General features: G+C 38.1%; 2 protein-coding genes, 1 long non-coding RNA gene, 1 other non-coding gene and 3 pseudogenes across 38 annotated transcripts, besides 5 other annotated features; 3 read left to right on the top strand and 4 right to left on the bottom strand.

The window, feature by feature from the left end:
• Positions 1-7259: 7259 nt before the first annotated feature.
• Positions 7260-73802, bottom strand: SLAIN1 (SLAIN motif family member 1). Of its 9 annotated transcripts, none has more exons than NM_001411026.1 (8): positions 72950-73802; positions 51818-51957; positions 28324-28473; positions 27057-27206; positions 24634-24975; positions 18131-18286; positions 10379-10661; positions 7260-8344 (listed from the first exon to the last, which is right to left on the bottom strand). In NM_001411026.1, the coding sequence occupies exons 1-8, from the start codon at positions 73573-73575 to the stop codon at positions 8269-8271; spliced, it is 1923 nt and encodes a 640-aa protein (NP_001397955.1). In that variant the 5' UTR covers positions 73576-73802; the 3' UTR covers positions 7260-8268. The 9 variants fall into 9 exon arrangements, with proteins under 9 accessions (NP_001397955.1, NP_001353594.1, NP_001229797.1 ...); NM_001366665.1 differs by lacking the exon at positions 72950-73802 and adding an exon at positions 72432-72608; NM_001242868.2 differs by lacking the exon at positions 28324-28473.
• Positions 47201-47330: an enhancer, noted in NCBI's record as "active region_7846". NCBI's record gives its function as "activates an Ori minimal core promoter by ATAC-STARR-seq in GM12878 lymphoblastoid cells {active_cell/tissue: GM12878}" and the evidence as "EXISTENCE:reporter gene assay evidence [ECO:0000049][PMID:35858748]".
• Positions 72735-72884: a silencer, noted in NCBI's record as "silent region_5422". NCBI's record gives its function as "represses an Ori minimal core promoter by ATAC-STARR-seq in GM12878 lymphoblastoid cells {active_cell/tissue: GM12878}" and the evidence as "EXISTENCE:reporter gene assay evidence [ECO:0000049][PMID:35858748]".
• Positions 73045-73284: a silencer, noted in NCBI's record as "silent region_5421". NCBI's record gives its function as "represses an Ori minimal core promoter by ATAC-STARR-seq in GM12878 lymphoblastoid cells {active_cell/tissue: GM12878}" and the evidence as "EXISTENCE:reporter gene assay evidence [ECO:0000049][PMID:35858748]".
• On the top strand, positions 73373-73477 carry MIR3665 (microRNA 3665). Its single transcript, NR_037438.1, has one exon. It is a non-coding gene; the product is annotated as a microRNA 3665 (primary transcript).
• Positions 73485-74044: a silencer, noted in NCBI's record as "silent region_5420". NCBI's record gives its function as "represses an Ori minimal core promoter by ATAC-STARR-seq in GM12878 lymphoblastoid cells {active_cell/tissue: GM12878}" and the evidence as "EXISTENCE:reporter gene assay evidence [ECO:0000049][PMID:35858748]".
• Positions 108143-108321: a silencer, noted in NCBI's record as "fragment chr13:78237303-78237481 (GRCh37/hg19 assembly coordinates)". NCBI's record gives its function as "represses an EF-1alpha promoter that drives an FKBP-Casp9 reporter gene in an ReSE screen in HepG2 liver carcinoma cells and K562 erythroleukemia cells {active_cell/tissue: HepG2 | K562}" and the evidence as "EXISTENCE:reporter gene assay evidence [ECO:0000049][PMID:32094911]".
• Positions 108863-110113, top strand: LOC100129307 (putative UPF0607 protein ENSP00000383144; annotated as a pseudogene). Its single transcript, NR_172722.1, has one exon. The product of NR_172722.1 is annotated as a putative UPF0607 protein ENSP00000383144 (transcript).
• On the bottom strand, positions 111817-112118 carry SPTLC1P5 (serine palmitoyltransferase long chain base subunit 1 pseudogene 5; annotated as a pseudogene).
• Positions 126226-235783, bottom strand: SCEL (sciellin). Of its 25 annotated transcripts, none has more exons than NM_144777.3 (33): positions 235665-235783; positions 215571-215632; positions 214776-214893; positions 211626-211685; positions 207590-207658; positions 203741-203809; positions 203156-203194; positions 202038-202118; positions 199300-199365; positions 182265-182345; positions 180029-180094; positions 177916-177975; positions 173900-173944; positions 172101-172160; positions 171741-171800; positions 169365-169424; positions 168776-168835; positions 168354-168413; positions 167074-167133; positions 163374-163433; positions 162372-162431; positions 161383-161442; positions 158548-158598; positions 157534-157596; positions 153831-153890; positions 153627-153686; positions 153429-153485; positions 143480-143542; positions 137039-137110; positions 134295-134369; positions 130705-130813; positions 128681-128783; positions 126226-127231 (listed from the first exon to the last, which is right to left on the bottom strand). In NM_144777.3, the coding sequence occupies exons 2-33, from the start codon at positions 215611-215613 to the stop codon at positions 127215-127217; spliced, it is 2067 nt and encodes a 688-aa protein (NP_659001.2). In that variant the 5' UTR covers positions 215614-215632; positions 235665-235783; the 3' UTR covers positions 126226-127214. The 25 variants fall into 25 exon arrangements, with proteins under 25 accessions (NP_659001.2, XP_011533585.1, XP_011533583.1 ...); XM_011535283.2 differs by having other exon boundaries at positions 157534-157593; XM_011535281.2 differs by having other exon boundaries at positions 168354-168410.
• RNY3P7 (RNY3 pseudogene 7) lies at positions 148017-148117 on the bottom strand (annotated as a pseudogene).
• SCEL-AS1 (SCEL antisense RNA 1) lies at positions 164938-171734 on the top strand. 2 transcript variants are annotated; one of them, NR_126412.1, is made up of 4 exons: positions 164938-165012; positions 167099-167218; positions 169239-169347; positions 171469-171734. It is a non-coding gene; the product is annotated as an SCEL antisense RNA 1 (long non-coding RNA). The 2 variants fall into 2 exon arrangements; NR_126413.1 differs by lacking the exon at positions 167099-167218.
• Positions 235784-288358: the final 52575 nt, after the last annotated feature.

The raw sequence follows: 288358 nt of genomic DNA, 5'->3' as shown, positions 1-288358 counted from the left end.
ATATCATTTACAACAGCATGAAAAATCAAATACTTAGAAATTATTCCGGCAAGATTTCTCCATAGAAAACCTATACAATTTTAATAAGAGATTTAAGAATACTTGAATCAGTAAGAGGTAGATCATATTCACGAATTATAAGACTTGAAATTGTAAAGATTCAATTTCCCTCAAACTGAATGCAATCCCAATCAAAATTCCAATAGGATATTTTTCTTGAACTTGACCCACTTGCTTAAAAATATATATGGAAATGCAAAGAGACAAGAATAGTCAAAACACTCTTAAGAGAAAACAAGGGAGCAGGATTGCTCTGCTATTTAGAAAATCTTATATAAGGCTACAGTGATTAAAACAACATGGCTCTGGTGCAAAAATAGACAATTCCAAAACAGACAAATATAAAGCTATGACAAAAAGCAGTGGGGGTAAGGATGAAGTTTTCAGTGTTACTAGGACAATTAGATATGCACATGGAAAATATAAAATATAATTGTAACCCTACCTTGTACAATATATAAAGATCAAATCCAGGTAGATTATAAATTTATAGGAGAAAAGTAAAATAACAAAACTTCTAGAAGAAAGGAGAATGTATCACGATCCTAGGGTAAGGAAATACTCCTTAAACAAGACACAAAAGAGTAACCTTAAAAAATGGCAAATTGTACTATATTAAAATAATTCTATTTATCAAAACACTCTATTAAGGGAATTAAAAGTCATGCTACATAGGGGGAAGATATTTTTATAACACATATAACTGAAAAAAGGACTATAGCAGAATATATGAAGAACTACTGCAATTAGCAAAAAACCCCAAAAGAAAAATAAGCAAAAGATCTGAACAGGAATCCATCTAATAAATGAATGAAAAGGAAAAGGTATTGGTCTTACTGGCAACCAGGGAAATGCAAATTAAAACCACAAGGAGACATTGCTATACACCCACAGATTAAAAAGTTAAAGACTAACAATATCAAGGATGTATAGCAAGGATATACTGGAATTCTCATACACTGCTGGCAAAAACGTAATATTATACAGTTATTTTGGAAATTGGTTGGGATTATCTGGTAAAGTTAATGGCAATGTTTTACAGGCAGCTTCTATAATTAAGATGGTCCCAATCATCCTCACCTCCAGCATTCACATTTTTGTGTCATTCTCTCCCCATGAATAAGGGCTGGACCTACTGGCTGGCTTCTGATGAACAGAGTAGGGCAAAAGTGATGAGACCTCACTTTCAAGATTACGTTTAAAAGGCCTTAATTTCCATCTTGTTGGATCATTCTGATGAAGCAAGATGCTACTTTTTGACCTGCGCAAGGAGAGGTCCACACAACAAGAGACTATGAGAGCAGCTTCTGTTGACAGCACACAAGGAAATGGGTTTTTCCAACAACCACAAAAGTGAACTTGAAGCAGGTTCTTCCACAAGCATGCTCGAGATGACTGCATCCTTGTAAGAAACACTAAGCCAGAGAACCCAGCTAAGCCATAGCCAGATGCCAGACCCACAGAAACTGAGATAATATTGTTTTAAACCACTAAGTCTTGTGCTAACTTGTTACACAGCACTAGCTAACTAGTACAAATGTAAACCATGCTAGGTTGTCCGTATTAACCCAACACCACAACTCCCTTCCACATTGGAGAAAAAAGCATCCTCTTTCCTGTATGAGTTCCAGGTTGTTATCCGTGGTATCTCCTTTGAGCAACTCACATGAGATAAAGGGCCTAAGTGCCCTAGATCTCAGTCCTGAGTCCTCTCCTATCTACCTGAACTCACTTTGGTGATCTCCGCAAGAACCATGGCTTTTTGAACCTTCTCCCAGCCATAGCCTTTCCCGTATCTGTTGTAGGAGCTCTGTCCTCCTAGTTGATCAGCCCAAAACCCTTGGAGTTTTTCCTCAATTGCTAACACAGCTCATCTAATCCAATAGTTCATCCAAACCAAATAAATCTTACGGTTTTATTTCTAGAATATATCTAAAAATCTGACCACTTTACCATCTTAAATGCTACCACACTGGTTACCACACTGGTTCAATTCTTCATCATCTCATTTGAAAGACCGAAATACTTGAATTCATCCTGGTAGCATCTACACTTGGCCTCCTACAATCCATCCTCACCAAGTGCCAGGTTAATGCTTTTTAAAATAAGTCAAATCCCATACTCTGCTGCCCAAACCCATGCAACAGCTTCCTGTTTCAGAGTTAAGTCAAAGTCCATTTGTAGCCCACCATATCCTACCTGGCCTTGCCCCATCACCTTTCTGAACTCATTTCTATGGCTTTCCTCTTTGTTCCCTGTTTGCAGACACACTGGCCTCCTTGCTCTTCCTCAAACACACAGGCATGCTCCACCTCACAGCCTTCCTCCACACAGGCTATTCCCTCTTTTTTTAGCAGCTTTCCTCAAAGGGTATTCTGCAAATCATCCAGAGGGCTCATTCAATAGATCTGGGATGATGCTTGAGAATATCAGCTTCTAACAAATTCTCAAAAGATGCTGCTGGTGTTAGAATTACACTTTGAAACCACTGCCCTGGGACATCCGCTATCTATAATGTATTAAATTATTTCCTGTGCATTTAAAATAATAATAGTTATAAACCCTCCTGGGAAGAACTGTGAAAATAGTCACTACAACTATTTCATGTTCTGTAGAACTCCAGATGAAAAAGGTTGTGAAACATCTTCAGGACTAACTCTCCATCGTCAAGCCTTTGCTCATACTAGCTCCTTAACGATATTGAAGTGGCATCGTTTGTCTGGGGAAACACCCGAGGTTCGTTGTCTCGCACTAAGAAAAATGAAGACCACAAGGTGTGGGTTTAAGAGCGGAAAGTTTAATAGGTGAAAGAAACAAAAGAAAAGCTGCCCCATGTAGAGGGAGGGGGATTCCGAATGGATCTCCCTGTTAGCAGCGGGATGCGGTTGGTTTTATAGAGGGGCTCGAGGAGGCGGTATCTGATTTACATAAGGCCCAGGGGATTGGTTGGACCAGGTGTGACATTTACATAGCCCTCGAAGACGCTGGCCATCCCACTCTAATCTTTTATTATACAGATGGGGTTTCTACCTGGCCAGCGCCATGACACCTGCACATGTGGTGACAAGGAAAAGGGAAGAGAAAACCTCCATGTTGGATGCTTCTGGCACGGCTGCCGGCATTCACGTATGCAAGCTTCCAGTTGCTTATCTATGTTTGCAGCTTGATTTTTCAGGCTGCTTTTTTTTTGTTAGAAAAGAAATGATTTGGGGGCTGCCTTTTCATTAAAGGAAAACCTTACCAAAGACTCCTGTACCCTCACTAACTGCCTAAATAATTTAACTCCTATATTAATATCTACTGAGGTGACCCTTTTAATAGTATGATTTCTCCCCACCCCTATTTTCTCTTAACTCCTCTTGTCTTGATCTCCTCTTTTCCCCCACAGAACTTATGACCTAACCTGCAGTGATTTTCTTACCTGTTTATGGTTTCTCCCCAACAAGAATGTAAAAGCCAAGATGAAGGGATCTTTGTTATTTTATTGCAAGGGCTAAGCAGACTTTTTTGAATATAAATCAAACATTTGAATGGAGAACGAATCGAATCCTTTTTCTCTGCAGAATAAAAAGTGATTAAAAAAAATACCAGCTACCTGTGTTCATTGGAAGAGAGCATAGTTGTGGGGAAAAATAAGACTTTTGAGCCAGATAAACCTGGATTCAAAGGTAAGCTGCACTATTTAAACATTGCTAAATGTTTACCCAAGACTAATGTCACTAATATGGTTTGGATATTTTGTCCCCTCCAAATCTCATGTTGAAATGTAATCCCCAGTGTCGAAAGTGGGTTAGTGGGAGGTTTGTGGCTCATGGGACAGATTCCCTCTTGAATGGCTTGGTGTCCTCCCCAGGGTAATATGTCCGCATGAGAGCTCTAAAGAGCCTGGCACCTCCGCCCTCTCTCTCTTGTTCCCTCCCACCGTGTGATACACTGACTTCCCCATTTGCCTTCTGCCGTTATTGTAAACTTCCTGACTCCTCTTGGGAAGCTGAGCAAATGTTGGCACCATGCTTCCTGTACACTCTGCAGAACTGTGGGCCAGTTAAACCTCTTTTCTTTATAAATTACCCAGCCTCAGGTATTTCTTTACAGCAATGCAAAAAAATAAACACAGAAAATTAGTACTGAGGAGTAGGGCATTGCTATAAAGATAACTGAAGATGTGGAAGTGGCTTTAGAACAGGGTAACAGAGGTTAGAAGAGTTTGGAGGGCTAACGACAGGAAGATGAGAAAAAGTTTGGGACTTCTTAGAAACTGATTGGAATGGTTATGACTAAAATGCTGACAAGAGATATGGACAGTGAAGGCCAGGCTGAAGAGGCCTCAAATGCAAATGAGGAACTTATTGGGAATTGGAGTAAAGGTCCCCCTTGTCGCTCCTTAGCAAAGAGCTTGCTGCATTGTGCCGATGTCCTAGGAATCTGTGGAAGGTTGAACTTAAGATGACTTAGGGTATCTGGCAGAAGTTTCTAAGCAGCAAAACATTCAAGAAGTGCTGTGGCTGCTTCTAACAGCCTATAATCAGATACAGAAGCAAAGAGATGACTTAAAAGTCAGAATATATATTTAAAAGGGAAGCAGAGAGTAAAATTTGGAAAAGTCAGCCGGGTGCAGTGGCTCACACCTTGTAATCCCAGCACTTTGGGAGGCTGAGGTAGGCAGATCAACCTGAAGTCAGGAGTTTGAGAATAGCCTGGCCAACATGGCAAAACCCTGTCTCTACTAAAAATACAAAATTAGCCAGTGTGGTGGTGAATGTCTGTAGTCCCAGCTACTCTACTCTGGAGGCTAAGGCAGGACAATCACTTGAACCCAGGAGGTGGAGGTTGCAGTGAGCTGAGATCATGCCACTGCACTCTAGCCTGGACAACAGAGCAAGACTCTGTATAAAACAAAACAAAACAAAACAAAAAAATTGGAAAAGTCACAGCCTGGCCCTGTGGTAGAGAAGGAATCCAAGTGGCCTGTGGAGTAACCACTTGAGAGATCAGCATGACTGAAAAAGAGCGAAGAGAATAGGGAAAAGGCCTCAAATGTATTTCAGAAATCTCTGAGGCAGCCCAATGCATCACAGGCTCAGGAGGCCTATGGGGGAAGAATGGTTTAAGGGGCCAGGCCCAGGGCCCCACTGCGCTGTGCAGTCTCAGGGTATCGTTCCCTGCATCCCAGCCACTCTGGGCCCAGCCTCGGCTCAAAGGGCCACAGGCACACCTTGGGCTGCCTCTTTAGAGGGCAAGTCATGAGCCTTGGTGGCTTCCACATGGTGTTAAGTCTGAAAGTACACAGAATGCAAGAGTGAAGGAGGCATGGCAGCTTTCACCTAGATTTCAGTGGATGCATCAGAAAGCCTGGGTGGCCAGGCAGAAACCTGCCACAGAGGCAGAGCCCTCACAGCAGCCTCTACCAGGGCAGTGCTAAGAGCAAATGTGGAGTTGGAGGCCCCCCTGCAGAATTGCCACTGGGGATGGCCTAGTGGAGCTGTGGGAAGGGGGTTGCCGCCCTTCATACCCCAGAATGGTAAAGCCACTGGCAGTTTACATCCTGAGCCTGCAAAAGCTGCAAGCACTCAACTCCAGCCCATGAGGGCAGCCACATGAGCTGCACCCAGTAAAACCACAGAGGCAGAGCTGCCCAAGGCCTTGGGAGCCCACCCCTTGCACCAGTGTGTCCTGAATGGAGGACATGGGGTCAAAGGAAATTATTTTGGAGCTTTAAGATTTAATGACTACCATGCTGGGTTTCAGACCTGTATGTGGCCTGTTGCCCCTTTCTTTTGGCCAATTTCTCCCTTTTGGAATGGAAATGTTTGCCCAATGCCTGTACCACCATTATCTTGGAAGTAAATAACTTGTTTTCATAATACAGGCTCATAGGTGGAAGGAGATGAGTTTCACATCAGACTTAGGACTTTGGACTTGATGTTGGAATGAATTAAAACTTTGGGGGACTGTTGGAAAGAGAAGATTACATTTTGCAATCCAAGGAGGGCATGAGACTTGGGGGCCGGGGTAGAACGATATGGTTTGTATATCTGTCTGCTCCAAATCTCATGTTGAAATGTGATCCCCAGTGTTGGAGGTGGGGCCTGGTGGAAGGTGATTGGATCATGGGGGCAGATCCCTCATGAACGGCTTAGTGCCATCCCCTGGGTGATAAGTGAGCTCTTGTTCTGAGTTCACACAAGATCTTGTTGTTTTTTTAAAAAGTGTAGAAACCCCGCCCCACCCCTTGCTCTCACTCTCACCATGTGATGCACCAGCTCCCCCTTTGCCTTCCGCCATGACTGTGAGCTTTCTGAGGCCTCACCAGAAGCCAAGCAGATGCTGGCACCACGCTTCCTGTACACCCTGCAGAACTATGAGCCAATTAAACCTCTTTTCTTCATAAATTACCCAGTCTCAGGTATTCCTTTATAGTGATGCAAAAACTGACAAATAATCACCTCTGTGGGACTTAGTGTCTTCATCTTTAAAATGGTGATAATAGTAGGTGAAAGTTAGTCCTAGACAAATGTATATAAAATATCTTGCACAGTTCTTTTGACTGAAGGGGTGCTTAATAAATATTACTTCCCTTTTCATATCTTACCTCCTCTAGCTCACATTCCACTTAAAGTGCAAGTTATTTAAACAAACATTCCTTTTAGTTCTAGAGAGAATTACATACAAAGGTACACTTTAAAAAAACTAAAAACCTCTAATGACTATAGGTAGAACTCCATTTCAAAACCTAACCTAAAAATCTTTGCCTAAACTTCCCACAGTACCTTCAAGTAAAGTTTTCCAACATATATCAAATATAATGCAGAATAAGGATAGTACTTGCTATTTTACTGATACTGAGAAAGTATTTCAAATTCAACTCCTATAAAATATTAAAATCTCCACTGACAATGTTCATCTGTAAATGTGTTTCTCAGCAACATGCTGCGTGAGTTTTAGTGGCCTCTTTAAATGGACCTAAACCTCCCTGTAAAACTACCTAACTAAAACTAATGTAAGAAAAATCATACAATTCTTATCAGGAGTACTTGGGAAAAGAAGAATAATTTTACAAATGTGAATATTCTAAGTCTACCTGCTTGAGATATAAATGCCCTGCACAAGAACAGAGTAACAATAAGCATTTTCACAATTGTAGTGAAACACATGTGTAGTTACACTGTTTATGCTGTACATTCATGCATGACCTGATATTGCTGAAATAGAGTCTTTATTTCTGAACATTCCAAAACAGCAGTGTACACAGTAACAAATATTAAGTTATATGCCATAAGAAAGCATTCATTAGTGCAAATGGATTTTGTAAAAGGTCTATCAAAAAGATTTATTTGCTTTAAAATGCATTCATTTCCAGAAGCATTGTTAATAAAACATTACAGTTTCATCCTTCGTAATAAAGTATTGAAAATCAATTGTGGTACAGTAGCAAACATTGCAGGTATTAAGTGCAATGAGCTCATGATGCCGTTATAAATATGAAACCCATGTATGACAATAAATTAAAAATGAAAAAGACAGGACCATTTAATTCTGCTGTCTGGTTATCTCCTTGCAATGCTTCAAATTATGTTGTGCTCATTCAACACAAAATTATGTGTCTCAAATTGCATGATGTGTTTTTGCTGATATATCCCTAGAGCTAAAAAAATAGTACCTTACCACAAAAATATTTTTATGGCACAAAATTTAAGTTGTTCCATAGTGGTTCACATAGGTGTAAAAAGAAATAGGCACAAAAAATAAAATTCCTGTAAACTATAAAAAAGTAAATTTCAAAGCATACATTATAGAACCTAGTTGTCAATATGCAATGTATTAAAATACAGAACATGTAATGGAAAGATGTTTAGAACACGTGAGTAAATTGAACAAGTTACTTTAAAAAACTCATATGGCAAAGCATTATTGATACATCTTAATTCTCTCAAAAAGTATTCAGGTACAGAGCAGTTCTACAAAAACTTCCTAGATCTAAGTGTCACAATACTGCAACCATGGGTTTGAGAATGTTGCAGTATCTCAGGCAAATATTTAAGTGCAATAATTAGTCTCTGGTGACTGGTCCATTGAGAAACAATGCAGTAAATATATTAAAACACAAAAGGGAAAGAATATCCCAACATCCACTGCTACCCAGCCAGCTAGGTAACACAACCCTCATTTTTACTTCTTTCCCATTTTTCAAGGGTACATAAAACTGCATTAGTAGCAACCATCTCTCCAATTTCCATCCCTCAGAGTGCTGAGTGAAGACAGAGGCTTTGGAGGCTGAAGAAAACTAAAAAGAGACAAGAAAAACAGAGAGAGAGATTGTTAATAATCCTATGAGTCACATCACTCACTTTGACCTACTCTCCCATCTATGTTCTTCCACTGCAGTAATGAGAAGCCACTGGCACCATCTCAAGTGTACCTTGTGGTTCACACTTACGGGTCTTCACTGCATGCTTATCTCCCAGAGCCCCAGTTCATGGCAAAGTGTCATGCATGTTGTATTTGCACAAGAAAATTTGCAACATAAATAAAGGGGCCAATACCCTTAATGTATAAAACATATTTTAAAATAAGAAAAATATAGGATCCTGGCTAGAAAAATGACCTAAAAACATAAATGGTTACTCTGTTGAATACAAACAGCAAATGAATATGAAGACATTTTCAAAACCTTATTAGTAATTGAAGATTTGCCTATCATATTCGCAAAACATTTAAAAAGAATCTTTGGCTGAGTGCAGTGGCTCACATCTATAATCCCAACACTTTGGGAGGCCGAGGCAGGAGGAAAACTTGAGGCCAGGAATTCAAGACCAGCTTGGGCAACATAGCAAGACCTTGTCTCTACAATTTTTTTTTCAAATTATCTGGGAGTGGTGATATGCACTGTAGTCCTAGCAAGGCAGGAGGATCACTTGAGCCCAGGAGTTTGAGGTTACAACAAGCTACAACCATAACACTGCACTCCAGCCTGGGCAAAAGAGCAAGACCCTGTCTCTAAAAAGAATAGATAAAATAAAAAATTTAAATTTAAAACAATTAAAAAGAATAATACCTAGCATTTGCTTAAGTTTGGGGAAATAGACCATCTCACATTGTCTAGCAGTGACCTTTCCAAGAGTTTAGTTTGGAGACACATAGTCAAGGATAAATGTATGGTCTACAATAACCATATACATCAAATAATGTGATTCTAGTCAGCCATCAGCATGATGACACAGCTCTGCATTTACAAAGCAGAATAAGCCAAAACTTACTGAATAAATAAACATGTACCAAAATTATTTCTATCTGGCAGTAGGATTATGGGTCAGTCTTTACTTTTCTATTTTTCAATAGTTTCTGTTTTTCGAAATTTGTTGTTGATCTGAGCATCTATTACTTCTAAACAAACAAAACAAAATAAAACTATTTATATATCCATAAATGCATAAAGACAGAAAAAAATTGCTTGTTCCACCTCTTTCAAACTTTTTACTATGGTTTTCTCCTTCTCCTTCATATCCTAATTTCTTGAAAGAGCTGTCTGTATTTATTGTCTTTATTTCCTCATCTACCAATCTCTCCTCAAACCACTTTTATGGATTTTTAATATAAGATACTCCATGATATCCAGTTCAAGAAGGGAACATCATGACCAAGAGCTAGACTAAATGTCCTTTGAAGTACTCTGAAACTTTGAAGGGAAAAAAAAAAAATTACTACCTGGACCATACTGAACTTACCAACATAAGCTGATAAAGCCCCAGGTGAATGTCATTAAGATGCTTTTCAAACCATAAATGTGTGGGAGGAGGGTGTGCGTGTGCACATACGCCTGACACATTTTTCCATATTTTGATTAAAAATGACTGATTCAACAAATATTTGAGATCCTACCTGTATTGGGCATAGTTCTTGGCATCGGGGATACACAGCAATGAACCAAAAAGTCAACCTCCCCCCGCCCTACAATTTTTGGATAGAGCTGCCATCTGAGCAAAGACCTGAGGGAGGCACAGAGCAAGCCATGCAAATAACTTGGGAGCAGAAAGCTACAAAAGCTCTGGAGACAGAGCTTATCTGGTAAAAGCAAAAGCAAAGAGCGTCTTAGGAGTGATAGTGATGAGGGAGTAAGGGAAGAAAATGACATCAGAGAGAAGGGGACCTGACCCACACAGGGATATCCATCACTTTTCAAAGGGAGGAGAGCACAAGTCAGGCCATAAAGGGTAGTGTCTTACTAAGGTTAAAGTGAGCCAAAGGAAAAGTCAGCGTGTGTCTGGAGCAGTTTCTAGTTCCAAACTGCAAATGAAGTTACGCAAATACACATTCTTACCTTCTAACAGGTTGTGCAATTTTGCTTCGAGGCAGGTTACTCCCATTTATTGCCAACGAAGGTCTTGGGAGTGCACTGCGACCCATTATCCCAGAAGCTGCAGCTTTGTTCGGTGTGGGGATTCCTGTGTTGGAATACAGCTGTAAGCCGTTTGATAAAGGCATGTTACTGCTGCCTTGAACGGTTGGACTCACATAGGCTGTGGCTTTAAGAGGCTGTCGGATAGACACTGGGAAATGCCCCACGCTGTGGACCCTGTGTTGAAGCTGTCCCGGTGATGGAACTAGAAGAGAAAATGATATTCATGTGAGCAACCTTCTACCACTATCCGACTTAGGAAATGTGTGTTATTTTCAGAAGAGTCCATTATGCCTGAGAGTACAATATACACAGGAGGAGAAAAACAGAATATAGGTTCCAGACAGCACTGAGAAATGGAAAATTCTAATCCTTGACAAAGATCTCCTGGTCTGTCCATCAGCCACATTTTGGAGTGCCTGGCTATATGCAGAAGCCAGTTCTAAGCACAGCCTCCTTTCCTTTACAAATGTGATGATGTCTGAGTTCTCACAAGAGAAAGTCTTCCCCGTTTGCTTGCTAGACATTAGGATTTCTTGATGCTTGCTTTGGTGGTGGTTCCAAGAAAATAAAATGAGGAGATACTTTAATAGTTGTAATTACAGAAAAGAAGACAAGGTGGTATCTGTAGGTACAAACAGTTTATTACAGATATATTCCTTAAATAATATTCATTATGTCATTTATCTATCTGAGTTGCTGGGCATTATTACATTTATAATAGTAGCAAAACCTATAAAATGAAGGGCACTGGGAACTCTCTGGATAAGAACCCTTAAAAATTTCATCAATATACTGATCCAACTTTGTGTATCATTTCACATTAAAAGTAACAAACTGGTAGGCAGAAGTTTTTAAATTTTTTAATCCCTTTCTCCAAGGAAAACAATCAAATTTAATAGAAACTTATGCACAGAATTCTGCTTACATACTAACTACCCAAGCCTTTGATGCCTAGTACTGGCAACATGGTTAAACATGGACATACCCTGTTTTCTAAAACAGTTGAATTTACTTAATCATGAAATATATAAATACTTTTTTGAAATAAATATAAGGGGGAAAAAGACCCAAAAAAGTATCTATGGTTTTATTTATCATCTCTTGAAAATATTTCCTTAAAAATAGTTTTTCCTTAAATTTTTTTTCCTTAAAAAATGTGTTTAATTATACAAGGCAAAATCTATACACAGAAATACTGATACATGTGCTATCAAAAAGATAACACATCATGATCAAGCAGGTTTCATCCCAGGGATATAGAAATGGTTTAACATAGGCCAATCAGTAAATGTGGTACATCACATAAACAGAATTAAAAACCAAAACTATATGATCATCTCAACAGATACAAAAAAGCATTTGATAAAATCCAGCATCCCTTTATGATAAAAACCCTCAACAAAACAGGCATACAAGGGACTTACTTCAAAGTAATAAAAGCGATATATGACAAACCCATAGTCAACATCATATTGAACGAGGAAAAGTTGAAAGCATTCCCCCTGAGAAATGGAACAAAACGTCCTTCACAACAATGTCCACTTTCACCATTTCTAGTCAACATAACACAGGAAGTCCTAGCCAGAGTACTTATAGAAGAGAAAGAAATAAAGGGCATCCAAATTGGAAAAGAGGATGTCAAACTGTCACTGTTTACCAATAATATGATTAGATACCTAGAAAACCCTGAAGATTCATCCAAAAAGCTCCTAGATCTGATAAATGGATTCAGTAAAGTCTCAGGATACAAAATCAATGTACACAAATCAGTAGCACTGCTGTATACCAACAACAACCAAGCTGAAAATTAAATCAGGAACTCAATCCCTTTTACAACATCTATAAAAAATAAAATAAAATACTTAGAAATATACTTAACCAAGGAGGTGAAAAATCTTACAAGGAAAACTACAAAACACTGTTGAAAGAAATCACAAATGACACAAACAAAACACATCCCATGCTCATGAAATGGAAGAATCAATACTGTGAAAATGACCATACTGCCCAAAGCAATCTACAGATTCAATGCAATTCTATCAAAATACCATCATCATTCTTCACAGAACTAGAAAAAACAATCCAAACAATCCTAAAATTCATATGGAACCAAAAAACGGCCCACATAGCCAAAGCAAGACTAAGCAAAAAGAACAAGTCTAGAGGTACCACATTAACTGACTTCAAATTATACTACAAGGCTATAGTTACCAAAACAGCATGGTACTGCTATAAAAATAGGCATATCGACCAATTGAACAGAATAGAGAACCCAGAAATAAACCCTAATACTTACAGCCAACTGATCTTCAATAAAGCATACAAAAACATAAATTGGGGAAAGGACACCCTATTCAGTAAATGGTGCTGGGAAAACTGGCAAGCCACATGTAGAAGAATGAAACTGAATACCTACCTCTCACCTTATACAAAAATCAACTCAAAATGGATCAAAGACTTAAATATAAGACCTGAAGCCATAAAAATTCTAGAAGATAATATTGGAAAAATTATTCTGGACATTGGCTTAGACAAAGAAATCATGACTAAAATCCCAAAAGCAAAGGCAACTCAAACAAAAATAAATAAATGGGACCTAATTAAACTACAAAGCTTCTGCACACCAAAATAAATAATCAGTGAGTAAACAGATAACTCAGAGTAGAAAAAAATATCTGCAAACTATGCATCTGATAAAGGACTAATAGCTAGAATCTACAAGGAACTCAAATAAATCAACAAGAAAAAAAACAACTAATCCCATCAAAAAGTGGGCAAAGAGCATGAATTGACATTTCTCAAAAAAAGATACACAGCCAACAGACAAATGAAAAAATGTTCAACATCACTAATCATTAGGGAAATGCAAATTAAAACCACAATGAGATACCACCTTACCCTGCAAGAATGGCCATAATTAAAAAGTCAAAAACAATAGATTCGGTGTGGATGTGGCAAAAAGGGAACACTTTTACACTGCTGGTGGGAGTGTAAATTAGTAGACCCACTATGGAAAACAGTATGAAGATTCCTTAAAGAACTAAAAGTAGAATTACCATTTGATCCAGCAATCCCACTACTGGGTATCTACCCAAAGGAAAAGATGTCATTATTTGAAAAAAAGACACATTCATACGCATGTTTATAGCAACAGCATTTGCAATGGCTTAGATATAGAACCAACCTAAGTGCCCATCAACCAACGGGTGGATAAAGAACTGTGGTATATATACACCAAGGAATACTACTCACCCATAAAAAGAAACAAATTAATATTTTGCAGCAACTTTGATGGAACCAGAGGCCATTATTCTAAGTGAAATAACTCAGGAGTGGAAAAGTAAATATCGTATGTTCTCTCATGTAAGTGGGAGCTTAGCTATGAGGATGTAAAGGCATAAGAATGAGATAATGGACTCTGGGGACTTGTGGGGAAGTCTGGGAGGGTGGTGAGGGATAAAAACTACATATTGGGTACAGTGTACACTGCTTCGGTAACAGGTGCACCAAAATCTCAGAAATCACCACTAAATAACTTATCCATGTAACCAAAAACCAGCTATACCCCAAAAACTATTGAAATAAGAAAAAAAAAAAGAAATGTTGATACATGTGTATAGTAGTCAAAAAGCTTTATAAAAATAAAGTCTATGTAAGATCCTCCCTTAGGTGTGTTCCCATTTAGCTTTGTGACACAGCAAAGTCCTCTTGGTTGACGAATCATCTCTAAGATTCTTTCTAATCAATTCTGTAATGCCTTAATTTGCTAGTTTTTAACCATGCAAATATTTAATATACTAGTTCAGCAACTGTAACAAGTCTACTGCACTAACACAAGATGTTAATAATAGGGGAAACTAGGAAGATACAGAGGGTGAGGGATTACATGGGAATTCTTTGTACTTCCTGTTCAATTTTTCTATAAACTGAAAACTGCTCCAAAAAAGTGTTAATTTTTTAAAAACCTTCAACACATGAATTTGGCTCAATTTCTTCTGAAGCATAATATACATAAAATACATACATCTTAAGTCTACAGCTCAGTGAATTTTCAAAGTGCATATGTTCATGTAACCACTAATCATATCAAGATAAAAAGCATCACCAGCACCTTACAATGCTCTCTCATGCCTCTTCCTAGTCAAAACTCCCCCAAAGGTAAGTGTTATTCCCACTTTTATCACAACAGACTGTTTTTCCCTATTTTGAGCTTCCTAGGAATAGACTTATTAGTATGTTAACCTTTTAATCTGGCTTCTTTCACTCGACACTTTGTCTGTGAGATTCACCTGTGTTGCTGTATTACTAAGCAGTATTCCATTGTATAAATGTGATTATTCCCCTGATGACAGAAAGCTAGGTTATTTCTAATTTGGGGTTTTATGAACCTCCTTGAACATGTTTTGGTGATCATATGCACTCATTATGTTGGGTAACTATTAGGAGATATTAATTTAGCAAAGTTGCTGGATTCAATATCAAAACACAAAAATCAATTATATTCAAAATACCAGCAAACTAGTAGAAACTGAAAGAAACCTGAGGAAATACTATTTATAAAAATACTACTTATTAAAAATCACAATACCTAGAAATTAATTTAACTATAGAAACATAAAACCTCTATATAGAAAGCTACAAAACTTCACTGATATTAAAGACCTGAGTCAATGGAGGACTATTACATATTAATGGATGCAAAGACTTAATATTGTTAAGATCTTCCAAAAATTGATCTGCAGAGTCAATGAAATGCCAACCAATTTCATTTGAAATGAAATTACAGAACAGTTTATTCAGGAATAGAGTCCTACTATCTCTCCTACATGTAACATATATAACCACCCTTGATTTAAAAAAAAACACATAAGAGAAACTAGTTAGAATTAATAGGCATAATCCTAATTTTACAACTGAGAAAACAAGACTGAGAAAGAATACTTAACTTTCCAAAGAATTTATGATTAAGAAAAGACCCAAAACCAGGTCTTTGACTACAACTGTGTTCCTCCTTCTATACTTGCAGCCTTTCCAACTCTCTATCCTACCTCTGTTCTTTCCAGAAAGCAAAATGGCCCAGAACCAGAAATTGTCATGATAGGAACTTAGAATGCATAAAGAACAGTGGCTTAGAATGCTCAGAAATGAAAGTAAATGAGAACATAATCTTAAGATTTGAAACAAAAGTTATGAGAGTCCTCCTTCTCCTACACTTTAATATTCTTCTTGGGGGCTTTCTCTCAGTATTATGCTTGACTTAGAAATGATGATTTTTATATTTTCCTCATTGCTTTTACACGCATGAATTGGAATCTACTACAAAGAGGATGTTCCCCTCTATTTATCCAATTAAGTATGAACCCATGCATATTTATTTTATTCCATCAGTTATAATCCATTACTATAATTATTTACTCTGTGGCTCAAACTGCCCCAAATTTGGCCATTAGGAGGTTCCTTCAACTTGGTTCCTGTATCCTTTTGACATTTTCCCGTCATTTTGGGGGCACTTCAATCAAGGCTGAACATTCTTTGCAGTGTACATTCTATTTTGGGCTACATACATTTTTCTGGCACTCAAATCTGCTACTAATACACATTGAGTTGGAGTCAACAAAAATTCCTAATTGTTACTATATTTGCTATTCTCCAAACTGTATTTCTCCCCTCCCACACTTACACTATTGATTTTTTTTTTTCTTTTTTCAAGACAGGGTCTCATTCTATCTATTGCCCAGGCTGGAGTGCAGTGGTGCAATCTTGGCTCACTGCAGACTCAACCTCCCAGGCTCAAGTGATCCTCCTACCTTGGCCTTCCAAGTAGCTAGGACTACTGACATGTGCCACTATGCCTGGCTAATTTTTGTATTTTTTGTAGAGACGGGGTTTCATCATATTGCCTAGGCTGGTATGTTACTGATTTTTGTAATTCAGACATAGAATTGTATATTTCTATCAGCTAAATTTCTTCATGATACATTTGGCCCATTCTCCTAACCTCCTGACATAAAATGAGTTGTTAGTCCTCTCGGTTTCTACTATTGGCAAATTTCATAGGTTGTTTATGTGTCCTTATACAAGTCATTGGTTCTAAATATTTAATAGGTCAAGCCTTAACATAGAATCCTGTGGCATTCATTCAAGCATTCACTGAGAGTTCCTTATGTTCTGGCAATACGTCAGGCACTGGGAACAGAAAATCAAATAAATGATGGCCCAAGCCCAGAGGGAGCTTACAATCTAGTAAGGAAGACAAACATATTAATAGTAAAACATGGTACATTGAATAACAGAGGTAAGCACCGAAAATCTAATCCACTCTAGTATTGTTTGGGGGGTATTTGAGAAAGTGTGTTAGGGTGATTAAGTAAGCAATGAAGACTTCCAAAGGCATGGTATTTGGACTGTGTTATAAAAGTAAATAGGAGTAAACTGAACGAAGAAGGAAAAGGAAGAATGCTAGGCAGAGAAGAACAGCACGTGGAGCTAGAATATGATAGCAGTTAAAAGCTCTGGGAGTAACCAGACCTAGGTCTGCCTCTCTGCTCTTCCAACTGTATGGCCTTAGACAAACTGTTCCTTAACCTATCAGAACTGTTGCCTCTTCCACAAAATAAGAATGGCAGTAGAAACTAATTCATAGAGTTGTTGGTAGAACTAAATAAGATAATGAATATAAACTAGTTAGCACAGTTCCTTGTACAGAGTAAATGATGTCACTTGGTTGTTAGGAACTAAAACATAAAGAAATGAAAGATCGCTGCATGTTAGGGAGATACAACCTGACACCTAAAACTAAGTTTGAGGGAGAAAAGCTACAAACCATTTTGGATGCAGACTTAAAACATCCGGTTGACGACTCTTGGCCAGTACACTCAGAACATGCTCAGCCTCCCAAGTTTGGGCATTTTTATGAATACTGGTAATATAACCTTGTGCCTTCCTCCTGGAAGTCAGTGTAAGACTTAACTGCAACAACCCATATAGACAGCATGAGTAGGAATAGGGGGATGCCGAAGCAGCACATCCCCACATAAAGTGAAGATACACAGCACTAGGCCTAATGCTAACTGTGTCACTCACTGCTGGGTAAAACATAGAAAGTAAGTAACAGAATGTGGGGTAAGCTAAATAGAGTGGACAAAAACTACTTTAGACACTCTAAAATATAACTTCATTTAGGGGGAAAAAGACAAAAGTATGCATAGGTGAAAAACAAGACAAAAGGAACGGCTAAACAGAATTAAGTGTGCTTATTCAGGTAGACAGCTAGAAGGAGGAGGATCTGCAAGGAAAACAATTTTTGTATGATGAGTGGATAAATCAATCACCATGTAGTACTTCTACTATCCTAGGATATAAAGGACTACAAATAATTTACTATTATTATACAAATAACAATTTACTATTATTAATTGATACCACAGGCACTGGTAAGTAATTTATACCACAGGCACTGGTAAGTTGAATAGTAAATATACTATTTGAATAGTAAAAATACTATTCAACTCTAATGGTGAAATAAAAAAATAAGTTACACGGCAAGGAAAAAAGTTTAGTGTTCTTTCAAGTAAATACAAAGAAATAAAACAGACATTTTCCTTACAATTAAAAATTATAAAAAATTATACAATTATACAATATATAATTATATCAAATAATTATACTCACTACAAGATTGTATTCTTGAAATTCCATTTCCAGCTCCATGCAAGCTTGAGTCAAAACTCTGACTATTTCGCACGGTGACCGGAGAACTAATGTTGCTACTAATGGCAGTTGTACTTGGCATCCGGGCTAGGTTAGGCATACTTCTTCGGAGCTTATCTGGAAAAGAATTTTACTAAGTTAAAAATGACAGATGTTATGCAACCAAAGTACTAGCTTTCAAAAGCAAATAACAAAAGTCATATTGTGCTCAATAATAAATACAAATTATTACATGTTGATGATCAAGCTTTCTAACCTATTGTACAGGAAAACACCCTTCCCAACCAGAAGGGTTCCCACCAAATAAGCATGTGTGATGGTTAATATTGAGTGCCAACTTGATTGGATTGAAGGATGTAAAGCATTGCTCCTGGGTGTGTCTGTGAGGGTGTTGCCAAAGGAGATTAACATTTGAGTCAGTGGACTGGGAGGGGTAGACCCACCCTCCATCTGGATAGGCACCATCTAATCAGCTGCCAGCATGGCTAGGATAAAAGCGCAGAAGAATGCAGAAGGAGCAGACTTCACCTTTCTCCTGTGCTGGATGCTTCCTACCCTCGAGCATCAGACTCCAAGTTCTTCAGCTTGTGGACTCTTGGACTTACATCAGTGGTTTGCCAGGATCTCTCAGGCCTTTGGCCACAGACTGAAGGCTGCACTGGCGGCTTCCCTACTTTTGAGGATTTGGGACTCCGACTGTCTTCCTTGCTCCTCAGCTTGCAGACAGCCTATCATGGGACCTCACCTTGTGATCGTGTGAGTCAATACTCCTTAATCAATGCCCCTTCATATATACATTTATCCTGTTAGTTCTGTCCCTCTAGAGAACCCTAACTAATACAATGTGTTAAAGGAGAACGAAACTTCTATAAAAAGACTTAGGGACTAGCTAAGCAGTTAGCTATCTGTTCCTATTCAATAAGTGGCTAAAACTATATTTAAAAAGTTAGAAAATAATCTTATAGCCATTAAATTTACCAAAACAACCCTAGAAATTAAGTTACATGCTTCTTAAAAAAAAAAAAAAAAAAGAACCCTAGAAGAATCAAAACCAACATTTACTGAATCTTTTGCTACCATATCAAAATGGAACAAATTAATAAAATTCAAACTTCAGATGTCTTGAAATATCCACTCATCACATTAACATGACCACATTAATCTCTGGAAAGTTTTAACTTTCATGAGTACGCCACCAAATGTTTGCAGATAAAAAAGACCAAGAGAATGCTTCAATTTTTTTGCCTTGCTAAGTTCATCTTCTGCCACCAAGAGGCAGCAGAGAGTCACATACAGATCTCAATGTTGAGATGTGTGAAATAACACATGTGAAATAAGCCAGCCACAAGACCACAACTCTATGAGACACTTTTTCCTTGATCAATACACATCCCCCAAAAACTAAAGTACCTATGTCAGGTCATTTAAACTGAAAAAAAAAGCATATATACGAGTACTAAGCCATAACTAATTCAAGGACAAAACTAATTCAAGTACTCGATTCCACTCTTCCTAGAGCACAGCATGCGTCACCCACTTGCTGAAATCCCTCCAACTCCTCAATTCCTCCCCTGCTCCCTCTTCTGAAAGGCCAAGCTCCTGAGCACAGCCCAGATGAGGGCTTCAAGGCCCAGGCTCTTTATACTTCTCCAGCCTGGCCTCTCAGCCTGCTCCCCGACCACAGGGGTGAACTCTCTCATACCTGTGAGCAGGCTGGTCCCTCCATGTGGACACCCAACCTCACTTTGGAGAAGGAACAAATGAACAAGGGAACAAACATCTATTGTGTTTACACTAAATACCAGACACTCTGTGAGCTGTTGGGGATACCACAGTGTATTAGGCAGATACAGTCCAGAGTCTCATTGAGTTTATAGTCAAGATTTATGGTCTAGGTTTATAGTCTAGACCAGTGCTTCTCAATCCTTCCCCACCCATTGTTGATCCTAAAGAGAAAATCTAAAATAAATTTAATTAAACTTAAAATTAAATTTTTTCCCAAATAAAATAAATATTAAAGATTAACATTTTGATAGGGGTAAACCATGGAAGATCATAAATCATTGTAATATCTAAAATTTTTTTCACCCCTCCAACTTACAAGATATTTTTATCTTTATTGATATATACCGCAAAACACTAAAGTGCACATATCAGAGCATTCAATCTTGTGGTCATTTTCTTTCAAGCAAAACCAGAAAATAATGATATACTTGAATGCTAATCCAAAAGGCATTCAAGTCAAAATCAAACTCAGCTCTTCTTATTCCCCTTTCATACACTACTCCTTTGACATTACTAACACCTATTAAATGTTGCCATGTCCAGCAATTTTTGCTCCCTTGGGGTGGAAAAGGCAGAAGATTAAACAAGCACAATAAGTATACTTAGATAATATGTATAATAAGAGAGCATAAAAAATTGTAGAGAGTGCTATGGTAGAAAGCACAAAAGAATATTTTACTCATGTGGGTCTTACTAATACTTTAAGAATTGGCACAATTATCCCCACCATAGAGAAGCTTTTCTATGGACTTCCCAGCTGGAAGTATCTACCTCTCACACATTACTTTCTGTGTGTAGTTCTAGAGTAAGGATGCTCAAATATTGCCACTGACTGTTAGATTCCTTGGCAATTTTCCTCATTATCTTCTTGATGCCTATTTTTAACAATCATACGTCTCGTATTCCCAAATTCCTATTAAAGTTCCCAGCCTCACAGAGCAGGTACTTTATATATCAGCAAATATTATGTGTATGATTTGGCAGACAGTGTGTAGTAAGAAGGGAGGAATTAGAAGGATTCATCTCTACATAATCTTAGTGGCCATATCTAGATCTTTTGACTATTACAAAAACTGGTGTAAAAAAGACAGCCTCTATCAGTACTAGACTATTTTCACTATACATATTTCCAATACATATATTTTTAAGCAGCAGGGAGGCACAGGAACATAATTATATGCTATTGAGAAAATTAATTGAGCTTCTATATTTCTTTTTAAAATCTCTCTCCAACTATTTACTATAATAGTTTTCATACATATAGAAATGTTAAAAAATAGTATCATAAACACCTGTTTTTCCACCTGGCTATACTGGTTGTTTCCATTTTGCCATATTTAATTCATCTCCACATGTACTTTTGTTTGCTTTGCTAAACAAGATAAAACTTCAGACATCTTGACACTTTAAATGCATATTGATCTCCTGAGAAAATTCTATGGAATCACAATATTGTAATCACATGTAAACAAATTAACAATATCATATGATAATCTGCATACAAAATTTTTCAGACATCCCAAGAATATCTTTCACAAGCTTTTTCCTCTAAACCACGATCCAATCAAGGTCCATACGTTACATTTGGCTATGCCTCTAATCTGTGTTAGTCTTTAAAACCAATCTTTACTCATATTTAAGCAACAAGTCAGTTTCACAAAGCTTTAATCCTGAAATATGCTCTTAAAAATAAGGTCTTCCAAGTGTAAATATTTAGGACACTATTCCCCTTGGAACAAAGCTGTGATCTCCAACTTGTGTCAGACCATCTGGAAATGAGGTACATTTCCTGTCAAACAATGTGGAACGTTTTAATAACCACATATTCTTTAAAGTTCAGGGAACCAAAAGTAATGTTCTAGTTCTATCTTCACAAGAAATCAGCAGTTTAATCTTCAAGGGCTGAGATGCAGCAGGAAACTGGAAGAATAGACCAAGTAAAGAATTCAAATGAGCTTGCTCACATTAAAGAGGCAGCAAGACTCATCACTCTATGAACAAAGACTCAGGAATCTTTAGGACTAAAGGAGACACTCATTGTCCACCAAACAGCTAGATCTAGGCATCCAGGCAACACAGGCTCCAGGGGAGGTCCTCATGATAATAAGGACTACATCATGCCTCCAGTAACCCCTGCCATACCGTAGAATTATAAAAAAGTTGGTAAAGATTCTACAAGTTGAGTCATTTTGATATTTAGCAAGTTATTCCAGTTATGCTTCTTTTAATTCTATGAATCTCAGAAATATCCCAGAAAGTTTTATGAACCATCTCTTTAAATCTAGGCAGTGTAGGAACTACAAAAGCAGTAAATATTAATATACATTTCTAGTTTATTCTCAATTATTTTAAAATGAATCAACAGTTTACAATTATTTTCTATCTATATTATTTTGATAATTTAGAAAAATATTTAATAGATTAGCTTCAAAGTTACCATTCTTATTTCAGTTTTTTGCTCAATATTCTATAGTAACAAATGCAGGCTAGGACATCTGAATCATATGTTAATAAAAGTTTAAAAACAAAAGGGGAGAAGACAACCTTTATTTAGCACATCCACTCCAGGCTACATGCAATGTAACATTCATTATTTCATTTATTCCTTATAATATATTTAGGTGGAGAAAATGTGTACCAGATGGTTTGGTGTGAAATTATACCTAAGTTTCCTAAGAGACAGATATCATCTTGTCCACATTTTAGTTAGGGAAACCGAACCTTAGACAGTTGAGAAACACAGGATCTACTGGACTTCAGAGCCTCTGCTCTCAACCATTAAGCTAATTAGTCAGAAGTCATATCCAGAAGATTGCCTTTGTATTCCATTTTTCTTGTATTGTGAAAACTAGACATTTTAGGCAAAATAAAACTACCATAAAGGGACCTAAACTGTGATATGTCTCCACTTTCCTGTGAAGAGTATCCCAGCACAGGATTCACAGAAACCTAATCCTTTTCAAACGGTGTTTGATGGAAGTGAATACCACTTTTCTGAGGTGCAACAAACAGCTAAGCGGAGAAAAATGATCCCATTGACAATATCAATCAAGATGCAGAGCTAGCATCTGCTTGGCAACTTGACTACGATGTTCTAAAACACTTTAAGTAAAAAAAAAAAAAAAAAAAAAAAAAAGCTTTAGAGAAATAACTCTAGGTGCCCTCTCAATTTTAATAAGATGTTATGACTTCCACTAAGCACATGGAATACATTGTCTTTCTGATCTATGAGCTTTAATATGTTAGTCATGATGACATTTTTTAGCCACCACTCCTTTAAACTTGAAATCTCAAGGTAGTAAGAGAAATTACAAATACAAAATTTTAAATATTTCCAAATGATCTCTTAATTAGCATCAGCATGAATGATACCAGTATAAAGGAAGAAAGGGTAAAAACTAAATACAGGGTTATGGCTGATCACTAATACAAAATTTATATTTGGCCTATAAATATTTTTAAAGACCATTTGATCACATCTGGACCCAGCTTTGAGAAATAGTGCTATATAATAATTAAGAACTGTAATTGTATAATTATAAATTTTTTTATTGGTTTGTTTCTCCATAATATATAGAATTTATGTGTGAGGGTTCAGGTGATCATTAGTACAAAAACACAACAGGCTTAGAATATTACATGATTGCTTCTCCCATAGTTCTTAGAAGTCAGAGTCCAACTTCTGCAAGTGTGGAAGAAAGATAAATGATGAAGAGATAGAATAAACGAATGACACAGACAGCAACCCACCATGTTGACAAGACAGATCAATTTCCCATTACCCTGTCAAATGCTAATGGAAAGCAACCTCCATGTTCCTGCTGCTACACAGATCTTAATTCTAGATGTCAGGAGATCAGAGGGAAAGACACATCCCAAACTTGCCTAGATCTGGCTGTGTAAGAGCAGCATCCTCTGCAAGCATCATCATTCATGCTTACAACCTCACTCTGTGCTAGGAACAGACAGTAAGAGACTGAAGGCTGTGGACAAGGTAAGGAATGACAACTCACAGACTTTGCCTCCATGGGCTTGACCACAAACTTCTCAGCTTGTACAACCCTGCCTCTGCCACAGGCACCAGCAACAATGCAGAGATGCCGCACATTTATAACTCATTCCGAGCCAGCTATGTCATGAAGGTTTTCTTGAGGCTGTGCGTTTATAAATCTGGGACACGTAATCAGAAGCCAGTCAATTAGAGACGCAAATTTAGACCAAACTGAGAAGGTCTGGAGGATGATTTTTAATCTGAGAAACATTGACCAATTATCTATATTTCTCTTAAAACCATTTCTTGGCCGGGTATGGTGGCTGTCATCCCAGCACTTTGGGAGGCTAAGGCGGGCAGATTACCTGAGGTTAGTGGTTCAAGACCAGCCTGGTCAACAGGGTGAAACCCCATCTCTACTAAAAATAAAAAATAAAAAATAAAAAATAAATTAGCCAGGCATAATGACACATGCCTGTACCCCGGCTACTTGGAAGGCTGAGGCAGGAGAATCGTTTGAACCTAGGAGGTGGAGGTTGCAGTGAGCTGAGATCGTGCCACTGCACTCCAACCTAGGAGACAGAGACAGATTCTGTCTCAAAAACAAAAACAAAAACACAAAAACCATTTCTTGACCACATATAAAAAAATTAAAGCATATCAAATACCAAAAAAGCATACAACCTACCTCCATTGGTCCTATTTGGTTGCTGATCTGGAGTTTGGGCTTGAGGTGAATAATACTGTTGCTGCTGGTAATTATTTGAAGGAAAATACTGGGAACTGGGGCTCCTCCTACACTCCCGAATGCTGGAGAAAGTCTGTGAATGGGGAATTCCTCTTTGGAAAGGGGAACATCTTGGAAGACGAGGCTGAGGTGGTGGCAAATGATCAAATTCCTCTTCATCCTCCAGACTGTATTGGTCATATTCTTGATCACTACATGTCCCTTTTTTTCCTGAACTCAATGACACACTGGAACTATGTCTTGATACAGATGCTGAAGTAGAAGCATAATCTTGCCTGAGACCTATAAAATAACAAATAGTACTCTAATGTATTTTGATCTAGCTAACATTTAGTTATAATTAACCAAGTATTAGATGAAAAATTGTGCCAAATAAATTACTCACAGAGACTTATTATCTTGTTCTCAAGTTTACTAAATTGACAAGTTTACCAAGACAATAATCACATTTACCTATGAAACAGATATCTAATATTGGACAATTCTGTTTTGCAAAAAGATTGCCCCAATTCCAGTGAGGATTATATATACCTGCCACAGCTCATTCGTTAATATCTATCAATTTCCCCTTTTCAAATCAAGAGATATTTTAGAAGGGGAACTTAGGAAGAAATATTCATCTCATTATGAATAGTTTGCTATGAGTTAAAACAACTAAAATCTTCAAATCTCTGCCCAAGTAGGAAGTCATTCTGCTCCCCACCCCCAACTTTTAAAGTCAAAGGGAAAGTTTAAAAGCCGAGGTACAAATATTTTCCCACAAGGTCATCTCTCTATTGTTCTTTTATGTTACTAATATTATCTCTTTCAAAGCACACTGACACCTCAATACTTCTAATAGTTTTAGGTCATCCTATAAGGTAATCATCTAAAAATAGTCAAACTACAAAGTTCTCATTATTTAACCCATTGCCAGTACTACAATTTTTAAAAAAAGTGGTCTATCCCTGACTACTTAACTTCTGAAACTGACATACAATCTTTTAGCCATATATATTTTTAGAAAGAGTATTTAAATTTGCTTTTACTAAATAATTATATAAAATAACCACTTTTCCCCTTAAAAATGTATCTATTAAATCCTGCATAAGCATTACCATGTTTCTCATAGAAGCCTTGACTAATTCTGAAAACAGGAAATTATTATGCTTAAATGATACTTGATTATTTCTACTTATGTTGGTGGAAAAGATAACTCCAAAACAAACACTCCAGTTCTGTGCCTTTTGATACCATTAATGCCCTTCAACTAGTTCACTCCCAGATAATTTTTTGTAACTTTATCGCAGAACCAGTGAAAAACTATCCTATTTCTACTTATCTACTCTTTCACAATTATTTACCTGGAGAAGTATGTCAATGCATTTTAACTGAAATTTTAAGATAACTGTAGACTCACATGCAGTGCTTAAAAAAAAACAAAACTGTACACTTTGCCCAGTTTCCCCCAGTGGTAACATTGTGCAAAATTATAATAATATGACAGCCAGGGTATTGGCAGTGATATAATCCACTCATTTTATTCAGATTATCGCAGGTGTGTGGGGGTGTGTGTGTGTCTGTGTCAGAAAGAGATAGAGAGAGTATTAAGCTGTATGCAATTTCATTACCTACAGGTTCAAAGATCCACCAATGAATAGTACCAACACTGCAAAAATCCTGTGTTGCCCTTTTATAACTACATCCAGCTTCGAGACCCTCTTGAGACCCTAAGCCCTATACCTAACTCCACCAACCACTAGTCTGTCCTCTGTTCCTAACATTTTGTCATCTCAAAATGTTATATGTGTGGAATTATACAGTATGCACTCTCTTATGATCAAATTTTTTATTCACCATGATTCCCTGGAGCTTCAAGCAAGATGTTGTGTATATCAGTAGTTTGTTCCTCTTTATTGATGAGTTATACTCCATGGTATAGATGTAACATGATTGGTTTAATCATTTACCCACTGAAGGCCTTCTAAGCTAATTCCAGTTTTGGGCTATAAAGGTGCTCAGAACATTCACGTGCAAGTTTTTGTGTAAACACGAATTTCCACTATTCTGGGATAAATATCCAAGAGTGCAGTTTGCTGGGCCACATGGAAGTTGCACCTTTAGTTTTTTAGGAAACTGTCCATCTGTTTCCACAGTGACAATACCAGCAATGTCCATGTATCAATGTGTTTTCATCAGACTAAGTCCTACCACCTCATGATAGTGTGAGAAGCATATAACTGGCTCCACCTAAAAAGTAGGACAGTATGAGAGAAAGAATCTAATTATTTGCCCATTACCTGGAGAGAAATGCCTGAACCTCCCCCTCTGCCTGTATATTCCAAGTGGAAGCCTCATTTTGCTAGTTTAGAAAGAACACATACTTTCTTCTTGCAGACGAGCCATGATCTGAACATCAGTGAGGTCCTGTAATTTATATCCCATGGAGATAGAATCATCCTCCAATTCTGAAGTACTCAGCTCACTGTCGATAGATGACTGGGGACTGAGTGGGGAGCCCCTGGAAGTGTAACCTGAAACACAAAGGAAAAGTGTGTTCTTCCATCTGCAGGACTGATATCTATACATGCTTCACAATTCATATATAAACAGTCAGCAATTTGTCTCATGTTTTCATGTTACAAAAATCACCAACATGTCACCATTTAATGGTCAACGTGCACATCATGTGTACACAATTCATATATACAAAACCACTTGTTCATTGTTTTCAAATTGAATTTTCACAATTTAAAAAGTCACCATGTACTATATACTTAAATTGTTAAGAGGGTAGATTTCACATTATATTTTTTATCACAATAAAAAATTCACTACTGCTAAAATCTACATCCTATTAGATATGTATATATCTAAAGGCATGATATTATAAGAATATATATTCATGTATACTTTAATAATAAGACACACTTGTCTGACAGTAACTGATAATATATTTTTAAATTAAATTTTAATCTGGTCCATTTCTTAATGAGTACAAACAGCAGTGCTACAAATGGGTAAGAATATCACATCTAAAAGGCACACATACATATGCAGAAATATATACAACACCCACATAATATAGACCAGAGAGTAGTCACGGGAGACTTATAGCCACCCATGAGGATAAAAAAATCAATGGCTTCAGATAAAAGAACCAAAGAACAAATAGAAGAAGGCTATAGGAATGGAATCATACCAATGCTGAGAAAAATAAGAAAATGGTGAGATCCTCATCTCATAAAAAGCCACTATGACTATTTTCTTCTACACAGCCTTAGCTAAATTTAAAAGCTACCAGAAAAAAATTAAAAAAAATACAGACTTACAATCTTGAATAATAAAAACTACCTTAATTGTGTTTGACATTTAATTTTAAAAGCACATAAGCATTTGGAAATACAGAACTGCATGCATATACTTTTGCTAAAGAGGGAAGACTGTCTGCTACATAAAATTGAGAGCAGTAGATCAATGGTGTTAGAGTACAAATTAGTGCTAGGCCTTTTGTACCCAAAGTAAGTGTGCAGCACAAACTCTCCACTCTTAAGATTATTCTCAAGCTTTTCAAATGAAAGATGAATATTTAAGCCGTGTTTAGTAACTGAATTACAAAGCAAGCAGCTAGTCAAGAAGTTAAAATATTACCTGTTTTTTCAGGTGTTAGTATTGCTTTATTTGAGGTTTTAGAGAAGCTGGGAGTATTAATGCCATTGCTATAAGGGCTGAGTCTTGCAACAGGACTATAAGGAAAAGCCAGTGAGGCAGTTGAAGAGAAGAGACTCCGCCATCGGCTAGCTGTCACAGAAGCAGAAAATAGCAGCAGTTAGCTATATGGAAGCATATGTTGACTTGTCAGAAGGAGAAAGGGAAGAGAATAAAAAAAAAAAAAAAGACAAAGCAACTTTTCATAGGACTATCTTAACTGACTTCCACTTATCTAAATAAAAAATATATACAAAATAAACAATTTGTGAATTAGGGTCCTATTTATACATCCATTTTTAAAAAGTAAATCAATCTTACTTTGATTAAAGCCAACATGCCTGTATAATAATGAAAATTTATTTTGAGTTTCTACGTTAGAAATGTTTTCAATTTTCTATTTCCACATAAGGATTTAGTGTTTTGCAATATAAAAAAGGATTAGTGTCAAAAGAAAAACTCAAGTTTATAATCTTCCTAATCTTTAGGAATTAAGGGAAATGTTCTTAATATTAACTATATGTAATTCTATATTTTTTCTACTCAGTTAATATCAGAAAATGTTGATAAAAAACATTTTATGTAAATTCAGTATTGGATTATGGGAGGACTTAGAATGACTATTGTGTTTCCAAATGGCCTTGAGACCAAAACAAGGTTTAAAGGAAAAACAGTGTACAGAGTAACAGAGGGGTGTCTATACCAGAGCTTAACAATGACTATCCGGTACAGAGACTATTGGTGATCACTCGGATTTTTTCTTTAAAAAAAACTTCCAAATTATCTGCATTAAACATACATATTATTTATATAACTAGCTTTTCAAGGTAGGAATATACATGTTATTACTTTAATATTATTTTTTAAATTAATATAATGAACAAAAAGGAATTACACCAGCCATGGGCAGATGATCTCATTCTTACATTACCTCACTTGTCTAATTAATGTACTTCTCCCCTCCAAAATTACCACCCCTTGTATCTCCATGTTCTTGGGGTCACACACACACACACACACAAATCCCAAATCATAAAAGCTTAAGTCACACCAAACATGATTTACTCTCCTCTCATGAGATACAAATCAATGCGCTAAGCAAAATTCACTTTTCTGAAAAGTAATCATTTAGACATGTACTAAGCAGAAGGAATAATATAAAAAATATAAACAAGGCTAAACTTCAAGAAATAACTTGGTTTGTATTCACTGGGAATTTGACAAAACTTGAAAAACCAAGTATTAAAAGGACTGCTTTGAAATGCATGCCCCCAGACCACTTTTAATGAGCAATGCTAATGAGCAATCAGACAGCTGAAAAGTGCTTTAAAATGGGCAGTGGGATGGAGAGAAAAAAAAAAAACTGTGGGATGTGGACAGTCAAGAAAATAATCAGCTCCAAACTGGGATTCTTCAGATCCTTGCAAAACACCAAGTTTACTTAAAAAAAAAAAAAAAAAAATTCCTTTTACTTCAGAATCATTACGTACCAACACATTCTAACAATTACATTAAAAATATCTTTTCCTTAAGTATGTGGAAGAACTAGGCAAGGAAACCACATTCGCAATGACAACACTTTCAGAATCCACACATTTCATGAAACTGTGAAGCCTGGTTGCCAATTGACACCAGTCGTATATGTCACTTATCCAACCCGTAACTTACAGTGGTTAAGCAGCTTTTCCCAATCGGAGCCAGAACACAGACATGCACTTCCAGTTCCTTCTCTTCTATGTAGGTCAACTTGACTCCAGAATACACTACAAACTAGGGGTTAATAATGCAACACACACTAGGTAGCTGTTCTCACATGTTCAATCTCTATTATTCAAAGTTTCTCATTAAAAATTCTATATTTTAAAAGACCAATAGTTCTTTGTGACTGCTATCTTGCCTAACAGATGATGTTATTTTATACCAGTCTGATCACTTGCCAGGCAAATTACAGTAACTGCGTGTTCTCACCCACAGATGCGGGCGGCAGCACATCACAAGTAAGCAGCATTCATCACTCTGCACAATAACCACTGTGACCCAGCCTCCCTGCACAATTGACACAGTTATTGTGGCTATGACAGCAAGATCCCAACTAGGAACACAATTAGCGTCTATTGCAAGAAAGAATGCTCTACATTGTTGTTTAGCATTGAAGCTTTTCAGAAAGGGGAGGAAAATTATTGTAAAGGCAGGCTAACAAAACAATAATGCTCCACTAGTGCCCAAGGTTACAGTGGAGGAGGAGGAGGACAGGAGTGGAAGCTATCACATCCTAGTTGTTCTTCAGTACATAGCTAAAGAATTGTAACAGGAAGCACTTTTATAAAGAATAAAACAAACAAAAAGAACTTGTAAAAAAGAGCAATTTTATCTTTTTCAACCAATTATCTCAGTGGATTTTTGGTATATAAAATGATGTGAAATGATTCAAGAGGCTCAGTGATGACCGAAATAGCTCTAAAGAAAGGAGTGAGGCAATTTTGCCAAAAGAGAAAAAATGGGTGATCCATTTTTGAACAACAGTTAAATTTCCCTATACTCCTACTCCAGAGTTCTATTTATAAAAAAAGGGGGGGGGGGCGGTTCGCAAACTTGGAAGTGGCATAGACTATGCATTTTTTCATTTTATTCCAATCCCTAGAATAGCATCGAACTGGCCCCAAACAGGACTACACACTGAATCAATGTACGATACTTGGCACAGTTTTCTTTCCCAAATGCCTTAAGCTAAACTGCCTCCCAGGACACTTCTTTCTGCATAATCTCTGTAGTTCTACCGCAACTTCCTTAACCACTCACCACCTCTCACCAGATTACTGCAACCTGCTCTTCAACAAACTTCCAGCCACCAACACTGCCCTGAGCAAACCTGTTCTGAATGTCATGTATTTTAACTGTGTTACTCTCATCAATTAAAGTACCGCAGGGGCTTTTCATCAAATGCAAGACCTTAAAGGTACTTCAGCTCATTTCACTACCACCCTTACAGACTGTCATTTATCTCATGCCCACCTCTACAGTGTCTCTGAAGCTACCCTAAGGATGCACCCTTATTGGTTAAACTTTATACTTCACCTCCCTTGTCTGACAATCATCTTCTACTGAATGAATGTGATAAAGTACTAAATTGTAGACTGATACCTCATTTTTTTTCAAAAATATAAGTTGAGGGTGACTAACGGTCTCTTATTTTTTGTACATTTTCAAAGTTGCTTGACTGAAAAGATAAGTTATAACACATCTGTGTAGTTATTTTTGTATACCATTAAGCAAAGTATGACCAAAAAAACTAGATTCGATAAATGCTCCCGTGATAAAATCAAGAAAATCATAAAAAGGCAGACGACAGAATGGGTTTAAGGAACAACCTAAGTTTCTTTAATTTGTCACACTGAAAATTATTCTGTGACCAACAAAAAGTTCCCAGAAACAATGACATTCCTACCATTGCTTGATCATCTTTGCTTAGACTCAAAGTATTCAAATTGTTGTTAAATAGACATGTCTCTACACATAATCAAAATCAAATTTAAGAAAGCAATTACTTAATTCACATAAAAGAAAAAACTGATTTAATATCTTAGAAGACTCAAAAGGTCGGTAGTGCATTAAACTAAAGAGTTCAAAAATAAAGCAACACTATAACATATTCTGGCAACAATCCTTTTCATTCTTCTCACTACAGTCATTTCAGTACCTAATATAAGACTTGGAACACAGTATGCACTCAATAAATGCTAAATGTGGTCAAAATTTTGGCAAGTTGACTAATATTTCCTTATCTCAAACCATTCTACCACTCCTATCCTGACATATAAATTACTTTGCCCAATTTTTTAAACTTAAGTATAATTCTGTTAACTCTGAAGACACATAATAGTCTAATTAGATGTTTCAAACCAGCTAAAATCTCGGTGAAAAATATACCTGGAGAAGCACTTCATTAATACTTTCTAGTAACTACTAAGTTGCTGAATTTTATATCAATCTTCCGGTTTCCAACTAAATGATGTTATATTACTAAGGCCTAGGATCTGTGTGACTGGGGTAACAAACATGGAAAAGTGGTTAAACAGGTGACACTAAGATGAGTTAGTTCCTACAGCACTGCATCGCACAGTTAAAAGGAAGGATTATGCCAAGCACACTAACCGGTGGAAAACCATGCAAGAAGGCAACAAAGCTGCCACCGAATTCTGGAAATGCTGCCATTTCCTGCAATCCAAGAAAGAGTTACAAAACGGCTGCAATTCTGTTTGGGCCGTTTGGTAGCATTTCGATACATTCTACTGTACACGGCATCTGGCTTGGTTTCAGTTAGGTGAGGAAGCCCTGGAGGTCAGGACCCTCACTCTTTCTAGTGAGTTCTAACAGGAGAGCCACATTTCTCATCAGGCAGAAGTTATTCTAGAAAACAAGCCCTCCCTGTGTCCATATCTTCTCACTGTTCAGCTCCCACTTATAAGTGAGAACATGCAGTGTTTGGTTTTCTGTTCTGCGTTAGTTTGCTGAGGATAATGGCTTCTAGCTCCATCCATGGTAGGAGGAGGGACAGCATTAGGAAAAATACTTAATGCATGCTGGGCTTAATAGCTAGGCTTAATACCTAGCAAACCCAATAAAAACTCATTAGCAGCAAACTTTAGGTCTGTTTCACTAAAATTCACAGCCTATTTTCTAAATAAGTCATGGTTTTGTATCCATGCTCATGGCTGTCTTCCCAGCTAGCCAAATTTATATTCTCCCTCATTCCCTAACCCAGGTTCTGCCTTGTGGAACTGGCCAACTTTTTATTTAAATCTTCATAAGTAATGCCGTGTACCTGAGAAAAAAATATATATATATGTATATGTATATATGTGTATATATATGTATATGTATATATGTATGTGTATATGTGTGTGTGTGTGTGGGTGTGTGTGTAGTGCTCCAGAATGATTCAGATGCCCAACGTTTACAACATCTAGAGTCATTCCTTTAATCAACATTTGGCAACAGATACTAAAAAACTTCAAAGGTCAGTCTCCAAGCAGTTACCTAAATATCTTCCACAGATACACACAGCATGTGGCATTTCCCTGCTCCACAGTCATTCCGAGAAGTCTGCCTGGCCCCTATACTCCCACCCACTTTTAAAAATTCATTTCTCTATTCATTTGAATAGGCACTAACTATTGTGGCTATAGCATATCAGATGCCCCAGGTGCTGACATGAATAAGATATGGTGACTGTTCTCCTCTCCTTCCCACTCCAGTTTCTAAAGACCAGCTACTACAGAAGACAGGCAAGTAAGGTGGAATATGATGTCATATTGTAAGTGCAGTAAAAGCACCATAAGGAGTACACTCAGAGCAAAGTAAAAGCAATGATTAACTTTCTGGGGGAATCTAAACACTTCAGGAGACATTAAGTTTAATGTGGCCCTTGAAGGTTGAGGAGCTTATCTCACAGGATATGATACCATTCTAAATAGAAGTAATGCATATGAAACCAAGAACACATGAAAGAGCAGTGTACAATCAGGGAATGGCAAACGTTTGGACTAAAGCATAGGGTATAAGAGAAGAGTTAGGGCTGGAGAGGTTGGTAGGTTTGGGTTTTGCACTGTCTCATATCTATACACATTAATGAACAGTTTATACTTTAATGAACAGTTAGTGTTTTGACTGTGAGAAGGTGAAAGACATAATCAGATTACATTTTATGAAGATGACATAAGTAGCCATAGAAATGATGAACTAAATGGGCATGGAGACTGATGTCTGGGAGACCAGTTAAGAGGCTTGTAAATAGACCTGGTGAGACATCATGAGGTCCTGAACAAAAGCACAAGCAGAAAATTTGGTGAGAATAGGTTCAATGAGCCACATTTGAGCTGAAGTGCAGCTATCTGGCAACCCAATGAATATAGGGAGTGGGAAAAAAAGAGACCGAAGCTAATGCTTTAGTTCTTAAGACACTGATGCCATCGCACATGGAGAGCATGAGATACTCATGTTTAGATTAAAAAAAAAATTAGTTGAACTCAAGATGGTTACTGGAAATGCCTACATGCTTGTGTCCAGTATGGAGTTGGAGTTCAGGGAAGAGGGCTAGAGAGACAAACAGATTCAGGGTACATCAACAAATAGGTGTTAGATGAAGCATGATTGAAATCACCCAAGGAGAAAATACACAAGGAAAAGAGAAGGGACTGGAAGGAACAATTTAGAGTAGACAGATGGAGAATGAGTAAAGGAAACTGAGAAAGATAATTTGGGGAGGAGAATTCCAGAGGCTCAAAGATGCATCCAGTCCCAACCAAAAAAAAAAAAAGACTAATGCAGAAGAGTTTCAACATGGGAGCTAATAGTTAATAGTGGCAACTACTCAGGGAGGGCATGTAGGATAAGGACTAAAAAGAGGCTACTGGCTAGAACAACCAGGCCACTGATGAGAGCAGATTCAGCAGAAGACATAAGGAAAAATCAGTGTTAGCAGGTCAGGCAGATATAAGGTGAGGAAAAAGTCTTTGAAGAGAGATTTGGCTATAAATGTTTTTGTTGTTGTTTTGTTGTTGTTGTTGTTTAAAAAAAGAGGGGGGCTGTAGCTTGAGGAGTATAAGGCTCAAGGGAGGATGGCTTTTAGGATCAAGGAGACTTGGAGATTAGAAATAACAGACAAGAGAAGAGTCTAAGGAAAAAGAAAAGCATGGAAAAAAGTTCCTGGAGATGAGAGGAATGGGACAGAGATTAGCTAGGGGGAACAGCCTTGGAAAGGGAGGGTTCTCACTTCCTCTGAAACAGGGAGGTAAAGACAGAATACAGAGAATGAGGGAGAGGAAGGTGAGTTTAAGGCTTTTTAATCTGTAAGTTACAGGCAATAAATATGCTGAGAATATTTATTCCAGAGGCTGGAATAAAGAACCTCATGTAGTAAAAGGCTAGGATGGCCACTACTGGAAACAAGGAAAATGGTTAACCATGAAAGTGACTGCCTGGGTCAGTCTGAAAAGCATATCTCTGGAACAATTCTAATCTCAACACAAGAGCTGAGATTGAAAATGTTAGCGTGTGCCTGCCTTATCATTCTGTAAAGGGTATTTATGTCTTACAGGTTCAGGTTGAGAGTGGCTGTGTGAGAGTCATATTGTTGTCAAAATAAAAAATTTACCATAATTAAGAGGAATTTACCATAATTAAGAGGAAAAAAAAAACCACCCCAGTGACTGAAGATAATCTTCCACTGGAGATTTTAGAAACCACAGGGAAGGTCCTGAGAAGAAGAGTTAGATGGGGTCTGGAAGGCTGTGTCCAAAATGAGAGCACAGCCACAGACTAACAGTGGTCAAATATTTTCTGTAAAGGGCCAGCTGATATTTTGCTGGCCATAGGGTTTCTGTCACACCAGCTCAATGCTGACATTATGGTATGAAAGCAGCTATTGAAAAAACTGAAATGAAAATGTTTTATAGAAGCATAGATACACTTAATTTATATACACTGAGAATTGAATTTAATATTCATGGGTTATGAAATATTCTTGTTTTTTTCAACCATTAAAAAACATAAAAGGCATTTAACATTTTACATTTTAAATGCTCTTAGGCCATACAGAACAGGCAGAAAAACAGATATGGCCATAGTGTGTCAACCCCGGGCTAACATATATTACCAGTTTTATAATAGTCACTCAGAAAAACGTGCAGGGCTGGAACCATAGCATCAGGTGTTGAGACACAGCAGTGATGGCTGACAGGATACTTCTTCACTACAGTTTTCCATAACATATTGTAATAAAGACCAAGAAAAGACTGAAAGGACACTTCAGTAAGAATTCAGATGCCCGAGTTCCAGTCTTCATCCTGCCACATACTAGCTTTGAAATTTGGAGCAAATCATAACATCTTAAATGTTGCAGTGTTCTCATATGAAAAAAAGTTATGTTTGTAGGAAGAAATAAACAGGCTTTTCATGGGTACAGGATGAAAGCCTGCAGCAAGCATTCACAAATGGTAATACTTTTTTTAATGAAATGTTATAGCAAGTTGTAGCAAAAACATTCTACATTCTTTTTTATTTATTTATTTATTTATTTTTATTTTATTTTGAGACTGAGTCTCACTCTGACACCCAGGCTGGAGTGCAGTGGCACGATCTCAGCTCACTGAAACCTCCACCTCCCAGGTTCAAGCAATTCTCCTGTCTCAGCCTCCTGAGTAGCTGGGACTACAGACATGTGCCACTACACCTGGCTGTTTTATGTATTTTTAGTAGAGAGGGGGTTTCACCATATTGGTCAGGCTGGTCTCAAACTCCTGACCTCAGGTGATCCATCCGCCTCAGCCTCCAAAAGTGCTGGGATTACAAGTGTGAGCCACCGCCCAGCCAACATTCTACATTCTGAAAGAAAATGTTCTAGAAGCTAGGTAGGAGAAAAGATTCTGTAGGAGTTTTCTACTTTTCACTTTTCCTGATTCTAAAGAAGTGTAACCTAGTCTTCTCAAAACAATGGGCCGGCTTCTTACACTGTATCTACCTAGACAACTATGGCGACTTAGTCTTTGCTCAGTTGTTACCAACTCAGAAGCAAAACTGAACTGTCTGACCTTCAAAAGCTTGGTCAGGATAGGTCAACAGTTCTTACTTATTTATCTTGACTCTTAATGATGTTCATTACCAGAGTTCTGGAAAATAAGGAAAAAGTAAGTGAAGCAAATCCTGCTTTTTTCTTTCTTTATACAACAGGCATGCAAGCCTCAGTTCCAAGCCAAACAGAGGAATCCAACTTCTAGTCCTTTATAAATACCAGTTACCGAATGGCCTAAGATCAGTGAAGGTAAAGGAAACATCAGCTCCTTTAAGAATTTTTTATTCTCCCTTAAATTGGCAGGGAGTTTTACCGAGAACACAGCATTCTGACCCAAACCCATAAACCACCAGGGCAGGAAAATCTCCATTTCCATAAACCATCCTCTCAGGTATAAACTTCTTAGGTGATATTATATCTTTACGTATTTAGAGCCTATAGAAATCCTTGGCACACAGATGTGCTCAAATGTTTACACTAAACTTTAACAAAAGAATTCAAAAACCAAGGTGAAGACAGCAATTTACTGGTTCACTCTCATAAACTCTGTCTGCACAGACTGAGATACAAGCTTTCTGGAAAGGCTGTAAGTTCACAGTAGGTAAGTGCTGCTGACTTGGCTCCAACCTGAGCAACCCTTCTGGAGCAGTAACATATGGCTTGCAGCTTATCTGATCCAATATTTTTTATTGGGTAAACTTGAGTAGCATTAGTTTCTCCACAGTGCTTGACGACCTGATAAACAAGCATATGGGGTCTAGGAAGTCCTACTACTTTGAAGCAGATGTTCACAGTACTCCTTCCCAGACATGCATGAAATACAGAGAATTCAACTGTAATGTATTTGTCAGTGTATTTACATAAGAAGGGTTGAAGAACTACTAAATGCACCTAATTGGTAGTCTTAGGGACGATTCAATCAAAGTAAGTTAGTCATTATACCCAAGTCTCACAGTCTTCAAATTTAGCTATGAAAAACTTATCAGAAAGTTAGTTTGTATCTTTTCCTGCAGTTCCCATTCATTCAAACTATGACAATGAATGTAATAACTTAAAAATCATTAACCATCATATATATGTATGAGTACCTATGATACCAGGATACTACAGATACTCAATCTTTAAACTTCCAATTTTACTCAAAATGTAATATTTTTAAAACATGATTTATATACCATCTTTAAGAAATACCCAATGCAAGAGTTCATTAGTTCATATGTAATTAATATGCAGAGTTAATGAAGAAAATCACTTTTGATATTAGGATTAAGCTTTAAAATATATTCAGTTCAAAAGTAACAAAGCAGTTGTATACTCCTGACAATTGGCAGGTAAATGTTTCATAAATATTTGTTGAATGAGAGTTACAAATTCCACCATGTTGCATAAGGAGTACTACTGAATAACATTTATTCCACGGAAATCAGAGTTTTATAATTATTCTTGACACTAAGTTTAAAAGGTCAAGTGTTTCTTAGGTTTTAATAGGAAACATAATCTTAATGGATAAGGCATCTAATCATAATTAAAGGATTAGACCTTATCTACTTCTCAGATCTTAACCCACTGCACGATCACACATCTAATGCTCTTCCCTCATGACTATTATCGGATCCTTCTGCGGGACTTCTTTAACCAGGACAACAGTCTCAAAGTAGAGCTGAAACATAAAGGTCAGAAAGGGGAAGTTATCTTGACTATCAACTTGTTTCCACTTAATCATTGGTCAAAACTGAAGATAAGACAACAGCTTTAAGCACACCAGATCAAATCCAGTATTATCCAGGACCAGAGTGACTGCTACAACTTCACAAGTCATCTTCTGACTTCCCATCTGCAATTAATAGTGGAGATTTAAAAAAAAAAAATGTAGTAGTAATTACACTTCAAAGGCATGTTTAAAAATTCCCTTTTATAGAAGCCATTTTCCCTTTAGGTCTGTGTGTCTGCTATAGTTTAAATCAAACTTAATAATTTAATCTTAAAAGAACAAAGAAGAAGACTGATCTAATAATTTGGCAACGATGAGATGTTGTCAAACAGATTACAGACGGCTGCTTCCAATTTAGACTACAGCCACAATGCAAGCTGACAACCAGCTAGAATAACTTACAGGTTCTACACTGAAATCATGAGGTAAGGTAAGCAATATGTTACAGAATCTAATTACATGAAGAAATAGGCTAAATAATCTCATGCTGAAAACAGAGGGCCCTCCCTCTGAAAGGACAGACTAGATTTTTACTAAGAGTCTTCACGCCTATGACTGGGTAAAGTGTGGTGGCAAATCCAAGCTTTTAGAAAGCACTGTCAGTTATTGAATGGAAGAGTGATGAGAAGAGAATTTGTATAATCCTTCCTCCCCAGTGTCTCTGATACTAAAAGACTCTTCTTTGAGTTATGGCTTATCCCAGTAACAGAAAAGGCCTCTGACCCACTAATCTTAAGAGACGATAGAAAGTAAATATACAAATTCAGAGTTCTGACCAAGGGAAAACTATCTTTGGCCCTAAAACTAACCCATTCATGATTTTATTAAAATACCTGCACACAAAACAACACTAAAATATACATTAAAGGCCTAAAACAGGAGTCTCTTTTCCTTCCCCACCCAGGCCCACTTTCCACTTTGTTTTTCATAATTTCAATACAATTACATAATTAGTATATAACTTTAAATAGACAATAGAAAATCCAATCATCGCCTTGTTGGTATCTGATTTCCCACCATGAAAGGTTATTTAGTATATATGCACCTTCTCCGTATCCATCTCCAGATTTGACAGTTCTATTTTTACACTGTCAAGGTTTACTGGATTTTCATTCTGTTTTATAGCTGTGATTGGGATAGCTATAAGGTGATCACTAGATACGACAGGACCAAGGTAAAGAAAGTAATTTTTCTGCTCTAGAACACAACTACCAGGTGAAGAACATCACAAGCCTGAGAGTCAATCACTGTCTTATTTCATCTTCATCTTTCTCAGCTTCTCCTAGGTCATCTCCGAGGCTACTGTTTTCTAGATCTCATGTGATCTTTTTTCCTTGTACGTTTCCCACTGTTAAAATAGGGTGCACAAAGGGTAAAACTTTCAACCATTTTAAGATAAAATCCAGACTTTGCATAAGCAAAAGTTTCTTTTGCTCCTACACTTATTTGCTTCGGTACAGGATTATAGTTTGAAAATAACTTTCTTCCTTAAAACTTTAAAGACAATATTAATTTTTTATCTAGCATCCAATATTACTTATAAAATGTCTGAAATTTGTTATACTATAGATAAACTCCCAATAATGTTCAAATGAAGGAATAGTTTATCTTTAATTCTGGAAAATCTGAAATTCAATAACCAGGAGATCTAGGTGCATGGCTTTTTTTCATCTATCTTAGTTCATCCTGAGGATCTGTCAAAGAAATTTTCTTCTATTATTTACTGATTATTTCCTTTGTTCAGTACGTTCCTGCTTCTAGAACTCCTGTTAAAACATGAGAGGTTCTGGGTCTGTCTTCTTTTGTCCCCTCACTTCTCTCATATTTTCCATCCCATTTTGGTAGATTCCTTTGGCCAACTTTCAGAGAAGCAGCTTGGTTCTTAGCCCTGTCCATTCTTCCTTCAATATGTCTAAGAAATTAAAAATGACCAAAAAACTTATGATTTAATTGCTTGTTTTCCCAGCAGGTATCCTTTTACTGATCCAACTTCATTTATCTGAAAATGCTATAAAAATGGAAGACCAGACTGAGCATGCATATGCAAATACATATACACAAGTACAGGACACACCCGATGACAGCAAATCTGCATTTCAAAAGCCTAGTAAATTTAAATACACTGTTTCTTGAAATACAACCTTACAACTATGACAGTAGAAAAAAATTAAACTCACAAATTGACAAGAGCTCCAAAACTCAAATATATTAAACTTATTACTATATAGAAGTTTAAAGCTCCCAAATATTATAAATAATTGAGAACATCAACAAATCAAACCCTTATGTTTCCGAAGTAAATTAAGTGTCACGAGAACTTGGCCACATTTTCATCTACCATTTCTCACATTAGTCACATAAGAAATTTGGGATATTAATGAAAAAGAAGAAAACATTCCCAAGTTTATCTAAGACTCTCCCTTAAAAATTGCTAAAGCCTAACCTTACCCATGTTCCAAAGAATTTCTAAAACCACCATTTCACTCTCCACAGTTCACCAGATTTCCAAAAAAGGCTCTGCCTTCTAAGACAATTCAGGTAATATCCTGTAGCTTAGCTGTTCAGTTACATCACTCCTTTACTAAAAATTATTCAAAGGTTTTTCAACCATTTTAAGATAAAATCCAGAATCTTTAACTGCCCTGAAGACGCTGCACACATGTCTAGTTTCTAGTTTCATTTAGAGTCATTTCCCTCCATTACACCCCAACCACAACAGCCTGCCGTTTCCTCACATTATGTCCCACTGCAGGGCCTTTCCACATGCTATTGCTATCCTTCCTCTCCAATGTCTCTGAGACTGAAAGACTCTTCTTTGAGTTATGGCTTATCCTAGTGACAGAAAAGGCCTGGGACACTCTTCCTCACCTCCTCCTCCCGTTGGATGGACGAACAGATGGACACACGGACACACACACACACACACAGAGTTACTGGCTTAACTCCCACTGACTCTCCGGTCCCAGCTGATGCCTCACGTCTTTGGGAAATCATTTTCTGATCATACCCCTGGGTCAGGCTGCCATTCGCATCATTATGCTTCTTTTATGGGACAGGAAGAACAAAGAACTGCTATCTTGTCATCTGTTTTTTGCATCAGAATGCATGTTCCCAAGGCCAGGCACTGAGCTCATCTTGCTTGCCACTGCACCCTGTATTTAGCACTGACTGTACCTAATAAGTACTCAACACATTTCATGTATTGTAATCATCTGATCAAGCCCCAGTGTTTCAGAAAAGAGAGTCTAGAAAGTCTTGCTTTAAACCTGACTATTCTGTAGAGGTCCCAAGAAACAGGTACCAACACCTACCAAAAAAAAAAAAAGAATTTCACTATGATAGAGTCAAATTTAATCAACCGTCACAGTAGTATGAAAGCAGTAGACAACTACTTTGGGAGAATCTCTATTGTTTTATTTTTTCCTTGGTGGAGATAGGTAACAAAATAGCATGTCAATAATAAATTCACCAGAACAACCATTATTGTTTATTTTGAAAAACACTTTTCGAATCATGGTAGAAATGCAAAGTGAAACCAAAGGAAAAAAAAACACATGGAAACACAAGTACAAATTAGCAAAAGAAAAAAGGATTACTTAAGGAAATTTGGCAAACACATATCAGGTTGTAGGGTATAATGGACTGAAACTGCAAATTTCATAGAAGCACAATCCCTTATTATCTGTTACTGTACTAAATCATTGCCAATACTGAAGTAAATGCACTGGGGCTATTCTGAACATAAGAGCAAAGCAACATAAAGATGTGATGAAATCCCACAGCTATGACAATGCATTTTCCATTTTCAGCACACAGGAATGATAGCATGTATCAGGAGACCCTGTCTCTGCACAAAAATTCCAATATGATTCCAGATTGTTTTTCCAGTGAGAAAAGAAATTCTTTACAAAGCTTACCCAAAATGAACCTCACAGACTAAGTTTTAATTTTGTGTTCCAAGTTTGACAGAGCATCTCGAGACTAGAAATATGAGCTAGTGGAGATAACATCTTGGGCCAAGCAAGGAGAGACTGGACAGGTTCCAGAAGACAGACATTTGATAAGCTTAATGTCTCAGTTCAATCTGTGTGGATTTTAACAAAAGAAAGGGTCACTCGCAGAACTGTGGATTAGTCTACAACTTTCTTCTTCATCAGCTAAATTTGGACATTAACACTCCTTTATAACAACTAAAATAAGATTGGGAACTGGTACCATATGAAGATAAAAGAAAAACTCAATGAATGGGGTAATTTCTATTCACATTTCCTTAGTATCTAATCCCAGAGGAAATGACAGATGGTCATAGCGAAACATGAGCCAAGGATATAATTGTGTAGGCCTCCACTATTTGTGAAAAGTACACCTACTCTGCTCAAATGTGACCTGTCCTGATTCAATAGTTATAGACATTCAAGTACCTTAAGCCAAGATAAGCTTTTATTAACTGGCCCCAAATTAACTGAGCCACATTTTGGGCGTTTCAAATTACTTAGATAAGCCTTTGATCATTATTTGGTTATTTAACATCCCAGCCTCATGCGTGAATTTACCAAAGACCCTAGATTAGCCTTATTTCAATTTAGGATATCAAGTGAGCTAATCCTACCCATGAAAGTTCTATGCAGTTTTGTTATTTTTATTCTAAAGGGGTAGAGGGGGGTTAGAAAGATGGGCGAGTTAGAAATGGAATACACACAGATCTAATAAAAAATAAAATAAAAACAACCAACTAAAGAGATTGTTGTAGATTTTCTATGTTGAATAATAAACTACACTTACAAAATTTTTCAGTGTAAGATCCCTAACAAATACCTGTATTTGTAGGTAGAGAAAACAGATACCCACCCTCTGCCAAAAACACACTTAGTTTTCTATGAAGTATAAGTAGCCAGGCAAAGAGGATTCCCTGTATTTTATGTTCAATTTCTAAATGAAAATCTGTACATTAGGAATGTTTCTGTATATGTAGTACTCCACATTTCTGAAGTAATTTCACATCCAATATTTCCAGAAATCTTTCTAAAATAGCCCTGTGAAATCTGCTAAATGTCCCCACTTACTAGGCAAGGCCCTAGAAATAAGGACAACCATCTCAATCACAGTGGAGCAGGGATGAGGCATAACTATTAAGGTGAAAACTTCCACCATATTCACTCCTTCAACAACTAGCATACAACACCTACAGTGCGATGGGAGTTATTCCAGGCACAGAAAGGGTCACAGCAATGAACAAAACAGACTGAAACCCCCACGCTCAGAACTAACACTTTAATGAACACCACTCTGTTTTGGTTTTTTGAGGGTTTTTGTTTTTTTTTTTTGGCTTGGCTAGTAGGATGCCATTTACAACACCAAATGTTCAATGAAAATTGTTTTGTTTTTTTTTTTGCCCAACTTAAAAAATTTAAACATACTCAAATTAGTCAATCACACAAAAAAAATTCAGTACTTAAAACATGCTGAAAAATTTATTAAGCACTGGCAATTCAAAAAACAATTTTAGGTATAGACCTCCATCTTCAGATGCTTAATCTATTTGGAAAAAGTCACATACATTAACAACTAAATAAAAAGAAGTTCACAAAACAGGGTGCCTCGAAATAGAAAGCAAACATCGTTAGGACCATCTTCAAAAGAGGAAAACCAACCAAGATACTGAGCTTTGTTGAAGACTGCATACTCAAATAAGTGGCCAGTGTTCTGGGGGAAAAAAGAGAAAGATTATTCTATTCTAGGCTTTATTAGTTAACTTTATACCAACAGACTGCAGATTTAGAGATGCCAGGAGATTTTAATTTCCAGCAATGTTATTTCACTTTTAACATTACTTTCTGTAAATTATCCAAAAAAGCCATTTACACTATTCACATATAAGGGGGAGACACCTAATATTTGAGCCATTATCTCATCTAATTTACAAATATCTATTTCCTTATAACAACACTACAAAATAAATACAAATGTAAAAGAGGCTGAGAAAACTTAAGTAACTTGACTGTGCTGACTACATGATACACAAGACTTTATAAATTGTAAAATCTGAATATTAAAAGATCAGCTTGGAAAAGAGGATAGTAAGTTTTGCAATTTATAATAAAAAGTTTCTTAGGGCCAAGCACAGTGGCTCATGCCTATAATCCCAGCACAGGGAGGCCAGGTGGGCAGATTGCTTGAGCCCAGGAGTTCAATATCAGCCTGGGCAACATGGCAAAATCCTGACCCTGCAAAAAATTTGCCAGGTATGGTGGCATACATCTGCAGTCCCAGCTACTTGGGAAGCTAAGGTGGGAGGGTCACCTGAGCCCAGGGAGGTCAAGGCTGCAGTGAGCCGTGGTTGCGTCACTGCACTCCAGCCTAGGCAATAGAGTAAGACCCTGTCTTTAAAAAAAAAAGTTTCTTAGATCCAAGTCAATTAATATTCCCTATAAGAATTAGGGGTATTAGATACATATTAGTCATCTGTAGGAATATACTATATGCACTAAAAATAACTATCTTATTATATCTTTTAAAAAATATTTAACCATTTGCAAAATTGTGGTTGTGAAGACAACGTATTTTTTAGCAATATTTTAAAAACAGTGATAATGCAGGTGCTGTCTCCCTACAAAATTAAATCTTATAAAAATCCCTTTCCTTCATTTTCTTCAGAAAAAAAAACTTTCTGCAGAAGGGCAGAATTCTAATAAGCTTGTTCTCACAATCTCAAGACAAAGCTTAACTGTGTCCCATACATTCTCTCATAACTTAGCAAGTTTTGTTATCTAGGTCCAGGGTCAAAAGTTGTCAGATACATCATGAAAGCTTTTTGAGGAATCTATGAAATCACAAATGTAGGCAGCAAGAAGAGAAATAGGCCTGGGCCCTGCAAGAAGTTACAGTACAAATAAGCTCATTAGCAATTGTGCAGTTAGAGACAATCTTGGGAGAAATGCAGCCAGATGGACCTACAGAAACCAACCTTGACAAACCCTTACTCAGATGGCTTCCTGGGGATGCTTACTCCATAAACAAGGAGGGACGGCTAACTTACCACCGTGGCTAACTTGCAGCCAAGAAAACAGACTGGGCTAACGGCCTAGGGTAAAGAGGAAATAAGGTAGAAGAGGGTTTAAGACCAGCTCTGCCCACCAGAAACATTCTGGCTCCTCACAGCTATGCCCCTCTCCACATTTCCTACAAAGGAATTAATCTTTACTTTTTGAAGAATTTTCTTTTCAAAACATCAAGGTCAAAAAAGAGGAACCAAGTTTCGAAAATATTTGCTCAAATATTACATAAGCAGCAGCATCTCATCTGAAGCTCCAGGCTCACATTAAGGAACTTTTACCTATCTGTCAATGAAAGAGTTAAGAGTATGAGAGACAAAAGCATAATGCAGAGAGGAAGAGGGTGAAAAGGAGAGGGTAGCTTTACCCTTTGTTTACCTCTCATCACTCCTACTCATGGCTGTGAATTTCTTAGTGAAGTGTCTTTAATTTCTGTGTATACAGAGGGAGATGTATAACTCCTAAGGACTTCAATTAATCACTTTGCAACAAAGTGTGTAAGATAAGTAGAAAGTGACTGTTTTAGAGTAAACATGCTTGTGAATGGGAAAGCAATACTGCAAGCTGATACTTCAACTGATGCTAGTCTATGCCCTGAATATAAGAGGTGGCTAATAAGGAAAATGTTGCAAGGACCCCGACCCATCTTAAATTATTCAACACCAAAACTGAAACAGTAGTAATAGTTACATTGGGCTCAAAAAAACATTCATTTACTTTAGCAACAGCATCTATTTTGTGTCAGGTACCCTTCTAGGAATTAGAGAACTGGTGCTCAACAAAACAAAGTCCATTCCCTTGGGCAATTTATATTCAAATGAAAAGAAACAACTCTAGTCTCAAAGAAAACACTCAGTAATATCTGTTACTCAAAAATGCGGACTGCCCAAGGGAGAAATTAAGTCTAAGCAAAAAGAAAAATAAAATGACGAGTTACTGGGTGCAGCACACCAACATGGCACATGTATACATATGTAACAAACCTGCCCATCATGCACATGTACCCTAAAACTTAAAGTATAATAAAAAAAAGAAAAATGCTTTATTAGAGAATTATTGAAACCAAAAATATGGAAAGCTCGCATTATTCCAATTAAATCTTTATGTTATGAATAAAGTGTGGGTCAAAACCATAATTTTTGATATCTGTCAATTAACCATCATTGACAAAGGACCCCCTTAATTGGAAGCCAGTAAGTATTCTTCAATATGGGGGATTAACTATGAATTCCTCCCTATTCTCTTATAAAACCACACTACAGTAAGAGTTAAACTCAAACTCTTATAAAGCCATAGGAAGACTGAACGGGACAGGAGACAATTATCACACTCGGGATGGTCACAACATCTTAGAAATGAAAAGCGGAAGAGACTTGGGTTTTGACATCCTCTGTTCTATGGCCTTACAGCAAAAAGAAACTAATAAGGACCTAGCAAGGTTCTGGAATCGTAGGTGCGAAGTACCACAGAGGGTAGGGAGTTTTGTGGTGAAGTGAAAAAAACCAGGTGACTGAAAATCTATAGGAAAGCACCTAAACCCTCCAGCTCCCCACCCCGCCTGCTCAGGCAACTGCTCCTCTCCTACTTTGATCAAAGACAGGCTTCATTACCTGAATAAACTGAAATAGAAAGCCACTAGATTTTACAAACACAAATAAAAATACCTTACAGATCTGGAGGACTAAGTGAAAATCTGAATACCAGAAGGTGAGCTCAATGAGGGCAGAGACTTAATACCTGTGCTGTTCACTGATGCATCTCCATCACCTACAATGGTACCTGGTACATAGAAGTCACTCAATATGCAGCAGTAGAGTTTAGAAGATGTGTTTTTTTTTTTTTTTAATCTCCAAAAAAGTAGAACAACAGCAACAAAATCAAGAATAGAAAGCCAGAGAGAAAAATATAAAATTTGAACATCAATCTAGGCGATTCTGACCCACAGAAGTATCTAGAAAGAATAGAGAAAACAAGGGCGGAGGGCTACGAATACAAAGAAATAATGCAAGAAATTTTGCAGAACTAAAGTTTATAGCACACACAAAATAAATGAAATTTCAGAATACCAAGAATAAAAGACAATATTCTAAAATATTCATGTTATTTTAGGTAGAAAGGTCACAAATAAGAATCAGAAATAAGAACGGTGCTGAACTTCAACAGCAACCCCGAAGCTAAAATATAATGGAATAATGCCTTCTAAACTCTGTGGGAAATGGTTTTTAACCTAGAATTCTATACCTAACCCAAATAACAATCCTGCATAAGAGTGAAAGTAGGAATAAAGATGTTTTGAAACACAGGAGGTTCTCAAAATTTACCTGCCACATATCCTTTTTCCCTCTACTCTCCCAAAAAAGCAAATGCAGAAATATTCGTTTCTTTTAATGGAATAGAAAGGAAAGTACTTGTATCTCAGAAGCAGGTAATATAGCACTGAAGAGGGGCCAGAGAAATTCCCAGGATAAGCAAAAGAAAGTCCCACCATGATGGCTCTTCAGAGGCTAAAGATGACTAGTTCCAAGTAGAGTAAGAGAATAGGGCGCTGCCTGAAGGAACAGTAACAAAACAAAATTCTTGGATTTATGTGTCTCATACTGCGGATGGTTCATCAAGAGAGTTTGGGGATAAATTAATGACAAGGACCCTGTCTTATAAATTATAACAGCAACAACAACAACAAAACTAGGTGTCTTTTTCCAATTAATTCTGAAAAAAAATGTTAGATGGGCTGGGCACAGTGGCTCACGCCTGTAATCTCAGCACTTTGGGAGGCCAAGGTAGGTGGACTACCTGAGATCAGGCATTCAAGACCAGCCTGGCCAACATGGTGAAACCACATCTCTATTAAAAAATACAAAAATTAGCCAGGCGTGGTTGCGTGTACCTGTAATCCCAGCTACTCAGGAGGCTGAGGCCAGAGAATCCCTTGAACCCAGGAGGCAGATGTTGCAGTGTGCTGAGATTACACCACTGCACTCCAGCCTGGGCACAGAGCAAGAATCTGTCTCAAAAACAAAAAAGTTAGATGGAAAAAGAAATGATAAAATATTGCATGGCTTGAATATAACTTTCTATCATAATATATACTGATGTCCCCTAAAGGTAGTAAAAGGTTACATAGAAAGGACATGCAGAGAAAAAATATAGAAGTGAGGTGTAAAAGAATTAAATCTTCACCATCCAAAGTCAAAAGCCAATGGATAATGTTTAAAATGAAAAAATTCAAAGCAATGGCCATATAAACATGGAATTTAAAAAGAGAGGTAAACAGTAAAACCAAAACAAATAGCTTTTCTTAAGTATATCTGGGAAATAAAAAGGGCATGAGAGATTGGGGCAGCAATTTGATATTTGTCTTATAACAGTTGTAAGACTATTTTTTAAACTATATTTTATAAAATATAAGTTGAATTTTTTAAAAAAGAATTTTCTCCAGTAAACAACCTAATTGGTTACTTCTTATCTCAACAGGATTATGGATTATGGATCTCTGGAATAAAAACATTTAGTGTCACAGCAAAAGAAGTTTTGAGTTTATATACAAATTAAGTAAAAGACTAATTTTGGTTTTGAAAAACTCGTTCTCTAAACTTTTACAGGAAGTTTAAATAAATTACATCATGAACAAAACTGCAGTATGCCAGTTCCTATCCTCATGACCTCACGATTCTGCCTGAGCTCCACATCAATGAAAGGAAAATCGGATAATGAAGCACTTAGTCTAATATCTCAATAGCAACCACCAATTAGGATTACTTTTTAGAAAAGAAAAAAAAACCTAACCTTATATGTAAATGTATCTAGTGTGCAAATGACATAATGCTTATATGTATGTAAATCTATCTAGTGTGCAAATGACTTAATGCCGGGGTGGGTAAACTGTGGCCGAGAGTACCCCAAATCCAGCCCACTCCTGCTTTTGTAATAATTCACCAGCTAAGAAATGTTTTCATATTTTTTTAATAATTGGGAAAAATATATACATTTTGTGACACGTGAAAAACCACACAAAATTCAAATGTCAGGGCTTGTAAATAAAGTTATATTGGAATGCATCCTCATTCATTAATTTCTGCATTGATCATTGTTTTCTGGGCATGGCTAAGTTGAACAGTCATGACAGAGATTATGTAGCCCACAAAATCTAAAATATTGACTATCTATCTCCTTTCAAAAAAAAGTTTGTTGACCCCTGAGATAAAGGACTAATTCTGAATTCAATTTGAATTTTACTTCAAATTATTGAGCCAAATTTGTATGTTAAAATGTAGATATAAGTCACTGAGTCAAGGATTAAGTAAGGAGGCTTAGGAATGGTCTATATAACCCTTCAAAGAGTTAATCCAAAGGGATTTAATGGTTTGTGTATTAGTCTGTTCTCACACTGCTACAAAGATACTACCTGAGACTGGGTAATTTATAAAGAAAGGAGGCTTAATTGATTCACAGTTCCCCATGGCTGGGGAGGCCTCAGAAAACTTGCAATCATAGTGGAAGGTAAAGGGGAAGCAAGGCACATCCTTACATGGTGGCAGGAGAGAGAGAAAGTGAAAGAGCGAGGAAGTGCCACACTTAACACCATCAGCTCTCATGAGAACTCCCTATCATGAGAACAGCATGGGGGAAACCGCCCCCATGATCCAGTCACCTCCCACCAGGTGCCTCCCTCTACATGTGAGGATTACAAATGGAGATGAGATTTGGCTGGGAACACAGAGCCAAACCGTATCAGTTTTCTTCGAGTCACTTAGGTAAATGGGAACAGAATGAATACTACAGCCTCCGACTCTGAGATGGCTGCTCTGTTAGATGAGCATCTATCACCAAAGTTTTAACCCTAACATGCCTTTGTCCCTACACTGCTCTTCAACTTTCCATTATTAAGTCACCTGTTTCATTTCAGTTAAAATGTTAATAAAATACATTCTTTCATCCCACCTTCCGAGTATTTAACAGATTTCTGTTGATATTTACTTATGACCATGCCAATACGGCAGTACAGAATACTAATTAAGTATGGAGACTCTGGTTTCAGAGAGACCCTGGCTCTGACTCTGTCCCTGAGTATCATTCTGCCTTGTAACCCTGGGAACTTCTCTAAACTTCGTATTTCTCACCTCTAAAGATGAGTTCAGTTACACTGAATAAGATGAAGGATGTCAAGAATGTAAAGGTAATGAATGTCATAGAATTAAGAGCTCTTGAAGCATTATCTATAATGCTTTGTCTTATGTCCAAACATGTTATTCATTATCCTCAAAGAGCTTCATGGGCAGCGTTCTCAAATATCAGTGTACATGAGAATCACACTGGTGAACTTCTCAATGCAGACTCCCCTGACTCTACCCTCAAACAGTATCATTCTTTAATCTGGAGGCTCCGGAATCTGTACTTTGAAGCTCATGTATGATTTGGATGCAGGTGGTCCATGGAATAGAAACAGTGTTCCCAGAGGATCAAACAGATGCCCAGAGGTTAAGAGACAAGCCAAAAGCCTACATAATTACAGCTTCAAGTAGTTCCCTGCATCAAATAGCAAGGAACTGAGTACCACTCATTCATTTTTGCTGTTTTTCCAACTGCCCTTTTTTTAAATTTAAACTTCTGTTAGGCTCCATAAGTTAATTAATGTTACAGACAATATGAAGATTTCTTAGTTTTTAAAGGTTAGCACTTCCAGTTATACATCCAACTAAATGTTAAAGACACTCAGTAAGGTCAGTACTCAGATCCCCATGAAATCCTGTTTTCTGCCTTAGAAAACAGCCACACAACCTTGTTACTGACCCCAGAGCACTGATAACTGACAATTTTTTTGACTGGTATATTTGCAAACAGAAAAAAAAAAGAAATAAATTTGTGTGTTCCTACATTGCAATATGAACTAAAGCAAACTAAAAATATGGCTAAAATCAAGCACAAAACTAAACACATCTTACATTGAGAAAGCTTGATGTGTAATACATGTGAAGCAAATTGCATGCAACAGCTGCACCTCAGGGTAAGAATTTTCAATTGAAATGTTTATTCCAAAACCAGCAACAAAAGCAGCACTGAGAGTGACAAGAGTTGGAGAATGTAAATGCACACACTCACAATTACCTTGCTCCAGTCTAAAGCACAGGGAACGTCTCGCTGCTTCCATCTCAGGAGTTGGGTTATCTAGGACATGTCTACACCACTGCAAAGGAGTCAGGGATTTCTCTGATGAGGTGAACGTCTTTGAAGAGCCAATGTATAACCTTAAAAAAAGAAATCTACATTATAGGTATGATATAGGTATACAGAGAGTACCTCTCTCTGGGGAAAGCAACATGTATTTAACAATTTCCATAGAAACAGAACTCATATTTGATGACTTCAAAGTATCAGAAATAGTTTTTAACAGGCAAATATCCCCAAATAGAATATGACACTTCCTGTAGCCTGGTGAGAACTTCCAAAAAAAGGTCTAACAATTTTCCCCCTAACTGTGTGTTTCAGCATCAGAGATCAAGGGCTTTTTTTTTTTTTTTAACTAAACTAGCCCTAAAAAGGCACTATCATGATCTTACTATCTCTATTGACATGTCAAGAAATGAACATTTTCATCTTTCTCTTTGGCAACAGAATCTTTTGTAAACTTGGGCTAATGAAGGTAAACATGATGTGACAAACAAGGCAAATCTTATGTGTATTTTTTAAAAATAAGTCTAAACACCCGTAAAAGCCAGTCACTTGATTCTTTGAACCCTTACATAATCACATATTTCTCCTGTCTCAAATCTATACTAACCTTGGTATATGTTTCTTTTTCATTAAAGCCAAACAAAGAGCTTTAAAAGATATGTTTTACGAAGACTTCACTTTCAGCACCTACACAATTACACAGTAATGGATAGTATTCAAAATGACTACCCGGAGGCACTGCAAGTTATAAAAAAGCTTCTCTCATTAATATGCCATGTTAAGGTAGATTTTAGAATATTTTCAGTGATAGGGCTATACAGAAAGGTTTATCTTGAGGAATAAACAGCAGTTAACTAAAAAAGGGGGGAGGGTGAATTACCTCCCCAAAACTGCTGGCTCTAATACGTGACACCTTACTACTATAAGCTTACATTAATTACAAATCTAAAGTAATCTTCTTTCCAACAAAGCTACCACAATTCTAATAAGCACATATTCTTGAAATAACATACTTCATTATTCATACTTTCACTGTTCTAGACAAAACGTTCACCTATTAGAGTAATTTATCAGTTATACAAGATGGTTGGGGAATGTACTATTCTTCAGTAAATTATTCTTACAGATCAGGGATTGCCAAATGTTTTCTGTAAAGGACCGGCAAGTAAATATTTCAGGCTTTGTAAGCCACATGATCTCTGTCACAACTACTCAGCCCTGCCATTCCAGTCCAAAGGCATCCTAGACAATATGTAAGCGAATAAACGTGGCTGTGTTCCTTTAAAATTGATTTATAGACATTGAAAGTTGAATTTCCCATAGTTTTCACATTCTTTGTATTTTTTTTCATCATTTAAAAACATAAAACCGTATCTTACCCACCATACAAAACATGCAACGGCTCTGATTTGCCCTTGAGACAGTTTGTTCACTCCAGTTACAGGTAAGGACTCTAAAATATAGATCTCAATGGATTTAATTGTAAGTCCAATATATTTTTTTTTTTCCTTAGAGTGTGTTGCACAGTTGTGACTCCATCAAGAGTATATATAGTTAAAAATCATATTCTTGGGCCCCAGCTCAGTCCTACTATGGCAAGATTATCACCTACCTATGTAGGTAATAATCCCTTCCACTTCCTTGCAACATAGCCTAAACTGCCCAGTACACGGTACTTCTCCCTACTCACAAGTATAGGTTAGTCCAGGCTAGTTATTCTCAATGTCTCATGCCTCAAAATTACTTAAACATCTTGTTAAGACAAATTGCTAAACCACACCCCTTAAAAGTTTGATGCATAGGGTCAAAGAATCTGGATTTCTAAGCAGCTTCCAGGTGATGCTAATATTACCGGTCTGGAGACCACATCTTGAGAGGCACTCAGCTAAGCCAATCATGGTATTTTCATTGTTCCCCTTTGCCTGACTGGTTTAGGCCCACGCCCCAGACACAATCCTAGCCAACAGAAACTGAGAGAAAATCATCTGATAAGCTTGCGGACAAGTTTTTCCTTAAAGGGAGGTGGAAGTGTCACAAAAGACTCAATTATATGCTTCCTACAGGAAACGCACCTTAAACATGGGCAAACAAATAAGTTAAAAGTAAATAGCCAGAAAAGTAATCAAAAAATAAAAAATAAAAAACTACCCACAAAGAAAAACCTGGGCCCAGAAGACTTTACTGCTAAACTCTACCAAGTATTTAAAGAAAACATCAGTTCTTCACAAACTCTTCCGAAAAACAGAAGAGGAGGGAATACATCCTAATACATCCTATTAGGGCAGTGTTACCTTGACACCAAAATCAGACATTACAAATTAAGAAACTAACGGCCAATATCACACATGAACACAGATGTAAAAAGTCTAAATATTTCAGTAAATTGAGTCTAACTTCACCATTAGCATATTTCACCATTAATAAGTGGGGTTTATATCAGAAATAAAAAGTTGGTACAAATTCAAACATCAATATAACTTATCAGATTAACTAAAATAGAAAAAGTATATAATATCAATAGAAAAAAAAGGCATTTGACATCCACTCCTGATAAAAATTCTCATCAAATCGGAAACAGAAAGAAACATCCTCAACCTGATTGAAGGCATCTACAAAAACAGCATAGTTAATGGTAAAAGGCTGAATGCTTTGCCTGTGATATCAAACAGACACAGACATTGGCTCTCATCGCTTCTATTTAACACTCTGCTGAAGATCCTAGCCAATGCAATCAGGCATTACATTAAAAACATTTACATTGGAAAGAAACAAGTAAATCTGTCTTTATTCACAGATGACATGATCATCTATGTAAAAAAAATCTGAAGAATCTACAAAAATGATAATAGCATAAGTGAGTTTAGTAGCAAGATTGTAAGATACCAGATTGATGTAGGAAAGTCAATTGTATACTTATATATATTAACAACAAACGAATTCATATTTTTAAAATTTCACTTTTCATTTACTATAGCATTTTTTAAAAAACCATCAGATGCTTAAGGATAAATCTGACAAAAGATGTGTAGGACCTGAACACTGAAGACTACAAAACATTCTGAGAATTAAAGAGGACATAACTGGAGAGATATGCCATTTTCGTGAGTAAGAAAACTAAATATTAAGATGTCAATTCTCCTTAAATTGGTCCACATAATTTGCAAAATCCCAATAGAAATTCCAGCAAGCTTTTTTGTAGAAATGTAGATGATCTAAAATTCATATGGAAATGCAAAGATCTTAGAATAGCCAAACAAATGTTAAAAAAAAAAAATGGAGAGCTATACCACTGATTGAAGCTCATGACAGTAATGAAAACAGTTTAGTGTAGCATAAAAATAAACGGATCAGTGGAAAAAAATAGCCCAGAAATAAAACCACACATATATGGAGGATTTTTAGTAAAACACAATTTAAAGGATAGTCTTTTAAATAAATGGTGTTGGAACAAAATGGGTATCTATATGTGAGAAAAAAAAAAACAAAACTTTGATCCACAGTACAAACACTATCCAAAACTAACTCAAAATAGAGCACAGACAAAAATGTAAAACTTGAAACAGTAACACTTTTATAAGAAACCAAAGGTAAAAGTATGTGTGTCCTTGAGTTGGCAAATGCTTCTTAGATACAATTTATAAGACTGAAAATATGATCCATAAAAGAAAAAACATCAATTGGACTTCATCAAAATTAAAAACTTTTCTTTTTGAAAGACATTGCTAAAAGGATGAGTGATAAACCACAGATTGGGAAAGACATATTTGCAAATCATATATCTACCAAAGAACTTTTATGCAGAAAACAAGAAACTACAAATAGCAAACAACTCAATTTTAAAAATAGACAAAAGTTTCGATTACACATTTCACCAAAGAAGACCTATTATGGCAAACAGCTATATGAAAAGATGTTCATCATTAATCATTAGAAAAATAGCTAAAACCACAATGAGATTCTACCACATACCTATTGGAATGGCTAAAATGAAAAATACTACCCATAGCAAGTGTTAAGAAAGATTTGGTGCCACTGAAAACTTCATACACTGGTTATGAAAATGAAAAATGGTGAAACCACTTTGGAAAAGAGTTTGGCAGCTTCTTAAAAAGTTAACCTACACTTACTCTCTGTTCCAGACACTCAAGTCAGAAGTATTTACCCAAGAGAAATGAAAGCATGTTCATATGAAGACTTAAACATAAATGTCTGCAGTTTTATTTGTCATAACCCAAAACTAAAAACAACCCAAGTGCCCATCAAAAGATGAGTGGATAAACAAGCCATGGTTACAATGATGAAATCTAACAGCTCCCACAATAAAAATGAACTACTGATTCATGTAATAACACAAATTTCAAAATAACTATCTAGCTTGAAAGAAGCCAGACCAAAACAAACAAATGGAAGAGTACATAGTCTGTGACTTTATTGATATAAAACTATAAAAAATGCAAACTGCCTGTAATCCCAGCACTTTTAGAGACCAAGGTGGGCAAATCACAAGGTCAGGAGATCGAGACCATCCTGGCCAACATGGTGAAACCCTGTCTCTACTAAAAATACGAAAATTAGCTGCATGTGGTGGCATGCACCTGTAATCCCAGCTACTCAGGAGGCTGAGGCAAGAGAATCATTTGAACCCGAGAGGTGGAGGTTGCAGTGAGCTGAGATAGTGCCACTGAACTCCAGTCTGGGTGACTAATCTAAACTGACAGAAAACAGATCAGGGGTTGCCTGGGTTGGAGGTAGCAAGGATCAGGAGGGAAAGAATAAGGAAAACAAGGGGCCACAGGAAACTTCAAGTGTTGAAATCTGTTCACTACACATTAACTGTGGTCATGATTTCCCGGGTATATATACATGTTAAAGTCTATCAAATTGTACATTACAAGAATGTGCAGTTTACATATTAATTGTATTCCAATAAAGCAGTTTTTAAAAAGTCACAAGATAAGGAATCACTGCTTTGTGGTTTTGTTTGTTCTGTTTTGAGACATGGTCTTGCTCTGTCACCCAGGCTGGAGTGCAGTGGGACAAACACACCTCACTGCAGCTTTGACCTTCTGAGCTCAAGTAATCCTCCCACCTCAGCCTCCTGAGTTGCTAGGATCATAGGCATGCACCACCACACCCAGCTATTTTATAAGTTTTTTTGTAGAGATGTGGTCTTCCTATGTTGTCGAGGCTGGTCTCAAAAGCCTGGGCTCAAGTGATCTTCCTGCCTTAGCCTCTCAAGGTGCTGGGATTACAGGTGTGACCCACCATGACCAGTACTCAGTGTTCTTAAGATGAGAAATTCATAGCTGCCATCTACCACGTATGTAAAAAGCCATGAATACCACAGCCCTGACAGAAATGAGCCACTAGTTAGTCAACTGTGGAGTTTCCTTATCTCAATACTTTTTTCACCAATTTTCCTTATTTTTTTATTACTATACTTTAAGTTCTGGGATATATGTGCAGAAGGTGCAGGATTTTTTACACAGGTATACACGTGCCATAGTGGTTTGCTGCACCCATCAACTGTCATCTACGTTAGGCATTTCTCCTAATGCTATCCCTCCCCTAGCCCCCCACCCCTCGACAGGCCCTGGTGTGTGATGTTCCACTCCCTGTGTCCATGTGTTCTCATTGTTCAACTCCCACCTATGAGTGAGAACATGCAGTGTTTGGTTTTCTGTTCCTGTGTTAGTTTGCTGAGAATGATGGTTTCCAGCTTCATCCATGTCCCTGCAAAGGACATGAACTCATCCTTTTTTTATGGCTGAACAGTATTCCATGGTGTGTATGTGCCACATTTTCTTTATCCAGTCTACTATTGATGGGCATTTGGGTTGGTTCCAAGTCTTTACTATTGTGAACAGTGCCACAATAAACATACGTGTGCATGTGTCTTTATAGTAGAATGATTTATAATCCTTTGGGTATATACCCAGTAATGGGATGGCTGGGTCAAATGATATTTCTGGTTCTAGATCCTTGAGGAATCGCCACACTGTCTTCTACAATGGTTGAACTAATTTACACTCCCACCAACAGTGTAAAAGTGTTCCTATTTCTCCACATCCTCTCCAGCATCTGTTGTTTCCTGACTTTTTAATGATCGCCATTCTAACTGGTGTGAGATGCTATCTCATTGTGGTTTTGATTTACATTTCTCTAATGACCAGTGATGATGAGCTTTTTTTCATGTTTGCTGGCCGCATAAATGTCTTCTGTTGAGAAGTGTCTGTTCATATCCTTCGCCCACTTTTTGATGGGGTTGTTTTTTTCTTGTAAATTTGTTTAAGTTCCTTGTGGATTCTGGATATTAGCGCTTTGTCAGGTGGATAGATTGCAAAAATTTTCTCCCATTCAGTAGGCTGCATAAGCTCTTTAGTTTAATTAGATCCCATTTGTCAATTTTGGCTTTTGTTGCCATTGCTCTTGGTGTTTTACTCATGAAGTCTTTGCCCATGCCCATGTCCTGAATGGTATTGCCCAGGTTTTCTTCTAGGGTTTTTACGGTTTTAGGTCTTACGTTTAAATCTTTAATCTATCTTGAGTTAATTTTTGCATAAGGTGTAAGGAAGGGGTCTGGTTTCAGTTTTCTGCATATGGCTAGCCAGTTTTCCCAGCACCATTTATTAAATAGGGAATCCTTTCCCCATTACTTGTTTTGGTCAGGTTTGTCAAAGATCAGATGGTTGTAAATGTGTGGCATTATTTCTGAGGCCTCTGTTCTGTTCCATTGGTCTATATATCTGTTTTGGTACCAGTACCATGCTGTTTTGGTTACAGTAGCTTTGTAGTAGAGTTTGAAATCAGGTAGCATGATACCTCCAGCTTTGTTCTTTTTGCTTAGGATTGTCTTGGCTATATGGGCTCTTTTTTGGTTCCATATGAAATTTGAAATAGTTTTTTCTAATTATGTGAAGAAAGTCAATGGTAGCTTGATGGGGATGGCACTGAATCTATAAATTACTTTGGGCAGTATGGCCATTTTGACGATATTGATTCTTCCTATCCATGAGCATGGAATGTATTTCCATTTGTTTGTGTCCGCTCTGATTTCCTTGAGCACTGGTTTGTAGTACTTGAAAACGTCCTTCACATTTCTTGTGAGTTGTATTTCTAGATATTTTATTCTCTTTGTAGCAATTGTGAATGGGAGTTCACTCATGATTTGGCTGTTCATTATTAGTGTATAGAAATACTTGTGATTTTTTGCACATTGATTTTGTATCCTGAGACTTTGCTGAAGTTGCTTATCAGCTTAAGGTGATTTTGGGCTGAGATGATGGGGTTTTCTCAATATACAATCATGTCATCTGCAAACAGAGACAATTTGACTTCCTCTCTTCCTATTTGAATACCATTTCTTTCTTTCTCTTGTCTGATTGCCCTGGCCAGAACTTCCAATACTATGTTGAATAGGAGTGGTGAGAGAGGGCATCTTTGTCTTGTGCCAGTTTTCAAAAGGAATGCTTCCAGCTTTTGCCAATTCAGTATGATACTGGCTGTGGGTTTGTCATAAATAGCTCTTATTATTTTGAGATACATTCCATCAATACCTAGTTTATTGAGAGTTTTTAAGCATGAAAGGGTGATAAATTTTATCGATGCCTTTTTCTGCACCTATTAATTATGTGGTTTTGTGATTGGTTCTGTTTATGTGATGATTATGTTTATGATTTGCATATGTTGAACCAGCCCTGCATCCCGGGGATGAAGCCGACTTGACCGTGGTGGATAAGCTTTTTGATGTGCTGTTGGATTCGATTTGCCAGTATTTTACTGAGGATTTTCACATCGATGTTCATCAGGGATATTGGGCTGAAATTTTCTTTTTTATTTGTGTCTCTGCCAGGTTTTGGTATCAGGATGATGCTGGTCTCATAAAATGAGTTAGGGAGGAGCCCCTCTCTTTCTATTGTTTGGAATAGTTTCAGAAGGAATGGTACCAGCTCCTCTTTGCACCTCTGGTAGAATCTGGCTCTGAATCCATCTGATCCTGGGCTTTTTTTGGTTGATAGGTTATTAATTACTGCCTTAATTCCAGAATTTATTACTGGTCTATTCAGGGATTCGACTTCTTCCTGGTTTAGTCTGGGGAGGGTGTTTGTGTCCAGAAATTGATCCATTTCTTCTAGATTTCCTAGTTTATTTTCATAGAGGTATTTATAGTATTCTCAGATGGTAGTTTGTATTTCTGTGGGATCAGTGGTGATATCCCCTTTATCATTTTTTATTGTGTGTATTTGATTCTTCTCTCTTTTCTTCTTTAATAGTCTGGCTAGCGGTCTATCTATTTTGTTGGTCTTTTCAAAAAACCAGCTCCTGGATTCATTAACTTTTTAAAAGGGTTTTTCATGTCTCTATCTCCTTCAGTTCTGCTTAGTTATTTCTTGTTGTCTGCTAGCTTTTGAATTTGTTTGCTCTTGCTTCTCTAGTTCTGTTAATTGTGATATTAGGGTGTTGATCTGAGATCTTTCCTGCTTTCTCTGGTGGGCATTTAGTGCTATAAATTTCCCTCTGAACACTGCTTTAGCTGTGTCCCATAGATTCTGGGACATTGTGTCTTTGTTCTCATTGGTTTTAAAGAACTTATTTCTGCCTTAATTTCTTTATTTACCCAGTAGTCATTCAGGAGCAGGTTGTTCAGTTTCCATGTAATTGTGCGGTTTTCAGTCAGTTTCTTAATCCTGCGTTCTAATTTGATTGCACTGTGGTCTGAGAGACTGTTATGATTTCCATTCTTTTGCCTTTGCTGAGGAGTGTTTTACTTCCAATTATGTGGTCAATTTTAGAATAAGTGTGACATGGTGCTGAAAAGAATGTATATTCTGTTGATTTGGGGTGGAGAGTTCTGTAGATGTCTATTAGGCCCACTTGGTCCACAGCTGAGTTCAAGTCCTGAATATCCTTGCTAATTTTCTGTCTCATTGATCTAATATTGACAGTGGGGTGTTAGAGTCTCCCACTATTATTGTGTGGGAGTCTAAGTCTCCTTGTAGGTCTCTAAGAACTTGTTTTATGAATCTGGGTCCTCCTGTATTGGGTGGATATATATTTAGGATAGTTAGCTCTTCTTGTTGCACTGATCCCTTTACCATTATGTGATGCCCTTCTTTGTCTCTTTTGATCTTTGTTGGTTTAAAGTCTGTTTTATCAGAGACTAGGATTGCAACCCATGTTTTTTTGTTTTGTTTTTTTTTGTTTTCCATTTGCTTGGTAAATATTCCTCCATCCCTTTATTTTGAGCCTATATGTGCCTTTGCATGTGAGATGGGTCTCCTGAATACAGCACACCAATGGGTCTTGACTCTTTATACAATTTGCCAATCTGTGTCTTTTAATTGGGGTATTTATCCCATTTACGTTTAAGGTTAATATTGTTATGTGTGAATTTGATCCTGTCATTATGATGCCAGCTGGTTATTTTGCCCATTAGTTGATGTGGTTTCTTCATAGTATCACTGGTCTTTACAATTTGGTATGTTTTTGCAGTGGCTGGTACTGGTTTTTCCTTTCCATTGTTAGTTCTTCCAAGGCCAGATGCGGTGGCTCACACCTGTAATCCCAGCACTTTGGGAGGCTGAGCCTGGCAGATCATCTGAGGTCAGGAGTTCAAGACCAGCCTGACCAATGTGGCAAAACCCCGCCTCTACTAAAAATACAAAAAATTACCCAGGCCTGGTAGTGGGTGCCTGTAATCCCAACTACTCAGGAGGCAGAGGCAGAGGAATCACTTGAACCTGGGAGGCGGGGGTTGCAGTGAGCCGAGATCGCGCCATTGCACTCCGGCCTGGGTGACAGAGTGAGACTCTGTCTCAAAAACAACAACAACAACAACAATATATTTAGTGCTTCCTTCAGGAGCTCTTGTAAGGCAGGACTGGAGGTGACAAAATCTCTCAGCATTAGCTTGTCTGTAAAGGATTTTATTTTTCCTTCGCTTTTGAAGCTTCATTTGGCTGGATATGAAATTCTGGGTTGAAAATTCTTTTCTTTAAGAATGTTGAATATTGGCCCCCACTCTCTTCTGGCTTGTAGGGTTTCTACAGAGAGATCCGCTGTTAGTCTAATGGGCTTCCCTTTGTGGGTAATTCCTCTTTGGCTGCTCTTAACTTTATTCCCTTCATTTCCACCTTGGTGAATCTGACAATTTTGTGTCTTGGAGTTGTTCTTCTCGAGGAGTATCTTTGTTGTGTTCTGTGTATTTCCTGCATTTGAATGTTGGCCTGTCTTGCTAGGTTGGGAAAGGTCTCCTGGATAATATCCTGAAGAGTGTTTTCCAACTTGGTTCCATTCTCCCAGTCACTTTCAGGTACACCAAATGTAGGTTTGGTCTTTTCACATAGTCCCATATTTCTTGGAGGCTTTGTTAATTCCTTTTCATTTGTTTTTCTCTAATCTTGTCTTCATGCTTTATTTCATTAAGGTGATCTTCAATCTCTGATATACCTTCTTCTGCTTGATTGATTTGGCTATTGATACTTGTGTATGCTTCATGAAGTTCTCGTGCTGTGTTTTTCAGCTCCATCAGGTCATTTATGTTCTTCCCTGAACTGGTTGTTCTAGTTAGCAATTCCTCCAACCTTTTTTCAAAGTTCTTAGCTTCCTTGCATTGTATTAGAACATGCTCCTTTAGCTCGGAGGAGTTTGTTATTACCCACCTTCTGAAGTCTATTTCTGTCAATTCATCAAACTCATTCTCCGTCCAGTTTTGTTCCCTTGCTGGCAAGGAGTTGTGATCCTTTGGAGGAGAAGAGGCATTCTGGTTTTTGGAATTTTCAGCCTTTTTGCACTGTTTTTTCCTCATCTTCGTGGATTTATCTACCTTTGGTCTTTGATGTTGGTGACCTTTGGATGGGGTTTCTGTGTGGACGTCCTTTTTATTGATGCTGATGCTATTCCTTTCTGTTTGTTAGTTTTCCTTCTAACAGTCAGACTCCTCTGCTGCAGGTCTGCTGGGGTTTTCCTGAGGTCCACTCCAGACTCTGTATGTCTGGGTATCACCAGCAGTAGCTGCAGAACAGCAAAGATTGCTGCCTGTTCCTTCCTCTGGAAGCTTTGTTCCAGAGGGGCACCTGCCAGATGCGAGCCAGAGCTCTCCCGTATGAGGTGTCTGTCAACCCCTGCTGGAGAATTCATGTTTCTGTCTGAGCTTGTGCCTGTTGTTTTCAAATCCCTCTCAGCTACCATCTGAAACTGCTATCTAAAGCACGGCTCTGCCTGTTACCTCCAGTATCCAATGGGAGAATTGCTGATCTCTTCTGCTGCTAGGAAGCTTCCTCCAACCAGCTTGACTCTGGATTCCAGATACTCCCATTCACTTTTTTTGATAGAGTCCTTTTTTTGTTTGTAGGGGAACACCACAGTAAGGTGTCTTCAATTACTTAGGGCCTATGTGATACAAATATTTCATTTGTCCACACTGCCTCACAGCATATTCAAAAGCAGTGCTCATTTCTACAGGCACATTCAGTTTCTAAGTGACCCACTATGCCATGTTCACTTATGGAGATTTCTCTTTCATACTCCATAGTCCAATTCCTATTGTCTGGTACTATATCTCATTCCCACTCCGCATTTCATAGAAGGTAGGGATGATCATGGCACTAAAAGCAGTGAATCCAGTTGAAAGTCTACCTAAGGGACAACTGGAATCCCAAATCCCCTCCAATACAGCCAGTCCTACCACCCCTCTTCATCTCAACCTGAGATCAGAGACTTTGCTATGTGAATAAGCTGATCCAGAGAAGCCCTGACTTCAGGCACACCAAACTTAGCTGAAGGATAAATGAGGTACCTTACTTAACCAAACATTAAATGGAAGTCCACATGCTGACTCGTTAGAATTCTGGTCCCATTTCTTTCTTTATATTCCTAGAAATGACTGCCTTGCTTACATCTCCTAGGAGTATAGAAGGTTTATGCATAGAGAAAAAGATGAATCCAAGAGAAGACCTAGAGATGCTTGAATGTGGCCTGGCTACCCATCCAATCACTAGTAAACTGCACCAAGGAGCTCCATCCATTAAGAGCTTTAGATCGGCTTCGGCACCTCCTTTGGGTATGAACAGACAACCAGTGACACCAAATATGTGAAATATTCCTTTTACATGAAACACTGAGACTAAAAGTAGAGGGAGTAAAGAGAACCAAAGAGAAAAACAATGCAGGGAACAGATGAAAATGTCAAGACGAATATAATTTATATCATCTAAAAGAAAATGTTACATTCACACACACACACAAGCACACACATACACATGGATATTGAAAAAAACAGTTTATTCATGCTTGGGAAATGAAACTATCATAGCAAAAACAAAAGAGTCAGTAAATGAGTTTGGAATATCAAGTTGAAGAAGTCTCCTGAAAACAAAATAAAAACAGATTAGCAATGGGATAAGACAGATAAGAAAATCAAGTGATTAAGCCAGATGGAATGACCTACATCTGTCTGTTACAAGTTCTTAAAAAAAAGAAAGAAAGAAAAGAAAGAAACTGGAAAGTTATTTTGAAGAAAAAAAAAAGAGCAAGAAAATTTCCAGAGTGGAAGTCAGGCCATGCAATTCTAGAGTGAAAGTGTGCACGAATGTCCAGTATATTAAATAAAATAACCCATACCAAGGTACAACATGACATTTTAGAATACTAGGAATAAAGGAAGCAAAAGAAAAAGTCAAAAAGGATTAGATATCCAAACACAGTGCACTCAACAGCTAGAACATAACAGAAGCTAGAACAAAATGGAACAGTGCCTTCAAACATGAGGGAAAGGTTAACTTAGACTTTTATAGCCAGTCCAACTATGAATCTTATGTAAGGGCAGAACAATGACATTTTCAAATACGCAGGATCTCAAAGTGTGCCTCTCCTGCAGGTCTCCTTTCTCAGAAAGCTATTGAAGGCTGTGCCCCACCTAAGAGAATAAAAAAAATACAAACGAAAAGGATTTAAGAAGAAGGGAATCCACATTGCCAAGAAACTGAAAGAGTTCCCATGGCAACAGCAGTATGCATCCAGCTTAGGGGGCAAACAGTAAAAACTAGAGCAATGAGATTAAGAGTTTCAGAGGGGATAGCACTACAATATAAATTTTAAAAAAGCAGATTTAACAGACTGCCAAATGTGTATGACCTTAATGAGGGATTTTATGGCTCCTTTAGCGTGTTTGGGGAAATAATTTCTGATAGGTAATTAAAGAAAGTGAAGAGGAGAGAAGAAGTGCCATTACTAACTCTTGGAGGAACAAAGGGGTCAGAGAAAATACATGTTTAACATGCAATTAACAGGACTTAGCTAGTAAATTATAATCATAATGCAGACATTAAATATAAAAGAAAAACCATAAAAACCATTATGAGAAGGGAAAAGAGATATGGTAGTCAAGGGTGAGAGGAAGAGAGCTAAGTTTTCTTCTTTCATAATAAGTCCATAGATGTCTAAGATCATAAAAGTATAAAGACTGTTTAGGAAAAAGAAACAGCTAGTAGAGTATAAAGTGATGCCTATGTGAAGGACTCAGCAGGAGGAGGGAGTAGAGGACTGCTTCCTGTAATAAGCCTAACAAGGGGAGTTTTGAAAACTACTAACATGTTATTATATTATTTTGATAAAACTGTTGAGGTGCTATACAAATGTATGGCATTAAGACAGAAGTGATCATTTTCAGAGTCAGTCTCCTGACAGTGAGCAGGATAGCTTTGAGCCTAGTGTTTCTATGACTTGGCCTAGAGCTGGATTTAAAGAAAGAAAAAGCCCACAATAACCCTGAATGTTTCCAATGAAGTATGACAATTGTCTAGAAAAAAAAAGTCTCAGTTATTCTCAAAATATTTGGTTCTAAAGTCATCTTTTTGCAGATAATACAAAAAACTAGTTATAGAGATCATGTGGCTAAAAACTCCTTGAGTACAACACAGCTCCAAAATTAGATAGGCAAGGTTTTTAAAAAAAAAAAAAAATCTGTATTTCTCCTATATAGCTCTAACCCTCCAAAAAGTCATTTTAAAAATCACTTTATTCAATGTCATTAGAATGCAAGTAACATTTACAATGTCCTATCTGGCCATCATTAGTACATCATACATTCTAGTGACTTATAAACATTTTTTTCAACTTCAGTAGTTTCATTAATGGTATATTGGATTCTGGCAAGAGCATCTGAAAAGTCTTAATCTAAATTTTCAGAATTCTTCAAATTATATTTGAAATATACATTTCAAACTACTATTTGGAATGTCACTCTAATTTTCTTTAACTTTTCTTAAATTGCTTCCAAACCACACACACCAGAAACTACTATCCTTCTCATAGAACCCCTTCTTTTCCATACACATCACATTCTATGCTGGGAGAACAAAAATAATATAAAGCCCATGATAACCCTGAATGTTTCCAATGAAGTATGACAACTGTCTGGAAAACAAAGTCTCAGTTATTCTCAAAATATTTGGTTCTAAAGTCATCTTTTTGCAGATAATACAAAAAACAAATGGTACAGTCACATATGTATACACACAAGTATATATTTTATGTGTGTATATATACATATAAAACCTCTGTATATACAGTTTCTATGTATATATACATATAAAACCTCTGTATATACAGTTTCTATGTATATATACATATAAAACCTCTGTATATACAGTTTCTATGTATATATACATATAAAACCTCTGTATATACAGTTTCTATGTATATATACATATAAAACCTCTGTATATACAGTTTCTATGTATATATACATATAAAACCTCTGTATATACAGTTTCTATGTATATATACATATAAAACCTCTGTATATACAGTTTCTATGTATATATACATATAAAACCTCTGTATATACAGTTTCTATGTATATATACATATAAAACCTCTGTATATACAGTTTCTATGTATATATACATATAAAACCTCTGTATATACAGTTTCTATGTATATATACATATAAAACCTCTGTATATACAGTTTCTATGTATATATACATATAAAACCTCTGTATATACAGTTTCTATGTATATATACATATAAAACCTCTGTATATACAGTTTCTATGTATATATACATATAAAACCTCTGTATATACAGTTTCTATGTATATATACATATAAAACCTCTGTATATACAGTTTCTATGTATATATACATATAAAACCTCTGTATATACAGTTTCTATGTATATATACATATAAAACCTCTGTATATACAGTTTCTATGTATATATACATATAAAACCTCTGTATATACAGTTTCTATGTATATATACATATAAAACCTCTGTATATACAGTTTCTATGTATATATACATATAAAACCTATGTATATATTTTCTATATATATACATATAAAACATATGTACATATATTTTCTATGTATATATACATATAAAACATATGTATATATATTTTCTATGTATATATATACATATAAAACATATGTATATATATTTTCTATGTATATATATACATATAAAACATATGTATATATATTTTCTATGTATATATATACATATAAAACATATGTATATATATTTTCTATGTATATATATACATATAAAACATGTATATATATTTTCTATGTATATATATACATATAAAACATGTATATATATTTTCTATGTATATATATACATATAAAACATATGTATATATATTTTATATGTGTATATATACACATATAAAAATATATATGTGTGTGTGTATATATATATATATAATTTTTTTTTTTTAGACCTGCCACTGAAAAGTAATATGTGGTAATTTTCAGACAAATAATTTTAAGAGCCTTCAATCTCTGCAAGTTTTATTTTAAGGAAAGCTGAAACATCAACACTAATAAGCACGATCAACGAATCTTTAGTTCTCTGTAACAGTGTTTGAGTCACTGGCACCTGCTAGGATCAAACTAGATAGCCACTACAATACTTAGTTCCAACAGGCTCTTAAAAGGATACATGAAGTTCAAGCGTTACTTACTAAGCTGTCCTATAACAAACTTTCCCTCCACCCCCAACCCTGCCTCGCCCAGTTGCAGGTAAACTACTTCAGCACCTCACTTCAACATTTAAAAGTTACTTATTTCAAACACACGTCATACACTTCAGTCAACTCCATTTGCTCCTAGAAAACATTGTACATTTTCAATTAGCACTGTCAAAAAGGGAAGCACCCTCTGGTCTTTTCACTGAAAATCAATTATGCAAAAAACAGTTTAGGTGGTCTAATTTAGTTGTGCCATATGTATAGCACAAGGTGTTCAACAGCTTTGATGAAAAATTGGCAATGATGTTAGCCAGCTGTCTGGGGTCTTGGTATTACATGTGGAAGATGAATATCTCATTCATTAAATTTTTCTTAATTTGTACAAGTCACCATTTTTCCTTGTATAATTAACAACTTTTCCATTGTCTTTCCCAGTTGGGAAAGTTAAAAATCCTTGCCACATCCTGTTTATATAGTCTCAATGTTCTGTTAATTGTCATTCTACTAAAATAAAGCCTCCTTATATGGCTGCATTTTATATTGGCTGACTTATTTTTATCGTGGCATTTTCTCATATAGAACCATCTTCCTGGTTGAGGTGTGCAAGACCTAACTTCCCTTCAGAGTACTATACTATCTTCAGTGCTTTTCCACCTGCTTTCTCCGTTTTGCTTTCAAACAGTATAGAGTTTTGTTAACTTTGATCATAATGCAAAAATACGTTTAATATTTCCACATCTATAAAACTAAAACATATTTAATCAAAGCAAGCATTGTATTATAAGATGTGATAAACTCTGATTTTCTATTCTACTGCACTTCACTTTTTTAAAATGCTGGTCAATCCACTAAATTGACTTTATAAACTTACTAATGAGTTACACAGCTAGCTCTGGGGAAAAAAAAATATCAGTGATGTAAACACTTCTGAATCTGGACAAATAATCTGATTTTTAGTCTGAACTCTATCAGTAACTAGAAGAGCTTACATAAGCCATTTTGCCTCAGAGCTCCCGTCCCTCAACACTGAAATAAGAGGGCTGAAACAGGTCATAGGAAGGTCTAGTATGCAGTTAGCTAATGGCTCCCATTGCCACTTCAGACCAATCTGAATTACTCTGTTTGTACTCTGGTGCTGCAGAGCCTGGTGACATTAGGACAAATATAAATCTTAAAAACATTTCTTCCATAAAGATAGAAAAAGCATCCAATCACACTGTGTCCCATGTATGCATGGATATTTTAGTCCCTTTGAGCTTTTTATTTGCTCCTGATACTCAGACTTTTCCCTTTTCCTTTCTAGCCAATGGCCTTCTGGAGAGCTAAGCCTATCAAATTAGTAAGATAACTGAGGAATCAGTATAGCAGGATGAGAGTTTTACTATAGGGCTATAAGATGACTTAAGAATTCAGGTTCACGATAGCAAAGACTTGGAACCAACCCAAATGTCCAACAATGATAGACTGGATTAAGAAAATGTGGCACATATACACCATGGAATACTATGCAGCCATAAAAAATGATGAGTTCATGTCCTTTGTAGGGACATGGATGAAATTGGAAATCATCATTCTCAGTAAACTATCGCAAGAACAAAAAACCAAACACCGCATATTCTCACTCATAGGTGGGAATTGAACAATGAGATCACATGGACACAGGAAGGGGAATATCACATTCTGGGGACTGTAGTGGGGTGGGGGGAGGGGGGAGGGATAGCATTGGGAGATATACCTAATGCTAGATGATGAGTTAGTGGGTGCAGCGCACCAGCATGGCACATGTATACATATGTAACTAACCTGCACAATGTGCACATGTACCCTAAAACTTAAAGTATAATAATAAAAAATAAATAAATAAGTAAAGAAAGAAAGAAAGAAAGAAAGAATTCAGGTTCTGGAATTGCCATCAACTTTAACTTTCTGAGACACTTAATTCCAGCAATACTGTGCTAAGATAATCAGGTAGTATTAAGGCAACATTCAAGACTTAAAATTCAATTAAGATAAATATTCAAAGAAATAAGAAAATTGTTTCATCAAAGCTTTTTTGTCAAAAGGGAGAGCATAACACTCCATTCTCTTTAAAGCTGTTTTTTTTAAGATACTACTTATAGGTTAAATAATTATTCAGAAAAATGATCTCAAAGACCTGGTTAATCATTAACTAATGAACTATCATAAAGAAAATATTGGTTCTGTTAGTCATGATTTTCCTTACACACATAACTCTTAACCCAAATATTGTCCAAGTTGTTAATAAAAGGAAAATAATGTATTCTAAGGTTTTATTAGAAAAGATATACTTACATAAAAGAATAGCTAAAATATCCAGTGATTAATCTACATTTGTAAACTTTCCTGAACTTATGACATTTTTAGCAGGAAGTGCTATTCTAAATAAATAAGCAAACACATTTTGTTCAACCCATTAGGATGAAATCACAATAAAAAATGCATGAAAAACTGTAGGTGATACAGTTAACAGTAACTTGTTCCTTAATATTGTTACTCTAATAATGATGCCTTTGTTACTGGGAGATGTGATGTCACATGAATACACAAATGTCCAATGTATGTTCAATGAAAGGCAAGTGTTAAAAAAAACTGATGTGTATATGTTTGTATATTGATTGTTGTAATTATATTTTTTTATCTTGAAGGAGCTGCAGAGTATTAACAGGGTGAATTCTGAGTCACGGTAATAAATTGGGGACAAGGAAGATAATTTTTGTGACCTTATACCTACATCTATGTTTTAGTTTTTTTACAATGAGCATGTAAAACTTGTAGTTTTAAATATTTTTAAAATAAGGTACTATATACCCACTCCAGTTGTTTCTTAATAAACACAGGAAATAAAAATAAGTTGCCATCCTGCAAACATATCAGGGAACCAAATGAACAGCACTCTTATTTCTGAGACCACACTACTGGGACACTATAGTCTGCAGTGATAAAGGAACAGAGTGCTTTGCAAGCATTAACAAGTGGGTTAAACTTTAAAAATTAAACCCTGTTGATATTTTCTTCATCAAAAAGATTTGCAATGCAAACAAAATCTTGATGCATAAAATGTAATAATAAAATTATGTAAATCAGGTAACTTTAAAATTTTTAAGACCATCCCACTAAGATTAATGAACCCTCCTTGTTTTTCCACCTGGAATTCTAATCTCAGGCTTGTTTTCAGGAAGATTCTCTGCCATTTGTCTCTAGAAACATTTGTAAAGCATCAAGGCTTTGATTTATTCACCTGTGTACTTGTTGAATGAAATAGAACCTGCTTCAACTTTGATTTGCTTCAAACCATCTGAAGAGCTAATATACTAATACCACTAAGTGGGTGATTTCTGTTAAAGTTGATTATTTCAATGCTATTTGGACAAAATTAAACTATAAAAAGAAAGCCTAGGTACCAAAATGCTAGTAATAGGATGCTAACTAAATATGACAGAAATCCATTCAAAAGAAGGAAAGTTATTAATAGATTACTAATCTCATATTTACAAACAATATCACAATAAATTTTAAAATGCAAATATTTTAAGCATAAAACTGATCCCATATATCTCCCCATCAAAAATGTAAACAAGTTTCCTTCCACTGTTTACATACATACCATCAGAAAAGGCTAAGTAGGGACTAAATCAACCTAAAATAATTTGAAAGTGGCATAAGGGCTGAGAGTTATTAGTGAAATCTAAGGACCATCATGAGAGCATTTTCTAGTACCACATTCAGACTGAAACTGAGATTACTTTACAGAAATAAGGGTGCAGCTTTGAAAAAATGGCTTAAAGTTCCCAAAAGTGATGAGTTGTTTGATTTTTTTACACCTTGAGCTACCTGCACAGCTGCCAAAAAGTATTAAGGTGGATGATGAATACACCTCTGAAAGGCTTACTGTAACTCCATATATTTTGATTCTTGAATGAAACCAATTAACTAATGTACTTTACAGTTAGAGCTCTCACATGACAGAGTGTAAGGGAAAAGGAACACTGCAGTTCCCAATAGGAAACCAGTAAGGATCTCCATTTCCCAATCCCTTCCATGCAATCATGCAACAGAGACACAAAGAAAGTAATGAAAACACAGCTTGGAAAAACAGAAAGGGTCCTACATAAAAAGGACCTAAAGTAAAGAAGGACTACAGCAAGCCTCCCCCTAAAGTTACTCATTCATGGAAAGTAGACAGTGCTAACCAGATGTCAACTGAATAAATGCTGTCAGCCTCAAGTTTTCTGATAACCAAGCTAAAAAGTTTCCAAGAAATAAGAAAATAAGGCTTCTCTAATCTCACTTTTCTTCTACAGTTTAATTTAAAAAATTAAAGACAGTTCGTTGGTTCCTAGGTAAAAAAATAAATAAATAAATAAAAAAGTCCCTCCCACCTGTTCATTCCACTCCAAGAAAAGTCCTCTTTATTGGCACTATTTATGGGAAAGCCAGTGAGGTCACCCCATTTTAAAAAGCAAGTCAGTCTCTGAAAATAAGATTTCAATGAAAATGCAACGCAAAAGGGCACACGACTGCAAAATTCAAACAGCAAGAACGAACCTCTCTATAAAGAGAGATCCATCACTGCGCGGCTTCCGATGCCACCCGAGGAGGAAGAGCACGCAAATCCTGTCCAGCGTTCGTTTAAAACGAAAGAACAGTAACAGTCGCAGACAGAGGCCAACCCCTACCATCCCCCGTCATCCCTCCGAAAACACTGGGGAAAAGAGCAGCACTGAGCAAAAAGACAAGATGACATGGATTTTGCACTTAATGCTAACGAGGAGCTTGGGACCCAACAATCAGCAAATAGCAGAACCCATGGCAGATGGGGGGAAGGGGGGGCCGGTTCATCCGCAGTCGGAGCGATTAGAAAACAGGTTTCTGCCTTCATGAGAAGCCTCATCGTGGGAAGTGTCACCGCCTGGCTCAACACCTGCTGGGTCGGCCCCTCCGGGAGCCGCGGGGAGTCACCCCGGCTGCCGCGAGGGGACCCCCGTCCGCCCCCCGCCCCCGCTCCCCGGTGCCCGAAGCCCCCGAGGCCAGGGTCTCGGGGAAGGAGCGGAGCCAGGCAGTACCAGGTGTAGTCGTCCTCGTCCCGCCAGGCGGCTACGCTCTCCAGATCCAGCAATTCCACCTCGTCCAGCAGCGTGGGGGGCGGCGAGGGCGGCGCTGCAGCTGCCCCTGGCGGCGTCCCCGCGCCCCCCGGCTCCGGCCCGCCACCGCCCGCGCCGAAGAAGCCTGCTGCCGGCTTGAAGTAGACGAAGGGCGCCTCGGGTGGCTGCGCCAGGCTGCAAAGCAGGGAGGGCGCGGGGCTAGGCAGGCAGAAGGTGCCCGGGAACGCGGGGCTGGAGCCACCGCCGCTGCCACTACCGCTGCCGCCACCGCCCCCCGCGCCCAGCGCCAGCCCGAGCCCCAGGCCCCCTGAGGCCGCGGCGGTGGCCGTGGCGGCCGGGGGGCTCCGAGGACCCAAAGGCTGCAGGCCAGCGGGGGGCGGCGCGGCGGGCGGCGGCGGCGGCAGCAGCAGCAGGTGCGGGGCGGCGGCCGCGCTGGCCGCTCGACTCCGCAGCTGCTCGTTCTGCTTCTCCAGCTTGCGCACCAGCTCCTGCAGCTTCTTCACCTCCAGCTCCGCGTTCACCACCGGCCCGGAGCCCGCTCCAGAGCTGACCCCTGCCGAGGCGCATTTCACCTGCTCCGCCATCATCGTGGGCCCCGAGGGCGCCGCGGCCGCCGGGGAGTGCGCGCCGCCGCGCCGGCTCCTCGGGCCACGGGGAGGCTACGGCTCCTTCCCTGTCGCCCCGGCCTGGGGGGCCGACCACGCGCGGGCTGAGGCCGAGCCGGCGGTTCGCATCAGCACCGGGCCCTCGCCTCCGGCCGCGGCAGCCACCACCGAGCTGATCTGCACATGCTCAGTGCGTCCCTCCAGTCCCCTGGGCGTCGCGGCGGCTCCGGGTTTTAGCCGCGGCCCCGGAGCGGGGCGGGGCAAGAGCGCCGAGGGGGCGGGTGGGGGGGGGGGGGCGGAGAACCGTGGGGAAGCCCACCCAGGGGGCGGGGCCGGCAGCCCGGGTTGGGGCCGGGGAGCCGCACCCACCCTCGCTACCTAATCCCAGGGGCCTGATTGGACCTGGCCTGAACTTTCCCGCCACAAGCACCTCCTCCTGCCGCTTGGTGGGACAGTGAACTGCGCGGGTCTCTGAGGCGGTTGCGGGGACCAGGGGGTTCCCAAAGAAGCAGCTGCAGGTGCTGGCCCTCGAGTAGTGCACCACCGGCCCGCTGGTTTGCTCCCTTCCCAGCTCTCTGTTAGGCTCCGTGACAGCACTTAATAGCCACTGGCTAACGAATCCTATAGAAAACTTAAAGGCTGGGGATCGTTATTCTAAAAACCGAAAAGTGGAGATAGGGGGAACAGAAAGGCTTTGGGACCATGCCACTCATGTTCTCATTGGTAATAGAGAAGCAAAATGGTGGGAGACAGGAGACCGAGAAGAAAGAGAAGAAAGCCCTCTCTCTAAGAGGTAGAGTGGCCAGCTGCTAAGGAGACAAGTGTTTACTTATTTATTCTAAAATAGTCAAATTTGAACTGTTACCATCATTGTTTGTCACAATAAAAGAAGAACTGCTTTTTTTTTCATACTATGTATATTCATGCATTCCCCAAACAAAAGATCTTTGAGCACCTACTCTGTGCCAGGAACCATTCTAAGAGCTCGTGATGCGGGCAATGAGTACAATAGGCAAAAATGGTTATGGGGAGAAATATGAGTAAAATTGTTTAGTGCTCCTTCTATTAAATAATGTGTAAGTTATTAAAGTCAGACTTGCTGGTGGGAAAGCAGAAAACAGAAAACCTCAGAATTCTACCCAATACACTTTAATCTCACCTGCAAACCTGCTATTTCTTACCACTTGGAAAACGAGCAAATCTGCTTTTTTTAAAAGAGGCTTTTAAGCAGAAGAATTTAATCGAGTTGTGTTCAATGAATACTGACTGACTTAGCATTTTGAGTGTTTAACACAATCAGAGGAAAACCTGAGATTATATTATGAGAAAAATCTACACCACTGGTTCTCATCCTCAGATGATATACTATCTAGTGAAAGTCCTTGCTAGGGACTTTACATACCAATCTTTGTGACAATGTACCTCATTTCTCTGGAGCTGCTAACACATCGTATCTATTGGTTTCAGATATGGTTTTGTGTCTTCCTGCTCAGAAACACTTGTATCTTCTCAGTTGTTAATCTACATCTCTAGCTTCTGTGTGCAGGGTGGATGTTCTGCATTTAACATGCTTGGTGAGCGCTTCCATAAATTAGCTAAATGCGTGTGATGACTCCCTTAACCTTCCCTGTGTCCCAGCTTGCTAGCCCACCACCTAACCACCTGTATCACCCATCACCTTTCCAAGTTTCGGTATATCTTTAGGATTTTTTTTGGTTATTACCAAAACCTGGAGAAATGGAGTAATACTACTGAAAGTCCTAAGTAAAGAATCTATTGAAGGATTTTTCCCGCATGCTCAGTGGCAGATGCGGGTAGCAGTATCTCCCTGCAACACAAAGAAAGGGAGACGACAGACACAATGAGAACAAAGAGCTGCTGGGTCCCAGACTAGAGAAAGAAATTGGGAATAGGCACATAATAGTGAAGACAACAAGAATTAAGATGTAAAGAAAAGCCGTCATTTTACTGCACAATTTATATACACTCTAAAGAAGGAGAGAAACAGACAGCCCTTTCCTCCTTCATTTACCCAATATGGTCTATATACATCCAACAAGCAGTAGCCAAGCTTTTGAACCCTGTTTTCTAAGTAATAATTATCATAAAAATCTTTGTTCTTTAAAAAGAAAGCATGCATTGAAATTTAGACATAGAAAAGAGATGAAACATTGTTTTACAATTCTAGTCTGCATTATTCTTCTGAAAAGACAAATTTGCCCTTTTCCTACCTATTTTAAAAGTGTGAAATTATTAATGTCTAAAGAAAATTTAAATCATGTTTTTGCTTTCTCTTAATGCCCCTCTTTTTTTCCCTTCTGTGAATTGCACATGTACACACACCAGAGACACTCAAAATGCACACTGATTTCAAGTTGGTGTCCCCAGGATGCCAGTCTCTTTAACGTATAATTAAAGAGGTTGATGGTGTCAAGGTTTTAATTAAGCAGTCTTGATTTTTTTATTTTGATGCAAATTAGTAAGCTTTGTGTTTTGAAAGAAATTGCATGCTGTAGTTGCTCAATTGTAATGTTTTGATTTTAAATAAAATATGTAGGTGATTTCAGAGGTTTACAAAGAGGATATGAAAAATGAAAGTGCATGTCTCATTTAAAAGTTTATGCTTTAAGCATACATTTGATACACCATAAGGTAATGTGAAACATCCACATATCACACATTCAAAACTGGATAAAGAAATGCATGTTTCTCTCTATTCATTACACTTCAGAACTATCATCACTCTAGTGAATTTTAAGAAAGCACATGAACTTATTTTAATTTGTATTTTTCACATATATTTCTAATACTGTGTATGAACATTAAATAGATCCAGCAACAGAATCGCAAAAGCACCCATAGGTTCTTGAGTATATAAAAATAATTCTCAAAGGAAATCTAGAAACAGCCTGTTATTATCCCAGTTTTACAGATGAGCTTACAAGGTTATGTTACTTGCCCAAGTTCACTCATGAAAATGATGGTTCTTAGCAGTTGCTAGTGGGCCAGAGTAAAATTTCTCCTAGAGTAAGATTCATACGTTTAAATTTTGCGATCAGTGCAGCTGACATACCCTAATATGAGCACTACATTAATTCAAGTTTATAGATCCAATTACTGCAAGAAAAGAAAATAACCTAATGTGTTAAACTAAGATCAAAGATCCCCAACTGTGTTTTCAAGTTGATTTGAACCACAATGTTTGAGTGATTCTTATGCCTCTTCATGGAGATTCCTGTTTATACATACAGAATAGACTCGAACACTGCAGGTCCCACTGCCCATATGCAGTGCCTAGCACAGTGTCTAGCACATGGCAAATAAATACTCAAAAAATTTTAAAAGATAAATGAATCAATAAATAAATCCCCAAGTTCTAGCTGGAATTTAGACAAACACATAATTAGCTATTTCCATAAACCTCATTTATCATATGGTAACAACATAGGAAGACTAGAGGCTTTCTGCAGATCCCATAATAATCAATTATTTTACATCTGACCCAGTTAATAGCCAGGAAAATACTTGCTGCACCTAATGTGTTGCATTTTAATGTAAGGAGATTATGGAAAGAGAAAACAGAAATACAAGAAGTCAGAATTTATTCAAAAAAAATCCCTGTGTGAGTTGCTCCATTCTAACCCCACCCAACTCTACTACTCATATTCATGCCCAAAACCCACATAATTATACCCTATAAGGTCACATGTGGTGGTAGTTATAATAACAATAATAGTAATAATAATCATTCTGTTGATTTGTCAAGCTATACCTGTAAGAGCCCTTTAGAATAAACACTCATTACATGTCTATTATTTTCAAGTGCTAGATGAGTTTTGAGAAGTGAGTAAGAAAACAGTGTCTCCACCATCAAGACCTTATCTAGTTGGAGAAAGAAGCATATAAGCAACTAACTATAACACAAAAATTAGTGTTATGTATCATGAAGAAAATATAAATAAACAGCATAGGGAGTGATCAAGAAGGAGCAATTTTGGCTAAAAATTTTGGGAAGGCCTCAAGTAGAAAGCAAACATTATTTCAACCAGGCACGGAGGCATGTGTCTGTAGTCCCAGCTACTCAGGGGGCTGAGAAAGGAGGATTGCTAGAGCCCAGGAATTCAAGGCCAGCTTGGGGAACATAGTGATATTTCATCTCTAAAAGAAAGAGAGAGAGAGGAGGAAAGGCAGGCAGGCGAGGGAGGAAGAGAAGGCAAGAAGAAAGAAAGAGAAGGGAAGAAAAGAAAGGAAGGAAGGAGAAAGAGGGAGGGAGGAAGGAAGGAAGGAAGGAAGGAAGGAAGGAAGGAAGGAAGGAAGGAAGGAATCCATTATCTCATTTGGATCTCCTCATTTAAGAGAATTCATTATCTCATTTGGTTCTCCTCATCAAGCTGTTAGCTAAGGCATCAGGGCAAGTATTGTGATATTCATTTATCAGTCTTCATGGGATGAAAACTAGGAAATAGTACCCAGCTCTAATTCTTAATCTATATCCTTTCCTCTGTGGTCGATTTGTTTTGTTTTTATGAATAGCTCACACATGTATTACTGCCATTAGAAAGAAACTTTCTACAATTTATCTTAGAAGCTATCTAGTGCTTACTAAATGCCAAGAATTGCTGTAAGCCCTTTACATTTATTAAGTTATTAAATTGTCAAACAACTCCTTGAGATAATTATTCTTATTGTATAAACGAGAAAACTGAGGCACAGAGAGGTCAATTTGCCCACAGTTACCCAGCCATAAGTGGCAGAGCCAGGATTTGAAGCTAAGCAGTCTGATTTCAGAGTCCAAGCTCCTAAACTGTATTATCTCTTTTTAGGTCTTAAGCAGCACCAAGCAGAGTACTCTGCTCTGGTCTTTGTGGCTTTTAAGTAAAAACTATTGATTAATGCAAAATCAGTCAATGGAATGCCTTGAACAAAGTCTGATTCATTAACAGGCAAATATTACTGGAACTTTAAAGGTCACCAAGCACAGATTAGAAAACAGTAAGCTTCCAAGATCAACAAAGTTCCCAGTGCTAGTACAACATTTTTGACAGTACAATGGCTATTCATTCAGTGTGCATTTCTGAGCAGATGACTAAAACAGCATAAATTATCACTGTCCTATTTTGCATTTCTAGCCATTTGGATTCTTCAAATGTCAATACCACTCTTAAGAATACTCAAAAGAAACAATGTCACGACCTATATCAAACCCAAACAGATCCAATACTGGTTTTGGAAATGTTTTAAAGTTCAAAAATGTAAAATAAGAAAATAAAAATAAACCATCAGAGACTTTTTTCAAAATCTGAAACATTTTTACCCAAAGCAAATAGACATTTTTGAACAAGATTTGCTCTTCTTAAAAATAAGTGCCCAAGATTACTTAAACTTTGAAAAATAATATCTTATGTAAAAGCACCTTTATTTTTCAAAATTTAACTTTACAGAGATGAATGAATTCGGTATAATTTGAATCTAGCTGGAAAAATGTGGTAATTTATCCTACTATCACGTTGGCTATCTACTTTAAAGCTTTTGAAAATATTGGGATTTAGAATTATTTATTTTCTCATTTTCCTCAAATGTTTCTCTCATCATAAAAGTCAATGTGATCGATTTTTTTCTTTAATTGAAAATGGTTAGTTTTCTTTGATAATTTACAGAGCTTTTATAAAACTCCTCTGAAAAAAAAAATTGCCATCACACCTAAGTGTTACAAACAAAAGCTAGAAATCATTTGAAAGTCTGTGTGACATGGCAGGGCAACAAGCCTTCCTGATAGTGGATCTTGTCGTTCTCATAACAGAATCTGACACAGGTGCAAGGACATGATTCTTGGAATCTAGGTAAACTGCAATGGAAGGCAGCCCACAGAAAATAGTGCACCATTCTCTTTGCCAAATCCTCACATTCTGGAAGTTATAAGTCAGTTTCAGAAAAATTGCTGCAAGTTTATTCAAAACAAACCTTCAATTAGTGCATCTTCATAGTCTTTGCAAATAATTAATTTTCAGAAAAGAGTAACAATGATATTATAGAGGGGTGATCTGTGTTTCAACTACAATATCTCATCCTGAATCCTTCACAGAAACAATGATTATAATCCTGTCAGAAAAGGATTGGGTCATTGTGATTACAGACATTTTTTTTAATCATCAGGAATATTTTCTGTTTATTTTCAGAAAAAAATATATGTGTCAATTGTCATAGAATACTTTATGGAAGCTGTGGTCGTCTTCAAATCAAAATGCAAAACGTTCAAAGATGAAAGGTTCTGGTAACTAAGGGATGGTCAAATTGGTAGGATAAGGGAGAATTAAGACACAGGACAGTTTTCCAGTTTTATAACCAGCTGAAAGCCTCTGTTTTCAGACTCTGGGCTTTTCTTGATGGTATTTATAAGCAATTTGTATTAGTACATGGAAAACTGTGTCTGAAAGCTCTCAGATATTACTGGAAGACTGGAGACAGAAAAAATAAGAAGCAATAAAATAATCAGCAAATAGTTAAATTACTAGCTTAAAAATCAATTAATACTTGCATTTTTTCTTATACCTCTCTTAGCTATGGGTCTGTTTCCTTATAAAAATTATTTTTACATGTTTGTTTGGTGATTAGGCCAACAAATGGCAAATGCATATTGAAAGAAGAAAATCTAAAGTAATTCAGCTTTTAGAAGACAGAAATCCAGAGAATTACTGTGGAAGCCTAACTTGAAAATGAGGTGGTGACATCAGTTCCTTTGATGCTGCTACACTTCACATGTGGACAGGCAGAAGGATGATACAGACTCAGGGTTCATCTTCACTCCAGTGCATAGGCTAAGAGAGGCTCCATCTCCATGCTTCTGACATTGCCAAGGGAAAAAAAATGATCTGGCCAACTGAATTGTAGCTCCTAAAGCTCCTGCCTAAAAGTGGCAAAAGTTCCCTCCATTCACATTTCATTTACCAAAACAAGTGACGTGGTTACAACTAACCTCAGGGGAACAGGGATATGCGATGGTACCATATGGCCAGCAGAACTGGAAATATTTCACGTATAGCACTGCCTACTACAATAGATCTTTTACATAGTATTTCTTGTTACAGAATAAACTGAAGGCTAAGATTTACCAAAAATATTTTGGGTGATTCTCATCAATTTTGTAATTTTTTTATGTGGTTGTTTGGCTGTAAGTTCTTTGTTATTGCGTCTTTGGCTCAGAGTAATATGTGTGTACATATTTAAAAAATCAATCTTGCCCGGGCACGGTGGCTCACGCCTGTAATCCCAGCACTTTGGGAGGCCGAGGCGGGCGGATCACGAGGTCAGGAGGTGGAGACCATCCTGGCTAACACGTGAAACCCCGTCTCTACTAAAAATACAGAAAAAATTAGCCGGGCGTGGTGGCGGGCGCCTGTAGTCCCAGCCAGTCGGGAGGCTGAGGCAGGAGAATGGCAGGAACCCGGGAGGCGGAGCTTGCAGTGAGCCGATATCGCGCACTGCACTCCAGCCTGGGTGACAGAGCGAGACTCTGTCTCCAAAAAAAAAAAAAATCAATCTTTTACTATTGTTTCCTAAATAATTGCATTGTAATTAGAAATTATGGTCTGTATAAATCTGATTCCTTGAAATTGATGGGACTTCCTTTGTGGCTTAGTACATTATGAATATATGGAAATGTTCAATTTGTACTGGAGCAGCAGTATGTCTACATGCTATTTGTTAGGTGCAGGGTACCTACACACATATAATAATTCATATAAATATATTTATCTAAATGTATAATATTTATATAGATACATAACTTATGTATATTTGTTTGAAATCAAATTGCCTACTTATGTTATTCAAATCTTCTGTAGTCCTACTCATTATCAATTACTGAAAGAAAAGTATTTAAATGTGCTATTATGGTAATGTATACGTAAAAATATGTGTTTATTGTTTTACATATTTTATGCATACATGTTCATGATTTAGATATTCTTTGAAGCATCCCAATTGTTATTATGTAATGTTTCTTGTTCAATTACTTTTACCTTAAAATATATTCCATCTAACAATAATATTAATGTTGCTACTTCAGCTTTCTTTTAGGTAGTAATTTTAATCTTCGGATCTTTCTAAGTTGCTTTGTTTTAGAAGTGATTTGCATAAGGTGAATATAATTGGATTTTATCATTCAATCTTATATCTCTGTTATTTATTAGGTATTTACATTTATTGTAATAATTGCTATTTCTGAACTTATTTTTATCAGAATATTTTGTTTTCACTACACTTTGTCCCCCTTTCTACCTTTCCTTGGAGTTTTAAATTTATATATTTCATTTTTTCCCTCTGCTCATCCAAATGCTATGAATTTTATTTCTGTTACTTGCAGTTACCCTTCATTTTTTAAGAATCATGTTCAAGAATAAATTTTTCTAACAAATTTTCAATTTATGTCCTTGTATGAATAGAACAGGGATTTTAGAATTCATTAACACTTTTTCTGTATACTTACTATTGCCTAGATTTTTACTTTCACCTCTTTTGAGGTGACACTCATACACACACAAATAGTTATTTTAACAGTAAATAAACTACTGGTTTAAAAAATCAATTTATACGCATTTTTTCTTTTATCTCTTTCTTACTTCTGGGTGTGTTTCCGTTTCCTTTTTATAAAAATTATTTTTATGTTTCTTTGTTTGTTTTTAGTAAGGGTCTGTGGAAAAATGTATGTATTCTACCTTCATCCTTGAATGTGCTTTAGCTAGAAATAAAATTCTGGGTAGATAGATATTTCCCTAAGAATTTTAAAGACATAATTTTATCTCTTCTGGCATCTACTGGTAATAATAAGTTTAATTGTATGTCTCTATTCTCCCTGGTAGATTTTAAGAACATGTCTGTGTTTTGCTATTTCCTCATAATGTGTCTAATTATGCATTTACTTTTATTTATCTGGTATACATTTTCTTTTTTATGGGTGTACATTTAATGAGCACAAGTGCAGTTTTGTTACATGCGTATATTTGTTTAGTGGTGATGTCTTGGCTTTTAGTGTATCCATCACACCAATAATGTACATTGTACCCATTAAGCAATTTTTCATCATCCTACCCCTTTTGGCCTCCTACTCTTCTGAGTCTCTACTTTCTATCATTCCACACTCTATGTCCATGTGTACACGTTATTTAGCTCCCACTTATAAGTGAGAACATACAGTATCTGACTTTCTGTTTCTGAGTTGCTTCACTTAAGATAATGGCCTCCAGTTCCATCCATGTTGCAACAGAAGATATGATTTCATTCCTTTTTATGACTAAATACTATTTCATTGTATATATATATACCACATTTTAATTCAGTCTGTTGATGATGGACACTCAGGTTGATTCCATATATTTACTAGTGTGAATAGTACTGCAATAAACATGGGAGTGTTGGTATCTTTTTCATATAATGATTTCTTTCCTTTCAGTAGATACCTAGTAGGATTGCTGGACTGAATGGTAGTTCTATTTTTAATTCTCTGAGAAGTCTCCATAATGTTTTCTGTACAGATTTTACTAATTTACTTTCCACCAACTTTGTATAAGCATTCTGTTTTCTCTACATCCTTGCTGACATCTTTTATTTTTGACTTTTTAATGATAACCATTCTGATTGATGTAAGATAGTATCTCATTGTGATTTTAATTGGTATTTTTTTGATGATTAGTGATGTTAAGCATTTTTTTCATATGCTTATTGGTCATTTCTATGTCTTCTTTGGAAAATTGTCTATTCTCATCCTCTGTCCACTTTTTAATGGGGTTATTTTTATTGTTGTTGTTGAGTTTTTTGGGTTCCTTGTAAATTCTGGATAACAGTCCCCTGTTGGATGCATAATTTGCAAATATTTCCTCCCATTCTACAGGTTGTCTGTTCACTTGTTGAATATTTATTTTGCTGTGCAGAAGCTTTTAGTTTAATTAACTCGAGTTTGCCTATTTTTGCTTTAGTTACTTGTACTTCTTAGGTCTTAGTCATAAATTATTTGCCGAGACCAATGTCCAGAAGACTCTTTCCTTGGTTTTCTTCTAGTATTTTTATAATTTCAGGTCTTACATTGGAACCTTTGATCCATCTTGAGTTTGTTTTTGTATATAGTGAGAGATAGGGGTCCAGTTTCATTCTTCTGCATATAGCAATCCAATTTTCCCAGGACTATTTATCAAAAAGGCTATCTTTTCCCAGTGTGTATTCTTGTCAACTTTGTCAAAGATTAGCTGGCTCTAGATATGTGCATTTATTTCTAGGTTCTTGATTCTGTTCCATTGATCTATATGTTTGTTTTTATACCTGTACCATGCCATTTTGATTACTGTAACAATGTAGTATAATTTGAGTCAGGTATGTGATGCCTCCAGCTTTGTTCTTTTTGCTCAGGATTGCTTTGATTTTATTCAAGCTCTTTTTTGGTTCTATATGAATGTTAGGATATCTTTTCCTAATTCTGTGAAAAATGATGATATTTTAACAGGGATTGCATTGAATCTGTAGATTGCTCTCTGCAGTATGGATATTTTAACAATATTAATTCTTCCAATCTATGAGCATGGGATGTTTCTCCATTTGCTTGTGTCATCCACAATTTCTTTCATCAGTAGATTCCCTTGTAGAGATCAATTGCCTCCTTGGTTAAATATATTCCTTTTTTTTTGTAGTTATTCAAAATGGAATTGCTCATTTGGTTTCTCAGCTTGATCATTATTGGTGTGTAGAAATGCTACTCATTATTGGTGTGTAGAAATGTGTATAGAGTTTTGTACATTGACTTTTTATCCTGAAATTTTACTGAATTCATTTATCAAATCTAAGAGTTTTTTGGTAAAGTCTTAAGGTTTCTTAGATATAAGATTATATCATCAGAGAAAAGAGATAACTTCACTTCCTCTTTTCTTATTTGAATGCCTTTTATTTATTTCTCTTGCCTGATTGCTCTGGCTCAGACTTCTAGTACTATGTTAAATAGGAGTGGTAAAAGTGGGCATGCTTGTCTTGTTATAGTTCTTAGGGGTAATGCTTTCAACTTTTCCCTATTGATTATGATGTTAGCTGTGGGTTTGTCATATATGGCCTTTATTATTTTGAGGAGTGTTCCTTCTATGCCTAGTTTGTTGAGGGTTTTTAGTCATGAAATTTGGTGTCAAAATGATACCAAATTTTATCAAATGCTTTTTCTGCACCTATTGAGGTGATCATAAGCTTTTTGTCCTTAATTCTGTTTATGGGATGAATCACATTTATTGATTTGTGTATGTTGAACCATTCTTGCATCCCTAGAATAAGCCCTTTCTGACCATGGTGTATTGTCTTTTGATGTACTGTTGGATTCAGTTAGCTAGTATTTTGCTGAGGATTTTTGCATCTGTGTTCATCAGGGATATTGGTCTATAGTTTTCTTTTTCTGTTATATCCTTCTCTGGCTTTGGCGTCAGGATGATACTGGCTTCATAGAATGAGTTAGGGAGTTTAGTGCTATAAATTTCCCTCTACACACTGCTTTGAATGCGTCCCAGAGATTCTGGTATGTTGTGTCTTTGTTCTTGTTGGTTTCAAAGAACATCTTTATTTCTGCCTTCATTTCATTATGTACCCAGTAGTCATTCAGGAGCAGGTTGTTCAGTTTCCATGTAGTTGAGCGGTTTTGAGTGAGATTCTTAATCCTGAGATCTAGTTTGATTGCACTGTGGTCTGAGAGATAGTTTGTTATAATTTCTGTTCTTTTACATTTGCTGAGGAGAGCTTTACTTCCAAGTATGTGGTCAATTTTGGAATAGGTGTGATGTGGTGCTGAAAAAAATGTATATTCTGTTGATTTGGGGTGGAGAGTTCTGTAGATGTCTATTAGGTCCGCTTGGTGCAGAGCTGAGTTCAATTCCTGGGTATCCTTGTTGACTTTCTATCTCGTTGATCTGTCTAATGTCGACAGTGGGGTGTTAAAGTCTCCCACTATTAATGTGTGGGAGTCTAAGTCTCTTTGTAGGTCACTCAGGACTTGCTTTATGAATCTGGGTGCTCCTGTATTGGGTGCATATATATTTAGGATAGTTAGCTCTTCTTGTTGAATTGATCCCTTTACCATTATGTAATGGCCTTCTTTGTCTCTTTTGATCTTTGTTGGTTTAAAGTCTGTTTTATCAGAGACTAGGATTGCAACCCCTGCCTTTTTTTGTTTTCCATTTGCTTGGTAGATCTTCCTCCATCCTTTTATTTTGAGCCTATGTGTGTCTCTGCACATGAGATGGGTTTCCTGAATACAGCACACTGATGGGTCTTGACTCTTTATCCAATTTGCCAGTCTGTGTCTTTTAATTGGAGCATTTAGTCCATTTACATTTAAAGGTAATATTGTTATGTGTGAATTTGATCCTGTCATTATGATGTTGGCTGGTTATTTTGCTCATTAGTTGATGCAGTTTCTTCCTAGTCTCGATGGTCTTTACATTTTGGCATGATTTTGCAGCAGCTGGTACCGGTTGTTCCTTTCTATGTTTAGCACTTCCTTCAGGAGCTCTTTTAGGTCAGGCCTGGTGGTGACAAAATCTCTCAGCATTTGCTTGTCTGTAAAGTATTTTATTTCTCCTTCACTTATGAAGCTTAGTTTGGCTGGATATGAAATTCTGGGTTGAAAATTCTTTTCTTTAAGAATGTTGAATATTGGCCCCCACTCTCTTCTGGCTTGTAGAGTTTCTGCCAAGAGATCCGCTGTTAGTCTGATGGGATTCCCTTTGAGGGTAACCCGACCTTTCTCTCTGGCTGCCCTTAACATTTTTTCCTTCATTTCAACTTTGGTGAATCTGACAATTATGTGTCTTGGAGTTGCTCTTCTCGAGGAGTATCTTTGTGGCATTCTCTGTATTTCCTGAATCTGAATGTTGGCCTGCCTTGCTAGATTGGGGAAGTTCTCCTGGATAATATCCTGCAGAGTGTTTTCCAACTTGGTTCCATTCTCCCCATCACTTTCAGGTACACCAATCAGACGTAGATTTGGTCTTTTCACATAGTCCCATATTTCTTGGAGGCTTTGCTTGTTTCTTTTTATTCTTTTTTCTCTAAACTTCCCTTCTCACTTCATTTCATTCATTTCATCTTCCATCGCTGATACCCTTTCTTCCAGTTGATTGCATCGGCTCCTGAGGCTTCTGCATTCTTCACGTAGTTCTCGAGCCTTGGTTTTCAGCTCCATCAGCTCCTTTAAGCACTTCTCTGTATTGGTTCTTCTAGTTATACATTCTTCTAAACTTTTTTCAAAGTTTTCTACAAGGCTACAGTAACCAAAACAGCATGGTACTGGTACAAAAACAGAGATATAGATCAATGGAACAGAACAGAGCCCTCAGAAATAACGCCGCATGTCTACAACTATCTGATCTTTGACAAACCTGAGAAAAACAAGCAATGGGGAAAGGATTCCCTATTTAATAAATGATGCTGGGAAAACTGGCTAGCCATATATAGAAAGCTGAAACTGGATCCCTTCCTTACACCTTATACAAAAATTAATTCAAGATGGATTAAAGACTTACATGTTAGACCTAAAACCATAAAAACCCTAGAAGAAAACTTAGGCAATACCATTCAGGACATAGGCATGGGCAAGGACTTCATGTCTAAAACACCAAAAGCAATGGCAACAAAAGCCAAAATTGACAAATGGGATCTAATTAAATTTAAGAGCTTCTACACAGCAAAAGAAACTACCATCAGAGTGAACAGGCAACCTACAAAATGGGAGAAAATTTTCGCAACCTACTCATCTGACAAAGGGCTAATATCCAGAATCTACAATGAACTCAAACCAATTTACAAGAAAAAACAAACAACCCCATCAAAAGGTGGGCGAAGGACATGAACAGACACTTCTCAAAAGAAGACATTTATGCAGCCAAAAAACACATGAAAAAATGCTCATCATCACTGGCCATCAGAGAAATGCAAATCAAAACCACAATGAGATACCATCTCACACCAGTTAGAATGGCAATCATTAAAAAGTCAGGAAACAACAGGTCCTGGAGAGGATGTGGAGAAATAGGAACACTTTTACACTGTTGGTGGGACTGTAAACTAGTTCAACCATTGTGGAAGTCAGTGTTGCGATTCCTCAGGGATCTAGAACTGGAAGTACCATTTGACCCAGCCATCCCATTACTGGGTATATACCCAAAGGACTATAAATCATGCTGCTATAAAGACACATGCACACGTATGTTTATTGCGGCATTATTCACAATAGCAAAGACTTGGAACCAACCCAAATGTCCAACAATGATAGACTGGATTAAGAAAATGTGGCACATATACACCATGGAATACTATGCAGCCATAAAAAATGATGAGTTCATGTCCTTTGTAAGGACTTGGATGAAATTGGAAATCATCATTCTCAGTAAACTATCGCAAGAACAAAAAACCAAACACCGCATATTCTCACTCATAGATGGGAATTGAACAATGAGAACACATGGACACAGGAAGGGGAACATCACACTCTGGGGACTGTTGTGGGGTGGGGGTAGGGGGGAGGGATAGCATTGGGAGATATACCTAATGCTAGATGATGAGTTAGTGGGTGCAGTGCACCAGCATGGCACATGTATACATATGTAACTAACCTGCACATTGTGCACATGTACCCTAAAACTTAAAGTATAATAATAATAATAAAAAAAGAAACATCTTTCCATGGTAACAAATGTACTTCTAAAGCATTAGTTTTAATGGATCTGTGATGAAGAAATACAATTTATTTAATCTTGTGCTTAGGACACACAGGAGACACATACCTTAATCTTCCATAAGGATAAAATCTCTGCAGTTCTACTGAAAACTCATAGTCCTTATATAAGCTTTCTAAAACTCATCTTCCTGATATTGAAAATAGTGATATAATTCTTGTTATAATTTATTGAGTATTGGATACAAATGCTTTCATTCAATGTATTAATAATAAGTATTGCCTTCCCATTTTACCAATGAAAAAATTAAAACTATATATTCGTTAACTAGCAAGTCAAGGTAAGAATTATAAGGAAAGTATGTTGAACACTGTATCCTGTATAATAAACCATCCTGTTATTAGTAAAAAAAAAAAAAAAAAAAAAAAAAAAGAATGAGTTAGGGAAAATTCCCTTCTTATGTAATTTTTGGGGAAAATTTCAGCAGGATTGGTACCATTTCTTCTTTATTTGCTTAATAGAATTTGGTTGTGAATCTATCTGGTTCTGGGCTTCTTTTTTGTTGGAAGATTTTTTTATTACTAATTCAATCTCACTACTCATTATTGATCTGTATAGAATTTGTATTTCTTCCTGGTTCAGTCTTGGGAGGTTGTATGTTTCCAGGAATTTATCCATTTTCTCTAGATTTGCTGGGTTATGAGCATATAGTTGTGCATAGTAGTCACTGATAATATTTTGTATTTCTGGGGTATTCGTTGTAATGTCTCTTTTTTCATTTCTGATTATGTTAATCTGGATCTTCTCTCTTCTTGGTTAGTCTAGCTAGTGGTATATCAATTTTGTTTATCTTTTCAAAGAACCAACTTTTGTATTTTTTTATATTTGTATTTTTTTGTCTCAATGTCATTTAATTCTGCTCTGTTCTTTGTTATTTCTTTTCTTCAGCTAGCTTTAGGTTTGGTTTGTTTTTGGTTTTATAATTCCTTGAAGTTCAACATTAGGTTGTTAATTTGTAATCTTTCTATTTTTATGTAGACATTTGACACTATAAACTTGTATCTTAGTACTGCTCTTGCTGTATCCTAGAGGTATTGATATGTTGTGTGTCATTCATTTCAAAAATTTTTAAATTTCTGTCTTAATTTCATCATGGACCCAAAGTTCCTTCAGGAGTATGTTGTTTAATTTTCATGTATTCGTATAGTTTCCAGAGTTCCTCTTGGTATTGATTTCTAGTTTTATTCTGCTGTCGTTTGGGAAGATACTTGATATGATTTTAATTTTTTTCAATTTATGGAGACTTTTGTGGCTTAATATATGGTCTGTCTTTGAGAATGTTCCATGTGCCAATGAGAAGAATGTATATTCTACAATTGTTGGGGAAAACGTTCTGTATATATCTATTAGGTCAATTTGGTCAAAAGTCTAATTTAAGTAGAGTGTTTCTTTGTTGATTTTCTGTCTCAATGATCTGTCTAGTGCTGTCAGTAAGGTATTGAAGTCCCCCACTATTATTGCACCTTATTCTTTAGGTCTAGTAATATTTGTTTTATGAATCTGGGTGCTATGGTGTTTGAAGCATACATATTTAGGATTATTTTATTCTCTTATTGAATATATCCTTTATAATTTTATAATGCCTTTCTTTTTTGTTTGTTTGTTTTTTACTGTTTTGAATTGAAATCTGTTTTATCTGTATAAGTATAGCTACTCCTGCTCAGTTTTGGTTTCCATATGTGTTGAATATATTTTTCCACCCCTCTACTTTCAATGTATCTATATTTTTAACCAATAAGATGAGTTTCTTGTAAGTGGTATATAGTTAGATCATGTTTTTAAATTCATTCTGCCAATATATATCTTTTAAGTGGAGCACTTAATCCATTTGCATTCAATGTTAATATTGATAGATAAGGTTTTATTCCTGTCATATTGTTCATTGTTATCTAGTTATCTGGTAAATTCTATTTTTTTTTCTCTGTTTGCTCAGTGGTTTGGTGGAGTTCTGTCATAGTGCCATTTGATTCCCCTATCTTCCTCCTGTGATTTGTAATTGTTGTATAAGACCTGAGAGTGTTTACTTTCGTGTATTTTTATAATGGCAAATATCACCTTTTTGTTTCAATATATTGGACTCCTTTAGCATTTCCTGTAGGTCCACTCTAGTGGTTATGAATTCTCTCAGTGTTTGCTTATCTGGGAATGACCTTATTTCCCCTTCATTTATGAAGCTTCTTTTAGCTGGATATAAAATTCATGACTGATAGTTTTGTTTTTGTTTTTTTTTCTTTTTTCTTTTAGCACTTTGAAAACAGCATACCATTCTCTTCTGGTATGGAAGGTTTCTAATGAGAAATCTGCTGTAGTTTGATGGGTTTCCTTTGTAGGTAACTAGACACTCGCAATTTTAGGATTTTTTTCTTCATATTGACTTAGACAGTCTGATTCCTATATGTCCTGGCAAAGTCTATTCTGCGATGTGTTTTGCTTGTGATCTTTGGGCATCCTATACCTGGATGTTTAAATCTCATGCTAGACTAGGGAAGTTTTCATCAATTGTTTCCTTAAGTAGTTTTTCTAAACTTTTTGCTTTTTTTTAATCCCTCAGGAATACCAAAGGATTGTAAGTTTTGTCACTTTATGTAGTCCCATACTTTTTGAAGGTTTTTTTTTTATTCTTTTAAATACTGTTTTATTTATTTTTCTTTGACTGGATTAATTCAAAAGACCTGTCTTCAAGTTCTGTGTCTCTTTCTCCTGCCTGGTCTAGTCTACTGTCGAAGCTTTTAGAAGTATTTTGTAATTACTTCAACGAATTTTTCTTTTCCAGGAGTTTTGTTTGTTTTTTAAGATATCTATCCCTTTGGTAAATTTCTTGTTCATATTTTGAATTGATTTTCTGATTTCTTTGTAATGGTTTTCAGATTTCTCTTGCATCTCACTGAGCTTCTTTAAAATCACTATTTTGAATTCTTTATCTGGCATTTTTTAGGATTTCTTTTTGGTTAGGATTTATTTCTGGAGAATTACTGTGTTGTCATAATACCTTACTTCTTAATATGATTATTTATTTTCATCTAAACAGTTGCTTATTTTTGAAATTACTTTCATTGGGGTGGGACCTTTTTTCCTTGAGGATGTGATTATGATATATGTTGAGTAGAGCCATTTGGCATTGCTTCTGGGTGTATTCAATGGTGAAGATCCTGTATTATTTCCTTGATTATAAATAGCCATATCAGTGTGGTGGTTTATCAAATGTTGGTTGTAGTAGTGGAGTACTGGACAGGTGAGCAGCCTCATCGACTCTTGAGTAGCCAGGGTGGCATGGGCAATGGTGATAGCAGCGGTCACAAGAAGCTTATCTCCTTCTCAAGTGCTGTGCATTTGTGTCAGCACATGCTGTGATGGGCTGTGCAGGTCAACCTCCAAGCCAGTAGGTAGTGGGTATTTGCAGGTAAGAGCAGCTGAAGTGGTAGCGATATGGTTTATGCTTGATTTTTGTTAACCAGAAGTACTTGGGTGTCCCAGGCAATGGGCTGGGCATGGAACACTCAGTGTTCTGGGTCCTGTGCTCAGCCATGGTGGGGAGTTTGATACTGGATGGAGCTGATCTTGGCAAGCCTGCACTCAGGTCCCCCAGTAGTGGTTGCAGGCACTAGCCCTGCTGGGGGGATCCAGAGGCAGTCACTATGCTGCTGGAGAAATGCCTGGGCAAGGAGCAGAGCAACCACTGCTGCACCAAAGTCCCAGGAACAGGAGCAGAGAGTGACGCTGCCACCAAGGTCAGATAAACAGGAATGAGACAGGTCTCTCCCTCACTCTCTAGACCCAATTGGGCTCACTCTCCAGACCCAATCGGGCTCACTCTCCTTTCCCTACCAATGGAGCCAGTTGGAACATTTAGTCACATGCAGTCTGCTTTCAGTCCTCAAGGCCATCCAAAGCTATAATACTCATCATCTGAGCCAAAACCATGCCTCTCAGGCAAATCTCCCTCTGCTCTCGTCCCACGAAAAGGGGGTGCCCAATTCCAGTGCCCATGGCTGGAGCCCACACTCCACTCATCTCTCAGTTCTGGCTGTGGGGCCCCTCCTCTGCTTGAAACCCAGTACTCCAATATCCAGACTGAAACTCTTATGCCAACAGCTGCCACTGCTGCTAAATTCCAGGATTCTGCATGGCTTGCTGTGAGCTAGCATCAAGAATGGCACTGTCCTGTCAGCACCCAGGCCTGAGAAGATGCTTTGGAGGCATTCCAGGGCCGTTTCTTCTCACAGTTTCCAGGCTGCTTCCCATGTTAGCTCTAGAGCTTAGGAGAGTCAAGGTCCTCTCCCATGGCTAGGGTTGCGCAGTTCTCCAGTGGAGAGATGAATCACAAAGAAACACTCACTCACCCTTTCCTGTACTGGGGATTCACTCACAGTTTTTAGCCAGACCCCACCATGCAGGCTGCCTGCCCACTTTCTCTTTCCCAGTATCTGAAATTGTCTTTCGCTTTTCTGTTGAATTCTCATGTTTCTTCTTGAATGAAATTTCACAGTATGACTCTCTACACACTATTTTGCTTCTTCCAAGTGAGTGAGACATGCTACAAAAGCCTCTAATCTACCATCTTGGAAAAACAAAAACAAAAACAAAACACCGGAGTGTATTTTCTGACTGCTGATGTCTTTCATCAACTCTGAAAATTCTCAGTTTTTATCTCATTTCTTGTTGCTTCTGCCTTTTTCTCCATTCTTTTCTGCAGCGGTGGGGAGGGGGGTGGAATTTCATGGTTGTGTCTGTGTTTATTCACTCATTCATTTATTTATATCTATCTCTATATCGATATATCTTTATATCTCTTAATTAATCTTTCAAAATTTTTCCTCTTATTCTCTCTGCTAAATTCTTGGTGAATTCATTGGTATTGCCCCTCAATCTATTTGTATTACTTTGATAATTCCAGTTTAGAGTTTGTCCAGTCTACTGAGTTGTAAAAATTACTTTTGTATGATTTCCCGTTTCCTTGAATCATGCTATCACTTTATGTATCTCTTTGTTGACTTTAAACATACATGTTCTAAAGTATTTTTTAAATGGCACTTTTTAAAAAATTTTATTATTATTATACTTTAAGTTTTAGGGTACATGTGCACAATGTGCAGGTTAGTTACATATGTATACATGTGCCATGTTGGTGTGCTGCACCCATTAACTCGTCATTTAGCATTAGGTATATCTCCTAATGCTATCCCTCCCCCCTCCCCCCACCCCACAACAGTCCCCGGTGTGTGTTGTTCCCCTTCCTGTGTCCATGTGTTCTTATTGTTCAATTCCCACCTATGAGTGAGAACATGCGGTGTTTGGTTTTCTGTCCTTACGATAATTTGCTGAGAATGCTGGTTTCCAGTTTCATCCATGTCCCTACAAAGGACATGAACTCATCATTTTTTATGGCTGCATAGTATTCCATGGTGTATATGTGCCACATTTTCTTAATCCAGTCTATCGTTGTTGGACATTTAGGTTGGTTCCAAGTCTTTGATATTCTGAATAGTGCCGCTATAAACATACCTGTGCATGTGTCTTTATAGCAGCATGATTTATAATCCTTTGGGTATATACCCAGTATATACCCAAAGGATGACCCAGTATATATCCAAAGGATGGGTCAAATGCTATTTCTAGTTCTAGATCCCTGAGGAATCGCCACACTGACTTCCACAAGGGTTGAACTAGTTTACAGTCCCACCAACAGTGTAAAAGTGTTCCTATTTCTCCACATCCTCTCCAACATCTGTTGTTTCCTGACTTTTTAATGATCACCATTCTAACTGGTGTGAGATGGTATCTTATTGTGGTTTTGATTTGCATTTCTCTGATGGCCAGTGATGATGAGCATTTTTTCATGTGTTTTTTGGCTGCATAAATGTCTTCTTTTGAGAAGTGTCTGTTCATATCCTTTGCTCACTTTTTGATGGGGTTGTTTGTTTTTTTCTTGTAAATTGGTTTGAGTTCATTGTAGATTCTGGATATTAGCCCTTTGTCAGATGAGTAGGTTGCAAAAACTTTCTCCCATTCTGTAGGTTGCCTGTTCACTCTGATGGTAGTTTCTTTTGCTGTGTAGAAGCTCTTAAGTTTAATTAGATCCCATTTGTCAATTTTGGCTTTTGTTGCCATTGCTTTTGGTGTTTTAGACATGAAGTCTTTGCCCATGCCTATGTCCTGAATGGTATTGCCTAGGTTTTCTTCTAGGGTTTTTATGGTTTTAGGTCTAACATGTAAGTCTTTAATCCATCTTGAATTAATTTTTGTATAAGGTGTAAGGAAGGGATCCAGTTTCAGCTTTCTACATATGGCTAGCCAGTTTTCCCAGCACCATTTATTAAATAGGGAATCCTTTCCCCATTGCTTGTTTTTGTCAGGTTTTTCAAAGATCAGATGGTTGTAGATATGTGGCATTATTTCTGAGGGCTCTGTTCTGTTCCATTGATCTATATCTCTGTTTTTGTACCAGTACCATGCTGTTTTGGTTACTGTAGCCCTGTAGTATAGTTTGAAGTCAGGTAGCATGAAGCCTCCAGCTTCATTCTTTTGGCTTAGGATTGACTTGGTGATGTGGGCTCTTTTTTGGTTCCATATGAACTTTAAAGTAGTTTTTTCCAATTCTGTGAAGAAAGTCATTGGTAGCTTGATCGGGATGGCATTGAATCTATAAATTACCTTGGGCAGTATGGCCATAAAATGGCACTTTTATTTCTATTTTGTCTAAAATTATTATATTTCCCAAGGTTTGATTTTACTTTATATCTTTCTTGGTGTTAATTTTATTTGTATATTTTAGAATGTTGCTTTTTAGATCCACCTTGACTTGGTGCTATTTTTCTCTTATCTCTCTTCCTCCTCTCTGTTTAGAGTTTTTGTGGTTGCCTCAGCCCAGCCCCTAGGACTCATAGTCCAAAACCAGATCTTTTTCTAATGGCTCAGTGGTCTTATCCACCATGATATTGGGATAGTTTGGAGCTAGATGACATGTTGGCTAGGCTTGGTCTTGAAAGTTGAGTCTGTCCTGCTGTTTTTCCTAGTACTCCGATTCTTATAAGCTATACCTTTGGTCAGCAACTGGCAACACCTTTTTTTTCTGCCTGTTTTCCTGGGGTAGGAGAAAAAGAAAGGAGGGAGGAGAGAGACTTGCCACTCCACCCTACTTCTCCCTGGACCTGGAGACTGATATCCTTACTGCTTCTGCTGCTTCTGATACTGAGAAAGGCAGTCATGGGGCTTCAGTCCAACATTTCTCTTAAGTTCCTCATTCATAAAGAGTATTATCCTTTTTTAGAATTTTATATTATGCTTTGCTCCCATGGTTATACGTTTGGACGTGGAGGTCTGTGAGTGATTCAAAGTATAAACTTTGAATGTCCTTTTGACAAGAAGTCTACACTATTTTATTATCTATTTTTAAACAAGCTAAATATTGCATCCTAACCCCATGCCACAGTAGAGGTCGGACTACGTGTTTTCTCCCATGTTACAGCTTCAGTTCAACATTAGCCTCTAGTGCACACCATACGCTACTTAATCAGCATGCCTCATCCTCACTCAAAGAATAAGAGGAAGCTACAATGACTTTAAACTTCTCCCTCTTATACAAAAACAAAAAGATAAATTACATAAGACATTTTTCATATAAAAGAAAGATTACATTTTTTCACATTCATTCAGATATAGTGGTTTGATGTCCTGAATAAATTTGGAAGAGTGAAGTGGGCAGTGGTTGCAGCTTGCCTCTCTGCTACTGCCTCCTAGAAGTTGTAGCCTCATGACTATTGTTTCCGCATACTGGTCATCAGCTAGGAAAAGCCTATAAAAATAAAGCATTGTCTTACCCTCCTCCTCCCCACAAAAAAAAAAAAAACCCACTGTTTAATAGGAATTATAATGGATTTTGAAATCTAAGATAAATGATACTTCAAAAATAAACAGCTTAGAATCATACTTGTGATGTTGTTCTCCCTTTTTTTTGGCAAAGAATGGAATTGAGAAGATGAAGGAGGTTTACATTTGGACTTGTTTTAAATTTTAAGAAGCTGTTCTTTTAAATTTACCATCTGTTACTTCAATACTTCAAAGTGTCTATGGTAACTGTTCAGGGATACCAGACAGAACCATGGTGTAATTGGGTATGGCATGACCCCTACTGTGCCTTTCTCATGGAGGAAGACCAACTCATTGTGAGTCTCATCACATTACAAGAGAGTTTCCCTGCAAATATGTTAGCCTTCTGGTTAATGCACAGCAGAGATAAGAATTAGCCATAGACATTTTTATAAGCCATTTGAATTACAAGGTACTAATTCTGAGAAGAAAATTCTACCATCCTTCTGAGGTGAACCTCCATGCAAACTACAGTATTTCAACATTTTATGGCAGATCTTAAATAACACCAAGTAAATATGTTTAAGCCAAACAGTTAGTCTTTGATTAAGAAAGAATGATCCAGTTTGCAGATTCCATTGTTTTCTTGAGATACTTTTGAGTTGAAGAAATTACCAGAAATACACTGGGTTTTTTTAAACTTTTATTGTAAGTTCAGAGGTACATGTGCAGGATGTACAGGTTTGTTGCATAGGTAAAAGTGTGTCATGGGAATTTTTGTACAGATTATTTCATCACCCAAGTACTAGGTATCCATTAGTTATTCTTCCTTATCCCTCCTGCCACCTCTCTCCTCCCACACTCCACCCTTAGATAGACCCCAGTGTGTGTTGTTCCTCTCTATGTGTCCATGTGTTCTCATCCTTTCGCTTCCACTTATAAGGGAGAACATGCTGTATTTGGTTTTCTCTTCCTGCATTTGTTTGCTAAGGTTAATGACCCCCAGCTCCATCCATGTCCCTGCAAAGTACATGATCTCATTCTTTTTTATGGCTGCATAGTATTCCATAATGTATATGTACCACATTTTCTTTATCCAGTCTATCATTGGTGGATATTTAGGTTGATTCCATGTCTTCACTATTGTGAATGGGACTGCAGTGAACATACATGTGCATGTGTCTTTTAAAAATTTTCGATTTTTTTTTCTATAGGTTGTTGGGGTACAAGTGGCATTTGGTTACATGAGTGAGTTCTTTAGTGGTGATTTGTGAGATTTTGGTGCATCCAACACCTGAGCAGTATACACTGTACCCTATTTGTAGTCTTTTATTCCTCACTGCCCCCCCCGTCCTTCCCCCAAATCCCCAAAGTCCATCGTACATTCTTATGCCTTTGCATTCTCCTAGCTTAGTTCCCACATGTCAGTGAGAACGTACGATGTTTGGTTTTCCATTCCTGAGTTACTTAACTTAAAATAATAGTCTCCAATCTCATCCAGGTCACTGCAAATGCCGTTAATTCATTTCTTTTTATGGCTGAGTAGTATTCCATCATATATATATATATAATCAGCAGTTTCTTTATCCACTCATTGATTGATGGGCATTTGGGTTGGTTCCACGATTTTGCAATTGCGCATTGAGCTGCTATAAACGTGTGTGCAAGTATCTTTTTCATATAATGACTTCCTTTCCTCTGGTTAGATACCCAGTAGTGGGATTGCTGGATCAAATGGTAGTTCTACTTTTAGTTCTTTAAAGAATCTCCACACTGTTTTCTCTAATGGCTGTACTAGTTTACATTCCCACTAGCAGTGTAGAAGTGTTCCCTCATAACTGCTTCCATGCAGACATCTACTGTTTTTTTATTTTTTGATTATGGCCATTCTTGGAGGAGTAAGATGGTATCACACTGTGGTTTTGATTTGCATTTCCCTGATCATTAGTGATGTTCAGCATTTTTTCATATGTTTGTTGACCATTTTTATATCTTCTTTTGAGAATTGTCTATTCATGTTCTTAGCCCACTTTTTGATGGAATTGTTTGTTTTTTTTCTTATTTGTTTGAGTTCATTGTAGATTTTGGATATTAGTCCTTTGTCAGCTATATAGATTGTGAAGATTTTCTCCCACTCCACTGGCTGAATATTTACTCTGCTGACTGCTCTTTTTGCCATGCAAAAGTTATTTAGTTTAACTAAGTCCCACCGATTTATCTTTGTTTTTATTGCATTTGCTTTTGGGTTCTTGGTCATGAAATCCTTGACTAAGTCAATGTCTAGAAGGGTTCTTCCTATGTTATCTTCTGGAATTTTTATAGATTCAGGTTTTAGGTTTAAGTCCTTAATCCATCTTGAGTTGATTTTTGAATAAGGTGAGAGACGAGGATTCAGTGGTTAGCCAATCATCCCAGCAACATTTGTTGAAAAGGGTGTTCTTTCCCCACTTCATGTTTTTGTTTGCTTTGTCAAAGATCAGTTCGCTGTAAGTATTTGGGTTTCTTTCTGGGTTCTCTATTCGGTTCCATTGGTCTATGTGTCTATTTTTATACCAGTACTAGTAGTGTGAGGTAGTGTGATGCCTCCAGATTTGTTCTTTTTGCTTAATCTTGCTTTGGCTATGCAGGCTCTTTTTTGGTTCTGTATGAATTTTAGAATTTTTTTTTCTAATTATTTGAAGAATAATAGTGGTATTTTGATGGGGATTGTGTTGAACCTGTAGATTGCTTTTGGAAGTATGGTCATTTTCACAATATTAATTCTACCCATCCATGAGCATGGGATGTGTATCCATTCATTTGTGTCATCGATGATTTCTTTCGGCAGTGTTTTGTGGTTTTCTTTTGGAGGTCTTTTGCCTCCTTGGTTAGGTATATTCCTGAGTATTTTATTTTATTTGCAGCTGTTGTAAAGGGGGTTGAGTTCTTGATTTGATTCTCCTCTTGGCCGCTGTTGGTGTATAGAAGAGCTACTAATTTTTGTACGTTAATCTTGTGTCTGGAAACTTTGCTTCTTTTATCAGTTCTAGGGGCTTTCTGGAGGAGTCTTTAGGGTTTTTGAGTTAAACGATCATATCATCAGCAAACAGTGACAGTTTGACTTTCTCTTTACTGATTTGGATGCCCTTTATTTCTTTCTCTTGTCTGATTGCTCTGGCTAGGACCTCCAGGACCTTGCTGAAGAGAAGTGGTGAGAGTGGGGATCATTGCCTTGTTCCAGTTTTCAGAGGAAATGCTTTCAACTTTTCCCCATTCAGTATTATGTTGGCTGTGGGTTTGTCATAGATGGCTTTTATTACATTGAGGTATGTCCCTCGTATGCTGATTTTGCTGAGAATGTTAATCATAAAGGGATGTTTCATTTTGTCAAATGCTTTTTCCACATCAATTGAGATGATCATGTAATTTTTGTTTTTAATTCTGTTTATGTGGTGTATCACATTTATTGACTTGTGTATGCTAAACCATCCCTGCATCCTTGGTATGAAACCCACTTGATCATGGTGGATTATCTTTTTGATATGTTGTTGGATTCAGTTAACTAGCATTTTGTTAAGGATTTCAGCATCTATGTTCATCAGGGATATTGATCTGTAGCTTTCTTTTTTGGTTATATCCTTTCCTGATTTTGGTATTAGGGTGATGCTGGCTTCATAGAATTAATTAGGGAGGGTGCCCTCTTTCTCTATCTTGTGGAATAGTGTCAAAAGGACTGGTACCAATTCTTTGAATGTCTGGTAGAATTCTGCTGTGAATCCATCTGCTCCTGGACTTATTTTGTTGGTAATTTTTAAAATACCATTTCAATCTTGCTGCTTGTTATTGGTCTGTTTGGGGTATCTCATTCTTCCTGATTTAAGCTAGGAGGGTTGTATTTTTCCAGGAATTTATCTATCTCTTCTAGGTTTTCTAGTTTCTAGCCTTGAATGATCTTTTATATTTCAGTGGTGTCAGTTGTAGTATCTCCTGTTTAGTTTCTTAATGAGGTAATTTGGATTTTCTCTCTTCTTTTCTTGGTTAATCTTGCCAATGGTCTATCAATTTTATTTATCTCTTCAAAGAACCAGTTTTTGTTTCATTTTTTTGTTTGTTTCAATTTCATTTAGTTCTGCTCTGATTTTGGTTATTTCCTTTCTTCTGCTGGTTTGGGTTTGATTTGTTCTTGTTTCTCTAGTTGCTTGAGGTGTGACCTTAGAATGTCAGTCTGTGCTCTTTCAGTCTTTTTGACATAGGTGTTTAGGGCTATGAACTTTCTTCTTAGCACCGACTTTGCTGTATCCCAGAGGTTTAGATAGATTGTGCCATTATTATGATTCTGTTCAAAGAATTTTTTAATTTCCATCTTCCTTTCGTTTTTGACCCAATGCTTATTCAGGAGCAGGTTATTTAATTTCCATGTATTTGCATGGTTTTGAAGGTTCCTTTTGGAGTTGATTTCCAGTTTTATTCCACTGTGGTCTGAGAGAGTGCTTAATAAAATTTCAGCTTTCTTAAATTTATTGAGGCTTGTTTTATGGTCTATCATATGGTCTATCTTGGAGAGAGTTCCATGTGCTGTTGAATAGAATGTGTATTCTGTGGTTGTTGGATTAAATGTTCTGTATATATCTGTTAAGTCCTTTTGTTCCAAGGTATAGTTTAAATCTATTGTTTCTTTGTTGACTGTCTTGATGAACTGTCTAGTGCTGTCAGTGGAGTATTGAAGTCCTCCACTATTATGGTGTTGCTGTCTATCTCATTTCTTAGGGCTATTAGTAATTGTTTTATAAACTTGGAGCTCCAGTGTTAGGTGCATATATGTTTAGGATATATTTTCCTGCTGAACAAGGCCTTTTACTATTATACAATGTCCTTTGTCTCTTTTAACTGCTGTTGTTTTAAAGTTTGTTTTTTCTGATATAAGAACAGGTACTCCTGCTTGCTTTTGGTGTCCATTTGCATGAAATGCCTTTTTCCACCCCTTTATTTTAAGTTTATATGAGTCCTTATGTGTTAGGTGAGTCTCCTGAAGGCAGCAGATAGTTCTTTGGTGAGTTTTTATCCATTCTGTGGTTCTGTATCTTTTAAGTGGAGCATTTAGGCCATTTACATTCAATGCTAGTATTGAGATGTGAGGTACCATTGCATTCATCATGCTTTTTGCTGCCTGTGTACTTTGGTTTTTTCATTTTTGCTTTTTAACTTGTATTTGTGTTTTATAGGTCCTGTGTGATTTATGCTTTAAGGAGGTTCCATTTTGATGTGTTTCCAGGATTTACTTCAAGATTTAGAGTTCCTTTTAGCAGTTCTGGTAGTAGTGGCTTAGTAGTGGCGAATTCTCTCAGCATTTGTTTGTCTGAAAAAAACGGTATCTTTCCTTCATATATGATGCTTAGTTTCTCTAGATACAAAATTCTTGGCTGATAATTGTTGTATTTGAGGAGGCTGAAGATAGGGCCTCAATCTCTTCTAGCTTGCAGGGTTTCTGCTGAGAAATCTGCTGTTAAGCTGGTAGGTTTTCCTTTATAGGTTACCTGGTGCTTTTGTCTCACATCTCTTAAGATTCTTTCCTTCTTCTTAACTTTAGATAACCTGATGATAATGTGCCTGGACCACAATCTTTTTGTGATGAATTTTCCAAGTGTTCTTTGTACTTCTTGTATTTGGATATCTAGCTCTCTAGCAAGGCCAGGAAATTTTTCCTCAGTTATTCCTTCAAATATGTTTTCCAAGCTTTTAGGATTCTCTTCCTCCTCGGGAACACTGATTATTCTTAGGTTTGGTCGTTTAACATAATCCCAGACTCCTTGTAGGCTTTGTTCATATTTTCTTCTTCCTTTTCCTTGTCTTTGTTGGATTGGGTTAATTTGAAGACCTTATCTTCAAGCTCTGAATCCTCTTCTACTTGTTCAATTCTATTGCTGAGACGTTCCAGCACATTTCACATTTCTGCAAGTGTGTCCAACGTTTCCTGAGGTTTTGACAGTTTTTTCTTTATGCTATCTTATTTCCTTGAATATTTCTCCCTTCACTTCTTGCATCATTTTTTTGGATTTCCTTTAATTAGGCTTCACCTTTCTTTGGTGCCTCTCTGATTAGCTTAATTACTAACCTTCTGAATTATTTTTCAGGTAAATCAGGGATTTCTTCTTGGTTTGGATCCATTGCTGGTGAGCTAGTGTGATTTTTGGGGGGTGTTAAAGAGCCTTGTTTTGTCATATTACCAGAGTTGGTTTTCTGGTTCCTTCTCATTTGGGTAGGCTCTGTCCGAGGGAAAGTCTAGGGCTGAAGGATGTTGTTCAGATTCTTTTGTCCTGCAGGGTGTTCCCTTGATGTAGTACTCTCCCCCTTTTCCTGTGGATGTGGCTTCCTGTGAGCCAAGCTGCAGTGATTGTTGTCTCTCTTCTGGGTCTAGCCATCCAGCAAGTCCACCTGGCTCTGGGCTGGTACTGGGGGTTGTCTGCACAGAGTCCTGTGATGTGAACCACCTGTGGGTCTCACAGCCATGGATACCAACACCTGTTCCGGTGGAGGTGGTGGGGGTGAAATGGACTCTGTGAGGGTTCTTAGCTTTGGTGGTTTAACGTTCTATTTTTGTGCTGGTTGGTCTCCTGTGGGGAGGTGGCACTTTCCAGAGAACATCAGCTGTGGTAGTATGGAGAGGAGCCGGCCATGGGTGGGGCCCCAGAACCCTCAAGATTGTATGCCCTTTGTCTTCAGCTATCAGGGTGGATAGAGCGGGACCATCAGGTGGGGGCAGAACTAGGCTGTCTGATCTCAGACCTTTGTTGGGTGGGTCTTGCTGCAGCTGCAACAAGCTCCCAGGGCCTTTCCCGCTGCTTCCCCTACCCCTGTATTTCACTCGACTCTCTAACTTGACTCAGCTCCAGGTAAGGTCAAAAGCTTCACCTGCAAACTAGACCATCAGTTTCCCCAGTTGGGGGTGTGTGTTTGGAGCAGAGGATTTCCCTTTCCCACTTCCGCAGTTTGGGCACTCACAGTATTTGAGGTGTCTCCTGGGTCCTGCAGGAGCAATCTGCTTCCTTCAGAGTGTCTGTGGCTCCTTTGGGGTTCCTGGTTTGTTTTTGCGGTCATTCTGGAGCTAAAATTCACAATGCGAGCCTTCACATGCTGCTCTGTCCATCTGAGTCGGAGCTGCAATCTAGTCCTGCTTCCCACTGCCATGATGCCCTACTGAATTTTTGCATGTCTTTATAATAGAACAATTTCTATTTTGGGGGATATATACCCAGTAGTGGGATTGCTGGGTAGAACAGTATTTGTGTCTTTAGGTCTTCGAGGAATCAGCACATTGTCTTCCACAATGGTTGAATTAATTTATACTCCCACCAACAGTGTCTAAGCATTCCTTTTTCTCCACAACCTTACCGGTATCTGTTATTTTTTGACTTTTTAATAATAGCTATTCCAACTGGTATGAATGGTATCTCATTGTGGTTTTGACTTGTACAGAAATATATTGGTGATAGTGGGGTTGGTGTGGTTGCTTTGATGTGCTGATGTGTGCACTGTGGAATAAAGCAAATGAGCATTATGTTTGTGTCATTGACAACTGGTATTAATAGCATGGAAAAAAACAGATATCCACTAAGATCAATGAGTTTGACCTTAGAGTCCTGAAATAAACTGAATTGGAATATCAGTGTAAGGTCATTTATCTTTTTTAATAAAAAAATTATTTTTAGTATTATCCACTGAAACGGCCTAGAGATATTGATCAACCCAATTGTAGTGAGTAACCGTGGTGGTTAGATTGTGGTCCTTTAACTATTCCACTAAAAGAACAGTGTTCTTGAAAAAAAAAAAGACGCTTATTAGAGATCTAAGGTAGAAAATTTACTAGATGAGCCTGAAAATTATTATCAAAAACTAGTAGAACTATGTCAAAAGGACAGAGGAGCCAGCTTGAATAAGCTCCCAACTGTCCAGAGATGGGGCCATTTCAATATCAATAAGAACAATAGCTGTCATGGATAGAAACACAAAATATATTTAAGTCCATAGTTCAAAATGATACTTAAATACATAAATCACCTTTGGAGAATACTAAAGTTTTGACTTACGACTTTGAAAACTGATGAAGGATAAAGCTCTTATTCTACCTTTTCTATAAAAATTTAAGATAACCTAATTATTTTGAAAGAAAGTATATTTTCATAGATGTATTTTGGCTAATAAATGAAAAGGGAAAAATAAAATGAAAACAGCACATTTAGCAATGTCTAATGAATTGCTAATCTCACAAAATGACGGTAGATATTATGCACCTCCAATGAAAGTACCCAATATCACTGATTAAGTAGTCTTCACACACACACCACCACCACCAACACAAAACCTGAATTTGATCACATCTCAAGACATGGAAATACAGGGACTGAGAAACATGTGTAAAACAAAACAAAAAATACCATCAGCAAAAGCTCTGTAAGACAAGTGATCCAACTTCCTTCTGCTCCTCCTCCTTCTCTTCCTCCTTCTCCTCTCCTCCTCTCATCCTCCTTCTTCTGCAACAACAACAGAATTGCAAGAGGAAAAAAAAAGAGACAGAGGAGGAACCTATATACTAAAAGAGAGGACATATCAACAATGTGTAGTGATTAAATCATAATTCAAATAAGCTTAAATAAGGAGAAAACATTTATAGCATGAATGAATTGTGAAATGTGAGCACTACCTGGATATTTGAGGAGATTAAGGAAATAAAGCTAATTTAAGAGATATATTGGTGATATTTGTGCCCTGTTCTAAAAACATACAGATAGTAAGTATACTATGGTAAACATATATATTAACTGCCATTGCATCAGTCTCCTGAGATTGCAGCTAAGTGACAGTAGGATAGGGATAGGAGAGTGGAGGGTGATGGAGGTGGGAAATGAAGGTTTGTTGTTTTCTTTAGCCAGAGAATAAATTATAAAGTGCATTTCAAATTTGGGTTTAATTCACTTGAAGCATCTATATGAACAGCTTAGAAAGTCAATTGGTGACCTGTTAAGGCATAAAGATCATTGAATAAGTTTCTTTCTGTCTCATTTTTCTCTACTAAACAAAATGTGTTAAAAGTTCATAGTGGCCTGGCATGGTGGCCCACACCTGTAATCCCGGCACTTTGGGAGGCTAAGGCAGGCAGATTGCTTGAGCTCAGGAATCCAAGATCAGCCTGATCAACATGGGGAAAACCCCATCTCTTAAAAAAAAAAAATACAAAAATTAACCAAGCATGGTGGTGCACACCTGTAGTCCCAGCTGCTTGGGGGATGAAGCGGGAGGATCCCTTGAGCCCTGGAGGTCAGGACTGCAGTGAGCCAAGATGAAGCTACTGCATTCCAGCCTGGGTGACAGAATGAGAACCTGTCTTAAAAAAAAGAGAAACGTTTATAATGAATTCAAGCATCTCCACATATATTAGAATTGACAGAAGTCTCAATACCTTATGAAAAAGATATATATATATATATATATATATATATCCATATGCCTCCATTTAAGAATTTTATGTTTGTTAAAATTTAGTAGAACCTTTAGATTTTTCCCTTTTTTCTCCTACATTAACCATGCAGTATTGAAGAAAACCATGAGAATAAAAAAATAACAAATAAAGAAAAAAAGAATTTTTAAGGCTAAATATTTTGATCTTTATACATTTTCATTTTTCTTCCTGTGTGGTATATATTTCCTTTACCATGTTAAAATATCATGGAATTAGGCACTTCATCAGTATATTCCTCTAGCATTTCTTGAACAATTCTGCTTTCACTTAATGATTGTTAAAAATTTTCTCAGGTTGTAACGTCTCTAAAAATGTGGGATATTAGAACCAGAAACACACGTATGTAAAGTGCCTGAAACACAGTTGGTGCCCAGTGAGTAGAATTACAATGATGTCAACACATTATTAATATGGGTGTACCTTTGATTTTCCCCCTTTTCCTACCCATCAGAGAAAGTCTGCATTGACGAGCCCAATTCCCCCCCTCCTCTCACCTCTTAAAGGATAAATATAATTTTGTGCTAAATTTAAGCCTAAACCAATCTACTAAATAATGTGAAGAGAAAAAGAAGAGAAGGCCAGGGGCCTGTGGGGGTAGGGTGGTGGGGTTGAAGATAAGAGAAGTAGAAAAGGAAAGGGGATTTTAATAAGATGTCGAGTATGTATTTGAATCCCCTTGAGCATCCTTTGAGAGGTATCTTATAAAAGATGGAATTCTTTTTAATTATGTTTCAGGAGTCAAACTACCCTTCTTGACTATAGCAGTGTTATGGGACTGAACCCTGAGAATGTCTGGATTTACAAGGCTTACATTATTGATATGAAAGTCGTGTAGAAGAATATTAACATTGCTCAAAGAGAGGTTTGGCCTTGGCCTAGAGTCCTGGGAGATAACTTCTAAGGCCTTGGAATGTCCTACTTGCTAAGTGCGTGTTTGTTTACCTGGCAGATTTGGACCATGGCAGATATTTTATGCTAACAATATGATTTACAGTGGGGCCTTTGGATCATACAGTATCAGTACCTCTGGAGAGGCTGGAGACTAAGGTCAGCCATGCAAGTGGTCAACCATGTCCACAAGACAAAATTCTAGTAAAAACTCTGGACACCAAGGTTTGGATGAGTTTCCCTGGTTGCCCCTATGCAGTGCATATTGTCACACATCATTGCTGGGAGAAATAGGTGCTGTCCACACAACCCCACTGAAGAGAACAACTGAAGCTCAACATTAACGTCTCCTGAACACTGCCCTGTGCTCCTCTTCCCTTGGCTTATGTTAACCTGTATCCTTTGCCTATAATAAACTGTGAATATAACAGCTTCTCTGAGTTTTCTTGGGGGACCTCCCAAACTGATAGCTGTGTCAGAACTGAAGGTGGTCTTAGAGACCCCAGAACTCGGAAGTTGACGTTAGAAATGAGGATGGTCTTGGGGACCCACAAACTTTGCAGAAGTGCATTGAGAATATAGTTCTACACACAAATGTAAGATAAAAGTATTTATGGAAAAGCCTAAAAGTGAAAAGGGGAGCCACATTTAGAGGAGAACAAGTCTAGAATTGTAGACCAACAAGCTATACTTCCAGAGAAAATATTAGAATACATAGTCAAAATAGCAAAATATGGAAAATGATATAACTTCTAAAGGAGTAAATGATGATTTAATGTATTATTTACAGTAGTGATATAGTAAATTAAAAGTATGTGTAGAATGGGTATAATGCATATTAACTTTAGTAAAATTGTTATTTAGTCCCAGGGTTTGATGTTTTATTTATTTTTATTTATTTATTTATTTTGAAGTTAACTTCTTGCCTTTTAATAATATCTTTGAATATAGATGGTTTCGATTCTCCAATAACAAGATGTAGAGTGGCCAAATGGTTTTTCATACATGTTTCCCTAGTCCAGACACCCAAGAGTATGTCCCTCTCTTGGGCATAAGAAAACCTAGAGTTATATTTAGGGCATCATGTGTGGTGAATAGTTGACCGAGCTGGCATGCTCACAATGACCAAATTATGTTTGTCATATTTTAATCCAATACATTGATCTACTATGAACTTGTAAATAATGTGTTTGCTTTCTAGACACATTCCAGGAAGACCAGAGAAACTGACTTTTATCCATATGGAATAATCCACTGGCAAATTTCTTTTAGGACAGACCAAAGCTGATCTAGAACATAATCTTTACATACTTGGATCCTTCCCATCAGACGAGAAAGAACATCTGGGGTGAAAGGCTCCATTAGAAGAGCAATGTGGGATGGTGCTGTGCTGACAACTGGTAGTTCCTGCCCTACATCTTTGTAGAGGACTGGAGCCCAGAGCATGCCATGGTCAACTTGTATGTTGAAGTGAAGACCTCCTTCAAGGTGTGCATGTGCTTATTACAGATATGCCACGGTGCTAAGTACCCCCAGGACTACAGGAAAAAATAAGAATAGATGCTGTATCCATGATCATGAGGCACACAGGCCAGAGCGCCAGCTGTGGAATTGCACAGCCCGGGTTCAAAGCCTGGCTGGGCCATGACCACCTGAATGACCTGAGGAATGGTCTCAGGCAAATTTGTAAAAAGTGGAGACCTTGCCTGCCAGGGAGGCATGTGGTAAGAGGCGCACCCAGTCAGGTCAGGGCACCGCGTCCTCTCTTTGGAAACCTGCGGAGCGAGGCTGGTGGCCCTTGAGGCCACGGCAGCCATGGAGAAGGCGGGCCTGGCTCCAGGTGGCACAGAGGCACTGGAGAGGCCCCGGGGGAGCCTGGCGGGATCTGGCTGGTCCTGCGCTCTGCTTCCAGGTTCTGGCCCTGTAACCCGGGGGACAGGGCTGGCCAAGACAGGGCCACTGGGTGCCAGCCAGCACCTGGGCCAGGCGCCAGGCAGAAGGGCTCTGGCAGATCAGCCCCGCACCCCCAACAGCCCCACAGGGGGGCCCATCCAGGGCCACACACCTGCCCCCAGGAGCAGGACGTCCCTGAGGCTAGAGTCCAGCTGGACCGGTGGAAGGGTCTCACCCTTTGCCCTTTGACTCCTCTTGTAGGCACCCTCACTGGGCTCCTAAGCACTCCTCCACACCCTGGCTCTGTCACCAGCCCCATGGTGATGTCATAAACTCCCAGATGCCCAGTGTGCACCCGGCCACAGAGAAGTGGGTGACTTAGGAGTATCCTCTCCACTTCTGACCCTTAGTTTCGTCTGTGCACAACTCGCTCAAAATGGGCAACTCACTAAGTGTATTTTGTTCCTGGTCCCACTGCAGGTTCTGGCCATGCCATCAGCAACCTGCTCGTCTTGTCCGTGAGGCCTTCCCAGCTGGCCGGGCTGCCCCCACGGCTCCTGCACGTGTGCCTGCGCCGGGAATCTGGGGCCGTTTCCCACTCCTCTTCAACCGTCAGCGACATCTTGGGCCTTCTTTTCCAGTCAGGTGGGACAGCGACCCTATGAGGCTGTGTCTTATCCCTCGGAACACGGGCACCCCACAGAGGGTCCTGCCTCCTGTGGTCTGGAGCACCCCCTCAAGGAAGAAACCCGTGCTGTCTGCTCGCAACTCCATGATGTTTGGACACCTCAGCCCCATGAGGATCCCTCATCTCAGAGGCAAGTTTAACCTTCAACTTCCTTCATTAGATGAGCAGGTGATCCCAGCCAGGCTCCCGAAGACGGAGGTGAGGGCAGAAGAGCCCAAAGAAGCAACGGAGGTGAAAGACCAGGTAGAGACCCAGGAGCAGGAGGACAATAAAAGGGGCCCCTGTAGCAATGGGGAAGCAGCCTCCACCTCTAGGCCCCTGGAGACTCAGGGAAACCTCACTTCCTCCTGGTACAATCCCAGGCCCTTGGAGGGAAATGTCCACCTCAAGAGCTTGACAGAAAAGAACCAGACTGACAAGGCCCAGGTGCATGCAGTGAGTTTCTACTCCAAGGGCCATGGAGTCGCCAGTTCACACAGCCCTGCTGGAGGCATCCTTCCCTTTGGGAGGCCTGACTCACTTCCAACAGTGCTCCCTGCCCCAGTTCCGGGCTGCTCCCTGTGGCCAGAGAAGGCGGCCTTGAAGGTGCTGGGTAAAGACTACCTGCCCAGCTCTCCAGGCTTGCTGATGGTGGGGGAGGACATGCAGCCCAAGGATCCTGCAGCTCTTGGATCAAGTAGGTCTTCTCCACCCAAAGCTGCCGGCCACAGGTCCCACAAAAGAAAACTGTCGGGGCCACCACTGCAGCTGCAACCGACCCCTCCCCTGCAACTGAGGTGGGATAGAGACGAGGGGCCCCCACCAGCTAAGCTTCCATGTCTATCTCCTGAGGCACTGTTGGTGGGTCAGGCTTCCCAAAGAGAAGGACACCTCCAGCAGGGCAACATGCATAAGAACATGAGGGTGTTAAGTAGAACATCAAAATTCAGGAGACTAAGACAGCTGCTTAGGAGGAGAAAGAAGAGACGGCAGGGCAGGTGTGGTGGCTCACGCCTGTAATCCAGCACTTTGGGAGGTCCAGGTGGGCGGATCAGGAGGTCAAGAGACTGAGACCTGAGGAGCATCTCTGCCTGCACCATCTGGGAAGTGAGGAGCGCCTCTGCCCAGCTGCCCCACCGTCTGGGAAGTGAGGAGCGCCTCTGCCTGGCCACCACACCGTCTGGGCAGTGAGGAGTGCCTCTGCCGGGCCCCCACCCTATCTGGGAAGTGACGAGCACCTCTGCCCAGCCGCCTCACAGTCTGGGAAGTGAGGGGCGCCTCTGCCTGGGCCCTGCCCCGTCTGGGCAGTGAGGAGTGCCTCTGCCAGGCTGCCGCCCTGTCTGGGAAGTGAGGAGTGCCTCTGCCCGGCTGCCGTCCTGTCTGCGAAGCGAGGAGTGCCTCTGCCTGGCCCCCTTACACCGTGGGAAGTGAGGAGCACTTCTGCCTGGCCACTGCCCTGTCTGGGAAGTGAGGAGCACCTCTGCCCAGCCGCCAACCATCTGGGAATTGAGGAGGAGCACTGCCTCTGCCCGGCCTCCACCCAATCTGGGAAGTGACGAACACCTCTGCCTGGCCACCTCATGGTATGGGAAGTGAAGAGCACCTCTGCCCAGCCGCTGCCCCATCTGGGAAGTAAGGAGCGTCTCTGCCTTGCCGCCGTCCTGTCTGCGAAGTGAGGAGTGCCTCTGCCCAGCCGCAGCCATGTCTACGAAGTGAGAAGTGCCTCTGCCCGGCCCCCTCACTGTCTGGGAAATGAGGAGCGCCTCTGCCTCGCCGCCGTCCTGTCTGCGAAGTGAGGAGGGCCTCTGCCCAGCCGCAGCCATGTCTACGAAGTGAGAAGTGCCTCTGCCCGGCCCCCTCACCGTCTGGGAAATGAGGAGCGCCTCTGCCTCGCCGCCGTCCTGTCTGCGAAGTGAGGAGGGCCTCTGCCCAGCCGCAGCCATGTCTACGAAGTGAGAAGTGCCTCTGCCCGGCCCCCTCACCGTCTGGGAAATGAGAAGCGCCTCTGCCTCGCCTCCATCCTGTCTGCGAAGTGAGGAGTGCCTCTGCCCGGCCCCCTCACCGTCTGGGAAATGAGAAGCGCCTCTGCCTTGCCACCATCCTGTCTGCGAAGTGAGGAGGGCCTCTGCCCAGCCGCCGCCCTATGTACGAAGTGAGGAGTGCCTCTGCCCGGCCCCCTCACGGTTTGTAAGGGAGGAGCGCCTCTGCCCATCCCCCGCACCGCCTGGGAAGTGAGGAGCGCCCCTGCCCAGCCGCCGCCCTGTCTGGAAAGTGAGGAGCACCTCTGCCCGGCCCCCTCACCGTTTGTAAGGGAGGAGCGCCTCTGCCCAGCCCCCCCACCACCTGGGAAGTGAGGAGCGCCTCTGCCTGGCCCCCTCACCATCTGGGAAGTGAGGAGCGTCTCTGCCCGGCTGCTGTGCAACCTTCCAAGTGTGAAATGACAGCCTTGTGTGTGATCTTTCTGCCCTCCCCAAGTTTGCATTTTTGACATTAAAGTTTACTTTTTAATTAAAAAAAAGGAGATCGAGATCATTCTGGCCAACATGGTGAAACTCCATCTCTACTGAAAATACAAAAATTAGGCAGGCATGGTGGCTTGTGCCTGTAGTCCCAGCTACTCGGGAGGCTGAGGCAGGAGAATGGCTTGAACCCGGGAGATGGAGGTTGCAGTGAGCCAAGATCGCACCACTGCACTCCAGCCTGGTGACAGAGCAAGACTCCGTCCTAAAACAATGTTATAGTTGAGAGCAGGATGGTCTTTTGGGACAGGAGGAACAAGAGGTTCTGGTTGCCACTCTTCAATGAGTTCTTCTTTTTCCTTGACTGTAAGATCAGATCGTTCTTGTAATTTGTAAGTCTTAGAGAAAAGAAGTCTGATTATCCAGAGTATCAGAATCCCTTCCAAAATAAGATGGTAATCAGGAGCCTCGTAAAGCGCCTGTACCATCTCCACCAGAACCCACTGCTCCATGGCGGTCACCAGAGTTAGCCACTTCCTTCCAGAAGGCGGGTCACAAGCATGTCCTCGGGTTTGATGTGTTAAAGCATCTCATATTAAACAGGCTCCAAGAGGACTACAAATTTAACTAATTCAAAAGTGACACATGCAGAGTACAAGAAGTAACTCACGAAAGAAGAAATCTATACAAATGCATGCTAGGACAGAACTTACTTTGCAAATGTATGGCATAAAATCGATCCAGACAAGTAAAAACCACAAGTTAAGTAGGAGTTAGCAGCGTGTCACTGTAATTCTAAAAATTAATAAAATACTGCATTATCCAAATAAGAGAATGGCATATAAGGCTAAGTGTGTCACTGTATTCCATTCTAGTGGGATAATTTTTAGATTATCATATTCATTTTAAAACCCCATATATAGTGAAAGAAATTTCAGCATGCTGGGTTCCAATCTTAGCTTTGCCACTAACAAACTGGCTATCTCATGGAAGCAATCAGAGTTTGGCCTTGCCCTAGAGCCCTGGGAGATAACTTCTAAGTCCTTGGAATGTCCTGTCTGCTAAATGTGGCTGTTTACCTGGGAGAGTCACGTCCCCAACTCTCTTCATCTTCAGATCCTGTAAATTGAGGACATCAGGCCAGAATCATACTAAAATCACCACACAGATCTTAAATCCTTTGTTCAACAGGAAAAGATATTATTAAAAATCGTTGGGGAGATCGAATCACAGTACCTTTGTATGCAAAGAGATGTTTCGCAGGAGGCTATGGGCTACCACTGGCTGATGAGCTATCACAGGGGCCAGGTCAGAGGCCCTGGCTCACAGGAATCTATAGCTGAGACTTTTACCAGCTCCCGTAGTCTTTCTTTAGTTATAAGGCCCTCATTTTAGCAGGCATGTAGCTAGAAGCTACATTTCACAACCTCCCTTGGAGTTAGGTGTGAAATGGGATATAAATGGCCAATTGGATATGAGTGAAAGGAATAGAGTAGCTTCTTCATCACATCCATTCTTTTTCTCTTCTCATTGGGGCAATTATAGAGCTGGTGAGCCAGGGTTATTTTGTTTTGTTTTGTTTCCTTTTTTGAGACAGGGTCTCACTCTGTTGCCCAGGCTACAGTGCAGTGGTGCGATCTTGTCTCACCACAACCTCTGACTCTTGAGTTCAAGTGATCCTCCCACCTCAGCCTGCCAAGTAGCTGGGACTACAGGCATGTACCACCATGCCCCACTAATTTTTGTATTTTTTGTAGAGATGAGGTTTTGCTGTGTTGTCCAGGCTGGTCTTCAACTCCTGGCTTCAAGCAGCCTTCCCGCCTTAGCCTCCCAAAGTGCTGGGATTACAGGCGTGTGCCACCGCACTCGGCCTTCGGCTTTGATCATGAGATACTAGCGGACGGCAGTGCAACATATGCTTGGGACACTTTCCTGGGCAGAGCCTACTTTTGTTTTCAAGTGAGAAATATATATTTTTTAAAAATTCTATCTTGTTTGAGCCACTGTATTTTAGAGGTTTTTGCTACGTCACTTAGCTCTGCCCTAATTTATATAGAGATTGGTACTAGGAATCAGGTGCTATCAAACAGGAGCCTAAAACACATGCTATTAGTTAATTGTTTTTGTAATAGGAATGAAGAAATAAATGTTGAAACTAAAAGTTTCTTGACTCTTCTTATGCCATGGCAAAATATTTGACAAAGGTCTCACTTGCCTTAGTTACCTACGAGGCCCATGCTAGAAAAAGAGATTGGGAAAACCTAGAATATTCGTATATTTTAACTGTTTCTTACTGAACGCTATGGCTCAAATGTTTGTATCCTTCCAAAGTTCATATGTTGAAAACCTATTCTCCAGTGTGATGATATTCAGAGGTGGGGCCTTTGGGAGGTAATTAGATCATGAAGGTGGAGCCCTCATGAATGAGATGGTGCCCTCATAAAAGAGGCCGCAGAGGGCTTCTTTGTTTTTCTACCATTTGAAGGCACAGCAAGAAGGTTCCATCTCTGAACCAGAAAGTAGGACGGCAGCAGAAACCAAATCTGCCGGCACCTTGATCTTAGACTTCGCAGCTTTCAAAACTGTGAGAAATAATGTTTTGCTGTTGATAAGCTACCCAGTTTATTGTATTTTGCTATCACAGCTCAAATGGACAAAGACACTGCATTTACCATGAGAGAGATGAAGTAAAGCAGAATTTAGTCAGTTTGCAAGCACAGATGCCTACATGTTGCAGTTCAGCCCTGAGACCTGTAATCAAAATTGACATTTACAGAGCATTTCAGTCAAATGTCATAGAATACACATTCTTTTCATCAGCACATGGAACATTCTCCAGAATAGACTATATCTATATCTAAAACCATATTATTTCAATAGATTCTAAAAAACATTTCATAAAATTCAATATCCCTTTATGATCAACATCCTAAAAAACTGGTTATAGAAGGGAAGATATCTCAATATATCTCTTATCAGCCCACAGCAAACATTATATTGAATGGGAAAAAAATTAAAAGCCTTTTCTCTAAGATCTAGAACAAGAAAAAGATGCCCACTTTTACCACTTTTATTCAGCATAGTACTAGAAGTCCTGGACAGAGCAATTAGGCAAAAAAAAAAAAAAGAAAAAAAGAAAAGAAAAGAAAGAAAGGGCATCCAAATTGAAAAGGAAGAAGTCAAATTAGCCTTGTTCACAGATTACAAGATTTATATTTTAAAAATCCTAATGACTTAGCCAAAAAGTGGGTAGAACCGATAAATGAATTCAGTAAAGTTGCAGGATGCAAAATCAACATACAAAAAATCAGTGACATTTATATACACCAAGAGCAAACAATATGAAAAAGAAATCAGGAAAATAATTCCAATTACAATAATGACAAAGAATGTAAAATACCTAGGAATTAACCAAAGAAGTGAAAGATCTCTACAAGGAAAACTATAAAACTTTGGTAAAAGGAATTGAAGAGGACACAAAATTTGGAAAGCTATTCCATGATCAGGGATTAGAAGAATTAATACTGCTAAATTTGTATATCAATATTACTCAAAACAATTTACAGATTCAATGCAATCCCAATCAAATTACCAAGGACATTATTCACAGAAATAGAAAAAAAATCCTAAAATTTATATGGAACCACAAAATACCCCAAGTAACCCAGGAATAGCCAAAGCAATCCTGAGGAAAAGGAACAAAGCTGTAGGCATCACACTTCCTGACTTCAAAATATATTACAAAGCTATAATAACCAAATCAACATGGTACTGGCATATAAACAGGCATCTAGACCAATGGAACAGAACAGAGAACCCAGCTATAAATCCATACATTTACAGCTAATTCATTTTCAACAAAGGCACCAAGAACAATGGGAAAGAACAGTCTCTTCAATAAATCGTGCTGGGAAAACTGAATATCCATATGAGGAAGAATGAAACCAGAAACCTATCTCTCACCATATACAAAATCAAATAAAAATAGATTAAAGACTTAAATCTAAGACATGAAATTATGAGATTACTAGAAGAAAACATTCGGGAAATTATCTGTAACATCGGTTGGGGCAAACATTTTTTGTATAAGACCTCAAAAGCACAGGTGACATAAGCATACTTAGATAAATGGGAGTACACCAAGCTAAAAAGCTTCTGTACAGCAAAGGAAAGAGAACAAAGTGAAGAGACAACCCACAGAATGGGATAAAGTATTTGCAAACTATCCAGCTGACAAGAGATTAATAACTAGACTATATAAGGAGCTCAAACAGGAAAAATCTAATAATCTGACTTAATAATGGACTAAAGATCTGACCATTTTTCAGAAAAAGACATACAAATGTCCAATAGGTATATGAAAAAATGTACATCACTAATCTTCAGAGAAATGCAAATTAAAACTACAACGTGGTATCATCTCATCCCAGTTAAAGTGGCTTTTATAAAAAAGACAGGGACCAGTTGATTCTGCTGCGGATGTGGAGAAAGGGGAAGGAACCCTCCTACACTGTTGATGGGAATGTAAATTAGTACAGCCGCTCTAGGAAACAGTATGGAGGTCCCTTAAAAATTTAAAAATAGAACTACTATATAATTCAGCAATTCCATTATTGGGTAGATAGCCAAAAGAAAGGAAATCAACATATTGAAGAGATATCTGCACTATCATGTTTACTGCAGCACTATTCAAAGTAGCCAAAATATAGAATAAACCTAAAAGCCTGTCAATGAATGAATGAAGAAAATTATATATATATATGTATATATACATATATATGATATTAGATATAAAAAAGAATCAGATCTTGTCACTTGCAACAACATGAATGGACCTGGAGGTCATTATGTTAAGTGAGATAAGCCAAGCATAGAAAGACAAATATCACATGCTCTCACTCATAATTGGGAGCTAAAAAAAGTGGTTCTCATGAAGATAGAGAGTATTTTGGTGGTTACCAGAGGCCAGGAAGGGTTGGCAGAAGGGGAGGATGAAGAGAGGTTGTTTAATGGGTACAAATATATAGTTAGATAGAAGAAATAAGACCTGGTGTTCAATAGATCAGTAGGGTGACTATAATTAACAATCATAAGTCTTTGTACATTTCAAAAAGCTAGAAGAGAATAATCCAAATGTTTCTCACATATACAAAAGATAAATATTCAAGATGGTCAATACCCCAGTTACCCTGATTTGATCTTTATAGGTTATATGAATGTATCAAATTATCACATGTACCCTGAATATATGTACATCTATTATCTATCAGATAGATAGATAGATAGATAGATAGATAGATAGATAGATAGATAGATAGATAGACTGGGAGTCCAGTGATTGAGGATTTAACCAAGCTAGATGATATGGTTTTGATCTGTGCCCCCACTAAATCTCATGTTGAAATGTAATTCCCAGTGTTGGAGGTGGGGCCTGGTGGGAGGTGATTGGATCATGGGGGCAGTTTCTCATGAATGGTTTAGCACCATCCCCCTTGGTGTTGTCTTCAACATAGTGAGTTCTCATGAGATCTGGTTGTTTAAAAGTGTGTAGTACCTCCCCACTTTCTCTTTCTTGCTCCTGCTCCCACCATGTGAGCTGCCTCACTCCCCCTTTGCCTTCCTCCATAATTGTAAGTCTCCTAAGGCCTTCCCAGAAGCTGAGCAGATGTCAGCATTATGCTTCCTGTACAGCCTATGGAACTGTGAGACAAACCTCTTTTCTTTATAAATTACCCAGTCTCAGGTATTTCTTTATGCCAATGCAAGAATGGATTAATAAACTAGGAAATCCAACTACAACTTTATGACAAAGAGCAAAAGATATCACTGTCCCTCAGAAACTCATGCAGGGCCTTCCATTAAGTGCTTTTCCTCAAACAGTGGGAATCAACTCACCTGCAAAGATCATTCAATTGAGGGAGAGAGGGATGAGCCAAGCATGGAAGCCAGCAAATAAAAGAGAAAAGTCTGCAGATGGAAGAACTATGACCACCTAAGGCCTTTGCTAAGGTTTCCCTCATATGGAACTGACTAGAAGGAAATAGACTAGAAGTCTATTACATTTTTGAGCAGATTGTACTGCTTAAAAATAAAACATAAACCAGACTTACAGAAGCTGTGATAGTTTGCCATTCCCTCCTCTCACCCTGAAGTAACTTTTCTGTCCCCAAACCCACACCTGTAGAAAGCAGGTCATAAAAGCTGTGCAGCCACAAGGAGGCCAAACTCTTCAACGTCCACCTCAGGTGTGACCATGGAGGCAAGCGGACAAAGGCGTCCCTCTCAGACAGCAGAATCAGGTCAAACCCAGGAACTTAATACCAGAGGAAACTTTTCATAATTACTGCCTGGCAAAATTGTTAGCTAACACAGACCACAGACTGCTAATCTCCATCCTTCCCTTTTCTGAATGAGAGTTCTCATTGTGATTATCTTGTTCCTACTCCACAGACATGTATTGGGCACCTGGGAGGATAGATAACTCATATTTCAGTCTATAGGTCTCTGGACTGGAAGAAGTCATATCAGCACCTAACAGAGGGCACTAAGGGTCAACCAGAATTCCTAGCCTGTTAGCTGGATGGGTAATTGAATGGGACTTAGAGATGTCTTCCTTGAGGAGAGTTATGTGTGTAGGAAGAAAGGTGGACTTGGGTACTTGCACAAGCAACTCTAGAAACAGTTTTTTTTTTTTTTTTTAACAGATATTGCTCTTTATTCCCAATATTCATTCTGCTTTCTTCCTTTAGTAATAGAAACTCCTTAAATGTAATGGAAACTCATAGCTAGAGACTACATTTCATTCTCTTGTGCAACTACACCTAGTCAAGTGTCCCAAGGTATGTCAAATGAGATGTGAGTGGAAATCATGTGCAACTTTTGTGTCACATCCTTAGAAAGGAAGATGGCTGCTTTCCACTCCCCCTTGCCTGAATGCTGGAAAGGGGAAGCAGAGCTGGAGAGCCTGCTTTGACCTGGTATTGAAAGCAGCTTGCTAGGGGATGGTGGAGCAATAAGACAGAAGGAACCTGCATCCCTGGATGAACTAGAAACAGAGCTGCTTGCCTTCCCTGGACCACAACCTAATTCTGGACTGTTATGTGGGGAGAAAAATAAATTTCTATGTGTTTGGAGCCACTGTCTTTCTGAATCTCATTGTTACAGAAGCTTAGCCTGTACTCTACCTAATACAATATCTAAATGTTTACATGCCTAGCAATAGTGAAATGGCATAGAGGTTTTCGTACTAATTTTTCAATTTGATTTATTTTAAAAACTATATTTTAGAGTAGTTCTTGACATACAAAAAAACTGTGAAGATAGTATACAGGTCTTGTGTACCCCACACTCAGGTTCCCGTATTATTAACATCCAACATCAGTATCGTACATCTGTCATAATTGATAAACCCATTATAAACTAAAATCTGTATTTTATTCAGATTCGCTTAGTTTTTACCTAATGTCTTTTTTTTCCATTCCAGGATCCCATCCAGGATACCATATTACATTTAGTTGTCATATCTCCTTAGCCTCTTCTTGGTTATGACAGTTTCTCAGACTTTCTTGTTTTTGATAACCTTAACAATTTTGAGGAGTACTGGGCCCTCAGTTAAGGTATTTCTGATGTTTATCTCATGATTTGACTAGAGTTATGGGTTTCAAGGATATTTATCTCATGATTAGACTGGAGTTATGCATTTCAAGGAAGAAGAATGCAGAGGTATAGGGCCACTTCTAACACATCATATTGAGGGTATGTGCCAGTGATATGATTTATTACTGTTGATGTTAATCCTGATCACTTGGCTGAGGAAGTGTTTGTCAGGTTTCTCCACCATAAAGTTACTCTTTTCCCCCTTCTTTCCATACTGTGCTCTTTGGAAGGAAGTCACTATGCACAGCTCATACTTTAGGAGTGGAGAGTTATGTTCCATCTCCTTAACAATGGGATAGCTACATAAATTATTTGGAATTCTTCACATGGGAGATTTCTGTCTTCTTCTCCATTTATTTATTTATTCCATTATTTACTTACACCATCATAGCCTCATGGATATTTATTTTATACTTTGGGTTATAATTCAATACTACATAATTTATTTTGTTGCTCAAATTGTTCCCAGGTTTGGCCATTGGGAGCTCTTTCAGTTGACTTCTCTATGTCCCTTTAACATGTTCACATCATTTTGTGTGCATATGTGTGTGTTTGAGCTCTTCCTTATTTTCTGGCACTATAAGATGCTCCAGGTTTATCTTATGTACATCCTGCTCTAGTCCAAGAACCAGCCATATCGCCAGAGTGCTGGTTCCTTCTATGGGGGATGGTATGAGAAATCAAGACCTGAATGCAAGATATGCTCACTGCCACTGGAGTTTCATGGCTTCTAGGCATTCTCATCTGAGAGAGCAAGGAAATACATATATGTATGGTAACTGATATAGATATTTATATACACATACCTACAAATGTCTATATATAACCATCTGCATCTGTATTAAACCAACATGAGTTCATACTGATAATTCCAACTCTTTTTCATTGCCGCATGGATCATTCTAGCCTCCTTTGCTTGCTTATCCATAACCATCAATTGCAACAGTGAAAAGCCTGGCTCCCACAATCTGCTATCCATTTACTTAACTGTTCAATTCCAGGATACATGTATAGTGGTTTCAGAGTTGTTAACCCTTATGCCCATGGGAAAGAACTTTATCAACTAGAGTACAACGTCAGTATACAGTTGCTTTGCCTTCAGTCTTACAATCTTTACTCATTTTCAAAGTCACTTAGGTCAAGACCTTTTCCCCCTTACCTTTTAGTGATACTGTATCATTAGACTCTTTTGTCACATTCTGCATTTCATGTTGAAATCCCCTGCCCCTGACCTCCTAAATGATATTTTCAATTTGTCTATTATTAGAGTTCATTCTTTGTACTGTAAAGTTCTGTGGGTTTTGATGAAGACACAGTGTCATGTATTCATTATTAGAGTATCACACAGAATACTCTATTAGTTCTATTGCCCTAAGAAACTCCCTGTGCTTCACTTATTCAACTCTCCATCTGCACCACCACCCCCAACACACACACTTTCCCTGAATCCCTAGCAACCATTGATCTGTCTACTGTCTCTATGGTTTTGCCTTTTCTAGAATGTTATATAAATGAAATCACACAGTATGGAGTCTTTTTCAGACTTATATAAATGAAATCATAGAGTATGGAGTCTTCATTCACTTAGCAATAGGCAGTTGAGATATATTCATATTTCTATAGACTAAGTAGTTTATTCCTTTTCATTGCTGAATATTATTCCATTGTATAGATATACCACAGTATGTTGAGCTACTTCTTTATTGAAGGACAACTTGATTTCTTCCAGTTGTTTATTATTATAAATAAAATTGCTATAAATATCTATGTACAGCTTTTTGTATGCATATAAGTTATCAAATCATTTGGGTAAATACCTGGGAGGATAATTTCTGGATCATATTTTAAGACTATGTTTAGCTTTTTAAGAAACTGCCAAACTGTTTTCTGAGGTGGATATCTTAGTCCATTTGTGTTGCCATAAAGAAATATCTGGCTGGGTGCGGTGGCTCACGCCTGTAATCCCAGCACTTTGGGAGGCCGAGGCAGGTGGATCACGAGGTCAGGAGATCAAGACCATCCTGGTTAACACGGTGAAACCGCGTCTCTACTAAAAATACAAAAAATTAGCCGGGCCTGGTGGCACACGCCTGTAGTCCCAGCTACTTGGGAGGCTGAGGCAGGAGAATCACTTGAACCCAGGAGGCAGAGGTTGCAGTGAGCCAAGATCATGCCACTGCACTCCAGCCTGGGCGACAGAGAGAGACTCTGCCTCAAGAAAAAAAAAAAAAAGAAAAAAAGAAAGAAATATCTGAGGCTGGATAGTTAATAAAGAAAAAAGGTTTATTTGGCTTGCAATTCTGCTGGCTGGAAGACCAGACATCCGGTGAAAGCCTCAGGCTGCTTTCACTCATGGTAATAGATGAAGAGTAGCCAGTGTGTGAAAGATCTAATGCAAGAGAGGAAGGAATAAAAAGAGGCAGGAGGCAACAGGCTCTTTTTAACAAGCAGCTCTTGTGGGAACTAATAGAGTGAGACACACTTATTACTGTAAGGATGACACCAAGCCACTCATAAAGGACTTTCCCCAGTTACCCAAACACCTCCCATTAGACCCCATCTCCAACAATGGGGATCAAATTTTAACACAAGATTTGGATGGAACAACCATCCAAACTATGGCAGTGGCTATACCATTTTGCATTCCTGTAACAATGAATATGAGAATCCCTATCGCTCTGAATACTTGCTGACAATTGATATTATCAGTTTTTAGATTTTAGCTATTCTAATAAGCATATAGTAGTATCTCCTTGTTGTTTCAATTTGCATTTTCCTAGTGACAAATGTTGCTGGGCATCTTTCATATGCTTATTTGACATCTGTATATCTTCTCTGGTGAGGTGTCTGTTCAGGTCTTCTGCCCATTTTTTTTAAACTAAGTTTTTTGTTTTCTTATGTTGAGTTTTAAGAATTATTTTTATATACTAGGGACAAGTTTCTAATCAGGTATCTGTTTGCAAATATTTTCTTCCAGTTGGTGGCTTATATTTTATTCTCTTAACAATGTCTTTCACAGAGCAGAAGTTTTTAGTTTTAACAAATTTCAACTTATATACAACCATTTTTTATAGAGCATGCTTTTGGTGATGTATCTAAAAACTCATGTTGCTTTTCTCCTGTGTTATTCTAGAAGTTTTATAATTTTGCATTTTACATTTAAGTCTGTGATCCATTTTGAGTCAATCTTTGTGAAAGGTGTAAGGTCTGTGTGTAGGTTTTGTTTGTTTACGTTGTTTTTGCATTTGAGTATCCAATTTTTCCAGCACCAATGCCATTTTTAAAGACTCTTTCTTTCTCCATTGAATTGCCTTTGTGCCTTTGTCAAAAATCAGTTGACTATATTTGTCTTAATATAATTTTAACCTGTTTGTGAAATCAATCATACTCAATATTTTAATGATACAAATCTAAAAGGCATAAATGAATTCTACCAAATTTCAACATTCACTTAATGATGTATATCTTTAAGGATGCATTATGAATTTATGATGACCAGCCTCTTGCCTGTTTCTTCAGCCTCATCTCTTCATGCTCATTCCAGCCTCCTAATTCCAGCCTCCTGGCAGTCTTTCTATGTCTTTAGTATTTCCTAAGTCACGCTGAAGTTCACTGGACTTAGGGCCTAAACACTTTCTTGTGGGAGACTTTCAATTCGGTTTGCCTTTATGAGCTGAAGGACCCCTAAAGCTCACAATCTTTCCTTTTGTCTTAGGAAAATAGGTAAAATTACTTCATTTCAGCTATTAAGAAAGTTATACCAAGAAAAAAGTTTCTTTCTTCCAGATGCATTATTCATATTTTAACAAAGGAAAATAACACGTTTATAAAATTCCTATGAGAAGTCTCTCCTAAATGTGAAATGATGCTGCCTTACTGTTTAATGTTTCTATTTGGAAAACAGAAAGGGATATGATCCTTAGGGCCTCAGATGAGGAGTGGAAATGTCATACAGGATCCATTACTTCCCCTCAAGATGCAGGTTGGTTCAGACCTTACTCATCCCACCTTTGAAATAGTCACCAGAGCCTTCCTGGGCCCACGTAAGCAACTTCAGCCTGAAGTCCAGGACTCAGCAGCCATTTGGGTAACCCACCATGGCAGAGAATTGAAAGCAGTCTGAGTAATATCTGATTTTTGTCTTACATGGCTCCCCGTGTAACCATATAATAGAGGAAACTTACAAGTCTTACAAATAGAGGAAACTTACAAATCTTTTGACTGGTCTCTGTCTCCTGGCACCTTTGAACTTCCATCTCATTACATTTAAAAGAAGCAAGGTTCAGTTTAGCCCAGACAAATGGCCTGATTTGGGCCAATTCTAAGACATCTTCTCCTGGATGGCTTTTTCCCAGGCTGACTCCTTCCCATCATCCAGATCTGATTTGAAATATTACCTCCTCACCTGACCACTTTATTTCTAAAACTACCCCTTCACCTAGTCACTGTATTTCACTCATTCATAAGTCTTATCAATTTCAGAATTATTGTATTAATTTGTTTTCTGACTTTCAAACTCCTCCTCCACCTCCTGCTGGCTTTAGAATGTAAGTTTCATGAGGTCAGGAACCTTGACTGTTTGGGTTATACCTGGGACCTAGAACGTAGGTCTTTTTTTAAGTTATTGAATAACAGAACAAATGAATAAATGAATGAACGATGATAGATTATAAACCATGCATTTTTTCTAAGGAACCTAGAATAATTGGGCATTTAAATGTATTAATGAGAAGAATGTATCAAAGAGAATAAAAGATCCTTTCCAGAAGGCATTTATAAGGCAATGATGATGTTCACTTTCCTCTCATACAGTGAAAACATTGAAATCACTGCCTACCTCATACATTTGAGTATTTCAGTAATATCTCTCAGAAGGCGTTTTTCTTTTTTAGATGGAGTTTTGCTCTTTTTGCCCAGGCTGGAGTGCAATGGCACGATATCAGCTCACCACAACCTCTGCCTCCCGGGTTCAAGCAATTCTCCTGCCTCGGCCTCCCAAGTAGCTGGGATTACAGGCATATGCCACCATGCCTGGCTAATTTTGTATTTTTTTCGTAGAGATAGGGTTTCTCCATGTTGGTAAGGCTGGTCTCGAACTCCTGACCTCAGGTGATCCGCCCACCTTGGCGTCCCAAAGTGCTAGGATTACAGGTGCGAGCCACCGTGCCCGGCCAGAAGGCATACTTTCTAAGCAGGACAAAGATCCAGTAAATAAGGGTCAAAATGGTGCCTCAACTTGTGTTGTGATAAAGTCAACATGCAATTCTAAAGTACATACAAAATATTCAACAACTCTTATGCATCTAATAAAAGATATCATCTAAGAACCGGATAAGTAGCAGGAATAGATTCATAGTCATGTGATATTTGAGTTGGTGGAAACATTCAAGAGTCGATATTCTAAACCCCATAGTTTAAACAGTAGGGAATGGGGCCAAAAGGGAATATGGCTTGCCCATGTTATACACATATTTATAGGTGGCTCTGGGAACTGTTGAGCACTAGGGAATAGGGGGAACTTTAACAGCAATTTATTTACGTTGTATCAAAATAACCAGCAAATTCAGTAGTACCAAAAAAAAAAAAAAACCAACATCCTTTTTAGTTTGCCATGATGTAGACCCAACAGTTACTTGTTTTGGTAGAGTTCTTTATCAAGCTGAATGTTCCAAACACTCACAATTTTCTATCATAGTAAACAAGTCAGGGAATGCACAGTAGTGATAGCTGGACCATCTCATCACTCATATCTAATAAGTAGAGTGACTGCAATCAAACCATTAAGATATACATATTACTTCTTGAATAAATTCTTATTTCTTGGCCTTATTAAAGGAGAGAATATCATTTTATACTATACTATTTCTGAGATTATTATATGTCTTTGACTTTTATTTAGAAGGATATTGTCATGATGAAGCTATTCATTCTCTTTTAGAGACATCTTTTTATTGGTGATAGAATTCAGGATCTAGTATCCCTAGATTTAGGCAATTGTGTCCAGGAACAGTGTCAGTCATAACATAATTAATAGCCTGCAAAAAATGTGAGATCTTGTAAGTTGTTTTGGGAATCTGTCACTTCTATAGTGAAAATAAACCCAGACATAATGAAGTGATCTTGATGAATCAGAAACACTTCTCTCTCCATTTCATGTCTATTCCATTTTTACAACAGCTTTTGGTTTGATTTAATACATTATTGTAGGAGAGAGGGCCAATTAAACAGCTATAGAAAAATGAGAAATGTGTTCCTTTTAGGTTTTTATACTTTTTAAATGATATTCAGATGATTTTAATTACTACAAAAGCATTCAGATGTTAATATACTTTATATGAAAGAGAGGGATACTATTTCATCCATCCTTTTCTGCAGTGAATTTCAACTCTGAGAAAATTATTTCTTTTGATCACTCTGATAGCGTATAATAAAAGAACAATAAAACATGTGGCTCAATTACCACTGCTTCTCATCAAGCATGAATTAATGAATATAAAATTATTATTAATTGTTTTTCCTGGCTCCCTTTTCATTGGACAACAATTATACATTGCTGTATTTTGATAAGCATTTTATGTTTAACACTTTGTGAACCAGGCTTTAAGAGGAACAGAGGCATGAAATTATTACACAGAAGAATAATTCTTTGAATGTATTAACATTTGGAAAATACATGATAATCTTTTAATCTCCCTAGTTTATAGCAGTTTTCCACAACTGCCTTAAAACTTCTCTAGAATTCTGCCCCCACTTCCATGTTCCATACATCTTTTTTCTAGAAACAGTTGCTATATGCAATTAAATGGTTTAGAAGTTCAATTTCCCAATGTTAATTATACTAGTTCCTCACATGATTATTACATGTTCAATTTCTTCAGAAAAGTTTCTTAAAAATAAAATCTATAGCTTGAGCAGTTAAAAATAAATTAGTGCTGCAGAGAATATAATAGATTGTGATCACTATAATTGACAAAATTGATGTTAGTGAATTATATTTACAAACACTTCACATAAAGATTCTATGTAACTGATAGTTCATTTTATTTTTATAAGCCTTTTGTAAACATACTGCTATGTAATATGAGTATATATAACATACTAAAGAACATATCTTTTTAGTCCATAACCATTACTTCTAATGGATTATAAGTATACCCAGATTTTGAAATGTATACAAAGAAAATTTAACAAATAATAACATGTAAGCTATACATGTCATATTTTACCTGTTACCCATCAATCTGTTTCTGTTTTTAAAACACAGTTTTCAAACACTAAGTCTGTGATTAAACAATGACACTAAAATTAAATTGTTTATATGTCCTACCTAGTTCAATAGGCTTAACAAACATGTATGCATATATGTTTCCAAAGAGCTAATGATTCTAAAAACTGCTTTAGAATCAGAGAATTTGGGAAGCAAAAGGAACCCTAGAAATCATTTTATCCAATGCCCCTTGTGTTACAAATAATAGGACAGAGATCTGGAAAGTTTAGTGATTTTTGAGGTATATAAACTTTTTATGTTAACATCTTTCTGCCAAACTGTATAAGAAAATTGTTGTTAGTATTTCTTTTGCAGATGAAGAAAGCATATCTTGCTTCCTTGACAGTTCTTCGGGATGTCAATGTCTACGAATCCAAATTCTTAGAGAAAAAAAGGTGAAGAAATGAGAAACTTGGTTTAAATGGAAACCACCACTCACAGCCAACATACGGAGCAGGGATGGACCTGGCTGGAGTGTAATGCATCACTCCTTTGACACTGGAATCTGGAACCATTTGAACTTTTTATTGCTAACTCTAGCCAGAGACCAGATGGCTCTTTTTATGTGTGTGACCTTATTGAAGACAATTAGATTACTTATGCAATAACAGAATTGTTAATTTTGTACAAGAGTTGATCTTCAATGTGAAAGCTTTTCTAGATTACATATTATTAAGATAAAACTTGTAACTTTAATTCCTTAATGAGTGCTTTTCATCTTGATTTCCTTGTGCCAGAGTTATGGAATCCACTTTGCTGCAAATTAAAAGAAAAAAGACGTGCAAATTCAGTACAGAAACAAGCTCATCATTAAAATTTACAGACTATTATTCACCCAACGGGTAGTGGTAGATTAAGGATTCCACTTTTCCTTCCACTTCTGAAATAATCGCTGTGGCTTTTGGTCATACTGTGTACATGACGTACCAGATGCCTGGTATGCATATTTATGAGATGTCTGAGAGTCATCTCTTGACAACTTATATGTATTATAAAACATGCAATGCCTAGGGAGTACATATAGGGAGGAAGACATAAAAACTTCTGAGTCTTTTGGTAATCACACCCACTAAGCCACATCATGAACTCTGGGAGAATAAAAATTTTAGAGCTACCACCATGCACATCAAGACCCATTATATAACATTAGATCATCATAAGATTACTAACTCAGGAAGAAAAGTGAATATGAGAACTCTCTGGGGGAAGCAGAATATAGAAGGCAAAGTATGAATATAATTAGGTATGTTCTTGTAATTGATTCTGCAGCCTGATGGAACGTGGGTTTCTGATATTTTTTTCAGAGCATTTTCTGGATGTAGTCTCCCAGTAGCTCATTAATATCACACATTTGTCATTAAATTCCATACTTTGGATCCCAGGTAGGGGTCCCAAGTGTTCCTCTTTCATTCATTATACCAACAAGACAGCAGGAAAAAGTGCCTTTCACATAGTACCGTTGACCGTCTTCTCAATATTATTTTGGTTATTTTATCTACTTACTATTGAATCTAAAAGGAAAATGCGGATAGTAGCTTTTAAAAACCAGTCAAGTTTCACAGGACTTAATCTTGTTAATTTACCATACAATGTGCACATCTCTTAAATTAGCTTTTAAAACTTTCATATGTAGTTTATAAAAAATGTTAGTTAAAAACACAGGTCCTCAATATCCTTTTCTCACATTACATATGCTAATTAAGAGTGCAAATTATGGTAACATTGATGTTAGATGGATAGAAAACTTAAATGCTATATTTTTGTAAAACTACATAGAATTAACTAAATTTTCAATTTAAAAGTAATATTCAAAAGCATTTAATGCAATAACCAAATTTAGTTAAAAATTATACAATATTCAAGTGCAAGCATAAAATGTCATTTACGAATATGGACTTCAATTTAAACAATTATGTGAGTAGACAATAACTTTCTTGTTTGGAAAAAAACGGAAAATTTTCTAAAATAAATGACCCTTTGGTTTAGTTGTATCTATATCTAATCTGATACCAGAAGACAATACAAAAGTTGATTGATTTTACACCATTAAACAAAATACTACCATAGTATAAATATCTGCAGCTGAATTATTAACTAAATATAACTAGTAAAATGTTTTACTTTATTAAAATACATCATTTTAAATGATACCAAATGCTCATTAAGGTTAACCAAAGTGTTAAATGCTTAGAGTGTAACACTTACCCATAATTTTAGAGTAGCAAGGTTCACAGTGTATTGTCTGTCTATAAATCCAAATACTATCACCCGCTTGTAGATTTTCCAAAGGCTGCTTGCATATTTCACACTAAAGAAAAAAATACATATATAAAGTTTCCATTGTAAATGAAATCTAGATTATTAGAGGAACAGACATCATCTCTCTACCATCGAGGCACTTTTAAGGGATGTTTATCACTGAAGTTTTCTACTTCACTCACAGTGGAGTAGATATGAATGTCCAGAAATTGTTTATGCCAAGGACAAGATGACCACTCAATATCTCAAACAAACAAACAAAAAAACACAAAGGTGCATTTATTGTTTGCTAACTTAAGGGAGAGCTAGTTATGCTGTCCAGGCACAACCTCATGGAGAGAAATAAACTGCTTATCTGACTGGGTTTGAGAAAAAGTTTATTTTGAGTTGTGCTGGTTAGAAGTAGGAAAGGGCTGACCGCTGCTTCAGACCTGTCCACTGCTGATTGGCTGACCTTAAAGCATGAGGCTGTCACTGATTGGTTGGCTTTCAGAAGCAAATTTACTGAAGTAAACTGTCATTGATTAATTGGTTGTGTCTAAACCAGTTCATGTGGCTCTGTATTGCTATGGCTATAGAACAATCAGTATTTTTCTAAGAGTGTGAACATGTTTGTTTTTATTCTCGGTAATATTTTATTGAAATTACATTGAAAATAGAAATAAGTGATCTAAAATGTAATAAATGAAAATATTTCTATTTACCAAAAGCAATGATCAGGAGAATATTCTTGTTTAAATTTTTCTGCATAGTAATTTTCAATAAAAAACTATAGACTAAGTTTTGTTTAATTGAATATATTTCATAAATAAAAAACTTTGTTCTCATAACTAATTATACAACCTGGAGATTATATTTTTATATAGCATTCTGTACATTATGCCCTAAAATTGGAATGTTTTGCTCAAAATGAGTTACTATATTTCTGATTGCTATGTGTCACTTTTTGAAAGTAATAGGAATAGAAGCAATCAATTGACAAAGTATTGCATTCTTTGACTGGATTTGATCATTTGTATCAACCGTAGAATGTTGCACTAGAAAGAAACCATATATTTGGCCCATAGTTTCTCCAACTGACTGTACATTAGATTAATCAAGGAGCTTTTTAAAAATACCAATGCCCAATAATCACCTCTAAGATTCATGATTTAACTGGGGCTGGTCCCGATCATTCTATTTTTCCTCATCTCCCCAGATGATTATAATATGCAGCCAGGGTTGAGATCCACTGGTCTAGTCAACACCTCATTTTACAGTTAGGGAAACTGAGGCCAAGGTAATTCAGGTGGTTGTCCAAAGTCACACGGACATAGTTACAGGCAGAGGCAAAACTAGAACTCAGGTCTTTAGATTCCCATTTACTGCTTATGCAGTTACACCAAAAACGATGATGTTGATCCACCCAATGTTATGGTTAGAATGCAAAGAAACGTCCTATGAAAGCACAAACTATGAAGCTTTAGTCTACTAATAAAAGCTTTATTAGTATTTATTGAGCCACAATTAATTACCACTAATTATGCTCTCAAAAGCAGACTGACGTTCACCTATTGTTAAACCCATTGGTCCTAATTTCATGAGGTAAGAAACTGCTAGCTTTCTTCTCAACAATTTATTTTCTTGTTTTGATTTCATCACATATTTTCTGTAATGCATAATTTAGTAAACTGTTGCAAAAACTTTTATAAAAAGAACAAGTGGGTTTTTTTTCCCACAGATTTAAATCTCTAGGGTAAGAGTGAATAAATGTGTCAGTAATCAACTGTAAGCCTAAAGCCAAGATAGTAATTACAAACATTTGAGGTTTAGGCTGCAGAACTCAGAAATATTTAAGTAGTGTACTATTAATGTGGCTGACAGTGCTTCTGAAAGTTTTTGCTTCATCTCATGTATTACATTAAATTATTATTTTATTCCAGTTATTATGCAATTTTTTATTTAATTAAGTGAAATAAACACATCCTTACCTTAAAGCAAGTAGAATGGCAGCAAATTTGTAATTCATCTAAAATCATTTTAGTTTCTACACCCAAGGGTTTTCGGCAGTAAGTGCACATATCTCTTTCAATGACAGACCTATAGAAATGTAAGCAATTAAAAATAAATTTGCCATAATACAGAAGACAGATGTATTCCCTATAAACTCACATGGCAACGGTATATTAATTTTGATGATACTTTACTTTAGAAAATTTCACAAAAAAACAAGGAAAGTTTGGAGTTTATTTATTCTAGTAATATAATTGACTTCTAGTTTTCTCAAAATGATATCAAATAATTAACATGAGAGAAAGTCCCAAATTATTAATTCATCAGAAATCAAGAGTAAATCTGGGTGGGACAAAGATGTTCAGTTTCCTAATTGAATTAGGAAATATCTCAAGTACTCCTCAGAAGTACTAGAGGGCTTTTAATTATGAATTTACATATATCATGTTACAGATTACACGGAAAAATTATGCTGCAGATTAATATACATTTTTAACTCTCAGAATATTCAACAGGCCCAAAATAGAAATCCATTCAAGAGCACATAGATAAACTCACAAAATGATGAGTCTGTAGTGCCTGGGACTGTAGGGGCCAGAGTCACCAAAACACTCCTCTTGGTGCCACTGTAAGACTCAGGATATAAGGATACCTATCGTGACAAAATTTATACCCTCCAGCAAGACATAACCCCACCACAAATTTGATGGGGAAGAAAAGAGAGTTTTGTTATTTATTAAATAACAAATACTAAATATTTGTTAAAATAATGTTCAATGATAAATGATCTGTAGATGTGATCAGCAGAATCCAAAATATCTTGAGTCACACCAGAACCTTAAGAAAGGATCCTTTTCCTTTTTTAAGGTCTTAGGACACTCTTAAATAGCACCCTGCAGAGTATACTAGTTTCAGGATATTAGCATGCAGGCCTGACATTTCCAGAGTAGGATATGTAATGGGGTAGTGAAATTAAGCTATATTTATATAGCCCTTTATATGATATATGAAGTGCACTTTTCTCTGCACTTATATACTCACTTATTCTTCACAACATTCCTGACAAGCCACTATTATTATTTTTATCATCATTTTATTAAAAAAGAAACAGGTACAGAAGGATAAGAAACCTGCTACTATCATGAAACCAGTGAGTGGAAGAGTGAAGATGTGAATGGAGGCAGCGTGGTACCAACACAATGAGTCCAAAGATCTGATGCGCTCATTGTGTTGAAATGAGTTAGTCGTACCCAGGAACCACTAATCTATTATCAAGCCCAGAAGTAGGAGCAGAGAGGAGAGAGAATGGAAAGGAAAAGTAAGTAGGAGAAGAAAGGCATTATAGTAGATAAACTTTATCTAGCTTTATACTTTTAATCATTCTAGTAATGTCTTTCTAAGTCTCATGTATATAAATAAATATTTTCTGCTTTTATTTGTTCTGTACCCACTTGCTTATAGCTACCTAGCAAATATTTTCCTATGGATTATCCATAAACACACACACATATGTATGCATACACTTAAATTTCCCATTTAAGACTGTAAGCACTTCAAGAGTAGAAAATAGGTGCTCTATGTCCTTCATCCATTCCACAGGCACTGATCTAGGAGCTGCAAATACAAAGAGTGGTGAGCCAGTCTCCTCTGACAAGATGCTCTTTCCACTGGGGAAACTAGATGCATGATATAACATGCATGATTGTTTCCAGGGCTTGGGTTGAAATGCAGAGTGGAATACAGGTACGTGGACAGACTGAGGAGAACAGAGCCAAGAGAACCACTAACCCCTGGGGTGAAGTCAGGAAAGCCTTGTCAGAAAAAAGTGCCATCTGCATTGTTTGAAGAGGAAAGAGCTCTCAAGGTGGGCTTGGTGGGGTGGGGATGAGGGGTTGGTGGAGGAATTCCAAGCAGAGTGAACAGAACATACAAACTTGCTACTCTGGGAGGGTGTTTGGAGGGATTCAGCATCAGTGAATATTCTGCTGGAGCAGGTTCTGAAGGGCCATGGAGAATGTGCAAAAGATGTTGGACTTTATCTGGTTACATGGGAAACCACTTTAAACAGGATTGACGTGCTTAAATAAGAACTGTAAGAACATCGCCAATTTCACACACTATCAACAGCAAAAGGTTGTATAACTGACTGGTCTCATGGAGAACTGACTTCTGCGCTGATGACTAGGAAAAATTTCAAAGCCATTTTAGGAATAGGGTTTAAAGTCTTTCTATTAACAGCAATACTTTTATGGAGAATGTTTTCCTCCCTTAATAATAGAAATACAAGCTCAGGAAATGCACTGATGTTGGTACTATCTTTATTAAGATCATACAGTTAGTCAAAGATCTTTTTGAAGCATTGTGAAAACCTAGATCTGTTTTTTTTAATTGGCTATCCAGATGATATCTGTAGTTCTAATGCTGGTGTCAATGACTTTACTACTCAAAGAGGTGTGACTTACAGGCAAGACACTCAGCAAAGCATTGCTAATGGGCAAAATATTGGAAAAGTGACAAGAAAGGGATATAATTTTGATACCTGGTTCACCCATGTTTCCCTTAGAAAATGGAACATAGGTTCATGTTTTTTTAAAAAAAATTTACTGAGTACACATTAGGTACCAAGCACTGTGTTAGAAGCTGAGACTACATATGAAAATAAAATATCTCTACCTTGAGTGAGTCATATCTCCAGCCCCTGCTATAAAGAAACAACATCAGTGGAACATCAGACATTTGCATGATGGCTTGTTTCCAGGGCTTGGGTTGAAATACTAATTATTTATTTTCATTTACTTCACTGGAAATCTGCATGCCATACTCTCATAAGTGTCACCTAGGTGCTCCACTGAACATTGAATGGTAAAAGAGGATCACTAACAGCAAAAACCTGGAACAGGGCCAGCTCACCAGCACTCAATCAATACTCATCATGACTCCACTCCTGGGAACTGAGCTTGGGCCCAGAGTGGGTCACAGCAGCACATCTGCATGGCTGTTTGTAAGCCAAGAAGGCTGCAGAAAAGCACAAGAAGGGGGGATTGATGGCACAGTCTATGGATGCAATGAAGCCTAAACGCTAATAATGTGGCAGTCCTGGGGCCTCCTGGGGATCACCAGCAGCAGAGGGGCTGGCCTGGGAGGCAGCTGTAAGGCACAGAAAGGTCTTTTGATAATATGCATCAAAATCAGACAGCAGCAACAGCCAGGAATCCAAGAAACAAATTCCTGGATGCAGAAGTTGTTACTGAGTTGCACTTTGGTCTGCCCATGCACATACATGACAAGAAACATCAGCAGAACCATCTCCAAGTACAAAGAACAGCAAGAAATATATATATATATATATTTATTTATATATGTATATATATTTATATATGTATATATGTTTATATATGTATATATGTTTATATATGTATATATGTTTATATATGTATATATATTTATATATATGTATATATATTTATATATATGTGTGTGTGCCTGTGTGTGTGTATATATATATATATATGTGTGTGTGTGTCTGTATGTGTGTACTTTTTATGTATGGAAATAAAGACATACTCACCTATCAGAAGTTGAATAAACAGTTTGTATGTATTTTCCAGAGATATTCTCCTGATATCCATCCTTGGGTGATTTACTAGGAACAAAATATATGGACATGTGAGAATCAGGTGATTTTCCTTATGTAGATAAGAAAACACACTCACACCACCTCATGAAGCCTCATAATATTTTATCTTTGTGTATGTTACAAGCCAGGATGATGTACTGACACATTTTTTTAATCTGTAGAAATATTGATACACAAGTCACCCCCAATTTGACATATATACCAAAATAAATAGAGAGTAGGGTAAGGAATACAGGAACAAGTGTGAGCAGGAAAAGAAGTCCTCATCTTTCATGAAATTTATACTTGCACCTCATCTGTTTACTAAAGAAAGCTACACAGAATGTAAAGTAGATAAAGAAAATACACAAAGCACAAACAGGGCAAGCACACAGACACATACACCATTCACAGAGAGAAACTGAGATTCTTGAACTTTTAGAAAAAGCATGCAAAATTTTTATTTTTACTTGAATATATCCAAGAAAGAATAATTTAGAATGAAAGCAAAGAAGTATGATTTTTAAAAGTCTTCTGTTTTCTATTATGTAGATTATCCCAGCTTTTAAACACCACTATTTCCTGGAGACAAATAAAATCTGTAATGTCCTAACCAGCTGGCTCCCATAATTGCTTTCCAAGTACTTATGCTATCTGGGCATATATTAAGAATAGGAGCAATATGTTTCTTTATTTCATACAATGATTGATAACCACATGGCTCTCACTTGGGATTTTTAAATGAGAAACCTATCTTTCTCTCCAAATTTCCTGGAGGCAGACTGCTGTCAGAACTAAAATCTACTTTATGAAACACATAATCCCACAATGCTACAAAAAAATTTGCACATATTTATGGAGGATGCATGTCATGATTCCCATTTTATTGATGAGGAAACTTGAGACTGGAAGAGTAACATCACTAGGGCTACACGGTTAGGAAACGACAAAGAAGGATTCAACCTCAAATATGACTCTTGGGACTCCATACTGTACCACGCTGCCTGTCAATGTAGATTTTAGGAAACTTAAGGATGTCTGAGGTACATCACCATCCTTGCTAGGTTAAGGTACAGGAGGCAACGAATCCTTTCAGAGGCTTCCGGTCAACAGACTATTAGCCTGATATGCCACAATATTAATATTATCTTTTTATAATGATGGTGCTCAAACTCTGATGCACATCAGGAACATCTGAAGAGTTTGTTAAAACACAGGTTGCTGGGCCTGAGCTGCAGAGTTTCTGATCTAGCAGGCAGGAGTGAGGCCAAAGAATTTTTATTTCTAGAAAGTTCCCAGGTCATGCTGATGATGCTGGCCCAGAGACTATGCTTTGAGAATTACTGTTCTATATGTGAACATGATACACATATGTACAGGGTATTCAGTATATACTTTTAAAAAAATAAACCATAGTCATCATAATAAAATAAGTATGCTTTAGTCTTGGTACTTCCATGAATCAAGTTAATATTATTTTATCCATCTATCCTATTAATTAAAAAATCTCGAGTACGATGTTTAGCAGAATATTCCTATTCTTAAATAAATCATTCATTATTCAAAAATCAATATTGTGGTTGTTTGGCATTAGTTCCCATAAGAAATTTCTTTAAAAATCAAAATGTATTGATGTGACATCCCATAAGGATAAAAATGTGAGAGATTATTATGTAAATATAGAAAAAAAGCCTATGTTATTGTTCGCCAATATTTCACGCCTTGCCTTCACTATGATACTATTTGATATTACTCATCTTTTTATCAATTTATTTCAGATTTAGTAACTCCTTAGTGTTTTAAAATTTACTCTGAAGTGTTTTAACTTTTAGTTTAATTGAAAGACAGCAGAAATCACTGACTTGAACACGCCAGAGAGTGAGAATTGGATTAAGGAAAAAATCAATATTGATGTTGCATTTTACAAGGTAAATTATGCATGGGTTTGAGAAACCTTTTTTGGAAGATCGCTTACCTCCTGACATGTATTGAATTTCCTGGATCCCCATCACGACTGCCATCCACACAGAAGCTTCCCTGAATACTCTTCTCTTAGACCTCTTTGAAATGGGCTTAGCTTAACATATGGGTCATGTATACCAGCATTTGTGTGCCCCACCATTATTGTACTTCACAATTGGGACAATTCTTGTTTTATATTCCTTGAAAACCAAATGAATTATTGAGCCCTGACCTTGGTTTACATTTTCCTCAATATCCATCACTCCAAGCAGCAGATTTCAATTGAAACATCAATATCCCATAACTTGGGCCAAGATAGCACTACTCAAATTTATACCCCTTATTTTAGATTGGCAGTAAACAAAAGTAGATAGAATTATTTAATTCAAGTGGAACTCCAAATTAGTATAGGAATAGTTGTGCATTTTATAAAGCTTATTTTAACCATATAGTTATATACATTTATGTGAGAACTTTCAAATGGCAACCCTATTATGTATACATGTGTTATACTAAAATATTACTGAGTTCATCTAATGACTATAATTATTTATAGCCCAAGTACATAATATCAGAAACATTATAGAGAATTATATATATATAGAACTCAATGTACTTATAAACGGTCTTCTATTTGAAAGAAGCACACTCTAAAACAATAGCATCTCTTATTAAACATAGATCCTTTCAAAATTATAAAATGAAGCAATATATTTGAAATAAATTTTGAATACCTATTCTCCACATATGTCCTTGTGTACACAACAGTATCCTGTGGTCCTGCCTGCTTGGCTCCAGTGTTAGAGCTGCAAAACAAATCATTTTACTTCATGATTAAAGTTTATTTGCAAGGATAATAAAAACAAGGCTATTTTCTAATTCAATGCAAAATGTAATGAATATATGTTCCTTCTGAACTATAACTTTGAAACATGAATGTTAGAGTGGTATTAACACAGCACTGCAAAAATTTTTTTGTCTTCCATTTTGTTTTTAACTTCCACTGTCTTGGTTTACTTCCTAAGCATTGTTACAAAACTTGATCACTCAGTAATTCTTTTGTAGAATATGAGGATTATTTTTGAATATTTGTATAATATGTTCTAGTGTCTCTTTCTCTGATGTCTCATTCATATTTCCAAACCATAACTTTCTTCATAAACCTCAAACCAAAAGTAGACCTTAATTAGCTATCATGACAATATCTGATTTAATGAAGCCTTTAGATCTACCTAAAGAATGTCACACTAATGTCACCATCATGCTTTTTTAAATTGTAGACTTTTTAAGGGAAAATCACGTTTGATAATTTCCTATCCAGATGTCACACAATGACACATTCACTAACTCAATACTTTTGTGTAAAGCTGTTTATGCAGGTAACCCCACATAAAATTAGAAATTTCTGCATTTCAAAGAAAGGGTCAAGTTGGATGTGGGGTATTTTTATAAACAAAGGGAGAATAGTCCTGTCATTTATTCTGCAGTTGACTGCGGTACCTGAGATTGTTCCTGGCTTCATAAGAATGGGAAGCAATTCTTGTGGACTGGTTGTGTAGAGCATTGGTGAACCCATTGACTTGGGCATCTAGCCTCAGAAAGCAAACACAAGTATTTTGCACTTCAAATCAAGGTCACTAGAAGTTTTTTGTGTTATTAAAGTTCTTCTCAATTAACATTATTTTACAATGTGACTCTCTTTGTGTTTGCCTGGCTTCTTTTTTTTTTTTTTTTTTTTTTTTGAGGCGGAGTCTCGCTCTGTCGCCCAGGCCGGACTGCGGACTGCAGTGGCGCAATCTCGGCTCACTGCAAGCTCCGCTTCCCGGGTTCACGCCATTCTCCTGCCTCAGCCTCCCGAGTAGCTGGGACTACAGGCGCCCGCCACCGCGCCCGGCTAATTTTTTGTATTTTTAGTAGAGACGGGGTTTCACCTTGTTAGCCAGGATGGTCTCGATCTCCTGACCTCATGATCCACCCGCCTCGGCCTCCCAAAGTGCTGGGATTACAGGCGTGAGCCACCGCGCCCGGCCTGTGTTTGCCTGGCTTCTACACAGATAACACAAATAGAATGCATGTGCTATTTTACTCCCTCTACGGAAACCTCTGCCTTACCTTTAAGAATAATCTATAGGTATGTGCCACATTAGCTAACATTGCCCTTTTTATCAAGGACAGAAATCATCTGAAATTGGTTCCTGTAACATTTTCACACCAGCAATGCCATTATAGAAAGCTTCCCATGTACAATATATCTAAGAATTTATCAATTGAATGAAAATGATCCAGAGGTTGCTTTGAGAAATTCCAGTCTTCATTTTGGTTTTAATGGAAGGCAATATTTTGAAGATGGCAGAAGAACTCTGACCTAGATTTCTGCTAATCTAAAAATATCATGATGCTTAACAAAATGTTGGCATATTTGCTTTCTCCTATGGAAGAGAGGAGATTCTTAATGCAAAAATAGAGAAAATTTAAGCTCCTTTTCCTCCTCCATGTTAGTAAACTCTGACATAGAAGAGACATGAAAACCTAAATGAGGGTTTAGGTCTTAATCAAGCCTTATCATTCTCAAACAGGCTGATAAAGCTCTTAAAGAAGAGGAAAGCATTTGTTCACATATTATCTCTGGCATACAGAAAACCGTCTGGTTTTAAGGCAGATGTTTCACAAAACATACAGGTGAGCTAAAATTTTATTAAGTGATGAGAAGGTGGAATTAATATTATTAGGTTTTCTAACACGATTATTAGAATATGTCATCCCAAGAATAACAAACCTAGCTAAGAATCACTTGAAAATGTTCAGATCATATAATATACAATACAAAACCCAACTTTAAGAAGTAGACAGCGTCAAAGGACAAAGATTATCAGTGAGTTTGAAATGCATTTGCACTGTCCTCAGCAATAGAATATCAAAAATCACCAGTTTGCAAAATCCACAAACAGGAGAGATAAGTGATTTGCCAACAGTACTGTTATGGACTGAGATGTATTCCCCCAAAATTTACATGTTTAAGCCATAACCTTCAATGTGACTATATTAGGAGACAGGGTTAATAAGGAGGTAATAAAGGTCATCTGAGGTTATGGGGGTGGGGCCTTAATGCCACAGAACTGGAATCCTCATAAGAAGAGGAAGAGCTACCAGAGATATCTTACCTTCTGTGTACAGAGGAAAGGCCATGTGAGTACACAGTGAGAAGGTGGCCATCTGCAAGCCAGTAAGAGAGGCCTCACCAAAACCAACCCTGATAGGACCTTGCTCTTGGCCTTCCAGCCTCCAGAGCTGTGAGAAAATAAATGTCCATTGTCTAAGCCACCCAGTCTGTGGTATTTTGTTATGGCAGCCCATGCTGACTAATACTGGTATCTTTTCCCAGTTGTGTTTATAATGTGATTAATGACAATGCCTTCATGGAAGATTTAATTTTTATAACTGTGAACAAAAACCAAATGCTAGGTTTGGAATGTGGGACAACAAATTCTTTGATGGATTTTGCTCCTCATGTAGACTTTGAGGATGATAATTTTAAAAAATAAACCATTATTTTGGAGTAATTTTAAATGTACAGAAAAATTCCAAAGATGACACAGAAAGTCCCTGTACACCTTCACCCAGATTCCCTTAAGGTTAATATGTAATTATAACAGAGCTGTCAAACCTACAGAATTAATATTTGTACCATACTATGAACTAAACTACAGATTCATGTCTCACTGGTTTTTACATTGGTGACTTTTTTCTGCTTCAGAATCCAATCCAGGATATCATATCTACATATCCATCATGTCTCTTTGGTCTCCTAGGGTCTGTGATAGTCTGGAAGTCTTTGTTTTTCATGGGATAGTGATAGATTTTACAACAAAAAATGTATCTTCATTGACAATAAGTTGTAAGACTAATTTTTTGTTATTTAGAACCATAGGAATAGAGTTGGAGAGACAACACTTTGGCAACCAACAAAACAGCCCATAGTGCCTTTTAAAATGCTACTGGGCCCCCTATCCAGATATTCTAATTTAACTGGTTTGGGGTACAGCTTGGTCACTAGGAACCTTTAAAGCTCTCCAGTGAGCTCCTTATACAGTCAAGGTAGAGAATCACTGCCTTAGAGGTTGGGAAGTCCAACCTCTTACTCAAAAGAGCATTGATTCTCAAAGTATAGTCCCTAGAATAGCAGGTGATTCTGATGTACCCAAAAGTTTGGGAAACAGCGCAACAGAAGAACCTCTGCCAAATTATTCCTCTCAAATGCCTTGAATAATCCTTGTAAAGGAGAACTCATGACTCATAGCATATGTCACTTGATGGCTTAATTGTTAGGAAGTTATCCTCCATTGAAACAAATTGCTGAATTGTAATTTCCAATCAATGGTCACAGTTTTGTTTCTTAATTAAGCAATGACTCTACAAATACAAACCCAAACATTGTATTGAATCTTATAGAATTCCAAATGGATTTACACTTGAGAAAATGTTCCCTACAGTGTAAATTCACCTTGAAAATTTACCTAAAACCCTCATACACTGCGTGTGAGAATATAAAATGATATGGCTGCTTTGAAAACAGTCTAGCAGTTCCTCAAATGGTTAAACATAGAATTACTCTACAATCCAGCAATTTCACTCCTGGTATACACCTAAGAGAAATAAAAACACATTTTCACACAAAAACTCATATATGAATGTTCATAGCAACATTAATCAAAATAGTGAATTAAAACCCAATAGTGAAACAATCCAAATGTCATCAGGTGATGAATAGATAAACAAAATTGTCTGGCCACCTTATAATTATATGATTTGAAAAGTATGACAGTTCTTAAAATCTGTGAAATGGCCCTATGAAATTAATTTCACTCATAGTCACAAACCATTTAGTTTAGGGAAAGACTCTATCATTTAGAATTGAAATAAAAATATTTAAACTTATTCCTGTTGAGTCTCAGAAAAAGTACCCCAAAATGAAAGCCTCAGAAGCAGCCTCAGAAGCAAAAGTTTTTCTCTGACCTTCTCCTGCCCTCCTGTCTCAGTCTCATTCTCCCCCAAGGATAGCCAAAGAAACTAGAATCCCTCTTCCCCAAGGCAAGAATCCTTCCTTCCCCAAGGAAACCAAAACCTGTTTTCCCCAAAGCCAGCCATAAAACCTAAAATTATTACTCTACCTATCCCTTCACCTTTCTTTCTATGTAAAAACTGGCCATAAAGAAATTCTCTGACATCCCTTGCTTGACTGTAGGTCATAAGACCCCCAATCCAGAAGAATTCTGCCCCATGCCCAGAAGGAAGGAATGCATGCTCAAGAGGTTAAGAATAATCTAGGGACACAGGCCTTGCTGGCTTTCCCCACTCAGTCTCTTGCCATTAGGTCATATTATTTTTGTCCAATCATATTTCTACATGGCTCTCTGTACTTTATTGAACCTAAGTATTAAATGGACAATTTCCCCTGTATCTTTGGGTCTTCATTCTGAAGTCTCCGATCACAGGTTAAATAAATTTGTATGCCTTTTCTCTAATTACTCTGCCTTTTGGGAGTTGATTTTTCAGCAAAGCTTCAGAGGGCAAAGTGGAACTTTCCCCTTGGCTCCTACCTTCTTAATGAAACGAATTAGAAAACATGTATTTGCTTGGGCATCCAATTACGATGTAAAGTGAATACATTCATAAAATGAATCACCTTTCAGTTTAGCAGATTTTCCCGGGACTCTTATTTAGATTTTTAATTTGATTCATTAAAGTACCTGAAGAGGTAGAGTAAGCTGAAGTTACAAAGAAGCCAAAACTGAGAGGCAAAAAAAAATTTGGTTATCAAACAGAAGAGCAGAGAATAAGGAAGCCAACAGGTACAGGGAAGGGCAGGAAAAAGATGGACAAAAGCCAATACTCAGTGACTAGCTGAGTTCCACTAGTAACAAAGAACTCTAGTTAATGTCCAAGGGTTCCAAACTTCTTCAGGTCAAGAATGGACAATCTCCCAAGTGAAATCTCTCTGAGGCCCGGCAATGCCACCATTCCTGCTCTTGAACTTCCATGAAATTCCATTTCCTCATTAATCCCATTTCATGAACAAGTCCAATGGAACTGGAATGCTTCTCAAATCAAATGGGAAATTCCTTAATTTTACGTAATAATTTACTTGTAATTTTTTTTACCCCAATCACTTCCAAATAATACTTGAATGAGATTAGTTAAATGTAAGCCCAGTCCTATTCCCAAAATAGTACATGTGTTTCCAGGATAAGCAGATTCTACTGAAAATTTATCCTCCCTCATTCTCTCAAAGACTTTCTCAAGGTCACAAACAGAAGGAAGAAGATGTTTTGGGGAACTAAAGGAATGGAAAGAAACTATCTACCTGTCGGATTCAGGAACCTTTTAGAGACAGTATGAAAAAGAAAAATGAGCCAGCTCTTTTCCTAGCTTTTCCATTCTCTGCAGATGAAATCACAATATCATTTCTTTTCATAGAAAAAATAATAGAAAAGGTAACTGCACCTATGAAGGTGAAAATGGTAACCTATTGTGTTTAGTATTCCCTCATATGTAGGGGTAAGAATTGCTAAACATGGAAAAGTTAATTTTTCCTGAAGTATACAGTCTGTGACAAAAATGAAGTATAGCTCCTGTCCTAACCTTTCTTGTAATGGCCAATAAGGTATCACAGTTTTAAAGCTATTATACCCTATGGTGTAAAGAAATTTCAAAATTAGGTCCTGTTTTGTGGCTGTGATAAATTCATGCATTCTTTTAGCACTAGGCATCCAAGGAAGAGATTCCCAGAGTGCTTTCTGCACTGCTGAGAGCTTACCAAGCAACAGTAAGTAAAAATAAATCTTCACAGCCCCAAAGAGCTTTGAATTTCCATGATGCCATTTACACTAAGCAATAGAACAGCAGGCCCTGAGTCAGAAATTCTAACAGAATAAGAATTATATTAATTTTTCCCTATTAGCTATTAAGCACCTTGTAAATTTTTGTATTTGGATGATATATATATATATATATATACACACACATATATATACACACATATACATACACACTATCCAAATTATATATTACATAATATATAATATTATATTTTATATATATAATCTTCTAAGGCTATACAATATATGCAGATGCATATAGAACTCATAAGAAAAAAAGTGAATTATAATAAGCTTTACCTTCCATTCTTGTTTTCAGACACATGAGAATTTACTTCAATTAAATTTTCCAGGTTCTGGTCTCTAAGGAAAAAAATATATATATATGAATAATTACAACATAATGATAGGAAATAAGAAAATGCTAAAACATTTTAAAATCAGTACATAATCTTAGACACAGTCATTTGTGGTCTATCAGGCTATGGGAGATTGAATATCTGACATTGAGCTATTTGATCCATACAACTCATGGATCAAACATGGAAGTATGGATTACATTGTGAAAGAGAAATAAAGAACTAACTTTTTGGAAGGTTTGGGAAATCTGATCTGAAAAGAAATCACTAATTTTTATTAACATTCAGCTCATTTTTCTTTTTTTATTGATGTATAATAGATGTACAAAGTTTCAGGGTATGTGTGATTTAATACATTCATATAATTTGTAAAGATCAAATTAGTGTACTTGGGCTATCTATCACCTTAAATGTTTATCTTTTCTTTATGCTAGACTTATTCAATGTCTTCTCATCTAGTTATTTGGAAATGTACAATCAATAATTGTAAACTATAGTCACCCTACTGATCTAATACTAGGTCTTATTTCTTTTATCAAACTGTATATTTGTACCCATTAATCGACTTCTTTTCAGCTAACATTTAATGAGTACTATCTTTGTGTCATGAAGTACTGTGTTTTCACAAGGATTATCTCATTCAGATCTCACAAAAGTCCTGCAGAACAGCATCTGGAGCTCAGACAGGCAAAGTAAATTTTCCAAGGCCAATTAATTAATTTTTGGAAGAGTCAAGATTTGAGATGATGCCATCTGCCCACCTGAAATCAATTCTTAGATGTTTACCCAGAGACCTTATTTAGGCTTTGGGGATCACAGAAACAAGGGAAATCAACACAAAATTTGAATAAATAATTCATTATGTGGGGGAAGAAATGGAGTAATTTGATTCTTATATCTTGGGCTGCATTAATGATTTGACACCCTTTCATGAGATACAAGATCCTCTGGTATGTTATTTATATATTAGGTATAACATTGATAGTTCTGTTTTTTTTCTTTTGTCATGAGTTAGGAAACGTCTTTGTTAATAGGGTAGGAGCACTGTTTAGAAGTCAAAACAATGAGACCCAGTTTTTTCCTTACTTCTGTGACCAAGTTAGTCAACCATTCTAAACTTTATTTTGCTTATTAGTCTGTTTCCACACTGCTATAGAGAACTGCCTGAGACTAGGTAATTTATGAAGAAAAGAGGCTTAATTGACTTACAGTTCCATATGGCTGGGGAGGCTCCAGGAAACTTACAATCATGGCAGAAGGTGAAGGAGAAACAAGTACGTTCTTCATAAGACTTCATAAGGCTGCCAGGGGGAACCACCAAACACTTTTAAACTATCAGATCTCATGGAAACTCACTGGCTCTCATGAGAACAGCATGGAGGAAACTGTCCCCATGATCCAATCACCTCCCACTAGGTCCCTCCCTTGACATGTGGAGATGTGGAGATTATAATTTGAGATAGTATTTGGGTGGGGACACAGAGCCAAACCATATCATTTTGTAAAGAAGGACACTAATGTCCAAACTCATACAATTGTGGTGAGAATGAGTAAGTTAATGTAAATAAAATTCATGGCACAATGATATGGTTTGTGTCCCCACCCAAATGTCACCTTGAATTGTAATAATCCCTATGTGTCAAGGGTGGAGCCAGGTGTAGATAATTGAATCATGGGAGTGGTTGTCCCCTCACTATTCCTGTGGTAGTGAACAAGTCCTAAGAGATCTGATGGTTTTATAAATGGGAATTCTCCTAAACAAGCTCTCTTGCCTGCCACCACATAAGACATACTTTTGCTCCTCCTTCACCTTCCACCATGATTGTGAGACTCCCCAGCCACGTAAAACTGTGAGTCCATTAAACCTCTTTTTATTTATAAATTACCCAGTCTTGGATATGTCTTTATTGGCAGCATGAGAACAGACTAATACACACAATGACTACAGTTGTGGGTGAATTGAATAAGCATAAAAAAATAGTAGTGCTGTGATCCTGCAGTTGACACTATTGATTCCACATTTTGAGAGGCCACTTTCACATTTTTATTTCTGTCCTAAATTGTCACATCTTTGGAATTAACTGTTTTTTAAAAATCTCCCCTCTCGTGGTCCTAAATAGTGGGTTCAAATAAGGTTATTATACATGGAATCAGTATACAGACTCTCACTCACAAATATTGATAAAGATGCAAAATATGATAAAATGTTCTCATGTTTATGTGGGGTGAGATTTAATACTCTTTTTACATAACATCCAAGCCAACAATAATTGGTAAAATATGCAAATTCGGCAGCATTCCCTAGCCATACTTAAGCCTCACATTTAAAACACTAACTGCATACTTTTGAAACTGTAGAAATTAGGGTAAATTACTTTTTAAATGAGTAACAGTGGAACTATGCCAATTAATGCAGGTAAAAAGTACTAGGTTTCAGAAGTAGCTCGGAAGTATCAAATTATTGGCTCTGCAGTCCAAATGATGTAAAATTCAAAACTGAATTCTTCTACATAACTGCAAGAACTGAGTACGATAATCTCCCAGCATAAATCCTGCAAATTTAGAAATAGTGACTAGAGTCTTGGGATTTGCCTAATCCTTGAAGGTCTCCACTAATTACTAGAGCCATCTTCTTGGCATAAGGGGTCACTAAACTATCTTAACAACCTTGGCCATTAAGAGATCTTCCCCTTAATGTTTTAAGTAATACTTTACTCAATATTTGGGGATAGTGGAATAAAATTAAAGGGAATATCATGGTATTCCATGATCCAATTTCTTAGGAATGTCAAACTGGGATGGTGGGCAGTGGTAAATAGTGGAAGATCATCAGGAGGTGTGACTCTTGGGCAATTAGAACTTTGTTTCTCAAAGTGATTCCCCTTCCAGTGCTAATGCCAGAGGAACTGAGTGCTAGTTTTATAGGGAAACTGGTGGCTTTCATTACAACTTGAGAGTAGGGTCACATTACTATGGCCTAACATGGCCTTGCACATAGTAGCTGCTCCATAAATATTTGTGGAATTAATTTAAATTATCTTTTCTTTTTTGGGGAAACCTCTTACAACCTTATCCAGCTCTGAGAAAAGATATTAAAGGAACCCCAGGGGGAAAGTATTAGCCTAGACCATTAACCTTTAAGATTGTCTGGTCTGTCTATATCTAGGGACATAGTGTCCACCATATCCATGTGGAAAAAAGACCAGTAAAGCCAGTTATGGACATTTCACCTCCATCTCTGTCCATCACCCAGGACCTGCCTTACTTCACCCCTGAATGCATATATTATATTTCTTTCCTTTTTGCACAGCTCTCAGTCCTGGCTTTGTTTAATTACCTTTGGAGCTTGTTCTGGGTTGAACTATGTACTCCCCCAAATTCATATGTTGAAGTCCTAACCCCCAATAGCTCAGAATGTGAACTTATTTAGAGATAAGCGTCCTCAGAGGTAATCAAGTTACAAACAGTGTCTCTGTAGGAGGAAATTTGGACTCAGACACACACAGAGGGAAGACAAAGTGAGGACATAAAGTGAAGACAGTTTTCTGGCTGGGCGCGGTGGTTCACGTCTGTAATCCCAGCACTCTGGGAGGCTGAGGTGGGTGGATCACGAGGCCAGGAGTTCCAGACCAGCCTGACCAACATGGTGAAACCCCGTCTCTACTAAAAATACAAAAATTAGCTGAGCGTGGTGGCAGGTGCCTGTAATCCCAGCTACTCAGGAGGCTGAGGCAGGAGAATTGTGTGAACTGGGGGAGGAGGAGGCTGCAGTCAGTCGAGATCCCACCATTGCACTCCAGCCTGGGCAAGAGGGTGAGACTCCATCTCAAAAAAAAAAAAAAAAAAAAAAGTGAAGACAAGTTTTCCACAAGCCAAGGAGAGAGGCCTGGCACAGATACTTCTCTTTTGGCCTCAGAAGGAACCAACTCCGTGGAAGGAACCAACCCTGCTGACAGCTTGATCTTGGACTTCTGCCCTCCAGAACTGTGAAACAACAAATATTTGTCTTTAAGCCACCCAGTCTGTGGTAGTTTGTTATGCAGCCCTAACAAATAAATACAGGTCTGCTTCTACCCTCACAACGTGATTACATATATTTTCTCAGCCTTATGGTGGACATCTTTAACTCCTCCTGGCTTTCAACTCCTGGCTGCTATAGATACTGCATAATCCTGGCTGCTGTAGACACTGCCCACCTGTCGCTCAACCTCTTTGTACCTTAGTTTTCATGAGGGGGAGAAAGAATGGTTTGGATCTGAGAAAGGAGAAGAAGCCAGAATCTTAAAAATCCAACAACTACAGATAGATAACTCAAAATTGCAACCTATGCGTGCCTTCAAAGAAACACATTTCCAAAGTGGTACAGTTGCAAATCACCAAATAAACTATATTATTATTTGTTTCATAACATTTTTCTTATTTTATTAAACAGTACCACATATCAGGTTTGGTAGAGTAATATTTATTTATTTATTTATTTAAGGCTAGTCAAGTGAAGCAATGGAAGTGGAAAAGGAACAAAGAAATCTATAACTGGTGTGAGTAGTTAGTAGTAAACACCACCGCACTCAGAGCAGCCAAGATTTTAATCTGAATAATCTACACTAATATTTAATGCAAAATAGAAAGTTCTAGAAGAAGAAAAGTACAAAGTGTGTATTTACTTTGGCTATTCACTCTGATTGATGCCATCAGCTACATTTGAAGATCCAGTAAAAGAAGCACAGACTGCTCATAAGCTTTCCAAGTTAAAGGAGATAAAAATAAATTTTTGTTCTTTAATTAAGACCACATCAATTGCATAATGACTTTTACACTGTGGTGTAAGATGAAGAACTGTGAGTCAACTGTGAAAAATAGATTTTTATAGAAATGCAGCCAAATGCTGCAGGGTTAAGCAGAGGCTTGATTCCAAACCCCTTTCATGGCGGTGGTGTAGAAGGCAGGCAGACCTTACAATTTTATACATTTATGGGCAGGTGGAATTAATTCTAAGAAAATCACCAACTTTCTGTAGTTACAGAAAATTATTGAAGAGCAAATTGTTACTGACTATTGCAACTAATAATGTTTTTTGTTTGTTTTTTAGAGACTGGGGTCTAGCTCTGTCTCCCAGGCTCGAGTGTAATGGTGCTGTCATAGCTCACTGCAGTCTCGAACTCCTGGACTCAAGCAATCTTCCCGTCTTAGCTTCCCAAGTAACTGGGACTACCGGTGCATGCCATCGCACCCAGCTAAATTTTTTAATTTTTGTAGAGACAGGGACTCACCATGCTAACCAGGCTGGTCTCAAACTCCTGGCCTCAAGCCATCCTCTCACCTCAGCCTCCCAAAGTACCAGAATTACAGGTACCTGGCCTAATAATGTTTTTAAAATGTAGACTGCAGAATATTTGGGGAGAAATGTGAGTTATCTATGAGCTAAAGCCACAGGACAATTTTTGAGTATAAGAATTTATCCATGTTATAATAATGTCATTTATTTTCTACTACCACATCAAAAACTATAACACTGTCTTACAAAGCAGGTGAAGGAAAAAAATAGAGATTCTGGGGACCCAGGAATTATGTCTCTTACTATATAACTTTTCCTAGGAGAAGCTCTGCATATGAGAAACTTATTAGCTCACTCCTAACTGTTCTTCCTTTCTCATGTGGGTGTGGGAGGTATTTATTAATAGGCAGCAATATGTTTCTCACCATACAGTTCATTTAAATTGTTTTTATAGAGTATCAAACACATTTACAAAATTAAGAGTCTTCATATAAAAAATTTACTATGGTATTCCTTTTACGCCAGGAACTAAATCTTAGGCATTAGGCGTTAGTTCAAAAGGAATATCTGTCTTTCTGAAAGGAATAGAGAATACAGTGAAAGAAGTGGTATAATTCCTCAACTTATTAACATAGCAAAATGGGCCCAACTCTTTAGAGTTTTACATATTTTTATAATTCTTTTCAGTGAGGGAGTCTTAAAGATTTAGTATTAAAGAAATTAACAGGTCCACAGAGCAGTTAGGCAATTTGGGTATTTTAAAAATAAGATGCGACCAAGAATTTCAGTGGCTCCCATTCACTATAGTTTATTGAGATTATGTCATGAGCAAAAGATAGTCATTGGCTCAAGCAAGGAGACCAGTCATAAGAAATCTGATTCTTTTCATCTTGTTTCACTCATAGGGGCTCAGAATGTCACAGCTGGAAGGCTAGACTTTCTCTAAGTGGACTATCATAAGGCATTGATGAGTTTGAGATTTATCCTTAATATGTGCTAAATACCTAACATGTACCAGGCATTGCATTATGCATTACAGGTAAATAAATAAACAAGGCAGACCCCGTAGTTACCCTTAAAGACCTTATAGTCAAAAAGGGATGATTAAATAATAACTCCCTCGAAGAGACCAATGTTATGGGCCAGAAAAGACAGCTCGAGAACATCTAGAAGAAGCATCTGATGCACACATGGTGGGTCAGGGGGGCTTCCCAGAGCCTGAGTGAGAGACACCTAAGCTGATACCTAAAGGATAAGTAGAAGTTAGCCAAGCAATCGCGATGAAGGAGGAGTGAGGAGTATGCAAGTTAGAGGGTGTGTGGGTGGGGTTTGCTTTTGGGTGGAGAACGATAATAGACGGGAGTGGGAAAGCCCATAGATGCCAGATCGTGGTGGGCTTAGAGACCAGGTTAAGGAGGAGCATGGCCATTATGCAATGGCAATGGGGAGCCACAGAAGGAGTTTAATCAGAATGACATGATCAGATTTGTGTCTTGGGAAAATCACTCTACAGGGTGGCGAATGGATTGAAGGGCAGAAGGGGAGATTGGCAGCAGAGGGGCAAGTTAGGAGGCTGAACAATAATCTGGACTACAGTACCAGTGGGTATGATGAACTGTCTTGGACCACTCCCTGAGATTATTAGGTGATGCATCCAAAGTGACTGATTGATTGATTATGGGGAATGAAACACCAGAAAGCGTCAAGGTTGTCCCCAAGTTTATGTTAACAGAAATATGAAAAATATGCAATAGATAGTTAGGAAGGAACTCTTCTCTTTTTGGAATACTAAAAACTTGGGGATGTCTTAACAAATAGGAAATCCTTAAGAAGATGGAAGTATAATGCCACAAACAGTTAAGAGTATTTTTTTTTCTACTTTAGATGAAAGATGCCTTTTCTAACTATAAAGGCCTTGGTGTCACTAGATGCTTTTCAATATTCATTCAGGAGCAGAAATGTAGCATTTTAATAATCAGTCTAACACAGTTTATAGGCTACCAATAACTGAATATCTCTCTTTGACACTGGTTGATGAAAATGTGAAACTGTTACTGCTACAAGTCATGCAAATTCTTACTGAATAAATGAAAATTTTGTGCACATCTGTATTTGTTCCTAGAAGAAGCTCAAGGATGCCTGCTTACATTCTGATCAATGGCTGTAGTTTGTTCAGCCCCTAACTGTGAATTAAATATACAGCTGCTGGAAATGTCAGCAAAGTCAGATGAAAGAACTCTGATTCACTGCTGTTATACTATTAAATAATCAGGGCTTGTGTCACACTGAATTGATATAACAGTGCCTTGTGACTGTTCTTCCTACTGGGAGGCACTTTTAAAATACTCTCCTTTATAGCTGCATTAAAATCAAGAGGGCAGAATGGAGAGATTACAGATACGGGTGGCTGAACCAATTGAATGAAGTCACTTTTTTCAAATAGATGGTTCAGTCTTTCCTGTTTGTCTGCTTTGTGATAATTCTTGAACATCCCAGTGGATTCTCATCAAATCTGGCATACTACTAAAGAATAATTAGACATAGGTTAGGTTAGATTTGTGAATCAAGCCGCCATCTTAAAACCACACGATAGCCAATATTTTTAAATTTTTTTATAGTAATCATATCTGTATACGGAAAATGTCGTCTTTCTACGGATATTTCATTAGGAGTTGCTGAAATACAAACTAACTTTCTACCAAATTGGCCTCTTCTAATAAAACAAAAGGCAAAAAACTCTTCTGAGAAAGTTACCATTGTCAACAAAGCACAATTGTCAGAGGGACTGAGGGAGGAAAGGGGTTGGGAAGGGGATGTGGGAGAGAAAGTGAGAGACTACATTTTTCACTGTCAGTTATTACATAACATGGTTATTGAACCTAACCACTTTCAACATGATTGGAAACTTCCTAAAACTGTTACTGATAAAAAGAAAAATCCACCCAACAAATGCCACTATAAAGAAAGGGCTCTACTTAACAAAGATATTTCCGTACGATTCTCAGCAGGAGGGTCCACTGTTATTTCAGCTTTTAGAAAATCCGCATGCAGCAAGTGTTTTCTTTCCTCACTGTCATTTTAACAATAATCCTCCAGAATAAATACATCTGATCATACTCCTTTAACTGTGTATGAGCAGAAGAGGAGCATAGGGAATATGAAGAATGGAAAGAAGAAGAGAGTCTGAGCTGATTTAACCACAGATCCTTTGTTTTTCCTCTAGGTAATGACATCAGAAGTCCCTGAGTTTAAGTCCAGGGTGTACTTTCTTTCTTGAAAAGGTTATTTAGTACCTTTGAACTATAGTTTCTTCTTCTACAAAATAGGGTGCATGAATAGATTTCTCATGGGATTGTTGTGAAGATTAAATGTACATGAATTGCCAGTCACATCCTGGGTGCTGAAGAAGTAACAAAACAGCAAGAAGAAAATATGATACTCAGATAGAAAACAAGCTAGGAGATGTAAGAGTTAGGCCAATCATGGATTATACTTTCCTCTTTCTCCTAATGGGTTCAAAGTACTTTGTCATATGTTAATTTCTTTTTGTCCTTTCAGAATACTGGACTACTATTTCCAGCAATGTATTTATTATGACACAATTTCAGGTCAGCAGAGCAATTTGGACTTCTGATACAGTGCACTCTTTTGCATTATCTATTACTTATTATCCATTAATAAAGCAGTTTATGTGAAAGATATCAAATAGCAAATTATAAGATATCTTAAGAGTGTAAAATGGAAGCTTATGGTTAAAATTGGTAATATTTTGTGGGCCCACACTAGCTGTGGATCTAGGATTTTGAAGATCATGAATATTCTTTCCAATGTTCTACAGACATGCATTCTAATGTTTTACAGACATCCACATAAACCATTAGTTTGGTTCAACTTCTTCAAAATATCTTTTTTCCTTATTTAATTGTATTCATGTCTTTCATTTCAGTCCTAAAACTCTATTTTCTGTAGACAACAAGCACTAAGTTGTTTTAGTGCAAATAAGAAGCCCAGAACTAATTTCAAAATAGTGCGATTGATTTCAGAAGAGTGCAGTATGTTTCCTTGTTTCCTTGTTGACAGGAGTCACATGGGATGGGTCATAAATGTAGCCTCATTTAACACACCAAAGAAAACTAAAAGCCTTCAAAAGAAAGGCAGGAAGGAAGAAAGGAGAAAAGAAGAAAAGAAAAAAAGGATAGGAAGGAGTGGTTCATGCCTGTAATCCCAGCAATTTAGGAGGCTGAGGCAGGAGGACTGCCTGAGCCCAGAAATTTGAGACCACCCTGGGCAACTAGTAAGACCCCATCTCTAAAAAAAATTTTAAAAAATTTGCTGGGCATGATGGTGCACACCTGTAGTCCCAGTTACTCAGGAGGCTGAGGCAGGAGGACCACCTGAACCCAGGATTTTGAGTCTGCAGTGAGCTATGATTGTGCTACTGTGCCCCAGCCTGGGTGATAGAATGAAATGGAAGGAAGGAAGGAAAGAAAGAAAAAAGGGAGGAAGGGAGGAAAGGAGTAAGGGAGGAAGGGAGGGAGGCAGGGAGGCAAGGAGGGAGGGAGAAGTTCCTACCCTAGAAACTTGTAAACATGTCAAGATAGTCAAGGTCATTTACCGATTAGTGTTTCTAAGAGCTGAAGGTTTCACTTTAATAAGATTGTCCAAGTCTTGGCTGTTTAAAAGAGAGAGAGAAAAAAGTTCAGATTGGTAATAGATTTTGGGGTTGTGCTAGGTCAATAAAGCAACATTATAAATCCACTTCATCCAGGGCAACAGACAAATAAAAACATGAATTGACTGCTTCTATATATACCTCTGATTGTTTCTGATTACTGCAGGATTTACTTTGATGAGGTTAGCAAGATCTTGGTTTCTTTAAATCAAAAAATAAAATGAGAGCAGGTTAATTTTGAAGTTCTTTTGGTAATATCATTAAGGTTATAAATCTGCTTGAAGTAATAATAAAACTTAATATTCTTTCTGACCCAAGTACATTAAAACAACATAGTTTTATTACCTTTGGTTGTTTGTGAAAATTTCAGGATTCACCTTGATGAGTTTATCAAGATCTTGTTTTCTTTAAGTGGAAAAAATATTAAAGCAACTTGGGTTAGAGATAATCACAGGTTTAAGGTAATTGGAAATGGATAGAAAGGATAATAGTATGAGACATATTATTTTAGTATTGACTAACTATGAAATACGTTTTCTAACCAATTTAGGGGATGAAGAATTATGCTTTATCAGAAGAAAACTTACTCTAATTTCATACATTTTCTTGTCAGAGCCTATCTACAAGGGCAGGCTGGTTAAGTCACCATAGCAAACATCTGATAACTGACAATTGTTCATTCTTGAATGTATTAACATTATGAAGATACCAGCTGATTTTAATATCCTTATTTTTAAAATCAGGTTCACCAACTAAGGACATCACTTTTTTAAAAGATAAACTCTAAATTGAGGATTATTCTTCATATAAAGCTTAGCAAAGACAGGTCCAGCAATCCATCAAAATTGTGACTTTTCTTCCCTCTTTGATGGCTGAAAAACTGAATTAAACTCAGCTGTTCATAGTAAAATGAGTTACATACTCTGAAAACTGTCCGCTCCCATTTGAAACTCTTCCTGTTTCTCTTCTCAGCCACAGAACAGTGTTTCCTCTTATATAGTTTGCTATAATTCACTGCCTCAGCATAACCCCTTGTTTTAAGGGTGGGAAAGTAGTGATTTTTCAAAGTGTTCTTCTGAACTGATTTTCATACTTATTCAGAGAAATACATGGCAGTTGCCATGGCAAGAGACTGCAGAACTGACAAAACCTGCTTCCAGTACCATCTGGGAAACAATCTAGATGTACCTCTCACCACAACAATGCTTTTTCCTTATATAAAAATAAAATACATTTTATTCCTCAAAAAAAAAAAAAAAAAGGATGCAAGTTTAGGGACCAAAAGAGCGTCATTTAGAGATGAATCATCAGAAGGTCTGAGAAAAGGTCTGCATTTTCTTCCCCAGCCTTCAACCTTTCAATAGAATGTTCAGGGCTTCATTTAGTTTGATTTATTCTTCATGGTTCTCACCTCTCCATAGTCTATGGAAAGGCTCTAACTGAATTTTCACTGTTTTGAGCTTTCTTCTATGATAATATTTTCAATTGAACATAATAAATTGATATCTATAAATACTATTAAAAGAATGATTGATATATTAAAACTATCCACAACATAATCTCCTTATGTAAATTGATGGCAAAATCTGTCATAAAACTAAACTGTGTCAGAAAGACAACAGTCTTTAAAATGAGGTTAATTTCACATATTATTATAAAATACAAAGAATAAAACTTTGTAGAGTGGACAGTATGCTCAAAAGCCACACTTTTAAAAAAATATAAAATTAATCACAATATTGGTTAGTGTAACCACAGATAATATTTATGTGTCAGCATAATTAAGAGTAAGTAACATAAAAAAAATCCACTAGAACTTCCATTTTCACTGTCCTACTGAGCACAAAAATTTAATTTACCTAATAATCTAGAACAATGATATTCTAACCACTGTTACATAAAGCCCAATAAGAAATACATTTTACATCACAGCCTAATACTGTCTTTTACAGACAGCCACACACACACACACACACACACACACACACACACACACACAGAGAGACATAAATTTTATGAAATAATATTCTTACTACCTAAGAACTCTCATATTTTCTATTCAGTTCATTCTATTAATTTAAGAAAAAATGCTGATTGCCATTCACTAAATTAATGACAAGACCCTTTAATGAGTTGCAACCCACATTTGAGAAACATTAGCTTAGAAAACATAAATATATGCTATATTCTACCACCACTCCTATAAAGGCAACACCATGTGTTAATAAAACAAAAATCTCAGGAACAGTCCTGAATTGCCTTGATTGATAGCATCATGCAATTTTTGAAAACAACAAATATGTAGATTTTTTTCAGGCCCTAGATCCTGCAAAACATGCATGTCTAAATTTTATCCAGGAAAATGTAACATTTTTTCTCTCAAGTTACTGTTTTTATTTATTTAGCTTTAAGAATGTAGTAAAGGATACATTAGGATATTTAGGTTATTATTACTTTCATGCAGTTTAAAAGCTGTAAAGTGTTTTGCAATCATTTGCACATTTGTGCCATTGTAATCTATGAAGTATTCTTTCAAGTAACCCTGTGAGAACAGTAAAAAACACGTCCTGGCCATCCCACAGCAAGAGCAACACTCCTATCTTTACAGCCTTTGCTATTTTCCAAGGCGCTTAATTAATTTTTATATATTTTAAGATCAAAGTCTGTGTGCTGTGATGTAAAGACTAGGAGTTGGGCTGGGAGTTAGAAGATCTCACAGATGACTGTGAGATTTTTGCCCCTGGTCTCAGTATTCTCATCTGTAAATGAGGAGATTGAATTGGATAATCTCCAAGGCTCTGTCCATCTCCAAACATCTCCTCCTAGGACTCCATGAATATGAATTTTACTGCCTCTGTGTTTATTAATTAGCTCTTCAATATGTCTCCTTTTTAAGAATGCAACTCATGGACAATATATTCTATATTCAGCAAGCAGTACATGAGTGCTCCAAAATGTAATATATTAAACTGACAACCTATTATTGTCTTGGTGTAACATCTCTGTGCCCCTGGTACATAATTAGCTTTAATCTATGTTAATTGCCTGCTGTTAATAAGATTGACTATGTCTACTGAATTCTCTTTTTGGCTTCCACAACCTATAATTATACCTAATGTACAAGTAATGATACCTAGTTGTAAGCTGTGAACCCAGTAGGTGCTCAGTAATTATTCACTGCCTAAGAGATCATAGAACTACTATCAGTCTTCCACTAATTTTTTCTGTGGCCCTGGTCAAATCACTTAACCTTTCTGAGTCTTAATTTCCTCTTCTGCAAAATAAATAGATTCATCTGGAACATTGGTTTTCAAAATTATTCAAACTACTGGGCCAAGATATCTTAAGGTTCATTCCCTCCATCTCTAAAATTTTACAATTTGTATACGTACCAACAAAACTTAAAAGGGGAAATCGTAAAACCATTCTTAAGATATATTTATATATAAAACAGTAATGTGTAATGATATTGTCTTCATTTAACCATAGACAAAAAGTGAGTTTCATTATCTCACTGACATTACTTCAAGAATTATTAAACTTTAGGTCCATAACCTTGCTGAGCACAGTAAATCTCTAAAGAATAATGAACCTCATAAAATTTCCACTGACTACCAGAAAACTCTTCTAAAATGAGGTGAATGATACTGCTAATGATTAGTCTAATGGAAGTGTCTAGGTCTTTTTTTAAAAATTAACTACCATTAATAAATTATCATCAATTTCAAAGACAAAAGTATTAATTTCAATACCACACAAAACAAAACAGCAGCAGCTCCTAGACTACCTATGCTCCTTCCTGCCCATTTGTCCAATCGCTCTGCTCAATTCCTTTACTGGAGGCTTAGAGAAGAGAAAGCACCGCCATACATTGTTTCCAGCTGCCTCTCTTTCTTGCAATTAACAAATACTGAGACATCTAGGTTTCCACCTGTGATGATATTTTGAGATTTATATTCAATTTGCCCATAGAATAATTCTAAATCATTTCTATTAATTTTGGGTTTACTTAACGAGAAACACAACAAAAATCACATCCATCTCTTACCCATCAGTGTTTTTGACAGCTTTGGGGCTGACATTAATATGTTCATCAAGACCTTGTTCACTGCTAAAACAAAATTAGAGGAAATCGGCAAATTTCATACTGGCATTTCTTTTTTGTTTTGACAGGTGCAAGTCATTCAATAGAATCCTAGTGTAAGAACTCATAAGTTTACTGAGTTTCCAATTTATATATATTAGTTACCATTTTTTTAATCCTCACAACAACTCAATGACATCAATATTAATACCACCGCCCCCACCCCCACAGCCTTTATAAACAAAGATATTGCATTTCAGAGGGATTAAGGCACTCCCTGGGGCCAGATACCTAAGTGACTGAGGGTGAACCAAAATTCCAACCACAGCAACTGGACCCCAAACTCCACACTCCTTTCCCCAACACCCTCCCTCTGTCTCATGTTCATAACAATCCCTTACATCCACACAATGCTTTTCACCAACATTATCTTCACAATAATTCAATGAGTGATAGCTTGGGGTTTCTCTGCCATGCTTTTATTAACTTTTGTCCAGTGTATAATGGATCTTAATTTCTCAAGAACAGAAGTAAATTCAATGTCATGCAAAAAATATTCTAATCAAGTATAAGAATATTATGTTGTCAGTTTTTTCACAAGTCATTTAAATATTAATCCCTGTGTTTGTGAGAGAACAGAAAGCCAATATTTACTGATTTGTTCAGTTTTATGAACTTGTAATTTATTAACTATGAACTTATGGTTATAATCTAGTTATGCTGTTACTGTGTCAAAGGAATTTCTAAAGTAGTAATTACACAGAATTAGCTTCAATATTATAATTTTCTACAATAATATAATGAAATTAATGAAAGCAATAATAGACAGAAAAATCTATCCAGCATTATTACACATCAACTTGTTCTCATTTTTTTTCATGTCCCCTTTCAAAATGTCTTTAGTTAAATAATTAATCTTATTTTGGGGCATAAATTGGTGACTTGCTAAGAAGTCTTCAATTATCTTAATAAGTTTACCTTTTGTTTGCTGAAGGGATCACTTTGATAAGATTTTCCAAGTCTTGGTTCCTAAAAAAATGTTAAGTTTCAATAGCTAAGTCAACTAAAATCCAATAATTTGTATATTTTTTCAACCTTAATATTAATCAAATGACCTGCTAATTTAAAACTTCATCTATACTTAAACTTTTAGCCTTATGTAAAAACAGGTGGCTACTATCAATTCATTTCCTGCATACATTTGTATATATGATAATTTAATTTAGTTTTATTTTTGTTTCTTTCACGTTAACCTCAAAGCAGAATTATTCCTAAACTCTTTATTTTACATACTTTATCTGTGTGGCAGAATTAAACCATTTATAATATTTTCTGGAGGTTACAATGCACGAGAGAAAATATAAAATTATTCATTATTTCCATATGTTCCTTGCTCCCCTTCTTCCAAAACAAACAAAAACTGAGATAATTTGTAAAAAAAAAAAAAAAAAAAAAAAAAAAAAGAAAAGAAAAAAGCAGTTATTTTCTGATTCTAAGTTATGCAGGTAATATATACAATATAAATATGTAATATTCACACTACCCCAAGATATTAAATCAGTTCAGAATCACACTTCGTGCAAAGCTGAATTAGCACAAGCAAGGCCTCAGTTTATAGAATTTATGTTTTTATTGTAAACACTCACATAGGCATTCATAGCTCTACAGAGATGCTGCTGTTATCACAGTAATGATACCAACCCTAACACCAAAAGACCTGAATAGGAAACCTAATTTGTTACACTTTATTATTGGATGATATGTTATATATCCTGGAGAGAAAATAATTGGAAAGACTTTTAACTAATCTTTAGGACTAATCTATAGGTTCATTTTATCATGTGTGTATCCTTCCATGTAAATTACTATATTCTATTACATTGAACTGTTTAAAATTGCCATTTTGTTGGTCAAAAATAATTGAATGTCAGTAATTTCATAAGATTCAACATCCCAGGAAAATTTATTTGCTATCTTCTTCACATTGAGTAGTGCTATGGGGATTTAACAATGAAGAAAAAATTTTAAGAGTAATAATAATACTAACAGATAATGTCTAATAAGCACTTGAACACTAAGTGTTTCACGAGCATGATCATATTTAATTTTTCTAGAAACTCAGGAAGAAATTAACTCTTACAATCCTGATTTTACATATAAAAAAGCTGAGGCTTAAAGGAGGTTGAGCAATTTGTCCAAGACTACACAGCTAGCAAAAGGTTCTCTGAAGTAAAAAATCTCACTACCAAGTAAAAGAAATAAACACACAACCAAATGCAATACATGGCAGCATGTGGCTACCAAAATACAGCCTCAAACATTATAAAGGAAAGGCCATGAATAATCAGGCCATCTTCACCTTTAGAAACTAAGTCATCTCGGGAGAGGGAAAAGGCAACTGTCTTTCACTGAATCTTAATGTGTAATGTAATTATATGGTCTCTGGATTTAGTGTCTGACCCTCAACAGTAAAAATAAAGTTGTATTAATATATGCCAAATCAGGGGGGTGGTAGGCTGTATTTCAGAATCCACTTCAACTACAGTCAGATTTGATTCTCTTCACACACTCAAATAAAATACTGTGTAGTCTAGGGGTCAGCAAACTATGGCCCTCAAGCTAAATCCAACTTGCAGCCTGCTTTTGTAAATAAAGTTTTATTGAAACGCAGCCATGCCCATTTGTTCACAAGGTACTTATGGCTGCTTTCACACTATTGGCAGAGATGACTAGTTAAAAACAGAGACAATTTTGTCCCTGAAACCAGAACTATTTACTATTAGCCCATTAAGAAAAAGTTGCTGACCTCTGATCTAGTCTAAATAAGCTCTGTTTGATAGCCACATACTGTAAAATAGACTGTATTCCAATATGCAAAATAAGATAGGAAATCTGCTGAGAGAAGATATATATCTTGGTATCTTTTACATCTAACTCATGTTCAAATTCATATAACAATATACATTTACAAGCTGGTGGTTTTGTTATGCCTGTTTATTTACTTAACATGATATGTCTTAGAGAAGATTCTTTCTATATAAAAGACAAATGTCATTCTTTTTTCAATGAACTGAGAATAATTTTTTAAATGACTTCCCAACTTTAAGAGTTGTTTGGGTGGTAGACAATAAGAAGAGAGGTAATACATGATGGAAGAAGAAGGAGGAAGAATTTTTTATCATATGAAGACCTTTCTTTAGGCTACTTAGATCAGGGAAATTGTTTGGGGTGATGTTTTGTCTCATGGGGAATCCCCATTAATTTTTAAGGAAATCCTCAGCATGGAACACAATCTCATACTGGTAAGAGATCATTCCTGTCTTTCAAGGAATTCTCTCTCCTGTGGCCAGAGAGCCTTCGGTAAGTGCTTGAACACTAGATTTCTGACACAGGATCTGTTGATTTGGGTCCCATCATTGGTTGTCTCTATGGCGGGACAATGCAATTTATCTTTTTTTTTTTTTTTTTTTGACGGAGTCTTGCTCTGTTGCCCAGGCTGGAGTGCAGTGGTGCCATCTCGGCTCACTGCAACCTCCACCTCCTGGGTTCATGTCATTCTCCTGCCTCAGCCTCCCGAGTAGCTGAGACTACAGGCACCCACCACCACGCCCAGCTAAATTTTTGTATTTTTAGTAGAGACAGGGTTTCACCATGTTAGCCAGGATGGTCTCCATCTCCTGACCTTGTGATCCTCCCGCCTCGGCCTCCTAAACTGTTGGGATTACAGGCGTAAGCCACCGCACAATTTGTCATGTTTTTAAGCTCATTAGGAAAAAAAAAGGGGGGAGAAATAGAGAGTTCCATAAACCTTACCCTTGGTTAGTTCTGTTTCTTTCAGGAGTCACTTTAATGAGGCTGTCGAGACTTTGGCCCCTTAAAAACATAGAAAATCAGATCAGTGGTAGATTTAAATCGAATGGTTTCAAGTGTTTGTTAAAACAGAGAAATACTTTTATTATAAAATATTTATTAAAATAATAAAATTAGAGATCATCTCAGAGGGCTGGGGGTTTTCAGTGTTGACTGTGAATATACATATAGGGACCTAACTAAAACTGGAGAGAAATAATGAATAAGAACTTCTAGAAAATGTTTGATGTCCCAGGCCAGGCACTCTTCTTAGTGATTTACATGATTTGTCTAATTTAATACTCACATCAATCCTATGACATAGGAAGTATTATTATTCCAGTTTCATAGAGGGAATAACTGAGACACAGAAACCTTAAGTAATTTTCCCACATGGCTAGTGGTAACAGAGGTGGGATTTAAAGCTAGGTAATCTGGCTGCAGAATGCCTGTGCCTTACCATGACACCAAATATCTATTGGAACTTAGTAACTGAATTAGATTTGGGAGTGTTGGGAGAGCTCCTCGTGCAATTTCCTCACTTTGAGGATGAGAAACTGAAGCCCAAACAGAAGTGACTAGTTTGAGCACACACAGGTAAGAGGAGCAGAGACAGGCCTAGACCCACAACTATGGGGTCCGGTCTAGTTCTCTTTCCCCTCTACTGTGTCATCCATCCCTTCTGCTTAAGAAAAATAATAAATCAATGAATAAAAATGTCCAGTCCATCCTGGGAAAACAACTTTATTCCTGATTAGTCAAAGAGTAATTGTCTCATTGTATCAGAAATTGGTTGACCAAAATTTTTAACATTTCAGATGTGAGGTAGCAGGGTTACATGGCTTTTCTTGAAGGATCATTGGGTTCAGCATCAGTCAGCTGAAATGATGCTTTAATTATACTTTTAGGCATTGGTTACTATGAAACAAAAAAGGGAGCTTATTAAATCTTACCCTTCAGTACTTTTTTCTGTTCCTGGATACACTTTGATGAAGTTATTAAGGTCTTTGGAACTTCAAACAAAAAAACAAAAAACATCATAAATAAAAATGGAATTAAATCAATTGACTGTTTTGATTTAAAGGATACATGTACTCAAGATAAATTTTACTACTGAGTTTTGAGATAAATTGATACCAGTCTATGCTCTTAATTTAAAAGACTAAAATTTGTGACCTTCTTACCAATCACTGGTACACTGACGTAGTTTCTCATTTACCCCCAAAATAAAACCATATAATTAGAGCAAGACGCCATTAAAAAAAATCAGTTAATGAGTGACATAATAATCTGCTAAAAATTCTCACCTGGTTCCCCTAAGCATTCCATCTAATGCTATAGCTATAACTAAACTGTTTTGTTAATAATTTCCATTTGTAATATCCTTTTTTAAAAAATGGATTTTATACCCATTATTTCATTCATTCCTAACAACTATCAAGTGACAAAAAACAAATATTATTATTATTTTGGCATGGTGTTTGGCTCTGTCGTCCAGGCTGGAGTGCAGTGGCTGGATCTTGGCTCATTGTAACTTCCACCTCCTGGGTTCAAACGATTCTCCTGTCGCAGCCTCCCAAGTAGCTGGGACTATAGGTGCACTCCACCATGCCTGGCTAATTTTTGTATTTTTTATAGAGACACGGTTTCACTATGTTGGACAGGCTGGACTTGAACTCCTGACCTCAAGTAATCCGCCCACCTTGGCCTCCCAAAGTGCTGGGATTACAGGCGTGAGCCACCGTACCCGGCCAAACAAACATTATGATCCTCAGTTTATAACTAAGGAGGCTGAAGCTCAGCATTCAAGGGACTTGTTCAAAGACACCAAGCTGGTAAGTAATGGGGTTCAGCCTTTCTGATCCCAATCCAAAGGTTTTTCAACACATCTTCTTTCCTGAGTGCCACAAATGGATGGGGAAGGGGAAGGAAGAGAGGTAAGACATAGTCCTCACCCTTGGTTACTTCTCTTTACTTCAGGGGTCACTTTGATGAGATTATCAAGGCTCTGGCCCCTTTAAAACATTGAAGAAATGGTTAAGATTGACAACACGTAACAATGGTAGACTGACAACAAGAAGATAAAGCTATTTCATTAAAACTCAGAAGCAGTGTAAACACTCATTGAGATCATGCCAAGGAGTTGAAGACTGAAGATTGTGAAAGGTGACTATGCAGAAATATGTAGGGATTTGTACATCTCTGAAATTCATTGAGACTCAGGGAGACATTATTTTAGTCTCAGAGCCATTTGGCCGCTAGCAAGTATTGCACTAGGATTCTCTCTACTTTTATGCACTAAATGCTATAATTTTAGCTTTTACCAGGTGCACAAAACATTTTTGTAACTTAGTCTATATACTTGTTTCATGAAGCATTCCAGAAGGCATACTCTTTATCAACCTCCAACATGTAGAACTTTAAAACCAGCTTTGGAGAATCCATATTTTGTAAAATTGGCATTCATTAGCAGATTTTTCTATCACAAAACTGTATTAAGATTAATACACCAATTTGTTAAAAATCTATGATATGCAACCCAGTAATTGCTTCTGGTACTTATAACTGTGTGTTAGAATTATGAATTTTGACTAGTTGTTTTTGGCAACAAACAATAGGAATATTAAAATCTACAGAGTTCTGAAACATTCTGAAATGTAAGATATATCAACTGTAATATCTTACAGTAATATCAAGTGTAATATAAAGCGCAACACTCTGGCTGGGCATGGTGGCTCATTCCTGCAATCCCAGCATTTTGGAAGGCCAAGGTGGGAGGATCGCTTGAGCCCAGGAGATCCAGGCCAGACTGGGCAACATAGCAAGATCCTGTCTCCATAATCTTTTTTTTTTAATTAGCCTGGAATGGTGGTGCACACCTGTGGCTCCAGCTACTCATGTGGCTCATGTGGCTGAGGTGAGAAGATCCCCATGAGCCCAGGCTTTTGAGGCTGCAGTGAGCTGTGATTGCACCACTGCACTCCAGCCTGGGACACAGCAAGACCCTGTCTCAGAAATAAATAAAATAAAATAAAGTTCCACACAGTCATCGAAAACATTTTAGTAGTTTCTTGTTACTCTTTAGTATACCTCGGTTTCTGATCTTAGTGGAATTTTGCTTTTCTCCCTGCATCTACATGTGTTTTCTGCATACCAGTAGCAGCAGTAAATGCTGCTCTGATCTACAGAGGATGCCACATAGGGAAAAGAACATCCACAGGAAGGCCCTTTTGCACTGCGTCTCCATACTCTGTGACCCTATTAAGGCCATGTCCAAAAGCCCCAAGGTTTTGTCTATACAACATCAAAGATACAGATATTTGGAAGCAACTAGATGCTGATTCAAGTCTTTTATTTGTATCCAGATGTCTGAGAATGTGATATACAGACTCAAAGTAGCAATAATTACTTTGAACCTTTGTTATGCAAATAATGAAACAATTAGCCCCACAGAAGCAATCACTCTACTCCAGATTACTCCTTGTTGATTTCTGCCTAAATGAAGTATGTGGGATTTGAAGGCCAGTGACTGAGAAAAATAAAATTCCCAGGATGCTATTTCCAGACTTGTGTATTCAAAAAAATAACAAAACGGTAAGCATTACAACCCTCCCTTTGTGTTGGTTGTGGGGTTTGCTTTAACTATATTTTTAGGACTTGATCTCTTTAAATTTTAAATAAAGCACATAATAAAATAAGGTTATTTAAATCTCATAGTTCATAGAGTCCATAAGGACTACGCATACGCTCACACACACAGGTACATACACATCCATGTACATATGCACCCATATACACAAAAAAGCACATGTGTATATTTACACATATGCTCATGAAAACACAAGCATTGTGCATACATATGCAATCACACATGCACAACGTACACACATGCAATGCACACACTCATGTACATGGGAAATTACATATGCATATAGACACATACATGTAGACATGCACATGAATGCACACATGCACAAAAACATTTGTATGCATGCATACACACATAAGCATAGGCATGCCCACATATACACACACCAACATATGAAGAAAAATAAGTCCTGATTGGAAATATTATTATTTTTTCAGACAGAGTCTCACTCTGTCGCCCAGGCTGGAGTGGTGGTGGCACCATCTCGGCTCACTGCAACCTCTGCCTCCCAGGTTCAAGCAATTCTCCTGCCTCAGCCTCCCGAGTAGTTGGGACGCCCAGCTAACTTTTTGTATTTTTAATAGAGACAGGGTTTCGCTGTGTTAGCCAGGATGGTCTCGATCCCCTGACCTCGTGATCCACCCGCCTCGGCCTCCCAAAGTGCTTGGATTACAGGCTTGAGCCACTGTGCTCGGCCTGGAAATATTATTTTTAATAAAAATTAGAAAAGGAACATGGATTTTTCTTGGCAAGTGGAAATTAAATATTTGAACACTAAATTATGATGAAAATATAATTCACCTGAATCTTTATTGTTGCAACAATTACTTGTATCTACTATGTGCCCGGCATGAGAATCTTATGATCCCTCTTTTGTAAATGAGTAAATTGAGGCACAGGGAGATAGTCAGCAAGTGATAGAGCCAGAATTCGAATATAGGATTTTTGGATTCCCTGCTCGCACTGACTACCTCAGGTTACCTCCCTGAACCACCCAGGTACTGAAGGAAATCAATGTTTTCTTCTCCTTCTATGGGTTGCAAGCTTGTGCAAGCCTTGAATTCATTGGGTCGCGGTGCCTCTGACCATGCCACACCTACACAAACAGGGCAGGCATGATAGTGTGCACACCAGCTTTTCAACTAACTGAGCCTTTGCCCTCCCAACTGGGCCTGCAGGCATCCATGACACATGTTAGAATCAACAAATAATATTATGAACTGAGCTAACTGAATGGAAAGGAATTCAAGGGAAACTACATGCAATTGTTTGTTACTGTTTCCAGCAACATGCCAACAAATTCAGTTTCAAAAATATTCCATCTGCCTTATAAGAAATAAAAAGCAAGAAGACATAAGCTCTCCAGACTTACTTGACAACTCATGGGTAAGAACAAAGCACACTTTGTTAAGCTCTTCATCTTTAAATACACACCACACTACATGCACATACACACACTACACACAAATATCCCACACACACGCATGTAGATCATACATATACACATCCACACATGCATTTATACATACGCACACACACTTATACACACACGCATTTATACACACATGCACTTAAATCCACATACTACTGATACACATGCACATACACTCACATACACTACTTACATCTACATACATATGCACTTACACATACATACATGCACTTATATATAAACACACTACTTATATATTCACACACATACACTAATACATGTACTCACACTAGCATACAAAGAAATAAATCATTTAGTTCAGTAGAGAAGGTCAGCCCAAATTCCCATTTAATTTCTCAAAATTATTTGATAACAAACTTTGCCCAAGAATAAAATGCAGGAGATTTAGGTGTATCACTTGCACAGAATTACTTACTATGAAGTGTTTAGAGAAAAAAGAGCTCAGTTTGTTTTGGCCTGAATTCCAATTTACTGTCCTGAATACCAACACTCAGAATTCTAACGTCCTTCTAAATGCCAAACAAAGGGGAGGGGGGAGCTTTAAATGTCTTACCTCGTAATATTTTTATTTGTTTCAGGATCCACTTTAATAAGCCCATCAAGGTCTTTTTTTCTTTGAAAAAGGAAATTAATTTTAATGAATGATGTTAAAGTATAGCACTAATCAGATGAATAATGGCTGGAAAAATTAAGAAGTGGTAAATATACAAGTTTTCTATATCAATGTAAATTTTTAAAGCTCTAAAAGAAAATGAAAATATTCTCTTACAACTTGAGCTGAAGACCATTTAATGTTGCTTATTTGTTAGTAATAAATCTGATTTTTTGTTTTGTTCTCAGAATACCTAAGTATATATGAAACTTGTTATTTAACAAAATCAACTTTGCCTTCAGATACATCTTGTTAGAACACTCCAAGCAGGCAGCATTGAAATAACAATTAAGTTAGATTGAGTTCTACACTGGACCCAGACAGTATAAATTTCTACTCAATAAACTGGATACAATTGCCTATTCTGTTTTAAGTAGTAAGAATAATGTTGAGAATCATAATTTCATAATAACAAGAATTTAACAATATTAACTAAAAGAATAAGAACGTATGCTTTCATATAAACTCAGCTATCTACCTAGCCCAAACCCTTTTAAATATCATTTCCTTCAGAGTAGATCATGGATCATGGTGAGCAAAAAAGGGCAAGAAAAAACAGCTCACGTAGTAGAAAAATTAATGATTCACTCCCCAGGGGGACACAGGCCACCCCATTAAAATACTTTGATATCATAAAAGGCAGCAGCAGAATCTAAAAGGGACAGGAGGGGAAGACAGAAGCACTGCGATTGGGTGCCACTGCCATGTCAACACAGCTCTGAATAGGAGAAAAAGTGGTGGGAGGTCCTCACTCCCCCTGTGTGTGCCAGCCCAGCCTCGCCTGGGCTGTCTCCTGAGACCACCACCCTTAGAGGAGCTGAATTACCAGAGCTCCAATGATGGCTCACTCTTGGCCACCTCTGTCATTTTGGAAATACACTTTGAAAATTTTGTCAAGACTGTGCATTCTTTAGGCACAAAGAAATTCAATTCAGTCACTTACTCTGAAGACAAATCAAAGCCCAAAATCTGGGCAAAAAGGCAATTTACTATCAAACATTAAGACAATGCTCCAAAAGTTAGTGGTTTTATTGGGGATAAGGAGGGATGGTCGTGTGGCCTATCTTTATTGTCTAATTCCATGCTAATAAAACACGATTATGAAGCTAAAAAGCCAAATTATTTTATCTTCTGATTGACACTTAACAGAAACCATAATTAAAGACATTAATTATTTTTACCCAGTGGTATTTTCATGTCCTTTGGGATTTACTTCAGTAGCATTATCAAGGTCTTCACTTCTTTAAAAAAAAAAGTTTATATCAGTTTCAAAACATTCCCATAATATTAGACACATACATCTTCTGTATTCCCAATGATTAATTCAAGCTTTTGGAGAAAATTATTATACTGACATTAAATTGGCTTTAAGTATAAAAATTGCCAATCAATAACATAGTTTAATTAATCCTTAGGATTTTATTGGGCTATATGTAAATGTAAATTTAGATCGAATATACTGTAGATTCTTTGAAGTGAAGATCAGGGCACCAGGGATTAGACACAGAAGAGAGAAGCCAAACAAAGATGTGGTGCCCTCAATATCACATAATTAATATGAGAGAAAATAACCAATATTTAGAGACATCTGTTCAGTTCTCACCTTCTGCTCGTTTTATTCATCCTGGCATTCACTTTAGCAACAGATTCGAGATTTTGTCTTCTTTGGAAAAAACACCAAAACTTGTCAGTTAGGTTACAGTACAATTTTCTCTGAAATCTGTATAATCAAGAATGTCCCTGAATGTGGTGTCAGGTGTTTTCAGGACCAAATGACCAAAAAGAGCTTTGATGTAATTATCCTTAACTTACCTTTAGTAATTTCCACAATAGCATTTCATTTAAATGTGTCTAAATCAGTTTAGAAAGGCTTCTCAATGTGGCTCTCGCTGTGCAATTTTGTCCTTTATATTTCTTAATTTAAATTAAAATTTGACTCATCTCTTAATTATTTAAGAAAATACGGAATAAGAGATTATGTAGCAGGTTTTCCTGCACCTACTTCAATGTAACTCAAATCAGAGGTCCTATGAAACAGCACTCAACATATTCCTTTTGCCTACTAGGTCTGATGGGTCAAAGCAGTACAAGAGTTCACTGCCACAAAGGAAAGCATAACACTCCCATTCCTAATGAGGTAAAAAAGCTAACCTGAATAAAAAGAGCTCCATCAAGGTAGGAGATTGACTTACCCTTTCTCATTTTTGTCAGTCCTTTGATTAACTTTAATCGGACTTCCAAGGCTTTGGATTCTTTACAACATTGGGGGAAAAGAAAGAGAAAGAGAGAGTGAGGCAAGAGCAACTCAGTGATATATTCAGACTCTCGTAATGACAACAGCAGATTTCCCACAAGAGAATCTCATAAGATACAATCAGTGCCTAAAGGATCAGAAGTCCTTGGAAATACTGAATTCAGGTGGCTCTATCCATCATGCAAAATGCATAAGCAGCAGCCTGAGACTAAGATACCAACCATTACTCAGTTATGATGGAGTCAACTTAAAAGTTTTAACCAAGGCTTTTGCTTTCTTGGAGGTGGGTTGGTGGGAGGCTAATTTTAATACGTATATTGAGATACTGTCTTATTTAAGCATGAAAATCATTTACATCAGGGGTAGAAATCAATTGATCAATATTTTAAGTCTAAATACTTTGAGAATTCAGACAAGTCATTTCTCTTAAAAAGTTAGCAGATGTGTTTAAAGGGTCTGAAGTCACCTTGGTAAAGTCAAAATAACTGTTATGGTCCCAGCACTTTATATAAATGAAATAAAACTTTCACATGCTAATGATTAAAAATTATTAGCGAATATGAAAGCTAATCTCTTTAAATTCCCCCAAGCTTCCAAGTATTATGCTTTGCCATTTTCATCTCTCTGATTTCTCTGTGATAAGACTGTTGACATTTTAAGTTATTTCAATGTGAGAAAGAAGGAAGGGAAGAAGAAAAAAGAACTAGGACTTTTTCCCTACCATGCAGACAAGATCAGTTATTCCTGCACCAAAACTCAGTTGTTATCAAATTATCCCAGATTATAAATCTTTTTCCCAGCCCACAAAATGATCTACTTAAGATGCACATCCTACTTGTCCTTTTGTCTACCACTTTTGCAGAACTCTCCAAACTGTTTTTGAAAAATATCTGGAACCTCATCTATTCCTAGAAAGCTCATATAGCCATGTACAAAAAAAAAAAAAAAGAGACTGTTTTTCAACTTCATCTATTCCACATTTTTAAAAAATTGTCTATAATATGTTGGCATGTTTACATTATAATCATATGTTATTAACAAGCCTGTGTGATGGTTACTGCCAATGCTTTTCATCATGTAGACTTTGTTAAGTGTTCTACATCATAAAGGGTTAAGAATGCATCGCCAAGATTGGTTTGGAAAGCTAGAATGCCATTCTGGGCATAGATTGGCACAGATAAATGGTTTTTAAAAATAACTGTGACAATAGAAATAATTCTCATGTTAGAAAGGCAAATTTCATGACTAACCAAATACAAAGTAAACAGCCAATCTGGAAGGCAAAAATAGTAGAGATCTCATAAATCCTTGCCCTTTGTCATTCTTGACTATTCTGGGATTTTCTCTAGTGAAATGGTCACGGCTTTGGTTTCTTTCAACAAGAAAAATAATATCAGTCATGTAAGTCAATTATCTAGTATATCAGTCAGGCTAGAACTATAAGGCAACCTCTTAAATGCTATCAGTTCAGTTACTAATCATCAATTAACCCATTTTATGATTTAAAATAAATAAAAGCATAGCTTTTCATTTAAAGGTATTTACAAATACGTATGAAGAGATATACATATGAAATGACCCAACTAAGATTCCAACTGAGAAGTGCCTTTATACACTCTAAAGACTTCAGTGGTGGCCGGGCGTGGTGGCTCATGCATGTAATCCTAACACTTTGGAAGGCCTAGGTGGGCAGATCACGTGAGGTCAGGAGTTCAAGACCAGCCTGGCCAACATGGTAAAACACCATCTCTACTAAAAATACAAAAATTAGCTGGGCGTGGTGGCGGGCACTTGAAATCCCAGCTACTCGGAAGGCTGGGGCAAAAGAATCACTTGAACCCGGGAGGCGGTGGCTGCAGTGAGCCAAGGTAGGGCCTCAGAGCAAGACTCTGTCTTAAAGAAAAGAAAAAGAGAGAAAGAGACTTCAGTGGTGAGGGGCTATGCTCCCAGCACCTAAATGCCTTAATATAAATGTATTTAGTTCATAAACCAACCTATTCTCCACTACTTGTAACAGCTAGTTGTGTTTCTTTCCATTTTAGATATGAAGGGGAACTGGGAGATCATCTAGGTCATATCCTTCATTTTATGGAATGAGGAAACAGAGCTCTCCAGAAATTACACAACTTGCCCAGGGTCACCCAGATTGATGTTGGTGGCAAAACCAGCACCAAGATACACACTATCCCTGGACCCCAGTCTAAGGCTTATTCCACCAGCCTGCCTGACCCTTGTACTAAGCAGGAGGTCTCCTCCAGAAAATAGTACACCATCTGGGACTCAATCAAAATGGTCTGTCTTAATAAAATCTTACCCTTTGCCATCTTTATCTGTCCGGGTACTCATATAGATGAGACTTTCAAGGCTTTTGGCTCTGAAAACACAAAGAAATTCACATAAAAGGCTGCATACTGAAATGAAATTGTGTGGTATCTTGAAAGGTCAAATGCAATAAACATTCTCCATGAATTGCTCATTTACTCTTATTGAATGGAAGAGCAGAAATCCTTCTGGGTAATTATGTCTGAACTAAATGTACAATGCTGAGAGCACTACCCCATCTGCCAGTACATTTCCATGCCAGAGGATACAACCCCCTTGCAGCTAATGTCTGAGGGAATAAGACGAGCAATCTGCAAGGTAAGATTTTCATATTTGAGACAGATGCACTTACCTTTTCTCTCTTTCTTCTACCTTTGGATTTGCTCTGAAGAGACTATCAAGACCTTGATTCCTTTAAATGTATTGATTTAAAAAAGCCTCATCAGTGATAATGACCAATGCTTAACTCTATAAGAACATAGACCAGTTTACATCTAAGACAGGAAACAGAAGCTTGTTGGGGAAGATGAGCTACAATTCTTGAAATAGGTATATTCATAGACTCAAATTTTAAATTGCAGTGGGCCTTAGAGAAAACAAAATAAAAGATATAAACTGGGGATCTGTCAACCACAATAGGTCTATAGAGGTGTTACTTGGATTCATGGAGCATTTCTACCCTTTTAGCTTTCAAGCGTGGGCTTTAAAGTGAGCCCATGTTACAATGATGGTCAGGACACACAGAAACCTGAATTTTCAGGCTAGGTGTAGTGGCTTATGCCTGTAATCCCAGTACTTTGGGAGGCCAAGGTGGAAGGATCACCTGATCCCAGGAGCCCGAGACCAACCTGGGCAACATGGTCTGACCCCATCTCTACAAAAAAATTAAAACTTAGCCAGGCATGGTGGTGGTGCCTGTAGTCCCAGCTACTTGGGAGGTTGAGGTGGGAAGATTGCTTGAGTCCAGGAAATGGAGGCTGCAGTGAGCTATGATTGTATCACTGCACTCCAGCCTGGGCGACAGAGCGAGACCCTGTCTCTAAAACGAATGAACAAACAAACAACAAAACTGGATTTTCAGGATCTCCTGAGAATGCCCTGCTGTCCTGCAACACTAGACTCAGTGGAGACCCTCAGCTGGAGCTGAGCTGAGAAGCAGCTGTGTGCTCAGACAGGGCATTTGCTCTCCTTTTGGCCGCAGTTATCACAGTCAGTCTCCTCACCCACTCACACCTGCCTGGTCTCAGCGGGCCGTGGAGTCTGTGACTCCTGATCTAAAACCTCCTCTCCTTGTAAATGAGGAAACTGAAGAGCAGCAGATTAAGTGATCATTATTGCCAGAACAGGATAGGAAAAACACATCTCGGGATCCTCTGATCAATGAATTCATTTGGCATTTCCCTGTTTTCTCCTTCTCTTTGATCACTGTTTAGTGGGTTAGTATGCAAAGTAATAGAGAGCTTGCTTACATTATACTTACCACAAACACAAGCCTTGATTATTCATTTTTCTCTCTTGGCATATTTCAAGTTATACAATTATAAATGATTCAAAACAAGAAGATACAGCCTGGGCAACATAGTGAGACCCCATCTCTACAAAAAATTAAAAATTAGCCACACGTGGTGGCACAGGCCTGTAGTCCCAGCTACTTGGGAGGCTGAGGCAAGAGGATGGCTAGCGGCCAGGAGGTCAAGGCTGCAGTGAGTTATGATTGCACCACTGCACTCCAGCCTGGGTAAGAGAGTAAGACTCTGTCTCAAAAAATAATAATAAACAATATAACATTAACTATGATAATAAAATGTTTTTTGTAATGGTTAAACTAAAATTATTCCATGATCAAACCAAATTCTGTTTACATTTTAGTTAATTAATATTTCAGGAAGAGAAAAGTGGTTATTTATATAACTGCCTTAATAAACAAATGGCGTATGAAAATCAAGAACACTTTCATATTAGTATCTTCAGACTTTAATAACCATTCATCATAACAATGAAATGATGATGATTGCTGCAAGCTTTTATTCAAGATTTGTAGGATATTTTTGACTACCCTGGTATGTGGGTCCTCACGCTCAAAGACTGGAAAGGCATAAAAAGTCACAATATGCAACTCAGTAATAAAAGATAAACATTTAAAAATCTTACCTATTCAAGCTTTTGTTCATTTTGATGAGATTATCCAATTCTTCACTTTGGGAAGAGAAAAAAATGTTTAACATTAGTAAAAAGCTTGCCCAGGGTCAAAGGGTAAATTTGCCTTAAAATGACAGTTCTCTGAAATACAACACATCCCACTTTTATCATCTGCGAAAATCCTGATGATCCTCAAAGCTCGCATCCAACACCACTTTCTCCAGAAAGCCTTTCCTAGTCCTCTAACTGAATAGAGTCCTCTACATTTTTGGAGCCCTTGCAGCATTTGTTTTTTCTGCACCTGCTTTATGACAGTTCTGTGACTATACTTTGAGTTATAGCCATTGCACACTGGTCTCATGTTAATGCTCCTACCTCAGCACAGGCACACATATGCACACCACTTAAAATTTAGAACTGTATTTTACATCAGACACACTTCTGTGTTTTAATACAGTGTTCATACAGTAGATACTTAATACCCACTTTTAATTGAGTCCACACATAGGTACACTGATTAATTACAGCATTGTGCAATGTACTTGCACACGTAGCTTCTAGAAAACATTTGTTCATCAGTAAGTCTGGCTTCCTTCTTGAGCTCTGCTACTTCATTTCCAGGTCAGCTAAATTTGCTAGCCTGTTTCCACATTTGACAACTGCAAAGCCTTTTCTGGCTGCTGCTTCAGGAGCAACCTATTTAAATACTTAGGTTCAGGAATTCTATTTAAACCACATGGGTTCAACTTTCTCCCCTAAGCAGGCAGCCTAGGTGAGGTGGGGTGGGGGTTTCACCACAGTGCTATTGGTTTCTTCCTCTAGTTCCCTGTCACAGCATGTCCTTTCTCCAACTTTTCTATTCATGACCTACCCCCGACCACACACACACACACACACACACACACACACACACCTTGCCCCACCTCTCTTGCCTTCCTCAGCAAGTTTTTCTGTTCACAAATCAGTAGTTACGCATTCAAGTTTCCTTGTTAAGGACACATGGAGTACGATCCAGGACTCATCACTTATTCATTGGTGAATCTGGGTGAGTTACCTAACCTTCTGTGGACTTAATTTTCCCATTTGTAAAATGAGAATACTAATCATACCCACCTCAGAAAAGATTCATAAGCTCATGAATATAAAGTATTTAGCACAATGCCTAACAAGTCATAAATTCCTGATTAATTTGGGCCATTATAATAAATAATGCCCTGTCATTACTAAATTTTTTGTTTAATAAATGCTTGCTATACTTTTTTTTTTTTAAGACAGAGTTTCACTCTTGTTGCCCAAACTGGAGTTCAATGGCATGATCTTGGCTCACTGCAACCTCCGCCTCCCAGGTTCAAGCAATTCTCCTGCCTCAGCCTCCCAAGTAGCTGGGACTAAAGGTGTGCACCACCATGCCCAGCTAATTTTTGTAGTTTTAGTAGAGATGGGGTTTCACCATGTTTGCCAAGCTGGTCTTGAACTCCTTACCTCAGGTGATCTGCCCACCTCAGCCTCCCAAAGTGCTGGGATTACAGGTGTGAGCCACCACGCCCAACCTAGTAAATGCTTGCTATACTTATTTTTTAATTGCACTTAGAAACACCAAGACTTCGACTTAGCCTTTAGAGAGAGATGCAATTGCTAAGTCACTTATGTGCTTGAAGATGCCTGGCACGATGACACTATAGCAAGAATAGCTGCTGAGGGTAGTCCTCTTAGAGACCCTAAATTAACAGCCAGTACATAGGTGAATCCTGTCAAGTAGTTTTAGGTATCAATGGTAGAATTGTTGCCTGAGAATAAATACTGAAATACAAAAGTTGCTGCCTCTAACAACAACAAAAAAATTAATGCTCTATCCTTGTGTGTGACAAACACTACCCAGTCCCTTGACACAGTAACCCATTACTGTTTCTTGCTTGATATTCTACCCACTAACTCTGAGACTAACAATCTGTTCATGTCCCCAAGGGAAAGAGCAAACCCACGAGTCCTATAAATTTTAGCCCCAGGCTTTCCTGACTGGCATGAGTCACAATGATGAGATTATCAGGATTTGGAGTTGCTTTATCCCAAGAAAATTAGCATAAATCATGAGAAGACACTCTGTGGCAAATTAAATAAAATGGATACTGTATTCCAAATAAAAAACTTAAGCTTTCAAAATGACTTTAAATTGATGAAAGCTTTGGATATTAAGTTTCACCATTGCATTTGTAACAAATTAAATGCTCTTAATCAGATAGCAGTAACATTCCATTTCACAAAGAGCAGCTCGGATAACTAAAGCCATTTCTACTCCCTGTGGATGGTCCAAAGAAACAATACTCTATGATGACTACCATGAACATTTTTCCTGATCCCTGTCAAGCAGCAACTTCTCTCTGTGATAAATGTACCTGGCTGTGGAATTTGAGCATTATGGCTAGGGAGCAGGGACAGGAAAGTTAAACTAACTGCCTCTCTGACAGTTTTTATTTGATTTACACCAAACCATAATTTCCCTTCAGAGTCACTCACTTATCTGTTTCTCAGATATCCCGATCACCCACCAAACCACTGTCTAATCCCTACTGGAAACAAAATATTACCTGCAACAGAAATAAATCAATAAAATTAGAGATCTAGACACTTCAATGAGGGAAGACATGGAAATGAAACATTCAGGACAATTTCTATAGACTCTGTCTGGATTCAGAGCTCCTATTTTGTTTATGAATTTGCACAGAAAAGCCAAGTGTCACATTTTCTTCTCTTCAATTCTTTTGACAGAGACTGCAATCTCTAACAACACTCTTAGCATTACTAAAATCTATTAAACAAGGAATATTTTTGAGAGCTTTGGACTTAAACAATGGAATATTATGATTTTACCATAATCTATTAAACACTGTGTACAAAGCATCATGTCACACACTGTAAATGGCAAATAAGACAAAATATCTGCCCTGAGAGACTATAGAGATGATAGAGAAGGTAACACACTTATGCAAATAACAGGAAACAAAACTGAGTATGATTCGCTCTTATAAAATATGAATAGTGCAACTCTAAGTGCTAATAGAGGCAGAAGTCACATCTCACTGGATCACTCAGGGAAGACAACAGAGAAGGTGCCACTTGATCCAGATCTTGAACAATGGGCAGGGCTTGGATGGATTGGCATGGTGGCTTGAGGCTGGAAAAGGCTACCATGTGGTATAAACAAAGCCAGAGTATTTGGAAACTACAGAGAGAAAATGGTTTCCCTTGATATGAACGTAGGATAAATATAGGAGTGAAAACAGAAATAACTGGAATGTGAGGCTGGAGCCAGGTTCGCAAGGGCTTTGAATGAGGTTATATGCCATTGAATGGGCAATGTGGATCTGGTTCAGTGATTGAGCAGAATCTTTGGAAAAATTATGGCATTGATGGGTGATAATAGTTTAGTGGAAGGAAAGCCTGAAGAGTGTAAGTAAAGCTGAATAACTACTCTAATAATCTGTGAAGGAGTCAATGAGGTTTTAAACTAGGGGAAATCCGTGTACACATGAGGGACATTTTAGATGTTTAATTCGTGCATGCATGATACTACTTAAGGGGAAGGGGAAGGAGAAGGAAGAATCAAGAATTATTCCAGAAAGGTGAGTCTGCAGGAATTCAAGAACAGAGAAGTGAGGAACAGCACATTTGGGAAGGAATTTGGATATGACCTTGGACATCCTGAGGGGTGGTGCTAGGAGATGAGTGGAGATCTGGACCAGCAACATAAATACAGGACTGGATATTTGGAATGAGGCTTGACAGCTGAGGTCACTGGGTGAGTAAAATTGCCAGAAAAAGCAGCAGAGTTGGAAGAGTGTCCATAAATGTTGGCACCATCCACTATTCAGGAATACTTATCTGGAGAAACTGATGCTTTCTTATTTTAAATTATATACGATATACAGCACTAGGATTTTGTTCATATTTGGAACTTTTAAAGGTGTGGTTAAGCATTTTTGAAACACCAGGGAAGATAAAACCCAAGCTCAAAAGCTCTGAGATCTCACCCTTTGTCACTTCTCTGAAGTGAAGTGGCCACTTTGACGATGTTATCAAGATCCTGACTCCTTCAAACAATGAAAAATAAATACAGGTCAATGATAGTCGAGCTATTTTTGAAGGAGCTAAAATTTCTCATTTGTTTTCAGTAAATAAAGTAAATAGTCTAGGTGGTGTTCAGGAATTACTGAGTTTAACAGAATGACAAAATGGTTCTATTATGTCAGCTCATGGCACACAGAGACACACACATCCCCCACTGACACACACACACACACACACAGACACACACACACACACACACACACACACACACACACACTCCCCTCTGTTATTCCACCTGGGTGTTGGCTCTGCCATCTAGTGCTCACTGAAATAACTACATTTTCTCCTGAAGACTTGTATTGCCAGCTCCCAGGTTCTATGTTACAAAAAGGACATAGAAAACAAAATCCATTTAACTGACAAGTAAACACAGAAGTGAGTTCAAAAGGTTTTCTACCAGAACCAAGCAGCATTAAGCAACAGATACAATTAATTAATTAATTATTCCTTTTCACCCTAAAGGGGTGAAAATGTTTGTCTTCTCAGACTCTAGAATAGGTGGAAGCACCTGAGCACATAGAGGGCTCATGTATTCCAAATCAGATCAATGCCAATATCCCTGGATCATAAAAGGAACAATTAGGAAAATTCTTATAGTAATTAAGAACTGTGGGCTGGGTGTGGTGGTTCACACCTGTAATCCCAGAACTTTGGGAGGCCAAGGAAGGAGGATCCCTTGAGGCCAGAAGTTTAAGATTAGCCTGGGCATCAAAGGGAGATCCCCATCTCCACATACAAATTTCTTTTTAAATTAGCTGGGTGTGGTGGCCTGTGCGCGTAGTCCCAACTACTCAGGAGGCTAAGGCAGGAGGATCTCCTGAGCCCAGGAGTTTGAGGCTGCAGTGAGCTATAAGTTCTCTGCTGCACTCCAGCCTGGGTGACAGAGCAAGATCCTGTCAAAAAAAAAAAAAAAAGGAAGAAGAAGAAGAAGAAAAGAAAAGAACTCAGTATCTCATAGATGGTTAATAAGGTTCCATGAAGAAAGGATTTTGTAGCCAAGTAAGTTGGGAAATGTAACCGACTTTTGCTGATTTGGAATACACATAAGCACACTAAAGATTCTGAAAAGTTCTGTGGCAGAAAACTCTATTAAACTGTGTTTCCTAAATGTAGTGAAACACTGAACTCTTCTTTTGCAGAACATGCATTGACATCCTGTGGCACATAGAACACAGGTTGGGGAATGCCAAGAGTGGTGCTGTAAGCTCCTCAGAACAAGGGAAACATGACTTTCTCCAAAGAAGAGAATACATGTGATGTGTCTTTTAGAATGGCACTCTTCTGAAAGTCAAACGGGGATAATATAAAAAATGAAAAGTATATAAGTTTTAAACTTCAAAGTAATTTTTTCAGTCATAAAAATCTTTTGACTGAAAAATTATCATATTGATAGACCTATAAAATTGCACTGTTTAAAAACTATTTTCAAAAAGTAATTTTTTTCCTTAGAAAAGGGAGAAAAAGAAGACACATCCAGAACAAATGCTAGACTAAATAGGATGTGCAAGACAACAAGCATAAATTAGAAGTGTAAATCGGGAGACCAGACATTTGGGGAATGCCACCTTACCCTCCCCCCCGACGACATTTGGTGAATGTCCCTTAACAAATGGCATCAATGTGCTTCTTCCTGATGCTGCAGGATTTTGTAACACAAGTTCAACTGAACAACTGTATTTCCACCTCTTTATACATCCACACCAACTATATCATAGACCTCAGAGCAGGTCCTGGGAATAAAGAGGTGAGCAAGCTTTCCTGCCTTTAGTGGGTTTGATCTTATCCTGTTACCTTGTTCACACCATTTTGGTAGTTTTCTTAATGGAAAGTTTGGGATAGAATTAAAAGGAACAAAATTCTGAAAGTGCCTACAAAAACATTTATTAATATTTTGGAGTCAGTTGGAAAACTGATTTTGTCTACCTTATTATTAATTGCCTTGCATTTTTTAATGTGCTGAGAAAGCATACTTTATCATTACTACAGTTACATAGATATAAATAGAAATCAGTGTACCTTATATTTCTTTCAGCAGATCTGTTGGTTTCTGTATATACACCTGGTTTAGGTGGATGTATCTGCCTATATTTTCAAAGTTAGAAGATTATATCAGTCAGAAAAGAAAACACTTTTTGATAAATTGAAATTTATTTTAAAAAATTTATGTACAAAAAGATCAGTGTTTGTTGGAACCATAACACTACCTGAGATAACAAACTTAAATTCTTTGGGTTGGCGGGAACTCCAGTATACTGAGTTTGTAATTTAATCTATCTTTATCGCATATTTGTAAACCACTGGATCTATCTAGACTTATAAGTTCTAAATATGTTTATGTTGTTTTTTGTTCTCCATCAATAAAGCATTTTCATACTTATCTCTATCAGATAATGATATAACATTTTAAAATATTAATTTTTGTTATGGGCATCAAAGGGATTTTTTTCTTAAAGAATTATCCCATTTGAATACTATCAAGAAATATATTTGTTCATAAAAGGTGGGAAGAAGAGTCTATGTTTCAAGTACACCTACTACATTGGGAATGACCATACTAAGCTGACAGAATTAAATTTTATTATGTTAGGTTCTGGCACAATTTAAGACTTTTCTCTACTCTTTTTTAAAGTATCTGGTTGACCTACTTATACATTCCTACTTGTTCTCAAGAAGCTATATTCGACTATTTTTTGTACTCCTGAGGACATGTGTTAATTACATAGGAAACACTTCCATTTCATATTCTTTCATTAAAATCATCTTGCTGTGATTAAAGTAGTCAGGACTTTAAAAAAACATGCAAGTTGTCCCAATTTTATTTTTTAGATCATTGGTAGAATAAAGAAATTTGAGTAGTAAGTTCCTGTGAAATTTAGCTTCCTTTAAATTTAAACAAGCTTGTAGCTCTAGTGATGCTGATTTTAGATTAGAATATCGGTGGTACTAAGGCCAATTAATTTTAGCCCCTTAAAACAATTCTATTCAAATTGGGATTTAATTGCTCAATACTAGAAGAGTTAGAGGAAAAATAATGTAAGATTAAAAAGCTTGAGAAGATATTTTTAAGAGATCATTATAACCATCATACAAACAAAAAGTTATAAATCTGATCTATATTTTTAATTAGTTCAGTGAAGAAATATTCTCTTGACTCAATTTAAAAAATTATGCTCTCATCCTATGGACAAAATTTCAAAGATCCTGTGCAGTTTCACTGAACAGAAATTCAAACCTGGAGTTTTAACACCTATTGCTACATGGTCCTGCTGCCCAGTCAAAACTTTGTAACTGAAGTTACTCTCTTAATGAAGAATATTTCTATAATTGTGTCTACTAAAAAGTAGTTCTATGGTTGTGTCTTATTAAAGAATAGTTTCATAATTGTGTCTTACGTGGTGTCAAAAAAATCACCATCGAAGAGCAAAAATACAAAAGAAGCAACAGTAGGCAATCAAGGAGATGTAATGTAGTCAATCTCCGTTGAGTTACTATTTTTTAATCTCACAATAATAATGGAAATGTGGGGTGTACATCTTGAAAAATTGTTCAAGATATATTAAACAGTTTAAATGTAACACATGGGAAGAGTTCAGATCTCTGAATTTGTTTCCAAGTATTAATTATAGAGTGACAGAGATTCAAAGCTGAGAAGCAAGTCTATTTTTCCTGATTCAGAGACAAGTCAATTAGAACATCTTTCAAAATTTGTGATAGTTTTGAAATAAATTACAAATCCCTTCAGTAAAAAAAGATTAAAGAACTACTCAAAGGTATTTGTAACATAAGCAAGGATTTGAGTGGTAACACAAAGTTTCAAGAACATCGTTCATCAGAATCTGTATCTCTTAGTGGGAAACTTAACTTGGAACAAACATGAACAAAAAATACATTTTTAATATGGTTTATATGTATATTATATGTGATACATGTCAAATACATATATGTATTTATATTTGTATATTAGGAGCAAATATATAAAAAGTCTGTGTACAAACACTTTCTGAACATGAATATTGTTCCATTTTTATCTTGAAGGCATATTTTCTTAAGACAAGTTAGCCATTAGTATTCAAAGACAAACATAAATAAACATATGTGTTGGGAAATAAAATTAGAAAAAGTTCTACAGGCGCTTCTTTAGGGAATGTGCACACAAAACATTCATGCTTTGCCCACAGCGGGTCACAGTCCATTTACTTTCATTTCCCTTGAACTTCATTTTGTCAAGAAATTCTGGAGTACTAGGTCTTACCTATTATCCTGTCTCAGCTGGTTAGGAGAAGAAACAGGAGAACTGGGCTTTGGAGGTATTGGAGGGTGAACACCTGGTTCCCTTTAAAACAGAAAACAGCAGTTCATTTCACCATGGAAACATGGTAAATTTTAGCATCTATTAACTGAATGCATTTATTGCCTACATAAAAATATCCTTTGCATCTTACAACCCCCATGTGTGAGGTACCTGAAAGGTCAGAATCCATGGAGCACTAAACTTTAAAGAAGTCAAATATTGAAAATATGTGTATTTTTAAAGTTTATTTAATCAGGTTCTTGAAAACCCAATCCTCTTTCACTATAGTTTGGACTATACTATGTTCTTTAAATAACTCAATATTTTGCTAGTATATCTAGCTCTAGTCATGGCATTTCAGGTCAGCAGTGCATGAGAACTGTAAATGGTCCTTGGGTATTAATATATAAGCTTCTTTGGGGATTATGTCAACTATCAGGCTGCTATGGAAACAGCAAGAAAAGGCTTTAATTTCAGAGACCTCAAGGTAGCATTGATTTGAAGCTCTTAACTAAATCTGACTTAAATATTGTCAGCACAGGCCACTTTGATGCTGACAAAGCATATATACAATCTACCGTCAGCCTAAACTTTCCAATGAAGCACCACAGCAGTCTCTGAGTTGGCAGGACTTAATGAGGTAGGAACTGGAGATGGGCAATTATGTGCACATTTTGGATGGAGTCAGCACCTTACTAAGAGTATGTCACTCCCCTGTGTTCCCCACCACTACCACCCCAGCAGTTCTCTATTTGTCCTCAACATAAACTCTGTACCTGGTAAAAGAACCCTCTGATCCTGTGTACCCTTCTGGCTTCTGTAGCAATGGTAGATAGGCATGTGGGCTAGAGTCAGGCTGCCTGAATTGCCAGCTGTGTGGTAACAGGTTAACTTGATTCTGTTTCTTCATCTGTAATAATCTTTCTAATAGGATTGTTGGGGTATTGTCAGGACTGAATGAGATTGTGTTTTTACTCAACAAACATTTATTGGTAGCTTTCTATGTGCAAGGAAGGCTCTCTGTGAGCTGGGTAATGTCCTTGTTCTCAAAGGCTTTCAATATACAAATAAATATATGTCAGAAGAAGAAAAGTGCTGTGCAAATAATAATAATAATAAAACAGAATAAGGAGATATAGACTGATGGAATGGGAAGATTATTTTATTTAGAATGGACTGGGAAGGTCTCTCTGTCAGGTGAAATTTGAACCAAGACCTGCAGGAAGTAATAGAGTAAGCCATGAGGCTATCTGGAGAAAAAGCATATAAATACAGCCATCATTAGCTTAGAGATGGTATTTAATGCTTTAAACTGGCAGAGATCACTAAGGGAGTCAGTGTAAGTAGAGACAAAAAGAGGGCCAGGGGTTGGACCTTCAGGCCCTGCAATATTTAGAGGTCAAGAATATGAGATGAAAACAGCAAAAGAATCAGGAGGAGTGGCCAAGAAGGAAACAAGAGTAATAGAAGGGCGTGGCATCCCAGAAGCCAAGCGAGAAAAGTTTCAAGGAAAGAGTACTTGGCCATTTCAGATGCTACTGTTAATCAAATAAAAACAAGGACTGGGAAATTACCATGGTTTGGCCAACAGAGTGGTCTTTGGTCACCCTGATAAGAGCAGTTTTGATGGAACGATGGTGGGAAAAGAAAAAAAAATCATACGAGTGGATTTAGGAAAAAATGGGGAAGCAAGGAGATAGAGGCATTGAGGCAGTTTGGCAGTAAAGTAGGAAGACAGAAATGGGTAGCTACTTCGAGGCTGATGGATCGAGGAAGGTTACTACAGCATGTAGGTATGATGATGGGAATGATCCAGTGAATCATTGATGCAGGAGAGAGAGGGGGAAATCACTAGACAGATGACTTTGAGAATTGATGGGACCTAAGGCACAGGGTGGTGGTTGATCTTAGATGGAAGTACAGAGGGCTCATTCACAGCAGCAAGAGGGAAAGAACTAGATGAGTATAGCTGGGGTACGTTCATTGACTCAGAGTGAGGAAGGTTCTCTTTTGTTTACTTCTATTTTCTCAGTAAAATAACAATCAAGATCATTGATTCAAAGTGAGGAGGTTGAGTAGGGATTAGGACTGTGTGAGAAAGAAAGAGGCGGAGAAAATGTGTGAAATGGTTTTCTAGGCAAGCAGAAGAGTAAGTGGACCCAGGAAACGTAGTAAGATGGTGATGATGATGATGTACTATTATATGGGGTCATTATGTGCCAGAAACTTTTCTAAGCACTTTACATATATTAACTAATGAAATCCTCACTGCAATCCCAGACATAAGTATTATTCTTCTTCCCATTTTACAGATTAAAACACTGAAGCACAGAACATAAAGATAAATATCTCATGATGATGCAGCTCATAAGGGGCAGAGCTGGGAATCTGAAAGGGAAAGTCTGGCTGCATAAACCCTCCAAATGCTGTGCTGTCTCTTGAAGGATCCTTGGGCCATACCAATGGCTCAGTTGAGGTTAGTACTCATGGGCTTAAAATCAGGTTATTTGGCATTGTTTCCTCTTGCCATATTCAACTGGTTGGGGAGGAGGAACAGAATAGACTGAGAGTTGGATTTACCATTAGCCACGTTTACAATTCAGCCAAGTGAGTGCAACAAAGAGAATGATGGCAAGGGAGTGGAAGGGGTCTTCAAGGAAGGGGTTACAATGGGGGCTGTGGAGTTTGAGATGGGCATGGAGGGAAATGAGAATATGAGTAGTGGGGACTGTGAAAAAACTGGTAGAATTAATGGACTGGTGATTGTGATGGGGCTGAGGAATTCCTGGAATCAAAGGACTGAAGGGAGTGAGCTGGACAGAGAGAAAGCGGGAGCCAGAGAGGGAAAGCTTTGAAGTAGAAGTCTTGTAATTTTGTAGGGTATGTGGTTATTTACAGGGCAAGATCTATCAATGGCTGCAGTAGTGGGAAGAACAAGATCATCGGGGAGAAGGTCACAAAGGTGAGTGGTCGGGGAGGGGAAGGATCCTCTGCATGGATTTTGAAATCACCAAGCATTATGACAAGAGGAGGGTTTGGGAAAGACAGTGAGCGTGGTGCTGAAGTCTTCAAAGAATGAGTGTGAGTGTCTCAGAGACCTTCAGATGACTCCAACAAAGATGAGAAGCTCACAAGGGCATGGCTTCAAAGGAGATGGAGAGTTTCAGGGAGGAGGGAGTTAAAATTAACAGCAGGTGGTGATGAGAAGCAAACAAGACCCCTACCTTCATCCGGACCCTGTGATATGTCAGTTTAGAGGGAAAACAGCCCTTATTGAGAGACAGGCTGTGGAAGCAGGGTCCTCTGGAAGAGCACAACAAAAAGGTGGGAGATCATTCAGAGGGGAGGCTGAAGAGTGGAGGATTTTGGCAATGACAAATGACACGCTCAGCAAGGTGGAGTGGAAGGGTTTGAGAGCTCAGTGTGATATTAGGTTGGGTCAGGTTCAGGGAGGTACAGAGCTCTGTGGAGATGGTCCAGGTGATAAGAAATGACCTGACTGGGGTTTCAATGAGGGTCTATGGAAAGGACATAATGGAATGAGTCCTGAGAACTTTCAGCAGAGTGGTGGTGAGGCCGTGGGTGATGGATAGTGGAGCACCAAGCATGGTGGGTCTCTTGGCTCTCATGTTGATGGTGACATTGAAGCCAGAAGAGCGCGCACATGCTTGGCTTCCACACAGGAAATAGTGTCTTTTGCTGTAGTGGTTGTTGTTTTCACCCCACATGACCCCAGGGCTGCAGATGTGACAAACTCTTACCCTTCCTAATGCACCCCACCATATTCTCTCCCCGCTGTGGAGCACCTCCTTCTTCCCTTCACCTGGAAATTCTCTCCTTGCCCTTCAGACTTTGGTTTAGGAGTATCTATCTCCAGTGATACCCAAAGCCATGCTATATACATCCCTACATTCCCCCATAACAACCCTATTCACAGCACATATCACACTATTCTGGATTACACATGATATTCTGTTCCCACACTGAACTGAAAGTTCCTAAAAGGACAGCTATATCCCAAGTACTAGGATTGTGTATGGCATAAGAATGAAGGAGGAAGTGATTGGCTGAATTTCTTTGGCAGGGAGGAAATGGGTACCAAAGACGGATTTGCAACTTTCAAAATCTGTGCAAGTTTAGCTTCCTCATAGGAGAATTCCACTGTCAATCCCATTACAGAACACCTACTAGGTGCCAGGTACTTGGCTGAATCATTCTGTTGTGTGATATTTCTGGAAGAGCAATTTACATGGAAATAGTCTTCCCATCCTGGCTTAGTGGCAGATTCTACAGTATTTTGTTTGTATTGCCACCATCTTCTTTTCTCGGAAAATATCCTTGTGTTGGGTGTATGCATCAAGTGATACAGTCTTTAGTGTATCTGTGTGGATTCATTGGTTACATGCTTTCCTTCCAGAGGCAGAGGAAAGGGGGAAGGAGGTGATCAGTCCTGGGTAATAATGAGGCTGTACAGAACACTAGATGTCTGAGGACAGGCAGGAAAGAGGTAACAAGGTGGAAAGGAGGATTACAAAAAATAGAAATGGGATGGTGCCAAGCTTTACTTATGTTACAGTCATGTTAATGACATACTCAATTTCTTCCATTTTAAAATGTCTAGGGCCTCAAAGAGGTGGGTAAATATGGATTGCGTGGATCAGGGGAGTAGAAGTAGATCTGAAATGGTCTGGAGAATACGCAGGAAAGGGAAAGATGGATGTGCAGTTATGAAGGCCAAGAAAAGCAGAGAAGCATGTTTATTTCCAAGGGTGATGCATTTACACCCCTGCTGGGCCAGGAGCCAGGCGATGCCATGTTGACTTCCATTTACCTCAAAGGAGCTTTCATTTGCATCACTGCAATGACAGCCACAGATGACAGAACTCAAGCCCTGGGGTGGGGCGGGCAATGAGAGGAGTCATTCATGTCGTGCCAGGAGCATGATGTGATGCCAAGCAGGGGGATTAAAATGCAAGAGCGAGGCAGGAAGCTGTGGCCAGAACGTTCTGAAGAGAAGGAAACAAGAGACATTCATTGGAATGATCTTCATTGAATTCTGCTTTGAGATGCGATGTTTAAGCTTGGGTAAGTTGACCCTGGCTCTCCCCTTCACCCATCCCCAGACCCCTCAAGGGTCCTGCAGGATATATGCCACCACACTAGTGGCTATCATGATGAGCTTTCAGGAATAAAAAACGTGGATTTCACGAGAAACATGTGAACACTTGCAGACTGTAGCTCAAAGGCCAAAGCTAAAAGAAATAACACTGTAAAGAAAGCTGTCTATATTACTTCATTTCCATATGCTGCTGCAAATATCACGTCTTTCCTCATGGCTTTTTTGCATAACATGCTTGGCTCTGTGACTTCTGTTTGAGTCTGGCTGTGTGAACATGTCTATTACTGCAGCACAAATCTAGGTTGAACACAGAATCATTGTCTCTAATATTTAACTGTGAATTTTGTTTTCACTTTCTATTGTGCTTAGCCAGGGTTTCAAACTGGTCTTTCTGATGTTAAATCCCTTGTTTTTTCTCTATATCATACTGTAGACAACCAATTCTCTTCCAGGTATTTTCACTGCGAATCTATTAAAAATTGGTTGATCTGAAATATTTCCTTGCTCAAAAAGCACTTACTCCACAACTGCCCCATTCATAATGTTAGGACACACAACAGTATATGAGCCGTAACTGGGCAGTCAAAGACTAGAAAAGATGTAGTCCATGCCTTCGAAGAGCTTGGAGAATGCAAGGCACATGTTCAAAAGAATGGTTACTGTGATGATGCCTCGCTTTCTAGTGGCCAGTCAGTAAACCATAACCTAGTAATGGAGCTTGCACTGGACTAGAATTCTAGAGATCTAGATTCTAGATTCTAGGCTAGCTTTGCCACCAACTTTCTCTTTGACTCTGGAAAAAGCTCTGTTACCCTCCAAAACTCTGCTTATTTGTCTATAAAAGGAGGAGATTGGCTCAGATCTGTGGAAGGTAAACCACTACATGAATAAGGGAGGGTGGCGCTATTGCAGGGAATCCTCCACTCCACAAGTACCTTGACGTTCATGTACTGTGCTTTTTAAAGGTATGTAGATGCTGTTGTGGTTAATAAAATTTAAATTTAAGTTGGCTCTATAAGAACATGAGTCAACTTTTATTGGTCAGTAGATACAAAGATACACAAATTTAAGTATTGCTTAAGTCATAGCAGCTTTTTGTCCTTAGATGTTTTCTCAAAGACATAAAAATATTTCAACTATTATCAAGTGAACTAAAAAAAAGTTAGCATTACTAACGAGTCTACTCAAAATGGATCACACATCTATATGTCAAACATAAAACTACAAACTTTTAGAAGAAAACAGAAGAAATTTTTGTGATCATTAGTTAAGCAAAGAGTTCTTAAACATAATAACAAAAGCATAATTTATTTAACAAAGCTTGATAAATTGGATTTCATTAAATTAAAAAAACACTTTGGCTCTCAAAAGTGCATCGTTAAGAGAATTGAAAAACAAGCCACACACTGGAAAAAATATTTGCTATTCACATATCTGACAAAGGACTTCCAAGCACAATGTATTTTTTGAAACTCTCAAAACTCAGCAATAAGTAAACAAACCAGCAGGAATAAAATGAGCAAATGATTTAAGATACTTGGGCCTACAGGATGGTTCAGACCTGTAATCCCAGCACTTTCGGAGGCCGAGGCAGGAGGATCATCTGAGGTCAGGAGTTCGAGACCAGCCTGACCAACATGGTGAAACCCCGTCTCTACTAAAAATACAAAAATTCAGCCAGGCGTGGTGGCACGCACCTGTAGTCCCAGCTACTCAGGAGGCTGAGGCATGAGAATCACTTGAACCCAGGAGGCAGAGGTTGCAGTGAGCCGAGATCACACCACTGCACTCCAGCCTGGGCAACAGAGTGAGACTCCATTTCAAAAAAATATTTAACAGATACTTCACCAAGGAAGATACACAGATGACAAACAAACACATGCAAACATATGAAAAGGGTGTATATAATGTGTGATTCCATTATATGACATTCTGCACATAGCTAAGAGAGGAGACAGAGAGATGAGAGGACAAAGATGGGCTGCCTAGTATGAAGACAGTCCCAAGCAAAATGTTGGTCCTTTCACCCCCATCCCCCACTCCCATTGTCCTCTCCCAAACCCTACACCACAGCATGTCCCTATCACCTATACTTCACTGTACTCAGGCCTCCCTGCCTCCCAGTCTTCTTCCTCCAAAGCCATCTTCCACTCCCCTCCACACAATGCAAGCCTCCATTCCCTCAGCATGCTCTAATTCTGCCCAGTTTTAGCAGGAAAGAAACCTGGTTTATATAACTGACACTAAGATTTGAATGACCAGAGACAGTCCCTTTAACCTGCCATGCTTCTAATTGAGGTGAAATTTACAATCTCTAGTCGATAGAACTTCCAGCAATACTAGGAGAAATGGTGAAATAATTTTTTAAAAAATCAAATTATTTGGTTTTTATGATTGGAGCAAGGTGACGTTTTTGACAGAGTGCTTGACCCTAGGTATCCTGATTCTCCTAGCTTCTTTCTTTATCCTACTTTTGAACCTAGAGCTTCCCTGCTTCCTCATATTTCCAGGAGCCCCCCTGGCAGGGGCGGAGGCAACAAGAGCTCCAAGAGAGGGAGGAGAGGTGGGAATCTGGGTTGGGCAAAGCAGCGATGCTTTGCATTTGTTGTTCAAATGTATGAGTTACTTCAAACTAGTGTTAGGAAATCAGGGACTGTCTAGGTTGTTCCCATAGGACTGAAGAAAAAATAATTCATTGCTAAAGGTTAAGACCTTCATTTACAGATTGCGAATTAGGTTTCTCCTTGTTCTGTTCAAACAACACATTTTAAAAATAATAAACTTAAACTCAGGCTAATATTTTAATTATTTTGAATGTTTAGAATGAGCAATCTAGGCATTCAGGTAAGATTTTTAAATCACTGTATTTTGATATTTTATTGCGTGTCATAGAATCTTAATTTCTACAAAAGAGATTCCAGTTAATATAAATATTTTTTTGTTGAGATAAAAATAAGATGTATTGCTTTTATTTAGCATGACATCAAACTTTGTAGAGGATTTGGTACCAATAGAGTTAAAAATGTTGCAGCATAATTAGAAAGGTTACATTTTACCATTTATAGTTACAGACAGAAAAATATAACTGTAGTGCAAGGTTGCCATGGCAACTCACTTCTCAATCAGGATATTTTTTTCCTCCTCCAAGTCTACCAATCAGCTAACAGGAAGTGAAATAACCACTGAAGGAGAAGAGGTCAAAACAAATAAGGATGAGAAATTATGTAGAAAATATTTATATGGTAATTTTCCCAGATGCGTTTCTACTACTTTAATTTTATCAAATATTATTTTCTTTTCTATCTTTAAAAATGATTCCAGAAAAAAAGCACATTCATTTCTAGTGGTGGCTTCATTATTGTTCCTAAATGAGAATAATGAATAACATTCATAAATATTCATACTGTCTGTTAAGCAAGTACTTTAGTTTGGCTTCCATGAGGTTCTTAAATGAGCTTTACATGCCATTTAACCACTGAATCTCCAAGTCACCTAAATACACAGTTAGAATCATTTGAATTTACCAAAAACAGAATACAAAAATTTAATGGTAGGTTCTGAAATCAGAAAGAAATTCAACTTTCCAGAACTGTTATTTCTCTAGTTCCTTGTGATGCACCTGAATATTTCTCCAGATGGCTCCTATTATTCCCTCCATTGGCTCACGTCCGGCAAATGCTACCACTCTTTTAAAAGTCTCAAAAACAAGAAAGTGTTTAAGAACTTGAAAAATGAAGACATCCCCAAGTGACTGCTGACACGCTTTGCATCAGGCTTTCGGGCAGATCATAAAACAAAAGAAGTGGGAAGAGGGGAACATGGCTCTGACCTTCTAGTAATTTTCTACATTGATGACACTTGCACTTTCTTTTGTACATATTCCAAATCTACAGCATATGGTCAGAGCTCAAATTACATAACAGCACAACATTAACTCTTAAAATAGAAACATGATATTCTAAAAGGGTTCTTAGGCTTACCACAAATTATGAGTGGATATCTGCACACAGTGTCTTACATTAAAAGACATTTTCCCACATAACATCAGATTTGGAATTACTGGATTTCATGCTACCACTAAACATAATTGATAAAGGACAAATGCAGAGAATGTCCCATGGACAGGAAGCCTATAGTTCTATGCATACAAATACACTCACATACACACGCCCATACACACCGTACTCTCTGGCACTGGAACTTTGCTCCTCCTCTCCTTTCTGCCTGGAATGCCTCCATCCACACCTCCCCTTTGCATCTGGCTTACTCTTGCTTGCTGTTTAAGGCTTACCTCTGGCATTGCCTCCTTTGAGCCTACTCTACTCCAGATACAACGTCTACTGCCTCCCTCTCCACACTCCACATATTTTGTGTCTACCTTGACCTTTGTGTTTATCATACTCCCAAGGACCCTCCCTTGATGAGGGCCAGCCTTCAAGTTTAACAATCCTGGCTCAAAATGACTCCCTGGTAGAAGCTGAGTTTTCTCTCTGTACTCCTTTTTGTACTCCTGGCAGAGCCCAACAATTGTTTTGGAAAAAGAAAGAGACAGAGACAGGGAGAAACACAGAGAGGAAGAGAGAGAGGTGTTACTTAGCACATAGAATACAGCACAACTACAAAAAGACAAATAAGATAACAGGTTGAGGGAAATTCATTGTCTAGTAGATATTAAGAAATATTAAAATCAATCTATCAATCAATATGTACTTATTGACAAACTACAATGGATAAATTAACTTGATGATTCAAAGAGTTATAAGATGATGCCATTTAGTTGATGAGTACACTGCAATAATAAGTGATGTGTCAAAGTAATGCACAATTAATTGCTAAATGAGAATCAAAGATAATAAGCCTTCTGAGTCCAGATGACAAAAGTAACACCTTAGAGTATGAAAGCTTTCGGGAGGAAGTAAAATTCATGCCAGACTTCTTGAAGGATGGGTTGGTTTGAGATGGTAGAATCCATCGACCCACACTGCCTTCACCCTACCTACCTCTCATTACACCTTACCTTTACCATGTAACCTTAGCCCCCCAACACACCTAATGTACAGACATACATCAAAGTTCAACTTTCATTTTCTTCTCATTTAATCTTTTCTCAACAGGTATCTTCACTCTAAAGATACTACATTTTAAATCCTTGGGTTCATTCCCAAACCTAGATCTTTGGAACCTGCCTTTTACCTGAGCACACTCCTTCCTCCCCTGTAGCTGTTTATCTTTACTTGGGAATCACTGCTACAAATATATCCTGCCGGTGTCCCAGACTCTACCTGCTCAAAACAAAGCACAGTGTCAGCTGCTTAAGACCAATTAGGTACTCCCTATTCTGCTCCTATTTCTTCCCACATTGATTAGTGGCATTACCATGCTTAAAATCACCCTGGGCTTAAAAACCTAGCATTGTGTTACTTCTTTCCTTCCCCCAAATCCCACATCCCTTTGGGGACCTGATCTCTGAGTTCCCTGCTAGAAGCTCTTCCTACAACATCAGATCTCCCAGAGAATACTGATGTTCTTCTCATGCCCCCACAGTTGATCTTATGGTATGGTTATTTGTACATTCATATTCTCCAACGTTTGGGGCCAAAAAGGACCCAAAGCTCCTGCCACTTTTCAGAGTTCTCTGCTCTGGGACTCCCATCATGATGCTGAGTGACACCAACTAGACATGAAAGCCCTTTCTCTGATCCCTGCTCCCCCAGGAGTTCCTTCCCCCTCCTCCCTTTCTTGGTGGTGGTCTCTTTGCAGTTGCCTTTGGAGGTTCTCATGTGGTGAGTGACTCCCTCAGAAGCAAAACTTGTGAAAGCACCACCCAAATTAGGCTTGTGGTATGCCTCTGCTACCTCATGGTCATATCTTTTTTCTCCATCAGCACCCTAATCCCTGGAACTCGCTGCAATGATGATTGAATAAACACAGTAAGGAATACAAAGAGGTCCATGACAGCTTTGATGTTTTAAGTGTGGGTGTGACTGAATGACTGAATGACTACACAAGAAAAATTTAATTTTAAAAAGTAGCATAGAATGCCTCTCAAAAAGTGAATATGTTGTGTTTTGTTATGATAATAAGATTCTCTAAGGACAGGCTAGCGCAGGGAAAAAAACAAGGACTAAACTCCCTGGCATAAGTAGTTAACAGGAACTGGGGGGCTGGAGAGTGAAGGTGGAAGAAAGGAGTGAGGGGCTATTGAGCAAAACAGCAGCAGGTTAAGGCCTGCAGAGAAACATCAGCCAACAAGAAACGCCCAATAATAGGGATGGCCAATATTTCATTTTAGGTAGTTTGGTGTGGGCTTCTGCAATATATTGCTACCACTCCCACCATCCCATATCTTTATTAAGACCTTATCCAAGTGGCATTTGGACACATCAAGGAAACTATAGCTGGTTTAGTGTAGAGCTGAGAGAACAGGACAGAAGTAACATAGAAGCGAAATATTGAAGGGAAATCAGATCAAAACCTGGTGATATGGTTTGCCTCTGTGTCCGCACCCAAATCCCACCTCGAATTGTAGTCCCCATGAGCCCCATGTGTCAAGGGCGGGACCAGGTGGAGGTGATTGGATCATGGGGGCAGTTTCCCCCATGCTGTTCTAGTGATAGTGAGTGAGTTCTCAGGAGGTTTGATGGTTTTATAAGTGTCTGGCATCCTCCCCCGCTTGCCTTCACTCCATCCTGCCACCCTGTGAAGAAGGTCCCTGCTTCTCCTTTGCCTTCCTCCATGGTCATAAATTTCCTGAGGCCTCCCCAGCAAGGTGGAACTGTGAGTCAATTAAATCTCTTTCCTTTATGAATTACCCAGTGTCAGGTATTTCTTCATAGCAGTGTGGCAACAGAGTAATACACATGGCCATGCCCTTTCTCACCAGTTCTAGTCAAGAGAGTATTGGAAGTTCTGGCCAGCGTAATCAGGTAAGAGAAAGAAACAAAGCATATTTGAATAGAAAGAGAGGAAGTCAAATTGTTTTTGTTTGCAGATGACATGATCCTATATCTAGAAAACCCCATCGTCTCAGCCCAAAAGCTTCTTAGGCTGATAAGCAACTTCAACAAAGTCTCAGGATACAAAATCAATGTGTGAAAATCGCTAGCATTCCTATACACCAGCAACAGGCAAGCAGAAAGCCAGTCATGAATGAACTCCCATTCACAATTGCTATAAAGAGAATAAAATACCTAGGAATACAGCTAACAAGGGAAGCGAAGGACCTCTTCAAGGAGAACTACAAACCACTGCTCAAAGAAATCAGAGAGGACACAAAAAATTGGAAAAACATTCCATGTTCATGAATAGGAAGACTCGATATTGTGAAAATGGCCATACTGCCCAAAGTAATTTAGAGAGTCAATGCTATTCCCATTAAACTACCATTATAGGAGAATGAGATGGGGGACCAGGTTAGGATGAAGAAGTATGGATTTCATTTTGAACACATTGAGTTTCTGGTGTCTTTGAGACAATGGGCAGTGGGCTACCCAAAGGCAACTCAGAGAAGAGATCTGGAGTGGATATAAATGAAGAAGTGGCGAGCACACAAATGGCCGGTGAAACCCTGGAGCTGGATGCTGCTGTTGAAAGGCAGAGCACAGAACAAGAGGAGAAGAGAAGAGGGACTTGGAGCCTTTAGGAGCATCAATATTTAATGGCTTGATAGAAAATGATGAGGAAGCTGAGGAGACTAAGTAAGAAGGGCTGAGAAATCGAAAAAGAAAGAAAATCCAGCAGAGTGTGTTGGAGTGTGCTGGTTCTCGAAACACAATAAGAGAGATTTCATAAGGGCATAAAGAGTCAGTGGTGCCCTTTGAAGGGTCACAAGATCATACAGACTGATATAAGCAAGGTCATCAGTGACTTAGGGAGAGCTGTTTCCATGAACTAATGGTGATAGGAAGCAGAAAATGGAGATGAAAAGCATCATCAACTCTTCCGAGAATGTTGGCTGAGATGGAAAGAGAGGAAGGGTGTCAGCTGAGTAGGTTTGTAAGATTAGGCTATCAAATTTTTAGGAACTACATTTTTTAAGATGAAAGAGGTTTGAACATGGAAAATGGGGAAACCAGTGAAGCAGGAATTTGATCAGAGGTAGGAGGAGAGACAGAGGAATGTGATGAGGAACAACAGTTATAAAGCTAAAATTCTGATTCAGTCTTGATTAAAATGAAAAGAAAACATGTTCTGACAAGAAGACTTCAAAGGATAATCTGCTTGGCATATCTTGATAATTCAAAACACTGTATTGGTTATTTCCATTCTTAGCAAGAGAAGAAAGAAGACAGAAAACATCAATATCCCAATGGTTGAAATCACAATGACCAAGAAGCAAGCTTAGAAATAAGCTAGAAGGGCCAAAGGTTTTATTTAAATTAAAAACTTTACATGCCATGTCTTGCTGTTATGAATTAGATTCTCTCGTGAACATTTACAAAAATAGGACAAGAGGCTTTCAAAGATATTCGAGTCTTAACTCCAAAATTTTGTTTGATCACCCAGGTCTGAACTCTCTTATTGCATAACTAATGTATATCATACATAAAATGACACTTCTCAGGAAATTTCATTTTTTCTTTAGCTATAAAATATGATAATTTTAAAAAACTCTATTTTCTCATTTCAGCTGTAGTTAACCTCACCAGCCTTGTGTTAATTATAAACATACAATTACATGTAAGTATAGATATAGATGTAGACGTAGGAATAGATATATTAATTATAAAGATAGACTAACATAGTCATAGGCATAGATATACATTTAAACAAAGGTATGATATTATGAGCTCTTCTGTTGATAAAAAAAAAAAGTTTAAGTCCCTTTGGGTGTGGTTTACATTGGGCTTGTAATAGATTTTAATCAAAACACAATACAACACAAGTTTTTAATCTGAACTTGATTTTTTCCATAGTGTATAAATTAAGAAAGGGACAAATGAGAGATGGGATAACCCATGGTGTTAAGGGCTACAGAGAGGTCAAGGGAGGAAATTCCAGGAAAGGACTCATTCCTGGATGACAGGGAAGTTTGATGGTCTTTTCAAGTGTGCTGCACAGAAAAAGATGTATGAGAGAAAATGAAATTTCAGGGAAAGATTAGGTGGTGAAAAAGTAAAAGCTTGCAAAATTAAGAACAGAAAAAGTGAGGGTGTCAGTCTTACGAGAAAATTCTTTTGGAGAAGATAGGAGAGGAGAGAAGGGGGAGAGATGAATACCAGTGTATTAGTGAAAGATAAAGGGAAATGTTTAACATTGAGCTATTAGCTAGTGTTATCAATCATAGTCCCCCATTTTTATCTGTTTTTGACCTATTTCCATTTTCTTTGGGCTCCTCTGGGAACAAAGATATCTTTGTGAAGCCTTTACTCCCTTTCATCATTTAATAATTGCTTCTACTTTCCAGAATTTACTAAAAAGGCTATTTCTCAGCCCTGGGAATGTACTGGCATTAAAGGTGAGAAACAGAAGCTGTACTTTGAGCTCTTCCAAAGAAAATCACTTCAAAAATCAAAGGCATTGCTATATTGTTATTATTCTCTCCTTCCCCTGAAGGCTTGGCATGACATTATTTTCAATGCTCAAAGAGAAGTCTTTTCGTTTAGCCATTATATTAATAATCTGTGACTCTAAAAATGGAATGGATATATAAACTGATCAACCTAGCCTAATAATCTCCTCTTTCCCTTAGTTTCGGAGCTATGGATCTGAGCCAAGAATCAGAAATAGGAACATTGTAACTCATTTCATCTTCCATGTAAATCACATCCAGCAGTGCATAAATTGTGAGGGAGGGCATAGAGCCAAGTCCCATCAGCTCTGTGCAAACCGATCCACAACCTCAACAGGCATTGATAGCATGAGATGTTAATTCATGAATAATCTTTCCATGTTTTACACTGTTATATAACCAGTTGCTTTTTATAATGATATTGGAATAATGAACAATTGGAATGATGAGTTGAGGACAAAAATATGAAGTTATTTTTTAAATAAGTAATAAATATATCTAAGAAAAGTACCAGTTATTCTCTATCAAGACAAAATTGAATGGATCTTAACAATACTCAGAAAAAATAATAACTAGTTAACTCCTAGTCAACATTTTCCCCACTTAGATAGCTCCTTATATCAAAGGTATCACCCATAGCGAAGTATCTAATAACAGCCTGAGGGGAAAGAATGTTTTAAACTCCAAATGTAATTCATACATGGCAGTTCATGTAATTGGAAGTCATCTGTAGATGAGCAGGTTCTAAAATAAAACATTGTAGCAGTAGGTAAATGTGATTCCAAGTTGTGACTGCTCAACATGTTCAGTAATTTGATTTAGTTATAGATAGGTAGACAGACAAGCAGACAGAGATAGATTAGATAGATAGACAGATAGATAGATAGATAGATAGATAGATAGATAGATAGATAGATGTAATGACAGATATAAAAAAAGCAACTTGAGCTCTTTGTGTCTATTGACCAACTACAGTTTATTTACATCCTTATAGAGCCCACTCAAATTATTGCAAAATACATGTATTTCTAAACATATCCATTACTTGGAAATGAAAGAGACATTAGAAGTCTGCACAGTAGAGGAAAATTCTATAAAATAAACCAATCTAATATGAAATAAGCACAGAGTTTAAAAATATTTTCTTTTCCAATAGTCAGAATTAGAAAAACTGATCCCATTGAAACATGAAAATATTCTAGATGTTGAGACATAAAAACATCTTTGGATACCTGAAAAGTAAACTAAATAGGAGACCTGTTTTTGTTTCTGAGTTAGTGATGATATCGATTATACAACATGATTCTTTAAAGACCAGAGTGTAGGCTCCATGTTTTGTTCACTGATATATCCCAAGATCCTAGAATAATATCTGGCACACAGCAGTGTTTATTAAATATTTATTACATTGAATTGTTGCTGGCATTCCTAGCATGGAAATTGTAGAATAAGGTGTCCTCTACCTGATCTATCATTTAGTTATAACTATTACTCTCAACAAAAAATAAAATTAGAAAATATTCATTTGTCGCTTAACGTTTATGAACAACTTGCCACACATATCCTCATCCAGTTCTCCAGGTTCTGCACAGCCTGGAGGCAGCTGGGCATCAAGAGCCCACATTGGAACCCCTGTCTGATGCCTGACTCTGTTCTCTCCCACTGTCACTGTTAAGGGTTGTGTCCCCTCTGCCCCCAAAATTCACATGTTGAAATCCTAATCCACAATTCCTCAGAATGTGACCTTGCTTAGAAATAGGGTCATTGCAGATGTAATTAGTTCAGTTAGGATAAGGTCATACTGTAGTAGGACAGACATGATTAGTTGCTTTATAACAAAGGGAAATTTGGACTCAGACGTGCACACAGGGAGAAGATCATGTGAAGATGAAGGCAGCGATCAGGTCAATGCTTGTACCAACTGGGCAATGTCAATGATTACCAGGAAACCACCAGAAGTTAGGGGAGCCCTAACAGTCCTCAGAAGGAACCAACTCTGCTGAACCCTTGATTTTGGACTTCTGGCCTCTAAAACCATGAGACAATAAATTCCTGTTGTTTAAGCCACCCAGTGGCACTTCGTGGCAGTCTGTGGCACCCAGTTTGTGGCACTCATTTATTTTGGCTCTAAGCAACCCTAGCAATCTAATACAGCCACCTACTCATTCCTAGCAGTTTGTCAGATGTCCTATCAGGGTACTTGGTAGCCCTGACCTTACAACCACTGGACACTCTCCTGTACAGAGCTGAGAGTTCATGAGATTGCCTCCAATTTATCCCAAAACATCCACAATTATATGTTGTCAATGTCTGACATGTTCTTCCATCTAATGGCACAGCAATTACGCCTGACACCTTTCCCTTACCGTCTCCTGGTTCCTGTGCTCGAGGAGGCATTGTAACCTGGAGGGGGCGGTGGAAACCAGGACTGCCTGTTAAGAAATGACACGGTAATAAACATTGTGATTGAAAGGCTGATCCCACCCACATGTCTGAAAATAATTTGACAGTTAAAAAGACAATGAGATTATACCAAACCTTGGAAGTAAAATGAACACTATTTCATAAATGAAGTAGGAAGTAACTGTCCTATATTCTAGGCTATCTGTTCCTCCAAGTAAACCTCTTTTCTCATTTCCTTTAGCACTAAGTAACGTGGACATCTCTTTTAAAAAGAAATCTAAAGCAAATCTAGAAAACAATGACAATTGTTAAGTCTAGATAGTAAATTCATATATGTTTATTATGTTATTCTCCTATTCTCCCTATTTTTCTGCTTGTCTGAACTATTTCACAACAGAAATAACAATCTTATACTCTACTCTATATATATATATATATATGTTTTATTTTTATTTTTATTTTTGAGACGGAGTTTCGCTCTTGTTGCCCAGGCCGGAGTGTAATGGCGCGATCTCCGCTCACCACAACTTCCGTCTCCCGGGTTCAAGCAGTTCTCCTGCCTCAGCCTCCTGAGTAGCTGGGATTACAGGCATGCACCACCACGCCCAGCTAATTTTGTAATTTTTAGTAGAGATGGGGTTTCTCCATGTTGGTCAGGCTGGTCTCGAACTCCCGACCTCAGGTGATCCACCTGCCTCGGCCTCTGAAAGTGCTGGGATTACAGGCATGAGCCACTGCGCCCAGCTTCAAAATATAATTTTTTTTTTTTTTTTTGAGATGTAGTCTCGCTGTCTCCCAGGCTGGAGTGCAGTGGCGCGATCTCGGCTCACTGCAAGCTCCGCCCTCCGCGATTCTGCTGCCTCAGCCTCCGAGTTGCTGGGACGAGGTTTCACCGTGTTAGCCAGGATGGTCTCGATCTCCTGACCTCGTGATCCACCCGCCTCGGCCTCCCAAAGTGCTGGGATTACAGGCTTGAGCCACCGCGCCCGGCCTCAAAATACAATTTTTAAAAAACTGTGAGCGAGCTAGGCGCAGGGCCTCACACCTGTAATCCCAGCACTTTGGGAGGCTGAGGCGGGTGGATCACGAGGTCAGGAGCTCAAGACCAGCCTGGCAAAAATGGTGAAACCCCATCTCTACTAAAAATACAAAAATTAGCTGGTCGTGGTGGCATGTGCCTGTACTCCCAACTACTCGGGAGGCTGAGGCAAATAATTGGTTAAACCTGGGAGGCAGAGGTTGCAGTGAGCCGAAATTGCACCACTGCACACTCCAAAAAAAAAGAAAAAGAAAAAAGAAAAAGAAAAGAAACTGATAGAAAACTCTGACAAGTAAAAATATTGAAAGCGTAAGTGAATATTATAGCAGCACTACCTTCAGTTCTAACCTCAATTAGAAAGATGTCCTCACATCACTAGGTCATAATTTTAGTTGGTAGCAATTGCTAAGCAGAAAGATCAAGATATGGATGAAAACTGAAGATATTCAGATGAGAATGATATGCACTACAGAAGAAAAGGCAGACAGGAAAGCTGGATTTAAATTGTTTAAGTAGGTCTATTCTCTGAGCCGCTGCAGAACTCAACTAAGACAAGGAACGAGTCAATCAAGGCAGATTCCAGCTCAATGTAAGGAATAGATGCTACCCAGGAGAGCAAGTCAAAGATGTGTCCCAAAATAGTGAGAATCTTATTGATGGCTTCAGTGGTCCCGAATTATGCCCAAAATGTCGGAGGAAAGATTCTTGCACTAGATAGGAGATGGAACTGACTGACCTAAAATTTCTCTTTCAAACTTAGGAATCTGTTTTTACTAGGCAAAGGGTCAAGGGACATGAAATTTGGGTTCAATGGAAAGATGAATCACATTTTCTAAGACTTTGCAGCTACAGCCAGAATTTTGTTGAAGGAAAAAACAGAATCAGTCATTTTTCTCCAGCAGCACCATGGCAAAGTCAGCCAGTCCATCAACAAACATTGAGCACCTACCCTGTACAGAGCATGGACCCAGGTACAGACAGGGAAATTGAGAAAATTTAAAAGCACTGATGTTTGTAAATGCTTGTTTTCCATTTGCATCACAATTCATAGCCCTGGGGTTTTTTCAACATGCAAACATCTCTTTCACCATCATGTTCTGTCTCATGAAGAATATTTGGTCACCATTGGTCCAACTACTCCTCTGTACCTGCTAATTACATAGGACTCAGCACCAGCAGAATGTGGGAGACCATGCAGAGGAGGTCGGTGGAGGAGGCAAGAACCAAACAAATACAGATGGATGTCTCCAGAAAGGGTCTTTGACTCTGCATTTGGAAGCAAGGCCAGCCCAATCCACAGAGCAGAGGCGGCATCTCCAGATACAGGCCGGTTTCAGGAGCATGGCAGCATGTGGCCCTACATTCATCATTATTTCAGGTTAAGGCATTCCCAGCAGCAGGACTCCATGAAACATGCTACCTCAAGTAGTCTGTCATTTAACATGCGAGCTCTATCATCTAAAACATTTCCTAGAAATTCAAGGCCCTACAGGAATTGAAAACAAGACTCTATATTTGAGAAAGAGATTGCTGGGGGAAAGAGCTGAAGTTTGGGAACAGCAGAATGTAGATGCTGGATCCCCACAAAAAAGAGGAGGAAGCTTTCTAATGCAGTCTTTCATAGTGTATCAGCAAGAGGTAGACACAGTGAGTTCATCCTACCTCTTCTTCTTTACAGGAGTAGTAGCAGAAGTGGATGCTATGGTGTTGGAGGTGTTGGCATTCAATGAACCGCCAGGTTGCCTGTTTAATGACAAGAACAACAATTAATCCCACTCTCAAACTTTTTCATTTCAGCCTACCTTTGAAAAGTCTTAAATTCTACTCATATTCCTGCCTGCTCTCTGTTCATAAAATGTTTCACTTGGGGATAGAAAAACAGCCAAAAATCTTCTTCCTTAGTTGACATATTTTAGAAGTTGTCAGGTTCTCATAGAACTAGCTAAAACTAAAGGAATAGAATAAAGAAGTGATTCATAAAATGACATTAACTGTCGGAAATTCAGACAAATCAATTCTGGCGTGCTACAGATTCACATTTCTTTTATTCCTGTGATTATATTGTGACTAACTAATTATGTTGCGGTTTTTTGCATTAGAAGCATTATTGCTTAATAAAAAATTTTAAATCATACCATCTTAAGTCTCTATCTGGCATTTATTCATATATGCAGAGCCTCAAAAATGGAAGTGACCCAGGCCCATTTCAAGCACTGAGAGGTGTGATCCAGTGTATAAATTACTTTATACATAAATAGGAATTCAAAAATAAAGTAAGTTTATAAATCTGTCTGATTTGGGCTGCTTATAACCATCAGTAGTACATTCCAGGGAAAATGTGTTCCATTTAAATAGATTTTTAGCTCACCCCATGTTTTCCCAATTCAATTTTCTCTGAAGGAGGAGGCATAGATGTGAAGGGTGGGTGGGGAAGGAAGTGAGGTGTGGAGGAAGGGTTAATTATTGTGAGAGTAGAGGGAAGAAAAGTCCTGTAGGGGAAAAAATAAGGAGTCTAGATTTTAATAAAGAAGAAGAAAGAAAGGATGATCTAAGCTTTGGTGTTTGGATAGAGTAATGATTGGCAATCTTTTTTTTCTGCAAAAGTCCAGATAGTCACATTTGAACCTTTACAGACCATTTTGGTATTGTCTTCTACTACTCAACTCTGCCAGAGCAATAGGGGCATGGCTGTATTCCAATAAAATTGGCCTGAGGTGGTTTTCCCTGGTTTTTCTTGAATACATAAAAAGAAATATACTACAATTAGAAAGAATACATACAACTTTGTTACTTCCAGTGATCTAAACATGGACATGCTCCTGGTAAGAGAGAAAGAAAGCAAAGTTTGAACAATGAAGAATGAACATTTGCATCTATTTGGAATTATTCCTGAATTTAGAGTTTTAAAAGTTAGACACTGGTGAGAGAAAGAAATAGAAAGCATCATATTTTAATAAATTTCATAAGATGATTTCATGATTTTGTCTCTTGTACTAGATTCCAAAGAATTTTTTTTCTTCTGAAAATTTAGTATCTTTTAAGCCCAATATTTTTATTTGTTGGGTTCAGTAATTTTCCTTAACAATAATAATGTAAAATTTGCATTTGCACCTATTTCATAATTTTGCCACCAGGACAACTTAAACAGAAACATAAATGTGGTAAGAATGGTGATTTGGAGCTACAAGTGCTCTTGATTCTTAAGCTAAACAACAAGGTTTTATTCTAGCCATGAACAGGAGTAATGATAGAGACTAAGAATTTACAGAAAGATATCAAGTAGGATTGAAGAATTGCAAGTACATAGGTAACACTTAGAAAAATATTATACTTGAGCCTTTCCCATAGTTAGTAGATACTGGTACCTATTGGTTAGTTGGTTATCCAAGGTATTGGCCTTATATGTTTTAGCAGCATCATTTCTGTCTGAGATCCTTTATAAAGAAACAAGACAAAAGTCTGGATAAATATTTAAATTATCAAACTCCTTTCAGACCATTTTCATGCTAGAATAGCTTAACAACATAGCCTTTCTCTAGTAAAGAGAACTATTTTTCAAGTGTTACATTTTAGAAAATTTTTAAATAAAAAGAAACCACTTATGACAAAATCTACTTATGAGGTTGTTTTAATATAGTTTGAAATTTTATTTTATTTTTTGAGATGGAGTCTTGCTCTGTTGCCCAGGCGGGAGTGCAGTAGTGTGATCTCAGCTCACTGCAACCTCTGCCCGCAGGGTTCAAGCTATTCTACTGCCTCAGCCTCCTGAGCAGCTGGAACTACAGGCACGCACCCCTACGCCCAGTTAATTGTTGTATTTTTAGTAGAGAAGAGGTTTCACCATGTTGGCCACACTGGTCTCGAACTCCTAACCTCAGGTAACCCATCCGCCTCCACCTCCTAAAGTGCTGAGATTACACGTGTGAGCCAAGGCACCCAGCCTGAAATTTTAAGTGTTATGCCTTTTGCCTGTTTGTCTTTCTGACTCATTGAGCATTTAACTCTATTTTCATTTTCATTATTTTCTAATGATATATCTTGTCAATGACAGTACTTCCTATGTCAGTAAAAGGCATCAATGAACTACTTGGCTTTTTTTTTAAGGTTTGTGGCATAAACAATATTATGTGTTTGCAAAACACATTTTCTTTTCTTTCTGAGCAATCAGGGAGACCACATTTTCCAACCTTCATTGCAATTAAGTTGGGGCCATGTGATTGAGCTCTAGACTAAAGAGTGTGGGCAGATACGTTATCTGCCACTTCCAGACCCATTGTAAAACCTCCTGGTGGTCTTCCTTGTTATTTATTCCCCCTTCTACTATGGCTTTGGTATGCATGGCAGCATAAATATGGCGGCATTAAAATATAGAAAGAACTTAGGTCCCTGAGTCACTTCATGGACTCCAGCAAATCACATTGGACTCTGATGTGTCAAGTAGTACCTTATAGTGTGTTAAACCATTAGATTTGGAAGAGAGGAAGCAGATTTGTTAAAAAGTTACTCTACCTTGACAAATTAGTTTACTTTGACTAATACATGTAATGAGTCCAAATGATCATTAGAGATTTTAATCATTCTAATCTCATAGATCTAGAAAAGGTGTGTTCATCTGCTTCTTGAGTCAGAAAGCACAAATAAGGAAGGTTATCATTATATGCCAACGGTGGGATCTCATAACTTCGGCCCCTGTTCCTTCTTTCCTTGTCTCATACCTAGTACTTCTTGCTGGTCATTTGATATGTTTTTTCTACTCTCTAGAACATCCCTACAAGGTAGGTATAATGATTTTCATTTTATAGATAAATAAATGGAGTCTCAGAGTTATTGCATGGCTTTCTCTTGGTAACACAAGTAGAAAGTAGTCTATCTCCCAAATCGTTCACTGGGATCCAATGTCATATATTCGATTCTGTAGTATGATTGTTCCCAAAACTCATATATTAGGTTAACAGACCTTCCTTTACTCTTTAGTCACCTCTCATAGTCTCTATCATGCTACCCGGGGAATAAGTCTATCAATGGTAATGGAGAGAACTCTAAACCACCATTCCAATATGTATGTTGATTTCTTATTGCTGTGGGAGATTAATTTTGTATTTATCCTGGAAATTAAATTTCTGTCAACTTGTGATATAAAATAGGTTGTTTTAATAAAAATCTGTCTTGGAGACTTGAAATACCAAACAATGTAATTAGCAGCATGATCAGAAAAGCCGAAGGAGAAGTTATACTTTCACAATGGAGCACTAGAGGGCCTCCTAACCTAGGTTTTCCAAATTAGTTATAACCCACTGTCTCTGGATGCTACATACACATTTATTTATGTCTCTTTTGCACACCTCACATTTTACACACATAAGTATATTTTAAAGGGAACTTTTCAAACGTAAACTCAGTACTTTTCTCATATTCATTAAAACAAGTGCATCATTATTAAAATGCAAATGCACACATACCAGATATATTTGATCATCTTCCTCCTAAAATTATTTCATGTCTTACATTTTGGAGTGGTCTGTATTACAGAAGTTCAGCTCCTGCTAACAGGACTTGCCTTTCTTTACTAACCCCTGTGTTCTCTTCCTCAAATCTATTTCCACATTTAGTGCCTTGGGAATGAGCTGCCAGGATACTTTGCCCAAACATACCACTAAAGTGTGTAAATAGATCATGTAATCTCTGGGCCTGCTTTTGAGGGTATAAAATGAAGGGCTTGAGCTATATTGGTGGTTCTGAATCTCAGCTGCACATAAGAATTACTCTATAAGCTTGAAAAAAAATGCTTGAGTTCCACCTCAGGCTAATTAAATCAGAATTTGGGGAGTGAGGGGTAGTAGGACCAAGGCATCAATAAAGTTTAAGAGCCCACTCAGTGGTACTAATTTATAGCTAAGGCTGAGAATGACCTAACTACATTGCCTGTGAGGTCTAGTCTATTTCCCACATTCCTAGGCTGTATCTCGGCTGGCCTGACATAAACGTTCAGATGCACAGCCTACAAAAGCTTAGGTTTTCCACCTTACTTGAGTCTCAATTATCTCACTTTAAAATTCATTCCTAGAAATAGGGTTTCCTTCTTCAATTAACCATCTGCAAGACCAGGATGAATGGACAGAGGTATTTTATATACCTCTTCTCTATGCACCGCTGTGGAGATGAGATCTTGTACATATACTACAAACTCATTTTTGACAAGGATGATAATTTTTAAAAGAGAAAGACCAACTCTTTAGGATACCAGCATTGATTGTCCTCTATTAGGGTGACTGACTTGAAAGCCTAGGAATAATGCAGAAGGTATATACATTTGCTACATTAATCAACACTGGCATAGTCTGAGTTTAGAATCTATTGGATGCTGTAAGTTACCATGTATTTGCTTAAAACCCAGTAGGTGCCATTTTTGCCTGCAATTGCAGCACATCTTTAGCTGCAGGGAGTAAACTCAACTAGCACTGGCTTTGGGTACTTATGGTGCCTATTTAATAGGAGTCCAAAAGACTCCTATTAAAGATGCTAACTTTGTCCTTTACTTATGCTTACTAAGCGCCTCTACCAAATCTAAACTAAAAATTTGATTTGTGGCATTTATACTTCAACCTGAATAGAAGTTGCCCTATTTTCCCTGTAGAGATGAGCCCTTTCCCTCCATGTAAGAAGGAACTAACAGGAGGCACACACGTTGGACTCATTCTATCAGCCCTATGGAGACTCCAGTGTCAAAAGAGTATTTTCACCTTCTAAAGAGAAAGTAAAGAGCTAACGTCTCTGTCCTGGAGTGGATTGAAACTATTGTATTATTAAAATTTACAGTCTCTCCATAAAGCAGTTGCATGGACTAACGTTTTTCCACCATCAGTGTGGAAGAACCAAATGTTGGAACAAGGATTATACATATTCGCAAAAAAAAAAAAAAAAACCTATATTGAACTAACAGATTCTGCACAGTACCCACCCTAGCTGTACTCAAATCAGTGTCTCTAAGAATATTTCATATCAATCTACTATTAAAAAGATTTTGGAAATGCATCTAGCCAAGATTTAGTGAGATCTGAAGAAGATAATTCAATTCTTAGAGCCCTCCATCCCTGGGAATAAAATATCAGTGATTCAAACCTTATTTTGGTAAACTTTTAAATACTTCATAACTTTATTAGAAAATGTATTTAATATGTTATGCATTCCATTTATATGGTTCAAAAGCCCCTTACCTGTCCAAAGTGTCATCAGAACTGTACCGACTAATTGTAGCTTTTGGCACATCTCTCTCATTTACTTTCCTGTAGCAAACATAATTACCAAAAAAAAAAAAATCAAATCAATTACAAAAAAAAAGTTTATAAAACCTATCATACATATGGCAATATTTTGACCTATTTCAGTAGGAAATATACATGTTACCAAGGAAAGATAGATTTCTAATACCCAAATCTTCCAACTTGGATAGAATAAATTATGGAAAATCCAATATCCTATGCTAATAAAAGATTCTTCTCTGGCTTCTATTATTTCTGACAACAATGTAACATATTCAAATTAGGGGTAAGGATACGTAAATCATACAACACAACAAACAACACAACACTCAAAATGTTTAATAACTAATATGTACTCTTGTCAATGTTGTTTATTTCTACATAATAGGAACTCAATCTTTTATACTCAACTATATTTTGTTTGCAGAGTTTTAGCAGTGCCATAAACCAGCACCATGGACTAAATCCATAAATGCTTTGTTTAATATTCAGCACCGTGGACAGGGTTGAAAGAAGGGAACTTACAGGCAGAAGGAGGGGAAAGACAGGAAAGAAAGGAAAGGAAAGGAAGGAAACAGGAAAAGCTGGGGAAAATGAAAAGGAGAAAGTGGGAAGTGAGAGAAAGGAAGGATAGAAGGAAAAGAGGAAGAGAGAAGAGTGATAGGAAGAAGAAGAGGAGAGACAAGGGCAAAGAGAGGAGAGCAAGACAGATGAGCAAAAATGGGGGGGGAATTTAGAAAATAACAGAAAAGAGGATAGAAGACTCAGTAGAAGGAATCGTGATCATGGAAGCAAAGGAAAGATCCTGATCAGATTGATCAAACATTTAAAAAAGCCTGTTTAATGCCTCATATAACCCTATGATATAAAGCAAGCAAGCTCTTTGGAGAATTCCCCATTATTTATTGTGTTTGTATTTCTAAGTATCATTTAAAGCCATCATATCCAAAGTATTGCATTAGAATAAGTACTAAGACTAGATACTAAAGATTTAATTTTAAAGTTGATGTGGCATATTTTCATTAAGCAACTATTTGGATGTACTCAATATAAAAAGGGCTAGGAATAGTGCAAAAAGCATATTTGCTATATTAGTAGTGGAGAAAGTAACATTTGCTATATTAATCAACACTGTTGTACTGAGAAATATAAGGAAGTCTAGAATAAAATAACTATAGCTGCTATCTACACAGAGCAAGACGGATAAATCAGGTATGTACATCCAAAGACAGAAAGTAGTGAGTGCCATAAAAGAGGTTTGGGTAAGGTGTAAGGAAGTTCTAAGCTGAGAAAGCTGATTTCTAGGTATACAAACCAGAGGAGGCTTTATGGAATGAAGTGCAGTTTGAGCTGGGCCTTGGAGGGGAAATAGATGTGAACATTTTCGAATAGAGGTAGAGGGAACAGCATCAGTTAAGGCAAGAAAAAGAGTGAAGAAAAATGCCAAATACAACTCCCCCAATTTTTAATACAACCCCAGAGTGAAATCATGGTGTGGTTCACCATCGTGTGTAAATGTGTAAATGCAAGCAGGTGCCGGAGGGCCATCTGTCCCCTTGCAGAAAACAGCCCCTCCCCAGACACCATCACTATGTCTCTAGGTGGCCGTTGTCTTCCTACTGCTTATCACAATAAGACATGTTTCAACATGTTATTTTCATTCTCTCCCCTCCCTCACTTTCAACTAGGATGCAAGTTCTGTGGAAGCAGGGACTTTGTTTTGTTTGCAGCTCTTAACACAGCTACTGATGCACAGGAGGCCTCCTACAGGTGCTATTTGGCTGTCATCCTTATTTGACATGTTTAAATGATCTACCAGAACATGTACATGGTCAAACTTTCCAATTGTGGATAATATGAAGGTATTATCTAAGGTGATGACAGTGTATTATTTATTTTCCTTTATTTTCAGACCCCACTCATGCCAGCTCTCTGCACACATTGTCATCTCTGCTGGAAGTGCTTCTTTCCTTGCTCCATGCCCACCAGCCAGCCTTGCCCATTTGGGAAATTTTTCCTCATAATCCTTCAAGCATCATCGCCAACACCAAAGACCACCTCCTTGGTGAGATCTCTGATTATTTAGGCAGAGTTAGTCTCCCCTCTTTTCTATTCCCATAGTGCACTCACACACCTCTACTATAGCACTTTCCGTGATAAACTTTAGTATTTTCATTTGTGGATATTTTCAGGTCAAAGATTATGTTCTATGCATCTTTGTATTCCTGGCACCTTGCACAATGCTGGCACATAGCAGGTGCTCCAAAGTGGCTGTTCAGTGGGCATCAAGGTAAAGACATCCTCTGCAGAGCAGAAAAATGACAAGTGATACCCTCTGAGCAAGTACCAGGAGAAAAATAATCTGCCCTACTCTTTTAGGGAGATTGATTCTGTGATGTTAGTTATAGGTCAAGAGGGAAATGTCTAGGGCTTACAGATTTTTGTTCCTTAAAAGACTGATATTATACTTTAGCCACAATGTTGGCCACCATGAGGAAGGGTTCAGGAAACGAATACAATTTAAAATATGAAATAAGCATGAAAGGCATTAAGCTCTTGTTAACCTAAAACACATTGTATGTACATTAAGAATATGAAGCGTATTTCACACTTAAAAAACACAAGCATTTCTGTTCTTAAATGTTCCAGAGAAAGGTGAGTAACATAGAGGTGGCTGGACTCAAATGGTGAGCCTCTCCTTTGTTGGTGGAATCAGAGCCAGCTGAGAACCAGGCTGTGATCTTCAAAACCATAAAGACTAAGGACAGGGCCTCGGCAGAGAGTCTGCCAGATCACAGAACAGTAAATCAGATGAACTAAAGCTGGCATCAGGAAAATGAAATGGCAACTCTGTGTAGAAGGTTATAAGCTCAGCACCCTTAAAACAGGTCACAATTATGAAAAAGTTTAAAAGGGTTGACAGAAATTCATAAACAAAAGTTTCCAAAATAGACGTGTCCCAAGTGTCTGCTTAACTTTTTAAGATCCACACCATAGAAGACATTCACACTCCCTTTCTAATTACATTTAAATGACAAACAGACACAAGCTACTAGACCAGATAAAATTTGTGTCTGATAAATAATTAGGTTCTTCTGATGGGTGTGGTTGTTTGTATGGATGTGAGTACAACTGTGTTGTGGTAAGAATATTCTCTATTTTTATCAATCTGAGATTATTTGTATCATTGTGATTACTGTTTTGTCTTAATTTTTCTACTAATTTGCTTTGATCAGTCTATTTGCCACTGAGGATCAGTTCATGTTTTCCCACTAGCCCAGGAGTTTCCAAAAAGAAAGGTACTGTCCCATAAAGCAAGTGAACTCTGTAGTTGTTATTTCTGTATTTTAGACTTCCTTTCCCTAAGGTTCAGAGATATGTAATCTGGTCATGTTGCTGTTGTTGTTTGTTTGTTTGAGAAACAGGGTCTTCTTCCGTCACCCAGGCTGGAGTACAATGGAGCATCACTGCCCACTCCAGCCTCAATGTCCCAAGGTCAGGCAATTCTTCCACCTCAGCCCCTGGAGTAGCTGGGACGACAGGTGCGCACCATCACACCTAGCTAATTAATTTTTTTTTTTTTTTTTTTAGAGGCAGGGTCTGGCCATGTTGCCCAGGCTGGTCTCTAACTCCTAGGCTCAAGAGATCCTCCCAACTTGGCCTCCCAAAGTGTTGGGATTACAGGTATGAGCCATGGCACCCGGCCTGATATGATCGTGTTTCTATGAGAGTCCTTTCCCTGCCTGTCAGGAGGATCACCTCAGTGGGATGCACAGAGGGTTGGTTATGTTCTGCCTCCAAGTCATGGTTCTGGAGAGGCAGAGTTTCCTTGTGGAAACCTCTGATGATATCACAGATTCTCCTTCACATGCCCAGAACATCGGGGAAAGCCCAAGGCATGCTGCAAATATTCAGCTGTCTTGAACAAGTCTTCTCTGAAAACTACCATCTTTGTGTTTCTGCTCATGATGTAACATGTCTAAACACCCACCTGTCCAATGCATCATGGGAATTATGTCGGTTGAGCACCACCCTACCGTAATTTTCATCTCTGCAAAGAAAGAACAAAAGTATGTCACATAGAAAGTTACCACAATGTTGACCAAGCACTAAATGAGAGAGACATGCGGGCGAGCTCCCAATTTTTGGCAAGGTTAATTCATTTTACTTCAGTTGTGAGAACACAAAATTATGTATCTATTTTAACCAGTCACCACTTGAAAGAGCATGAGAAAAGAAACAAGTTTGTCAGTACAAATGATCATTTATCCCATGAGGTTTCCACATGATTCAACAATGAATGAGTGTTGTGTTGTGTTGTGTTGTGTTGTGTTGTGTTGTGTTTTATCAGACTGTGGGAATATGAGCCCATTTACTTTATATGTATTAGAAGAGTCCTTTTTGGCATGAAGTCAAATACAAAAGCTTTCCACAAATTGTGTTTAAGTTTAAGTAAGCCCATTACGTCTGGGTATGTTGGTGGACTTGACAGTTCTCCTTCATAAAATGTGGGAAACTCAGTACCAATATTTGTGGTTAAGGAGATTTATAATTCACAGGAGACCTAGCCTACTTTTGAACCATGAGAATACAGTTTGCTCTAGTTAGTTGTTAAAATAATCCTATGAATTAGGCAGCGAAGACACTGTCATATCCAGTTCACAGATGAGAAAACTGATAGGGGATTTTGTGGCTTTCCTAAGACCACAAGGTTAGCAAGTAACAGAGGTGGGTCTAGGACCCAGATATTTTCATTCCAAATCATTGCTTTTCCTACTGGTCAACCCTACAATCGACCTTCATATGTAAAATCTCAAAGTAATATCATTCTTACTTTGTACAGTGGAACTGAAAGTACAGGCCCTTTCAGGAAATGTCAAAACACGTAGTGAAGTCTTTGGATTTGAGCCAAGGCAGAAAGTAACTGAACCTATTTCATGTCAACCCAACAAAACCTGAAATACCACATTTTTCCTGGTTATGCTCTACTAACATTACTTAACACTCTGGTACCTTTTTTTTTTTTTTTTTTTTTGTAAGACAGAGTCTTGCTCTGTCGCCCAGGCTGGAGTGCAGTGGTGCGATATCTCGGCTCACTGCAACCTCTGCCTCCTCGGTTCAAGCAATTCTCCTGTCTCAGCCTCCTGAGTAGCTGGGATTATAGGTGCCCGCCAACACGCCCGGCTAATTTTTGTATTTTTAAAGTAGAGACAGGGTTTCTTCCTGTTGGCCAGGCTGGTCTCAAACTCCTGACCCCAAGTGACTTGCTCGCCTCGGCCTCCCAAAGTGCTGGGATAACAGGAGTGATCCACCACGCCCGGCCTCCGGTACCATTTTTAATGAAGCTATAAAAGAACTGTAGTAGACAATTAAACAGAAACATAAACAGTAAAAATGAAACAATGCCAGCAAATATACATTCTCAAAGACCCCGAGAGAACTTTCCTATCTTCCTCCATATCTCTTAATGAAATTTTTGAAAGAGGAGCAGATACCAGACATGTTTTTATCTGAGGCGGAATTATAACACACAGCCCAGAACTGGGCTGGGGGAATCAGGGAAGCATCAAAGCCAATTTTCCCTTCATTCAGTAGCTCCTATGCCATCCAAGCTGGCTTCCCTGGGTTTTCCTGGGAAAGCATGCCTGGCATAAAAGCAACATTCCTCCCAACTGTGATTTGTCTTATACATTCTATCGTCACTCGTCTGTGTAAATATTGGCAATCCAAAATGTATGGTCTACATGTCACATGACACTATCACTACAGAAAATTGGAAATGCTTTGACAGAAGCAATAAATGCTGTTTCATGGAAGGAAATGATTGTTGTCCAATAGTGCTAACTCCAAAAGTTAGTGTGAGTCTCTAAATCTCTAAACACCCATATATTTCCTTGAAATAATACTCAATAACAGAAATTAATAGATATTTTAAATTTAACATTCACAAGAATGCCCCTCAAATAACCATATCTGCAGAGTTTGTAGATAGTTTAGAGTAAGTATCCTATAATGCAGGATTTCCCAACTGCAGGACTATTGACACTTTGGGTTTGATAATTTTTTGTATGGGAGCTGTCCCGTGATTTATAGGATGTTTACCAGCATCCCTGTTCTCTACGCATTAAATACCAGAAGCACTCCTCAATTTTAACAACAAAAATGTCTCCCAACCTTGCCAAATGTCTGCTGGAGGTAAAATTGCCCCTGGTTGAGAAACATTCGTGTAATGGAAAAACAATGGGCCATGTTAAAATCTCAACTCTACCACTAAATAGCTATGTGCCATTAGACAAGTTACTTAGCTTCTCTGAGCTCAGATCCCTCTTTTGTAAAATGAGGAGATATAACACCTACGTTGTGTTTTATTGTAAAATTAGTGGTGCTTTATATGTAAAGTATCTAACACCAAGCTTAATAACAAAGAAATCATAAAATGTCTACATAATTTATAATATACACATAACATAATATATAATCGGACAAATACCTATTGCTGGACAAATACCTATTGCAAATCTATATTGCCAATGAGGCTATATGCCTATGGCCATAGTTTTCAAATCTTTAAACCTCTCAGCTAGTAGAAGCAATGCTCAAAACAAACAAAATTTTGTTGGTTGTAAGTACTTACAAAGTAATACCATATATCCCACCTTCCCAGTACTTAGAAGTAGATGGAACTAAAATAAGTCGGTAATTTTTTAAATTTCTCTTGTACATACCAAAATTTTATATGTTAAATTTGGAATTACACTCTTTTTGTTTATTTCAGCTGACATGATCAACAGAGCAGGATTGTCCGATCATGGATTAACTGTTACCTTTTTGGAAACTGGAAAGTCATGTTTTCTTTTCAGTTTACCAAGTAAGCACAAACATCTATCCTAGGTAATAACCAGGCTCTCTCTCAGTAATGACTCACACTCTCTTATGCATGTGGATATTTAAAATGGCAGAAATATTCTTGAAACTCTGATATGTAACCTATTTGTGCTTACTAAGTCTCACCAAAAATTAGACCATGCAACAAAGTGTTTCAGGAGAAAAGTATTCACTTTTCAGATGAGCATTAGCTTCCCAAACAGATAATGCCTCTCTCTGCCCTTCTGTCCACCCACCACGCTCCACACCAGCTTACTTTTCTTCTTCAGGGCGTTTCTTTATCCAACTGTTATCCTGTAAGAAAGTTCTTCTTTTGTTCACCTCGTGAAAATCCTGCTGCTTCCGTGTGGTTCCCTGAGTGGTGCTCTTCATCTCTATCAACAGAAACATGAAAGACTGGAAGATGTAATAGTGTGGAGTTGAGCGTGGGCTTGTTAACCTGAAAATCCTGAGAGGCACATCTGATTGGCCAGCATCAATCTGGGCTGGCAAGTCCAGTACTGTTTCAAAGTAGGATGCACCAGCAAGAAAGAACAGATCCCACACCCCATCACCAAAGATAACACATAAAGTTGCTCAGGTGCCAACTGAAACTGCCAGTGCCACTCATGAGGCCCCATCCAGTTCCTGGGAAAGGAGAACTCCCAGCCTGGGATAAACTGAGCCAGGATTTAGTGGGTTGGCCTTTTTACCCCATAAGAAATATACCCTGGAAGCCCACAAAAGACTGTTTTTATAATACATAGTAATAGTCAATAAGTCCTGGTCATTTGATTCTAAGTAACTTAATTCTTTTATCCTGTAAGAGCCAAACACAAAGAAGGTCATATTTTTAAAAAGATATTTTTATTAATTTTAAAAAAATTGAATTCCAATTACATGACTAAAAGCTGCGACAAGTATACTTTTTCTTAAGCCTAACTTTGCAATGCTAATTAAATTAGACTGTTGTTTCTAAGCATTCAATATCTGTATTAAAGAATTGAGATCTGTGAGTTGTTTTTCCAAAATTTTAAAGTTTTCTGAGTGAGAGAAACATCATGTACATTACCATTTCCTGTGGGAGACATTTTTCTCAAGGTAACATTGGACATGCTGCCTTCCAGTAAGGACCTAAAAGAAAAATGGGAAATAGAGAAAGCACATCAATGACTCTGAGAACCTGTAAGTGACTGTTTCATGACTGAGATTCACTTTTCAATGACAGTGACATAGTCACAGGATCTGTCATAACAAATGCATGACATAAAGTGCCCCTAAGAACCCAAGAGTTCATCTCTTCCAACATATTTGTTTTACAGATGGAGAAAATGAGGCACAGGGAGTTTTGTGATTCCAGTGTTGTATCATAAGCAATCGGTAGAATCAGGCCATCAGTGAATTCATTTATTCAATCAATAATTACGCATGGAATGCTTACAGTCTGCCTGGCACTGAGCCTGGTGCTGGGGACAGAAAAATGAGTTAGACAAGTGTCTGGGCATAGTCAAGAGGGAGAGAGAGAGATTGTGCTGAACCCACAGCACACTGTGAACGCCCAAAGAAGGGCTCCTCAGCTGCTTCCTGAAAAAAGCCAAAGCAAACTCAGGAAACTGCTGTGTAATTAGAAGGAAAGCAGCCAGGCATATGGAAATCACAGACTTGGAGAAACACTGGTGATTTTAGGCAACCGCCACATGGAAAACTCAAAGTTCCTGAACTACTCTTCTGGTGTTAAGGGGTTAAGGTAACCCACAGCACCAGTCTGCCCAGGACTGATCCAGTTCCCCAGAACTGAATTATGACTTTATGGGTCCTAGGCGCTTTTGCCTTCAGGGTCCCTTCTTATTCACACAGACATACACACACACACAAATTTAAAATTGTATCTTATGACTATGTTAGTATGAATATAATCCTGGCTGGCTTCATTATTATTATTATTATATCAATATTTTTCTTGTGATTGAAAGAAATTAAAATTAGAATGCTTTTGTGGATCATAAATATATTGGGGGCCTTTGTGTGCCTTAGTTAGCTCTGGGTCTTCCTGAAAGTGGGACTTTCAGTTTTCAAACCAGAAAAGTCCTGGACAAACCTGGATGGCTGGTCACCCTAGGTGGGGTATTATGTCCTTTCCAGTGTCCATCTCACCCAGACTGTGTAGTATGGACCATAGGAGGGGCATTCAAGCTCAAGTCAGAAGCAAGTTTTAGGTCCATCTTTATCACGTTCAACGTCTGAGAATGAACCACTTAACCTCCCTGCAAAATGAGGCTATTGAAACCTGCCATCTACTTCCTAAGTTGCTGCGATGATCAAATGAATAATGTACATAAAAAACTACTTTGTTAAACTATCAATGCTATTGGACTTAAGGCAGTATTATTGGACAGCTGTCTATAGCTATAATTTGGGGTTCTAAAAGCCCCCACCTCCTATCCTCTAATGTGAAAGTATTTCCTGCAACAACTTGCCATAGGACCTGAAGTAGGAAAGACACACTGCTTTGGGTCAACGTATTATTTTCCTTGGGGTCTGTTTCTGGAATGTCAGTAGCACTGCAGAAGATCAGAGGTGGAGGCTGTAAGTGTCCAGATCAGGTTCCCCTCACCAGTCTGAAGCTTGGCAGCTACAGGCTCATGACTGCACCTTCCTTGAGGATTTGCCCTTCGCTGTTAGGCCTGACTGGTTTCACAACCTCCCCACTCACTACAACCTGCTGACTGACTCGGGATAAAAAAGGTCAGTCCCTTGCCTCAAGATAGAATCACTTCTATCCAGTGACTCGCACTTCAGAGCTGGGATCCGGCTGTAGTTCAACCAGCAGAGAGCACATCCTTGCTCACTTCCTTCGCTGGCCTCCCCCTGCCTCACTCCCTTCTCCTGAAAGCACAGCCTCAATAAGCCACAAGCACCCAAATGCCTCTCAGAAACGGCTTCTGGGAAACCTGACCTAAGATGTGGATTAAGAACCAATGTATTCATCATGACCATTACCTTCACAGGGACCCGCAGCTGTTTGCTGCATGAATAACCAAGAGTCTGAAGATCTTAGTGGAGTTAGAAAGAACTGCATCTAAGTGATGCTGTTTACTGACTGTGTCACCTTAGGTATGTTATTAGCTCAGGTCTCTTATTTGCATCATGAGGTGAAATAGGAACATTATGAGGTTCAAATATTACTAGATAACATATGTAAAGTGTCTAATTATTGCCCAGCACACAGTAGGTGCTCAGTAAGTTTTAACTCCATACTCTATCACCTTGACAAGCAGAGAGCAAAGACATAGGAGACGTATGGTTGGATGTGGGAAGGGATGGGACAGACTTGAACTTGGGCAGCTGAGCACACCGGGAGTGTCAGGGATCCCCTGGCTGGCTGTGTTTGGAGGCTGCATAGATAAACTCTGGCAAAATGAAGGTAAAGAAATACCTAAAGGCAAACTTAAAGCTCAACTAGTGACTATTTTGCCTCTGTCTGGCAGTGTGTCTCAGGACTTTTGGCTAGCCTCTTTCCTGTTTCTAAATGGGCTCTGATATATTTTTTTTTCTCTTAGCCGATAAAGACCTGGAGAGTTCTCAGCTGATTGCACTGGAATTCTCAGGTGGTCAAAATGCTGAATGCATAATTAATGATACATCTGCAGAGACAGTAAATGCAATTGTGAGACAAAAGACAGGGTATATGGAGAAAGAGTATTTTACAATTATCTGCTTATTTTTCTGTACCTCCCAAGAGACTGTTTCCAGTGGGAAAGGCCTAAATCTTTTCTTTCTATTCCCAGCATCTGGGAGAGAGTAGGTGCTCCCTGGGTGCTTGTTATTGGCCAAGTCACGTTCCTCCAAAATTCGTATGTTGAAGTTTCCACCGCTAGTATCTCAGCAGGTGACTATATTTGGAGACAGGGCCTTTAAAGAGGTGATTAAGTTAAAACGAGGCTCTTGTTCTGTTCTTGACACCACATATCTACAACTATCTGATCTTTGACAAACCTGAGAAAAACAAGCAATGGCGAAAGGATTCCCTATTTAATAAATGGTGCTGGGAAAACTGGCTAGCCATATGTAGAAAGCTGAAACTGGATCCCTTCCTTACACCTTATACAAAAATTAATTCAAGATGGATTAAAGACTTAATCATTACACCCAAAACATTACACCCAAAACCATAAAAACCCTAGAAGAAAACCTAGGCATTACCATTCAGGACATAGGCATGGGCAAGGACTTCATGTCTAAAACACCAAAAGCAATGGCAACAAAAGCCAAAATTGACAAATGGGATCTAATTAAACTAAACAGCTTCTGCACAGCAAAAGAAACTACCATCAGAGTGAACAGGGAACCTACAGAATGGGAGAAAATTTTCACAACCTACTCATCTGACAAAGGGCTAATATCCAGAATCTACAATGAACTCAAACAAATTTACAAGAAAAAACAAACAACCCCATCAAAAAGTGGGCGAAGGACATGAACAGACACTTCTCAAAAGAAGACATTTATGCAGCCAAAAAACACATGAAAAAATGCTCACTATCACTGGCCATCAGAGAAATGCAAATCAAAACCACAATGAGATACCATCTCACACCAGTTAGAATGGCAATCATTAAAAAGTCAGGAAACAACAGGTCCTGGAGAGGATGTGGAGAAATAGGAACACTTTTACACTGTTGGTGGGACTGTAAACTAGTTCAACCATTGTGGAAGTCAGTGTGGCGATTCCTCAGGGATCTAGAACTAGAAATACCATTTGACCCAGCCATCCCATTACTGGGTATATACCCAAAGGACTATAAATCATGCTGCTATAAAGACACATGCACACGTATGTTTATGGCGGCACTGTTCACAATAACAAAGACTTGGAGCCAACCCAAATGTCCAACAATGATAGACTGGATTAAGAAAATATGGCACATATACACCATGGAATACTATGCAGCCATAAAAAATGATGAGTTCATGTCCTTTGTAGGGACATGGATGAAATTGGAAATCATCATTCTCAGTAAACTATCGTAAGAACAAAAAACCAAACACCGCATATTCTCACTCATAGATGGGAATTGAACAATGAGAACACATGGACACAGGAAGGGGAACATCACACTCTGGGGACTGTTGTGGGGTGGGGGGAGGGGGGAGGGATAGCTTTAGGAGATATATCTAAAGCTAAATGATGAGTTAATGGGTGCAGCACACCAGCATGGCACATGTATACATATGTAACTAACCTGCACATTGTGCACATGTACCCTAAAACTTAAAGTATAATAATAATAAAACAAACAAACAAACAAACAAAAAAACGAGGCCCTTAGGGTGGGTACTAATTCAACCTGACTGGTGACCTTGTAAGAAGAGAAAATTTCGAAACACAAAGAGACACCAGAGGAAAGGCCATGTGAGGACACAGTAAGAAGGTGGCCATCTGCAGGCCAAGGAGAGAGGCCTCAGGAGTAATCCAAATCTGCCCAGCCCCCACAACTGTGAGACAATGATTTTCTGTTATTTAAGTCACCCGTCTGTGGTATTTTGTTATAACAGCCTGAGCAAACTATGGAGTCCTTATGAAAAAAGTAATTTGAAGAGTTATAAAATAGGCAAGTCATTCAAAGAGCTTTGGTCTACACTGCCCTTGATCTGTGCCCTCTTTGAATGGTCTATTGCACAGGGCAATTGCTAATAGAATAAAGATCCACTGGTTGAGCCCCCGCCCTGAACAGGGGACCTCTCAGGCATTGTCTCTCATTTTTCACATAAACTCTGTGGGGTGGCTGTTGGTCCCTCCAACTCCCAGATGAGACTACCGGAGCTCAGAGAGAGGATGCAACATGTCCAAGGTGTTAAGAGGCTGCATCGGGCTTCTAAACCAAGCCACGCCCTCCTCAGCAAACAGCACTAATGCCCATCAGGAGTCACTGCAAGACTAGGCTGCTGCCCTGGTGTTAAAGCGAGAGTGGGAACGTGGATGCAGGGGTTTGCCTGGCCCTGAGCATCTCACTCCTTGGAAGTCCCATGAGCTCTGGTCAAGTGCTTGGTACCAGGGCAGCCTCTCAATGAACTGCTGCAGCAAACAAACCTTCACAGGACAGCCTTCTCTGTGTATTCCCCAACATTCCTTTGGTTAAAAACATGTCCACACAAAAACTTATACATGAATGGTCATGGTAGCACATAACAGCCAAAAAGTAGAAACAACCCCAATGTCCATCAGTGGATGAATGGATACACAGCATGGCATCTCTGTGCAACAGAATATTACTCAGCATAAAAAGGAATGAAAATACTGATTCATCTTACAATGTGGATGAAACTTGAAACATTAAGTTAAATGAAAGAAGCCAGACACGGAAGAGGACACATTGTATGATTCCATTGATATGAAATGTACAGAACAGTCACATCCATAGAAAAGAAAGTGGATTAGTGTTTTCCAGGGGTTAAGGGGAGAGGTGAATGAAGAGTGACTGCTAAAGGGAATGGGGTTTCTTTTTGGGGTAAAATTAAAATACTCCGGAATCAGATAGTGGTGATGGTTGCACAACCTTGGAGATATATATATATAATATATATATATATATATATATATATTTTAGACAAAGTCTCATTCTGTCACCCAGTCTGTAGTGCTGTTGCATGATCTTGCCGCACTGCAACCTCTGCCTCCTGGGTTCAAGTAATTCTCGTGCCTCAGCCTCCTGAGTAGCTTGGACTACAGGTGTGTGCCACCACATCTGGCTAATTTTTTTATTTTTAGTAGACACGCAGTTTTGCCATGTTGGCCAGGCTGTTCTCAAACTCCTGGCCTCAAGCCATCCACCTGCCTCAGCCTCCCGAAGTACTGGGATTACAGATGTGAGCCACCACACCCAGCTGTGAATATATTTTTTAAAAAGCACTGAATTTTACACTTTAAAATGGTGAATTTTATGGCATGTAAATTATATCTCAACTAAAAAAAAAAAAAAAACTGGCAGCAGGCCAGGCCATCTTTGAGCTGGAGAGGCAGAAAAGACACTCTTATATGGCCCGTGCGGTTTTGCCAGAATAAAATGGAATCAGATTATATTTCACAAGATTATCCCAGTCCCATCCTCATGGGCACCTCCACACACTGCTAACAATTGAGCTCTCCCTGGTATGCATCTGTATCAACTCCTAAATGTTAAACTGGTGTCTTGAGTGACCCGTGGATCATTCATAATTGTGGCCTGAAAATATGCTCTCTGACCCTGAACTATGCAAGCAGCTGTTAAACTTATACAATAAAGACAAGCAGGCCTAGGCTTCTGTGGAACTCACAAACAGAAGCCACGTAAATAATATAAACACACATACTCAGGAACATCCTAGTTTAAAACTTTCTGTCTTCTGATCGGATCCTAGTTCCCATTTGTGGTTTGAAAAGAGTCACACTATTGTACAGGAAAGCAGAATGAGAGTTGCAAGGATAAAGTCAATCACAGGCAAGAGAATGTCTATGTGAACTAACAATGGGGTATAGCAGATTATGTGACAATAAGAGAATGTGATATTCTACCACGTTACCAAAACATGTAACCATTGGGTAGTGTGTTCTCTGTTATTTCAATTGAGCACCTGCTATTTTAAAATATATATTATATATAAAGACATACAAATGGCTAACAGGTAAAATGCTCAACACCACTAATCATCAAAGAAATGCAAGTCAAAACCAAATGAGATACCATCTTACTTCAGTTAGAATGACTATTATTAAGAAGACAAAAATGACAGATGCTGGTGAGGATGCAGAGAAAAGAGAACTCTCATACACTGTTGGTGGGAATATAAATTAGTACAACCTCTATGGAAAAGAGTATGAACATTTCTCAAAAAACTAAAAGTAGAACTACCATATGATCTGGTAATTCCATTGCTAGGTATCTATCCCAAGGAAAAGAAATCAGTATATTAAAGGGATACCTGCATCACATGTTTATTGCAGCACTATTCACAATAACAAAGATATTGAATCAACCTAAGTGTCCATCAACAGACAAATGGATAAAGAAAAAAGGGTATATATGCACAATGGAACTATACACCCTGCTCATAAAGACATACCCAAGACTGGGTAATTTATAAAGGAAAGAGGTTTAATTGGATCACAGTTCCACATGTCTGGGGAGACCTCACAATGATGGCAGAAGGCAAATGACAAGCAAAGTCACATCTTACATGAGGGCAGACAAGAGAGCATGTGCAGGGGAACTGCCCTTCATAAAGCCATCAGATCCCATGAGATTTATTCACTATCTTGAGAACAGTATGGAAAAAAACCGTGCCTCCATGATTAAATTACCTCCCACCAGGTCCCTCCCACGACACGTGGGAATTCTTACAACTCAAGGTGAGATTTGGTTGGGGACACAGAGACAAACCATATCAGAGAGTTAAAGATGCACGCTGATGTTTATACAGACTTCCTGCCCATCTTAATGTCAACACCCTTCTTTTCCCCATTAGATCTTATCCTTAGCTTCCCTTTATGCTCCAGAACTTTCCATGTCCCTCAAACTGTCAAAAACCATCTGACCCTCCTTGCCTCAGGATCTTTCTCTCTACTAGCCAATCTGAAGTAAAATATGCCTGAACAGGTGACATCTTAATGTGTTAGCAGTGGCATAGGCAGAAAAATGATTGACAGCCCTTGGGCTAAAAAGCCCCAGATTGTGTGTGTCCCCAGCTTCGTCACTCATTAGCTACTTGGACTAAGTCTCTGCTTCTGCCTCTGCAAAGAGGAAGTTATAGCAATCTTAAAAGGTTGTTATGGAAATTAAATGAGATAATGCTTTGTAAATTATAAATTCCTATAAAATCATATAAAGTATTATTATTGTTTGAACTTTCCTCCCTTCCTAGCAGACCCTAAAGGGGCAGCAGAAGCCTAGGTCAGAGGAGGACTGAGGTGGGATATGGGTAGAATACCAAAGAAAATTTAAAACACAGCAACCATCTGGGGTTTTGGCCAGAGAGCTATATACTAAGGAAGAGGCAACTGGGAAGTCCCAGGGAAAGAAAGTGGGTTTACTGGAAACTGTTCCTAGGGAGCATCCCAGAGGTTCTGGGATGAAGCCAGTGGGGGTGTTTATAGGATACCTGAGGCTAGTCATTAACAGAGAGAAAGAGGGTAAGTTCCATGAGCTTGTTCAAATGTCTTATTTCACTTGTTCTCATTTAACCAGGCCTTCTGGAGAATACCTAGCTAACAAAGGCATGAAAATATCAGACCCTATGGCAGAATGTTGGGTCTGATTGGAGCTATCCCTAAATATAAAATGATGAAGAGATACCTGTTTTCCTCTACAGAGCTCTTTGCAGGAATTTCTGATGATCTGAGAGTTGATCAAGACCTCAGCCATCCCAGCATGGTACCTAACCCTGGGTGCAAACTTCCAGATGGGCAGAGGATGAGAGAGTGAGGGATGGAGGGCAGTGGCACTGAGTTAATTGCATAGGGTCTGCTTGCAAATCCTTCTGCACTCAGCATCAAAGCATTTTTATACCAAATCCATCATACCTTTTTGTCAACCAGTAAATTACTGAAAATATAATTAGTCTCATATGTGAAACATCATGAATTTTTTTATTTTAAAAAAAGAATTTTCATTCTTAAAGCAGTTAGTAATCATCACTATAGATTTCAGGGTAAATCTAAATTTTACTTTAAGAATTCCTCCGGAATGCCACGCCTCTCTCTTTTAAATTACAAATGTTACTCACATTTTTTAAAATGTTTAAGATTTATCTTAAATTTTTGGGGGGCTGGGTGTGGTATGTTCCAATGGGAGAGGACAATAAGGAAAGGTCCAGTCATGATGATCTGGAGATTTCCAAGTAGGGACTCATGGCAGACAATGATTGCATATCTGATATCCATTCTCCCCTTCTTTCTTACTGATATCTAAAGCCACATTTCTCAGGCTCTCTGAAGCTAGCAGTGACACATTTGTAGTTCTGACTATTACAATTGAAGTGGAAGTCCCTGGGAAGAATATGTCCTTTTGTGCTCCCCCACTCTTTTCTGAAACTAAGGTGGCTTGCAGGAGGGAGGAGCAGTCCTCTTGGACCTTAGTGACTGTGGGCAATCATAGGGACTAAATTCACACACGAAAAATAGCAGAGCAGGAAGTTAGAAGGGACCCGGTTCCTTGACAGTGTCATGGAGTTGCCACAATAGCCCTGTATTATCTACCTCTGAACTTCTCCTTCCAAGAGAAAAATAAACCGCCTCGTTTGTTTAAGAGATTTCTTTTCCTTTTTTTTTTTTTGTTGTTGTTGTTACTCAAGCCTTATGCTCTTCCTCCATGTCACTAAGCCATCGTGCAGCAAATAGAAGGTCCAAAAGTTGACAGGAGTCTACAAAAGATATGTGTGATTCTTTTATCAACAAAACATATGTGTTAAATGTTCCTAGCAAGAAGGATCACTTGTTAAGCCCCTACCAAGTACCACCGGCTGTACCACATGTTTTATGCACATTATCTTATTTAATCCTTCCAGGCCAGTACTATTATCTATAATTATGGGATCCCAAACCTCAGAGAGCTTAAATAACCTGCCCAAAGTACACAGTTAGAGGAAGAATCAGAAACTGCAGTTAGGTCTGTGTGACTGCAACACCAGAGCTCTTTTCAGTAAGTGATACTACATGTAACTCAAAGTGCCATGTGATATGACCCATACCAGGCACTCAGAGAAATGCCTGGAGTCCCAGATGATTGATGATCATGGGAGAGCAGGTGAGAGGAGCAGCAGGAATGAATGGCTGCCCCAACATTTCCTGATAGCTCAGCCTCAAAACTCACTCCCCAATGAACACACTGCAGCCAGAAGTGGCCTGAAGTGGCCTGACATGGTTCCTGACTGGACTCCTTCCCTGAATCTATCTCATACTGGATAGCTTGATAACGTTTCATTTTCTCTCGTAGTCCAGTGCTGGCCATTGATCAAGCTAACTGAGAAAGGAAACTATAATGTATTCTATTTACAGGTGATAATAGTTTCATAAGGATGCTGGGTTTTTCTTCTGAAATATAAATGAGCAATACTGTGGGAAATTAAATTTTTCTTATCAAAGATGCAAGCTGCCAAATCAGTGAAGGCCCCTGCCAGATGGCCCAAGCCAGAGAAAGTCTGCTCTTGAGTCTTTCTTTCCCTTTTGGCATCTCTCCTACATCTTTCACACAACCTCTTCCAGCCTCGCTGCTCTCTTCTTCTCTTAGGACCCATTGTCCATGTCACCCAAATCATCTCCTAATGCCCCCTCTTTGGGTGGCCCCAGAGCCATTTCTAGAAGCTTCCATGTAAAGCCTCTAAGGTGTAAACATTCCTGTCTCATCGACCTCTACTTCCGCAGACATTTTACTGCAGTAGTGTTCTTTCCATCTTCCCCAGGATATAAAACAGTACTTTATATATACATGGATATTTCTTTTTAGAAATAGTTCAACAATATATGTTTCTGTGAATAATATCCTTGTTAAAAATGCCCTTTTGTGGAATGGATTAGGGATTACTAGTCTCTCAAACTGGTAGTATTAAAAAAAATGCAGCCAAATTTTATTGTTTTGTAATTCTTTAAAGGAATTACTTATTTCAGGTACTGAGGTTATCCTGAGCTTCAAATCTACTCAACACCCACATATTGACACTTTGGTAGCCTCAGTTCAGCTAACTGGATTTATTTCTAAGTGCCACGTTTCAGTTTCATTCCAATTAAGTTTTTAGCTTCTCACAAAAAAGATGAAACTCTAATCTTGGCTTTTCAAAAGGCTGTTGCCAGTACATATGCCTACTGATTACAGACACCAGCAACTGTGTTTTAGAAGTGTAATATTATGACAAAAGATGTGTGAACGCTGTCTCTCTTATGCTGGGAAGTAGAAAAACCTTTACCTATGAAGCACTGAATGCATGTGTTGAAAATTATGATGTAAAATCATAACGTCAAAGTCTGAGGAGAGAGGGAAAAAATATTTTCAATTATTGGCCCATCTTTCATTTCCTCTTTGTGGCCAAACACCAGAAAGAGCTAGTTTTTATCTGCTGCCTACTGCTTCTGCCCAAGGACATTTGTCTTTAGGTTTTACATGAAATCACTCTGCTAAAGTTCTGAATCATGAAATCAATCAACTTTCGTAGCTCTTTTTGTATGCATTTGAAACTATCAGCATCTCCTATTTCTTACTTTTGTCTTCTTTTCAGCTTCTCCTCATCTCCCCATGCCCTTACTCAATTTCCTTCAGTATTTTCTATCTCTAATAACAGCACTTCCTCTGGGAGCATTTAGGTCCATTAGGTGACCCAATTGCCACTCCTCCCACCAGCCCAATCTGAGCCCCAGCTCCTCTTGTCCCAATGCCAAGAATTCCCTGAGCCAACTTTCACTTCAGTCCCCCAGCCTGATCTCAGCCCCAGCTCTTCCTGTCCCAGTGCCAAGAATTTCCTGGGCCAGTTCCCAGCTCAGCTAGAATCTTCATCATCTTTTGGGTCCTCTCAGCATAAAGACTTTAAAAATCTCACTCTTCCCTTCCCACCCAAGGACATAATGCCTCTTGGCTTACCTCACGAAGTCTTTACCACTCCCTGCTAACTTTCTCTTAAGAAAGATTGTGTGAACAAAGAAACTAAAATTGGTTAAAGAAGGGCTCATAGAGGAAAGAGAAAAGGAGAAATAAGGCAGAAAAGAAAAAAAGATGTGCAGCAGAAAGTAAATTAACACAATAAAGGATGATGGAAGAAAAGAGAAAAAAACAAGGACTTCAATTCTGACTGCTGAGATTTGGGGTCCTACAATAATAATAACTATTTTGAGCTTATATTTTATAGGTGTTGTCTCATTTAAGCCTTACATGCCTTTAGGTTGTTACTATTATTATACTTGTTCTTTAATGAAACTTAATGATGAATGGTTTCAGTGAAGTCAGAGTCTTCTTGCGGAAGGATAGGGCAGGAGTTGGAAATGTGGGCAGTGGTCGAAATGTAGGCAGATTTCTTTTCTGGAAGGAGTCTCAAGATGAGTAGTTTGCCTGAGGTTACATAACTAGTGAATCGCCCAGTTGGGATTCAAACTCAAATCAGCCTGACGCACAGTACCTATCTCAGAAGCCCGGGAAACAAAAAGGAGTCAACAGGAAGAAATTTACTCGACTAAAAAGTGGTAAATAAAAAAAGAACGAAATCATGTTCTTTGCAGCAACATGGATGCAGCTGGAGGTCATTATCCTAAGCGAATTAATGCAGAAACAGAAAACCAAATACCAAGTGTTTCCCCTTATAAGTGGGAACTAAACATTGGGTACTCATGGACATAAAGATGGCAACAATGGAGATCCATGGTGGAGCTCAACAGAGAAGAATTGGAGCAGACTTTCTTTGATCATTTTACCAAAGTATCATGAGATTTACATAGAGTGACATTTGGATATTTTAACTACCCCAAAATCTTTCAATCAATTTATCAAGCTTCTAATATATTTTTATAAATTACTATCTTTATAAAAGACCAAATGTCAATAGTTGCCCAGGGCAAATCTCTTTAGTGATGGAGAATATAAAAAAGCTAAAGTTGGCCGGGCGCGGTGGCTCACGCCTGTAGTCCCAGCACTTTGGGAGGCCGAGGCGGGCGGATCACGAGGTCAGGAGATCGAGACCATCCCGGCTAAAACGGTGAAACCCCGTCTCTACTAAAAATACAAAAAATTAGCCGGGCGTGGTGGTGGGCGCCTGTAGTCCCAGCTACTTGGGAGGCTGAGGCAGGAGAATGGCGTGAACCCGGGAGGCGGAGCTTGCAGTGAGCCGAGATCCCGCCACTGCACTCCAGCCTGGGCAACAGAGCGAGACTCCGTCTCAAAAAAAAAAAAAAAAAAAGCTAAAGTAGAATAAATAAACAAATACAGAAAAGGGGTCTAGAAAATGACACAGGGTGGCAAATTGCCCTGGTGGTATTCACTTTTGCTTCTGAAAAAGTCCTGAGGGTTTCAGGGTGCGGTAACAGTGCCAACCCCACCACTACTTGTTTCCCGGAAATCAATGAAACAGGGAAAATCCCTAGGAACTGGAAAAGGACAAATGCCATAAAACCATTTTCAGTAGAAGAATAAGAGGGGCTCTATAATTACAGATCAATAAACAGAAGAATTATCTTTTGGAAGATAAATAAAACAAACCATCAAACAACTAATTACCACCTAAAAGTACAAGAAATATATGTAAGGGGAAAACAAACAGTACTTCATGAAGTGTAAATATTAACAAGTCTATTTAAATCCATTTTTAAATAGTCTCTCAGAAACAAACAACTGTGTTTAGCCTGAATACACAGCCTAAAAGGAAATCCAAAAATCATCAGGCTGGGAAAGATTCATTTAGCCTTCTGTGATGGTTAGAAAGCAGCTATTTCTTCAGTCACACAACCTCACAATCTAAGCTTAGCATTGGGAAACTTGTTTACTGCTGGTGAAACAAGAGTCCAGAATGTAGCACAAATGAAAGCCCCTACCATACAATTTTCTCACTGTTGATTCTGGGGTTTGTTTGTTTGTTTGTTTGTTGAGACGGAATCTTGCTCTGTAGCCCAGGCTGGAGTGCAATGGCGTGATCTCGGCCACTGCAACCTCCACCTCCCGGGTTCAAGCTATTCTCCTGCCTCAGCCTCCTGAGTAGCTGGGATTACAGGCACGCACCACCATGCCTCTCTAATTTTTGTATTTTTAGTAGAGACGGGGTTTCACCATGTTGGTCAGGCTGGTCTCTAACTCCTGACCTCGTGATCCGCCTGCCTCGGCCTGATTCTGGTTTTTAATACACAACCCTCACCAGCTCTTTTTCTTACAGCCCATCTTTTCTGCAGAATGATAACAGCAAGCTTTAACATGAATAGTGGCCTATAATTATTTCATTTTACAAAAAACACTGGTCTAATATTCATTAATAAAAAAGCTATCCAATAAAAGTTATCTATCACCTGAGCCCCATCAGGGGCTATTTTCAGTTCTAGCTGAAAATACAAGTTAAATGAGTAAAAACTCAAATTTTGACCACAGACTATGAGCCAAAACCCTGTTAGTTATCTTAAATACTTTACTGTATTTCATATTCACAAAAGCTCTGTCATGTAGCTGTTCTGTATCCCAATTTTACACAACATAAATCTTTCTCACTATATTTAGAACATATGTGGAAATACAAGAAAGCATATATAAAATGTGGAAAATACAAGAAAGCATAAAGAAAGGAAAAAAAAATCAGACACCTTTAATCAATCACTGTAATTTTCTTCCAGGGTTTTTCTTTGCCCATTTAGAGCCTACTGATATGCATTTTCCAATGCCATTTAAGAATATTTAAATATTTATTTTGCAGCTACAAAATATCTCATTTTATTTATCAATGTAACATCATTCCTCTGTTGTTTCTAAAAAACCATACAAAAGTCTTTCACCAAGTATCTGATTATTTTCTTTGAATGAATCCGAGAAGTGAAATTACTTGCCAAGATGTATAATTTCTAAAATATTCTTGATCCCTATTGTCGAGTTTCTTTCCGTAAATCTTATAGTAGTTTATCATCCACCAGCAACATATGAGTGTTCACTCATTTGCCAGCATTTAGAATTATCATTCATTAATCTTTTTAATAATATAATAGGTGAAAGTAGAATCATTTTGTTTTACTCGCATATTTTTCTTCACTTTACAGGGCATTTTCTTTCTTATTTTATAAATTATCCATTGACAATTATTATATATTTCTTACTGATTTCTCATTTTCTTTATATGTCAGGAACATTCATCTTTACTAGTTTTTCATTTAGCTTCTAATTATAAATTTTGTATCAGAAGCTTTTGATTTTGCATTCCCTATTTTTCCCTTTATAATTTCTTCCACTTTCACTCTTTAAAAGCCATCTTTGTAGACCATCCATCAATCTTCTTTCTGACCTTGAAATCCAAGCAATCGTCAAGTCCTATAATTCAACATCTCTTGTGTATCTTTCTATTTGCAAGACACCAATTCAAACTACCATAATCTCCTGACTATTCCAACGGCTTCCCAGCTACATTCTCAATCTCCAGACTTCCTCACTTAATCCACTCTCCTCCTCACTGGTGCCAAAGTAGTCATCACCTACTTAAAGTCGTTCAAGGGTGTTCCCTTTCTGTCAGGATAAAATCGAACTGATAACAAGGCTGACAAGGCCATACCCTCCAGCCTCATTTCCCCCAACTCCCCACTTCCCACTCACACTCTGGCTTCAGCCACAGCAACTCCTTCCAGTGCCTGGGGCTCCATCCTTTTCATCACCTGTGAGCTATTGCTTATTCTATCTATGCCTGAAACACTCTTCTTCCTGAACTTCCCTCAACCCCTCATTTTCCTTCAGGAAAGACTTCCATTCACCTTCCAGATCACACATTCTATATCCTCCAGGAATCACTCTGTGATACCATCGCCACTTGCCCCACTCCTTCCTCCCCAGGCTGAGTTATGAGCCCTACTATGTGTTCAAATAGCAAAGAGTTTCCATAACATCACCTAAGACTGTGTGTATGGCTGAATAATCTTCCCCCACCCCCAACCCACAAGTATACACACATACTCACACCCGCACACATTCACACATTGTACATCTTAAGAGCAGTGGCCAAGCCCATCTTCTCCACAGCTGATTTTCAAAACTTATCACAGTACCTGGTACATAATCAGTTCTAGAGGAATATTTGTTGAACAAACATGAGGTTAACTAAATATTTATTTTTCTTTTAATTTTTACAATATATTTTGTTGTTTTATGTAATCTCTCTAATCCATGTGGATTTACTTTGGTAATGGGAGAATAAATCCCTTTCTCGTTGATATATGATACGTCCTTTGTCACACTTTAAATTCTTACATATTCTTAAATGTGCTTTGTGGCTATCCGTTTTCCTCAAGAAAACTGTCTTTAGTTTCTTACAATAAAAACAAGCTACTTTTATTATTGTGTTTTTCTGATACATACATTTTTAATATCTAGTAGCACAGCACCCTTCATTAACTTCCTTTTTAGAAATTCTATCAGCTATTCTCATTTATTCCTTTCTTTCAGATAACTTTAAAATTATTGTCTAAGTTTCAGCCAGGCGCAGTGGCTCACGCCTGTAATCCCAGCACTTTGGGAGGCAGAGGCGGGCAGACCACGTGATCAGGAGATCGAGACCATCCTGGCTAACACTGTGAAACCTCATCTCTACTAAAAATACAAAAAATCAGCTGGGCGTGGTGGTGGGCGCCTGTAGTCCCAGCTATTCGGGAGGCTGAGGCAGAATGATGTGAACCCGGGAGGCGGAGCTTGCAGTGAGCCGAGATAGAGCCACTGCAGTCCAGCCTGGGTGAAAGAGCGAGACTCTGTCTCAAAAAAAAAAAAAATTATTTTCTAAGTTTCCAAGATAAATATTCTATTGGAACTTTTGACTAAAATTGCATAGATTCTATAAAAAGAGTTTGGGAAGAACTGACATTTAAGGTCCGCTTTCACCTTTATGTCTTACTATAAAATGTTGTTATTTTTTAAATCTAGATTTTAAATTTTTCTTGTAGAGATTTTTTCTAGATTTTTATATTTTTGTGCTATTGTGAGTCATATTTTATACATATATGTCCCATTATGTAATATGCTATGTATATTATAAAATATGTATATAATATATAATTACATAATTTTATATGTCTATTAATTATTCATCAAGAATCCTAATTTTTCTTTTTATCTGCTGGTGCTGTGAGTTAGGCATACTCATACATGTCACCGTTTGTCCACATGGAATCATGGTTCAAATTCAAGTCTATCTAGATTTCAGCTCACTGCATGCATTTGTATATAAATTTCTTTTAAACTTTTACACACAGCATCTCTAATGACAAAAGAGGGAACCCTGGGGAGAACTGGGGAGAGGGCAGGGCAATAGGGATAGTTTTCTCCAAAGCTTTTTAACTAAAATTAGCTCTCCATACAGACATGTGCCATGCTTATTTCATAATTTTATTGCATTTTCTAGAACATTGACACAGTCTCCTGGGATGTATATATCTCAGTTTGGAAAATATGGCTTATAGTTCACTGTCTTTCCCCAGGAGGCTTCATATGAAGGATACGTAATCACATTTTAGAGTCAGGGAAACTTGGGTCTACAGACAAAGAATAAATTATTCAGATTTTTAGAGCTATCAAGTATACTATTACAAGGAGGATTCAGGATGATCAGTTCTTGTATCTAGAAGTAAACCAGTTGTCATTGAATAGGTAGCTATAAAATTCACTGTTCCAATTAAGTATCACAATAAAAGGATGACTCATGTCCTTAAAAAATTTAGTAATCGACATGAAATGAAAGTCTAGTACGTGTAGCTGTCATTTGGCAAAGCATCCATGTGAGGAAGAGCTTCTCCCGAGCTTCAAAATCACAAGTTCATGGAAAAAAATCACAGTTTACCATTTGTACAATGGTAAGCTGGAAACACTTAAGGAATATAACTGATAAAGACTTTTGATTAAGGCCGGGCGCATTGGCTATGCCTGTAATCCCAGCACTTTGGGAGACCAAGGCGGGTACATCACTTGAGGTCAGGAGTTCAAGACCAGCCTGGCCAACATGGTGAAACCCCGTCTATACTAAAAATAGAAAAATTAGTCGGGTGTGGTGGTGCACACGTGTACTCCCAGCTACTCAGGAAGCTGAGGCAGGAGAATCGCTGGAACATGGGAGGCGGAGGCTGCAGTAACCCGAGATTGTGCCATCGCACTCCAGACTGGGGAAAAGAGCGAGACTCCATTTAAAAAAAAAAAAAAAAAAAAGACTTTTGATTCAGAAGTGAGCTTTGAACAACTCCAGCTATGTATGCAGCAATTAATACCTAAAATCTTTATTTCAAAGTACCCAGCCAAAGAAAATGGAAAATGATCAACAAATGGTCTAGAAGCAGGACAATGACAGAAAGCGAAGCCATATGGAACCAATAAAGATTTCCCTTGGACTGCAAGGCCAAAGATTTTATCCCCTCACTCTTAAGAAATGCTGGGAGTTGATGCCTGAACCGTATAAGATACTCTCAGTTAAACAATGTTTGCTTAATTTGACGGCTTCGTGAATTGTGTTCAGTTCATTCCACAGTATGAGCTCAGTCATTCAAAATTTGTTTTGTTTACATAGTCCCCAGGAATATGAACCTCTCAGGTATTTCATCATAATTCTGGTAGTCTGAGAAGGCAGTCAGGTAAGCATCACCTACAGAATGGCATTCGAGGCAAGGGTGTTCTGATTGTACAGACCACAGCTAACACACATACATCAGATCCCCTCCCTGCTGAGGGGCTACTGGCTCCTGAGATGAAAATCTCATAAATATAATAAACGGCAACACTGATTCCATAAGCCACAAGTTGGAAAACGTATTCTATTATGTCTTAGTCATACCATACACACTATAATATTTCCACATGTGCTGGGTAACCACAGTCTGTGATGGAGTGTGGCTCATTTATTGCTACTACATATTTTATGATAAAAAGCATTTGAAAAAATATTGAGAAAATTCAGTAAGACAAAAGACAAGCAATCTGGCATCGTGCTCTGGTTCTGCTACTCTGATCTTCACAAGTTGCTTAACATTTATGCTTTGATTTTCTCAACTAGAAAATTCAGGCATTAGACTAGATGGGCCTATGCTCCGTTTCAGTTGAAATATTCTGTCAATTAGATCTAAGATTTATACGACGCTAACATTCCAATAAAAATTCTGGCCTGTTGTTGGCATTCTATGCATATCCCGACATTTAGGATCATCTGAATGTTTTACTAAAATTTTTACTGTTGTCATTTCTCAGTTTTCTCAAATTGATGTTTCCAATACTTTAAACACTGGAGCACCACATATATTAGGAAGGCTTTATCTACGTTATAAACTATGGAAGTGAAAGACAGTTTTAAATGTAATCACATTTTATGAAAAATAAAATTATCCACACTTGCTACACTTTAGTTTTCTGGTTACTATAAACACTTGAAAGCCAAGTTGTAAAATTCTTCTGTAAACCTTTGGGAAATGAGCACTGGTGTGTCTAACCCCCTCTCAGACTGCAGGTGACCTTGTCAGCAATAGGAAGCCATGAGAACTCAAGTACTACAGATAGAGCCAGGTATGCTGTGGGGGCACCTCTCTGGAGGACACAGAGCTGCAATTTGCAAGCTGTGAGTGGCCCCTGCATTTGAATCCCACAGCTCTGTATCATAAATAGAAATGATGAGAAAAAACACAAGTCAGCTTAGCTATTAATTATAAAAGAAAGCTCTGTTAAAAGAACTCTTCTAGCCTTATCAAAAGTCTCCCAAAACTGGTTTTTCAGGACTAGGCTATGAATAAAGTTTGAAAATTGCCCCCATATACATTAATCACTCCTTAGGTTAGAATGCAGAATATACCATAGAGAAGTTGGCCAGATGCCCACAGATCCCTGTGAGGAACCATGTACCCTTATTCTGCTCCCACACCCTGCCTTTACTCCTTGGTACTTTCAAGTGAGAAATGGTGATTTTCTTATTTGGGGAAGATAGGGTGGAGACAAAAACCTCATAAATATAAACCTCTCTCTCTCTCATAGCTCAGCAACTTGCAATATTTTTAGCAGTAGAGAAAAAAATAAATATGACTTATTAACTATAAAGCAATATTTGAGTTCACTATTTCACTAAAAGCATCATTTATGAAAACAGAAAGATCCTTTAAAAAATGTTTGTATAGTCGCTTGAGAAAATAAACCAGCAGGTGCTGGTCCCTTCACTTAAAGAATTTATTATCCTTTGTGTGGCAGGATTCACCAGCTGACAGCTCCCACCCAGAAAATCAAATAGGTGCTCGTTTCTGTGATGCCCATAACGTGTAAAATTGCCAAGAAGTTCAATGCAATGTGACCTAAAAGTACAGCAAGGAAGAGCAGAGCTAACAGCCAGCTGGAGGCTGTCAAAATTTACAGGAAGAAAAGACAAAGATAATACAGTAAGTTCTAATTTTAATCATTTGTAAGGAACACAGAGAAAGCTGTGCACATACAGCAGATGTATTTCTGTTTGCAAGTATAATTCAACTTACCTCTATTGAGCAGAAAATCAGGACTTTTTGGCTAACCAGCCTGTAGTGATTCCCTGGGAGGATCTGGCTGAAAGAAATGGGAACCTAGAGTTTATTCAGTGGAGTCTCAACCTCTACCTGACTGTATTAGTGAACAGTTCAGAGGTTTCTTGCTCAGCGGCTGAGTCACTCAGGGAGGAGGTGTGTGGTATGCAACAGGGTGTCACCTTGTACAAATACCAGTTCAATTAAAGCATTCTCACTCATATACCTACTGTCTTTGTTTGAATTCTTTGTTTAACTTATGGCCTTATGCAAAAAAAAAAAAAACATATATATATATATGCTCCTGTGATCACCCTTTTAACTGATATCAACAGTATGCACAACCATATCACTGACAAGGTGGCATAGGACCCAACCTATTTTGTATTCTCTTTCAAAAAATAAAATTGAAAACTCAAGATAGAAGGAACCCCCATACACCCATAGTACCTGGAAGGCAGGGGCACAGACAAGCATGCAAGGAGTATATGGCTTAAAGGAATCTTCAAGACAAACAAATTCTCAGAAACCCAGGAACCCTAGGATTAGAAAACACAAAAGAAGTCTGTTCCACACATTCTACACCTAGACTATTTTGTAAAACTATCAGAGGGAAAATACACCTAGCATGTAAGAATTCTAATCTCTATCTTATTTATCCATGTATAAAAAAATGTGAAAAGGGGCCAGGCGTGGTGGCTCACATCTGTAATCCCAGGACTTTGGGCGGTGGAAGCAGGCGGATCACCTGAGGTCAGCAGTTCAAGATCAGCCTGGCCAACATGGTAAAACCTGATCTCTACTAAAAATATAAAAATTAGCTGGGCGTGATGGCACACACCTGTAACCCCAGCTATATTAAATAACTATAACACACCATGATAAAGTCATATACAGAAATTTTCAATGCCAGGCATCGCATAGTGGAGAGAAGGAAGAACCTGGAAGGTGATGTTGATGCAGAGTTTTAAAGTCTGAGTGGACAATGATTAGATGGTCAAGAAGAAGAAGAACCATTCATCCACTCTGGCAGGAGGAGGCAGGAGAATCACTTGAACCAGGGAAGTGGAGGTTACAGTGAGCCAAGATCACACCACTGCACTCTAGCCTAGGCAACAGAGTGAGACTGTCTCAGAAAAAAAAAAAAAATGTGAAAAGGATGGTTGAAACTTCTTTCAATGCTGAGGGCAGCAGTAGACCCAACATCAAAGGCTGCTTCTGGCCAGTTGCAGTGGCTTTCACTTGCACTTTGGGAGGCCAAGGTGGGAGGATCACTTGAGCCAAGAAGTTCGAGACAAACTGGGCAACACAGTAAGAGAAGATCTCATCTCTACTAAAAATAAAAAAATCAGCTGGGTGTGGTAGTGCATGTCTTTGGTCCCAGTTACTCAGGAGGCTGAGGCAAAGAGAGTCTCTTGAGCATGGGAGGACCAAGCCACAGTGAGCTGTGATCACACCACCGCATTCCAGTATGGGTGACAGAGTGAGACCCTATCTCAAAAAACAAAACAAACAGACAAAAAAAACAAAAAAAACCCAACAAAAAACAAAGGCTGCTTCCGCTGGGAGGAAGGAGTAACACTGAAGAGCCATTCTAGGCGGGGACTCCTGTTACAGGTTTTGAAACACACCTTCCCTAAGAGCCAAAGAGGCTTTAAAGAAGCTTAGCAAACATTGTTGAGAGAAGCCACGTCATCAGAACTTCCTGGGTGATCGTCATTCATATGTCACACCAGCAATGAACCAAATCCCCCCTGAACAACTGCTCCTGAAAACTACAATGCAGCTGAGTGACGCCCACTGAAATGACTGTAACAAGAAGCAGAAACCCAGACTGAAGAGCAAGGCAATTGCAGTATGTGGTCATTGTGACTGGGAGACCACTTCCTGTATGTTCCCTGATGTTCCCTTATTCTGGGCTGAGGAATTTGAAAATCTAAAATGGAAAATGTTCTTTCAAAGTAAAACATATATACGTGTCTACTCAGCTTTTTTATGGAATTTTATACATGCAAAATATTTTTAAAATATGCTTTAAGTTTCTGTGATGCCCAAAAATCTTGGTTTGAATATTAATATTACAAATGATAAAGCTGAAAAACAAAGACGTGACTTAACTCAAAAGATAAACTAGAAGCAATCTTCAGCCTTAGAACTTAGCCAAAAAGAAAGAAAACAGTTTAAGAGCTCCCTTGTAGGGATAAGTTGTAATTTACATTACAGAATGTTGAAATATATTACTTCATGAAACACAGAACCAGAAAGATAAGTTTTTATCTTATAATGAAGTAAAGTGCAGCTACTCAAGTTATGGATTTTGAGCTTCCAAGCAATTATTTCTGCATGCAATTAAGGGTTTCTCTTACTTTATACATCAGACCATCCACACTGCTAAGCCAAACCAGTGTTTTTTCATTTAGAATCAAATCTCTAGTATAAAAAGGGACTAATTCTAAACCATTGAGCAAAATTCAGACCTCTTCATGCTGAGCAGACATGACTGCCTAAAATTTAAAATCTCAAATGTGAAGAGGTTGAATCAAGAACGTTTTCGGGTGTGGAGGTAGCCAAATAGCCTGAGCATTAGTTTCACTCAGGTGTTTAACTGGGAAGACTTGGGCATGCTTGGAATAACTTGGCTTCACCACACCTATTCACTTTCAGTGTTGGAGTTCTTAAGATCTCTCTAGAACTGTAAGCTCAGAAGCTGAAATGCCAAATGGGTTTTATCTCAGGTACAAATGCCAATTGATTGGTGATGGCTTCCTGGAGGAATATGTTGAGGTTTGTAAGCAAGTAGGGACTCAACAAGGGAATGTCCATGGTTAATTAGCAATATCCACCACAGGTCTTGAATGGGGGAATGTTTTCTGACCCTGTCTCATAAAATTAGATGTTGCAACATCACATTGCTTTGTCTATGTGTTATATCCAAAGAAACAACCAGCCAAAATGAGCACCGTTTTTTTGAGTTTAGGTTCACAGCAAAATTCAGAATAAACAACAAAGAGTTCATGTATACCCTCAGTGTCCCCATTACCAACATCCCACATCACAGTGGGACATTTGTTACAATTAATGAACCTGCATGGATGCATCACTAACACCCGAAGTCCATAGTTTACATCAGGGTTCATTCTTGGTTTTGTATATTCTTTGAGTTTGGAGAAATGCCTAATGACATGTATCCACCATTATAGTACCACACAGAGTAGTTTTGCTGCCCTAAAAAATCCTTTGTGTGCTGCCTAGTCATACCTCCCTCCCTGCAGCCCCTGTTAACCGCTGTTCTTTTTACTGTCTCCATAGTTTTGCCTTTCGCAGAATGTCGTATTGTTGGAATCATGTAGTATGTAGCATTTTCCAGACTGGCTTCTTTTACATAGTAATATGCATTGAAGTTTTCGTCATGTCTTTCCATTTAAGTTTTCTCCATGGCTTAATAGTTCATTTCTTTTGAGTGTTAAATAATATTCCAAGGCCAGGCATGGTAGGTCACACCCATAATCCCAGCACTTTGGGAAGCTGAGGTGGTAGGATTGCTTGAGGCCAGAAGTTCAAGACCAGCCTGGGCAACACACTAAGATCCTGACTTAAAAAAAAAATAAAATAAAATAACAGTAATAATAATATCCCTTTGTCTGGATGTACCACAGTTTATTTATTTATTCACTTCACCTACTGAAGGACATCTTTGTTGCTGCCAAGTTTCGGCAATTATAAATAAAGCTGGTATAAACATGCGTGTGCAGTTTTCTTTTTTGTATATTTATGCTATATTTTGAACCCAGTAATATATAACATTGTTTGGAAACTAAAAAGTATAAAATGGAATAAATGAAAAGTCTTCCTTTTCCTCCAAACCTTTCTCTCCAACAAAAAAAGCAGTTATTAGTTTCTTCTGGGTCTTTCCAGAGACATTTATGCATATACAAGCAAATGTAAGATATGGATATATTATACTGTTCTGAATATTGCTTATTTCCTTTAAGATTATATTCTGAAGATCTTGCTATATTGATTCTTCACAGTTGCTTGGTATTCCATGACATGGATAGTCCATAATCTATGTCATCAATCCACTGTTGATGGGCATTTCCATTATTTTCAAACTTCTGCTAACAATGCTGCCATCAATAACACTGTACATAAATCAGCTGGCACATGTGTGAATCTGTAGGATAAATTCTTAAAAATGTAATTGCTGGGCCCATGTGTTTGCACATTTTAACTTTGGTAGAGCAAATCTTGCCAAACTGCCCTCCGTAATGGATTTACCAACTTATCCTTCTTATTCTCATTTGTCTTCTTTCAATCATTTCTTCATTTAACAAGCATTAAGTACCCATAATTCTCTTAGTATTGCTTCTATCCCAAGGGAAAGGAAAATTAATGAGACCCAGTCTTGCTCACCAAGAATTTACAATTTGTTTGGAGGGACAGACATTGAATTAAATAGCTATAACACACCATGATAAAGTCATACACAGAAATTTTCAATGCCAGACATCACATACTGGAGAGAAGGAAGAACCTGGGAGGTGATTTTGATGCAGAGTTTTAAAGTCTGAGAGGACAATGATTAGATGGTCAAGAAGAAGAAGAACCATTCATCCACTCTGTCATCTTCTTAATGTCTTCCACATTTCCCCTTAATAGTGAACAATTCTGCAACTTTCCTGCCTCATTTCCTCTACCAAAATAGCAACTTGGCAGCCCCAGCAACCCCAGCTCCTCAGGGTGTTATGGGTCCACATTTTCTGGAGACAATCATGAGCCACACTGCAAATATAGTGTAATTCTCCTGGCTGCAGTCTGAAATAAACCATTCCATGGGGATTAGAAGTAAGAATTTTTTTTCTCCCATTGAAAAAATAAGAATGGCCAATTTTTGTAATTAAAATCTTACTTTTAAACTCAGATTATTTCATAATTTTCCTCAATTTAGTTAATTCTCTTTATTCATGTCTCTTCATCACCAAATACTTAATGGTATTACATCATAAGCCCCTTGAGATCAGAGACCAGGCCTTCACATTTGTTTTTATACTAACACATAGCACAATTCTTGACTCGTATAGATATTTACTCAGACATATACATATATGATCCATATAGTAACATTTAATGTTTGTTGATTAAATGAAGGAATAATAATCATAAACAAGTGTGCATGCATAAGGGGTATTTATTGCTTACCTAAAGTCTGGTTTATCTGGTTTATAAATCTGATTTTCTTGAAAGACTAAAGTATTCTCTTCAATTCACCCGGAACACTCACTGATTTTTTTTTTTTCTTTGAGACAGAGTCTTGCTCTTGTTGCCCAGGCTGGAGTGCTGTGGCACGATCTGGGCTCACTGCAACCTCCGCCTCCGGGTTCAAGTGATTCTCCTGCTTCAGCCTCCCGAGTAGCTGGGATTACAGGCATCTGCCACCACACCCAGCTAATGTTTTTGTATTTTTAGTACAGACGGCATTTCACCATGTTGGACAGGCTTGTCTTGTACCCCTGACCTCAGGTGATCCGCCTGCCTTGGCCTCCCAAAGTGCTGGGATTACAGGGGTCAGCCACCCTGCCTGGCCCTCTCACTGCTTTCTTAAAACAAGGGAAGATTTCTCTGCATTTTACAGAGATTGCTCAAATAATAATTATCATAGCTAAACTTATTGCCCAAGGTTGGAACCCCCATCACCATTGCCTCCTGCCTCACCTTCTCCCCACTGCTTTAAACTACATCCAATTTAGTTCATCACTCAACTATTACTATCAATTCTACCTCCTAATTCAGTCTCCCTTCCACTTGATTCCCACCACTGCCTAATTCAGGCCCTCATCATCCTGAGAAAACACTGTTTTCATCACCTGTTAACTGGTCTCTTTCCAGTTCAACTCTAACCCCTGCTCAGTCAGTTAGGCTCTTTCAGGTTGTACGGATCAGTGATAAGATCTGGAAACCTCAGCTAACGGCAGCACAGTTAAGCAGAGCAGACCCAAAGAATCCAAAATGATGATACTTCGAAGTCTACAGTTTATCACAAGAAAAAGATAAAATGTAACAACTGCATTAAAGTAGAGATAAGCATCACAGCTAGGGGCTGTCTCATAGCAAAAAGCCGGAGCCAAGGGCAAGTTCCAACTGTCCTTTCTCCACAAGGTTCTTCTCAGGATCCACTTTCTCCCTCAGGCCAAGAACCACTGACTTGTGAATGAAACACCCAAATGGAGTTTCAGCTGCAGTATCTTATTCCCTGCTGATCCCATAGACATATCCTGCTACGTGACCCTGCCTCCTGGGGTTTCAGCAGACACAAATCGTCAGTCTCACTGTTATCAATAAACAATAATGATTAGCTGGTAAAAATCAACCTGAAACTCTTGGGGTGCTTGGTTACAAAGCCATGCGACCAATCAGTATGTTTCAGATCAGGGCTGTGCAGGCTCATTTCACATTTCAGCAGAACAACTCAGGCTAGCTTCAGGCCTGCTAGAATTAACCTTCACATCCCAGAGGGTTTAGTATAAAGATTTAGGGGTGGTTAGGAAGACAGAATATTGTCTCAGCAGCCTTTCTTAGATCTTAAATATACAAGCTGCTCATTACTTTGCAAAACCAACACTAGTTGGCACAAATCTGGGGACCCAAGGACAGCTCTGAGTCTCGCATGCTCATGACTCAGCTCTCTAACCTTGATTCTCTACCTGCTTCTTTCTGCCATGCTACCAGTTTATCATAGTCTCTATATGTTTCAGTTTAAATCCCCTGAGAGAGATCTGCTGAGTCAGTTAGCCACCATCCCATACTGAGTTTCTGTGGGAAGAGGTCTTGCACGGGGCCATCTCTTGGGTCTCTGGCTAGCCATAAAAGGACAGACACCTACACCATCTCAGTTAGCTGTGACTAAAGCAACAGCACTGATGGTTTAATGCATGGTTCCCCTGAGCCTTGGAACTGCTAAAAGTGAACTACAAGCATGGCCTTGCATACAGTTGTAAATTTCTCTCCAGTAAAGACAGTCCATTCCCTAATGCTATTTTTCCAAAAGACAGATATAATCATGTCGCTCCCCATTTTCCAACCCATCATAAGTTCCCCGTGTTGCATGAAATTCAAACATTTTAGATTCATACACAACTCTGCTGTCTAATGTAGCAGCTACTGTTCTACATGTGGCTATTTAAAATTTTTATACTAATTAAAATTAAATAAATTTACAATTCAGCTCTACAGTTACACTGGCCACATTTCAAATACCGTATTGGATGGAGAAAATAGGAAATGCAGAAAGTTGGTCTAAGATGTCTTGTTAAGTCACTTTCAACTATTCCAGCCTCATCTCCCACCACTTCCCACTATGTGCCCTAAGCTTTAACCACATCAAAATCCTTGCTGTTGCCCAAACATATTATAATATTTTAGGCTTTTAATATCTGTATTAATGCCATTCCTGTGACTTGAAATGTCCATTTCTTGTGCACTTTAGTGATCTCTTACTCACTTTCTCAGTCCCTGCAAACACAAAACCTGATCTATGGAGCTTTTCCTACCATTTCAGACGCCAATCACAGCTAGCTTCCCCCTTTCTCCCTGCTCCAAGGGAACTCTGTATATTATTTTATTGTAATACCCAACTGCATTATATGATAATCTAGTTGTACCCAGCATACCATATGCCATTCTAGAAGAACTTAATAGCAAAGGCAGTTTAACTATTGCTTAAGAGTACAAATTCAGGTGCCAGATGGTCTCTGCCAATGACTACTTGAGTAACCTTTTGGCAAGTCATTTAACTCCTCTTTTCTCAGTTTTCTCACCTGTAAAACGAGAATAATAAAACAGTACCTTTCCCATAGGGTCATTGCGAGGATCAACTGTGTTAACACAGAAAAAGCACTTAGAACAGGGCCTGCAATTTTGCTAAGGTGCTATCTAAAAGTTAACTCTTAGTAAACTGTTAATACATTTTATTTATTCATACATGAGGTATATCTAAGAACAAAACCATAAGCACAATTAGTAGTTCTCCTCTTCTCAGGCACACTTACTGTGCCCAGTGGTCAAGCTCTTTAATACACAATGTTGTTGATAAATATCATTAGTTTTCTATGACTAAATGTAGGTTTTAGAAGGTATATGAAGATCCTCTCAAGAGTCAGTCCCTGGGACTTATTGATGGTTTTCTAAAAGGTTCATCATGCAGGAACTTCCAAGAAAAAAGGAACAGAATGAGAGGTGTCCCTGTGGAGTGCAGTGTTTACTTTAGTACTGCATAATTCATTTCTCTTGGATGATAACTTGTTGCTTCTTACATTCTCTTCTGTTTGATTGGCATGGCATTTTTCTCTTCTTAGACCCAATCTTTCTTCTCTTTCCTCAGTGTTCCCATATCCATCACAGCAGAGTTTTCTTTCTTGAAATCTATTTTATCTCTCCCCTAATAATCCATGGTCATATTAGTTTTCTATTGCTCATGTAACAAATTGCCACAAACTTAGTGGTTTATAGCAACATAATTTATTATCTGATAGTCCTGGAGGTCAAAAGTCTAAAATTAGTGTCACTGGGCTAAAGTCAAAATGTCGGCAGGGTTATTTCCTTCTGGAGGCTCTAAGGAGAGAATCTGTTTCCTTGACTTTCCCAGCTTCTAGAGGTCAGCTGCATTCCTGGTCCATGATCTCTTCGTGGTGTCATTTCAACCTCTTGCTCTGCCACCACATCTCCTGTCAATGACTCTGATCCTCTCATCTCCCTCTTATAAGGACACTTGTGATTATATTGGGCCCACCTGAATACCCCAGGATAATTCTCTCATGTCAATGTATTAATTTAATCACATCTGCAAAGTCCCTTTTAACATGTAAGATAACATATTCACAGAGCCCGGACATTAGGATATGAACATCTTTGGGGGACCATAATCCAATCTACCACACCTATCATATTTTTACAATGTTTCCAAGTTTCCTATAACTTCCTCTATTTTTACAATTAAAAAAACCTAAATATTTCATTAAGTAAATGAAGTTCAAAATGCATGCAATAATTTGATTTAGTAGATAGATACAAGAGAATTCTATACTATTATGACTTTTATTAAGTTAAAGTAGGTGACATATTTAGATTGCTTCTAAAATTTTGTATTTAAAAGCCATGTAAACAAATGCTAGAAACACATGAATTTTTATAGTCATTTTCTACCTTCCATTCATGAGTGACATGAACAGTATTCATTTAACAGGCATGTTTTCAAATGATCACAGGATGCTTGAGTATTGGTTGCAATGATTATGTGAGACCTGTGCCCAGCTACATCTGGGGGAAGCATACTACCTAAGCTGTATATACTACCTATGCACGTATATGTACATACCTCCACATATATGTACACAATATATTTATACTTATGGATCTCTAATACATATGAGATTCATACATATATAATACATATATAGCAGACCTACACACACACACACACACACGTTGACAGCTCTGTGTCTGTCTCCCCTATCATAATGTAAACACCTTGAAGACTGAGCCCTGAGCTTATTTATCCTTGAGTCTTCGGTAGTCCTGACTTAGCCAGTTCTCAGCGATTGTTTCTAGGATGAATATACCTGCATTACCATGTGACACATGAGGAAATGGGACAGAAGCCATCTGACAAGAAAATGAAATGGCCAGGCTCTTTCTTTGCCCGCTTCTCCTTCTCAGCATCTCAACATTGAATAGACTACGCTAGGAAAATGTGGCTCACATGGTCTCCCTCGTTTATGCTAGTGTTTCTGTTGGTATTTTCCTTTACTTCTTGCACATTCTGATGGACTGAATCTCTCAAACCACTGGGGTGTCCCAAAAGTGTGTCCTTGTTCCCTCCCCACTCACAATATCTGCAATATCTGAAAAGCCCTCACCTCCCCCACTCACTTCCTCCTCCAGTTCACTTATTCCATCCACCCCCTTCCACCTCATCTTCAAATTGTCTCCAGTTCCTTTACTTTATATAATCAACAATAAACCCTCCAGAGAAAAGAGGAGAATTCTAGAACTTTTTAATTTTCAAGCTTTATTGTAAATTAGTGGACTATCCTCTATTGGAACAAAATTTGTGATAATTTTAATGGTATCCCTAGAAAACAGGGATTTTTAAATACTTTGGAATTGGTATACTTTGTTATTTCTTTAATTTTACAATATCCCCCACCAATACCTCATTCCTCTCTCAACTAAAAGTTATTAAAAAATAGTTGGCGTCAATAATTTGGGAGTGTGTGTGTGTTTGTGAGTGAGAGAGAGAAAGAAAGAAAGAGAGAGAGAAGCTTTGAGGTCATTGAAAATACTATGAGGTAATTTGCTCTTTTTAAATTTTTGACGTTTTTAACTTTTTACTGTTGATTTGTATTTTATTTTCCACTTATTTACTTAATATTCAGTTCTTTCAGTAAGAATAAAATGGCATATTCTTATATGTTCAGATGTCTTCTATAAAAACAAACCTTGACTTTTACCAGTTCTACTACTAAGTGCCTGATATAAAGAAAATGAGGAAAATTTAAACTAACAAACCAACCACATTCCCAAGATTGGCTAAAAAGAAACATAAAGGCCTGATTAAATTTGTTTTTATACACAAGAGGCACAACACTATAATTCAAAGGTCATTGTCTGTTTAAAATATGACAGTTACCAAACAAGGTGCGTCTTGTGCACTGCCTCCCAATCACAACAAATTTCCAAGAAACCATCAAGATTCTTGCCTACAAATCCAATCCTTGCAAACAAAATATTTGGCTTTAAGCAAAAATTGAGACAAAAGTTGATATGAAAGCATCAAACAGACTAAAAACGTTATGAAAGCTCTTACTATAACATGACTGATGCAACTCAGAATCAATCCTTTTTGGTTTTATTCTATGGCTAGACATCAGCAGTTGTTTTCTTAAAGGGCCTGAAAGTCAATATTGTATTTTAGGGTTTCTAGGCCATATGCAAAAACTCCACTCTGCCCTGTCATAGCAGAAAGCAGCCATAGCCACCATGGGAAAGGAATGGGTGTGAGCAGAATGGTCTACAGTGGCCGGAGCAGGCGATACTTGGCCAACCTCTGGTCTGTGCTAACCAACCCTGTCAGAACATCCCTCTCCCTTTTCACCCTCTCCCTGTGGAGGAGGGAATGCTCAGTGAGAAAAGAGTCATAAACCTGTAATTGAAACCTCATTTTCCAGAGAAGAATACTGAGATTCTGACTCCTTCAGGTGACTTGGCAAAGATCCAATAAATTAATTAGCATGGAAGTAAGATCAGAGTTCATTCAAAATTATGGAACATTTCTCGACCATGTATTCTGTCTGATGAGCATCTAAGCACATATACCTTATCTGATTTCATTCTCATAAAAACTTTCTAAAGTACTGTTATAATCTTTGTTTCATCCATGAAGAAACTGAGATTCAGAAAGGTTAAGCCACATGTCAATTTCACAGCAGGCAAATGGTACAGGAAGAGGCCAAGGCTTTGAACCCTCTGCTTCTTGCCACCTCCACTGCTGCTGGTGCTTCTGCTGCAACACTCTTACCAGCCTACTTTCCATTGGATGCTATTCCATGGTCCTCTTAAGAAGCCTTGTCATGGTAGCATGTGTTTTTTTTTTTTCTGTGTTTAGAAGTTAATACTGGAGTTCTCACCATTTCATCTGCCCTACAGTGTCATGGGTAGAATTTTTCCTCTCAGAAACACTCACAAAACCTGACTTGTTTAGCCAGTCTAACCATAATTCTGCAATACAGAAACAGGGAGTAGTCCTTAACTTACACACCCATGGCCAACCCCATGTAGAAAGGCTGGGAAATTGAATTGTTTGATCTTTACTTATGCAACTACACTAGCCTGAAAAGACCCAGAACCACAGGGCATAAGGAAAGTTGGTTGACTTGATGCCCCCTCCTACACTGTCAGACTCCTGGAGAAGCTCTGTGATTCATTCCAGTGCAGGTCTTCAGAATAAAAGACTGAAATTTCCTTTCGTTCACAGCCAAAATGTGTGATTATCTTAGAAAACTGGGCCTTCCTGGCACCCCCAACATTGCACTACATGAACCTCCCCACACACTTCACCCATCTTGCTTTCCCATAAACCCTGTCAAATGAGTAGGTGTAGAAATGTAGAAAGCAATACAGACACATGCAGTACATGCTACTTTCCTAAATTGATGTATTTCCTTATGAAGGCTTGTCAAGTGTCACAACTTAAGTCTCACCATTAAAAGAAAAAGCCATCACAGGCGAAATGGCAAATTGTGAGCTGAAACAAATTTTTCTAAATTGATGCGCTCATGTCACAGAATCAAATATTATTCTTCCTGTATCCTACATGGGAATGTAAGCCACTTTTACATGCGCATTTACTTAAGGAAAGGTTGTGTTGTCCACACACTATTATATTCATCTTCAACTACAGAAAAGGGCATACATAAAGTGCATTATCCTCAATCACTAATATCCATAAGCAGATATTCCCTCTCTGCCTTTCCTTTTCCAACCAAGGTCTATTTTACATCTGTTGAAATAGATGGGTTCCAAATTAAAAAAAAAATATTAAGTAGGAGGAAATTTCTGTCTTACAGCAAAAGTAATCCCCAGTAGGTTTCTGATGAAGCAACTTTATAAGATCTATTGTCCTTGACTCTTTCTTCCAAATCTTTATTTCTCCCAACAGTAATGGAATGAAAATGAAATGAAAAATCTGGAGTCAAGCTGGGTAAAAAAAACCCCATAGGAGTCTCTACTGAAGTAAGACAAGGCTCAATTAGTGAAGCGATGGGTCATACAGTCAAATCAGCAGCTTTACTATTCACAACAGCAAAGACATGGAATCAACCTAAATGCCCATCAATGATAGACTGGATAAAGATAATGTGGTATATATACACCACGGAATACTATGCAGCCATAAAAAGGAAGGAGATCATGTCCTTTGCAGGGGCATGGATGGAGCTGTAGGCCATTATCCTTAGCAAACACAGGAACAGAAAACCAAATACTGCATGTTCTCACTTGTAAGCAGGAGCTGAACAATGAGAACACGTGGACACATGTGAGGGAAAAACACACATTGGTGCCTGTCAGAAGATTGCGGGTGGGAGGAAGGAGAGGAACAGAAAGAATAGCTAGTGGATGCCAGGCTTAATACCTGGGTGACAGGACAATATGTGCAGTAAACCACCCTGGCACATGTTTACCTAGGTAACAAACCTGTACATCCTGCACATGTACTGGCCAACAGGCTGTGGGACTTTTTCAGGTGCTACTTGAGTTGACTGCAGAAATTTCTAGAAACAGCGCCAATATATTTCACTGATTTCACAGAGGTAAATCAAGAAAGGTTAAAAATTATGTTGGTGAAGTCATTTTCTGTAAACAAACAAACATTTAAAAACTGCAACAAAAAAATTATCATCCAGAAAGCCTCAGCAAAGCACTTCAGATACCTCTGGGCAAATTCCTAACCATAGTAAACAAATTCTAATGTTCCACCTAGAGATTTGACTGCCCTTTGCGTAGCTGGGCAGCTTCCTGGGTCTCTCCAGGAAGGTATGCAGCACACCCAGTGGGCTGACCCACCCTTCACAGCCAAACCTGACAAGGCTGAGCAAATACACTTTCAAGGCAAAAACATTCTTTAGGGATTGTGCAAAGGAATTTGGCAGCTGTGTCTTCCCCAGGAAGTGTGGCATTAAGAACAAGTTCCTCAGTTGGGGGCATAGGATCATCCACAAAGTAGAAACCACTATTAAATTGTATTTACCCAGAAATCCACATTTACATTAAAATGCCTGTAGCCTACCTTCCTCTGCTACTTTAAGATATTAAAAAAGAAGTCACTTAATACCGAACCAAGTAAAGTATGGAACTAATACAGGATACTTTGCATAAATATCTTTTCTGCTTCTCTCTTTTCTTCCTTCCTCTCCCGTGAAGCAGATGCTGGCATTCACAGTGCAGCCCAGGAACCCAGTAAGAATGACTCAAGTATCTCCTTCATGCTAGGAGGGATGATAGGCTTCAGCCCAGAACAGAGCTTCCAATAGGGTTCTTTTTCAATCCTACAAGTCACTGTGAGCAGAGAGATAATAAGGTCCTTTTCATTCTAACCCTGTTTCCACAGGCAATATTGGTCATAGAAAAGTCAAAGGTGTAAGAGGTATTTGGTTCCAGCCTCTATCTTTTTATCACCAGGATCCTAGTAGACCCAAGCTGAGGGCACTAGCTTTCTGTTTTGATGTGTGGTCTGCTTACTTTGGGCAGGCTCTGCCATTGAGTGATGAAGGTGCTATTGCCCTGAGTGAATCATGTAAGAGTGCAGAGGTGAGCTGCCTGTCACCCTGGGGGAAGGGCTGAGTCTTTCTTGATTCCGAATGGGAGTCCATTGACATGGTCCCGTGAATCATCTGTGAACTACACATGACCCTCATGGATGCCAGAGTTGAGTGGGTGGAGCATTGAATAATTTTTTTGGTTGCTGTTATTTTGTTTGTTTAGCAAGGAAGGCTCTCTGACTTGTCCATGGGTTGGGGTAGATGAAATAATAGGCCAGTTCCTGGAGGCCAAAAAGGCAAGCTGAAAAACAAGATGGATGCTGGAGAAAGAAGTCTTACAAAATATCTAGGTCTTTGGGACTAGATTATTGTTACTCAGGGACAGAAACCTATTGTCTGTAATCATTTCTGTGTGTGTGCTGGAGACAATTTTATTAGTGAATAGTGGTTTGCAACTTTTCCCTCTCTCTAGCCCATATTAGAGCATTTGAGCATTGCCCACTCATCTTTATCCTCTACTACCTCTATTTCCCAGGTTGATTTTCAGGAGGACCAGCTACACAGCATAAGACCTACACAAAATGGAGAAGAAGGAAATTGATATGTCCTAAAAGTCTACTGGATGATGAGGATGGAGGTGATCAAAAAGCAAGAGGGCAGGGAGAAGGATTATGAACTAGAAACAGTAATGGAGAGATAAGAGAGTGAAAGACTCCCTGGAGCTGATAGGCACTAGATAAGTATTATACAAGGAGGTTTAGATTGCACTAGCATAAAAACATTTTGAGCATGTACCACCTATAGATATTTTTACTTACTTTTAATTAAATATCTGCACTTTGGTGTATTTTGTGTTGTACCAATTATCTGTGGGAAACCCAGCACTATCTATTTTCCAAGATCTTCGAACTGCAATGGCTACAAGATTAGGAACTACATTTCTCAGAATGCCTGCCAGCACAGGTTTGGATTATGTTCTGCCTGTGAGAGATACTCACACAAGCTTTTGAAAGGTAGGAGAGAAGTAGAAACCATAATATTATTCCTGAGACACTGGCAGTAAAGAGATCATGTGTGGCCAGGCGCAGTGGCTCACCCTGTAATCCCAGCACTTTGGGAGGCCGAGGCAGGCGGATCATGAGGTCAGCAGATCGAGACCATCCTGCCTAACACGGTGAAACCCTGTCTCTACTAAAAATACAAAAAAATTAGCCGGGCGTGGTGGCGGGCGTCTGTAGTCCCAGCTACTCAGGAGGCTGAGGCAGGAGAATGGCGTGAACCCGGGAAGCAGAGCTTGCAGTGAGCAGAGATCGTGCCACTGTACTCCAGCCTGGGCAACAGTGTGAGATTCCGTCTCAAAAAAAAAAAAAAAAAAAAAAAGAGATCATGTGTTTTGGCAGACGATAGATATAAGATGTTTCCTGAAACTTCCTGGCATCTTCCTGTGAATTATTTCTTTTTAGTGGTGAACAGACAACTGAATCATGGTGAACCATTTCCTGCAGTTCCTGAAATTCCCCATTTCATGAAAGGCATCAGCATTTCTGCTTGACCTTCATTCCTCCAGCCTTCTTGTTTCTTTGGAAGAAATCTGATTTGATCTTATAAAGCAGAATACACAATTATAAATTAAAAAGAATAACATAAGTACTATTTTAAGTATATTATTTTACAAAGAAAATAGAAAAGAAAGAAAGAAAGAAAGGAGGGAGGGAGGGAGGGAGGGAAGGAAGGGAAGGAAGGAAGGAAGGAAGGAAGGAAGGAAGGAAGGAAGGAAGGAAGGAAAAGAAAGAAAAGAAAAGAAAGAAATTCTGGGCCAGGTATGGTGGCTCATGCCTGTAATCCCAACACTTTGGAAGTCCAAGGCAAGAGAGTGGCCTGAGGCCAGGAGATTGAGACCAGCCTGAGCAACATCAACAAAACCCCATATCTACAGAAAAATAAATAAAAAAAAAAAGGCTGGGCAAGGTGGCACACACCTATGGTCCCAGCTACTCAGAAGGCTGAAGAGGGAGGATCTCTTGAGCCCAGGAATTGGAGGCTATAATGAGCTACAATGGCACCACTGCACTTCAACCTGGGTGACAGACCGAGACTCTGTTTCTAAAAAAATAAAAATAAAAAAGATGGTCCCAGATTGAAAGCACCCCAGATGCCTGACAGAAACAAACAAAAAAAATCCCTCTGAGATTCTATCACCTTAGCCTTAATTACACCTATAATTAAAATTTTAGTTAAAACGTTCAGCAATGTCAAAAAATAACTAGGCACACAGGAAACATGTCACCAGGAAAAAGAACCAGCAGAAACAAACAGCTAATCAAAATAAATACACACAGGTCTGTGATTGGAAGTATCAGTACAGATCCTAAGATAAGTATGCATAGGATGTTCAAAGAAATAAAAGCAAAATTAGAACATGTCAGCAGAGAACAGAAAATTACAAACAGTAATATAGGAGATTAGAAAGAAGTGGTGTTTGAAAAGTGAAAGAATTCTAAATTTGAATCTGTCTTTTTAGATTGTTATAGAGGTATATTTGTCAAGTTAGAAGGCTAGGACATATTTTCTTTAATAGTTCATTAACTTGATTCATAACTTATCAACATTTAGACATATGGTATGTGGGCCATCATTTGTATTCATGCCGCAGGCTTAGGAGTAAACCTGTAAAAGAATAAAATGAAAACTTCATGCCAATAAATTTGAAAATTTAAACAAAATGGAAAAATTTCTAGACCAATATAGCTTACCCAAACAGATCAACAATAACAAAACCATATATCTGAACAATTCTGTTACCATTATTAAAAACGAAAATAAAGTCAGTAATTACAAATCTTTTCACAAAGAAAAGTCTAGGTCTAGAGGATTTCATAGGAAAGTTGGGCTTATCCTAGGAATACAAGATTGATTTAACATTACAAAATCAATTAATGTGGTTTACCACATTAACAGATTAAATGAGGGGAAAAATTACATGATTATCTCAGTGAATGTGGAAAAAGCATTGGAAAAACTTCAGCATCCACTCAGTTCACTGAGATAATCATGTAAGTATGAGTGGATGGAACATTCCTCAATCTGATTAAAAGTATCTACAAATCCTCCATCAATCACAGTATTTAAAGTTCATACCTTTCCCTTTAAGATTAGGAATAAGACAAGTATGATAACTATTGCCTCTTCCAGTCACCATTTTACTGGAAGTTTTAGCCAGTACAGTCAGACCTCCCAAAAAAAATTAAAAAGAAAGAAATAAAATTATCATCTCTCATGGATGATATGATTGTATATATAGAAAACCCAAAAAATCCATAAAAGTGTTTAGAATTTAAAAGAGAGTTAAGTCAGGTTTTAAAAATATATGCATAAAATAAACATACAAAAATCTGCATCTCTATATGTAAGTCACAACAGAAAAGGAAACAAAAATAGTGCTTAGAATAGCATCAAAACTATGAAACATCAAGAAAGAAATCTAACAAAAAACATGCAAGAACTCTGTGGAGAAAATTATTTAACTGTGTTGGAAGAAAGTAAAGAAGTGCTAAATATATAGCAAGATAAAAAATGTCTGACGGATTGGAAAAACTAATATTGTAATAATATTGTGGCTGAGGCTGGTAGTTGTCCATCACAGTCTATTTTCTTTTTCTTCCATGGTGTTAGAATGTGTTGGGTGCATGGTTACCCAGTTAGAACTACATTTCCCAGCCATGTTAGTTGGGTGTGCCCATGTCATTAATTTTCCTCCCACAGAACACAGGCTGAGACCATGCTGGGCCTTACGTTATCAGACTCTTTCCTCTTCCCATTGGCTGGAGTCAGTGAATTGCAACAGCCCAACATGGCCCACACTGGGAGTTTCTGGCTTTCTCTATGTTCTGTGTGATCTAAATGGTAATTATAGATAGGCATGCATGCAAAATTTGATTGAGCTACAAAACTAAAATTTGAACATTTTACTGTGTTTGTTTTACCTCCATTATAGCAAGTTTCACAAAAAATTAACTTGATTGCAAAAGAGGGTAAGCCTGAGTTTAGCACAATCATTTAGGATGGTGGTGCAGCATTTTAGGTGAGAGATAATATTAGCAAGAACTAGGGTGATGACTTGAAGAGATGAAGATGAATGATTTGAAATATATTAAAGGAGTTTAAATCCATAGGATCTGGTGTAGTGGATGGTGATGAATTTGGATGTGAGAGGTGAGGGAGACAGAAGCTTAGGGAAAGATTTCCAGTGTTCTAGATCTACTTAAACAAGTTGAACAAGGTGGCCCAGAAAGTATGGGTCTGGCCTGAGGAAGGAATCTCCAGCAGTTTTTCACACTTATTTGGAAAATAAGCCTGAGAGTCTCCAAGTCAGAATTTCCAAGAGCCACTCCTCCTCCATATTTCCAGGTTTACATGAAAATTAAGCAAAGCCTGAATCACACCAGAGCCTTCTATGGAAAAAAAGGAAATGAACGAACATTATTAGATTCTAAACTCTCTCACCAAATTATCTTCTGATCTTATGATTATAAAATTAAATTTTTGCAGAATTGCAGCTGGCATGTGTATTAATCCTGAATTGTTCTCCTTTTTGGTGATTATTACATATTAGCATTTTTAAAATTGATAATAACCCATATGATTGTTATTATAAGTAGCTAAATAATATTCCTTTGCATTCATAAAATCTATAAAATGGCTGGCATGAAGAAGTGACTGCTGTCACCAGAAATAGTTACTAGGGAAATGACATAAATCACACGATTGCATGAGACAGTGAAATCTACCTGAAAATCATACTTCCCATCAAAGCCAGCTCCCTCTAGACTGCTATTCTCTCTTCCCTTCAAAGCCAAGGGAAATTAACAGAGCAGAATATCTAGGCGCTAAGCAACAAGGACACACAGACCCAGAACACAGGGGCACCAAAGCTGCGCTCAGTCAGGCAAGCCATCCCCCAAGTAGTAAGGAACTGGCTCGAGAGTTTTGCTGAGGATCTGGGAGGAAATTGACTCAATCTAATGTACTCATCTAATGACTCAATCTAATGTAATGGAAATCACTGTACTGAATGAAGATGCAAGGGCAGAGAATCATTTGTTCTTACTAATAACAGCCCTGAAACATAACATGACCCACCTATCAGAGCCACATGAGTTTGTTCCCTGGGCAGTGTTTTCCATTGCCAAGGAAAGCTAAAAAGACTGTCTCCCTAAAGTCAGTCCTGAGACCAAGGCTGTTACTCCACAGCTAGAGAACCAGGAGGCTCAAGGAAAAGCAGCAAGAGTTTGCACTTGAAACACTCACTTTCAGCGGGTTGCAGAATTGCAGCTGGTGTGTGTATCAATCCTGAATTGTTCTCCTTTTTGGTGATTATTGCATATTAGCATTTGCACTCAGTTTCAGCAGGTTGGCCATTGAACACAATCTAGGAAATCTCTGCATAGTAGCTGTCAGGGATGCACAATGCAGGAGACTAGGTGATGCCAATAGGGTCTGTCTTAGCAATTCTATGGGAGTGTATTGTAAAGAGCTTAAAGATGAGTCATTGAAAGACAAATAAAATATATTTGTCTTCTACCTTTAAAAATATCCAATTCTGTCAATAGTTCTTAAAAAGCAATCAAGCAGTTAAAACAACAATCACAACAAAACCACCTTTGCAAATATTCGGTTCAGCTCCATAGATAATGTATTAGTTAATGGCTTTGCTGGGTATGTTTTAAATACTCACCATGTTAAACAGGAACTCTCTCCACCTGAGTTTTTCTGGAACTGCAACCTGTTATTTTGTTTTAATTAAAAGACATTATTTTTTAGAGCAGTGTTTAGTTTACAGAAAAAATTAAGTGGAAAGTACAGAGTTCCCAAATATACCCTTGCCCCCACCCTTAGCTGTCCCATTATTAACATCTGGTTTAATGTGGTGAATTTGTTAGAATTGGTAAGCCAATATTGATATACTGTTATTGATTAAAGTTCATAGTTCACATTAGTTCACTCTTGGTGTGGTACAGTTCTAAGGGTTTTGACAGATGCATATCACACATCCACCGTTACAGTATCATACAGAATAGTCACACTGCCCTAAAAATCTCCTGTGCTTCACCTTCTAATCTCTCTCTCCTCTTCCCCTTAACACCTGGCAACTACTGATCCTTTCATTGCCTCTATAGTTTTGCCTCTCCCAAAATGTCATGTTTGGAATCATACAGTATATAGCCTTTTCAGACTGGCTTCTTTCACTTAGCAATATGCATTTAAGGTCCAATGGTGCAACGTTCCATTTTTACTTAGTGAGTGGTGAAAAAAAGTATAAAGTTAGCAAATTTTAAAAGAAATACTCTTGGTATACACACAAGTCATTTAGGATTTGCACTTTTCAATATGAATGTGTCAAATACAAGAAACAATGAATTTTGGAGTAAAGACTATTCCCATTCTCATGCTAAATGTATAGTCTTGGCCAACAGTAGATGGAAGTCCCATGCTGGTGATTTCGAAACTTGTTCTTTCATTAAAATAATATTTATGGAGTATGCAAGGAGTGGGAATGGAGAACTGCAAATAAATCCAGAAGTATTTTTAATAGATTTACTTATTGTAGTGGTATGAGTAAAGTGATTCTGAAACAATTTAGATCAAGCTTGTTCAACCTGCAGCCTGGAACAGCTTTGAATGAGGCCCAATGCAAATTTGTAAACTTTCTTAAAAACATCATGAAATTTTTTGGCAAGTTTTTTTAGCTCATCAGCTATCATTAGTGTATTTTATGTGTGGCCCAAGACATTCTTCTTCTTCCAATGTGGCCCAGGGAAGCCAAAACATTGGATGTCCCTGATTTAGATGTATTATAGGATTGCACAATGAGTTAATGCATTTGTGTTGCTGAGAGCGAGAGTTCTCACAGAGGAAGGTAGGTTGTAAACTATACAGTGAGGATGGCAAGAAAGAAGCCCATGGGAGTGGATTGAAACTGAAAGTATAGATCTGAACTCATAATGTCTAAAATATGTTGTATGTGTTTATGTATGTGTATGCCCACCTGTATACACATATACCTCTATGTTTGTGTGTATATATGTCTGTGTCTGTATGCATGTGTATACACACTCACATTTCCTAGCTCTGTCCACTGAAAGGGTCAAGAAGTAAAGATATCCCATGTGACAATTAATATTAGGTGTCAACTTGATTGGATTGAAGGATGCCCAGATAGCTGGTAAAGTATTGTTTGTGGCTGTATCTGTGAGGGTGTTGCCAGAGGAGACTGATATTTGAGTCAGTGGACTAGGAGAGGAAGACCCACCCTCAATGTGGGTGGGCACCATCCAATCAGCTGCCGGTGTGATTAGAACAAAAGCAGGAGGAAGAAGGTGGGATAACTTTGCTTGCTGAGTTTTCCTGGCTTCCTTCCTCTTCTTGTCTTGGATGCTTGCTTCTGCTCCTTCTGCCCTTGGACACCAGACTCCAGGGTCTTCATCCTTTGGACTCTGGAACTTGCACCAGTGGCTTCCTGGGGGCTCTCAGGCCTTCTGCCACAGACTGAAGGCTGCACTGTCAGCTTCACTGGTTTTGAGGCTTTCGACTCTGATTGAGTCACTACTGGCTTCTCTCTTCCCCATTTTGCAGGTGGCCTATCATGGGACTTCACTTTGTAATTATGTGAGCCAATTATTCCTAATAAACTCCCTTTCATATATACATATATCCTATTTGTTCTGTCCCTCTGGTGGACCCTAATACACACACACCAGTAACCAGAAGCACATCTAATGCCTAGAATTTGGCCTCTATCACTATTCTCCACTAAAAAGAATCAAGGCTCCACTCCATGTAAACATGCTGAACTGCTAAAATACCTTAAAATTAATATTAAAATAATCTGTGCAAAGATTTGCACTATCAATTATGCTGGGAATTCAAAGATACAATGTGGTATTCACTAATTACCCACAGTGAGATAGATTCTAGAGCCAGATGATGCAAGATGAGTCTGGAACATACTATGTCTAAAAGTGCGGAAATGCTTTAAAAAAAGTGTGGGGCTTGCAACAAAGCCAAGGAATCAACTTGAAGAAACCCCTAATGACCAGGTCAGGGACAATTTGAACACCAAAATATTAAGTAATGCATTATAAACCATTGAAAAAATACGAACTAGTGATACCAATAATTAATAAATAAATAGGTGAGGAAAAGGAAGGTCTCTTGCTTAATGTAGAATGCTGAGTGCTGGCTGGTAAATGCGGAGGTGATGCTGAAGCTGGAAAATCACCATTTTGCAACATCATGGTAAAGACTGGATAAAGCAAGAATCATCAATGGATACTAAATCTAGGGGGATATTTTGTTGAAGACCAGAAACTTGCCATGAACTTAAACAGTGTTACCACAAATTGCTAATTCGCTTCAACGTTTTTTTCAAAAAGTAATGATACAAAGGAGAAGCTCAGCAATACCTTCACCAGGTGCTTAAAATTAACATCACTGGTGATGAACAGATGGCCTTGGCATGCCTCCCCTGAGAAGGGCACAACATCACCTGTGAAGTATTCGGTTGAAAATGTATAACTTGACTCCCTCATGAAAAACCAGCAGACCAATGAGGAATATTCTATTTAAAAGAGGAGAAGAGTATAGTCTTCAAAAATGTTACTGGCACAAAAGACAAGTAAAGGCTATGAAATATTCTAGATTAAAGGTGATTAAAGATACATGACAAATTAATGTAATGTCTGACCATAGATTAGATCCTCAATTGCAATGGAAAATGCTACAAAGGTCATTGTTGGGGCAATTGCATAAGGGCAATAGCTTGGATAAAATTACTTTATCAAAGTTAAACTTACTGAAGTTGATGAGTGAACTGTGGTTATGAATGAAAATATCTTTTTATCATAATCACTATTATTATCTATTTCATTCATTATTTAAACTACAATAATGTCAGAATAAGGAATGTATTTAATTGCAATGTAAAATTGCAATTGACATGTAAGATCTTTTTTTATCAACAGTGTACTAAGTATTATAACATTTTCCATATTTATGTAAAATTTTCTATTTTTTCACTAGGAAAATAGTGAAACTAGTGAGCAATGCTAATGTGTATGAGGCTCTCCAAGCCAACCCTGATAATTGAGTTTAAATGTTAAGCTTACAATTTTACTAGTGCCCTTAGCTTTCCTCACAAAGAATTAATTGATTTAATTTTAGAATCTGAATGTTCTGTAATTATTCTACATTGCATTAAAGAAGTTTTCCATATTATTGTTTGACAATGTTTTGTGTGAAGAACACAAAGTAGAATTTTTTTTTCCCTTTTCTTTTTTGTTTTTGAGACAGAGTCTCGCTCTTGTAGGCCAGGCTGGAGGGCAGTGGCGCGATCTCGGCTCACTGTAACCTCTGCCTCCCGGGTTCAAGTGATTCTCCTGCCTCAGCCTCCTGGGTAGCTGAGACTACAGGCATGCACCACCACACCCGGCAAGTTTTTGTATTTTTTTAGTAGAAACGGGGTTTCACCATGTGTCAGGTTCTAACTGAGGTGCAAGGGGAGTCAGTGGGCAAGTGGCAGGTAGCTGGAAAAACACTTGAGGAATCGTAAACAATTTCAACATGGCTCTATTCTGTGGGCACCAGCAAGCCATATGTACAATGTTAGCAGGGTAATTATACCTTTTACAGACAATAGTGGCTCCAAGCCAAGCACGAGCTCATGTGGGTGATCATCTAATGTGCCTCACATGGCCTGGTTACATAATGTGTGGGGTCGTGCATCTGCTCTCCAAACACGCTGAGTAATGCTGCACCAGAAGGCCACCTCAGCCTACTCCTGACTAAAGCGCAGCCATTTTTCTTACACTATGTTGGCCAGGCTGGTCTCAAACTCCTGACCTCAAGTGATCTGCCTGCCTTGGCCTCCCAAAGTGCTGGGATTACAGGCGTGAGCCACCGCACCCAGCCAGAATGGTTTTTATTAGAATGAATAACATGTTCTATGTAAGATTAGTTGTGTTTAGTATGGGTGTTTTGCCTTCAATTCTACTTTGGTACTCCTTAGGACTTTGGATGAAAAACTTTCATTGTATTTTTGTTAGAACTTGACTTTTCCATAAACCCCCTCACCCCCCAAAAAAGAAAGAGAATATCTCTATTATTAGGAAATGCACAGTAAAATATTTTAGGGTAAAGTGATACTGGGGTAAAAAGCCATGATTTGTACAATTTATATTGGTAAAATAATGGTAAATCGTGAAGAGTCAAGACAGCAAATTACAAACAAATGACATAAAATGATGACAATAGATGAACCTGAGTAAAGGGTATAAGAGATGTTCTTAGTGTTATTCTCATTCTTGCAACATTTTTCTAAGTATGCAGTTATTTCCAAATAAAAAATTCAAATTAAAAATCAGACTGGGTGCAGTAGCTCATGCCTGTAATCCCAGCACTTTTGGAGCCTGAGGCAGGTGGATCACTTGAGCCCAGGAATTTGAGACCAGCCTGGGCAACAGGGTGAGACCCTGTCCCTACAAGAAATAATTTTTTAAAAACACCTGGACATTATGATGCATGCTTGTGGTCCCTGCTACTCAGGAGGCTGAAGTAGGAGGATCACTTGAGCCTGGGAGATCGAGGCTGCAGTGAGCCAACATTATGCCACTGCACTCCAGCCAGGGCAACAGAGTGAGCCCTTGTCTCAAAAAATAATAATAATAATAATAATAATAATTCTAATGACATATGCAGTAACACCAAATATTCTTCCATGGATTCCTCATCTCTCTCCTGTAACCTGGACAACTCCTCCTGTTTGTCCTTTAAAATAATCTGCCAAAGCATTATTTCCTCTATGAATACCTTTGGCAACACTTTTCTCTAAAAAGAAACTCTTAATATACCTTTCATGTCATCTGAAATTGCATTTATACCTTAGTAACAGAGTGAAAGTAGCAGTGACTTAAACTAGACAGAAATGCATTTCTACACCCAACTTGAGGGAGAGTCAATCCAGGGTTCTGCTCAGTAATCAGTGTCCAGGGTCCTTCTATCTTTGTTCCCTGACATCCTTTGTACATGACTTCCATGCTTAAGATCACATCATGCTTCAGGGTGTCTGCTAGAGCTACAGCCAACACATCCGCATTCCACAACCACATCACGTCCACATTCCAGCTAGCAAGCCCCAGTCATTTCTCCCCAAGCTAAGGGAACTTTTCCCCAAATTCAACCCAAAAACTTTCATTTGCATATTATTAGCCAGAATTTAGTCCATGGTCACACGCAGCTACAAGAGAGGATAGAAAAATGGGGCCTTCAGCTGGATATTTTGCCACCTGGTATAGAATCGGGTTTCTGCTATAAGAAAGAGAAGAAGAATTAATACTGGGTGGGCAATTATCAGTCTATGAACACCTCCCATTGTGATATTCACCATTATTTTATACATCTTCCATTATGTCACATTTTCTTTGTTTTCATGTCAATATGGCAAACTACAGGATAAATTTTTAGATATGAAATGTCTATATTCATGTCTAGTCCCCTGATGCTAGCTCAGGCCAGTCACATGGTAATTGCTCGTGTAAGGTTGAGGAAATTAAGTGAACTGATAGGCAGCCATTCGAGATATTCCAAATGAGTACAATTTACATTCCACACAAGTATCATTCAATCATGGAAGACTTTGAGAACTGACTTCTCAAAGTTTAATTTGGTTATAAAATCTGAGTTAATTTTGGCAGTGACAAAATTCCCTGATGATTATAGGTCATAGAATGTAGAAGATATCATACAACAGAAGGTTTTAACAGAAAAATATAATTCTTTTCCTTAGCCTCAATGACTCTGCCCTCTTTTGTCTCTAAATGCTGAGAGTTCCTTCATTTCAATGTTAAAACATTTAATGTTAAGTGATTTCTAACCTCATGTAACCAATCTATAAGGAAGTGGGTTCAGGAACAATTTAAATGGCATTCTCAACAATGAGCAGCATAATAGGAAACAGGAAGCAAAGATGTCAGATTTCTAAGTGATGTTTCATCTTCTCAAGCATATGATTCTTGGCAGAACCCAACCGATCTTCAGAAACGAGAAAAAGGTCAATCTTTCTATGTGAAAGCACTTAACTGGAAAAGAATTTTCATCCACAGGAAGAAAAAACCTTCTGTAGTTGTGCTTTTACTATGTGTCAGGCAAGTTGCCAGATACTAGAGGCAGAATGGCATAAAAGAAAGAAAAGACCCTTAATTTTATGGAATCTTTAGCCTCATAGAGTTCTTCCAGCTAGTAAGTAGTAGAGTATGTTTTCAAAGATTGTCTGCCTTTAAAACCCACGCACTTCACTTGATCTTAGCCAAAAGGCCAGGAAGCAATAACTCACTCACTTGACCACTGTATTTTTGGATTAAGAATTAGTCCTTCTTATACATTTCTATCTTAAATTTTGGGTCTACAACCACATGAGAGCTTAAAATCCTAAACCGTTACATTCAGTACTTATGATTTCCATTGAAAAATGAAATTGGTGGTAATGGTAATTGAACTGGAATAACTTTTTTAAGTAAAACAGAATGTTCATTGATATTTTCTCTCGTTTTAAAGGCTCACTTCACTGAGTTCTATATAAATAAGTTACCAAAATTTTGGAGTTCTCAGATTGCTCTATGATCATCTCAACATAGCAAGCAACACTCAACTGCAAAGCAATCATTTGGATATTCTTTTTCTACTTGACAGCAAAAATTCATATTCAATTTTTTTCCCTAAGTTACCCAGAAAAGTTGGCACTGTGGGCAGCCTCAGCACAGTTGCCAGACATACTGGGGAAAAAAAATTACCCGAAAGAAAAGGTGGGGCTTCAGAAGTAAAACAAAAGCCATGCCAAGAAAGATAAACACACACCCTCCTTTGAAGATTATTGCCAAGTGTCTTTAAAATCATGCCAAAGAAAGCATCCCATCCAGGTTTACTTCATCTCAATCTCTCCTGTTCTAACTCTAAATAAGCAGGCTGTCACTTGCAGCTCAACAATTCTACCTTGAGCTTTAAAAAGGTATTAAAGAACTTATTGCCTGAAATCAGAGCACTGTTTTTACTGTGTTGCCTGATTCTTATCTGATGGAGAACAGTCAAGAATGGAATATAAGGCGTCTGGTCACATATTTGAGACCACAAAAGATCAGGGTGGGACAACCTCACAGTACATCATGTGTTCCCCAGATGGTCCATTGAGTACCTTCTTCTTTGAGAAAAAAACAAAAGCATCCCTTACTGGTTGTCACACGTACATTCTCTAATTAATAATAGGTCTATCACTATGGGAAGTTGTCCAGCCTGAAATGTGAGATCATCAAACCCTAGAAAAGCCATAAAAATATCATTTCGCTATGTATACCCGGCATTCTGCCAAAAGAAATTGTAAGTGCCTCTGAATCACTGCTCCAGAGCACCAGCCCACAGTGACCACAAAGCATATGCAGTCTCACCTAGAATGATCAGCAAGATAATAATTCTCCCTGGTAATAACACTTGCTGTGGTTGCAAGCCCTGATCATTGTTCTCTTTTTTAAAACTAGGGGAGAGACAAATGCTCATGAGTAACTGTAAATGTGACAAAGGATGATGTCTCCAGGTCAAAAATGGACTACGTAGTCCATTTTTTATGCATTTCCCCCTTCTTAAAAATTACTATGAGTTACGCCTGTAATCCCAGCACTTTGGGAGGCCGAGGCGGGCGGATCACGAGGTCAGGAGATCGAGACCACCCCGGCTAAAACGGTGAAACCCCGTCTCTACTAAAAATACAAAAAATTAGCCGGGCGTAGTGGCGGGCGCCTGTAGTCCCAGCTACTTGGGAGGCTGAGGCAGGAGAATGGCGTGAACCCGGGAGGCGGAGCTTGCAGTGAGCCGAGATTGCGCCACTGCACTCCAGCCTGGGCGACAGAGCGAGACTCCGTCTCAAAAAAAAAAAAAAAAAAAAAAAAATTACTATGAGTTATTGCATAACAAAGTAAATTAAGTGATTATATTAAGTCATTTTAGTTAAAAATTGTTCCAACTTGAGCCTAATGCCTGCCTATGATTATAGTTTGTAGCCCTATTAAATTCAGGACCACCCCCCGCCAAGCCAAAAAAAATTTTTTAAAAAAATAAGAACTAGGCAGAAGACATGGAAACAAACACAATCACAATCATCTGCTTGGTTCTGAAATCTGAGTATGACCAAGAAGAGGTGTTTAGCGGTATTGGTGGGATCGCGGAGTACAGGGGATTCAGGACTTTATGTCCTAAAAAGGAGCAGTAGTACCCAAGTTCTAAAAGGGACAATAAGAATGAATCTAATCAATTTCTTTTTAATGAATAAATTAATTGAATTGGACATCTCCATATAAAATACCCATGCACTTTTCACTTTGGGGCACTAGAGGGAAACAAAGTAAGAAAAATAATGAAGCCTTGTGTATCAAGCTGCTAAAAGAATACTTTTTTTTTCCATGTTCATGAACTCTTCTGTTACTTTTGGTGGGAAATGGTATTCACATGGTAGCCTAGTTTAAAAAAATACCATTTTGGATTTGATCTCACAATACTTCAAGCCCACTTACCAGGAACAAACCTACAGCCAGAACCTCAAAAGGTCCATTATCTTTGGTTAAGTCAGAAAAAAAAAAAAAAGTGAAGCAGTAAGTCAGCTTTGAGAAGGATGCAGGTGACAGAAGCCTATTATTTAAGGCTTAATTAAATTCTTTTTAGGAAATTACTTTCCCAATTACATGTAAGAACACATTTTTCAATGTTATGAGGGTGGGAAGAGGGAGAGGTTCAGAAAACAAACAAACAAAAAGCAGTTGGGTACTATGATTAGTAACGGGTGACAAAATAATCTGTACACCAAACCCTCAAGTAATGAGTTTACACATATAACAGACCTGCACATGTACCCCAGAACCTAAAAGTTAAAATATAAAAAAAAGAGCAGGAGGCAGCAATCCACTTCTGACTTTAGCTTCCTTTTTAAAGTGCACCAATAGGAATGTCACTGCTTTCAGAAATGGAAGAAAAAGAAGCACTATAATTTAGTACACACATTTCATTGCCATCTTCTCATAAATAAAAAGTGTTCTGGGATTTCTTTTGTTTGTTTGTTTTATGTTTTTTGAGATGGAGTCTCGCTCTGTCGCCCAGGCTGGAGTGCAGTGGCGAGATCTCGGCTCACTACAAGCTCTGCCTCCCAGGGTTCACGCCATTCTCCTGCCTCAGCCTCCCGAGTAGCTGGGACTACAGGCGCCCGCCACCACGCCCAGCTAATTTTTTGTATTCTTAGTAGATATGGGGTTTCACCGCGTTAGGCAGGATGGTCTCGATCTCCTGACCTTGTGATCCGCCTGCCTCGGCCTCCCAAAGCACTAGGATTACAGGCGTGAGCCACTGCACCCGGCCGTGTTCTGGGATTTCTGTTGCTGATGATAATAAATATCAGGGAGCTCTTTGGGGAGTCTCCAGTCTTCAACCCTCCCTACTGTGGTCCACTTCCCTCTTCAAATGGACAAAATTTCAGGTGAAGGAAGCCTTATTTTCTAACTACTATGACAGTGATTATTTTTAATCATGTTTTATATATGGAATATTTTTATGGTTAGTTTAATATTGAGGTGATGATAATGTTTGAATTTGAACTTGTCATACCCCTCAATTCAATCAATTTTCAAATCTAGGGATTAGTCTTACTGAAAGGAAAAAACCCCACTGGGTTCCTGTAAATTTATTCAAAGCATTGTTGAAATAATACTTGATTTAAAAATGTATATATTCAATGTGTACCTGTATGTGTATGTTATAGAATTGTTTAGAGCCAGACGTTGTTAGGACAGAAAAACAAAGGGGTAAATTTTTTTCTTATGTGCACTGTCACTATAAAATGAAAACATATTTATTTTGAGTACCTCTGTAAATTTGGTATTTATTTGCAAGGCTGAATGAGTATAAACTTAGTCCTTAGTCCTTTCTGAGTCTTCAAAATCTGGGGGTTTACAAATTCAGTGGTGTTTGGTGCCTCTAAATTTTCTTTTTTTTTTTCTTTTTTTTTTTTTTTTTTGAGACGGAGTCTCGCTCTGTCGCGGCCAGGCTGGAGTACAGTGGCACGACCTCGGCTCACTGCAACCTCTGCCTTCCGGGTTCAAGCAATTCTCCTGCCTAAGCCTCCCAAGTAGTTGGGACTATAGGTGCGCACCACCACACCCAGCTAATTTTTGTATTTTTTAGTAGAGATGGGGTTTCATCATGTTGGCCAGGATGGATCTCTTGACCTCATGATCCACCCCCATCAGCCTCCCAAAGTGCTGGGATTACAGGCGTGAGCCACTGCACCTGGCGGGTGCCTCAAAATTTTCTATATAGCAATAGACTCTGAAAAAGTAACACTGAGTAATAGTAATGACTCTGAAAAAGTAACATTGTGCTTGCTTTTTATCTATTTGCATGTTTCAAAACTTAATAGCTCTTATAAATTCTATGGGTTATTAGAATTAAAATAACAACAACAACAGTAATAATGGTAGCATTTTATCTTTTCATCTTCAGGTTTTGTGTTTGAGATACTCAACTAATAGTTACAAACGCAACAAGTCATGGCCTGTAGAAATTTGCCTTAAACAGAGAAAAAGATGTAACAACATATTGTAAACACACTTAACAGTGTATATAGGTATTACTAGAATGTAAGCTCCACGAGCGAGCATAGCAGCTTTTATTGCATTACTGCATGCTGTCTGCCTATCACAAGGATAGTGCTGAGCACAAGGGGGGCACTCAATTTTGGTTGAATAAATGTCAGTAAGGTTTGACCAATGGAAAATGGAAGATTTTTTCCTCACTTTGAAACAGAAATCATCCCTAACAACTAAATAAAATCAACAGAAAAGTTTAAATTGCATAAATTCTGGATGACTCCCGTATCGGCTAGTCTGAACTAGCCAGTCACGGTACCCTGGAAAATGGACTGATGACTGAAAGCCTCATACCTGACCCTATGGGAGTGGGCATGGGAGACATTGAAAAATTAAGTGGGAAAGATCATATTAAAGATTGATCTTTAATTAATTAATTAATTAATATGATTAAAGATCATATTAATGATTTAATATGATTAAATCCCATTTTGGATATAAACTGAATTTACTCTAATTTTATAGATAAGAAAATTGATTTGCTCTAATTTTCACACTGGCAGAGATGGGACTTCATCTCTCTGAACCCAAAACTTGTGGGCTTAACGGCCCTTCTAGATTAAGAGCATTTAAGCCAAGGTTAGGAGCAATATATGGGATGCAGTAACTTAAACAGTGATGGCCTGTTTTACTTTCTCAGTAAAGCCCAGAACAAACACCAAAAGTAATGAAACAGTAAAGACAGAATTAGGAAACATGCGATTTTTAGCAAGTTGGTTGGAACAGATAGTGAGATCATTACCCTGACATAGCCACATCTAAAATGCAAATGAAATACATGATGTCAAATATGTGTTACCTCAATGCTTTTTGAGGATCTTTTCATAAAGCAGATTCTAATTAAGCTAAAATTGGCAGGGGTAGCAGGGGCAAAGGGCAAGATTCTGCATTTCTTACAGCTCCTGGATGGTGCCAATCAACTGGTCCACAGACCAATCTGTGACAAAGCCTTACCTGATTCTTGTTTGAAATATCAGGTAAGAACTACATCCCTCTCCTTTGCCAAATGAACGTTTGGGACCTGAAGCTTTTCAGGTTTTACCAGCTTGAAGCAGGTAGGGCAACAGCCAGTTGTCCCCGAAATCAAATTAATCACAACAGGCCTAAAGTGAAATTTTGCAGATTAGCATTGGCGTTTAGGTGGAGTGATAATTATGCAAATATTCCAGCATACTTCTCTTTCGGTTCCCTTTTTTTAACCTGGCTTATTCCCTCAAATTCTCACCATTCAAAAAACTAGAATATAAACACCACAGTAATGGAATTTATTACAGCGTAATGATAGAATGTGCTAAGAATCATGATTTTTCCATTTCATTTTGGGTTCCACTATGAAGGAACCCACTATATTTTTTATTTGATCTGTGATTCCCCATCTGCCCCCTTTTAAAGACAGCAATTCAGTTGTAGTTACATTAGTATTATTCTTTAAGCAGCATTTATTAAGGGCATACAGTGTATCAAGCTGTATACTGTTTAAATAAACTGTTTTTTATTTTCCTCAAAATAACCCTAGGCGATAACTACTACTATTTTTCCCATTTTAAAGATGAGAAAGCTGGCTGGGCACGGTGGCTCATGGCTATAATCGCAGCACTTTGGGAAGCTGAGGCAGGCGGATCACGAAGTCAGGAGTTTCAGACCAGCCTAGCCAACATGGTGAAACCCCATCTCTACTAAAAATATAAAAATCAGCTGGGCGTGGTGGCACATGCCTATAATCCCAGCTACTTGGGAGGCTGAGGCAGGAGAATCGCTTGAATCCGGGAGGCGGAGGTTGCAGTGAGCAAAGATAACGCTACTGCACTCCAGCCTGGGTGACAGAGTGAGACTCTATCTCAATAATAATAATAATAATTAATTTAAAAAAATAAAGATGAGAAAACAGAGGTTTAAGGAGATACAGCAGCTTTTCCAAGGTAACATAACTGATAAGTCAGTGTTCCCTGAATGCAAAGCCTGAGTTCTTAGCCACTGTGCCCTGATAGTTCCTTTTCTGAAAGAAAAGAGTACAAATATTCAAATTTTCAAATTTTCTTTTGCATGTTTGTAAAAAGCAAGTTTGTGGTCCTGTTTTATAAGATATTTCCAAGCCTAGAAGGCATTTCTGGCTTACTGTGGGAGGTGATGCTACCCATCATGGACTTTATGACCAATAATCCTAAGTGTTCCTGACTTTAATTTACATGATGATTAATTCTGACCATGTGCATGTGTGTTCCTGTGGGGAATCCCTTTACTCTGTGCCTCTATCAGCTCCAAATTTAATCTGTAGCTGCAGCTGCCATGATGAGTGCCCCTGCCGCCAACTATTCCATCCTGGACTGTGTCTCTAGAATGACTAGTACACGAGTATATAGTTTCTTTTGGTTGTTATTTATATCATGCAAATAGGACTTAGAATGAATCACAGAACCTCTTATTTTCTCCTGGACCATTAGGTGTTGTGAAGACATAGCTGTATCATTTGAAGCTTTCTGAAACGGGCTGAAATAGAGAAGTGGAAACCCAGAAGATAAAGAAACCCCAGTGGGACAAGCAATTCAGAAAGCTCCAAGCAATGCCCAGTAGCCCAGAACAGCATAATGGTTCAGCAGAGAGTAGCAAATGGATGTCTTAGCATCAGAGACAGTATCGGGACAATCAGGTGAATGTAAAACTAGATGTGGCTGGCATCAGAGACAGACGGTTACAGGACCTGAGAGAAAGTATGAGGGCACTTGTACCCCATAGAAATGATGAGAACTTTGGTACTGAATAACCTATTTAGTGAAGCTCAAAGCAAGAGCTTGGTTTTTTGCTTTTTTAAAAAAGGGTCAAAGTTTAGCATCAAGTAAAGGATCTGAGATGGAAAACCACTAAGTGACCTGATTCTGAGCCTCCAAATACTAGACCTAAATTTACTTGCTTAAATGTCTTCCAGCTCAGAATGGAGTTAATCCTCCAGTCAGGCCTGCATCTGGGGAATGCACTATGAGAATTTAACAAATAGGAGCTTAGGAAGTCGAGCAGATCACTAAAATTACATCTTCTTTACTTGAACTTTGAATGCACTGATTGAAGTAAATGAGCCCCTTTTGTAACCGTTAATACTGCATTTAAAGAAACTGAGCAATTAGAGATGGCTGTGAAATTCTTAGATGAACATTCAAGTGCGTGTTGCATTGTATCTGTCTTGCAGGTTGACTGATAGTCACCTAGTCCCAAGCTAGCAAAGGCTTCTATTTGTCCCCAAATGTCTGGTCTCCCTCCTTTCTGGCCACATGGCTGTACAGAATGAAGAGAGGACAGTTCTCAGTTTCCTTTACCAACAGGCATTGCCCTGTGACTAAGTTCTGGCCACTGAGATGTCAGTAGTGTTGGGTTGAAGCACCAAAAAGTGTCCTTCAATGCTGGGAGCATGCATCCCTTTCCTTGTCTCCCTTTCCTTATTCCCAGGGTCTGGCATGAGAATATGATGGCTTGACTTAAAGAATGGAGACCACAGGCCGAGCGCAGTGGCTCATGCCTGTAGTCCCAGCACTTTGGGAGCCTGAGGCGGGCAGATCACGAGGTCAGGAGATCGAGATCATCCTGGCCAACATGGTGAAACCCCGTCTCTACTAAAAATACAAAAATTAGCTGGGCATGGTGGCATGTCTGTAAGCCCAGCTACTCGGGAGGCTGAGGCAGGAGAATCACTTGAACCAGGGAGCTGGAGGTTGCAGTGAGCCGAGATCCCGCCACTGCACTTCAGCCTGGCAACAGAGTGAGACTCAGTCTCAAAAAAGAATGGAGACCACAGATAGAGAAACGACAAGACAGACAGAAGCCTGGGTGCTTGCCTGAGTGCTTGAGCACATCAAGAAACAGAACTGCCTGCCATTAAACACATGGAATGCCTATATCCAGGCATTAATGGGAGAGATAAATTAACTTCTTTCTTGATTAAACTGCTGTCATTTGAGTTTTATTGACAGTTGCAACTAAACCCCATTCTAAGTAATTCACTGAACCATCATCTTCACAGAGGTCATAATCAATTAAAAAATAACATATTGGTTGCTTCATTGACTAACTAAGTGGTCACAGTGGCTGTTGATGTACAAAATGATGGAAATGAGGCTGAATCTGTGGAAAATCAGGTTTTAGCTAATCAGTTTCAGCCATTTAACATTCTGTTTAATGCAACACACAAGTTAAGCAGCAACACTAACATTCTCAAAATGAAGCATATTTACCTTCACCATTATTTCTTTAAGATATTTTTCACAGTCACCAAATTGTCTTATCTAGACATAACATAGACATTGAACAATCTTGATACTCCTTGCTTAGTACAAAGAGTTGTGATAAATGAGTGGAACTGAAGGGAAAAATAAGTAGGTAGGGAGCCAGGAAACTCTCCTACTGAAAAAGAAAAGTGTTCGTGGACCGTAAAATGAGAAAGGTTACATTAATCTTTTTCTGGCAGCCACAGTGACAGAGTAACGATGCTTTAATCACTGGTTAGATGATTCTCTGCAAAAATGTGAAAAAAGTAAATTAACAATTGATACCCACCACCCTTCTGGGTAGCCTCTTTGTATTATTTTCTAGCACACTCAACAGTTCTTAGCTCTAATGTCTTTATGATGTCCCCTTGGCTGCCCCTACACACACACACACACACACACACACACACACACACACACACACACAATATGATTCCATTCTCCAGATCTTTCATCTCATCTCATTAACATAATAGGAGCTGACACAGTCTTTATCTATTAGCTCATTTGACCCTATGAAATACATGACTATGAGGTGCCCTTATTATCCCCGCTTCAAAGATAAGAATGTGAGCCACAGAACTAGTAAATTGTGGAGCTAGAGTTCAAATGCAGGCAGTTTGGCTCAAAGTGAGTCTGTTCTACAGATATATCCCACTCCCTTAGGAATATTTGCAACATAAAAATGGCAGACGTTAGTTACCAGATAACATCTGCCAAGAAACACAACTCCTAAACCTAGCTAAAATTTGTCTTTTCAAGGAGGATCAATAATACAGCGCTAAGCAGGCTAATGGAGGAATTTGGGGGGAAGAGGATGTTCTGCATCCCTCAAAAAATCTCACTCTTTAGGTAGTCAACCAAGTAGTACAAGCTGACCTTCAATTAGAATCCTATGTGTAACTATCCTTGAGCTATTAATATACAATATGGACATTAGAAAATAAGTTAATTTTGACATTTTAAAAAATTGAGATGAATAAGTTCTGCTCTACCTGAGCCTAATATATTCAAACTTTCAAATGGATTTCATTTGCCCTTTTATGAAGCCTAAGTCCCTGATTTTAAGAAATTGCTGGAATTTTATTATTTCCAGCTTAGTACTGAACTGCTGTTCTTATTACCATTTATACTTCATTGTCATTTTCATTCTACCATTGATTATTTTTTCTCTGTATATAGAGAAAGCCTTTTGAATCTGGCAAATACAGACATTAAAAAGGCTTTTTAAGCTGGCCAAGTGCCACATGCCTGTAATCCCTAAGAGTTCAAGATCACTCTAGGCAACACAGACAGACCCCATCTCCAAAAAAGAAAAAACAAGGCTTTTTATCTATTATAATCATGACATACTCAGTTTCTGATTTCTCATGCCAACACAGTAAAGATACTGTCCAGGGAAGCTACTTCTTGTAAAGTAATATATTTATAACAAGAACTGATATTTTATAATCTATGAGATGGATTTTCTTTCTCTGTTTGCAGACGGGGAAAGTGATGCTCAGTGAGTTTTCATATATCACCCAGGATTAACCAGTGGGTGACAGCAGGAATTAGAACTCACCCAAATCACCCAATTGCAACTTTGTGCTCTTTCCATAATGCTGCAGAGCCATGTCTTTGCTAGATTTAATGGCACAATGATAGTCAGAGTAAGAAGAGATCCATGAATTATATCTTTGAGATTTTAAAGTCAATGAAAATTGCAATTCCATGTATGAAAACTCACTTTTAAAAAAATCAATGTTTCTTAAACACATTATATTCTCTGACATCTTTGGCCAATACATGTTTTTTTTTTTGGCACCAACTGCCCATCCCAGCATCTGTAGGAAACTGGGAAACTGCCTGACCACACCTGATGAGAGACAGCAGCCACATGGTGATTTCACCTCCCACCCCTGACAAGCAGGATTGTACCAAAGGAAGGCACTTCCCTAAAGGGCAACCAATCCACTGGCCTTCCAGAAACCAACACCCACGTGACCCAGCTTAAAAAGATGAACTGTGCCAAAGAAATTCCTCTCCTAAGAATGTGGGACTGAGTAGCAGCAGGGTCGGCGCCATCTTGTAGAAAGTATCAGGAGAACCATGATGGTCCACAGGGAAGCTGAAGTTATGAGGAAATAAAAATCAAACATGTAAGTAATAAGAGCTACCATTTATATGGTACTAACTATGTGCTTCACATTCTTAATTTATTGACCCTGTGAAGAAATTACTGTTATTAACAGGTCCCCACCTACCACCATTTTACTGATGAGAACACAGAGGCACAAAAGAATTAAGAAACTCATCCAGGGTCATACAGCTTAGGAGCACAAGATCAAAAGCCAGGCCCTGTGGCTTCACTGCCAAATTTAATTTCATATAAAGACAGCCTAGTATACAGACATAGAGAAGATAATAAATGACACAAGCAAAGAGAAACAGAAAGTCTCAAGAGAGAAAGATGCAGAGAGAGTGACATAGAGAGAGAGCATGCCATACCCCAAGAGGCCTCCAGTTCTCAGCTACACTTTAGCTCCCCTCAGATTCCCATGAAATCCCTGATTACATCCTCACATAGGAGAGCTTAAGTGCCTCTATTCCTTGTAGATAACAGATTCCTAAATAAAATAATATGATTTATTTTGATATTTTATAAATATAATACCCAAAGGTGCTAAGGTTCTAGCACCTATTTATTTCTTGTCTGAGTTAACGATTGGATATCTTCTAGATTTATGATCCAATAGGACAGATAAGATAGACAAATATGGACACAAGAGAAATATTTATAATCTCAAGAATGCAATGAGATTATGATGTAGATAGGAGTTAAAGAAACTGAATAAACTCAAAACTGTTGAGCATAAATCATGAAAATCTCCTGAAGAAATAAGGCATGAACTGGGAATGTAACAGAAGACAGGACTATGTTTGCTTAATATACAACTTGAATCACGGTGGGCGGAATACTTTTTGCCTCAGTAGAGAGGAGGAAAACACATTGAGAGGATTGGATGAGAAAGTGCATGTGTATGTGAGACAGAGAGAGAGACAGAGAGAGAGAGAGAGAGAAAGTGTGCACACCAGCTACTAGAATGTACGGGATAAAAAGAGAGCAGAAAATTAAAAACAAACAAACAAACAAAAAAAGCAGGTGTTGTACCACCATACAAGAAGAACCCAGTCCAGGATGATGAATTCCTATGGCCTTCTAAAAATCTGATATCTTTTTGGCTGATGCTTTAGTAATAGTATTTAAAACAAAATATAACATTTTATGTTTATGAAACCACCACTAAATTCCCATTTTGTACTTTTTTGTTGTTTTTTTTGTTTGTTTTTTTGAGATGGAGCTTTGCTCATGTCACCCACGGTGGAGTGCAGTGGCACAATCTTGGCTCACTGCAACCTCCACCTCCTAGGTTCAAATGATTCTCCTGCCTCAGCCTCCCAAGTAGCTGGGATTACAGGTGCACGACACCAGGCCTGGCTAATTTTTGTATTTTTAGTAGAGACGGGGCTTCATCATGCTGGCCAGGCTGGTCTCAAATTCCTGACCTCAAGTGATCCATCCGCCTTGGCCTCCCAAAGTGCTGGGATTACAGACATGAGCCACCGCGCCCAGCCCATTTTGTGACTTTTAATGAAATAATCAAGCAGACTTAAGTCAAATGCCTTCTTACTCAGTGTCTTCTAGCCACAGTGTGCCTTCCTTGCTATCCCATATGCTAACACACACTAGGCATTCAATAATAAATGCATGTGGACTGAATAAATAAACATTAGCATTATCTCCTCATTCAAATGTGAGATCATATCTATAAAATTTAACATCCCATACACAATTTTTTAATCAATTGTCCAGTGTCATGTCTTAAGAAGTCATAAAATTCTTTGCTCATGTCAACCTGCTTTCTGCCTTCCCACCAGACTATCTATTCACATTGAATCATGAGTTTTTTATGATCACAAAAGAGATGTTACAATATAAATTTTTAGTTACTTAGGCAGATTAGGTTTTCCCTAAATAAAGTGTCGGCAATGCTATTTTTGCACAGAGATTCCAAATAACAGCCCTGTCCTATCTAACCTATAAATTCCAAATGTGCTGGATTTGAAAAACTATGATACCAAATATACAAACTAAAAACACTAGTAATGTAAAAAGAAAAAAGTAATCATTTATAACCACCCATTCTAAAAGCAATTGCCGTAAAATGAAATTTAGAGTCCTGTTGAGTGTGTCAAGGACCTGTATAGCAAACCTACAGAAAAAAGCCTCTTTTTTTTTTTTTGTCGAGGGGATTTATACTCTCTTCATGTCTGCTAATTTATTCCAACTGCAAAAGAAAACATTCAGGATGAAAAATTATAGGAATAAATAAAGATTCACACATTTACAAATGAACATTAGCACATGCAATTTTTACAAAGCTTAAGTGAACTGGTAAGTACCTCTTGGAAGCGTTGTTATTATTTCAGGACAGATGAGCAGGCCAAATAAAAACTAAAAACAAAGATCAATGTCATAAGATATTTCAATATATTATAAAGCTATAGTATGTAAGATATTCATATTTGCTGAAAAATATATATATATATAAACAAACAAAACCTTGACCATATCATAGATTTAAACCTTCAAAGTTAAAAGATTTAAATTTTAAGTCCAAGCCTTTTTTTGAAAAAAGAAGAAATCTGAAGTATTGGAAAACTTGATATAAAATCTTTTGAACACTATGTCAAACAATTAAATGAGAAACTTGAAAAAACATTTGCAGCAAATTCAATAAAGTTAATTATTTTAAAACAGATACAGATAGAGCTGCACAACAATGTGAAGATACTTAATGCCCAGAACTGTGCACTTGAAAATGGTCAAAATGGTAAATTTTATGGTTTATGTTTATATTTTATCACAATAAAAAATATACACATGTGTAAATTCAGTAGGAAAAAAACTAAGGACCTAATATATTCATGGGAAAGAGATGGCTAGTTACTTCAAAAAATAAAACATCACTTATCAAATATTTGGGAAAGTGGTCAACCTCACGGATAATCAATCTCAAAAGCAGTATGGTCCTATGATGGTCTATCAAAAATATATCTCCTGCAAAGGTTTTTAAGGAACTAAACCCAACCATAGGTTGTAGTCTTGTGAAATGGGTACATTCCAATATCAGATCCCTTCCTGATGGGACCACAACCTGTCATAACATCTTTAGAAGCAATTGACATACTTTAGAAGGTATTGCCATGGGTGTGTTGGATTGTTACTCAACAGCCATTTCTCTTATTCTAAAATAATTAGACTAAAATAGTTTCCTAACTTGCTAAACTGCAAAAGCCAGAAAGCTGAAACTCCATTTTCCAGATGCCCTGGTCGCTGCAATTCTGACATGGTTTGTGTTGGTACAAGTCAATGCCTCTTGGTGAGATTTGAGAAGCAGACATGAGGCAGAGGCCTTTTTGGCTGCTTGGCATTTCTTTTGGCAACCATAGATGTAGAGGCATTTGGGTTTATGATGACAGAGTTAAGAGAACTACAGTGTCCCTTCACTGTCTTTACATAGGTCAGATCTGAGGCATCCATTTGCTGGCATGAGTTTCAGCCAGCATGGTGTGGTTCTGGATCCTGCAGTGCTGGTGGTCACTTTTCAATTCAGCAGGTGGTTTCCTGACCATTCATAAAAGAGGCATCAGTACCCTTGCTGGCCCAATTCAGAGGAAAGCATAGAGAATTATTCCTGGAAGTTCAATCTAGACTTTCTCCCCGGATTCTGTAAGGCTTTTAATATCTTATAATAAGTATTTTTCTATTATTCTCCATGGCTTTGTTCTCTCACTGAACCCCAGTTGATATATGCATCAAAAATATTTTAAATGTTTATATTTGTGGCCTAATCATTCCACTTCTGGAATTTTAGCCTATGAAAATAATACTTCAGATGGATAAGGTTTGTAAGCAAAAATATGTACTATAACATTATTATTTCAACAATGGGGACTAATTAAGTAAAGCACTGTTTTCCTGCTTTTATTCCAAAAGACAATGAAAATTACGTCAGGTTTGAACAGGGGAGTGATATTTTCTGACACGGTTTTAAAAATCATCACACTTGTGCCAAGAACAGAATGATTATTATTTTTGAAGCCAGGTGGTGGATTCAGAGGAGCTTACTCCAGTCTTCTTTCTACTTTTGTGTACACTTGAAATTTTCCATAATAAAAATAAAAGAACAAATGTCATGCAATATGTAATGTAACACCAACTACGTTAAGAACACTCTGTGTAGGAGAAAATATAGAAAAAAAACCTTAAAATTTTGAGGTTGTTGTTACTATACCTCATTTGAATATCTTTCCTGTGATTGACAGAATTCTAAGGACCCAAAACTATATATCATTCCCTCCTCCCCGAGTGTTGGCTGGTCCTGTGAATATGATGGAATATTGTTCCTGTGATTTTATTTTGTTATATGGCAAAAGTGAAGGGATTTCACAGAGGTAATCAAAGTACCTACAATTGACTTTGAGTTCGTCAATAAGATTACTCCAGAGTGGGTCTGACCTACACATGTATGTCCTTTGACAGGGGCCTAGACCTTCCCTGAAAGGAAAGATTTCTGTGACCTTGCAGAAACAAGCCACCATGAGTTCTACAGCTGCAGAAAATGAATTCTGTCACCACAACCTTAGCTTGGAATGGGACCCCAAGCCTCCAACCAGACCATAGCCCTGGCCGACACCTTGAACACAGCCTTGTGAAACTCTGAGCAGGGGACCCAACTAAGCCAAGACAAGATTCCTGACCCACAGAAGCTGTGAGATAATAAATGTATATTGTTTTAAGCTACTAAGTATGTGGTGATTGGTCATGCATCAATAGAAAACTAACACATTTACTTTTCACTTTTCTGAATTTTCTAGATTATCTATAATAAATATGTTTATTTTATAATAGAGGAAAAAACTTTTTACAACAAAAATAAAAGAGAATTAATGTGGATAATTCAGGCTATATATTCCAGAAAAGAGAACTGACATCATTTTTCTTCATGTTATTAACAAAGTACTGCATTAAATAGGAGGAAATTTTCTCTTTGTACTTTAATGCTCTGGATCAAATCCAAAGTTACCCAGCTCAAGGCTAAAAGTGAACACACTCCGTATAACTGAACTAATGGTTTCTGAAACAAATGTACTGAAAGATAAGCCTTTGCACCATTCTTCTCTTGCTGTACTATGATTCACTGAAACCATCCTGAATAAACAGATTTTAATTTTGGTTTAGATTCCAACACCCAGCAGGCTACCCCACTGATTAATGATGATAAAACTAAGCAGAAAGGGAAGCCATTCATGAAACAAACAATATAACCATCAATCAAGCTCACAGCTGATAATATTCAGATACTGAATAGTACTTGACTCTCTAGCACCACTCCATGGAGACCTGCTGAGCAGCTAAGTGCTTTAAAATTAATAACAAGATCAGCAGTGCAAAGGTTGATGGTGTCAATGGGGATGAGGACTCAAGGATATAATGCAGTATTTACGGATCATCCATGATGAGCTAGTTTCTCTACAATGCATGCTTAGTTTAAATCCTATATTAGGATTTAAGCTTCTATATTAGAAGTACAAATACTTCTTTCTCTGACACGCATCTGCCTCCTGCATCAGTCATATGGGGAAGTTAAATGGAGACCGTTGCATCTTTTGTTTTTGTTTTTGTTTTTTTGTTTGTTTGTTTCTTGAGATGGAGTCTCGCTCTGTCGCCCAGGCTGGAGTGCAGTGGCACGATCTTGGCTCACTGCAAGCTCCGTCTCCTGTGTTCACACCATTCTCCTGCCTAACCTCCTGAGTAGCTGGGACTACAGGCGCCCGCCACCACACCTGGCTAATTTTTTGTATTTTTAGTAGAGACAGGGTTTCACCGTGTTAGCCAGGATGGTCTCGATCTCCTGACCTCGTGATCCGCCCGCCTCGGCCTCCCAAAGTGCTGGGATTACAGGTGTGAGCTACCACGCCTGGCCGACCCTTGCATCTTTTAAGTCCCTACTGGTAAATTTTTGGTTCCTTCAGCCAAGTAAAATTGTTTTCCATTTACTACTTTATGTATTTGGTGTTGTGTATTACTACATTATTTATTCAATCTATGTCTACACTGGGCACCACAAGAATCCCAGCCCTATTTCCCTCTATTCTAATCCCAATTGGCTCCATGAGAAATGAAGAATTCCTCACTCCTCACCCCACCCCTAATTTATTTTTGCCAGGACATTAAATCACTACCTGACACACCATATATTTCACCTGTTAATTTTTCTTCCTCTAAAATTTTCACTCCACTAAGGCAGAAAATTTTGGTTGGTTGGTTCACTAAAATATTACCAGTCCCCAGTGTCTGACACACAGTAGGCAATCAATAAAAATTGTTCAAATGAATGAACAGATGAATGAATGGTATTCCCAGGAACTAGCTTAATTCTAGTTTAACTCTGAGCAACTGTTGTATTACCCCTAAAAGGTCTAGACATTTCTCTTTCCCAATGCACAGTCATCCCAATAGCTGAAGGTCCCTTTGCAGAAGGCTGGAAGAAATATGCTTATGTGATATGAACACAGAGTTCTTTTTCAAGAGTACCTAGGCATCCTTTTAGTATCTGAAAATTTAAGTTTGGAAATTGGTAAAAGGCCAACACTTTCTTATGTGGTTTGAATTTAGGTCCCTGATGGCCATACCTAGAGTCTTTGAGTTTTGGTTGGTGTTAGTATTATTTTAGAAATCAAATATTCTCTTGCTGGGTTGTACATATAATTTATTTCTAGGACACCAATGACTGATTAGCAAATGTCAAAGATTTCTAGGGTTAGACCATTTTGACGACACACTGACTCCCCCTCCACCTTCTCCACATCTGCCCAGACCCATTTGCGTCCAATGTTTAAGTGCTGCTATGGGGCTTCTGCTACTCTGGGATCCTAGTATCCCAGTGAAATCAGAGAGCTCATTTCAGCTGTGTCTCCTCTCACTGCATTCTAGATCCACAAAGAACATCCTCTATAGGGATTTTTTTAATGCTGGAATTCTCTTCACCAATGAATTTCTCAATGCATGCATCAACAAGGCCTTGGAGCCAGAGTTAAGAATTAAGAAATTGATGGCACACAAAAAAATTCCCTCCCACTTTCCTACATCTGTTTCATTTCTTCCTTTATAGTATAACACAAATATCTAGGCCACCGCTGAGTCCAAGTTTCATCAGTTGACCACAATAAGTAACTACAATCAACCCCAGTTGAATATTGTGTTCAACCTAGTCACAATCTAGGTACCCGCACCTAGATTGTATATAGATGAGGTGCAGGTACATATATTGACATATCGTACTTGATCTCAATCACAGTCCTCCCACTTTAGTCAACATCCTCAGAATTTATTGCCACGTGCATCAGCCAGATTTTTGCAAACATAGCAGCAAAATTTTGTAAATTTGGGGAGTTTGACTTTAAAATAGGCTCTGGGACATGCCTACCTTGGTTGCAGGGGAGGACAGTGCACTGGCATGGGAAGATTTACACACTGAGCAACCCAACTTCTCTCACGTCTCCACCCTGTGTTGGCACCTACTTAATACCCTATGTCAGAGCCCCAACTTTGATCTAAGAGGCTAGAAAAGGTTATACATTGATGTAAAGAAGCAACTTGGAGGATAAATCTTTGAGTGTGGGTTCCAATTCAGCACTATCTTAGAAAGAGACTAGTTTTCAGTGGGTGGCTTGAGCTGAGAGTTGAAGACTTTCAGTTTGTCATTTTCTGCCATTGAAGTGTCCATTGCTTAACTCTACAATCCTTGAATTCCTCCACACCCTTCAACCACTCTCTTGCAGCATACATTTTTCCTCCCAAACCTAGCATTCAAGGGGGCTATCACCCGAGTGGACACAAGTGATCATTTGATTAACTGTTTTGTTTTGTTTTGTTTTTTCTTCACAAATTTCGATGGATGCTCAGGTTCAGTTTCTTAATATCAACCTGATTTCCAATTCCCCTTAAACCCTACCAAGACAGAGAATAAAGTACAGTTTCCCTCCTGTTTTCCTGAATAACTGTTGCCTACAACTTCTGGCACAATTTTCAGTCACAGTCAGGACTTTTAGATGCAAATAATAGAAACTGACCCTGGTTAATTAAAGCAGAAACAGAAACTATTTAAAAGATGTTGGATAGCCCATATATTCTCTGGGAGGGCTAGAGAAGCAAACTTATGGATTTTACAGCTGGAAACAATTCCCACAGTCAAACCACAAGACTTATCAGGTAAAGACATTGGAACTCCTGCTGGACCCAGACAGCACAGCACCTTCCAGCAGCCAGTGACCAGACCCTGGGTGCTGCTGCAGGAACTCTACTGCCACTGCTGCCTTTGAGAACCAAATATGGTTGCCGCCTCCACCCCCAAATGTTGTCCAAATATATTCTGGGTGGTGTGTGCTTCCTTGTGTCCCAGTTTCTCATAGTCTCGAGAGAAGATGGATCTGATTGGCAGAGCCCAGCCCCATGCCTTAACAGCAAGAACCCTGGAGAGGTGAGTAGCTGGATGGCATCAGAGGGAGAGCATTTCCCAAACATAGAGAGTGGGTTCTGATACCTGGATGGCAAAAAAGAAATTGGTAAATCTCCATCATACTGGCTTTATGAGAAATGATAAGGTCTGTGAATACAGACAGCCCCAGTTTCAATTTGTGCACTTTCTTCACTTTCTATTTGACATTGGGCAAGTTCATCTCTCCGAGCTTTGTTTTTTCTCGTAAGTAAAAACCTTCCCTTGCAGAAATTAAAAAGTAAGTTATGTGGATAAGATAATTCAAAAAGTGAAAGCTATTACTTGAAAAGATAATTGAGATATATATAATATTTTGTGAGGCCTCATCTTGGTAAAATATTCAACTTTTCATATATTTATGCCTATTCTCCCTAACTAGAGGATCATGTTTTATACTAGTTTGTATGTTTTATACTAGTTTGTATTTCCGCAGAGCAGTAAACACACAGATACATACGTGTGCACTTAATAAATGAACTAATATCCCAGATTATAAAATAAAATGAGAAATAGCGAACACTGATGCAAAAAACTGAAGAGGATACAAAAAAATGGAAAGCTATTCCATATTCATGGATTGGAAGAATTAATATTGTTAAAATGTTTATACCACCCAAAGCAATCTACAGATTGAATGTCATCTCCATCAGAATATCGATGACATTCTTCACAGAAACAGAAAAAAAAAATCCTAACCATTTACATAGAACCACAAAAGACCCAGAATAACCAAAGCTATCCTGAGAAAAAACAACAAAATGAAAGGAATCACATTACCTGACTTCACAAATTACACTACAGAGCTATAGTAATCAATACATCATGATACTGGCATAAAAACAGACACATAGACTAATGAAACAGAATAGAGAATCCATAAATAAATCTATACATCTACAGTGAACTAGTTTTTGACAGAGGTGCCAAGAATGTATATATTGGGGAAAGGACAATCTCTTCAATAAGTGGTACTTGGAAAACTGGATATCCATATGCAGAAGAATGAAACTAGACCCATATGTCTTGCCATACACAAAAATAAAATCAAAACGGATTAAAGACTTAAATATAAGACTTCAAACTATGAAACTACTAAAAGAAAACTATTGAGAAACTCTCCAGGACATTGGTCTGGGCAAAGATTTCTTGAGTAATATCCCACAAGCACAAGCAACCAAAGCAAAAATGGACAAATGAAATCACATGAAGTTTAAAAACCTCTACACTGCAAAGAAAACAATCAACAAAGTGAAGAGACAACCCACAGAATGGGAGAAAATATTTGCAAACTATCCATTAATCTCTTGTCAATACTTTACAAGAACCCCATTCTGTGGGGTTCTGTGGGGTGTTGTTGACTACAGTCAACAATAATTTATTGTACATTTAAAAATAACTAAAAGTAATGGATTGCTTGTAACATGAAGAAATGATAAATTCTTGAGGTGATGGATACCCCATTTACTCTGATGTGATTATTATGCATTTTATGTCTCTGTATCAAAATATCTCATGTACCCCATAAATATAATATACCTACTATGTACCCACAAAAATTTAAAAAAAAATCATTTTAATGAGCGACAGCAATGCTTCATTCTATAGCAGTGAATCAAAGAATATATGGATATAGGGTATGTTCCACAGCAAGTCTGAAGTGGATTTCTAGGGGGCCTCCATTGATGACTCCTTTTATGGACTGATGCTTGTGTGTCCCCAAACTTTACATGTTGAAACCTAATCTCCAGTGTGACGGTATTTGGAGATGGGGCCTTTAGAGGGTGATTAGGTCATGAGAGATAGTCTTTGTAAATGATATTAGTGCCATTAAAAGGTACTGAGGTATAGTGCTGAACACCAGGTATTCTGCAGAGGCACAATAAAATTTTAAAGAGTTTATTTGAGCAAACTGATTTGTGAATCAGGAGCTCCAAACCATGAGTGGTTTGGGGGCTTCTTTGGAGAAGCATTAAAGACAGACTTTTAGAGAGTGAATACAGATGTAAAACAATTTGGTTATAGTTATACAGTTGCCTTACTATTTTGTCTATCTTGTTGGAAAGTCCCTAGTTATATAGTTATATAACTATAATTTAGTTGGCAGCTTCTGATTGGTTAGCCTTAAGTTTCATTTCTGTTTAATATAGGCATTTATAAGAAATAGCTCAAGTTAACTTTTGGCTATATTTGCAAATCAAGCCGGGTTAAGGTCAGTTACGAAGGCTAACTGGCTTTGTCTGCTCAGGGGTTCTGCAGGCCTGGCTTTCTGTTTTAATTTATTTTAACAGCGCCCTTATTAAAGGGACCCAGAGAGACCCCTTACCCTTTTCACCATGGGAATACAGCACGAAGACAGTCATCTACGAACGAGGAAGCAGACTCTCACTAGACACTAAATCTGCCAGTGCCTTGACCTTGGACTTCCCAGCCTCCAGAACTGTGAGAAATACATTTCTGTTGTTTATGAGCCACCAGTCTAATGCAGTTTGTATAGCAACCTAAAAGAACTGAGACAACTACAAAATGACAGATGTCTTATTCTGCATCACACTGGGCTCTAAAAGACCACCAAGTGTGAATAACCCCAACTGTACATCACTATTATAAACCACTCAATAAAAAGTTTCAACTATCTGAACTAAGTCAACCCAAGGAAAAACAAATGGCAGTATCTGCAAATAATTAGTAACAAGAGTAGTATGTTTCTTGTACGCATAAAAAATTATGCCACTAAGACTAGCTTTGAGTTAATAGTAATGCACTAAGAAATATTTTAAAGTATATATAATTTTCTATTTACTCATTCACAATAATGAGGAATGCATCCACTAGATGATTAACTTCCTAAAGTATAAATCTGATCATTTCCCTATCTTCTTCAAATTCTCCACTGATTCTCAAAATAGACCCCTAGACCTATGAGAATGGAGATTATACATGAAACACAGGTAAATGAAACCTGATTTAAATATTTTTAAATTTATTTTACACTTAATCAGTGATTAAATGTAAATATGTGAAATATTTACAGTGAAAATAGTGGTTTTTTCCGACTGTCACTAACAAATATTAAAGATTCTATCCTCAACGGAAAAAACGAAAAATGGCCTCCTAGTTCTCCTACTACAGTATGACCTTGGCAAGTCACTTGACATCTCCAAGTTCAGTTCCTACATTGCAAAATGAAGAAATTGGACAACATCCTTTCCAGCTCTGAAAGGTTGTCATCTCTACTTTGCCAATGTCCACTGGCTCCATGCTCCACGCCACCCAAAGTGGGCTCCATTTCCATTTGCCTTGATCAATCAAGGTAATCAGCCACAGGAGATAAAACATAAATTGTAAAGTTGCCAATTCTGAGTCATATAAGCAAAAATAATCTAGTTACTCAGCATTTCCATAATGCTTTATTATATTTTTCAAACAATGTCTGGCCATCAATCAACACAAACCATAGTCATAAACCATAAAAGAAGACACAGAGACCAATGAAATTAATGTTGACAAAACTCACCCAACAGGTCAAAAGCAGAGAAAATTACATGTTAACATTATGAGTGAATGATCATACTGTGTGAGCCACACGCATTTCTGGTACAGAGTTGTATAACATAACACTCAGGTAACAGAAGGACATCACAATCTGGATTGGACCTTACTTGTGGGGTCCTCTTCTCCTCTCTACCCCACTCACACTGGCTTACTTGGAGCTGGGAGGATGTCTACCTGACAGCCACGAACCACTATACTGACCCTCCCATTTATCCCTCTTTTTTACAGTTAAATAGTTCATTCACCCTCCCCTGAGCATTTGTTATGCCTGCCAATGTTTCACATCACCTCAAATCAATAATTGAATGCCCCCCACCCCCCCGCCCCAGCCATCTCCTCTACTGCCATTGCCTATATGGCCTCAGCTCTTCTTTGTTCTGCTCCAGGCACACAACCTCTCTTCCCTATCACACATGGTGGATGCCTCACAGCATCCTCCCTCCCTCCTCTGTTCCTCCTTAGACTCTGCCACCCATCATGTATCTGCCAGCTCCATCTCTGTCACTACTCGCTCCTCCAGCCCTAGTGGCCCCCATCATGGCTCAGCCTTCCCCAAACGTGGTGCTTTATCTTACTATGTGGGACTCCCTCGGGACCTCATAGCAGCAACCCAGTGGCTTTGGCCTGGCATCCCCCAGACCCACTTCCCTCTTTTTATTAAAATCTCAACCAGGAGGAACAGAGCAAGATAGCAGAATAGAAGCCTTCACCGATTGCCTCACCTCCCCAAGCAAGGACACCAACTTATCAACTATCTACACACAAAAAATGTACCTTTATAAGAACCAAACCTCAGATAAGCACTTATAGTACCTAGTTTTAACATCATATCACTGAAAGAAGCACCGAAGAGGTAGGATAAACCCTTGAATGGATAAAGAAAATGTAGTACTTATATAATACTCAGCCATTAAAAAATGAGATGCTGTCATTTGCAACAACATGGATGGAACTGGAGATCATTACGTTAAGCGAAAGAAGCCAGACACAGAAAGACAAACATCACATCTTCTCACTTCTTTGTGGGATCTAAAAATCAAAACAATTGAACTTGTAGAGATAGAGAGTAGAAGGATGGCAACCAAAGCCTGGGAAGGGTAAGTGGGGAAGAGGGGGATGGGAATGGGTAATGGGTATAAAAAAAATAGTAAAAAAAAAAAAAAAAAAGAATAAGACCCAGTATTTGATAGCACAACAACAGGGTGACTATAGTCAGTAATGATTTAATTGTACATTTTAAAATAACTAAAAGTATAACTGATTGTTGTAACACAAAGGATAAATGCTTGAGGAGATGGATATCCCTTTTTCCATGATGTGATTATTACATATTGCATGCCTATATCAAAACACCTCATGTACCCTGTAAATATATACACCTACTATGTACCCACAAAAATTAAAATTAAAAATTAAAAAAAAATTGAACCAGATTAAAAGTGACACTATTGGGCAGTGACCAAACCTTAATTTGGGGTAAGGAAATAACCTGTAGAATTATAAAACATAACTTTTTCTCTTAAATAATAGTAACCTACTAGGGATGACACTTCTGAAAATTAATAATTAAGTTTTTCAATGAAAATATAATGAAATCATGCTTTATTCAACAGATATTGAGTGCCTCATATGTCCTGGACATGAAAAGATGAAAAAGACATATTCTTAAACTCAGAAAGTATACTTCATGCTAAGAGAGGTAGATGTGCAAGCAACTAAACAATGATGACATAGTTGCTGAAGTAGAGGCATGATTTAGGTGGAAGAAAATACAAAACAAGGTGCTGCTCTGGCATAGCTCCACCATACGTGATATTTACTTCAAGATATTAAAATTATGGTGTCTCTGTTTCTCCCTTTAAATTATAGGCTTTTGAGGAACCAAACCATGTCTGTGACATTTTTTTATATCTCCAGCATCTAGAAAATACTATGCCTTGCATATAGTAATCACTCAATAAGTGTTGACCTGAATAGAGAATGAACTGCATTGTTGCTTCTGCCTAAGACACAGGGAAGACTCATGGATGGATTTTCAGAGGAGGTAACATCTACGCTAGATTTTAAAAGATGAATTGGACAGTACTGGAAATCCTAACCCGAGCAACCAGGCAAGAGAAAGAAATAAAAGGTATTCATATAGGAAGAGAGGAAATCAAACTCTCTCTCTTTGCAGACTATATGATTTTACACCTAGAAAACCCCATAGTCTCTGCCCAAAAGCTCCTAGATCATCTGATGAACATCTTCAGCAAGGTTTCAGCATACAGAATTGATGTACAAAAATCAGTAGCATTTCTACACACAAACAACATCCAAGCTGAAAGCCAAATCAAGAATGTAATCTCATTCACAACAGCCACAAAAAATAAATAAATAAAATAAAATACTTAGGAATACAGTTAATCAGGAAGGTGAAAGATCTCTACAACAAGAATTACAAAACACTGCTCAAAGAAAACAGAGATGACACAAACAAATAAAAAAAATTCCATGCTTATGGATAGGAAGAATTAACATTGTGAAAATGGCCATACTGTTCAAAGCAATTTACATATTCAATGAGATTCCTACCAAACTATCAATCACATTGTTCACAGAATTGGAAAAAAACTATTATAAAATTTATATAGAATCAAAAAAGAGCCCAAATAGCCTAAGCAATCCTAATAAAAAGAACAAAGCTGGAGGGATCGCATTACCTGACTTAAAACTATGCTACAAGGCCACAGTAACCAAAACAGCAAGGTACTCTTACAAAAGCAGACACAAGGACCAATGGAACAGAATAGAGAGCCCAGAAATAAAGCCACATACCTATGACCATCTGATCTTCAACAAAGTCAACAAAAACAAGCAATGGGGAAAGGACACCCTGTTCAATAAATGGTTTGGGCATTACTGGCTAGCCATATGCAGAAGATTGAAACTGGACCCCTTCCTTATACCATATACAAAAATAAGCTTAAGATGAATTAAAAACTTAAATGGAAAACCTAAAACTATAAAAACCCTGGAAGAAAACCTAGGAAATACCATTCTGAACATAGGCCCTGCAAAGATTTCATGACAAAGATGCCAAAAGCAATTGCAACAAAAACAAAAATTGACACATAGGATCTAACTAAACTAAAATTGGCAAATGGAACCTAATGGCAGAGCAAAAGAAGCTATCAACAGAGTAAAGAGACAACCTACAGAATGGGAGAAATTATT

This window comes from Homo sapiens, chromosome 13 (assembly GCF_000001405.40).
Source record: "Homo sapiens chromosome 13, GRCh38.p14 Primary Assembly".
Classification (NCBI taxonomy): domain Eukaryota; kingdom Metazoa; phylum Chordata; class Mammalia; order Primates; family Hominidae; genus Homo; species Homo sapiens.
The sequence above is the reverse complement of the archived record's forward strand: the minus strand, read 5'-3'. Positions and strand labels throughout refer to the sequence as shown.

Coding starts and splice junctions, on each gene's coding strand:
- SCEL (NM_144777.3), bottom strand. CDS start 215,613: ATGTCCAATGTTACCTTGAGAAAAATGTCTCCCACAGGAAATG. Junction 172,161..173,899: donor ATGAACAAAAGCTTGAATAG/GTAAGATTTTTA, acceptor ATACATTTAAAG/GAATCAAGGTCTTGATAGTC. Junction 171,801..172,100: donor GTAGAAGAAAGAGAGAAAAG/GTAAGTGCATCT, acceptor TTGTGTTTTCAG/AGCCAAAAGCCTTGAAAGTC.
- SLAIN1 (NM_001411026.1), bottom strand. CDS start 73,575: ATGATGGCGGAGCAGGTGAAATGCGCCTCGGCAGGGGTCAGCTCTGGA. Junction 28,474..51,817: donor GTGCTTTAGACTGGAGCAAG/GTAATTGTGAGT, acceptor CTTCTGTGACAG/CTAGCCGATGGCGGAGTCTC. Junction 24,976..27,056: donor GGCTCGTCTGCAAGAAGAAA/GTATGTGTTCTT, acceptor GTTATTTTATAG/GTCTCAGGCAAGATTATGCT.